Source organism: Pongo abelii, chromosome 6, assembly GCF_028885655.2.
Source record: "Pongo abelii isolate AG06213 chromosome 6, NHGRI_mPonAbe1-v2.0_pri, whole genome shotgun sequence".
In the NCBI taxonomy this organism is placed as follows: Eukaryota; Metazoa; Chordata; class Mammalia; order Primates; family Hominidae; genus Pongo; species Pongo abelii.
In genome coordinates this window covers 10343124-10620100 of record NC_071991.2, presented here as the reverse complement: position 1 = coordinate 10620100, position 276977 = coordinate 10343124, and the positions used below count along the sequence as shown (strand labels likewise).

The window sequence follows — 276977 nt, the reverse complement described above, 5'->3', positions numbered from 1 at the left end:
TGGTGGCAATTAAGGAAGTGAAAATGGGAGTACTGTGTGAGGTGTTCCCTGTGGTGGTGATCTCAGAAGTGAAGCTTGGAGGATTGTGTGTGGTGGACTTGGTGGCGGTGATCAAAGAAGTTAAGCTGGGAGTACTGTGTGAGGAGCTCTCAGTGGTCTTCTTGGTGGTGATTGAAGAAGTCAAGCTGGACGTACTGTGTGAGGTGGTCTCGGTGGTAGTGATTGAAGAAGTGAAGCCTGGAGGACTGTGTGAGGTGGTCTCAGTGGTGGGGATTGAAGAAGTGAACCCTGGAGGACTGTATGAGGTAGTCTTGGTGTTGGTGATCGAAGAAGTGAAGCTGGGAGAACTGTGTGATGTGGTCTGTGTGGTGGTGATCAAAGAAGTGAAGCCTGGAATACTGTGTGATATGATCTCAGTATTGGTGATCGCAGAAGTCAAGCTGGTAGTACTATGTGATAGGGTCTCAGTGGTGGTGATCAAGGAAGTGAAGCTGGGAGTACTGTGTGAGGTGATCTCGGTGGTGGTGATCGGAGAAGTCAAGCTGGGAGTACTGTGTGATATAGTCTCGGTGCTGGCAATCGAAGAAGTCAAGCTGGGGGTACTATGGGATGTGGTCTCAGTGGTGGTGATCAAAGAAGTGAAGCTGGGAGTACTGTGTGAGGTGGTCTCGGTGGTGGTCATTGAAGAAGTCAAGCTGGCAGTACTGTTGGAGGTGATCTCGGTGGTGGTGATGGAAGAAGTGAAGATGGCAGTACTGGCGGATGTGGACTCAGTGGCGATCGAAGAAGTGAAGCTGGGAGTACTGTGTGAGGTGGTCTCGGTGTTGGTGATTGCAGAAGTGTAGCTGGGAGTACTCCATGAGGTGGTCTCGGTGGTGGCAATCAGAGAAGTGAAGCTGGGAGTACTCTGTGAGGTGGTCTCGGTGTTGGCGATCAAAGAACTGAAGCTAGGAGCACTGTGTGAGTTGGTCTCGGAGGTGGCGATCACAGAATTGAAGCTGGGAGTATGGTGTGAGGTGGTCTCCATGGCAGCAGTTGAAGTGAACCTGGGAGTACTGTGTGAGGTGGTCTCGGTGGGGGTGATCGAAAAAGTGAAACCTTGAATACTGTTTGAGGTGGTCTTGGTGGTTGTTATAGCAGAAGTCAAGCTGAGAGTACTGTGTGGTATGGTCTTGTTTGTAGTGATATAAGAAGTGAAGCTGGGAGTACTGTGTGGTATGGTCTCCATGGTAATGATAGAAGAAGTGAAGCTGGGAGTACTCTGTGAGGTGTTCTTCATGGTGGCAATCGAAAAAGTGTAGCTGGGAGTATTGTGTGAGGTGGTCTCGGTGGTGGTGATTGAAGAAGTGACACTGGGAGAACTGTGTGAGCTGGTCTTGGTGATGATCGAGGAAGTGAAGATGGGAGTACTGTGTGAGGTGGTCTTGGTGTTGGTGATCGAAAAAGTGAAGCTGGAAGTCCTACGTGAGGTGGTCTCAGCAGTAGTAATTGAGGAAGTGAAGCTGGGAGTACTGTGTGAGGGGGTCTCGGTTGTGGTAATTGAAGAAGTGAAGCTGGGACTACGGTGTGAGGTGGTTTCAGTGCTGGTAATTGAAGATGTGAAGCTGGGAGTACCGTGTGAGGGGGTCTCCATGGTGGCGACTGAGGAAGTGAACCTGGGAGTATTGTGGAATGTGGTCGCGGTTGTGCTGATTGAAGTAGTGATGCTGGGAGTATTGTGTGAGGCGGTCTCAGTGGTGGTGATTGAAGAAGTGAAGCTGGGAGTACTGTGTGAGGTGGCCTTGGTGGTGGTGATTGAAGAAGTGAAGCTGGGAGTACTGTGTGAGGCGGTTTCAGTGGTAGTGATTGAAGAAGTGAATCTGGGAGTACTGTGTAAGTTCGTCTCAGTGGTGGTGATTGAAGAACTGAAGCTGGTAGTACTGTGGGATGTGGACTTAGTGATAGTGATTAAAGAAGGGAAGCTGGGACTACTGTATGAGGTGGTCTCAGCTGTGGTGATGGAAGAAGTCAAGCTGGGAGTACTCTGAGATGTGGTCCTGGTCATGGTGATCAAAGAACTGAAGCTAGGAGTACTATGGGATGTGGTCTCAGTGGTGGTGATCAAAGAAGTGAAGCTGGGAGTACTGTGTGAGGTGGTCTTGGTGGTGTTGATCAATGAAGTGAAGCTGGGAGTACTGTGTGAGGTGGTCTCTGTGGTGGCGGTTGGAGAAGTGAAGCTGGTAGTACTGTGTGAAGTGGTCTCTGTGATGGCAATAGAAGTGAAACTGGGGGTACTGTGTGAGGTAGTCTCGGTGGTAACGATCAAAGAAGTGATACTGGGAGTACTGTGTGAGGTGGTCTCAGTGGTGGCGATCGAGGAAGTGAAGCTGAGAATATTGTGTGAGGTGGTCTTGGTGATGGTGATCGAAGAAGTGAAGCTTGGAGTACTATGTGAAGTGGTGTTGATCGAACAAGTGAAGCTTGGAGTACTGTGTGAGGTGGTCTCCCTGGTGGCGATCGGAGAAGTGAAGCTGGGAGTACTGTGTGAGGTGGTCTTGGTGGTGGCCATTGAAGAAGTGAAGCTGGGAGTACTGTGTGAGGTGGTCTCAGTGGTAGTGATCGAAGAAGTCAAGCTGGGAGTACTATGTGTGGTGATCTTGGTCGTGGTGATCGAAGAAGTGAAGCTGGGAGTACTGTTTGAGTTGGTCTCCCTGGTGGCAATCGAAGAAGTGAAGCTGGAAGTACTGTGTGAGGTAGTCTCCCTGGTGGCGATTGAAGAACTGAATCTGGGAGTACTGTGTGAGGTGGTCTTGGTGGTGGTGATTGAAGAAGTGAAGCTGGGAGTACTGTGTGAGGTGGTCTCGAGGGTGGCGATTGAAGAAGTGAAGCTGGGAGAACTGTGTGAGGAGGTCTCGGTGGTGGCGATCGGAGACGTGAAGCTGGGAGTACGGTGTGAGGTGGTCTTCGTGGTGGTGATCAGAGAAGTGAAACTAGGAGAACTGTGTGAGGTGGTCTCGGTGGTGTCGATCCGAGAAGTGAAGCTGGGAGTATTGTGTGAAGTGGTCTCGATGGTGGTGATCACAGAAGTGAAGCTGGGAGTACTGTGTGAGGTGGTCTTGGTGGTCTTGGTTACCAAGTTTGTTCTCGGAACTGTGGCTGTTATTGTGGTTGGGAGAGAGGAAGAGGTGGGTCGGAGAGAGGTCACAGTGGACAGTGGACCTGTCACACTGGTGGAATAGGTGATTCTGTTTGTGGAATCTGTGAGAGCACTAGTAAGAGAAGTAGGGTAGGTAGTCTCAGATGTAGGTGTAGAACTGGTGTCAGAATTGGAGAATGTGGTCACCAAGGTAGATAGAGGGGTGGTGTTTGTGGTACCACTGGCAATCGCTTCTGTACTTGGGACAGTCGTAGAAGATGAAACGCTACTGGTGAATGATGGTAACATATTAGTGGCTGTGGGCAGAGGGGCGGTAGTTGTCATAAAAGTCACTGTATATGTGGAAGTGACTGAAGAAGTGATTGGGGGAGTAGAACTCACTGCTGTTTTGAAAGATCCTGTGGAAATGTCAGGGGTAGGAGTCAATGTGGTGGTCTCAGGGGATGTGGCTGTTGAACTGGTGAATGTAGTCTGACCTGTGCCTGTAGTTGCTACAGTGGATGAAGGTGTTTCCATCGTTGTAAATGTTGTGAATGAGGTGATGGTTGTGGGTGACGGGGTGGATTCAGCTGTCATGTGGAGTGTACCGGTGATGGCTGGAGGTGAGGAGATACTCTCGGTGTGAGTGGTCCCTACACTGCTGGCAGACATGGAAGAGGAAAATGAATACGTCACTGGAAAGCTCGTCAGGAGGGAAGTTGTCTGAATGCCCTCAGTACTTGTGATAGTTGGTCTCTCACTGGGAGTGGTGGCAGAGGTCATGCTGACAAGTGAAGAAGTTTCTGTATTCTGCATGCTGGAGGAAGATGGGATGTCACTTGTGGACATTGCTGATGTACTAGAAACAGCAAATATTGAGGAGAGGTCTGTTGTAGTCAAGGATTCAGTAGAGCCCACAGAAGAGTGGGAGATAGTTGTTGGTGTTGTCAAAGGGATGTCGGTACTCAGAGAAGATGGGGTCATGCTTGTGGAAGTCACTATGATATCTGAGGTAGGCGAAGCTGAGGAGATGGCAGTCGTGGTTGTACTGATTGTGGAGTAGATGGTTGAAGAAGTGAAACTGGGAATACTGTGGGAGGTGGACTCAGGGGTGGTGGTTACCAAGGTTGTGGTAGGAGTCGTGGCTGTTTCTATGGTTAGGAGAGAGGAATATGTGGGTGGGAGAGACGTCTCAGTGAACAAAGTACCTGTCATACCTGTGGAGTAGGTGATGTCGGTCGTGGAGTCTGTGACTGTGCTAGTGGGAGAAGTATGGTAGGTGGTCTCAGATTTAGGTGTAGACCTGGTGATGGTAGTGGGAAGTGTGGTCACCAAGGTAGATAGAGGGGTGGTGTTGGTGGTATGACTGGTGATTCTTTCTGTGCTCTGGACAGGTGTAGAATATAAAATGCTACTGGTGAGTGATGATAACGTATAAGTAGAAGTCATGGCTGTTGTGAGAGATTCTGTAGAAATGTCAGTTGTAGGAATCAGTGTGGTGGTCTCAGGGAATGTGGCTGTAGAGCTGGGGAAGGTGGCCTGCCCTGTGCCTGTAGTTGCTACAGATGTTGAAGGTGGTTCCATAGTTGCGGATGTGGTGAATGAGGTGGTGATAGTGGGTGACAGTGTGGATTCAGCTGCTGTGTGGAGTGTACTGGTGGTGGCTGGAGGTGAGGAGATGCTCTCTGTGTGAGTGGTCCCGGCACTGCTGGCAGACATAGAAGAGAGTGAATGTGTCATTGGAAAGCTTGACAGGAGGGACCTTGTTGGAGTGTTCTCACTACTTGTGAAAGTTGGTCTCCCACTGGGAGTGGTGGCAGAGGTCATGCTGACAAAGGATGAGGTTTCTGTATTCTGGACAGTGGGAGATAAGGGAATGACAGTTGTTGGCCTTGCAGACATGCTGGAGGTGAGGTCTGTCATCATAGGTAATGAACCAGTGATGCCCACAGATGAGGGAGTGATGGTTGTTGGTTGTGAGGTAGGGATATCTGTACTGAAACTAGATGGGATCCTGGATGTAGAAGTCACCATGGTACCCAAGGTAGTGGGAACTGAAGTGATGGCAGTGGTGTGTGTGCTGGCTGTGGAGTAGACGGTTGAAGAAGTGAAGCTGGTGGTACTATGTGAGGTGGTCTTGGTGGTGGTGGTTACCAAGATTGTGGTAGGAGTTTTGGCTGTTTCTGTGGTTGAGACCAAGGGAGAGGTGAGTGGCAGAGAGGTGGCAGTGGATGATGTCTCTGTCATAGTAGTGGAATAGGTGATTTCAGTCGTGGACTCCATGACAGTGCTGGTGGGAGAAATAGGGTAGGTGGTCTCAGATGTAGGTGTAGACCTGGTGATGGTAGTGGGGAGTGTGGTCACCAAGGTGGATACAGGATTGATGTTTGTAGTGTGACTGGTGGTCATCTCTGTGCTCGGAACAGGTGTAGAAGATAAAATGTTAGTGGTGAGTGATGACAACGTATTAGTGGCTGTGGGCCAAGAGGTCATAGTTGTCATGGAAGTCACTGTATTGGTGGGAGTGATTGAAGAAGTGATGGGGGGAGTAGAAGTCATGGCTGTTGTGAGAGTTTCTTTAGAAAAGTCAGTTGTAGGAATCAGTGTGGTGGTCTCAGTGAATGTGGCTGTAGAGCTGGAGAAGGTGGTCTGACCTGTGCCTGTAGTTGCTACACTGGATGAAGGTGATTCCATAGTTGTGGAAGTTGTGAATGAGGTGGTGGTAGTGAGTGCCGTGGTGGATTCAGCTGTGCTGTGGAGTGTACTGGTGCTGGCTGGAAGTGAGGTGATAGTTTCTGTGTGAGTGGTCCCGTCACTGCTGGCAGACATAGAAGAGGAAAACGAATACATCCCTGGGAAAGTCGTTAGGAGGGAACTTGTCGGAGTGCTGTGTGTACTTACAAAAGTTGTCCTCACACTGGGAATGGTGGCAGAGGTCATGCTGACAAGGAATGAGGTTTCTGTATTCTGGATGCTGGGGGAAGATGGGATGTCACTTGCAGACATTGCTGAGGAACTGGAAACAGTGAATGTTGATGTGAGGTCTGTTGCTGTAAGCAAGGATTCAGTAGAGCCCACAGAATGGTGAGTGATAGTTGTTGGTGTTGTCAAAGGGATGTCTGTACTCAGAGAAGATGGAGTCACGGTTATGGAAGTCACTATGGTACCTGAGGTAGGGGGACCTGAGGAGATGACAGTTGTGGATGTGCTGACTGTGGAGTGGATGGTTGAAGAAGAGAAGCTGGGAGTACTGTGGGATGTTATCTCAGTGGTTACCAAATTTGTGGTAGGAGTCGTGGCTGTTTCTGTGGTTGGGAGAGAGGAAGAGGTGGGGGGGAGAGAAGTCTCCGTGGACAATTTACCTGTCATAATTGTGGAATACTTGATGTTGGTCGTGGAGCCTTTCACTGTGCTGGTAGGAGAAGTAGGGTAGGTGGTCTCAGATGTAGGTGTAGACCTGGTGATGGTAGTAGGGAGTGTGGCAAGCAAGGGAGATGAACGGGTAAGGTTTGTGGTATGACTAGTGATCAGGTCTGTGCTGGGGACAAGTGTGAAAGACAAAATGCTACTGGTGAGTGATGATAACGTACTATTGGCTGTGGGCCGGGAGGCAGTAGTCTTCAAAGAAGTCAATGTAGTCTTGGAAGTGATTGCAGAAGTGAGTCGGGTAGTAGAAGTCATTGCTGTCATGAGAGATTCTGTGGACATGTCAGTTGTAGAAGTCAGTGTGGTGGTCTCCCGGAATGTGGCTGTGGAGCTAGGGACGGTGGTCTTAACTGTGCCTGTCGTTGCTACAGTGGTTGAAAGTGGTTCCATAGTTGTGGATGTGATGAATGACGTGGTGGTAGTGCACGACGGGGTGGATTCAGCTGTTGTGTGGAGTGTACTGGTGGTGGCTGGAGGTGAGGAGATACTCTCTGTGTGAGTGGTCCCGGCACTGCTTTCAGACATGGAAGAAGAGAATAAATGTGTCGTTGGAAAGCTTGTCAGGAGGGACCTTGTGGGAGTGTTCACAGTACTTGTGAAAGTTGGTCTCCCACTGGGAGTAGTGGCAGAGGTCTTGCTGACAAAGATTGAGGTTTCTGTATTCTGGACAGTGGGAGATGTAGGAATGACATTTGTAGGAATTGCAGACATACTGGAGATGGTATACCCTGAGGTAAGGTCTGTCATCATAGGTAATGAACCAGTGATGCCCCCAGATGAGGAATTGATGGTTTTTGGTTGTGAGGTAGGGATACTCGTACTCAGAGTAGATGGGGTCATGGATGTAGAAGTCCCTATAGTACCCAAGGGAACTGAGGTCATGGCACTTGTGTATGTGCTGGCTGTGAAGTAGATGGTTGAAGAAGTGTAGCTGGTGGTAGTATGTGAGGTGGCCTCGGTGGCAGTTGTTACCAAGTTTGTGGTAGGACTTTTGGCTACTTCTGTGGTTGAGCCCGAGGGAGAGTTGGGGGGAAGAGAGGTTGCAGTGGATGATGTCTCTGTCATAGTGGTGGGATACGAGATCTTGCTCATGGAGTTTGTAACAGGACCAGTCGGAGAATTAGGATAGGTGGTCTCAGACGTAGTCATAGACGAGGCATTTGGAGTAGGGAGTGTGGTCACCAAGGTAGATGGAGGGATTGTGTTTGTGGTGCCACTGGTGATTGCTTCTGTGCTTGGGACAGGTGTGGAGGACAGAATCTTACTTGTCAGTGATGTAAAAGAATTGGTGGTTGTAGGAGGAGAGGTCATAGTTGTCATAGAAGTCACTGTATTTGTGGGAGTGATTGCAGAAGTGATGGGGGTAGTAGAAGTCATTGGTGTCATGAGAGATTCTCTGGACATGTTCGTGGTAGGAGTCAGTGTGATGGTCTCAGGGAATGTGGCTGTAGAGCTGGTGAAGGTGGTCTGACCTGTGCCTGTAGTTGCTACACTGAATGAAGGTGGTTCCATAGTTGCAGATGTCGTGAATGATGTGGTGGAAGTGGGTGATGGGGTGGATTCAGCTGTTGTGTGGAGTGTACTAGTGATGGCTGGAAGTGAGGAGATGCTCTCCATGTCAGTGGTCAAGTCACTGCTGGCAGACGTGGAAGAGGAAAATGGGTATGTCACTGGAAATCTTGTCAGGACTGAACTTGTCAAGGTCTTCTTTGTACTTGTGAGAGTCGCTCTTTCAGTGGGACTGACGGCAATGGTTGTACTCACAAGAGTTGAGGTTTCTGTATTCTGGATGTTGGGGGAAGATGGAATGACACTTGCGGACATTGCTGGGGAACTGGAAACAGTGAATGTTAAGGCAAGGTCTGTTGCTGTAGTCAGGAAAACAGTAGAGCCCACTGAAGGCTGGGTGATAGTTGTCAGTGTGGTGGTAGGGATGTCTGCAGTCAGGGAAGACAGGGTCATGGTTGTGGAAGTCACCATGGTACCTGAGGTAGTGGGAACTGAGGAGATGGCAGTTGTGGATGTGCTGACAGTGGAGTGGATGGTTGAAGTGAAGCTGAGAGTACTGTGAGAGGTGGTCTCATTGGTGGTGATTACCAAGTTTCTGGTAGAAGTTGTGGATGTTCCTTTGGTTGTGAGAGAGGAAGTGGTGGCTGGGAGAGAAATCTCAGTGGACAATGTACCAGCTATACTTGTGGAGTAGGTGGTTTTGGTGGTGGAGTCTGTGACAGTGCTAGTGGGAGAAGTAGAATAGGTTTTCTCAGATGTAGGTGTAGACGTGGTGATGGTAGTTGGGAGTGTCATCACCAAGGTAGATGGAGGTGTGGTGTTTGCGGTTTGACTGGTGATCACTTCTGCACTCGGGACAGGTGTGGAAGATAAAATGCTACTGGTGAGTGATGATAACGTATTACTGGCTGTGGGCCAGGAAGTCGTAGTTGTCATAGAAGTCACTGTATTGGCGGGAGTAACTGAAGAAGTGATGGGGGGAGTAGAAGTCATGGCTGTTGTGAGAGATTCTGTGGAAATGTCAATTGTAGGAGTCAGTGTGGTGGTCTCAGGGAATGTGGCTGTAGAGCTGTGGAGGGTGGCCTGCCCTGTGCCTGTAGTTGCTACAGATGTTGAAGATGGTTCCATAGTTGTGGATGTGGTGAATGAGGTGGTGATAGTGGGTGACTGTGTGGATTCAGCTGTTGTGTGGAGTGTACTGGTGGTGGCTGGAGGTGAGGAGATACTCTCTGTGTGAGTGGTCCCGGCACTGCTGGCAGAAATAGAAGAGAATGAATGTGTCGTTGGAAAGTTTTTCAGGAGGGACCATGTTGGAGTGTTCTCAGTACCTGTGAATGTTGGTCTCTCACTGGGAGTGGTGGCAGAGGTCATGCTGACAAAGGATGAGGTTTCCATATTCTGGACAGTGGGAGATAAGGGAATGACAGTTGTTGGCCTTGCAGACATGCTGGAGACTGTGTACACTGAGGTGAGGTCTGTCAACATAGGTAATGAACCAGTGATGCCCACAGATGAGGGAGTGATGGTTGTTGGTTGTGAGGTAGGGATATCTGTACTGAGACTAGATGGGATCATGGATGTAGAAGTCACCATGGTACCCAAGGTTGTGGGAACTGAGGTGATGGCAGTTGTGTATGTGCTGGCTGTGGAGTAGATGGTTGAAGAAGTGAAGCTGGTGGTACTATGTGAGGTGCTCTTGGTGGTGGTGGTTACCAAGATTGTGGTAGGAGTTTTGGCTGTTTCTGCAGTCGAGACTGAAGGAGAGATGAGCGGAAGAGAGGTGGCATTGGGTGATGTCTCTGTCATAGTGATGGGATAGGTGATTTTGGTCGTGGAGTTTGTACCAGGACCGGTCAGAGAATTAGGATAAGTGGTCTCAAATATAGTCATAGACGAGGCATTTGGAGTGGGGAGTGTGGTCACCAAGGTAGATGCAGGGATTGTGTTTGTGATGCCACTGGTGATTGCTTCTGTGCTTGGGACAGATGTAGAAGACAGAGTCATACGGGTCAGTGAGGTAAAAGAATGGGTGGTTGTGTGAGGAGAGGTCATAGTTGTCATAGAAGTCACTGTATTTGTGGAAGTGACTGATAAAGTGTTGGAAGGAGAAGTTATGGCTGTTGTCAGAGATTCTGTAGAAATGTCAGTGGTAGGAGTCAGTGTGGTGGTCTCAGAGAATGTGGCTGTAGGGCTGGTGAAGGTGGTCTGACCTGTGCCTCTAGTTGCTACAGTGGACAAAGGTAGTTCCGTAGTTGTGGGAGTTGTGAATGAGGTGGTGGTAGTGGGTGCCGGGGTGTATTCAGCTGTTGTGTGGAGTGTACTGGTGCTGGCTGGAGGTGACGAGATACTCTCTGTGTGAGTGGTCCCATCATTGCTGGCAGACATGGAAGGGGAAAATGAATATGTTTCTGGGAAGGTCGTCAGGAGGGAACTTGTCGGAGTGCTGTGTGTACTTGCAAAATTTGGTCTCACACTGGGAATGGTGGCAGAGGTCGTGCTGACAATGGATGAGGTTTCTGTATTCTGGATGCTGGGGGAAGATGGAATGTCACTTGCGGACATTGCTGAGGAACTGGAAACAGTGAATGTTGAGGTGAGGTCTGTTGCTGTAGTCAGGAAAACAGTAGAGCCCACTGAAGGCTGGGTGATAGTTGTCAGTGTGGTGGTAGGGATGTCTGCAATCAGAGAAGATGGGGTCATGGTTGTGGAAGTCACTATGGGACCTGTGGTAATGGGAACTGAGGAGATGGCAGTTGTGGATGTGCTGATGGTGGAGTGGATGGTTGAAGTGAAGGTGGGAGTATTATGAGAGGTGGTCTTATTAGTGGTTGTTACCAAGTTTCTGGTAGAAGTCGTGGATGTTCCTTTGGTTGTGAGAGAGGAAGTGGTGGCTGGGAGAGAAATCTCAGTGGACAATGTACCAGCTATACTTGTGGAGTAGATGGTTTCGGTGGTGGAGTCTGTGACAGTGCTAGTGGGAGAAGTAGAATAGGTTTTCTCAGACGTAGGTGTAGACGTGGTGATGGTAGTTGGGAGTATCGTCACCAAGGTAGATGGAGGTGTGGTGTTTGCAGTTTGACTGGTGATCACTTCTGCACTCGGGACAGGTATGGAAGATAAAATGCTACTGGTGAGTGATGATAACGTATTACTGGCTGTGGGCCGGGAGGCGGCAGTTGTCATAGAAGTCACTGTATTTCTGAGAGTGACTGAAGAAGTGATGGGTGTAGCAGAAATCACTGGTGTCATAAAAGATTCTGTGGACATGTCAGTTGTAGGAGTCAGTGGGGTGGTCTCAAGGAATGTGGCTGTAGAGCTGGTGAAGGTGGTCTGACCTGTGCCTGTAGTTGCCACAGTGGTTGAAGGTGGTTCCATGTTTGCAGATGTTGTGAATGAGTTGGTGGTAGTGGGTGCCGGGGTGTATTCAGCTGTTGTGTGGAGTGTACTGGTGCTGGCTGGAGCTGAGGAGGTGCTCTCTGTGTCAGTGGTCCAGTCACTGCTGGCAGACGTGGAAGGGGAAAATGAATATGTCACTGGACAGGTGGTCAGGATGTAACTTGTCAGGGTATTCTCTGTACTTGTGAAAGTCATTCTCTCAGTGGGACCAGTGGTAGTGGTTGTACTCACAAGTGTTGAGATTTCTTTATTCTGGATGCTGGGGGCAGATGGAGTGACACTTGTGGACATTGCTGAGGAACTGGAAACAGTGAATGTTGAGATGAGGTCTGTGAATGTTGAGGTGAGGTCTGTAGCTGTAGTCAGGAAACCAGTAGAACCCACAGAAGGCTGGGTGATATTTTTCAGTGTGGTGGTAGATATGTCTGTACTCACAGAAGATGGGGTCATGGTTGTGAATATCACCACGGTACCTGAGGAAGGGGGAAGTGAAGAGATGGTAGTTGTGGATATGTTGACGGTGGAGTAGATGGCTGAAGAAGTGAAGCTGGGAGTACTGTGGGAGGTGGTCTCAGTGGTGGTGTTTCCCAAGTTTGTGGAAGGAGTCATGGCTGTTTCTATGGTTGGGAGAGAGCAAGAGGTGAGTGGGAGAGTAGTGGCGGTGGACCATGTACCTGTCATACTTGTGGAATATGTGATTTCGGTCATGGAGTCTGTGACAGTGCCAGCAGGAGAAATAGGATAGGTGGTCTCAGATGTAGGTGTAGACCTGGTGATGGTAGTGGGGAGTGTGGTCACCAAGGTAGATGGTGGGGTGGTGGTTGTGGTATGACTGGTGATCACTTCTGTGTTCGGGGCAGGTGTGGAAGATAAAATGCTACTTGTGAGTGATGATAATGTATTAGTGGTTGTGGGCCGGGAGGCGGTAGTTGTCATAGAAGTCACTGTAGTCTTGGGAGTGATTGCAGAAATGATGGGGGTAGTAGAAGTCATTGCTGTTGTGAGAGGTTCTGTGGAGATGTCATTCGTACGAGTCAGTGTGGTGGTCTCAGGAGATGTGGCTGTAGAGCTGGCGAAGGGGGTCTGAGAATATCGGGGGTTCTTTGCTTGAATTCTTTGGTCATGAACTTCGAGGAGTATAAGTTCTGGTTTTAAATCTGCTGTAGGGACTATATTTGTGGAAGTCACTATGGTACCTGAGGTAGGGGGAAGTGAGGAGATGGCAGTTGTGGATGTGCTGACAGTGGAGTAGATGGCTGAAGAAGAGAAGCTCAGACTACTCTGGGAGGTGGTCTCAGTGGTGGTGGTTATCAATTTTGTGGTAGGAGTTGTAGGTGTTTCTGTGGTTCGCTGAGAGGAAGAAGTGGGTGGGAGAGTAGTGGCGGGGGGCAATGTACCTGTCAAAACTGTGGAGTAGGTGATTTCGGTTGTGGAGTCTGTGACAGTGCTGGTGGGAGAAGTAGGGTAGGTGGTCTCAGATGTAGGTGTAGACCTGGTGATGGTAGTGAGGAGTGTGGTCACCAAGGTAGATAGAGGGTTGGTGTCTGTGGTATGACTGGTGGCCATTTCTGTGCTTGGGACAGGTGTAGAAGATAAAATGTTACTCATGAGTGATGACAACGTATTAGGGGCTGTGGGCCGGGAGGTGGTCGTTGTCATAGAAGTCACTGTATTTGTGGGAGTGATTGAAGAAGTGATGGGGGAAGTTGAAGTCACTGCTGTTTTGAGAGTAGCAAATACTGGGGTTGGGGACATGGTTGTATGGACGCTTCCAGTGGGCAGGGGAGTCCTTTCTGTGGTTCTAGTTGTAGAGGAGATCGTAGTGTGGAAGGTTGTGTCTGTGGCTGACACAGAGGAGGAGGGTGTCGCTGTCACTATGGGAGTTTCCCTAGCAGTGGTGGTAGAGGGAGAAGATGTCATGGGTGACGTTCCTTTCTCAGTAGTGGTCATAGGGTAAGTCCTGGTGACGGTGGTCACTGGCTTCTGTGTCACGGGAGTGGGGGTGTAAGAGCTGGTGAAGGCCACCTGCGTCGTGGTCACACAGATGGAGGTGGGGTGGGAGATGGTGATTATAAAGCTCGTTGGATACACGCACTCAGTGGTGGCCGAATAGACCAACACGGTGGGTGGAGTGGTTTCGACCTTGAAGGCAAACTTGGACGTCGGGGTGGTTGAGGTGTTGGAACTGACTGGAGAGGTGAGCAATGTTTCAGAGATGAGTGTGTCATGGGGGGAAGTAGTGAGCGTCATAGGTGCATTTTCCCTGTGGCCGGGAGCAGGAGAGGCGAGCTGGGGGACACCGAGTGGCCACTCAGCCAGGTCTCTGGAGTGTGGAGAATTGCTGAGGGCAGCGCGGGTTGCTTCCGCCCTGGGGAAAGTCACATGAGAGGTGGATGTGGCCGTGGATAAAGTTCCTGCATTGGCAGCAGAGCAGAGGAATCCACTGGTAAATCCGTGTGTCATTTTGTCACAAGACTCAATTAAGCTACTCACTCACCCATTTTCCAGGCAGCATCACAGGGCAGGGCATACCGCAGCTCACTCCTGCATCAGAGGCAGCTTGGAGCTGGGCGCTTTAGGGTACTGGAACCCACTGCCTGTCTGCTCCCAGGGGAGCAGTGGGGCATGGGAGCCCCATCCCTCACCCGGCCTTGGCCTTGTCATGGCTGGTCCCCCTGTCCTTGGATAGCCGAGCTCAGCAGCCCCTTCCCTTCCCTTCCCTCCTCTGGACACATCCAGTCCCCTCCTCCTTCTGTCCCTTCCTCTCCTCCCCATGCTGCTGCCTGGAGTCCTCCCCTCCCCGCCCCCATTAACCTTCTGCTCCCACCTCCGCCTCTGCCCGAATTCTGCCGCTGTCTGGGCTGACTCCCGCTTTCAAAGAGAAAAAGAGAGAACCCAATCATGTCCTGGCAGGGGGCGCATCACAAAAACCAGGAGACAGAGAAAGCTGCACAAAGAGGGCCAGGCGCGGTGGCTCTCGCCTGTAATCCCAGCATTTTGGGAGCCCAAAGCAGGTGATCACTTGAGGTCAGCAGTTCGAGACCAGTCTGGCCAACATGGTGAAACCCCTTCTCTACTAAAAAAAAGGTACAAAAAATTAACCAGGCATGGTGGCGTGCGCCTGTAGCTGAGGCAGGAGAATCGCTTGAACCCAGGTGGCAGAGGCTACAGGGAGCCTAGGTTGCACCACTGCACTCCAGCCTGGGTGACAGAGCAAGACTCCATCTCAAAACAAACAAACAAACAACAAAAAAAACAACAAACAAACAAAACTGCACAGGGAACACCAAGGAGAAACAGAGGCTAAGCTCACACGCTAATGACTTCAAGGGGCATGGTGTGAGGACCACACGGAGAGGCGGAGAGACAGGATCGAGAAGGAAACTTTCAGAAGGAGCTACCTCAGCAGTCAGGCGTGATGAATTCTGGAGACCTTAAGGCTTAGCAGTGAGTGTTCATCACACAAATAGACATATCTTTCTATAACTATTCCATTTTGGCCACGGGATTCATTAGTTTACAAGCATGAACCCCCGCATGTGGATTTCAACCCATTTCACAGATGGTGAGACTTAGGATCAGAGATCCAGCTGTCGGTGGGTGGGGGGTGGGGGGGGTCACGGGCAAGGAAGACAGGCAGTCACAGCAGATGGGAAGTGGAAAATACCGGACCTGCTGCCCCTCACCTCAGGCACAGCCCATCTTGTGGCTGAGAACTGGGGTGCCACATCTCTGCCTAGCTCGCGGATGTCAGGGAAGTGGGGTAAGGGATTATGAGAATCCCCACTTGACTCCAGGATATGCCCCTGGAGGTGACTGAGAAGGGGACTCATGGGCCTCTGGGATTGGGGATCAGAAGCAGACACTGGAGAACAGCAACAAGGGAAGTATAGAGGAATTGTGGGGTGTTCCTGCAGGGTGGAAGACAGCAGCCTGGACCCCATGCCGGGTAGTCTCAGATGCACCTCTGGAAGTGAAGTGGACTTCAGGAGCTCCCTGCCCTGGCCCTGGTACCAACAGCTGTGCCCAGACACATGGGCCCTGGCCGGAGTAAGAGAGTGACAAGCAGAGCTGGGGAGGAGTCGCTGGGGGACAAAAGGCAGAGAGGCTGAAACCAGATGACGGAAACCAGGGGCAGAGGTCAGAGGGCTGTCAGGGAGGGAGAGGCCAGTTTGGAGGGGACACCGGGGCTGGGAGCATGAGGCAGGTGACAAGAAGGAGCCAAGGCAGGAAGGGCACTGCTCTGGGAAGACGTAACTTCCACCCTCCACCCTCCAGCTGCAGATACAGGTTGGGGCGCAGCCCCTGCAACCTGCTCAGAGCTTGGTGGAGAGTGGCAGTGGGGACCCAGCTCCCTTGCTCCTTCCCAACCTTGGTTTTCCCTGCACCAAACCCCTCCTCATCCCCCTGAGGCCATGCCTCCATTCTCCCTGCACCCAGAGCTGGGAGCAGCCCCTCCTCATCCCCTGGCCCCAGGCCTGAGAGCCACCTTCCCCTCCCCTCCCCTCCCCTGGAACATCACATCAGGAGCTTCTCTCCAGCCCCTTCCCACCTCTCCCTCTTACCTGTGGCCCCTGGGGAGGCCTTGAGCATCCAGAGGATGCTGAGGAGCCCCAACAGCTGCATGGGCCCAGCGGGCAGGGGACTGGGGCAGAGAGGGCTCCAGGGCCAGGACAGCGGCAGGGACCTGGACATGCACGCAGTGAAAGTGCTGATTATCTGTTATACTGAGCACAGCCTCACCTTTGCACCGCCCCACCTCACCCCATTTCCTCCCTTCTCCCTGCATCTGGACAGACGTCAGCGCTGTGGGAAGCAGGGACACGAGGGAAAAGGACAAATCCAGGAGGTGTCAGGCAGGGAGTTCCACTGGTGGCCCAGCCCCACAGCCTGCCTGGCCCACATGGAGCTGCCTGGAAGCTGCCCTTCCTCCCACACCCCCATGGAGTGTACCCTTGACCAAGGGCTTGGACTCTGGAGTCTGGGCCGACTCCTGCAGCCTCTCCTTAGTTTCAATTCCTTCTGCTGGGTACAACCTCACTCTCCTTCAAGCCTGCTCTTTCCCTTAGTCTTCCCCCACTCCAGCCTGCCCCTAACAGGACCCCACAGGCCAGACAAAACCACAGGAGTAATTAACACAGAACTCCATCTGAAGTCATTTTATTATCTGAAGAGTTGGGACTAGATCCCAGAAAAAGAAACACAGACAACCAAAGGAAACACTCAAAAATACTAGTCTGGGCCAGGAGTGGAGGGTCACGCCTGTAATCTCAGCACTTTGGGAGGCCGAGGCAGGTGGATCACTTGAGGTCAGGAGTTCGAGACCAGCCTGGGCAACATGGTGAAACCCCATTTCTACTAGAAATACAAAAATTAGCCTGGCATGGTGGCGGGTGCCTGTCATCCCAGCTACTTGGGAGGCTGAGGCAGGACAATCGCTTGAACCCAGGAGGTGGAGGTTGCAGTGAGCCAAGATCACACCACTGCATTTCAGCCTGAGCAACAGAGCAAGACTCCATCTCAAAAAAAAACAAAAACAAAAACAAAAAAAAACCTAATTTGGACCTAGCACATTATTTGACCTTCCTAGGTGGCAACGATTAGGAAGGTTGAGTCTATCCAGTTTGGGCAAAGGTGTGAAGAATAAATGTTCTTACCTAGCTGGTGGGTGTATAGGTGGGTTGGGTTGCTTTAAAAGGGTAATTTGAGGCCGGGCGCAGTGGCTCATGCCTGCAATCACTTTGGGAGGCCAAGGCGGGCAGACCACTTGAGGTTAGCAGTTTGAGACCAGCCTGGCCAAAATGGTGAAACCCTGTCTCTACTAAAAATACAAAAATTAGCCAGCCTTGGTGGCACGCATCTGTAATCCCAGCTACTCGGGAGGCTAAAGCAGGAGAATTGATTTTAGAGACAGAGTCTCACTCTGTCGTCCAGGCTGGAGTGCAGTGATGCGATCTCGGCTCACTGCAAGCTCTGTCCTGGTTCAAATGATTCTCCTGCCTCAGCCTCCCGAGTAGCTGGGATTACAGGTGTGTGCCGTCATGCTTAGCAATTTTTTTTTTTAATTTTTATTTTTAGTAGAGACCAGGTTTTGCCATGTTGGCTAGGCTGGTCTCGAAATCCTGGCCTCAATGATCCACCCGCCTCGGCCTCCCAAAGTGCTGGGATGACAGGTGTGAGCCACCGCACCTGGCCCAGCATCTGCAGCTTGATTTCCTTCCCGCTCTCTGCTGGGTACCCTCTTCTGGGTACTCCAGTGCACACTGAGAACTGGTGAGGTTTTGGAGAAGCAGACAGTAGAGTGAGGGAAGACTACCCTGAGAAGGCAGAAAAATCATTTCCACTGCTCTCCAGGGGAGCTAAGGTGCAGGAATGCCCTGAAAGATGAGGGGGCAGTGCTGGATTGAGCGTGATGTTTGCTGGGGAGAGAGTGATGATGCTGGTGCATTTGTAGGTGACAAGAGCAGTACGACCAAGCTGAGATGTTTGTTTGTTTATTTATTTATTTATTTATTTGAGACAGAGTCTTGCGCTGTCACCCAAGCTGGAGTGCCGTGGTGTGATCACAGCTCACTGCAGCCTCCACCTCCCAGGTTGCAGCAATTCTCCTGCCTCAGCCTCCCAAATAGCTGGAATTACAGGTACATGCCACCATGCCCAGCTAATTTTTGTATTTTTCGTAGAGACGGGGTTTCACCATGTTGCCCAGGCTGGTCTCAAACTCCTGACCTCAGGTGATCCACCTCTCTTGGCCTCCCAAAGTGCTGGGATTGCAGGCATGAGCCAACGCATCCGGCCCCATAAGCTTGAGATGTTTAGACATCAGAAGAACCTCTGTGGGCTGAGTAGGCCTGGAAATGCCTCTGTAGGGCTGACCAGCATCAGAGAGGCCATTGAGAGGCACCCAAAGCCATCCTGGGAGGAGGACATGAAGGCCCAGCTGGGAACCCGACTCCCCTGGAAATGGGGGCTCTTGATGGTTGGCTAAGGGGCACTGAGATGGATGGTCCAGGAGGCTGTGTTGACTGGGAGGAGAGGAGCCTCTTTTTGCTGGATGACGAGGGTTTCCAGTTGAGTGTGTGGAGTTTGGGGTGACGGTGAGGCTTCAGGGTGGAGCTGTCCTGGAGGCCTCGGGTCTCAGGGGAGGACTTCTGGGATGGGTCCACTGCCATTGCCCCAGCCCCTGCTGTGGGCCACGGTGTGAAAATGTGGGTGTTCACCATGCACTAAATCAGCCAGCACCTTGGTCTTGAACTTTGCAGCCTTCAGAGCTGTGAGAAATAAATCTCTATTTTTTTTTTTTTTTAGATGGAAGTCTTGCTTTGTTGCCCAGGCTTGCCTCAAACTCCTGGACTTAAGCTATCCTCCCACTTCAACCACCCAAAGTGCTGGGATTACAGGTATGACGCACTGTGGCCAGCCAATTTCTATTATTTAATGCATTCAGTCTGTGGTATCTGCTATGGTAGCCCAAGCTGACTAAGACAGGCTGCCTTCATGATTTTCTCTTCAACAGCTGGGTGCAGTGGTTCATGCCTGTAATCCCAGTACTTTGGGAGGCCCCAACCTGGGCAATGTAGTGAGACCCCATCTCAAAAAAAAAAAAAAACAATTAGGATGGGTGTGATGGCTCATGCCTGTAATCCCGGCACTTTGGGAGGCCGAGGCAGGAGGATCCCTTGAGCCCAGGAGTTCGAGACCAGCTTGGGCAACACAGGGAGACCTGGTCTCTTAAAAAAAAATTAGCTCGTCAGAGTGGTGCATGCTTATAGTCTTAGCTACTTGGGAGGCTGAGGGAAGAGGATCTCTTGAGTCCAGGAATTAGAGACTGCAGTGAGCTGTGATTGCACCATTGCACCCCAGCCTGGGTGACAGAGTGAGGCCCTGTCTCAAAACATTTTTTTTCTCTCTTTATCTTTGATTTTCAGCAATTTGACTATAATGTCTGTAGTTTGTGGTCCTTGTTTTATTTTGGGGAAATTCTTAGTGATTATTGTCTTCAAATATTTCTCCTGCCCCGTTCTCTCTCTCTTCTCCTTCTGAGACTCCAATGAGACATATGTTAGGACACTCCATATAGAACTATAGCTCTTGGGTGCTCTGCTCTGCACAAATCCCCACCACCCCTTTCTGGGTTTCAGTTTGAGTAATTTTTATTGATGTATCTTCAGTCAATTGAGTGAAGATAAAAACTGACTTATCTTCATAATTCTTTCCTCTACTGTGCCTTATCTACTGAACATCCTGTTGAAAAGAAGTCTTGGCCAGGTGCAATGGCTTACACCTGTAATCCCAGCACTTTGGGAGGCTGAGGTGGGAGGATAGCTTGAGCTCAGGAGTTTGAGGCCAGCCTGGGCAACATACTGAGACCCCGTCTCTACAAAAAATATCAGAAAAAAATTAGCTGGGTGTGGTGGTGTGCACCTGTAGTCCCAGCTACTTGAGAAGCTGAGATAGGAGGAATGCTTGAGCCCAGGAGGTCAAGACTGCAGTGAGCTGTGATTGTGCCACTGCATTCCAGCCTGGGCAACAAAGAGAGACTTTGTCTCAAATAATAATAATAATTTTAAAAAATTAGAAAAGAATCTTTATCTCTGATATTACGGTTTTTATTTCTACCATCTTCCTTTGAAAGAGGCCTCTTGAGAGGCACCGAGAGCCACCCTGGACTAGGAGATGGACAGTCCAGGACGCTGTATTGACCGGGAGGACAGGAGCCTCTCTTTGGTGGAAGACAAGGGTCTCCAGTTGGGCCTGTTGAGTGTGGAATGACCGTGGGGTTTCTGGGAGGAGCTGTCCTGGAGTCCTGTGGCTCCCGGATGAGGGACACAGTCTAGAACTCTACCTTCTCCAAGTGCTGCAGAGGGCACAAAGGCCAGAAAATGCCGGAAAAATGCCCGGGACCCACTTGGGGACTGGAACCGGTATCCTGTTTTGTGTACATGAAGTTGCACAGTGTTCCTAGTAAGCGTCGGGGAGGGGATGGGCTAGCGGACAGGGACAAAGTGTCTGCCCTGGAGGGGCGGGGCCAGGGGTCTGAAGGGGTCAGCACTCTTTAGCTTAGAAAGGTGAAACTGGGGGTGGAAATGGTTAACATCTATAAAATTGGGAAGAGAGTGGTGGAGGTGAGAACACATTTGTTCACAATAGACAAAGGGGCAACCTTTGAAACTCAAGTGATGTAAAAATTGAAGCAATTACAAGGAGTGCTGTTTTATACAGAGAGTAATAAACTTATGCATTCAGCAAACACCAAAGGCTGGCTCTGCTTGAGCAGGTGCTCTGGATGAGGCAGGGTGAATAAACAGTTTATAGTAGAGTTAATGAGATGGGATTGGGGCAGAAACGGCCACAGCCCAATCTGCTGCTGGAGCTACGAGAGGGGGCCTCCGGGGCCCTTCCACCTGGGCTGATGAGGGTGCAGGGAGAGGCAGCGTTTGAGTTTGGTGGCGGTTGAGTCGTACAGGAAGGAAGTATTACATTAACAGATGCTCAAAGGCCTTAGACAAATTCAGAACGGCATTGTCTGAACTTCCACGGAGCTAGGGAGAGAATTGGGATATTGGTAATCAGATTCCCTCGGGAAGATCAAATCTTGGGGTGGTAGTGGGATGAGCTGGGGTCACCCATAGCTCACTGGGGTGTGGGAAGGCCCAGAGACCCCCACACCGCAGTTGGAGAAGTCAACAGAGACCCGATAGTCTGGGTATCATATTAATATTAAAAATGGGCCAGGCATGGTGGTTCATTCATGCTTATAATCCCAGCACTTTGGGAGACCGAGGTGGGAGGGTCACTTAAGGGCGGGAGTTTGAGACTAGCCTGGGCAAAAATATTTTATTTTTTAATAAAAAATTTTTTAACAATTAGGATCAGGCACGGTGGCTCACGCCTGTAATCCCAGCAGTTTGGGAGGCCAAGGTGGGCAGAAAACAAGATCAGGAGTTCAAGACCAGCCTGGCCTACATGGTGAAATCCCCTCTCTACTAAAATTACAAAAATTAGCTGGGCGTAGTGGCAGGTGCCTGTCATCCCCACTACTTGGGAGGCTGAGGCAGAAGGATTGCTTGACCCCAGGAGGTGGAGGTTGCAGTGAGCTGAGATCCCGCCACTGCACTCCAGCCTGCTGAGCAAAAGAGTAATACTCTGCCTCAAAAAAAAAAAAAAAAAAAAAAAAAAAAAAAGCTACAGATGCTCCCCAAGGACCCAGAATCCATTCCCGGAGCAGGGGATGGTTTTCAGAGAACTGGGGTGTGCTAGAGGAGGAGAGGCACAGGTGCAGAAAACTGGGGTCCTCTAGAGGAGGAGAGGCACGGGTGCAGAAAACTGGGGTCCTCTAGAGGAGGAGAGGTGCAGGTGCAGAAAACTGGGGTCCTCTAGAGGAGGAGAGGTGCAGGTGCAGAAAACTGGGGTCCTCTAGAGGAGGAGAGGTGCAGGTGCAGAAAACTGGGGTCCTCTAGAGGAGGAGAGGCACGGGTGCAGAGAACTGGGGTCCGCTAGAGAGGAGAGGCACGGGTGCAGAGAACTAGGGTCCGCTAGAGGAGGAGAGGCGCAGGTACAGAGTACTGGGGTCGCCTAGAGGAGGAGAGGCGCAGGTGCAGAGAACTGGGGTCCTCTAGAGGGGGAGATGCGCGGGTGCAGAGAACTGGGGTCCTCTAGGGGAGTAGAGGCGCGGGTGCAGAGCACTGGGGTCCTCTAGAGGGGGAAGGGCACGGGTGCAGAGAACTGGAGTCCTCTAGGGGAGGAGAGGCATGGGTGCAGAGCACTGGGGTCCTCTAGGGGAGGAGAGGCGCAGGTGAGGAGAACTGGGGTCCTCTAGGGGAGGAGAGGTGCGGGTACAGAGAACTGGGGTCCTCTAGAGGGGAAGGGGAGGCGCGGGTTCAGAGCACTGGGGTCCTCTAGGGGAGGAGAGGCGCAGGTGCATAGAACTGGGGTCCTCTGGGGGGGAGGGGCGTGGGTGCAGAGCACTGGGGTCCTCTAGGGGGGGAGGGGCGTGGGTGCAGAGCACTGGGGTCCTCTGGGGGGGAGGGGCGTGGGTGCAGAGCACTGGGGTCCTCTAGGGGAGGAGAGGTGCGGGTGCAGAGCACTGGGGTCCTCTAGAGGGGGAGGGGCGTGGGGCACAAATCCCCTGTCAAGTGGTGGCCGTGTTCATTATTTGCTGTGTTGCCCTAGACAAGTCACTCATCCTCTCTGAGCCTCCATATCCTCATCTGCCCTGACTTCCTTACACAGTCCGCCTGGTGACAATCATATGAGCTACCTGCTGGGAAATGGCTTTGTGAACAGCAGAGCCCTCTGCAAGAGGAGGGCAGGGGGTCTCTGGATCTAATCAGATCTTCCAGAGCCCTCCGGAGTGGCCCTACTTGCCTGGCCTCACTCCCTCCTGCTCTCTGCACTGGCCATAGATAGATGTTTTTCTGACCATTTTGCACACGAAGGGATTCACCTGTGTTATCTTTGCCACACAATTATAAGCACCTGAGGGACGGGGGCTTTTGGTTGCTTGGGGGCCGTCTCTAACACTCGGCTGGGTACACAGAGGCAATGCCACCTGCTGACTTCTGGGGCCTTCATCATCGCTGTCATCACCTCCATCACCCTCTCTTTGAATAATCTGACTACAGAGATCCGCTGGGCCAGGCCTTGGGAGCAGGGATGGGGAGGACCCCTCCTAAAGACCCATCCAGGCCCACGGCTTCCCACTCCTGTATATGAACTTAAAGGGAATCTATGTGTTATTAACAAACTCTTGTAATGTCCCCAAATCCACAGAGTTCATCACTCCAGCCCTTGAAACTCTCCCTTCAGCTCCTCCCTACCTGTACCTCTCTCCCAACATGTCCGGGTGGGGTAAAGGAGGTCTCATCTGTCAAGGCTTGGCTGGCAGAGGCAGCCTCAGAGGGCCTGAGTCCCTGGCTGGGAGGATGGTGGAACTTCCCTGGTGGGCTTTACCTCGAAGGTGTCCTGCAGGGCTCCAGAGACCCCCACCCCAGCTCCCCTGCCCCCTCACCACCCCTTCTGCCCACCCCACAGCCTTCAACCCAAGGTCTCCCTCTCTCGCCTCTCCTCACCCCTGTCCACCCCTGCCAGAAAGGAATCAGAAAGTCTGTTCTGTATGAGGGAAATCAGCGGGTCAGAGTCATCTTTCAGACACAGCCACGACCAGGCTGAGCAAGGATCCCCGAGCCTCTGTCTCTTCCCACAGCCCCTCAGCCATTTTTTTTTAAGAGAGTGTTTTACTCTTGTCCTGAGACTGGAGTGCACTGGTGCCATCTTGCCTCACTGCAACCTCCCCTTCCCATGTTCTAGTGATTCTCCTGCCTCAGCTTCCCGAGTAGCTGGGATTACAGGGGCGCCACACTATGCCCAGCTAATTTTTGTATTTTTAGTAGAAACGGGGTTTCACCATGTTGGCCAGGCTGGTCTCAAACTCCCAACCTCAGGTGATCCACCCGCCTCGGCCTCCCAAAGTGCTGGGATTACAGGCGTGAGCCACCACACCCAGCCCCATCAGCCATTTCTAACTAGTGAGGATTCCCCGGGTGCACCTGAGGCTCCCCCAAGTCAAGAGACAATACTGTCACACACCCCTCTGGACTCCCTCTCTCCCGACCAGGGCTGGCAGCATGTGCAATGCCTCATGAGGTTTGGAAAGACCCATCCCTCCAGCAGATAAAGCCCCCAGGATGAGGGCAGGCAGAGACCACTGTCTATGTGACAAAAGCCCCCTCGTCATCCTGGGGGGAGCCTGGAGAGCAGAAGCTGTGGATTTCAGCCGCCCCTCGGCTAGGGGCTGTGTGCAGACCATCCCCTGCACAACCACAGGCACCCACAGGTCTCCACAGTGACCCCTTCAGCACCCCCAAGGCAAGATGAGGTCACAGCACGGGCCTCCAGCCCTGTGGCAGCCCCTTGCCGTGCAAAGGGGAGGAGGCCACCTGCAGCCCTGCTGCCTGAGGCAGGGGCGTGTACCATGACCACCCGGGAGCACTGGACCCAGAGCATCAGCCCAGGAGCACTCACCTGCTGTCGGTGTAGCAGTAACTGATGCGCAGAGCCGGAGAGCCAGCGTCAGAATCCAGATCACCAGCATCTCCTGGGGAACGGGCCCCTGGCTGCCCGTCTTCCCTCGTCAGGAGGGACCAAGAAATGAAAGCCTCCCAGGAAGGGATCAGCTATAAAAAGGACCCCAGAGAACTTTGCATTGAAGAAGAGCAGTGCCTGTCCCAGGGTATAGGTGAGGTGATGGCGTGGAGCAGGTAGCGCGTGGTGACCACGGGGAGTTAAACGAAGGGCAGCCTGTCCACCCTCCTCCCTTATAAGTCCTGGAGCAGTGACCGCCCTGAGCCAGGGTCCCTCTCTTTCAGCGGAAGTCAGAGCCACTGGGGGTGGGGCAGCGCAGGAGGGAGGGACGGAGGCTAGAGGTGTGAGCACACCACTGGTGACAAGAGGTGGAGGCCAAGAAGCGCCGGGGAGCGGGTGACCACAGAGGGAGAAGTTCAGAACCATGGAAGGGGCAGCTGGCAACAGGCCAGACCAAGTGAAGGACCCTCCACTCCCACCCCCGAGAAGCCCCTCTCTCTTCCAGCCATCCCTCCCTATCCCCCACCTCAACATGGTCCTTGCCAAATGTCCAGGGCTTTCCCTGGGGTCCCCAGTTTCCAGCCCTTCCCCTGGGCGGGGTGCCCACTCACACCTGTGACTTTATGGTCCTGGTCCCCACCCCTGGCCAGACACAGAGGTGACGAAAGGCCATGGCCCATCCCGGCCCAGGGCAAGCATCAAAGGGGCCTCTCGCAAGCCGGCACCCAAAGACCCAAGGGGACACGTTATTTCTGATCACTCTCGACTCCTCAGGCAGGCCTGACTGCCCGCAACAGCAGGAACAGAAGTGTTTGCTATCAGGGTTTGGGGGCCTTGTGGGGGATCAAGATCTTTGGGGAGGCTCAGCTTTACCCATCCTTGCAAAAGGTGGCTGGAACAGGCAGCCCTAGCCCCTGAGCCATCCAACTCCCTGACCCAACACCAGGGGTCTAATTGCTCCCTGAGACCCCAGTGTCAAGGTCAGGGCAGTGGTGGGGGCGGGTAGAGCACAGATGACAAAGCCCAAGGGGCCCCTGCCCAGAGTCACTCCCCAACAAAATGTGACCCCCCAACCTCTGTGTTTTCTATGAGGAACGTCATGGCCCCCAAGGGCTGCCCACAGACCCCCTCCTTCCTCCCTGGGAGACACGGGTGCTCCCAGGATCCTCCTACAGCGCCGCCTCTGGAAATCCCTGTTCTCCAATCAAACAGAGACCACGGGGGGTGGGGGGGGTGAAAAGGAGACAGACAGAGAGCTGCTGCTTTTTACAATAAACTCTATATTGTGCACATGGAGACCTGGAGATGTACCGACTTCCTGTCCCCGAAGCCGATCTTCCCCGCCAAGGAGACTGAGGATTTCAAGGGCTCAGAGTTACCACAGGAATCCAGGTGACACCAGGCAGAGAGGGGGGAGGAGGGGAATCGGAGGGGATGGGTTTAAAAGGCAGTGGTGAGGCGAGAAGGGAGGAGGATCGAAGGGAATGAGGAGGAGGGAGACTGAGGGGGCTGCCTTTCCTTGGGGACTGGGGAACTCATGCCCTGCCCCCACCCACGGGGCTCCAGGGGTGGAGAATAAAGAACTGGGCAGCAGGGTGATGGGGGGAACAGCAGTTGGGGTATTTAGGTCAGAGGGAGTCGGGGCAGAACCGATGAATGGACAGGCTCAGAAGGGGAGAGGATACAAGGAATGAGAGCAAGAGAAACAGGGAATTGGGCAACGGGGTGATGGGGGGAACAGCAGCTGGGGTATCCTAAGACACAGAGGCTATCTATACCTTGCTAGGGACCAGGATGTGAGGAGAGGAGGGAGGATTTAGGGCTGGGGGACTGGGGGGCAGGATGGATGAAGGAACGGGGTCAGAAGGGGAGGACGTCTAAGGAATGAGAGCAAGAGATGCAGCAGGGACTTAGATCAGGAGAGGGCAGGAGATGGGATGGGGCTGCAGGCTGCGTCCAGTTCAAAGTAAGAAACAGGCAGTAGGGAATTGAGAGAAAATAGGAACCAGGGCCAGAGACCAGGCGAAGGACATGAGGATTGGAGGATCCGAGAGAGGCAATGGCAACACGAGGGCTGAGACGGGAGGGCAGCGTAGGACCGAGAATTGACCAAGTCTATGTGGTTTTCACAACAACGGCGTGAGATATCATACAGGAATGTTGTACCCGTTTTGCAGGTGAGGAAACTGAGGCTCGTTACTGACTTGCCCAAGGTTCCACACTGGAAGAGCCTGCACGTGAACTGCATCTCCAGGTGGGTTTCAGCCAAGTTGGAAAGAGAAGGTTGGGATTTGGGGGAACAGTCTCAATTTGCCCAAGAACAGCAGGAGCCTGGGCTGCCCACGTCCTGGGGCCACCTCTCGAAATGGACGCAATGCAGATCCTTGTGTTGGGGCAGGGCGGAGGGGGTGGTGAAGGGGCCCCGCAGGGCTCACACTGAGGACGAGGTCATCTCGGGTCTCTTGATGTGCACCTGTCACAGAGTCACAGTGAGGGACGGGAACGCGGAGCCACTGGTTTGGGCTGACAGGGAGGTCACTGCTGATCCGAGCCCAGCCCTCTCCCTGCCCTGGTGGGAGTCGGGGAGGGATTCTGGAATGGAGACTGGGAGAGTTCCTTGGGGTCCCCCTCTTTAGCCCCTCACTTGCATAGTGGTGTCCACGTTCTCCAAGGCCACATGGAAATTTTTATCCTTGTCTGGAGAGAGAGAGGAGGGGAGAAAGAGAAGGGGAGAGGGAGGGGACGGAAGGGAGAGGGGAACGGAGTAAACGCGAGGCAGGCAGGGAGGGCGTCTGCCCTCGCAGTGGTGCCCAGGAAAGCCCCTGCCTGCTTCCCCAGGAGGCAGGACTCACCTGTTCCGTCGTCCTCGAAACCCCAGTTTGAAAAAGTGCCCACGACTTCCTCATCCCAGGTCTCGAACCATTTCCTGTCCTGGTCCCAGGACCTAGGTGGGGCCGCCGCACGGTCAGACAGAGCCTGCCCGCCTGGGACCCCTTGGCCGCCCTCGCCCCCAGCCCCGCCCCCCAGCCCCGCCCCCCGCGCGCTCACCGGCCTCGGCGCTGGCCGCCCCACCATCCGGAGCGCACCGCCCGCACGCCCAGCGCCAGGAGCAGCAGCAGCAGCAGCGCGGCGCCCGCCGTCAGGCCCCCGACCAGCGCCCTCCAGTGGACGGCCACCTCGCAGCGCGGGCCAGAGAACCAGTGCGTGTCGGTAGAGTAGCAGCTGCGGGAGATCGCAGGGTCAGACTCTCTTCACCTCCGAGCTCGGGGTCCACGCGTGCACCTGGGCCCCGCGGGGGCGGGTGAGGGGGCGGGGCTCCAGCCTAGGGCGGCGGGGGCTTCCACCCTAGTGCAAGCTGGGGGGTTCCACCCTAGACAAGGGGCCGAAATCCACCGTAGAACAAGGGGACTGGTCTCCACCCCAGAACGAGGGGGCGGGGCTCTACCCTAGGTGAGGGGGCGGGATTCCACTTTAGATCAAGTGGGCAGGGCTTCACCCTAGAAGGAGGGGGCGGGGCTCCACCCTAGAACAAGGGGGCGGGGCTCCACCCTAGGCAAGGGGCGGTATTCCACCCTAGATCAAGTGGGCAGGGCCCCACCCCTGAAGGAGGGGGCGAGGTTCAGCCCTAGAACGAGGGGGCGGGGCCCCACCACCCACCCTAGAATGAGTGGGCGGGGTTCTATCCCAGAACCAGGGGACGGGACTCAACCCCATCAAGGAGGCGGAGCTCCACCTTAGGGCGACGGAGCAGAGCTCCAGGGCAGGGCTCCACCGTAGGGCAAGGGAGATGGGCTTGAAGCGGGACTCTGGGGACGAGGCTCCACTGTAGGGCTTGGGGGCAGAGCCAGGGCGGAGCATGGGGCGGGGCTTCATCCTAGAAAGAGTGGGCGGGGTCCGGCTGATGCTGATGGTGAGCGGGGCCTTACCGACACGCGGGACCGCTCGTCTCCAGAACGCACTGGCCCTGGTGACAGTCGATGGCGTTGTCCACGCCCGACGTGCATTTGGTGACACAGCGGAGCCGGGTAGCCTCCACCAAAGGGAAGTAGAACTCTTCATAGCCCGTGGGAGCGGCGCGGCGGCAGATGGCTGGGGGTTGGGGAGGGGGATGCACAGAGACAAGGACCTCATCCATTCTATTCAGGGGCCTGATAATGGTGCCTCTGAATATGCGCGAGGTGGATTCCATTTCCGAGGTGGGGTGCTGTCGGGTAGACCCTGGGATTCGATGAGGGGAGTCCAGCCCCAGCACCCTCACCCTCTCCTGGTGGCCCCTGCGGTCCTCAGGTGGAAGCCACTAACCAGCGCCAGGAAGGGCCGCCCTGGGCCACATCACTTGCCTCCCCCAGAGTTCTCTCCCTGCCCCCCGGCTTCAATGGGCAAACGTCCCTGGTAGCCCGGATCATAGCCACGGGAGACCACTCAACCCTTTACCCGACCCTCACCTTCCGGGGTCAGCTCTGTCTTGCTGTTGTTGTTCACCTTGATGGAGTCAGGCTTAAAACACAGGGCTGCGGGAACACAGGCGCGGATGGAATGGGCAGGGCAGGTCGAGGGGTTAAGGTCAAGGGGTTAGCGCCAGGAAGCAGGATAGGCACAGGGAGGGCAGTGACGGCTCTCTCCGTCTGGGGGAGTGTGGAGGAGCCACAAGGGAAGACTCCTGTTGCCCGCCTCATCTCCCCTGAATAATCCGAGGTCTTCAGCCATCCGGGAGATGCTGAGCATGACAATCAGGGGGTCTCTTTCCCAGTACTGAGGTTCGGGGGAGACCCTCCCTAGCCCCACCCTTGACACCGTTGTGTGTGGACTCATTCCCCTTCTCCCAACCTGCCAGAGGTACCACAGGGCTGCCACCTGAGCCCAGTGGGCCCCTGGCTGAGCTGGAGTGGGCTGGGGTGGCAGCTCAGGCCCTGGCCCCTCCCTCCAGCCTGGGCTCACTCTGGGAGTCCTGGCAGCTGTTCGCATCCTGGCTGGCGTTCTGCAGCCCCTCCTTCAGTGTGGTCTTCACCTGCTGATACTCGCTCTCCAGCTGGGGGCTGAAGGGCATCTCTAGCAGGACCAGGTAGTCCACCACGATGCTGCCATTCCTGAGGGGTCCACGGCCTTAGAGAGTGCCCCAGCCAGGGACACATGGGTCCTTGGAGGGGCACCTCCAGAAGCAACCCAAAGTGCACCAGAAGGGGTAAAGGGGGCAGAGGTCATGAGTTGGGATGCCACGTGCATCCTTTTCAGAAGGGGCTGCCAGCATTCCTGACTTGGTCCGCCTGGGAAGGCAGGACAAGGAATGACTGACATGATTGACTTCCTCTCTCTGTGTGTTTTACAGAGACAAAGTCTTGCTCTGTCACCCAGGCTGGAGTGCAGTGGTATAATTATAGCTCACTGCAGCCTCCCACTCCTGGGCTAAAGTGATCCTTTCTCCTCAGCCTCCCAAGTATCTGGGACTACAGGTGTGCACTACCACGCCTGGCTAATCATTTTACTATTATTATTATTATCATTATTATCATTATTATTATTATTACTATTTTTATTGTTGTAGGGATGGGTTCTCACTATGTTGCCCAGGCTGGTCTTGAACTGGTTTCAGGTGATCCACCCGCCTAGCCTTCCCAAAGTGCTAGGATTGCAAGTGTGAGCCACCACATCTGGCCTGACATTCACTTTGTGTTGCATCAAGCCATCATCCACCAGGCGCCCCTGGATGCGCTCTCTGTCCCTCTCTCTCTTTCTCTCTCTCTCTCTGTCTAACGCTGACCCACTCAGTAGAGCAGGGCCCAGCCAGAGGGGGACGAAGTCACCAGTAGAGCAGGGCCCAGCCAGAGGGGGACGAAGTCACCAATCCAGGCACCACCTTCCCACACGTCCCTGCAACTTCTCTCCTTCCAGTGTGCGGAAGGAGAGAGGTGCCACCCCTCCTCCAGATAAATGGCCCCAGAAAACGATCCGAAAAAATACCCAGGAAGCGATTCCTTATGTAACCCCTCCACCCGTCTCTTTATAAAATCTGATGATTACAAAAGAAAGGAATAGATTTTTTGTGTGCACACATTTCCCCCACCCAACACTGCCTCCGCATCCCCAGATGGGTCTCCTACCTCAGGGACAGGATCTCCACACCCTTGAAGGTGAAGCCCTGCATGTCTGCAAAAATCTTCTGCATCTGAAAAACCAAAGATCCCTGGGCTCACGTCCGAACCTGCAGACCTGAGGGCACCCAGATGCCCAACCCCAGCTCCAGGGGAGACCCTTCAATTCCCCTCCCCGGCCAGGTGCCATGGCTCACGCCTATAATCCCAACACTTTGGGAGGACGAGGCAGGCAGATCACAAAGTCAGGAGTTCAAGACCAGTCTGGCCAACATAGTGAAACCCTGTCTCTACTAAAAATACAAAACATTAGCCGGGTGTCATGGTGTGCACCTGTGATCCCAGCTACTTGGGAGGCTGAGGCAAGAGAATCATGTGAACCTGGGAGGCAGAGGTTGCAGTGACCCAAGATCGCACCATTGCACTCCAGCCAGGATGACAGTGCGAGACTCCATCTCAAAAAAAAAAAAAAAAAAAAATCCCCTCTCTTTGCCCTTTACCTGATTCCAGAAAGTCTTGTTGAAATCCCTGTAGGCCTGGGAAGTGTTGTCATTGAGGTCCGGCGAGAACTGCTGATCCACAGACACTTCCATGCCCACCTCGGTCTCCACCACAGCTGCACAGAGCATGCGTGTCCCCAGTCACTTCTCTGTCTGCTTTTGTCTGAAGCCGCCAATACCACCACCACACCAACCCGCAGGCTCCTCCTGCTATTCCCCTCCAAGATCCCTGAGGACTGATGCCAAGAGGCAGGAACAGATGTAGGAATTCCAGGATGCATTATGCCTCAGGAGGCTGAGGCAGGAGAATCACTTGAACCCAGGAGGCGGAGGTTGTAGTTAGCCGAGATTGCATCACTGCACTCCAGCCTGGGCCACAGAGCGAGACTCTCTCTCAAGAAAATGAAAAAGAAAGATAAAGAGAGAGAGAGAGAAAGAAAGAAAAAGAAAGAAAGGGAGAAAGCATTGTGTGAAGATGAGGGAAAGAAGAAAAGAAAGAAAGAAAAGAAAAAGAAAGAAAAAGAGAGAGAAAGAAAGAAAGAAAAGAAAGAGGGACAAAAGAAAAGAAAAGAAGAGAGAGGAAGGAAGGAAGGAATGAATTGTGTGGAGATGAGTGAAAGCAGGCAGGAAGACAGCGGTCAGCCTGTGGTCCCTCCTGGCTACCCCCATAGTGGGTGGATGTCCATGTCCTAATCCCCAGAACTGTGACTATGCTATACTACATGACAAGGGAGGATCAAGGGTGCAGGTTGAATTAGATTGCTAATCAGCCTAACTTTTTTTTATTGTTGAGATAGGGTCTCATTCTGTCATCCAGGCTGGAGTGCAATAGGGGGATCATAGCTCACTGCAGCCTTGAACTCCCAGGCTCAAGTGATCCTCCCACCTCAGCCTCCCAAATAACTGGGACCACAGGCATGAGCCACCATGCCCAGGTAAGTTTTTTAAATTTTTTGTGGAGATGAGGGTCTCTCTTAGTTGCCCAGGCTGGTCCTGAACTCCTCGCCTCAAGCGATACCCCCTCCTCGGCCTTCCAGAGTGCAGGGATTATAAGACAATCAGCTGATTTTTTTTTCTCTTGAGACAGAGTCTCACTCTCCCTCTGTCATCTACACAAGTGTGCAGTGGCTAAATCTCAGCTTACTGCAATATCCGCCTCCTGGATTCAAGCAATTTTCCTGCCTCAGCCTCCTGAATAGTGAGGATTACAGGCATCTGCCACCATGCCCAACTAATAGTAGAGACAGTTTCACCATGTTGGCCAGGCTAGTCTCGAACTCCCGACCTCAGGTGATCCTCCCGCCTCGGCCTCCCAAAGTGCTGGGATTACAGGTGTGAGCCACCCCGCCCGGCCTAATCAGCTGATCTTAAGAAAATTAACATAGACTATTTGGGGAGGAGGCAAAGTCATCATAAGGGTCCTTAACAGTGGGAGAAGCAATTGAGGAGGCCAGAGTTCATCAGAGGGAGATGAGGCTATGAGAGAAAGACACAGAGAGATGCAGCCTTGCTGGCTTGGAAGATGGAGCCAGGGCCCCTGGCACACGCAATGTGGGAGGCTCCAGAAGCTTCAAAGGGCAAAAAAAAAAATGGATTCTTCCCTGGAGCCTCTGAAAGACAACACAGACCTGGTGACACCTTGATTTCAGCCCAGTGACACCCACATCAGACTTCTAATCTACAGAATTCTAACATGATAATGTCGTGTTGTTCCAGCAGCCAGGTTTGTGTTTGTTGGTCCGGCAGCAGTTGGAAACTGATACAGCTCCAAGCAGCCCAAGCCAGGAGATGGCCCCAGGAGGGAGGGTGGTGCCAGCCACCTCCTAAGGGTGAGGACGGAGAGGAGCATGACACAGGGCAGCGGAGGGCATGGGAGAGATGGCAGGGAGGGAAGGACCGGGCAAAAAGGCATGGGTGCCTCCAGGCCCCACAGAGGGATAAGTCTGGGGAGAGTCAGTGACACCCTCTGGGAGGAAGTGCAGAAGGCATAGCTCTGGCGACTCACCTAGATCCACCTGTTCCACAGCAAACTCACAACTGGAACCATAGAAGGTGCTGGGGCACTGGCACTTGAGGCCATCCCACTGACCCCCGTTCAGGCATCTGGTCTGGAGCTGACAGCGGTCCCCAGAGAACCCCGGAAGGCAAGCACACTGGCCCTGTTCCCAGGTGCCACCATTGTCACAGGTGCCTGGAAAACACAGGAAGAAAGGGAAGCTCGGGAGAAAGCCTCACCTCAGTGACACGGGAATTTTGCAGGGGAGGAAGGAGGGGAACAGAGAGGCAGAAGGTCTAACCTGCAGTGGTGGTCAACATGGACTGTGTGGTCATCTGAGAAGTGATGCGAGTTGTCCTGCGTGTTGTAAGGGTGGTAGGAGTCTGGGTAGTGGCCACTGGTGTCTGTGAAGTCCTGGTGGTGGGCGGGGAGGGGTGTGTTGACTTGCTTGAAGTCCTCAGGATGGTCGGAAGGCTACTGCTTGGCTTTGTGGTGAGCGGGACAGTAGAGACGCCAGGAAGAGGTGGGAGGACCACAGAGCTAGTGCTCAGCCAGGTCTCACTGGTGGGCAGTCGAGTACTTGTGAAAACTGTGTTTGTGGGTACAGTCCCAGTGCCAGGGGAACTGGAAGCATTGGGTGTGATCCTGGACTCACTTTCTGGCGTCATGGAAGAAGTGCCCATATATGTAGCACGAGTAGTTTGCATACTGATGGAGCTAGGACAGGTGACCATTTCGGTAGTAAAGGGAAAGACTGTTAATGGGGTGGTGGGAGGAGAAGTAGCTTTGGTGCTGGGATCCATTTCAACACACGGATCAGTGGGAGAGGCAGGGACTATGGTAATTTTTATAGTTCCTGGACAGGGTGTGGTGGAGGGAAGGGAAATATAAGAAAAGGGGGTTATTTCAGTGAGAGCTGTGGTCAGAGAGGAGCTGGTAGGAAACGTGCTGGTAGTTGCAGAGGAAGAGAGACTAGGAAAGGCTGTGATAGAAGCGGAGCCCACATTTTCTGTACTGAAAATGTATGGTGAAGAAGGAACAGAATGAGTGGTAGTAGAGAACACTGGAGTTATACTGGCAGAAGATGGAGAAGAGGACATGATAATAGTGGGTGTTGAGGACCAGATGATGGTACTAAAAGAAGTCAAGATTGCATTTGTAGACGTACTACCCCTAGTGAAAGATTCTGTACTGAACTCACTTGTAGATGTGAGTGAAGTTTGCAATGAGGGAGTAGAAGGAGTTGTTTGAAGGGTGGAAGAATGTGTGCTAGGAATAGGAACCTGTGATGTTGACATGATCGTGCTCAAGGCTGTTGATGGAGTAATCATATGAATAGTGGACGTGGAGGAATCCGTACTTTCAAAGGTAACAGTAGTAGGTGCAGGAGATGTTTGGGTCCCAGTGGCTGACGTCAGTACAGGAGGGGTCTGTGTTGGGGTTTCAGGTGTAACAACAATACTTGTGCTAAAGGAACTGATTGGGGTGTTCTCAGTAATTCTGAGGGTTGTTCTCACAGTGGACATGGTGGGAGAGGTGGTGCCCATAAGGGATGAGGTTTCTGTACTTTGGAAGGAGGGAGAAGATGAAATGATGTGTGTTCGGATTGGTAAGGTACGGATATCAGTGGGTATAGAGGGAAAGTCTGTGGTTGTAGTCAATGAAGTGCTGGTGCCCACAGATGAAGGGGTGAGAGTTCGTAGGGTTGTGGTCGGGATGTCTGTACTCAGAGAAGATGGGGTTACGGGTGTGGGAGTCACCGCAGTCTCTGACGTAGTAAAATGTGAGGTGATGGCAGTTGTGGATGTGCTGACTGTGGAGTAGATGGTTGAAGAACTGAAGCTGGGAGTACTCTGTGAGGTGGTCTCAGTGGTGGTCATTGAAGAAGTGAAGCCAGGAGTACTCTGTGAGGTAGTCTCAGTGGTGGTGATTGAAGAAGTGAGGATAGGAGTAATGTGTGAGGTGGTCTCAGTGGTGGTGACCCACGAAGTGAGGCCAGGAGTACTGTGTAAGGGGGTCTCAGTGCTGGTGGTGGTGATCAAAGAAGTGAAGCTGGAAGTATTCAGAGAGGTGGTCTCAGTGGTGGTGATCGAAGAAGTGAAGCTGGGAGTACTGTGTGAGGTGGTCTCGGTGGTGGTGATCAAAGAAGTCAAGCTGAGAGTACTGTGTGAGGTGCTTTCGGTGGTGGTGATTAAAGAAGTAGAGCTGGGAGAACTTTGTGAGGGGGTCTCACTGGTGGTGACTGAAGAAGTGAAACCAGGAGCACTGGTGGTGATTGAAGAAGTGAAGCCGGGAGCACTGTGTGAGGTGGTCTCAGTGGTGGTGATTGCGGTAGTGAAGCTGGGAGTACTGTGTGAGGGGGTCTCGGTGGTGCTGATTGAGGTAATGTAGCTGGGAGTACTGTGTGAGGTGGTCTCAGTGATGGTATTTGAAGAAGTGAAGCTGGGAGTACTGTAGGATGTGGTCTCGGTGGTCCTGATTGAAGGAGTGAAGCTGGGAGTACTGTAGGATGTGGTCTTGGTGGTGGTGATTGAAGAAGTGAAGCTGGGAGTACTGTGTGATGGGGTCTCAGTGGTGGTGATTGAGGTAGTGTAGCTGGGAATACTGTGTAAGGCTGTCTCGGTGGTGGTGATTGAGGTAGTGTAGCTGGGAGTACTGTGTGAGGCGGTCTCCGTGATGGTGATCAAAGAAGTGAAGCTGGGAGTACTGTGGGATGTCATCTCAGTGGTGGTGATTGAAGAAGTGAAGCTGGGAGTACTGTGGGATGTGGTCTCGGTGGTAGTGATCGAAGAAGTGAAGCTGGGAGTATTGCTTGAGGGGGTCTCGGTGGTGGTGATCAAAGAAGTGAAGCTGGGAGTACTGTGTGAGGGGGTCTCAGAGGTGGTTATCAAAGAAGTGAAGCTGGGAGTACTGTGGGATGTGGTCTCAGTGGTGGCGATCGAGGAAGTGAAGCTGCGAGTACTCTGTGAGGTGGTCTCGGTGGTGGTGATCAAAGAAGTGAAGCTGGGAGTGCTGTGTGAGGTGGTCTCAGTGGTGGTGATCAAAAAAGTGAAGCTAGGAGTGCTGCAGGATGTGGTCTCGATGGTGGTGATTGAAGAAGTGAAGCTGGGAGTACTGTGTGAAGTGGTCTCGGTTGTGGGGATCAAAGAAGTGTAGCTGGGAGTACTGTGTGAGGTGGTTTCTGTGGTGGTGATTGAAGAAGTGAAGCTGGGAGTACTGTGAGAGGTGGTCTCGGTGGTCCTGATTGAAGAAGTGAAGCTGGGAGTACTGTGGAATGTGGTCTTGGTGGTCCTGATTGAAGAAGTGAAGCTGGGAGTACTGTGGAATGTGGTCTCGGTGGTGGTGATTGAAGAAGTGAAGCTGGGAGTACTGTGTGAGGTGTTCTCAGTGGTGGTGATCGAAGAAGTGAAGCTGGGAGTACTGTGTGAGGGCATCTCAGAGGTGGTGATTGAGGAAGTGAAGCTGGGAGTACTGTGTGAGGTGGTCTCGGTGGTGGTGATTGAAGAAGTGAAACTGGGAGTACTGTGTGAGTGGGTCTCAGTGGTGGTGATTGAGGTAGTGTAGCTGGGAGTACTGTGTGAGGTGGTCTCAGTGATGGTGATCAAAGAAGTGAAGCTGGGAGTACTGTGGGATGTGGTCTCGGTGGTGGTGATTGAAGAAGTGAAGCTGGGAGTACTGTGGGATGTGGTCTCGGTGGTGGTGATCGAAGAAGTCAAGCTGGGAGTATTGTGGGATGTGGTCTCAGTGGTGGTGATCGAAGAAGTGAAGCCAGGAGTACCGTGTGAGGTGGTGGCAGTTGTGGTGATCAAAGAAGTGTAGCTGGGAGTACTGTGTGAGGTGGTCTCAGTGGTGGTGATCGAAGAAGTGAAGCTGGGAGAACTGTGTGAGGTGGTCTCGGTGGTGGTGATCGAAGAAGTGACGCTAGGACTACTATGTGAGGTGGTCTCGCTAGTGGTGATCGACGAAGTGAAGCTGGGAGTACTGTGTGAGGTGGTCTCAGTGGCGGCGATCGAAGAAGTGAAGCTGGTAGTATTGTGAGAGGTGGTCTCGGTGGTGGTGATCGAAGAAGTGAAGCTGGGAGTACTGTGTGAGGTGGTCTCGGTGGTGGTGATTAAAGAAGTGGAGCTGAGAGAACTGTGTGAGGGGGTCTCACTGGTGGTGATTGAAGTAGTGAAGCTGGGAGTACTGTGTAAGGTGGTCTCAGTAGTGGTGATTAAGGTAGTGAAGCTGGGAGTACTGTGTGAGGCGGTCTCGGTGGTAGTGATCGAGGTAATGTAGCTGGGAGTACTGTGTGAGGTGGTCTCAGTGATGGTATTTGAAGAAGTGAAGCTGGGAGTACTGTAGGATGTGGTCTCGGTGGTCCTGATTGAAGAAGTGAACCTGGGAGTACTGTCGGATGTGGTCTTGGTGGTGGTGATTGAAGAAGTGAAGCTGGGAGTACTGTGTGATGGGGTCTCAGTGGTGGTGATTGAGGTAGTGTAGCTGGGAGTACTGTAGGATGTGGTCTCGGTGGTCCTGATTGGAGAAGTGAAGCTGGGAGTACTGTGTGAGGTGGTCTCGGTGATGGTGATAGAAGAAGTGAAGCTGGGAGTACTGTGGGATGTGGTCTCGGTGGTGGTGATCAAAGAAGTGAAGCTGGGAGTACTGCTTGAGGGGATCTCGGTGGTGGTGATCAAAGAAGTGAAGCTGGGAGTACTGTGTGAGGGGGTCTCAGAGGTGGTTATCAAAGAAGTGAAGCTGGGAGTACTGTGTGAGGTGGTCTCCGTGGTGGTGATCAAAGAAGTGAAGCTGGGAGTACTGTGGGATGTGGTCTCAGTGGTGGTGATTGAAGAAGTGAAGCTGGGAGTACTGTGGGATGTGGTCTCGGTGGTAGTGATCAAAGAAGTAAAGCTGGGAGTACTGCTTGAGGGGATCTCGGTGGTGGTGATCAAAGAAGTGAAGCTGGGACTACTGTGTGAGGGGGTCTCAGAGGTGGTTATCAAAGAAGTGAAGCTGGGAGTACTGTGTGAGGTGGTCTCCGTGGTGGTGATCAAAGAAGTGAAGCTGGGAGTACTGTGGGATGTGGTCTCAGTGGTGGTGATCGAGGAAGTGAAGCTGCGAGTACTCTGTGAGGTGGTCTCGGTGGTGATCAAAGAAGTGAAGCTGGGAGTGCTGTGTGAGGTGGTCTCAGTGGTGGTGATGGAAAAAGTGAAGCTGGGAGTGCTGTGGGATGTGGTCTCGGTGGTGGTGATTGAAGAAGTGAAGCTGGGAGTACTGTGTGAAGTGGTCTCGGTTGTGGGGATCAAAGAAGTGTAGCTGGGAGTACTGTGTGAGGTGGTTTCGGTGGTGGTGATTGAAGAAGTGAAGCTGGGAGTACGGTGAGAGGTGGTCTCGGTGGTCCTGATTGAAGAAGTGAAGCTGGGAGTACTGTGGAATGTGGTCTCGGTGGTGGTGATTGAAGAAGTGAAGCTGGGAGTACTGTGTGAGGTGTTCTCAGTGGTGGTGATCGAAGAAGTGAAGCTGGGAGTACTGTGTGAGGGCATCTCAGAGGTAGTGATTGAGGAAGTGAAGCTGGGAGTACTGTGTGAGGTGGTCTCGGTGGTGGTGATTGAAGAAGTGAAGCTGAGAGTACTGTGTGAGGGGGTGTCGGTAGTGGTGATTGAAGAAGTGAAGCTGAGAGTACTGTGTGAGGTGGTCTCGGTGGTGATGATTGAAGAAGTGAAGCTGGGAGTACTGTGTGAGGGGGTCTTGGTGGTTGCGATTGAAGAAATGAAGCTAGGAGTACTGTGTGAGGTGGTCTTGGTGGTCGTGGTTACCAAGTTTGTTCTCGGAACTGTGGCTGTTATTGTGGTGGGGAGAGAGGAAGAGGTGGGTCGGAGAGAGGTCACAGTGGACAATGTACCTGTCATACTGCTGGAATAGGTGGTTCTGGTCGTGGAATCTGTGAGAGCACTAGTAAGAGAAGTAGGGTAGGTGGTCTCAGATGTAGGTGTAGAACTGGTGTCGGAATTGGAGAATGTGGTCACCAAGGTAGATAGAGGAGTGGTGTTTGTGGTACCACTGGTGATCGCTTCTGTACTTGGCACAGGCGTAGAAGATGAAACGCTACTGGTGAATGATGGTAACGTATTAGTGGCTGTGGGCCCTAGAGGGGTGGTAGTTGTCATAGAAGTCACCGTATATGTGGAGGTGATTGAAGAAGTGATGGGGGGAGTAGAACTCACTGCTGTTTTGAAAGATCCTGTGGAAATGTCAGGGGTAAGAGTCAGTGTGGTGGTCTCAGGGGATGTGGCTGTTGAACTGGTGAATATAGTCTGACCTGTGCCTGTAGTTGCTACAGTGGATGAAGGTGTTTCCATCGTTGTAAATGTTGTGAATGACGTGGTGATTGTAGGGGATGGGGTGGATTCAGCTGTTGTGTGGAGTGTACTGGTGATGGAAGGAGGTGAGGAGATACTCTCTGTGTGAGTGGTCCCTACACTGCTGGCAGACATGGAAGAGGAAAATGAATGTGTCACTGGAAAGCTTGTCAGGAGGGACCTTGTTGGAGTGTTCTCAGTACTTGTGAAAGTTGGTCCTCCACTGGGAGTGGTAGCAGACGTCATGCTAACAAAGATTGAGGTTTCTGTATTCTGGACAGTGGGAGATGAAGGAATGACAGTTGTTGGCCTTGCAGACATGCTGGAGACTGTGTATACTGAGGTGAGGTCTGTCATCATAGGTAATGAACCACTGATGCCCACGGATGAGGGAGTGATGGTTGTTGGTTGTGAGGTAGGGATATCTGTACTCAAACTAGATGGGATCATGGATGTAGAAGTCACCATGGTACCCAAGTTTGTGGGAACTGAGGTGATGGCAGTTGTGTATGTGCTGGCTGTGGAGTAGATGGTTGAAGAAGTGGAGCTGGTGGTACTATGTGAGGTGGTCTTGGTGGTGGTGGTTACCAAGTTTGTGGTAGGAGTTTTGGCTGTTTCTGCGGTTGAGACCAAGGAAGAGGTGGGTGGAAGAGAGATGGCAGTAGATGATGTCTCTGTCATAGTGGTGGGATAGGTGATTTCAGTCGTGGACTCTGTGACAGTGCTCGTGGGAGAACTAGGGTAGGCAGTCTCAGATATAGGTGTAGACCTGGTGATGGTAATGGGGAGTGTAGTCACCAACGTGGATACAGGATTGGTGTTTGTGGTATGACTGGTGGTCATCTCTGTGCTTGGGACAGGTGTAGAAGATAAAATGCTACTGGTGAGTGATGATAACGTATTAGTGGCTGTGGGCCAAGAGGTCACAGTTCTCACAGAAGTCATTGTATTGGTGGGAGTGATTGAAGAACTGATGCGGGGAGTAGAAGTCATCGCTGTTGTGAGAGATTCTGTAGAAATGTCAGTTGTAGGAGTCAGTGTAGTGGTCTCAAGGAATGTGGCTGTAGAGCTGGGGAAGGTGGTCCGACCTGTGCCTGTAGTTGCTACAGTGGTTGAAGGTGGTTCCATCATTGTGGATGTGGTGAATGAGGTGGTGGTAGTGGGTGACAGGGTGGATTCAGCTGTTGTGCGGATTGTATTGGTGCTGGCTGGAAGTGAGGAAATAGTCTCTGTGTGAGTGGTCCCTGCACTGCTGGCAGACATGGAAGAGGAAAATGAATATGTACTTGGGAAGGTAGTCAGGAGGGAACTTGTTGGAGTGCTGTCAGTACTTGTGATAGTTGGTCTCAAACTGGGAGTGGTGGCAGAGGTCATGCTGACAAGGGATGAGGTTTCTGTATTCTGGATGCTGGGGGAAGATGGAGTGACACTTGTGGACATTGCTGAGGAACTGGAAACAGTGAATGTTGATGTGAGGTCTGTTGCTGCAGTCAGGAAACCAGTAGAGCCCACAGAAGGGTAGGTGATAGTTGTTGGTGTTGTGGAAGGGATGTCTGTACTCAGAGAAGATGGGGTCATGGTTGTGGAAGTCACCACGGTAGCTGAGGTAGGGGAAGCTGAGGAGATGGCAGTTGTGGATGTGCTGACTGTGGAGTAGATGGTTGAAGAAGTGAAGCTAGGAGTACTATGGGAGGTGGTATCGGGGGTGGTGGTTATCAAGGTTGTGGTAGGAGTCATCGTGGCTGTTTCTGTGGTTGGGAGAGAGGAAGAGGTGGGTGGGAGAGTAGTGGCGGTGGACAATGTACCTGTTATACTTGTGGAATAGGTGATTTCAGTCGTGGAGTCTGAGACAGTGCTGGTGGGAGAAGTAGGGTAGGTGGTCTCAGATGTAGGTGTAGACCTGGTGGTGGTAGTGAGGAGTGTAGTCACCAAGGTGGATAGAGGGGTGGTGTTTGTGGTATGACTGGTGATCATTTCTGTGCTTGGGACAGGTGGAGAAGATAAAATGCTACTGGTGAGTGATGATAACGTATTAGTGGCTGTGGGCCAAGAGGTCGTAGTTGTCATAGTAGTCACTGTATTGGTTGGAGTGATTGAAGAACTGATGGGAGGAGTAGAAGTCATGGCTGTTGTGAGAGATACTGTAGAAATGTCAGTTGTAGGAGTCAGTGTAGTGGTCTCAGGGAATGTGGCTGTAGAGCTGGGGAAGGTGGTCTGACCTGTGCCTGTAGTTGATACAGTGGATGAAGGTGGTTCCATCGTTGTGGATGTGGTGAATGAGGTGGTGGTAGTGGGTGACGGGGTGGATTCAACTGTTGTGTGGAGTGTACTGGTGGTGCCTCGAGGTGAGGAGATACTCTCTGTGTGAGTGGTCCCAGCACTACTTTCAGACATAGAAGAAGAGAATGAATGTGTCATTGGAAAGCTTGTCAGGAGGGACCTTGTTGGAGTGTTCTCAGTACTTGTGAAAGTTGGTCCTCCACTGGGGGTGGTAGCAGACGTCATGCTAACAAAGATTGAGGTTTCTGTATTCTGGATAGTGGGAGATGAGGGAGTGACAGTTGTTGGCCTTGCAGACATGCTGGAGACTGTGTACACTGAGGTGAGGTCTGTCATCATAGGTAATGAACCACTGATGCCCACGGATGAGGGAGTGATGGTTGTTGGTTGTGAGGGGATACTTGTACTCACAGTAGATGGGATCATGGATGTAGAAGTTACCACGGTACCCAACGTAGTGGGAACTGAGGTGATGGCAGTTGTGTATGTGCTGGCCATGGAGTAGATGGTTGAAGAAGTGAAGCTGGTGGTACTATGTGAGGTGGTCTTGGTGGTGGTGGTTACCAAGTTTGTGGTAGGAGTTTTGGCTGTTTCTGCGGTTGAGACCAAGGAAGAGGTGGGTGGAAGAGAGGTGGCAGTGGATGATGTCTCTGTCACAGTGGTGGGATAGGTGATTTCAGTCGTGGAGTTTGTACCAGGACCAGTCGGAGAATTAGGATAGGTGGTCTCACATGTAGTCACAGATGAGGCATTTGGAGTGGGGAGTGTGGTCACCAAGATAGATGGAGGGATTGTGTCTGTAGTGCCACTGGTGATTGCTTCTGTGCTTGGGACAGGTGTAGAAGACAGAGTCATACTGGTCAGTGATGTAAAAGAATTGGTGGTTATGGGAGGAGAGGTCGTAGTTGTCATAGAAGTCACTGTATTTGTGGAAGTGACTGATGAAGTGATGGGGGGAGAAGTCATGGCTGTTATGAGAGATTCTGTGGACATGTTAGTTGTAGGAGTCAGTGTAGTGGTCTCAGGGAATGTGGCTGTAGAGCTGGTGAAGGTGGTCTGACCTGTTCCTGTAGTTGCTACAGTGGTTGAAGGTGGTTCCATAGTTGTGGAAGTTGTGAATGAGGTGGTGGTAGTGGGTGACAGTGTGGATTCAGCTGTTGTGTGGAGTGTACTGGTGCTGGCTGGAGGTGAGGAGATACTCTCTGTGTGAGTGGTCCCGGCACTGCTGGCAGACATGGAAGATGAAAATGAATATGTTGCTGGGAAGGTCGTCAGGAGGGAACTTGTAGGAGTGCTGAGTGTACTTGCAAAAGTTGGTCTCCCACTGGGAGTAGTGGCAGAGGTCATGCTGACAAGGGATGAGGTTTCTGTATTCTGAATGCTGGGGGAAGATGGAATGACACTTGTGGACATTGCTGAGGAACTGGAAACAGTGAATGTTGATGTGAGTTCTGTTGTAGTCAGGAAACCGGTAGAGCCCATCGAATGGTGGGTGATAGTTGTTGGTGTTGTGGAAGGGATGTCTGTACTCAGAGAAGATGGGGTCATGGTTGTGGAAGTCACTATGGTACCTGAGGTAGGGGGAAGTGAGGAGATGGTAGTTGTGGATATGCTGACTGTGGAGTAGATGGTTGAAGAAGAGAAGGTGGGAGTACTGTGGGAGGCGATCTCAGTGGTGGTGGTTACCAAGTTTGTCGTAGGAGTCGTGGCTGTTTCTGTGGTTGGGAGAGAGGAAGAGGTGGATGGGAGAGAAGTCTCTGTGGACAATGTACCTGTCATACTTGTGGAGTTGGTGATTTCGGTTGTGGAGTCTGTGACAGTGCTGGTAGGAGAAGTAGGGTAGGTGGTCTCAGATGTAGGTGTAGACCTGGTGATGGTAGTGAGGAGTGTGGTCACCAAGGTGGATAGAGGGGTAGTGTTTGTGATACCACTGGTGATTGTTTCTGTGCTCAGGACAGGTGTGGAAGATAAAATGGTCCTGGTGGGTGATGACAATGTATTAGTGGCTGTGGGCTGGGAGGTGGTCGTTGTCATAGAAGTCACTGTATTTGTGGAAGTGATTGAAGAAGTGATGGGGGAAGTGGAAGTCACTGCTGTTTTGAGAGTAGTAAATACTGGGGTTGGGGACATGGTTGTATGGACGCTTCCAGTGGGCAGGGGAGTCCTTTCTGTGGTTCTAGTTGTAGAGGAGATTGTAGTGTGGAAGGTTGTGTCTGTGGCTGACACAGAGGAGGAGGGTGTCGCTGTCACTATGGGAGTTTCCCTAGCAGTGGTGGTAGAGGGAGATGTCATGGGTGACGTTCCTTTCTCAGTAGTGGTCATAGGGTAAGTCCTGGTGACGGTGGTCACTGGCTTCTGTGTCACGGGAGTGGGGGTGTAAGAGCTGGTGAAGGCCACCTGCGTCGTGGTCACACAGATGGAGGTGGGGTGGGAGATGGTGATTATAAAGCTCGTTGGATACACGCACTCAGTGGTGGCCGAATAGACCAACACGGTGGGTGGAGTGGTTTCGACCTTGAAGGCAAACTTGGACGTCGGGGTGGTTGAGGTGTTGGAACTGACTGGAGAGGTGAGCAATGTTTCAGAGATGAGTGTGTCATGGGGGGAAGTAGTGAGCGTCATAGGTGCATTTTCCCTGTGGCCGGGAGCAGGAGAGGCGAGCTGGGGGACACCGAGTGGCCACTCAGCCAGGTCTCTGGAATGTGGAGAATTGCTGAGCACAGCGCTGGCTGCTTCTGCCCTGGGGAAAGGCACTTGAGAGATGGATGTGGCCGTGGATAAAGTTCCTGCATTGGTGGCAGAGCAGAGGAATCCACTGGTAAATCCGTGGGTCATTTTGTTACATCACTCATGTAAGCTACTCACTCACCCATTTTCCAGGCAGCATCACAGAGGGCAGGGCATACCGCAGCTCACTCCTGCATCAGAGGCAGCTTGGAGCTGGGCGCTTTGTGGTGCTGGAGCCCACTGCCTGTCTGCTCCTAGGGCAGCAGTGGGGCATAGGAGCCCTCATCCTCACCCGGCCTTGGCCTTGTCATGGCAGGTCCTCCTGTCCTGATATAGCCGAGCTGGGCAGAGCCTCCCTCCCCTCCCTTCCCTCCTCTGGTCACATCCAGGCTCCTCCTCCCTCTGCCCCTTCCTCTCCTCCCCCTGCTACTGCCTGGAGTCCTCCCATCCCCCCCCACCAATTAACCTTCTGCTCCCACCACTGCTTCTCCCTGCACCCTGCTGCTGTCTGGGCTGACTCCGGCTTTCAAAGAGAAAAAGAGAGAACCCAGCCATGTCCTGGCAGAGGGCGCATCACAAAAACCAGGAGACAGGGAAAACTGCACAAAGAGGGCCAGGCACAGTGGCTCACGCCTGTAATCCCAGCACTTTGAAAGGCCAAGGCAAGAGATCCCTTGAGGTCAGGAGTTGGAGACCAGTCTGACCAACATGGTGAAACCCTTTCTCTACTAAAACACAATACAAAAATTAGCCAGGCATAGTGGCGTGTACCTGTAGCTGAGGCAGGAGAATCGCTTGAACCCGGGAGGCAGAGGCTGCAGTGAGCTGAGATGGCGCCACTGCATTCCAGCCTGGGTGACAGAGCAAGACTCCATCAAAACAAAAACAAAAACAAAAACAAAAACACTGCCCAGAGAACACCAAAGAGAAACAGGCTAAGCTCACACGCTAATGACTTCAAAGGGCATGGAGTGAGGACTAGGCGGAGAGGTGGAGAGACAGCATAGAAAAGGAAACTTCCAGAACGAGCTACCTCAGCAGTCAGGCGTGATGAGTTCTGGAGACCTTAAGGCTTAGCAGTGAGTGTTCATCACAAAAATAGACATATTTTTCTATAACTATTCCCTTTTGGCCGTGGGATTCATTAGTTTACAAGCATGAACCCCAGCACGTGGATTTCAACCCATTTCACAATTGGTCAGAGTTAGGATCAGAGATCCAGCTGTCAGGGGTGTCGGGGACGAGGAAGACAGGCAGCCACAGCAGATGGGAAGTGGGACCTGCTACCCCTCACCTCGGGCACAGCCCATCTTGTGGCTGAGAGCTGGGGTGTCACATCTCAGCCTAGCTCGAGGGTGCCAGGGAGGTGGGGTCAGGGATTATGACAATCCCCAGGCTACAGTCCTTGGCTCCAGGATGTGGCCCTGGAGGTGACTGAGAAGGGGACTCATGGGCCTCTAGGCTGGGTGGCCTGGGATTGGGGATCAGAAGCAGACACTGAAGTACAGAGAAAAGAGAAGTATAGAGGAATTGCTGGGTGTTCCTGCAGGGCAGAAGAGAGAAGCCTGGGACCCCATGCCGGGTAGTTTCAGACGCACCCTTGGAAGCGAAGTGGACTTCAGGAGCTCCCTGCCCCAGCCCTGGTACCAACAGCTGTGCCCAGACACATGGGCCCTGGCCGGGGTGAGAGAGTGACAGCAGAGCTGGGGAGGAGCCGCTGGGGGACAAAAGGCAGAGAGGCTGAAACCAGAGGACCGAGACCAGGGGTAGAAGTTAGAGGGCTGTCAGGGAGGGAGAGGCCAGTGTGAAGGGGGCACTCAAGCTGGGGGCGTGAGGCAGGTGACAGAAGGAGCCAAGGCAGGAAGGGCACTGCTCTGGAAAGACGTAAATCCCACCCTCTACCCTCCAGCTGCAGATACAGATTGGGGCTCAGCCCCTGCAACCTGCTCAGTGTTTGGTGGAGAGTGGCAGGGACCCAGCTCCCTCACTCTTTCCCAACCTCGGTTTTCCCTGCACCTGGAGCTCTGGAAGAAACCTCTCCTCATCGCCCCCTCCCCCAATCAGGCCGTGCCTGGGTTCTCCCTGCACCCAGAGCCCCAAGCGGTGCCTTCTTATCCCCCCTCCCCAGGCCTCACAGCCACTTTCCCCTCCCCTTTCCTGGAACATCACATCAGGAGCTTTTCTCCAACCCCCTCCCGCCTCTCCCCCTTACCTGTGGCCCATGGGGAGGCCTTGAGCATCCAGAGGAGGCCGAGGAACCCCAACAGCTGCATGGGCCCAGCGGGCAGAGGGCTGGGGCAGAACAGGCTTCAGGACCAGGACAGCGGCAGGGACGTGGCCCTGGGGCCTGCACGTAATGAAAGTGCTGGTATCGGTTTTGCTGAGCGTCAGGGCTGAGCACAGCCTCACCTTTGCACCGCCCCACCTCTCCCCTCTTCCTCCCTTCTCCCTGCACCCGGACAGACAGACGTCAGCGCTGTGGGAAGCGGACACGGGGGAAAAGATAGGACAAGTCCAGGAAGTGTCAGGGAGGAAGAGCTGCTATTGGCTCAGCTCCACAGCCTGCCTGGCCCACGTGGAACTGCCTGGAAGCTGCCCTTCCTCCCCGACACTCGTAGAGGGTACCCCTGACCGAGGACTTGGACTCTGGAGTCAGGTCCGACTCCTGCAGCCTCTCCTTAGTTTCAGTTCCTCCTGCTGGGGAGACAGTGCAACCTCGCTCTCCTTCAAGGCCCTTCTGTCCCTCAGTGTGCCCCAGCTCCATCCTGCCCCCCGCAGGACCCCATAGGCCAGACAAAACCGTGGGAGTGATTAACACAGAATTCCATCTGAAGTCATTTTATTATCTGAAGAGTTGGGGCTAGGTCCCAGAAAAGGAAACATGGATGACCAAAGGAAACACTCAAAAATACTAGTCTGGGCCCGGCACGGTGTCTCACGCCTGTATTCCCAGCACTTTGCGAGGCTGAGGGATGTGGATCACTTGAGGTCATGAGTTCGAGACCAGCCTGGGCAACATGGCAAAACCCCATCTCTACTAATAGGCTGAGGCAGAAAAATCGCTTGAACCCAGAAGGTGGAGGTTGCAGTGAGCCGAGAGCACACCACTACACTCCAGCCTGAGCAACAGAGCGAGACTCCATCTCAAAAAAAAAAAAAAAAAAAAAAAACTAGTTTGGACCCAGCACATTCTTTGACCTACCCAGTTTGGGCAAAGCTGTGAAGAATAAACATTCTTACCCAGCTGGTGGGTGTGTAGTTGGGTTGGGTTGTTTTAAAAGGTTAATTTGAGGATCACTTGAGGTCAGGGGCTCGAGACCAGACTGGCCAACATAGTGAAACCCCATCTCTACTAAAAATACAAAACTTAGCCTGGCGTGGGGTGGGCACCTGTAATCCCACCTACTTGGGAGGCTGAGGCAGGAGAATTGCTTGAACCCCGGAGGCAGAGGTTGCAATGAGCTGAGATCGTGCCTCTGCACTCCAGCCTGGGCAACAGAGCGACACTTCATTTCAAAAATCAGATAAAGTAAAACAAATGTTCTTATCCAGCTGGTGGGTGTGTAGGTGGGTTGGGTTGCTTTAAAGGGGTAATTTGGTGGCATCTATTAAAATTTTAAATGAGTGCCTTAGGACCCAGCAATTTCACCCTCCATCTCTGTGTCCAAGAAGTCTTTCAAGGAAGCATTCACGAGGATGTTTATTGACTCTCAATTATGGCAATTTTAATGGAAACTGGAAACAGCCCAAACGATTGTTTCAACCCAGAAAGAAGATGGAATAGTCACCCTACAGAACACTGTGCTCAGGCCAGATTCAGTGGCTTATGCCTGTAATCCCAGCACTTTGGGAGGCTGGGGCAGGAGGATCTCTTGAGCCCAGATGTTCCAGACCAGCCTGGGCAACATGCCAAGACCCCATCTCTACCAAAAAAAAAAAAAAAATACACAAAAAATTAGCCAGGCATAGTGGTGTGCACCTGTGGTCTCAGCTACTTGGTAGGCCAAGATGGGAGGATCACCTGAGCCCAGGGGGTCGAGGCTCCAAAGAGTCATGATCGAGCCACTGCACTCCAGCCTAGGTGACAAAGCGAAAACCTGTCTCAAAAAAAAAAAAAAAAATTATGAATATAAAATTAGGTCAGGGCCAGGCACAGTGGCTCACATCTGTCATCCCAGCACTTTGGGAGGCCGAGGTGGGTGGATCACTTGAGGTCAGGAGTTTGAGACAAGCCTGACCAACATGGCGAAACCCCGTCTCTACTAAAAATACAAAGATAAGCCAGGCATGGTAGTGCACTCCTGTAATCCCAGCTACTCAGGAGGCTGAGGCAGGAGAATTGCTTGAACCCAGGGGATGAGGGTTGTAGTAAGCCAAGATCCCGCCACTGCACTCTGGCCTAGGTGACAGAGTAAGACTCCGTCTCAAAAAAAAATTATAAAATAAAATTAAGTCAGACCAGGCACAGTAGCTCACACCTGTAATCCCAACACTTTGGGAGGTCGAGGCGGGATAATCACTTGAGGCTAGGAGTTCAAGACCACGCTGGGCAATATAGCGAGACCCATCTCTACAAAAAAAAATAAATAAATAAATAAAAAGAAAAATAGATCTAAATAGGTCTGACCATCCCTAAGGGAAGAAGCTTTGCAGAGAGAAACTGCAGCTCTTCCTCTTCCCAGCAGGCCCAAGGGACAGGATTGCAAAGGCAGCCAGCGAACTCTCTGAGGCCAGGCCCGCTGGGAGATCTTCGTGAGGGGCTGTGCCTCTCATGTCTCCTGGGGGACCTCGTCCTTATCGAGAGTCACTGAAGGGACCCTAAATAAGAGGTGCTGTGCATACCCACCAAGTGACACTGCCTGTGCATCGGTTGTGCAAATGGCTGCACCAAAATCCAGGGGACACATTATATAGCCCTGGCCTCAGGGTGTGTGGTCAAGTTGAGGAAGTGAGCAAAGAAATGAAAAGCTAAAGAGTCCAAATGAAGTAGAGCTCAGAGCCCGACAATGACACCATTGGTGGTAACTCAGGGGAGGGGCCAACATGGAGCAGGGCTACTCTTGGGGTCTTCCACTTCGATTTCTTAATACATTTGATCAAGTTGCCCAGCATGAAGATAGTCGTTTGCAAAAAGTTTTGTTGTTGTTTTTCGGAGCAGTCTCTGTGGAAACCACTGAAGCCACGTGGTCAAGCACCACAGCCAGCCAAGACGCTGCAAACCAAGCTGGAGGTTTCAGGGGTTTCCAGGCCTTTTTTTTTTTTTTTAAGTATCAAACACCATAAGATTCCCATCACTGTTCTGGAGACACAGATGTAAATGGAAAATGGATCCCTGTTGTAAGTAAAGATCACCAGGCTCCTGGGGAGATGGATCCCAGATCTACCCCCATCCACCACCCCTTCTGTCCACCACCTCTCTAATACCCACACCCCCTTCTGCTCCAGCCACCAGACCCCCGACCTCAGCCTCTGCCCCACTCCAGGCCCTTGCCTGAGCCATTCCTACACCTGCAGTGCCCTCCCGCTCTTCCGCTTTCTCTCACCTGTGAAAATCCCACCTTTCCTTTACAGTTCTACACCTTCCTCACCTCCTCCAGGAAGTCATGCGCAATTAGGAAGTGACCTTTTCCACTCCTGGAATTTTTTTTGTTTTTTGTTTTTTTTGAGATGGAGTCTCGCTCCGTCATCCAGGCTGAAGTGCAATGGAGCAATCCCGGCTCACTGCAACCTCTGCCTATGGGTTCAGGAGATTCTCCTGCCTCAACCTCCCAAGTAGCAGAGGTTACAGGCATATGTGCCACCACACCTGGCTAATTTTTTTGTGTATTTTTAGTAAAGATGGGGTTTCACCATGTTGTCCAGGCTGGTTTCAAACTCCTGCCCTCCAGTAACCCTCCCACCTTGGCCTCCCAAAGTGCTGTGATTACAGGTGTGAGCCACCATGTCTGGCCCACTCCTGAAATTAATGGAGCTCATTACTGATATCTCTCCCATGATGCATACTTACTGTCTCCTAGCTGGGAGCACAGTCATTTGAACGCCTGCCCAGAAGGGAGAGGGAAAGGTGACATCTTTGCATTCTGAATGGGGACAAGCGGCCACTTTCCCTGCAGAGCCTGGGAAGGAGCCCCGCCCCACTCAGGGAGGCGATGGACGAGCTAAGACTGCAGGAATCCTCCGTCTGCGGTTCGAGAATGCTCCATGCCCACATTGGGGTCCAGCCTTTGTGGGGAAGCTGGAGAAGATGGAAGAGAAAAGAGTGTTCTATTGGGGTTGGGAGACATGGCTGTAATGTCAGATGCTGCTGACTGTAGGCTGCCCACACACAACTGAGACTGGGAGCTGGCTCCAGAAATTAATAAGGTTCCAGCCAGAGCTCAAGACAGGCAAGAGGATTGCTGGGGAGAAGGAAGGAGCAGAGCTGTGGGAAGACTATGCTGACGATGGCAGTGTCGGCCCAATCATCAGTGACACTCGCCATCGGGCCCCTTCCTAGTGACACTGAAATGGAATGCACGGGAAGTCAGTGGAGGGCACTGGTCTCCCTCCAAGGTCACTTTTGTCACAGGTACTTGGGGGAAGACGTGAATCCAGAAACGTACAGGCTGGGACCAGCCCCCAAATATCAAGGATTAGGGAGGGACGTGTTGAAACTAGGGCTATGGGCTGGACACAGTAGCTCACGCCTGTAATTCCAGTACTTTGGGAGGTCTAGCTGGACAGATCACTTGAAGTCAGGAGTGTGAGACCAGCCTGGCCAACATAGTGAAACCCCGTCTCTACTAAAAATACAAAAATTAGCTGAACAGGGTGACGCACATGTGTAGTCCCAGTTACTAGGGAGGCTCGGGCACAAGAATCGCTTGAACCCAGGAGGTGGAGGCTGCAGTGAGCCGAGATCATGCCACTGCACTCCAGCCTGGGCAACAGAGTGAGACTGTCTCAAAAAAAAGAAGGAAACTAGGGCTGGGGAATAGGTCAGTCTTTCTCCCAGGAGGAGTGAGTGAGGCAGAAGGAGGTTGGGAAGATTGGCCACTGTGTGAGTATGTGAATTGCAGCTACAGTTGTCCCGATAATATCAGCTGATGGGAGTCCAGGGACGCACAAGAGTTGCTCTGAAGTCATGGTGGCTAGCGTAGGGGGAATCAGCTTGCTTGATGGGTAGATGACAAGCTGATACTTGGCTTTAAGAGTAAAGTTCCTTGGCTGGGAGAAGTGGCTCACGCCTGTAATCCCAGCACTTTGGGAGGCCGAGGTGGGTAGATCACCTGAGGTCAGGAGTTCGAGACCAGCCTGACCAACATGGTGAACCCTGTCTCTACTAAAATACAAAAATTAGCCGGGCGTGGTGGCAGGCGCCTGTAATCTCAGCTACTCAGGAGGCTGAGGCAGGAGAATCACTTGAACCCAGGAGGTAGAGGTTGCAGTGAGCCAAGATCATGCCACTGTGCTCCAATGTGTACAAGAGCGAAACTCCATCTCAAAAAAAAAAAAAAAAGGGGTAAAGTCTCTCAAAGCCAGTAAGTTTGGTGTAGCAATCAGAAAGTGTCAGGTTATGCCGTAGTAACAAACAGTCCTAAAGGCTATATGGCTTACAACAGCAAGGGTGTGTTTCTTGCTCATGCTGCTTGCCCATTTCAATGTCTGTGCTCTCATCCATGCCATCTTCACTCTGGGACCTGGGCTGGCCAAACCACCCCCGTCTGGGACATTGCCAGTCTCATGGTGGTAGAAGGTGATAGATGGCAAAACCACCAGCTGGCTCTTGAAGCTTCTTTCCAGAGATGATGTGCGTCCCTTCCACCCACATTTTGTTGGCCAAAGCAAGTCACAAGGTTGCCCTGGGTATAAAATACTATCAGAGAGAGGCACTGCCAGTCAGACATTAAGCACAATATCAGCGAGACAGGGAGGTATGATCTACCCAAGGGAGGGAAAGCAAATATTTTCAACAATAACACAATCTACCACAGCTGGGATCCCAGCAGGGGTATGGTTTATGCAAATCAAGATCCCATCAAGCAGGATCAGACCCCTGGTGGGGCCTTGTGTGCCACACAAAGAGATCTCGCCACTGCACTCCAGCCCAGGTGGGCGACAGAGTGAGACTGTGTCTCAAAAAATAAAAAATAAATAAAATTTTAAAACCACCTAAAAATTCCAAAGGAAAATTTAGGAGACTATATGTATAATTTGGGAGCTGAGGAGACTATTTTAATCAAAACAAGAAAGCCAAAAGCTGTAAAAATAAAATTACACATATCCTACTACATTAAAAAGTAACATTTTGTGGGGGAAAGTTATCAAAACAATACAAAGTAGTGGCAGAATTGTTTGCAATCTGAATGACAGACAAAGGGTTAATATCTGTAATATACAAACAGCATTTACAAATGTATATTTAAAAAACACACTGTTCAACCTGATATTCATGGACATTATATATTAAATGCCTCTTAAGATACTTTCAAGATCACAGTACAATTTTGTTGGGTTTTGGAGTCCTATAGTATGTTTATAATACTGGAATCATAGGCAAAATGTTTTTCAATAAATTTTTTCAAACTTCTGTTTTCGGCCAGGCATGGTGGCTCACGCCTGTAATCCCAGCACTTTGGGAGGCCGAGGTGGGTGGATCACTTGAAGTCAGGAGTTCAAGACCAGCCTGGTCAATATGGTGAAACCCCCATCTATACTAAAAATACAAGAATTAACCAGGTATGGGGGTGCATGCCTGTAATCCCAGCTACTTGGGAGGCTAAGGCAGGACAATCCCTTGAACCCTGGAGGCAGAAGTTGCAGTGAGCCCAGATCGTGCCACTGCACTCCAGCCTGGGCAACAGAGTGAGACTCCATCCCAAAAAAAAGAAAAAATCTCATGTTTTCGTGTGAAGTTTGTTCCATGTGAAGTTTATTTTTCTTCAATCAGTTTCTCTCTTTCCCTCACTTTCTGTCCTTCCTTGCTTGTTTCATGCAAGCATCATGATTCCTAAGGTAAAATCAAATGCTTAATTCACACTTGCACAAAATCTCCAGAAACCTAAGGTCACACAGGGACATTTCAGAAAGCAGCCAATTCTATTTTTCACGCTCTTTTTGGCAGTTTCATTTATGGCTGCTGCTTTAATGCAGTTTCTAAGAATTCATCACACCCTTTATGATTGAATGCAAACACCCCAAGCTTGAGAAGAGAAGGAAGAGAGGGAGAGAGCAAGAGCCTGCCAGTTCCTATTTGCAATATGCTATCGTTTCTGATTCTAAGGAGGAAAAATAACCTCATAAACTTAAGTATGGAACTTTTCCTCTTAGAAAGAATGCTCACATTAAGAGTAATAAATGTCAACATTTATGGATTTATGGGGTTTTAAAAAAAACTCAAAGCTTGTGCAAACATTTCTCACATGGTCATTGTTTTCCAAGGATTGCGTAAACGGAAGCCCAGGTCAGCTTGAGGATTTTTCTGGAGGTTCAGCGAAGTCATATCAAATCAGGGAAATGGGGTCTTGCCTTTCTCTGATTAATTTAATTTCTTCTGTCTCCTCTTGTCTTCTTCCTAGAGTCTGGTGCATCTGAAAGTTCTGTGAACACTAGCCTGCCGCATTCAGTGGATCTGGAGGCAACTATCACCCTCCTATAAATACCAAGGGTGCCACTGGCCTGCTCCTTACACCAGACAGTAAACAGTCACCAAGAGCCTGATTGAAGCTTTGGGACAAAACAATGAAACCAAAAGATGGATTTGCTGAGTAACGGAGACCGTAAACTGCTACTCTCGGTTTATGTATTTATTTATTTTTAATTTTTTTTTTTTTTTGAGAAGGAGTCTCACTCTGTCACCCAGGCTGGAGTGCGGTGGTGTAATCTCAGCTCACTGCAGCCTCTGCCTCCCAGGTTCAATCGATTCTCCTGCCTCAGCCTCCCGAGTAGCTGAGATTACAGGCCCATGCCACAACGCTCGGCTAATTTTTGTATTTTAAACCATGTTGGCCAGGCTGCTCTTGAACTCCTGACCTCAGGTGACCCACCTGCCTCGGCCTCCCAAAGTGCTGGGATTACAGGAGTGAGCCACTGCGCCCAGCCGTCTCTGTGTTTTAAAAAATAAAATGATAATAAATACATTATTTTTAGGCCAGGTGCAGTGACTCATGCCTGTAATCCCAGCACTTTAGGAGGCCGAGGTGAGTGGATCACTTGAAGTCAGGAGTTCAAGACCAGCCTGGCCAACATGGCAAAACGCGGTCTCTACTAAAAATACAAAAAAAAAAAAAAATTAACCAGGTGTAGTGGCTCACACCTGTAATCCCAGCTACTTGGGAGGCTGAGGCAGGAGAATTGCTTGAACCCAGGAGGCAGAGGTTTCAGTGAGCTGAGATTGTGCCATTGCACTTCAGCCTGGGCAATGGAGGGAGACTCTGTCTCAAAAAATAAATAAATAAAATAAAAAATAAATATATTATTGTTAAAACTGGTTTCCACCATTGGTGATATTAAAGTGTGTGCTTAGAACTTTTATTTTAATGATATTATTCTTGAATTGCAAGCCCAGATATCTATAACATGATTGGTCTTAGTGAATTTATTGAGGTGTACATTTTATTTAAAAGTATGCAGTGGCTCACGCCTGTAATCCCAGCACTTTGGGAAGCCGAGGAGGGTGGATCACAAGGTCAGGAGATCGAGACCACCCTGGCTAACATGGTGAAACCCTGTCTCTACTAAAAATACAAAAAATTAGCCAGACGTGATGGCAGGCACCTGTAGTTCCAGCTACTCAGGAGGCTGAGGCAGAAGAATGGCATGAACCTGGGAGGGAGAGCTGGCAGTGAGCCGAGATTGCACCACTGCACTCTAGCCTGGGTGACAGAGCAAGACTCCGTCTCAAAACAAATAAATAAATAAAAAGACAAGAAAATGTGGCACATATATACCATGGAATACTACGCAGTCATAAAAAAGGATGAGATCATGTCCTTTGCAGGGACATGGATGAAGCTGGAAACCATCATTCTTAGCAAGCTATCACAAGGACAGAAAACCAAACACTGCATGTTCCCTCTCATAGGTGGGAATTGAACAATGAGAACACTTGGACATAGGGCAGGGAACATCGCACACGGGGCTTCGTTGGGGGGTGGCGGGCTTGGGGAGGGATGGCATTAGGAGAAATACCTAATGTAAATGACGAGTTGATGGGTGAAGCAAACCAACATGGCACATGTATACCTATGTAACAAACCTTCATGTTGTGCACATGTACCCTAGAACTTAAAGTATAATAAAAAAAAAATCATACCACCGTCTTTCCTATAGAAAGATCTAAGCTCGCTAATATGACTGAATTGCTTCACTGTTGAATTCCAGCAAACATTTAAGGAAGAAATCATACCAACTGTATACAAACTCTTTCAGAAAATAGAAGGAACACTTCCCAGCTTTGTTTATGAGCCCAGCATTATTCTGATGCCAAACCAAGACAAATACATTACAAGAAAACTAGACCAATATCCCTAACGAATATAGACGCAAAAATCCTCAAGGAAATATTATGAAATAAAACATAGCAATACATAAAAATAATGTGTCATTACCAAGTGGGGTTAATCCCAGGGATAAAAAGCTGGTTAAACATTTGAAAATGAATCAATGTAATTTCTTATGTCAACAGACTAAAGATGAGAAACCACATGATCATTTCCATAGATGCAGGAAAAGCATTTGACAAAATCTGACGTCCATTACTGATAAAAGCTCTCTGAAAACTAGTAAATAGAAGGAACTTCCTCAACCTATTAAAGGACAGCTACAAAAAAGAAAAAAAAATCAGCAAAGTATCTTAGTCTGTTCAGGCTGCTGCAACAAAATACTATAAACTGGGTAGTTTATAAACAACAGACATTTATTCCCATAGTTCTAGAGGCTGAGAAGTCCAAGATCAAGGCAGATTTGGTGTCTAGTGAGATCCTGCTTTCTGGCTTATAGACAGCTCCTTCTTTCTGTGTCTTCACATGGTAGAAGGGCAAGTGTCTTTCTAGGTCTCCTTTTTTTTTTTTTTTTTTTTTCCTGAGATGGAGTCTCACTCTGTCACCCAGGCAGGCTTGGGGCTCACTGCAACCTCTTCCTCCCAGATTCAACAACTCTCCTGCCTCAGCCTCCCAAGTAGCTGGGACTACAGGCGTGTACCACCATGCCCTGCTAATTTTTGTACTTTTAGTAGAGATGTATTTCACCACGTTGGCCAGGCTGGTCTTGAACTCCTCACCTCAAGTGATCCACCTGCCTCAGCCTCCCAAAGTGCTGGGATTATGGGTATGACCTTACCTGGCCTCTGGGTCTCTTTCATAAGGGCACTAATCCCATTCATGAGGGCTCCACCACCATGGCCTAATCACCTCCTGATATGGTTTGGGTCTGTGTCCCCACCCAAATCTCGTGTTAAAATGTAATCCCCAATGCTGGAGGTGGGGCCTGGTGAGAGGTGATTGGATCATGGAGGTGAATCCTTTATAAATGGTTTAACACCATCCCCTTGGTGCTATTCTTGTGGTAGAGTTCTCATGAGCTCTGGTTGTTTAAAAGTGTGTGGCACCTCCCTGCTCTCTCTATTCCTCCTGCTCCGGCCGTGTGAAGACACCTGCTCAGGCTTTGCCTTCTGCCATGCGTAAAAGCTCCCTGAGGCCTCCTCAGCCATGCTTCCTGCATGGCCTGCAGAACCCTAAGCCAATTCAACATATATATGACCCAGTCTCAGTTCTTTCTTTCTTTCTTTTTTTTTTTTTTTTTTTGAGACAGAGTCTTGCTTTGTCATCCAGGCTGGAGTGCAGTGGTGCAATCTTGGCTCACTGCAACCTCCGCCTCCCGGGTTCAAGTGATTCTCCTGCCTCAGCCTCCCAAGTAGCTGGGATTACAGGTGTGTGCCACCACTGCCAGCTAATTTTTGCATTTTTTAGTAGAAAGGGGTTTCACCACGTTTGCCAGGCTGGTCTCGAACTTCTGGCCTCAAGTGATTCACCCACCTCGGACTCCTGAAGTGTCAGTTATTTCTTTATAACAATGTGAGAACAGACTAAAACACCTCCCAAAGGCCCCACCTCCTGATATCATCACCTTGGAGGTTAAAATGGCAACATATATGGATTTGGGGGAGACACAAACATTCAGACCATGACACTAAGTACATCTGTAAAGCTAAGGTCATTAATAGGTTTTTTTAATGTGTTTGTTTGTTTATTTTGAAACGGAGTCTCGCTCTGTCACCAGCCTGGAGTGCAGTGGCACAATCTCGGCTCACTGCAACCTCTGCCTCCCAGATTCAAGTGATTCTCCTTCCTCAGCCTCCCAAGTAGCTGGGATTACAGGTACATGCATCACACCCAGCTAATTTTGGTATTTTTAGTAGAGACGGGGTTTCACCATGTTGGCCAGGGTGGTCTCAAACTCCTGACCTCATGATCCACCCGCCTCGGCCTCCCGAAGTGCTGGGATTACAGGTGTGAACCACCACGCCCGGCCTCTTGAAAGTATTTTTACTAGGTATAGAATTCTAAGTTGACAGTTATTTTTTTTTCAGCACATGAATAAGATTCCATTGTCTTCCAGCTTCAAGGTTGCTATACAGAAGACTGAGCTTAATCTGTCAGGCCTTTAATTTCTTTTTTCTCTTGCTGCTTTAAGACTTTCTGTTTTGTTAATATTCTGAAGCTTCACCAGGATGTTTCTGGGCTTGGATTTCTTTGTATTTATCATGCTTGGGATTCCTTGGCTTCTCAAAACTGATAAGGTCTCTTCTCAGTTTGGGAAACTTGCCAGCCATTCTCTCTTCACATATTTTCTCTTCCCCCATTAATTCTTTTCTCCAGGAACTGCAATTAAATAGAGGTTAACCCTTCCCTTTCTATTCTTCATGTGTTTTTAACTACTCTTCCATATTTTCTGTCTCATAGATGCTCATGAAGCATGTTGTGAGTTTCTTCTGTTCTCTCAGTTTACAGATTCTCTCTTCAGCTCTGTCTAATCTGCCACTAAAACCTCCTAATAAGTTTTTTTTTTGTTTTTTTTTTTTTTGAGATGGAGTCTTGCTCTGTCACCCAGGCTGGAGTGCAGTGGCACAATCTCAGCTCACTGCAACCTCCGCCTCCTGGGTTCATGCCATTCTCCTGCCTCAGCCTCCCAAGTAGCTGGGACTACAGGCGCCTACCACTGCCACCACACCCGGCTAATTTTCCTTTGTACTTTCTTAGTAGAGATGGGGTTTCACTGTGTCAGCCAGGATGGTCTCGATCTCCTGACCTCATACTAGTAAGTTTTTCAATAAACAAATCTACATTTTAATAAGTTATTGGATACACACATGTATTTATTACTGAAAATGGAAATAACATATCAAAATATCCTCCTCTCACTATTCAAGTTTGTTGGGTTCTTTTCTTTGTTTTTTGAGACTGAGTCTCATTCTTTTGCCCAGGCTGGAGTGCAGTGGTGCCATCTCGGCTAACTGCAACCTCCACCTCCCAGGTTTAAGTGATTGTCCTGCCTCAGCCTCCTGAGTAGCTGGGATTACAGGCATGCACCACCATGCCTGGCCAATTTTTTTATTTTTAGTAGAGACTAAAATTAGTTTCACCATGTTGGTCAGGCTGGTCTCAAACTCCTGACCTCAAGTGATCCGCCTGTCTTGGCCTCCAAAAGTGCTAAGATTGCAGGCATGAGCCAATGCACCCAGCCTCACTATTCAAGTTTTTTTTAAAGGTAAAGACATATCTAGCTGCATGTACCCTTCTCTAATGTTATGCTTTATCCAAACTACCCAGTGTAAACTCATTTTATATATTCCTTCCACATAAATTTATTTACTTCAAGTGTTTGATGTTAGGTCTGCTCTCATTTCATTGACTTCAGGATTCTAAACCATACATGTAATCCATGACACCTTATACTACCTGGAGCCAAATCAAAAACTAGAACTGAGATACCAAAGCATCAAATTACAAAGAGGGACAGAGGGAAAAAAAAAAAAACTTAGGTCGTCAAAATCATATTTTGAGTTATTAAAAATTATTGGATTTTGGCTGGGCACAGTGGCTCACGCCTGTAATCCCAGCACTTTGGGAGGCCGACGTGGGCAGATCCTGAGGTCGGGAGTTTGAGACTAGCCTGGCTAACATGGTGAAACTCCATCTCTACTAAAAATACAAAATTAGCCAGGCGTGGTGGCATGTGCCTGTAATCCCAGCTACTCAGGAGGCTGAGGCAGAAGAATCGCTTGAACCTAGGAGGCAGAGGTTGCAGTGAGCTGAGGTTGTACCACTGCACTCCAGCCTGGGTGACAGAGTGAGACTCATCTCCAAACAATAACAATAAAAATAAAAATTATTGGATTTATGCTTTCACTTAGAGTAAAAAAGCCACAAGAGGCTGGGCATGGTGACTCACAACCTGTAATCCCAGCCTTTTGAGAAGCCGAGGCAGGAGGATCGTTTGAGGCCAGGAGCTCAAGACCAGCCTGGGCAGCCTAGCAAGGCCCCCATCTCTACAAAAAGTGCAATAAAATTAATGCATAAAATAAATCCACAAGAGACTATCACTCCTACCATAAAAAGAAGAAAAAGCTGGGGAATCTATACATTTTGGCATTTCTTGAGCCCATCAGAAATTTCGGCTTCAAGGCAACCAGGCGAACTGAGGTCCAAAGAGTGGCTGCGCCCTCTCAGGAGAGACAGGACACATGAAAAGTTCCACCTTTGTCAGAGCACAGGAGGAAGAAGCGGCCACCAAAAAAGTGGGTGATAGGAAAACAACATTTTAATGAATTCTTAGAGGCCAGGAGTGGGCCAGCATCACAACTTAGAATCCCCCTGGGTGCATCAGGATCTAGCAGACCCCAAGTTCATTTGCAATCTCTTTTCCACCTCTTAGTGCTCATGAGAAAGATTGGAGGTACAACAAGAGACAGGAAAGAGGCTCCCTTGGTGGTTCTCAGGCATGAACCCTCTCCTACCTCCTACAACCTTGTCTCACAAGAAGCAGAAGGACTTAAGCCTCAGGGGAAGGGGCAGGAATCCTTCCCATCCCCAGGGGACAGGCAAAGGTTTACTCCTGGTGGAAGTAAGGGTACAAGTAAGGCCATCTATTTCTGGGGGAGGGATAGGAACCAGCCCCTCATTACATGGTGAGGGAGGGTTGAAGCAAAATCTGCCCCCTTGGGAGGGGCAGGAAATCCCCCAGGCTAAATCACAAGCTTTTTGCACCTGTAAACCAAAAATAAAATTCTAAGCCCACTAACCTACTGAGCGGACTCCTTCTCACCAAGGGCATTCCAAAGTAAACCTGCAAAACTAGTTCAGGCCATGAAAGGAAGGAGGGTTGGACATGCCTCATTCTGCCCTCATCTCTTTGGAATTCAGGCACAACTGACCAGCATTAACATCAACACAGAGATCTTAAGGCTGACAAAACAGACTCTTTGTTGCAATAAGATACCAAATTCCAACCTGAGTGAAGTATAGCGTCACATGACAGATAGCAGGTCTTGAAAGAAATAGAAGTATTTTACCCCAAAATAAATTTTTATTTGACATATTTTGAAATGACCCTGCAAATCTGTCTCTTGCAGGGAAAATCTACACTCTGTAGAGAGTCCCCTTCCCTTTCTAGGTCTTCTCCTGATTCAGGAGAGATATAACTAAGAGTCTGGCACCTTTTTGAGTCTGATGAGAAACACTTACCATCTATTCTTTCTGAAGCCTGCTACCTGGAGGCTTCATCTGCATAACAAGAACCTTGGTCTTGGCTCACACCTGTAATCCCAGCACTTTGGGAGGCTGAGGTGGGCAGATCACGAGGTCAAGAGATCCAGACCATCCTGGCTAACATGGTGAAACCCTGTCTCTACTAAAAATACAAAAAAATTAGCCAGGTGTGGTGGTGCGCACCTGTAGTCCCAGCTACTCGGGAAGCTGAGGCAGGAGAATTGCTTGAACCCAGGAGGTGGAGGTTGCGGTGAACCAAGATTGCGCCACTGTACTCCAGCCTGGGCAACAGAGTGAGACTGTCAAAAAAAAAAAGTAGTCTCCACAACCCCTTATCTTTTTAAAAAATGTTTATTTTATGTGCAAAGAGCTATCATGGTTTTTTGGGAGTTTGTTTGTTTGTTTTTGATGGAGTCTTGCTCTGTTGCCAGGCTGGAGTGCAGTGGCCACAATCTCAGCTCACTGCAAACTCCACCTCCCGGGTTCAAGCGATTCTCCTGCCTCAGCCTCCTGAGTAGCTGGGATTACAGGCATATGCCAAAATGCCCAACTAATTTTTGTATTTTTAGTAGAGACGAGGTTTCACCATGTTGGCCAGGATGGTCTTGATCTGCTGACCTTGTGATCTGCCTGCCTTGGCCTCCCAAAGCGCTGGGATTTCAGGCGTGAGCCACCATGCCCAGCCACTATCATGGTTTTTCACTGGGTAGATGCCTTGGATAATCCTTTGAAGGAAGATCAGTTAGTGCAACTTAATGAAACCCGTATCTTTCCTGTACTGATGGAAACACTGGCGGCACATATTGAGGGCATATTTCCGGATCAGACCATGCCGGTTTGGGCAGAAGTGACAAGAATGAGAACCCTGACCGAATATTCACTGGTGGCTCTAATACAGCTGCCGGTGACCCATTTTGCTCTCAGAAGCGCAACGAGGTAAAAGGCCACAACCTCTTGTCTTCAAACCAGACATGCCTTTCTGTTGATTCCAGGTCTTTAGATCATAACTTTACCCTTTCAACCAATTTCCAATCAGAAAATCTTGGAATTTATCTATGATCTGGAAGTCCCCCTGCCCCGCACCCCAAATTGTTCCACCTTTCCTGACTGAACCAATGTACAGTTTACATGTATTGATTGACATATGCCTGTAACTTCCGTCCCTCTAAAATGTATAAAATTGGCCACAGGGGCCAGGCCGCAGGGGCTCACACCTGTAATTCCAGCACTTTGGGAGGCCGAGGCGGGCAGATCACTTGAGGTCAGTTTCACTCGCATCCGTGTGAAGAGACCACCAGGCTTTGTGTGAGCAATAAAGCTTTTAATCACCTGGGTGCAGGTGGGCTGAGTCCGAAAAGAGAATCAACGAAGGGAGATGGGGTGGGGCCGTTTTATAAGATTTGGGTAGGTAAAGGAAAATTATGGTCAAAGGAGGGTTGTTCTCTGGCGGGCAGGGGTGGGGGGTCACAGGGTACTCAGTGAGGGAGCTTTTGAGCCAGGATGAGCCAGGAAAAGGAATTTCAGAAGGTAATGTCATTAGTTAAGGCAGGAACAGGCCATTTTCACTTCTTTTTTCATTCTTCAGTTACCTCAGGCCATCTGGATTTATACATGCAAGTCACAAGGGATATGATGGCTTAGCTTGGGCTCAGAGGCCTGACATTCCTGTCTTCTTATATTAATAAGAAAAATAAAATGAAATGGGGTAAAGTGTTGGGGCAGTGAAAATTTTTGGGGGTGGTATGGAGAGATAATGGGCGAGGTTTCTCAGGACTGCTTCGAGCGGGATTAGGGGTGGTGTGGGAACCTAGAGTGGGAGAGATTCAGCTAAAGGAAGACTTTGTGGTAAGGGGTGATATCGTGGGGTTGCTAGAAGGAACATTTGTCGTGTAGAATTACTGGTGATGGCCTGGATATGGTTTTGTAAAACCGTATTGAAATTGAAAAACTAAATGGAATAAGAGAAGGAGAAAAACAGGTATTAAAGGACTAAGAATTGGGAGGACCTAGGACATATAATTAGAGAGTGCCTAAGGAGGTCCAGCATAGCCTTGCCAGCAAAGATTATTTATTTACTTTAAGAGTTAAGGGTGGCAGTTTGGGGCTAGCACCAGGAGATACCAGCTGTGATGGCTTGGAGAAACAGTGTAAACTGGCAGTGTAAACAAGAGCAGGGCATTTATGAGTAGTTGAGAACAGTGAATAGGAGTATCACTAGACAGAAGATAGTAGGAATGACAAGTTTTTGGGGGCACAGTCTAAGTTGGTCTGGTGTCTGGAATGAGACTGGGGCCTAATAAAAAGGAGCGTCTATACAGGAGCTTAACTGGGCTGTACCTTGTAGCATTCTGAGGACAGGCCTGAATTCTGAGAAGGGCAAGTGGTAAAAGTATTATCCAGTCCTTTTTAAGTTGGTGGCTGAGCTTGGTGAGGTGTGTTTTTGAAAGACCATTAGTTCACTGAATACTAAGAGCCTGAGAAACTGCTTGGGTGATTTGACTAATAAAGGCCAGTCCATTATAGGACTGTATAGAGGTGGGAAGGCCAAACTGAGGAATTATGTCTGACAGAAGGGAAGAAATGACCGTGGTGGCCTTCTTAGACCCTGTGGGAAAGGCCTGTACCTATCCAGTGAAAGTGTCTACCTAGACCAAGAGGTATTTTAGTCTCCTGACTCAGAGCATGTTGAGTAAAGCCAATTTGCCAGTCCTGGGTGGTGGCAAATCCCTGAGCTTGATGTGTAGGGAAGGGAGGGGGCCTGAATAATCCCTGAGAAGTAGTAGTATAGCAGATGGAACACTGAGAAGTTATTTCCTTGAGGATAGATTTCCACGATGGAAAGGAAATGAGAGGTTCTAAGAGGCAGGTTAGTGGCTTGTTCTATAGCATAGCCTGCCTTTGTTGGTGTGTGGCGATTAGGCCTAGTGGAACTGCCATCAATAAACCAAGTGTGATCAGAGTGAGGAACAGGAAAGAAGGAAATACGGGGAAATGGGGTGAATGTCAGATGGATCAGAGAGATACAGTCATGGGGGTCAGGTGTGGTATCAGGAATAATGTGGGAGGTTGGATTGAAGTCCAGGCCAGGAACAATGGTAATTGTGGGAGACTCAGCAAAGACTGAGTATAGCTGAAGGAGCCAGGGAGCAAAAAGTATATGTGTCAGGTGTGAGGAAGATAATAGATTTTGGAAGTTATGAGAACTGTAGAGAGTGAGATGAGCATAGTTTGTGATTTTAAGGGCCTCTAAAAGTATTAGGGCGGTGACGGCCACCGCATGCAGACTTGAGGGCTAGGCAAAACAGTAAGGTCAATTTGTTGGGATAAAAAGGCTACAGGGTGCAGTCTGGGTTCTTGTGTAACAATTACAACTGCACAGCCCTGCACTTCAGCTGTGGGCAATGAAAAGGGTTGGGATGAGTCAGGGAGAGCTAGGGTGAGGCAGTCTCTAAACTGTCTTCAAGGAATGGAAAGAGGAGTGGGGAAAGGATTTAGGATCTATGGGGTCAGCTAGGTTTCCTTTTGTGAGTTTATATAATGGTTTTGTTAGGATGGCAAAATCAGGTATCTAAAGTTGAAAGTATCTAAACATGACCAGGAAGGAAAGGACTTGTTGTTTTGTAGAAGATGTTGGGGTTTGAGAGATCAGTCAGACATGATCAGCAGGGAGAGCATGTGTGTTTTTATGAAAATTATTCCGAGATAGGTAACAGATGAAGAAGAAATTTGGGTTTGACCGAAGTAATGGGGTCTATCTGTGAAGCTTTGCAGAAGTACAGCCCAGGTAATTTGCTGAGCCTGATGGGTGTCAGAGTCAGTCTAAGTGAAAGCAAAGAGAGGCTGGGATGAAGGATGCAAAGCAATAGTAAAGAAAGCATGTTTGAGATCCAGAACAGAATAATGGGTTGTGGAGGGAGGTATTGAGGATAGGAGAGTATATGGGTTTGGCACCATGGGATGGATAGGCAAAACAATTTGGTTGACAAGGTGCAGATCCCGAACTAACCTGTAAGCTTTGTCTGGTTTTTGGACAGGTAAAATGGGGGAATTGTAAGGAAAGTTTATAGGCTTTAAAAGGCCATGCTGTAGCAGGTGAGTGATAACAGAATTTAATCCTTTTAAAGCATGCTGTGGGATGGGATATTGGCATTGAGCAGGGTAAGGGTGATTAGGTTTTAATGAGATGGTAAGGGGTGCATGATCGGTCACCAAGGAGGGAGTAGAGGTATCTTATACTTGTGGGTTAAGGTGGGGGGAGGATATAAGAGGAGGATGCAAAGGAGGCTTTGAACTGGGGAAAAGGGCAGCAATGAGGTGTGGCTGTAGTCCAGGAACAGTCAGGGAAGCAGATAATTTAGTTAAAATGTCTCAGCCTAATAAGGGAACTGGGCAGGTGGGGATAAATAAAAAAGAGTGCATAAAAGAATGTTGTGTAAGTTGGCACCAGAGTCGGGGAGTTTTAAGAGGTTTAGAAGCCTGGCTGTCAATACTCATAACAGTTATGGAGGCAAGGGAAACAGGTCCTTGAAAAGAAGGTGATGTGGAGTGGGTAGCCTCCATATTGATTAAGGAGACGGACTTACCCTCCACTGTGAGAGTTACCTAGAGCATCTGTGATGGTCCTGTAGGCTTCCAAGGCAATCTGGCAGTGTCAGTCTTCAGCTGCTAAGCCGAGAAGATCTGGGAAGGAGTCAGAGAGCCTTGGGCCTGAGTTCCAGGGGCTCTGGAAGTGGCTGCCAGGTGAGTTGAACAGTCCAATTTTCAGTGGGGTTCCACACAGATAGGACACAGCTTGGGAGGAATCCCGGACTGTGGGCATTCCTTGGCCCAGTGGCCAGATTTCCAGCACTTGTAGCAAGCTCCTGGGGGAGGAGGTTCTGGAGGAATCCCTGGCGGCAGCAGTTCAGGCATTTGGAGTTCTTGTGTGCTGGAGATGTGGCTGGGGTTTGTCTCACAATGGAGGCAAGGAATTGCAACTCAGAAATACATTGCTGCTTGGCTGCCTCTACTCTATTATTGTACACCTTGAAGGTGAGGTTAATTAAGTCCTGTTGTGGGGTTTGAGGGCCAGAATTTAATTCTTGGAGTTTTATTTAATGTCAGGAGTGGATTGGATAATAAAATGTATATTCAGAATAAGAAGACCTTTTGACATTTTAGGGTCTAGGGCTGTAAAGTGTCTCAGGGTTGCTGCCGAACGAGCCATGAACTGGGCTGGGTTTTTCATATTTGATGAAAGAGCCTAAATGCTAACTGATTTGGGAGAGGTTGGATAAAGAAAAACGAGCATTAACCTTAACTATGCCTTTAGCTCCAGCAACCTTTTTAAGAGGAAATTGCTGGGCAGGTGGGGGAGGGCTAGTCGTGGAATAAAACTGTAAGCCGGACCCAGTGTGAGGAGGGGAGGTGATAAAAGGATTATAGGGTGGGGGAGCAGAGGCTGAGGAAGAATTAGGACCTGGCTCAGCCTGGCGAGGAGCAGCCTGGGGAGGAGGGAAGTCAAATGGGTCTGTAGAAAAGGAAGATTAGAAAGACTCAGCAATGCTTGGGGTTGGGACTGAGAGGACAGGCAGGAGGGAAAGAAGGAGGATTTGGGACAAGTCACATTGGGAACAGAGAGTAGGGAGGGAACAATGTGTAAAAGAATGCCTGGACATCAGGCACCACAGACCGTTTGCCTATTTTATGACAAGAATTATCTAGATCTTGTAGGATGGAAAAATCAAAAGTGCTATTTTCTGGCTATTTGGAACCACTGTCGAGTTTGTATTGGGGTCAAGCAGTATTGTAGAAGAAGATAAGGCATTTAGGTTTAGGTGAGGTGTGAGTTGAAGAGGTTTTAAGTTCTTGAGAACACAGGCTAAGGGAGAAGAAGGAGGAATGGAGGGTGGAAGGCTGCCCATAGTGAAGGAGGCAGGCCCAGAGAAAAGAGAGAGTAGAGATATGAAGAGAAGGGGTCAGGGGTGCTTGCCCCCTAGGAAAGTGAAGAAGGGGTAGAGACATGGAGAGAAGGGGTCAGGGGGTTCTTGCCCCCCATAAAAGCAGAGAAGTGGTACAGACATGGAGAGAAAGGGTCAGGGGGTTCTTGCCCCCTAGAAAAGTGGAAAAGGGGTAGAGACACGGAGAAAAGAGGTCAGGAGGTTCTTGCCCCCCAGAAAAGCAGTACTTGCCACTAAGGGTGAAGGACCAAGGCAGGCTTCCCCACATGGTCAGACACCTCTGAAACGTGGGTGAATAATCAGGCAGGCATTCCCACATGATTAAACACCAAGGGAAGACTCTCTTCCTGAGTCTGTGACCAGCGCCAGAGTTTTGGGTTCATGGATAAAATGCATCTCCTTTGTCTCTACCGGAAAAGGAAAGGAACTGAAATTAAGAGATGGGAGAGACTGAAGTGTGGCACCAAGATTGAAAGGAGAAAGAGGTTGAGGGATACTGAGAGGTTGGAGAGTGAAAAAAGGCCACTTACCCGATTTAAAATTGGTGAGATGTTCCTTGGGCTGGTCAGTCTGAGGACCCAAGGTCATAGGTGGATCTTTCTCATGGAGCAAAGAGCAGGAGGACAGGGGATTGATCTCCCAAGGGAGGTCCCCCGAATTTCACTCGCGTCCGTGTGAAGAGACCACTAAACAGGCTTTGTGTGAGCAATAAAGCTTTTTAATCAACTGGGTGCAGGCGGGCTGAGTCCAAAAAGAGTCAGTGAAGGGAGATGGGGGTGGGGCCATTTTTTAAGATTTGGGTAGGTAAAGGAAAATTACAGTCAAAGGGGGGTTCTCTGGTGGGCAGAGGTGGGGGTCACAAGGTGCTCAGTGGGGGAGCTTTTGAGCCAGGATGAGCCAGGAAAAGGAATTTCAGAAGGTAATGTCATCAGTTAAGGCAGGAACAGGCCATTTTCACTTATTTTGTCATTCTTCAGTTACTTCAGGCCATCTGGATGTATACATGCAGGTCACAGGAGATATGATGGCTTAGCTTGGGCTGAGAGGCCTGACAGTCAGGAGTTTGAAACCAGCCTGGCCAACATGGTGAAACCTCATCTCTACTAAGAATACAAAAATTAATGGGCATGGTGGTGGGCACCTGTAATCCCAGCTACTCAGGAGGCTGAGGCAGGAGATCACTTGAGCCCAGGAGGCAGAGGTTGCAGTCAGCTGAGATTGTGCCACTGCACTCCAGCCTGGGCAACAGAGCAAGACTCTCTCTCAAAAAAAAAAAAAAAAAATTGGCCAGGGGTGGTGACTCACTCCTGTAATCCCAGCACTTTGGGAGGCCAAGGCAGGAGGATCACTTGAGACCAGGAGTTCGAGACCAGCCTAGCCAACATGGTGAAATTTCATCTCCAATAAAAATATAAAAATTAGCCAGACATGGTGATGCACACCTGTAATCCCAGCTACTTGGGTGGCTGAGGCACAAAAATTGCTTGAGCCTAGGAGGCAGAGGTTGCAGTGAGTGCCACTGCACCCCAGCCTGGGCAACAGAGCGAGACTCTGCCTGAAATAAAATAAAATAAAATGTATAAAAGCTGTAAACCAACCACCTTGGGCACCTGTTCTTAGGACTTTTAGGGGCTATGTCATGGGCCTTGGTCACTCGTATTTGGCTCAGCATAAATCTCTTTAAATATTTTAGAGTTTAACTCTTTTTGTCAACACACCAGTTGACAATGATCAGTAGTCTACGTGAAACTGCCTTTGTGAAAATTATATCACTGAAAAAAATTATAATAGTAAGCAGAGTTAACACCCTCTACTTGCACCATCTTGCCTTTCCCTTGATTATTTGGGGGCTATTGGGCCAAGCTAACTTTGGAAGACATTTTAGGTTATGATTTAAATAATAATAGGCCTTGCCCTGAAACTCCTCTCCTCCCCAAAGTCTTTTGTAAAGCCAATAGGAGACCATCAGGCTTGGAGGAGGAGAGGAGCTTGAGTCCCAAGATTGGCCTTTTGAGATGTCTTTTCAGGATTTTTGCATGTCAGACATCCGTGGCTTCAGCTGAACCCACCTGAATCCCCCACCAAACCCACCCCTGTGGCCCTGCCCAGAGGCAAGTCTGCCTGCAGGAGGCACAGTTTCATCTCTGCCCCAACCAATCAGCAGCAAGCACCTATTACCTGGCCACCCTCATCCCCTTGTGGAGTCCTAATTAGGAAAAGGGAGGTGGGCTGGTGGAACCAAGGAAAAGCAAAAAGAGAAAGCAGATAAGCAACAAGTCTGTTTTTCCTCATGGTCCAGGACACACACAGCCCTCCTGCGCAAGTAACTCACAATCTTTCCTGCACCCAGCTATCACCAGACACCTGCAAGTTAGCTCACTGCAACCTTGATGTTATCAGTACTACATAAAGCCCTCTTCAACAGACAGCATAAACACTATCCTATAAAATCTCCAGCGAGTCTTTGTTTTTGCAGTCAGTTTCTCTTCCACTGGTAGCCCGTTATCTCTCTGGCAACGTATTTTCCTACTTTGTCTAATAAATCTGGCTTCCTTTACTTACAACTGTCTTCACAAATTCTTTTACCCTACACCACCAGCTGTCGTTTTCCCATGACAACCCTAACATACAAGCTTTGGACAAGATGATTTGCGTGCTAACTCCCTCTCCCATGTGACATGGCCAGCCTTGTGTCTATTAAACTCTTTCTCTACTAGAATGCCATGGTGTTTCTTCACCCAGCAGGCAAGAAGAACCTCTCAGGTGGTCACACATCCTCCTGCCCTCATTTCCAAGCTAGCTGCTGCTGAAGAAGAACTAGAAGCAAAGCTGAGTGCCCTGGTGGAGGGGAGGACAGCTGCTTGCACTCAGAAGCCTGCACTGATACAGACAAGTTAGCTACCATAAGAGTAGGGATGAGAAATTCTGCCCTGCCAAAGACCCCCTAATCCAAAGACATAAGGAAAAGTTTGGCTGCCATGAGGAAGGACAGAGATGCTGAGAAATTCCATCCCCAAGACCCAGGAGAAAACAGCTTGCTTGAGACAGAGACTAGCCCTGGAGAAATGGAATACCGTGCCTCTGTCAGAGAAAGGTGAACCAGAGCAACTCCATCTTGAATAGGAACTGGGTAAAATGAGGCTGAGACCTACCGGGCGCATTCTCAGATGGTTAAGGCATTCTAAGTCACAGGATGAGATAGGAGGTTGGCGCAAGATACAGGTCATAAAGACCTTGCTGATAAAACAGGTTTTGTAGCAGGACAAGCCGCAGACAAAACCCCTCAGACACCGAGTTAAAGAAGAAAGGGCTTTATTCAGCCAGGAGCTTCGGCAAGACTCACGTCTCCAACAACCGAGCTCTCTGAGTCAGCAATTCCTGTCCCTTTTAAGGGCTCACAATTCTCAGGGGGTCTGCGTGAGAGGGTCGTGATTGATTGAGCAAGCAGAGGGCATGTGACTGGGGGCTGCATGCACCAGTAATTAGAATGGAACAGAACAGGACAGGGATTTTCACAGTGCTTTTCTATACAATGTCTGTAATCTATAGATAACATAGCCAATTAGGTCAGGGGTCAATCTTTAACAACCAGGCCCAGGGTGTGGCGCTGGGCTGTCTGCTTGTGGATTTCATTTCTGCCTTTTAGTTTTTACTTCTTCTTTCTTTGGAGGCAGAAATTGGGCATAAGACAATATGAGGGGTGGTCTCCTCCCTTAGTTTCAGTAAAGAAGCCAGCCATTACCCACCAAAACCAAGATGGCGAAGAGAGTGACCTCTGGTCGTCCTCACCGCTACACTCCCACCAGCGCCATGACAGTTTACAAATGCCATGGCAACATCAGGAAATTACCCTATATGGTCTAAAAAGAGGAGGCATGAATAATCCACCCCTTGTTTAGCATATCATCAAGAGATAACCATAAAAATGGTCAACCAGCCACCCTCGGGGCTGCTTTGTCTATGGAGTAGCCATTATTTTATTTCTTTATTTTCCTAATAAACTTGCTTTCACTTTACAGACTCGCCCTGAATTCTTACGCAAAATCCAAGAACCCTCTCTTGGAGGGTCTGGATCAGGACTCCTTTCCTGTAACACCTCTACCATGAGCCTCACACCAAGTAACCCACAAGAGCGGACCCAAGCTATTGGCAGGGTGAGGAAAGCAAGAACATGGGAAGAGATCTTACTTTGAAAGCCCCCAACTAAATGGGGGTTTCAGTAGCAGAGCAGCTAGTAACCCTGCTTTAATGGGAAATGAAGGACGTGATGTTTGCAGTGTCCCTTTCATGGGTTGCTTCTTTTGTTAGCAGCAGCGAATCCATACGGGTCTGCAGCAATTCAATTCTTGCCTCCTCGAAGGAAATAATTCCTCTGAGGGGCATAAGGCAGAGCAAGAGACGGAGGCAGGTTTTTGAGCAGGAGTCAAAGTTTATTAAAAAGTTTTAGAACAGGAACGAGGCCGGGCATGGGACAACTCATGCCTATAATCCCATCACTTTGGGAGGCTGAGGTGGGCGGATTGCTTGAAGCCAGGAGTTCAAGACCAGCCTGGCTAACATGGCGAAACCCCGTCTCTACTAAAAATACAAAAATCTGCTGGGTGTGGTGGCGGGCGCCTGTAATCTTAGCTACTGGGGAGGCTGAGGCAGGAGAATCACTTGAACCCAGGAGGCAGAGCTTGCAGTGAGCTGAGATCGCGCCACTGCACTACAGCCTGGATGACAGAGCAAGACTCTGTCTCAAAAATAAATAAATTAATTAATTAATATAAATTTTTTTAAAAAGTTTTAGAGGAAAGAAAGGAAGTAAAGGACACTTGGAAGAGGGCCAAGCAGGCAACTTGAGAGATTCAAGAGCACTGTTCAGCCCCTGACTTGGGGTTTTATACATTGGCATGGTTCCGGGGGTTTGTGTCTGTTCTCCTTTGATTTTCCCTTGGGGTGGGAACAATGTATTTACTGAAGTTGTGCACATGCTCATTTGAGGCGTTCTTCCCCTACCAGCTGATGGTTCCTGGGAAGACATAGATCAGTTGGCCAAGTGCAGTGGCTCACGCCTGTAATCCCAACAGTTTGGGAGGCCAAGGCAGGAGGATCGCTTGCAGTCAGGAGTTCAAGACCAGCCTGGCTAACATGATGAAACCCTCCCTCTACTAAAAATATAAAAACTAGCTGGGGCCGGGCATGGTGGCTCGCACCTGTAATCCCAACACTTGGGAGGCTGAGGTGGGCAGATCACGAGGTCAAGAGATCGAGACCATCCTGGCCAACATGGTGAAATTCCATCTCTACTAAAAATACAAAAAAAAAAAAAAAAAGCTGGGTGTGGTGGTGTGTGCCTGTAATCCCAGCTACTTGGGAGGCTGAGGAAGGAGAATCACTTGAACCCAGGAGTTGGAGATTGCAGTGAGCCAAGGTCGCTCCACTGCACTCCAGCCTGGGCAACAGAGCAAAACTCCGTCAAAAACAAAACAAAAAAGAAATACCACTTAAACTCTGCCATGTTGCCTCTTAGTGCACATGCTTGAGCCCACTCACCCAATTCCTGAGCTCTTATCAGGAAGCAGCTGATCACCAGCCTCAGGTGTTTTCTATCTATTGGGAAACCGCCTTTCCCTGGTGCCACCTACAACCAATTATTGTTTCAGAAAGACAGTTTAACAGCCACTTGACCACCACCTACTTGTCACTTGAAATTCCTGGGGAAGGGAACGGGGCATCCTCTCCTACCCTGCTCGTGTCTGCCTAGATACCTACTCTAACATAACCAGCCACAGCAGGCCCAAGCTACTGGGGAGTGGGGCAAACAAGAACATGGAAAGACACCCTGCTTTGAGAGCTACATGGGGGTCTCAGTAGCAGAGCGGCTAGCAAACCTGCTTTAAAGAGAAATGAAGGGAAGCTGGGCGTAGTGTTCACAACGGGCTTTTCACAGGATACTTATTTACCTGGTGGATGGCCTAATGCTAAGGGATCCCTAAAGGTCCCTCACTCGGGAAACTTGCTTATACTGGCAGACGCCCTCGTGGCTTTTGTGTGACCCACCACATCCAGGTTATGCCTGCTGGATGGTCTCTCTGGCTTTGGGAGCCCAATCTTGTGTTCCACCAGGCGCCCCAGGGAAAACCCAGCCTCAGATTTCCCCTCGTTCTTCAGATGGAAGTCACAAATTCAGGAAAGCACTTTTACCGGAAACAGTTCCTGATCCAGTCCCCAAGAGAGGGTTCTTGGATCTTGTGCAAGAAAGAATTTGGAAGGGCCGGGCACGGTGGCTCATGTCTATAATCCCAGTGCTTTGGGAGGCCGAGGTGGGCGGATCACGAGGTCAGGAGATCGAGACCATCCTAGCTAACACGGTGAAACCCCGTCTCTACTAAATACAAAAAATTAGCCGGGCGCGGTGGCAGGCGCCTGTAGTCCCAGCTACTCGGGAGGCTGAGGCAGGAGAATGGCGTGAACCCGGGAGGCAGAGCTTGCAGTGAGCCAAGATCATGCCACTGCACTCCAGCCTGGGTGACAGAGTGAGACTCCATCTCAAGAAAAAAAAAAAAAAAAATTTGGAGTCAGTCCACAGAGTGAAGTGAAAGCAAGTTTATTATAGAAGTGAAGAAAACAGGAGAATGGCTACTTCATAGACAGAGCAGCCCCGATGGCTGCTGGTTGGCCATTTTTGTTTCATTTTGTTTTTTATTTTTTGGTCTTCCTTCTTTGTTTCTTTGTTTGTTTTGTTGGCTGGCTATTTTCTAATGGTTATTTATTGATCGTATGCTAAAGAAGGGGTGGATTATTCATGAGTGTTCCAGAAAAGGGGTAGGAATTTCCCAGAACCGAGAATTCCTCCCCCTTTTAGACCATATAGGGTAACTTCTGGGCATTGCCATGGCACTTGCAAACTGTCACAGCACTGGTAGGAGTGCCATTTAGCAAGCTGATGTGTTATAATTAGCATATTATGAGCAGTGAGGACAGCCAGAGGTCACTCTTGTTGCCATCTTGGTTTTGGCGAGTTTTGGCCGGGTTTTATTGAGATGGAGTCGCTCTGTCGCCCAGGCTGGAGTGCAATGGCGCAATCTCAGCTCACTGCAGCCTCCACCTCTCGGGTTCAAGTGATTCTCCTGCCTCAGCCTCCTGAGTAGCTGGGATTACAGGGGCCCGCCACCACGCCCGGCTAATTTTTTGTATTTTTAGTAAAGACGGGGTTTCACTATGTTGGCCAGGCTGGTCTCGAACTCCTGACCTTGTGATTCGCCCGCCTCGGCCTCCCAAAGTGCTGGAATTACAGACGTGAGCCACCGCACCTGGCCATGGCCGACTTTTTTTTATTGCATCCCGTTTTATCAGGGTCTTTGTAACCTATACCTTGTGATGTCGTATCTCACCCTGTGACTAAGAATGCCTAACCTCTTGGGATGCAGCCCAGCAGGTTTCAGCTCATTCTACCCAGTCCCTACTCAAGATGGGGTCGCTCTGGTTCAAATGCTTCTGACACCATCACAATAGGAAACTAGTTCAAAGATTTCTTTTTATTATTTTTATTATTATTATTATTATTATATTTTATAGAGATGGAGTCTCACCATGTTGCTCAGGCTGGTCTTGAACTCCAGAGCTCAAGTGATCCTCCTGCCTCAGCCTCCCAAAGTGCTGGGATTAAAGAAATGAGCCACTGTGCCTGGCCCCAGAGATTTTTTACAGACAATAAATAAGGGCCTCCTAGGCAGGAAGGGCACCATGAGTCAGGAGGGCACCGTGAGTTGGGAAAACATCATGAGTCGGGAGGGCGCCATGAGTCAGGAGAGCAGTCCTCCATCCCCAGGTCAAGTAGAGACAGAGAGAATAGGGTAGAGTCAAGTGGAGAGAGCATGTGGCAACTAGCAGTATATAGAGAGGGGAATACAGTGCCAATCACTTGAAGTTCAAGGGCAGGTGCCTAAATGCTCCATTTAAAGAAAGCGGTAGGGGCTGGGCACTGTGGCTCACACCGATAATCCCAGCAATTTGGAAGGCCAAGAGGCCGAGGCGGGTGGATCACTTGAGGAGAGGAGTTTGAGACCTGAGGTCAGGAGTTCGAGGCCTGGGCAACAGGGCAAGACTCTCTCAAAGAAAGAAAGAAAGAAAAGAAAGAGAAGGAAAGAAAGAAAGAAAAGAAAGAGAAGGAAAGAAAGAAAGAAAGAGAGAGAGAGAGAGAGAGAGAAAGAAAGAAAGAAAGAAAGAAAGAAAGAAAGAAAGAAAGAAAGAAAGAAAGAAAGAAAGAAAGAAAGAAAGAAGAAAGAAAGAAGGAAGGAAGGAAGGAAGGAAGGAAGGAAGGAAGGAAGGAAGGAAAGAACCTCGTGGAGGTAGAGAGTTCGAGACCTGGCCAGCATGGTGAAACCCCGTCTCTACTAAAAATATAAAAATTAGCTGGGCTTGGTCACTTGCGCCCGTAGTCCCAGCTACTCAGGAGACTGAGGCAGGAGAATCGCTTGAACCTGGGAGGCAGAGGTTGTAGTGAGCCGAGATCGCACCACTGCACCCCAGGCTGGGCAACAGAGCGAGACTTGGTCTCAAAATAAATAAATAAAAATAAAGGAAGTGGCAGGAATGCAGGGAGCCCAGCCTGCTGGGTGGGAGAGGCGCCTTTAAGTTCATACTCTGGCTACCAGCTTGGCCCATGTGGATGTGGTGATCTACTTCTAAAGTCTAGCCAGCAACCTTTGGTCTGTTGTTCCTAATACCACTGACCTAGGCGTGAGACCTTGTGCATATTCCAATGGGTACCGTGTGAATGGTGTAGATATTAAAGGCTATCAGAGAAGTCTGGGCTACGTGCCATGCTGAGTAAGGCCTTGGATGAGCGTAAACGGTTGAAGCATATGAAGGCACCCAGTGTGACCTGAAATCCCATGCACAGCCACCCACTCCACTGCCTGGGGTGGGGCCAAGGGAACAGATCAACTCTGGACCTAGAGCAGAGTGGAATGACGCTGTCACACACTGGCATGGCTTCCAGATTGGCTTGCACATGGCCAGAGTTTCTTTTAGGGATGGATGTGAGGGGGTGTATGTTTGAGCAGAGAGCAAGCAGCATACTAAGATCATAGCCTATGCAGGCAGGGAGTTCAGAAAGAAAAGTAAAAATGTCCTGTGTCCATTTGTGTCTTAGGAGAGGCGAATCCATGGGCGTGACCTAGGTTTGCCACCCAAGGAGTGAAGGTTTAGTGTAAGGGGTGAAGTCATCTCCAGTGGCAAGGCCCTGGGTTGGGGTGATGTCGTCTGAGATGATGGCATCTCCAGCAGGGAGATTTTGGGGTGATGTTTTCTGGCATCTGGCACGTGGGATGGGGCTCCATTCTTCTTCTTCTTTCTTCTTTCTTCTTTCTTCTTTCCTCTTTCTTCTTTCTTCTTCTTCTTCTTTTTTGTTTTTTTGGAGGCAGGGTCTCCCTGTCACCCAGGCTGAAGTACAGTGGCACTATCATGGTTCACTGTAGCCTCAACCTCCAGGGGTCAAGCAATCCTCCTGCCTCAGTCTCCCGAGTAGCTGGGACAACAGCCATTTGCCACCATGCCTAGCTAATTTTTTTTTTTTGTAAAGGCAGGGGTCTCACTATGTTGCCCAGGCTGGTCTCAAACTCCTGGCCTAAAGCAATCCTCCCACCTCAGCCTCCCACAGTGCTGGGATTACAGGCGTGAGCCACCACGCCCGGCCTAGTGCATTTTTTGAAAGATTAAAGTTAGAACCTACATTGTAGAGGCACAAAACCCAGTGTCCTTTTTTATATTTTTGTTATATGAATTTTGAATTTCCAGTTGAATCAAACTATAGAAAATATATTGTATACTCAATTTGTCTGTTTATATTTATATTAAAATATTATGTATCATATGTATATTATATATGTATAATACATATAATGTATTACATATAATATATATGTACATATAAGGTATAATATCTACATATATAATATAAGTATATAATATATACAATATATTTAACCATATATATTGTACCTCTAGGTACAAGGAGAAAAAAGGTGACTAGATAAATTATATATACATATATAATATGTGTATAGAATATATATGTAATATACATATATGGTACATATAATAATATATAATATATCATATATTAATATACATATATGTGTACATATGTATATATTATACATTAATATATGTATATCACATATATTATGTATGTATATTTTATATGTATATATAATTTAACTAGTCACCTTTTATTTTCTCCCTGTACCTACAGGATTGCTCATTAATCAATAAGTAATCTAGAGCTAACATTATGTTTGCTAGACCTGGTGTTTGCTCAATACTTAAAGTTTAAAGTTCTCCTTTTTTTCTTGGACTTGTAACTTCCTGAAGCAGCAGTCTCTCTCTCTTTTTTTTTTTTTTTCTTGAGACAGAGTTTCACTCTTGTTGCCCAGCCTGGTGTGCAACAGTGATTACCTCCACCACCATGCCCAGCTAATTTTTGTATTTTTAGTAGAGACGGGGTTTCACCATGTTGGTCAGGCTGGTCTCAAACTCCTGACCTCGTGATCTGCCCACCTCAGCCTCCCAATGCTGGGATTACAGGCGTGAGCCACTGTGCCCGGCCTCTTTTTTTTCTTTTTTTTTCTTCCTTTACATTTTGAGCCACCTGAAGCCTGAGTTCTTTGTCTCTGGCTGACAAGAGGGAAAGTGGGAAGAGGAAAGGGGCCCTGTGTCTCCAACCAGCAGCCTCTCTGGGGACACCCCCCACCGCAAGATAATCAGTACCTTTTTTCCTTCTTTTTTTAAGTAAAATCTGTAGAACTACTTGTAATTCTAGGTGGCTAAAATATTTTTTTTTCTTTCCTCCCTCTCTCTTTGGATGTTTACCTGACAAGCTCATGGTGCCACCGGGTAGCCTCTGTTGTGAGCAGCAGTCTTTGTTCCCATTTCTTGCTCCTGCTGATTATCATTTTTTTTTCTTTTTCTTTTTTGAAACAGTCTCGCTCTGTCACCCAGGCTGTAGTGCAGTGGCACAATCTCAGCTCACTGCAACCTCCGCCTCCCAGGTTCAAGCAATTCTCCTGCCTCAGCCTCCCAGGTAGCTGGGATTACATGTGCCCGCCACCACGCCCAGCTAATTTTTTGTATTTTCGGTAGAGACCAGGTTTCACCATGTTGGCCAGGCTGGTCTCGAACTTCTGACCTCAGGTGATCTACCTGCCTCAGCCTCCCAAAGTGCTGGGATTACAAGTGTGAGCCACTGTGCCCCACCATTTTTTTTTTTTTTTTTTTTTTTTTGAGACAGGGTCTCATTTTGTCACCCAGGCTGGAATGCAGTTGTGTGATCACAGCTCACTGCAACCTCAACCTTCCGGGTTCAAGCAGTCCTCCTGTCTCAGCCTCCTGGGTAGCTGGGATTACAAGCATGCACCACCATGCCCGGCTAATTTTTTTTATTTTTCTGTACAGAGTTTCACCATGTTGCCCAAACTGGTCTCAAACTCCTGGGCTCAAGCAATCCTCCAGCCTCAGCTTCCCAGAGTGCTGGGATTACAGGCATGAGCCACCTCACCCAGCCTGATTATCTTGATCTAGGTATTTACTTAAGAGAAATGAACATGTATACATGCACAAGTTTTGAGTGTACTAATTATAATAGCTAAAAATTAAGAAGGGAGGCTATCAGATGGTGAAGGGATAAATTTTGGTATATCCATATAATGGAATCCTATTTGGCAATAAGAAGGAATGAAATATATGTGAACTGACTTGGAAGAATTGCAACAACATTAGGATAGTGAAAAAAGTCAAATAGTAGACAATATGACTATTCCATTTATATAAAATTCTAGAAGAGGCCGGCTGGGCGCGGGTGGGAGAGGTGCCTCTAAGTTCTCACGCCAGTGAGACTCATGCCTGTAATCCCAGCACTTTGGGGACCGAAGGGGGCAGATCATTTGAGGTCAGGAGTTGGAGACCATCCTGGCCAACATGGTGAAACCCCACCTCTACTAAAAATACAAAAATCAGCCGGGCATGGAGCTGCACACCTGTAATCCCAGCTACTCGGGAGGCTGAGGCAGGAGAATCACTTGACTCCCAGGAGGCGGAGGTTGCAGTGAACCAACATCATGCCACTGCTCTCCAGCCTGGGCAACAGAGCAAGACTCTGTCTCAAAAAAAACAAGGAAGAACCTCACAGAAGCAGAGTAGACTGACAGTTATCAGAGTGTAGGGAGGGGGCAGTGAAGAGAAGTTGGTTGATAGCTACAAAAATACAATTAGATAGAAGAAATAGGCCGGGCACGGTGGCTCATGCCTGTAATCATAGCACTTTGGGAGGCCGAGGAGTGCAGATCACCTGAAGTCAGAAATTCAAGACCAGCCTGGCCCACATGGTGAAACTTCATCTCTACTAAAATTACAAAAATTAGCCGGGCGTGGTGGCATGTGCCTGTAATCCCAGCTACTCAGGAGGCTGAGGCAGGAGAATCACTTGAGCTCAGGAGGTAGAGGTTGCAGTGAGCCAAGACTGCGTCCTTGCACTTCAGCCTGGGTAACAGAGCGAGACTCCGCCTAAAAAAAAAAAAAAAAAATAGGAAATTGAAAAACACAGGAAGCAAAAAACAAAGTAATCCACAATCACCAGCATTTTACAGCTTGACATTCCTTCTAGGGTCCTGGGTGTAGGCAGAACATCCAATATTATGGGACTGAGATCACACAATACGTATTATGCTTTTTCATGCATCATGAATATTTACCCATTCAAAACCTAAAGCTATGTGAGCATTTTGGTAACCAAGAATACACACCACCAACTCAATCTGTTAAGGAAAAAAAATGTAATCCTGCTTTTCTTGAGACAAAAATTTCATAGAAGAAAAAAGTGGCAATAGGTGTCTAGATAAAAAGCATTGGCAGAGTTCTGATTAAAAGACTGCATTCCCTTAATGCTCAATTTAAAATAAAAATGTAGACCAGACACGGTGGCTCACTTCTGTAATCCCAGCACTTTGGGAGGCTGAGGCAGGCAGATTGCTTGAGCTCACGAGTTCGAGACCAGCCTGGGCAACAATAGCAAGACCCCTTCTCTACAAAAAATGCAAAAATTAGCCCAGCGGGGTGGCGCACACCTGTAGTCCCAGCTACTGGGGAGGCTGAGGTGGGAGGCTCACTTGAGCCCAGGAGTTTGAGGCTGCAGTGAGCTATGATCATGCCACTGTACTACAGCCTGGGTGACAGAGCAAGACCCTGTCCCTTAAAAAGAAAAAAATAGATTTGGGGAAAAGTAAATCTTTATAGAGCCGAACACCTTTTTTTTTTTTTTTTTTTTTTTTTTATTTATTTATTTATTTATTTAGAGACGGAGTCTTGCTGTGTTGCCCAGGCTGGAGGGCAGTGGTGTGATCTCAGCTCACTGCAACCTCTATCTCCTAGATTCAAGTGATTCTCCTGCCTCAGTCTCCCAAATAGCTGGGATTACAGGCGCCCGCCACCACGCCCAGATAATTTTTTGTATTTTTTAGCAGAGACAGGGTTTCGCCATGCTGGCCAGGCTGGTCTTGAACTCCTAACCTCAGGTGATCCACCCACCTCGGCCTCTCAAAGTACTGGGATTACAGGCATGAGCCACTGCACCCAGCCTTTTTTTTGAGACAGAGTCTCACTCCGTCACCCAGGCTGGAGTGCAGTGGTGCGATCTTGGCTCTCTACAGCCTCCGCCTCCCAGGTTCAAGTGATTCTCCTGCCTCAGCCTCTTGAGCAGCTGGGATTACAGGCACCTGCCACCATGCCTGGCTAATTTTTGTATTTCTAGTAGAGACGGGGTTTTGCCGTGTTGGCCAGGCTGGTCTCACACTCCTGACCTCAGGTGATCCACACACCTCAGCCTCCCAGATGCTGGATTACAGGCATGAGTCACCATGCCTGGCCTTAAATTCTTATTTAAATTTATTAAACTTATTCTTATTTAAATTCTTTTATTCCTCAATTCCTTTCTATAAATTTTCATTATTTTACTTTGAAATATCTGCCAGGACATTCAAGAATCATAATTTTGGCAACCCATATGCCAGCCTTATGTGTCTCAAAATTAAAGCACAATGTTTTGAGCATTGAAAAGAACCAATATGTTGATTCATACTCATAGTTGCAAAACAAACGTGTTAGGCCATTCTTGCATTGCTATAAATGCCTAAGACTGGGTGATTTATAAAGAAAAGAGGTTTATTTGGCTCACGGTTCTGCAGGCTGTACAGGAAGCATGGCGCCAGCATTTGCTTCTGGTGAGGACCTCAGGAAGCTTCCACTTATAGGGGAAGTTGAAGGGGGGCTGGCATGTCACAGGGCAAGAGAGAGAGTGCGGGAGGGAGGTGCCACACTCTTAAACAACCAGATCCCACTCACTATTGCAAAAACAGCACCAAGGGGTTGGCACTGAACCATTCATGAGAGATCCACCCCCATGAGCCAAATACCTCCAACCAGGGCTCATCTCCAACACTGGGGGTTACATCTCGATGTGCAATCTGGAAAGGACAAGCATCCAAACTATATCAACAAATGAAGGCTGGAGAAATCCAAGGACTGAAGGACATCCTGGTTATAACTCCTACATTTAAGTCACATTGAGATGTGACATAGTATTGTACAACAGAATTTTTAAATCTTATTTGCCATGCCTCAGAATCTTTTTCTTTTGAGACAGAGTCTTGCTCTATCACCAAGGCTGGAGTGCAGTGGCACAATCTCAGCTCACTGCAACCTCTGCCACCCAGGTTCAAGCAATTTTCCTGCCTCAGCCTCCCAAATAGCTGGGATTACCAGTGCCCACCACCATGCCCGGCTAATTCTTATAATTTTAGTAGAGACAGGGTTTCGCCATGTTGGCCAGGCTGGTCTCAAAATCCTGGCCTCAAGTGATCTGCCCACCTCAGCCTCCCAAAGTGCTGGGATTACAGATGTGAGCCACCTCACTCAGCCAGAATCCCTTCCAAATTAAAAATCAAACAGAAACCCCACAGAATCACATTTGTTTGGCATTGCTCTAGTAATATGTGCATCTTGGGTACAAGTGTCTAAATTGCTAAACCTGCATCTGCAGTTTTACATTTTAAGATGCTTCTGGCCAGGCGTGGGGGCTCACGCCTGTAATCCCAGCACTTTGGGAAGCCGAAGCAGGTGGATCACTTCAGGTCAGGAGTTTGAGACTAGCCTGACCAACATGGTGAAACCCCATCTCTACTAAAAATACAAAATTAGCCAGGCATGGTGGCGCATGCCTGTAATCCCAGCTACTCAGGAGGCTGAGGCAGGAGAATTGCTTGAACCCGGGAGGCAGAGATTGTAGTGAGCTGAGATTGCACCATGGCACTCCATCCTGGGCAACAGGAGCAAAACTCCATCTCAAACAAACAAACAGAAAAAAGATGCTTCCGGCTGGGTGCCGTGGCTCACACCTGTAATCCCAACACTGTGGGAGGCTGAGGCGGAGGATCACCTGAGGTCAGGAGTTCAAGACCAGCCTGACCAACATGGCAAAACCCGATCTCTACTAAAAATACAAAAATTAGCTGGGTGTGGTGGCGGGTGCCTGTAATCCCAGCTACTTGGGAGGCTGAGGTAAGAGAATTGCTTGAACCGGGAGATGGAGGTTGCAGTGAGCTGAGATTGTGCCACTGCACTCCAGCCTGGGAGACAGTGTGAGACTCCATCTCAAAAAAAAAAAAAGATGCTTCCATCCACTGTTCATCTCAGATTAAATGAAGACCAAGGCTAGGCACAGTGGTTCACGCCTGTAATCCCAGCACTTTGGGAGGCCCAGGTGGGTGGATCACTTGAGGTCAGGAGTTCAAGACCAGCCTGGCAAACATGGTGAACCCCCTCTCTACGAAAAACACAAAAATTAGCCGGGCGTGATGGTGGGTGCCTGTAGTCCCAGCTACTTGGGAGGCTGAGGTAGGAGAATCACTTGAACCTGGGCGGTGGAGGCTGCAGTGAGCCGAGTGAGCCGAGATCACACCACTGCACTCCAGCCTGGGCGACAGAGCAAGACTCTGTCGCAAAAAAGTAAAAATTGTTAATATAAATAATATGATACTTATTAACCCAGTGATTGGGACAAATACAAATTGAGGGACATTCTACAAAGTAACTGGCCAGTGGTCTTCAAACGTGTCAAGGTCATGAAAGACAAAGAATGAGGAAGTGTCCAAAACAGAGGGCACTAGTCGGGCATGGTAGCCCACGGCTGTAATCCCAGCACTTTGGGAGGCTGAGGTGGACAGATCACCTGAGGTCAGGAGTTCAAGACTAGCCTGGCCAACATGGTGAAACCCCATCTCTGCTAAATACAAAAATTAGCCAGGTGTGGTGGCGGACGCCTATAATCCCAGCTACTCAGAAGGCTGAGGCAGGAGAATCACTTGAACCCGGGAGGCGGAGGTTACAGTGAGCCAAGATCGCGCCACTGCACTCCAGCCTGGGTGCCAAAACAAGACTCCATCTCAAAAAAAAAAAAAGAATATAGAAATAATGAAAAGAATACAGATAAGGCCTCTGGGATATAGCAAAAGCAATGCTCAGAGGACAATGTATAGCATTAAAGTAATTATGTCAATAAGTAAGAAAGAATGAAAATAAATAAACAGCCAAGTATGGTGGTGCACCTACAGACCCAGCTACTAAGGTGGGAGGATCACTTGAGCCCAGGAATTCTGAGCTGTAGTGCACTATGCCAATTCCGTGTCTGCATTGAGTTTGGCATCAATGTGGCAACCTCCTGGGAGCGGGGGACCACCAGATTGTCTAAGGACGGGTGAACCTGCCCAGGTCAGAAACAGAGCAGGTCAAAACTCCCTGCAGATCAGTAGTAGGATTGTGCCTGTAAATAGCCACTGAACTCCAACCTGGGCAACATAGCAAGAGCACGTCTCTAAAAAATAAATAAATAAATAAATAAAATTAATTAGAAATCCAATTCCAGAAGTTGTAAAACAAACAATAAAATAAACCTAAGAGAACACATAGAAGTTAATAAAGATAAGAGCAGAACTTAATAAACTGGAAAACACATGAAAAGATGTTCAAATTTCCTCATAATAGAAAGTAGGCCAGGTGCAGTGGCTCACGCCTGTAATCCTAGCACTTTGGGAGGTCAAAGTCAGTGGATCACCTGAGGTCAGGAGTTCAAGACCAGACTGGCCAACATGACAAAACCCCCATCTCTACTAAAAATACAAAAATTTGCTGGACATGATGGCGCATGCCTGTAATCCCAGCTACTCGGGAGGGTGACACAAGAGAATCAGTTGAACCCGGGAGGCAGAGATTGTAGTGGGCAAAGATTGCATTGAGCCGAGATAGCACCACTGCACTCCAGCCTGGGTGACAGGGCAAGACTCTGTCTCAAAAGAAATAGGAAAAATTAAGTTAATTATACCTTTAATGCTTACTGAATTAAATATATTAATTTAAAAATTAATTAATTTAATTTAAAATTAAATTTTATTTGAAATTAAATTTTAATTTAATTTAAAATTAAATTTTATTTAAAATTAAATTTAAATTTTATTTAAAATTAAAAATAAAGTAACTGGCCCAGCACAGTGGCTCACGCCTGTAATCCCAGCACTTTGGGAAGCTGAGGCAGGCAGATCACAAGGTCAGGAGTTCAAGACCAGCCTGGCCAACATGGTGAAACCCCGTCACTACTAAAAATACAAAAATGAGCTGCGCATGGTGGCGCATGTCTGTAATCCCAGCTACTCAGGAGCGCGCTTGAAACCGGGAGGTGGAGGTTGCAGTGAGCCAAGATTGTACCACTGCACTCCAGCCTGGGTGACAGAGCAAGACTCTGTCTCAAAAATAAATAAACAAATAAATAAAGTAAAGCTGTATTGAAATACCATTCACCTCTTAAATGGGACAATTTTTTTTGTTTTGTTTTTGGAGTTTGTTGAGACAGATTCTCACTCTGTCACGCAAGCTGGAGTACAGTAGCATGATCACAGATCACTGCAGCCTCAAACTCCTGGGCTCAAGCGATCCTCCCACCTCAGCCTCCCAAGCAGCTGTGACTACAGGCATGAGCCAGCACACTCAGCAATTTTTTATTTTTTGGAGAGCTGGGAGTCTCATCGTGTTGCTCATGCTGGTCTTGAACTCCTGGGCTCAAGCGATCCTCCCACCTCAGCCTCCCAAAGTGCTGGGATTACAGGCATAAGCCACCATATCCAGCCAATTTTATTTTATTTTTAAATATACTATGTTGGCAAAACTATAGGCAACCAATAACTCTTACATATTGCAGGAGGTAGTGACCCAGTAATACATGTTGAGGAATTTATCCCAGGGATATACTTGCAGCACTGCAAAATGATTTGTGCACTAAGTTTGTAATAGCAAGTAACTGAAAGCAACTTAAATGCTCATCAGTAGGGGACGAATTAAATTATGTTACTTTTAACCGGGCAAGGTGGCTCACGCCTGTAATCCCAGCACTTTGGGAGGCCAAGGCAGGCAGATCACCTGAGGTCGGGAGCTCCAGACCAGCCTGACCAACATGGAGAAACCCGCCTCTACTAAAAATAAAAAATTAGCCAAGAGTGGTGGCACATGCCTGTAATCCCAGCTACTCGGGAGGCTGAGGCAGGAGACTCACTTGAACCTGGGAGGTGGAGGTTGCGGTGGGTGAGCCGAGATCACGCCATTGCACTCCAGCCTGGGCAACAAGAGTGAAACTCCATTTCCAAATAAATAAATAAATAAAATTATGTTACTTTCATGCAATATAAAGTATGCAGCTTTTCATTAAAAAGGGAAAAAATAAAGAATAAGGGCCAGTTGTGGTGGCTCACACCTGTAATCCCAGCACTTTGGGAAGCCGAGGTGGGTGGATCACTTGAGGTCAGGAGTTCGAGACCAGCCTGGCCAACATGCAGAAACCCCACCTCTACTAAAAATGGAAAAATTAGCCAGGTGTGGTGGTGGGCACCTGTAATCCCAGCTACTTGGGAGGCTGAGGCAGGAGAATCGCTTGAACTCCGGGGGGCGGAGGTTACAGTGATTGGAGATCGTGCCACTGCACTCCAGCCTGGGTGACAGAGCTAAACTCCGTCTAAAAAAAAAAAAATGAGAAAGTCTATGATGTACGAATCTGGAACTATCCTTAAGATATACTGTTAGCTAGGTTTCTTTTTTTTTTTTTTTTAAGTCAAGTACAGAAGAGTGTGTAAAGGATGCTACAATTATGTAAAAACATGGATTCAAGGCAGAAAAATACCTATTGATGATATATGCATGTACCTGTCTGGGCTACAGAAAAAAATGAAGGAAAAAAGTGGGTAATATATGCAATACAGGACCACAGCCAACACTGCTTTAGGAATGAATACTGGGTCAAGAAAGGCAAGGAAGAAGAGAACTTTTCACTTTATACCTTTCCAATTTTATGAATTCACTAACTGTCCAAATAAATAAAATATAACTTTTTTTTTTTTTTTTTTTTTAGGATAGGGTTTCCCTTTATCCCCTAGGCTGGAGTGCAGTGGCACCATCTCAGCTCACTGCAGCCTTGACTTCCTAGGCCCAAGTGATCCTCCCACCTCAGCCTCCTGAGTAGCTGGGACCACAGCCACGCGCCGCCACACCCAGCTAATTTTTGTATTTTTGGTAGAGAAGGGGGTCTCCCTATGTTGCCCAGGCTGATCTCAAACTCCTGGGCTCAAACGATCCACCCACCTCGGCCTCCCAAAGTGCAGTGATCTGAGGCGTAAGCCACCATGCCTGGCCCAAAATGTAACTTAAAAAAATATATTCCCCAGCCAGGAAATAACTTCTCCCCACTCTTCTAAGATCTTTCCACTCTCATTTCCAGCCATCACTGTTGCCTGCAGCACAGACATTTCTAAGTGTGCCCAGGACAAGTATGGGAGGGCACGTACTCGCGGTGGCTCACACCTGTAATCGATTCCAGCTACTCAGGAGGCTGAAGGCAGGAGGATCGCTCAAGCCCAGGAGTTCAAGGCCAGCCTAGGCAACATAGCAAAACCCTGTATCTATCCAAAAAAAAAAAAAAAATAGCCAAGCTTGGTGGCATGGGTCTGTAGTCCCAGCTACTCAAGAGGCTGAGGCGAGAGGATCCTTTGAGCCCAAGAGGTCAAGGCTACAGTGAGCTACAATCACACCACTACACTCTAGCCTGGGTGACAAAATGAGACCCCCATCTCTTTTTTTAAAATTAAAAATTTAAAAATAAAGGAGGACGAGTCCCGCCCTAGATGCAGAGAGCCCCCAGACGTTCTGAGCTGATCCATTTTCTGCTGTAGCTCCCATGTGTCAATGGCCCAAAGCTTCCCAGCACAGCCCCAGCCCCCACCCTGGCCCTGCTGGGCACCTCTCTAGTGAGGAGGGGAGGAAGCACCTGCCACTGCCCACATGCCACCACTCCAGGACCCCAGGGTTCCCCACCCTCCCCTGTGGCAGAGCCCCAGTCTCTAAGTCAATTAGGGAGAGGAAGGGTAGGGAAACAGGGCAGGTGCAGAGATGGGCTAGGAAGTAATTGTCATCTCAATATTTAAACTTGGGCCGGGTGCAGTGGCTCACGCCTGTAATCCCAACACTTTGGGAGGCCCAGGCAGGCAGATCACAAGGTCAGGAGTTCGAGACCAGCCCGGCCAACATGGTGAAACCCTGTCTCTACTAAAAATACAAAAATGAGCTGGGTGTGGTGGCACGCATCTGTAATCCCAGCTACTCAGGAGGCTGAGGCAGGAGATCCGCTTGAACCAAGGAGGCAGAAGTTGCAATGAGGGGAAATCGCACCACTGAACTCCAGCCTGGGCAACAGAGTGAGACTCTGTCTCAAAAAAAAAAAAAAAAAAAAAAAGAAAAAAAGAGGAGGAAGAATTTGGGGGAGAATGGGAGGCAGAAGATAATCATCTCCCAGGAAGCACAGGGACTCGGGCAGGGACACCCACCCCGCAACCATGCACACACCCCACACCTCTCTCCTTGGAAGGGAGGGGCCAGGAGGGCCTGAGAGACTCTAGTTGATTTTCCAGAAGTCACAGAAGGAGAGAGTCGCTGCTTAACAGCCCAGCCCATCCAGGTCAGAGTTCTCACCCAAAGTCCAAAGCCTGCAATTTACCAGCTGATGAACGAAACAACCTCTGTATCATTACCTGTATATAATGCCTCTGGGCATCAGTTTCAGTTTCCCAGCTGTTAAATTGTACTAAGAATAGCCTGGGTGTGGTGGCTCTTGCCCATAATCTCAGCACTTTGGGAGGCCAAGGCAGGTGGATCAGCTGAGGTCAGGAGTTGGAGACCAGCCTGGCCAACATGGTGAAACCCCATTACTACTCAAAATACAAAAATTAGCTGGGCATGATGGCAGGTGCCTGTAATCCCAGCTACTCAGGAGGCTGAGACAGGAGAATCGCTTGAACCCAGGAGGTAGTGAGCCAAGATTCCACCATTGCACTCCAGCCTGGGCGACAGAGTGAGACTCTGTCTCAAAAAAAAAAAAAAAAAATTGTAATGAAAATATAGCCTACCCCACTGGGGCTGGGCGCAGTGGCTCACGCCCATAATCCCAGCACTTTGGGAGGCCGAGGCAGGCGGATCACCTGAGGTCAGGAGTTTGAGACCAGCCTGGCCAACATGGTGCAACCCCGTCTCTACTTAAAATACAAAAAATCAGCCAGGCCTGGTGGTACGCACCTGTAATCCCAGCTACTTGGGAGGCTGAGGCAGGAGAATCACTTGAACCCGGGAGGCAGAGGTTGCAGTGAGCCAAGATCACACCATTGCACTCCAGCCCGGGGAACAAAAGCTAGACTTCGTCTCAAAAAAAAAAGCAAAGAAAATACAGCCTACCCCATTTGGATGCTACAAGCGAGAATCAAATGAAATGATACTTAGCAAAGCATTCAGGAAGCGGCTTGAAACAAGCTCTTCTTCCCCATACATGCTACTGTGAAAGCAACGTTGGGTCTGAGCTACTCTTCACCTCCACCCTGTTGTCCCCAATGTTGTGGACGTTAAGGGATCCAGCTGGCCACTGGGCCAACCTCACAGCCAGCCTGCACTGTCTCCAAGCCAGGTGGCAGAATCCCAAACCAGTCCTCCTCACTTCTGCACCAATCTTGTGTTAAATCCTCAGTGTCCCTGGAAACCCCAGCCAAAGTCATCTATGGAACCTGTGCTTCCGGCACAGCTCTCATCTGGCCACTTGATATCTGCAGGGCAGCCAGGAGTGACCAGGAGCTCTCTGGGTGTCAAACATCTATAGCACCTAGTGTAACCTCACCAGCTGTTCCCAAGAAGCCATTCAAGATGCACTGCTAAGATTTAAACTGAAAACCGAGTCAGAGTCGGCTGGAACCCATGAGACCAGGATCTGAGAGCCAGTTGGACCAGCATGCCAGGGACCATGTCAGATGGATGTCAGGTCATACCAGGGAAGATGAGTGGCAACGTGGAGTTCAATGTACTACGGGTGAATTAAATTGCATATCTCACTCCTTTCAGAAGCACTCAAGTTCACGGGCAAAAAGGAATGCCAAGAAAAGTACTGATCGGTTCTGATGGCTGGGTGCGGTGGCTCACACCTGTAATCCCAGCACTTTGAGAGGCAGAGGTGGGAGGATCGCTCGAGCCCAGGAGTTCAAGACCAGCCTGGGCAACATAGCAAGACCCCGTCTCTACAAATTAATAAAATATTTAAAAATTAGCTGGGCATGGTGGTGCCACCTGTGGTCCCAGCTATTCAGAAGGCTGAAGGAGAGTTACTGCTTGAGCCCAGGACTTCAAGGCTGCAATGAGATATGATCACATCATTGCACTCCAACCCCGGATGCCAGAATGAGACCAAAAAAAAAAAAAAAAAAAAAAAAAACTGAGCACAAGGGTATGCCACCCGCGCTCCACTCTACCCCCGGCCAAAAAGAGGCTCAACTAAGCAAAACGTTATTTGGCGAATTGCATGGGAAATACTGTACACTCGTTAAATATTTAACAAAATTGTGAAAGCAAAGTAAGACTTTGTAGAGACAAGCTATAAAAAATGTGTGAAATGCTCATAACTACCAAGAGAGAAAGGGGTAAAAAGGATGGATAAGCCACAAAGAGAAATCATCCTATCCTGTGTAGGATGACGTAACTTGGATCCAGCAGGAAGGCTGGCCCAACATTAAGTAGGGGACATAGGAAGGGGTGGGTAGAGAGAGGAAAGTCCTTGGTGTGGCCTCAGGCTCCCAATTCTGCCAGGTTACAATCTCGCTTAATGGGGGGTTGGGCAAAGGCTCATCATTAAAGGAAGAGTTTGGCCGGATATGGTGCCTCAGGCCTGTAATCCCAGCACTTTGGGAGGCTGAGGCAGGTGGATCACTTGAGGCCAGGAGTTTGAGACTAGCCTGGCCAACATGGTGAAACCCCATCTCTACTAAAAATACAAAAAATTAACCAGGCATGGTGGTGTGCACCTGTAATCCCAGCTACTCAGGAGGCTGAGGCAGGAGAATCGCTTGAACCTGGGAAGTGGAGGTTGCAGGGAGCCGAGATCGCGCCACTGCACTCCAGCCTCGGGCGACAGAGCGAGACTCTGTCAAATAAATAAATAAACAAATAAATAAATAGGAGATACTGTTCTTCAGCCCCTCCTCCTTCCTGCTGGCTGGAATGTAGATATGACGGCTGATGTTCCAGCAGCCATTCTACGCCATGCGGAGGAAGTCACATGCTGAAGATGGTGCAGTAACAAGATACTGTGTAAGGAGCAACAAAGTTCTGTGTAAAGAAGCCTGGACCCTGACATTGAGGGCACCATGCCAACCCTGCAAAACCCATTTCTAGGTTTTTTGTTTTTTTTTTTTTTAAGACAGAGTCTCCCTCTGTCACCCAAGCTGGAGTGCAGTGGCGAGATCTTGGCCCACTGCAATCTCCGCCTCCCAGGTTCAAGCAATTCTTGTGCCTCAGCCTCCCAAGTAGCTAGGAGTACACGCACGCACCACCAGACCGAGCTAATTTTTGTATTTTTAGTACAGACAAGGTTTTACCATGTTGCCCAGGCTGGTCTCAAATTCCTAGCCTCAAGTGATCCTCCCGCCTCAGCCTCCCAAGTAGCTAGAACTATAAGTATGCTCCACCACACTCAGCTAATTATTTTTATTTTTTGTAGAGACAGGGTCTCACCACATTGGCCATGCTGGCCTCATACTCCTGGCCTCAAGTGATCCTCTCTCCTTGTCCTCCCAAAGTTCTGGGATGACAGTCACTGCACCTGGCCCAAGAAATACATTTCTATTATTATTATTATTATTATTATTATTATTATTATTATTATTATTTGAGATGGAGTTTCGCTCTTGTTGCCCAGGCTGGAGTACAAAGGCTTGATTTCCGCTCACTGCAACCTCCGCCTCCTGGGTTCAAGCGATTCTCCTGCCTCAGCCTCCTGAGTAGCTGGGATTACAAGCATGGGCCACCATGCCCAGCTAATTTTTTTGTATTTTTAGTAGAGACGGGATTTCTCCATGTTGGTCAGGCTGGTCTTGAACTCCCAACCTCAGGTGATCTGCCTGCCTCGGCCTCCCAAAGTACTGGGATTACAAAAGGCATGAGCCACCGCACCCGGCCTCTATTATATCTTGTTAAAGCCATTATTTGGTTTTTGGTCTCATACAGCTGAACTGAATATTAACCAATAAATAGAGGAAATAAGAATCTTTTGTGTTAGAAGATGTGGATCAAGGTCTGTAACAGAAGTGGGGTTCCCTGCCAGGCATGGCGGCTCATGCGTGTAATCCCAACACTTTGGGAGGCTGAGGCAGAAGGATCACCTGAGGTCAGGAGTTCGAGACCAGCCTGGCCAACATGGTGAAACCCCACCTCTGCTAAATATACAAAAATTAGCTGGGTGTGGTCGCAGGCACCTCTAGTCCCAGCTATTCAGGAGGATGGGACAGGAGAATCCTTGAGCCCAGGAGGCAGAGGTTGCAGCGAGCTGAGATGGCGTCATCTCTACACTCTAGCCTGGGCGACACAGCGAGACGCTGTCTAAAAAAAAAATGGCGCTTCCTTCCAAGGTGGGAGACAGAGATAAAAGAGGGGTAGGGGAATTCTCTGAATTGGCAGAACTGGTAGTAGAAGCAAGTCTCATTCCTGGATAAACAGAAATAGTGAGAGAAGAAATGGGAAAAATCAAGGACATCCCTGCAGTAACAGCTGTGGAGGGTGGGGAGTTTACTATGCTAGACTATGTAGGGAAACGCCTCCTGGCTTGACAGGTTAGGTGCCTGTGCTGACAACGGTTGCTGAGAGCTCAAGGTGAAAAGAGGGATAGTTCCAGGAAATGATAACCCCGGTGATACACTGTCCCTGCCCTCCCTATCTTCATTGTACAGGCCTCTGTCGTGACGACAGAGGTTAGGTGACACCTGCGTGGCACAGCTCGTCTGGAGGGTGACGGGGCAAGCCTTCATCACTAGCAGGGCCAAAAATCCCTAAAGCCTCAGGACTGGGGCAGGCCTCAGCGCACTCGTTCATAGTTTGTTTCCATCATTTTACTTTTTTGCGGAGAAGGGAGTCTCGCTATGTTGCCCAGGCTGGTCTCCAACTCCCGGACTGAAGCGATCCTCCTGCCTCGGCCTGCCAGAGTGCTGGGATTACAGGCACTGCACTAGGGGCCACACGCGGCCCCATTATTTTAATAATTCATAATTACCACGCTTAGAAACCTGCCTCAGCTCCATTCCCCCCCGCAGCAACACCCACCGTCCATCCTCCTGTCCCCTTCCCCATGCACAGCCCTTACACCTGCTCTTCAGGGATCTCAACTAGCGCACATGGTCTGGACAGTGGGGAGCCTTCAACTAGTGCGGCCAGAACGCTGAAGGCCGGATACAAGGAGCTTCGGTGTCCAGGCAGGGGATTTGGGGTTGCCTGAGATTGGGGCGGGGAGAGCTGGAGACAGTGGGCACAGATGGCGAGGGGTTCACCTCCCCAACACCCCCAACCCAGCCCAGTCTCCGAGGCCCGAGTGGCTGCTTTTTGCGCCACCTGGCGGCCGTCTCCAGCGAGAGGAGCGAGAGGAGCCCGTGCCTGCGGGACCCGGTTCCCGTGGGGCGAGCGGGCGTGGGGCGCGCCCAGCTTGGAAAGCCGGGAACTGCGCGGCCCAGGGACCGGCAAGACTCCGGATTCAACCCCTGCGAGGCCCCGAGACCCGGTGCCCTCGGTCCCTGGCGGCGACACCCGCGTGCCCGGGGCTCTGCGGGGCGCTGCGGGGCGCTGCGGGGCGCGCGGCGGCCAGAGCAAGCGTGTGCGCACGCGCCCACCCCACGCCGCGCCCCGCACCGCCGCGCGCGCGCACGCACGCCCCGACGCTGGCCTGCGCCGGCCGCTTTCCCACGCGGGGGCCCGGGGGCTCCCGAGCCGGCCGCCTCCAGGAAGCAGGCGCCGCGTGGTATTGCCGCCTGCACCTCGGGCGTGGGGACCCCGCTGCAGCAGTCCTGTCCACACGGGTGACCTCCTGGAGGGCGGGGCGGGGGGCAATCTGCGCGGGTCAGGCCCCTCGGAGCAGGCTGGGGGCGCCCGGGCCAGGCCGCTCCCACCTGCCAGCCGCGCGGCCAATGAATGCTAGGCCTGGTGATGTCATGCCCCGACCGGACCCTGGTGACGAAAGTCCGAGGTCACCCGTCAGGGAACCAGCACAGACCCACCCGCGGGGGTTCCAGAAGTTTCCACTGCCGCCGCGGAGTGCGGCCTCGCCCCGCAGCCTTGCGCGTGCTACCACGCTGGCCTGCCTTCTCAGGTGTTCCGAGTCACCCCTTCCTCCCCCGGGGGTCTCCTGTCTCCAATGCCCCCCCCACCTCATTTCCACTAGCGATCCCATTTTACATCTCCATTCCCACAGGTGTCCTTTCATCCCCAGGAGTGTCCCACGTCACCTTTTCTGCACCAGTGCCACCTGGACCCCTAAGGGGACCGTCCTCGGCCACACTCCCAAATGCCTCTCCTCCCATGCCACCCGTCTGTGTCGTGGCCGGGGATGCATGGCCCCTTGGCCTTGCGCTAACTTCACCAGCCTCGAGCGAGACCGACAGGGTGTCCAAGTGTGTCCGTCCGTCTGTGAAAGTCGGTCCCTGCGTTTGTCTGTGCCTGTCACTGCATGAGGTCGTCCGTCTGCGCGTGTCTATCTCCACGGGCTTCTGTCCGTCTGTCTGTCACGTGGGTGTCTATTCCGCCGCTGCAGGTCTTTGGGTCGCGTCTGTCACTGCGCGTCTGTCGTCGGTCGGCGTCTGGCACTGGAGTGCGTCTGGGCCCCGGGGTCTCCGGGTCTCGGCTCCAAGGGAGGGAGAGAGAGGGGAGGTGGCCGCCCGGGGGAGCGGGGAGGGGCGGGGGCGGAGACAGTGGGCGGGGGCGGGCGGGGGCGCTGTGAGGCCCGGAGGGGGTGTGTGCGGGGGGCCGGAGGCGGCGGCTGTCAGAGTCGGCTCAGCCTGCGCCGGGGAACATCGGCCGCCTCCAGCTCCCGGCGCGGCCCGGCCCGGCCCGGCTCGGCCGCCTCAGGTGAGTCTCCCTCCCCTCCCGGGACTCTCCTTAAGGCCCGTGTCCGGGGCACCGTGCGCTCCCCGAGGGGTGCAGGCCCCCCTAACGGGACGGCTCCCGCGTCCCCGGGCCTGCCCCGCGCCGCCCTCCGCTGCCCCGCACTCGTCCGGAACTCTTCCCCGGCCGCCTCACACTCACCGACGCCCACGCAGGAGCCCGAGCCGGCGGGGACGGCCACCGCCTCTGCGCTCCGATTCCCGCGGGGACCCCCGAGCGCCCCTTCCCCGATCGCTCCCTAGTCCGGGGCCACTGGAAGACACCCCCTAATTGGGGCGGTACCCGAGCTGCGCAGGTTCCTGGCGCCGGGCTGGGCACCCCCATCCCCAGGGCCACAAGCCCAGCGCCCCTGCGCAGCGCCCCTCAGAGGCCCCCTCCGAGGCCCAGGGCGCCCCCTCCCGCGGAGACTCCATCTCTATTTTTTGGGAAGGGAAGGCTCGGCGGAAGCCCCGAGTTATAATTAGCGCCACTCGGGTTTCCTAGTTAATCTCCAGCAGCACCACCACCCCCAGCTCAGGGCGGCGGGGGCTGGGCGAGGGGTGACCGGCGGGAGAGGGGGGAGTTCCCACCCGGGGAATTTTGATCCTTTGGCTGGAGATGCCGGAACCGTAGCAGCTGCTGCCCCCAAAATAGCGCCCCCGCCCCTGCAGCCGGGGATCTCCAGAGCCCCGGGAACACAGGCGTCCCAGCTCGCCCTTCAGGCGGCTCTGCAAAGCCCTCCGGCCCCCAGTTCTGCAAGGCCCTTGGGCCCCCACCCCAAGTTCCCGGCTCCCGGCTCGGGGCGGGGAGCGCCGACCTTTTCTCGGTCTCTACTGCCCTCCGCCGGCGGCGGCGTGCACGGCAGCTTCAGACGGATGGGGGGCTCTCGAGTCCTGGGGGACGCGGGCTGGCGAGCCTGTTTGCTGGGGCTGGGCTGGGAGCGTGCGCAGCTGATGGGAACCCGCGGGCATCAGCGCTCGGTGCCAGACATTGGATGAGAATGGGCAGGGTTGGGTGGGGAGTGGACTAGGCAGGATTTGGGGGACCCCGGGACCTGAGGCTTCCACACCCTGAATGCCCAGCCCACCGCCCCCCAGGACCCCGGGTCTGGCCGACCCAGGAGAGTGGGGCTGCGCCTTCAGGCCGCCACAAGCTCCCCCAGCGGCGCCGCCCGTCCGTGAGGCCGCGCCCCTGTCGGGTGGACTGAGGCCTCTGGTGCCCTCACTGCACGAGCTGGGCCTGGCCCAGTTCCCGGAAGAGGTGAGGGCGGTGGACCCCTGCGGGGCAGAGAGGGTGCTCCTCTCTGTTCCCTGCATTTGTCTGGATATGGGTGTCTGCCTGATCTCTTTCCCCTCCTGCCCGCTGGCCTGTGTCCTTGTCTCTGCCTGTCTCCTTCCCTCCCTCCCTCTCTCCCCTCCTCTTTGCCAACCGGCCCCACCTCCTCTGCAGCTGAGTGATAACCCTTGGGCCCACTGTACCCTAATCTCCTCCCTCCTAGCTCCTCGACCTTCACCCTTTCCCTTTCTTTCTCCCAGCAGACGCCGCCTGCCCTGCAGCCATGAGGCCCCCGCAGTGTCTGCTGCACGCGCCTTCCCTGGCTTCCCCACTCCTCCTCCTCCTCTGGTTCCTGGGAGGAGGAGTGGGGGCTGAGGGCCGGGAGGATGCAGAGCTGCTGGTGTCGGTGCGTGGGGGCCGGCTGCGGGGCATTCGCCTGAAGACACCTGGGGGCCCCGTCTCTGCTTTCCTGGGCATCCCCTTTGCGGAGCCACCCATGGGACCCCGTCGCTTTCTGCCACCGGAGCCCAAGCAGCCTTGGTCAGGGGTGGTAGACGCTACAACCTTCCAGAGTGTCTGCTACCAATATGTGGACACCCTATACCCAGGTTTTGAGGGCACCGAGATGTGGAACCCCAACCGTGAGCTAAGCGAGGACTGCCTGTACCTCAACGTGTGGACACCATACCCCCGGCCTACATCCCCCACCCCTGTCCTCGTCTGGATCTATGGGGGTGGCTTCTACAGTGGGGCCTCCTCCTTGGACGTGTACGATGGCCGCTTCTTGGTACAGGCCGAGAGGACTGTGCTGGTGTCCATGAACTACCGGGTGGGAGCCTTTGGCTTCCTGGCCCTGCCGGGGAGCCGAGAGGCCCCGGGCAATGTGGGTCTCCTGGATCAGAGGCTGGCCCTGCAGTGGGTGCAGGAGAACGTGGCAGCCTTCGGGGGTGACCCGACATCAGTGACGCTGTTTGGGGAGAGCGCGGGAGCCGCCTCGGTGGGCATGCACCTGCTGTCCCCGCCCAGCCGGGGCCTGTTCCATAGGGCCGTGCTGCAGAGCGGTGCCCCCAATGGACCCTGGGCCACGGTGGGCATGGGAGAAGCCCGTCGCAGGGCCACGCAGCTGGCCCACCTTGTGGGCTGTCCTCCAGGCGGCACTGGTGGGAATGACACAGAGCTGGTAGCCTGCCTTCGGACACGACCAGCGCAGGTCCTGGTGAACCACGAATGGCACGTGCTGCCTCAAGAAAGCGTCTTCCGGTTCTCCTTCGTGCCTGTGGTAGATGGAGACTTCCTCAGTGACACCCCAGAGGCCCTCATCAACGCGGGAGACTTCCACGGCCTGCAGGTAACTAGTGGCTAGCCGGCGTGAAGCTGACTCCTCTGGGTCCCAACAGTCCCTCCCCTCCCTGCAGGGACCCAGGCATGAGGGCTTCTCCAGGCCCATTCCCAGAAGTCCCAGAAGTCCTCCCTGAGGGCTCAGATCCCAGGGTGGTCGGCAGGGCAGACAGGAAAGCCACCGTGGGTCTATTTTCTCTTTCTCTGCGTCGCTCCCCTGATCTTGTCCTCTCTCTGCCCATGGTTCCGGGTCTGTAACTGTTCCTCTCTCTGGCTCTTTGTCTGTCCATCTGTTTCTGTCTACTTGTCTGTCTGTGCCTGTCGCTCCATCCCACCCCCCTCTCCCTCACCCCCAGGTGCTGGTGGGTGTGGTGAAGGATGAGGGCTCGTATTTTCTGGTTTACGGGGCCCCAGGCTTCAGCAAAGACAACGAGTCTCTCATCAGCCGGGCCGAGTTCCTGGCCGGGGTGCGGGTCGGGGTCCCCCAGGTAAGTGACCTGGCAGCCGAGGCTGTCGTCCTGCATTACACAGACTGGCTGCATCCCGAGGACCCGGCACGCCTGAGGGAGGCCCTGAGCGATGTGGTGGGCGACCACAATGTCGTGTGCCCCGTGGCCCAGCTGGCTGGGCGACTGGCTGCCCAGGGTGCCCGGGTGTACGCCTACGTCTTTGAACACCGTGCTTCCACACTGTCCTGGCCCCTGTGGATGGGAGTGCCCCACGGCTACGAGATCGAGTTCATCTTTGGGATCCCCCTGGACCCCTCTCGAAACTACACGGCGGAGGAGAAAATCTTCGCCCAGCGACTGATGCGATACTGGGCCAACTTTGCCCGCACAGGGTCAGCAGTGCAGAGGGGGAGAAGGCTGGGGAGGACAGGAGTCGGGGGTGGGAGGACACACAAAGAGAAGCAGACACACAGAGACAGAAAGGACGGGTGGGACAGGGGCAGGATAGAACAGCCAGAGAAGGACATGCTCACAAAGGAGATAAAAGGGGAGAGAAAAAGAAAGGAGACAGAGAAGGCAGAGGGGATCTTGCAGAGACAGAGACAGAGGCAAAGGAAAGTGAGGAGACGAGGTAGACATGGAGGGGGGCACAGTGGCTCACCCCTGTAATTCCAGCCCTTTGGGAGGCCAAGGTGGGAGGATCCCCTGAGGCCAGGAGTTTGAGACCAGACTGGACAACATAACAAGACCCCGACTCTTAAAAAGAAAAAAAAGTACGAAACTTAGCCAGGCACGGTGGCTGGTGCCTGTGGTCCCAGCTACTTGGGAAGGTGAGGCAGGAGGACTGCTTGAGCCTGGGAGGTTGAGGCTGCAGTGAGTTATGATGGCACCACTGCACTCCAGCCTGAGCGGCCCTATCTCTGGGAAAAAAAAAAAAAGACGGGAGACCAAGACAAAGGAGTTGGAGCTGGATTAAGTCAAACCAGTGATGATTCACTAGCAGTGACACATTCTCTCTCTCACACACACACCAGTTTATCTGGATCAAGAAGAGGACAATGAAATCTAGCATCGGATGGGTGTTGTTAAAAAATGTGATGTTTGTAGACATAGGACCCGTCCTGGTTACTTAGGAAGGGCTCAAGACATCCTAGCCATATTTTTACTGAGAGAAACAAAGATGGAACAGAAAAGCTGAGGGAAAAGGAAGGAGACAGGGAGCGCACGAGGAAGGCAAGACCCCGATGACCCGGCACTTTGGAGAAGGTGGAGGGAGGGAGGGCACGGGCTCTCTGGGGCTCTCCGCAGAGCTGAAGAGTCCGGGGTCCCGTGGAGTTGGGGGCCACCTCCTCCCACTGCCCGTCTGGACTGAGCCTTCCCTTCCTTCCGCAGGGATCCCAATGAGCCCCGAGACCCCAAGGCCCCGCAATGGCCCCCGTACACGACGGGGGCTCAGCAGTACGTGAGTCTGGACCTGCGGCCGCTGGAGGTGCGGCGGGGGCTGCGCGCCCAGGCCTGCGCCTTCTGGAACCGCTTCCTCCCCAAATTGCTCAGCGCCACCGGTACGCAGGGGCCAGCGGGCAGCGGCTGGGAGGACGGGAGTGGGAGCCGGCCAGGTGTAACCCCTCTCTTCTCCCCCTAGCCTCGGAGGCTCCCAGCACCTGCCCAGGCTTCACCCATGGGGAGGCTGCTCCGAGGCCCGGCCTCCCCCTACCCCTCCTCCTCCTCCACCAGCTTCTCCTCCTCCTTCTCTCCCACCTCTTGCGGCTGTGACCACGGCCTGCCTCTTCCCCTACGGCCACAGGGGCCCCTCCTCTAATGAGTGGTCGGACCATGGGGAAGGGCCCCACTCAGGGATCTCAGACCCAGTGCCCCCTCCCTCCTCAAACCAAGAGATTCACACTGGACAGGGCAGGAGGAGGGGGCCGTGCCTCCCACCCTTCTCAGGGATCCCCACGCCTTTGTTGTTTGAATGGAAATGGAAAAGCCAGTATTCTTTTATAAAATTATCTTTTGGAACCTGAGCCTGACATTGGGGGGAAGAGGGAGGCCCCGGGCTGGGTAACACCCCCCATTGGGGCTATAACGGTCAACCATTTCTGTCTCTTCTTTTTCCCCCAACCTCCCCCTCCTGTCCCCTCTGTCCCCCCGTCTTCCGGTCATTCTTTTCTCCTCCTCTCTCCTTCCTGCTGTCCTTCTCTGGCCCCGCCTCTGCCCTCATCCTCCCTCTCGTCTTTCGCACATTCTCCTGATCCTCTTGCCACCGTCCCACGTGGTCGCCTGCATTTCTCCGTGCGTCCTCCCTGCACTCATGCCCCCCTTCAACCTGCCCAAATGTCCGATCCCCGACCTTCTTCGTGCCGTCCTCCCCTCCCGCCTCGCCGGGCGCCCTGGCCGCAGACACGCTCGACGAGGCGGAGCGCCAGTGGAAGGCCGAGTTCCACCGCTGGAGCTCCTACATGGTGCACTGGAAGAACCAGTTCGACCACTACAGCAAGCAGGATCGCTGCTCAGACCTGTGACCCCGGCGGGACCCCCACGTCCCCCGCTCCGCCCGGCCCCCTAGCTGTATATACTATTTATTTCAGAGCTGGGCTATAACACAGACAAGCCCCAGACCCTGCCCATCCCCACCCCACCCCCGACGTCCCCCGGGGCTCCCGGTCCTCTGCATGTCTCAGGCTGAGCTCCCTCCCCCGCGGTGCCTTCGCCCCTCTGGGCTACCAATAAACTGTTACAGCCACGGGAGTGTGCGCGACTAGGGAGCCAGGGGCAGGGGCAGAACGCCGGAATCACGGGGGCGGAGTCTATGCAGGAGCGGGGCTGGAGGGTGAGAAACAGGCGAGCTCCGAGGCGGGCGCAAGGCAAAGGCCAACCCCCGGCCCTGCCCCGCCGGGGCGCCTGCGCAATGAGGCCCACAGGCCCGCAGGCAGGCACGGCGGAGGGGCGGGGCGGAGGGGCGGGGCGGGGCGGGGCGGGGCGGGGCGCGGCGCGGCGGAGCATTGTGGGATCCCCTCGGTCGGTGCCGCTCGGTGGCTGCCGCTTGCGGCCTGCGGTGATCAACGAGGCCCGGGGAGCGCGTCCCCAGCCTGCGCGCCGGTCCTGCGGCAGCTGGCCAAGACCCGGAGCCGAAAGGGAGTGTTGGAGCCTGAGGTCGCTCCGCGCCGCTAGGAGGACGCTGTGCCTGGCCTTGGATCTCCGCTCCCGCCCACCGCCCTGGAGCCGCTGAGGGACGTCCACGTGGGCCTGTCCCCGCCGAACCGCGGCCCTGTCCGCCTGGCGCTGCTCTCGGGCCACTACCTCTACTACCACTACGGCTGCGACGGCCTGGACGACCGCGGCTGGGGCTGCGGCTACCGCACTCTGCAGACGCTGTGCTCGTGGCCGGAGGGCCAGCCCGCGGGCGTACCTGGATTGGCCGCTGTGCAGGCGGCCCTGGAGGACATGGGCGACAAGCCCCCCGGCTTCCGGGGCTCCCGGGACTGGATCGGCTGCGTGGAGGCCAGCCTCTGCCTCGCTCACTTCGGAGGGCCCCAGGGACGCCTCTGCCACATACCCCGGGGAGCGGGGCTGCACGGGGAGCTGGAGAGGCTTTACTCCCACTTCGCAGGGGGCGGAGGCCCAGTCATGGTTGGAGGGGACGCAGATGCCAGGTCCAAGGCCTTGCTGGGAGTCTGCGTCGGGTCAGGCACGGAAGCCTATGTCCTGGTATTGGATCCTCACTACTGGGGCACTCCAAAAAGCCCCAGTGAACTACAGGCTGCTGGGTGGGTGGGCTGGCAAGAGGTGAGTGCAGCCTTTGACCCCAACTCCTTCTACAACCTGTGCTTGACCAGCCTTAGCTCCCAACAGCAGCAGCACACCTTGGACTGAGGGCGCAGTTACAGAACTGAGATTCTCGGGTCCCAGACATGCACCTATGTACCTCCCACTGGTGTCCCTGCAGAGCCCGGCACTTTTGACATAATAAAAGTGGCAGGGCTGAGCAACACCTCAGGAGTTACTCTGGAAGGATGGGGGAGGTATGTAACACACGAGAGTCAGGAGCCCTGTGGAAGTGCTTTTATTGGCAGTAAGGCTGATAGTACAAAAAATTCTCAGAGCTTGATGGGACAAGGTAGTACAAATATGGATGACACAGGAGTGAGGAACAGGGGACGGCTCAAAAGAAATCAACGTCGTCTGGGGCATCCAGGTCCCGATATTCCACAATGGCCCTTGGGTCTCCACGAACCATCCTGTGAGGTTCGAGGTAAAGGATGAGAGCTGAGGGCTCCGAAAAGGGAGTTTGCAGGCGGCAACAAAGCTTGGGAGTCTGCCCTCCTCCTTACCTGTTTCGAGGTTTCCCAGGATAACCTCCCTGGCCTCGGAAGGCATCGTAGTTCCCTCGACCAGCACCATACGGGGCGTGGGGGTATGGAGGGCCTCCTGTGGGGACTGCAGGGCGGACAGCACCAGCTATGACAGAGATCAGTGTTGAGTTGCAAAACTATGTCCTCAACTCCATCCTCTGTTTTCTTCTCCCAAAGCCACACACTCACCAAGCCCCTTCATCTCCCTCCTGTACTTACCTCCATAGCCCAAGATCGGGGGCCGGGGCTGACCGTAGGGCATCAGGCCCTGGGGCGTCTGGTGTGGGTAGGGGAGTCCCGGGGTCAAACCTGGGGGGAGTACAACACGGACAGGGACATGAATTACTGCGGGGGCGGGGAGGGGGATACAGGTACAATTGACTTCTAGGGCTATGGTCTCAGGATGGGACAGAAACTTCTGGGGGTGACATGTTAAAGAGAAACGGGAGTCCCTGGGTAGTCAAGGGACAGGGGACATGTGACCTTCATGGATCGTATCTTACTCTGGGCAGGGCCAGGTGGCTGGGCTGGCTTGATCTCAGGCAGAGCTGGGCGCTTAGCATCAGTGAGGAAGTTGTTAAAAAACGCGACCTCCTTTTTCACTTCCTCAATTTTCTCTGCATGCTTGTTGAAGATATGTTTGCGCACAAACTCAGGACCCTGGGTGGAGAGAGGAGAGGGGTCAGGACAGCCACGTAATGGTTGCCTCGCTCGCAGGCCCGACCTGGAAGGATTCCCAGCTCCCAGGTCCGGACTGCCAGTGCAGTCAGCAGTTCCCCACCCCTGCCCAGGGGGCTTCCTGTCTCAACCCCACCTCCCGCCACTGTAGCACGGCCATTCTCCAACATCCCAGACCTTGAATTTCTTGCCACTGAGAGGACACAGCCACTTATCCTTGCCCAGTTCCTGCGTGTTGGAGGTGACGAACTTCTCCACTTCCTGCTCTGGGTCTTTGCGCCCCATCTTCTGGGCCTCTTCCTCTGAGAGTGACTCCCGCACACTCAGCAACGGCGTGAGCTTCTCCTCAAACGTCTTCTGCCACTCCAGCACTGTGGTTTGGGAACAGAGGAAGGAAGGTTGGCAAGGGAGTCGGAAGGAAGGATGGTGGCAAGGGGCTGGAGGACCAAGGCCAGGGGCAGCCGGGGACAAAGGGGAACCTGGAGCTCACCTTCCCCGTGACTGATGCGGTTGGGTGGCATGGGCCCCCGAACGTGGATGATCCCACAGCGATTGGGCATCTCATCCTCGTTGGGGTACTCACAGGTGTTGTAATAATCCAAGGAATGCACGATGCGCAGGTAAAGAAGGAGCTTGTCCAAGACCTAAGGGAAGTGAATGCGAGCGTTCAGCTCCTGCCCTCACCGCCCGAGCCCCCACGTACCCCGCGCTGCCACTGGCACCTTGATCAACTTCTCATCCCGCTCCACATTGATCTCTGCCGGGTTCCCTTCCTTAGGAGGCTCCTCAGGAGGAGCGCCCCCGCTGCTCCCCAGCAGCTCCTCCTCCTCGGCGCTCACTTCCTCGATCAGGTAGTCGGTGATATTCTTCAAGATCGGGTTTTGCGAGGGCAGGCTCTGATGGGAGGAAGAGAAACAAGTAAGGCAGAGAAAGACCTTCAGGGGAGGTAACCTGAGACCTTCCACAAGTGAAAGAGCAGCGAGGGGACAGGAGTTCACCAGACATAAATGGCACCTTTTGCCCCCTTGAGATTTGTCTTTATTTTAGCTTTTATTCCACCCCAGCCACAAATGATCACTAGCATCCCCCCCGTTCTGCTGGAAGCTGGAGGAGGTGCTACCCACACACGAAGGGGCAAATGAGTGAGCAGGCAAGTGGGTGCCAAGGGGTCAAGGCTACAGATAGGTGAGGTCAGAGGTGCCCACAGCAGAGGCACTACCGGTTGCTTCTGACAAAGTCCTTTGGGGAGTCACTGACCGTTGGCAGGGGAGGCGTCCCTGGTTCTGAGGCCCAAAGCTGGGTCCTGTCGTCCAGCGTGTGGATCAGCTTGGCCGCCAGCTTGATGTCGTTGCGCACAATCTGCTTGTGCTGGGTGATGCCGTTGATGTTGCGAACGCGCCGGGTGAGGTCCCTGTTCACACCAGGGCTCAGCTCACACTCCCGGAGCTGGAGGGCAGACATCAGCAGCAGCTCACCCCACTTACCCCACTTGCCAGAGAAGCAGCAGCTCTAAGACCCTCCCCTCTTGAGCACCAGCGATTGATCAGACTGCAAGCTCCCTGGGGACGGGGACCACATAGGTCCCGTCCATGCTAATGCCCTAGAGCCTTGCCCAGAGACAATGTAGGCAGACAAAACGGTCAAAGAGTGTGCAGAACAACCAGACTATCAAATGAACAAAGTCACGCAGAGGTCCCGTGTGGCACAGAGAGTCTCCCTTCCTCTTCCCCACAGTCCCACCCCCAGCACTCACACGGATGTTCTGCAGGTTCCAACAGATCTCTTTAATGTTAACACTGCGGTCGAAGGTCACCCAGCCACGACGGAAAAACCTACACAAGAAAGAAAATGTTAGCGCAGTCAAGCGAGGGAGTTGGTGTTGGCCATTAACATTCCCCTGCACTTTTCCCTCCAACGCACTGAGTTACTCACCTCCTCTCCGGCTGGGGCTCTGAAAGCGCCACCCGCATAAAGCCTGGGTACCTTTTACAAAGCTGCAAGAAGCAGAAAACCAGCCCCATGTAGTGACTCAAGGATTCATTCGCCTCTTCCTCCAATCCCCCACTGCCCTCAGAACCCTAGGGACTAACTGCCTTGTCACTCTTCCCATCCTTGGGCAGGGAAAAACCACTGAACGGCTTCAGAACACCAGCACCTGAAAGCCAATGGCGCTATCAGGACTAGTCCTCGGAGGCCATGGGCCCTGGGGAAGGGGCCTCCCTAGCAGGTGAAACGGGGGCATCTGTCACAGGCAGGGCCCCACTGCCTTCCCTCTGCCCTCCACTTCTCCATCGGCCCTGCCCTGACTCCACGGGTCCCCACTCACGGAGATGATCTCGGCCCGGGAGATGTTGGGCGCGATGTTGCGCATGAAGAGGGAGCAGGTCTTATGCAGCGGCCGCGGCTTGCACTCCAGCCCCGCGGCGTCCTTGGGCTTCTCCCATTCTTCTTCCTTGGGCTTCTCCTTCTCCTTGAGCGCTTCTTCTAGGCAGGAAGGGGGGTAGGAAGGAGTGCGTTTTTATTACGGATTTTGGTGGGGAGGATAGAGCAGCTTTCCCCTAAAAGCCACCCTCCCTCCCATCAATGTCACCAACCTCTCACCTCCCCACCCGCATTAGGAGAATGCACTTTAAAGCAGAAGAGAAACCCTACCAGCCTCCTCCTTCTCCTCCTCAGCCTGGCCGCTCTCTGACTCCGACTCGGACTCCGACATGCTGCCCTCGTCAAAGCTGTCGTCCCCGCTGTGCTTCCGGTTCCGCTTCTTGCTACTCTGCGCGAGCCACAGCAGGGGGGACAAGTCAGCGTGCCAGGACCCCAGCCCCAACACTCTGACCCCAGGCCACAGACACCTCACCTTTTTGGCTTCCTTCTCAGAGTCTTCTTTCTTCTCTTCCTTGTCCCCGTCACCCTCCGACTTCTTTGTTTTGTCATCATTAGAACTGTCATTCTCAGCCTATGGTAAGAAATAACCACTGGGGATGTCAAACCTCCCCTCCCACCTTTATCAGAGGGCCCCCACCCCCACAACTGAGGCCACAGGTTCATTTTCCCCAGCCCCCGACTTCTAGCTCCTATGGACCCCTGCCCACCCCCCTCCCCCAGGCTGCCGGGGGCAGCACTAGGAGACCCAGGGCTCGGACCTGCTTGCTGTCTTCCTTCTTCTCGTCCTTGTCGTTGGTTTTGCGCTCCCCGTCCCCCAGTCCTGCTCCAGCCCGTCCTTCTTCTTTCTTGCCTGGCTCCCCAGGCTTTCCTGCCTGCTCCTCCTCCTCCTCCTGCTCCAGGATGCGGAGATCATTCTCCGTGCCTCCTTCCATCTTAATCACGGCTACCAACAAAGGGAACAGAGGTCACAACCCCAGGGCCCTGGCTCCTGTCAACCGGCTTCTACCTGGTCCCCAGACACCCCCACCCCCATAGGGTCCGGATGCCTGCCACCCCTCCAAATCCGCACACCTGCATCCAGCATCTTGACAATGGCATCAGCTTTGTCTATGTCCAGGAGAAGGTTATCAAACCAGCCAGTCTCCATGAGGGACAGGAAGACCCTCAGTCGGTTTTGCAGGGCCCCCCGGGCCTCCTGCCGACGCTTCCCCACCTCATCTGGGTGGTACTTAGACCGAAACCTGGGAATGAAGCAGGGGAGGGAAAGACAAAAGTTACTGGAAGCAAAGGCCAGGATGTGGGAAGGGGCCCAGGAAAGACAGGGCATATCCCCCTTCCTCTCACAACCACAAAAGGTCATCAAAATAGAGAGATTAGGGGATAGGGGTGCGCTAGAACCACCCAACACCCCAAAAGGAACCAGAAGTTGTGTTCTGAGAAGATTTGGGGGGAGAACCAGGAACTAAGAGCTCTGGATTCGGGAGGACCAATGACTACAGGGGGACGCCAGGGTTGGAGAGGCAGATTTACCACTTTAAGTCTCTGGGAAACACTAACGTAGTAAAAAAGTGTCATTTCCCAAAGCTTCAGAGAGGAAGGCTCAGGAAATAGCAGGCCCTGAAGAACCTCCCTCTCCTCACCAACCCCAAACTGCAGTCATTCAAAAACTGCTCCCGCCAACTCCCTCCACCCCGAGGTGGAAGACAGAGGGCCAGATAGCAAAAGCCCAAAGGCAGGGCACCTTTCTCCACCCGTGGGAAGATAAGCAAGACGGTGAAGGGACAGGAAAGACCGAAGGGAGACACTGGAGTGCCCTTTAGAGCCTCAGGTCCTGCCCACAGGGGGAGAGAGAGGAGAGGGCTGGAAGGTTAGGGAGAAGAAAAATAAAACATTTCAAATAGGACCTCAGAGGGAAAACAGAAGAAATGAGGAGTATGAGGAAAAGGGGAAAGGGAGGAAAGGGGAGAGTGTGAGAAAGTCCCAGAAACCGAAAACAAAGGGAAAAACTAAAGATCAGAGAGAGAAACTGAAAAAACCAACAGGGAGGAAGGTGGTGTTAGGCAGGGAGCAAGAACAGGAACAGAGAAGAATGAAGGTGCATGAGAGATTAGGACAAAGACACAGAGCAATTCGAGAGAGGGGACAGCGAAGACAGAACAGAACCACGAGTGGGGCAGAAGAGGAAAGGAAAGCCGCAGGCATCACCTCCAGGATCTTTACCTTGGCCGCTTGGTCAAACAGAGCTCAAGATTTAACTAGCGGCGCCCAGGGCCCATGCTGGCTGGTGGGCCACCGGCTGGCTCCTGGCTGGGCGCCCGGCCGAGATGCCCTGCCCCGCGGGACTCCGCAGTGGGGCCTGACTGGCTAGCTGCCTGAGCAATCACATTCAGCTAAACCGCTGCATTGTGCACAGCAGTGCCCTGCCTGTCTGCCTGGCCGGGGCCGCGCAGCTCAGCCCAGGGGCTCATGTATGGGCTGGGTATGGTGGGGGTGGAGGTGGGTTTGCTCCGAGCTCCGTCGATGAGCGGGTGTAGTTCCCAGTTCTGGCTCTTTTCAAGGAGGAGGAGCAGAAAGAGGATGAGGAGGAGGAGGAGCAGGAAGGGGGGAAAAGATGGTTGATTAAAATTAAAACATCCACAAAAGGAAAAAAAAATTAAAATTCTTTTTCTGTCAAACGACCCTGAGATCTTTGCTTTTCTTGTCTGGATTCACTCGTCGCTTTAGGAGGACACCTCAGCCACACAGGGTCCTGGTGATCAGGGATGACAATGACCCAACACCAACAAGTGGGAAGCAGTCTGTCTGCTGCCCCAAGGGGCCAAGTGGCTCTGGCCTGCTGCCTGGAGGTGTCCCACTCTCTGAGGACAGCAGGACAGGAGATAGGGCGGGGCGGGGGCCGTGGCAGTCGCTGAAGTGAGGGGGAGACCCCATCAGCCAATGCTGTCATACTTCCCAACCCCCGCCCCCAGAAAGTTCTGGACACGGGAAACTGGGAAGAGGACAGGGCTGTGGCTCCACCAGCGGGGCCAGGGGGACATGCCAGGGCAGAGGTCCAGGGAAGCAGGGGCACTCACCACTCCTCATCTTTGTGCGCCAGGAAGAAATCCTGCATCTGCTGCCTCCGGAAATCCAGCTTGTAGTCATTATAGCGCTTGACGGCCTCCGTCTCATCCACCGAGTCATCCAGGGAGAGGAGAAACTCCTTGAAGGTCTTCATCACAGGCGGCGGCACACCCAGGTCAATCTCTGCGATGCTGCCCAGCCTGGAGGGGACCCCGGTCAAGAAGGCTTGGTTGTTGGGGAACGGTGGGAGGCTACAGGGGCCAAAGTAGCTAGGTGCCCCTTTACTTTGCCCACCATGGACATCACCCCAAACCCCAACAGCTACCTACCATCCCCACCCCAGGGACATGCCTCTGTGTGCCTGACCCACTCCCTGGCTTCAGCCATGGCCTTCAGCAACCCCATCCATCCCCCAGGCCTACCAACCCCCTTCTCCCGAGAAGCCCCGCGCCCTTACCTGGCCTGGATAGGCAGGACATGGTGCTGCATGATGTGGACGTCGGGGTGGCCCCAGGGCTGAGGGGGGCCATAAGTTGGGCCCCCACCCCCCCCAGCATAGGGCATCTCATAGCCACTGTGGTATGGGTCAGAGCTGTGCTCATCCCTGAAGGTGGGGGACACAAAAGTAAAGCAGAGAAGGGAGTCACCTCCCCAGAGCATGAAGGAGGATGGACAGACGGGGGTACACACAGCATGGTCTCCCAGACAAGAGTTTCAAGGGACAAAGAAACGATGGGTGATGGGAAGTTGAGAAAAGGAAATGACAAAGATTTAGGCACAGGTGAGGTGAGAAAGGGGAGGCCCAGGTGGAACTGAGGCGAAGGGGAGGAGAGGGAAACCGCTCCATCTCACCAGTCTCTCCTCATGCGCTTCTGTGGTGGGCTGAGTTCATGGCGAGGTGGCGAGAAGCGCTCTCGCCGATTCCGGTCATAGTCCCGATATTCACCCCGACTACGGCGCTCACGGCCACGGTCCCACTCTCTGGCGGTAAGAACAAGTAACAAAGATTAAAGGCCAGGCACGGTGGCTCATGCCTGTAATCCAAGCACTTTTGAGAGGCTGAGGCAGAGGAACACTTGAGGCCAGGAGTTCGAGACCAACCTGGGCAATAGTAAGACCCCCATCCCTGTAAAAAAATTTTTATTTTTTAAAAAGTAACAATAATTAAAGATACAGCTGGATATGCCACAGCCACACTCCTAAACAGGCCCTTCTTACACCCTGAGACACCAGACTAAAAAGCCTACAATTATAAAACTTCACTCCTAACAGAAAAAGATTTTTCTCTAGTCAGGGCAAGCCACTGCACTCCAGCCTTGGCAACAGAGACCCTGTCTCAAAACAAAACAAAACAAAGATTCTTGTCTAATTCCATGAGTTCAGCCAACACCCAAGAACTGATGGTTCTCCAACTCTTCTCCCAGCCAGGCCTTCCGCCTGAGCTCCAGACCCACATGAATCACCCCTGCTACAGGCCCACTTATGGGCAGGAGGTCGGGGCTGCAGCAAGCTTCGACTGCACCAGTGCACTCAGCACGGGTGACAGAGGGAGACCCTGTCTCTAAAAATAAAACAAAGAACTTTTTAAAAATCATCCCCTACTAGAAGTCCATCAACCATCAACCCCCTCAAATTCAACCTGTCAGAATCAGGCCTATTTGGCTGGGTGCGGTGGCTCATGCCTGTAATCCCAGCACTTTGGGAGGCCAAGGTGGGCGGATCACGAGGTCAGGAGATTGAGACCATCCTGGCTAACATGGTGAAACCCCGTCTCTACTAAAAATACAAAAAAAATTAGCCGGGCATGGTGGCAGGCACCTGTAGTCCCAGCTACTTGGGAGGCTGAGGCAGGAGAATGGCGTGAACCCAGGTGGCGGAGCTTGCAGTGAGCCGAGGTCGCGCCACTGCACTCCAGCCTGGGCGACAGAGCAAGACTCCGTCCCCCCCCCCCCAAAAAAAAAAGAAAAAAGAATCAAGCCTACTTATCCCACCACCATGGGCCCAAATGTCTTTTCCTCCCCCCGCTCCCCACTCTGCTGTATCAATGGAACAGCATCTCTCCCCAGCTGTCATTCACTACCCTCACCGCTAATTACTGCTACTGCTAATCCTCTGCCTCAAAGCCTATCAAAGCTGTCCCACTCTCTGCCATCCCCACACACCCTGTCCTAGTCCTTGTCCTCGGCCAGTGTGGCTCCTGCAGCCCTGGCTGCCCGCCTGCTTCTGGTCTCTCGCTTGTCTCCCCACTGGCAGGCGGACCTTCCTGAAACACAAGTCTCATCACATCACACCATTACTTCAATGCCAGTAAGCAACACTGTTGTTTTAACTTGGGTTCCTGGCTGTCACTTCAGCCTCTCGACCAGCCACCAACCTCCCAACCAATCACCAGCCTCCCCCATCCGCATCTTCTTCTTTTTTTTTTTGGAGACAGTCTCACTCTGTCGCTCAGGCTGGAGTGCAACAGCACAATCACTCTCCGTCTCGGCTCACTACAGCCTCCGCCTCCTGGGCTCAAGCAACTCTCCTGCCTCGGCCCCTTAATACTCTTAAAAATGACTGAGGACACCAAAGAGTTTCTGCTTACGTGGGTTACATCTATCAATACTTACTATATTCAAAATTAAAACAAAATGTTCTAAAACCTTCATTTTTAAATTACACAGTAAGATGAAACAGATTACATGTTTTTATGAAAAATCGTTTTCCAGAAAAATTTTGGTGAGAAAAAGTGGCATTGTTTTTACATTGTCACCAATCTCTCCAAGTTCTGGCTTTGTAGAGCATAGCTTCTACACTGAATCTGTTGAGATACTTTGTTCTGCTTGAAAAATGAGGCAGGCCGGGCATGGTGGCTCACATCTGTAATGAATGCTAGCACTTTGGGAGGCCAAAGCAGGTGGACTGCTTGAACCCAGGAGTTCAAGACCAGGCTGGAGCAACACGGTGAAACCACCTTTCTACTAAAAATACAAAACTTAGCTGGCTGGCTGGAAGTGGTAGCTCATGCCTGTAATCCTAGCACTTTGGGAGGCCAAGGCAGGCAGATCACTTGAGGTCAGAAGTTTGAGACCAGCCTGGCCAACATGGCAAAACCGTGTCTCTGCTAAATACACAAAAATTAGCCGGGCATGGTGGCAGGCACCTGTAATCCCAACTACTCAGGAGGCTGAGGTGGGAGAATTGTTTGAACCCGGGAGGTGGAGGTTACAGTGAGCCCAGATCATGCCACTATACTCCAGCCTGGGCAGAGTGAGACTCCATCTCAAAAATAAAAAGAAAGAAAGAAAGAAAATTAGCTGGGTGTGATGGCATACACCTGTAGTCCCAGCTAATCAGGAGGCTGAGGTGAGAGGATCACCTAAGCCTGGGGAAGTCAAGGCTGCAGTGGTCTGTGACCATGATCGTGCCACTGCACTCCAACCTGGGCAACAGAGTAAGACCCCGTCTCAAAAAAAAAACAGAAAATCAGGCCTCACACTGATAAGGAGTTGGAAAAGCCTTTTCAGATTAACTAGATATTCATTTTGGATACTACCCAAAATTCAACAAGAGGTAGGTTCTTTTTTTTCTTTTCTTTATGCTACCTTGACCAAGGAGGAAGTAGCTTCTCACAGGCTAGTTAGAACCTTCAATCTGAAATAGCATCAGTGAATATTGCTTTCTCTGCTACATTAAAATCCACTGTTCTATCTTTCCCTTTCAATGGGCCTTGATTATGTCTCACCCAATATCAAAATGTATTCATCAGCATCACTGCCTATCTCACCAAGAAAGTCTTTACTTAACGGGAAGCTGTCAAGCTCACATTAGTAGAAGTTTTCCAAAATTTTAATTTCCTTTTTTTTTTTTTTTTTTTGACAGGGTATCTCTCTGTTGCCCAGGTTGGAGTGCAGTGGTGCCATCAAGGCTCACTCCCACCTCGACCTCCCAGGCTCAAGCCATCCTCCCGCCTCAGCCTCCTGAGTAGCTGGGACTACAGGCATGTGCCACCACCCCCAGCTAATTTTTGTATTTTTTTGTACAGACAGGTTTCACCACGTTGCCCAGGTTGGTCTCAAATTCCTGGGCTCAAGCAATCCACCCACCTTCACCTCCCAAAGTGTTGGGATTACAGGCATGAGCCACTGCGCCGGCCCAAAATTTTAATTTTCACTGGAAAGTTCTACTTCATCACTGGCAACAAATACCAACAGCTTACACTGAAGTAACAGGTTCTCAGTTCATTTTCAAGATGTCTGCCAAATACCCAAGTATGAACAATCACTGTTTGTCATTCATTCAAGTAAAAATAACATCCCATGGAAAAAAGCTGTTAGTTCAGCTCAATCACATGCGTACTCTTGCTCAAGACAACTAACGCAGGCCTGTAATCCCAGCACTTTGAGAGGTCGAAGCGGGTGTATACTTGAGGTCAGGAGTTCAAGACCAGCCTGGCCAACATGGTGAAACCCCATCTCTACTAAAAATACAAAAATTAGCCAGGCAGAGTGGCACACACCTGTAATCCCAGCAACTCGGGAGGCTGAGGCAGGAGAATCACTTGAACCCGGGAGGTGGAGGTTGCAGTGAGCTGAGATCGTCCCACTGCGCTCCAGCCTGGGTGACAGAGCAAGATTCTGTGTCCAAAAAAAAAAAAAAAAAAAAAAAGACATACAGTCAAGAGTCCAATTTAATCAAATTTAAATGTTTTACTCTTTCATCAAGAACGACTGATGGAACTGACTTTTTTTTTTTTTTTTTTTTTTTTTTTTTTTTTTTTTTGTAAGACGAGTCTTGCTCTGTCGCTAGGCCGGAGTGCAGGGGTGTGATCTCAGCTCACTACAACCTCTGCCTCCTGGGTTCAAGCAATTCTCCTGTCTCAGCCTCCCGAGTAGCTGGGACTACAGGCGCGCACCAGCATGCCTGGCTAACTTGTATTTTTAGTAGAGACGGGGTTTCACAATGTTGGCCAGGATGGTCTCAATCTCTTGATCTTGTGATCTGCCCGTCTCGGCCTCCCAAAGTGCTGGGATTACAGGTGTGAGCCACTGCGCCCAGTCGGCTTTTTTTTTTTTTTTTTTTAACTCTTTGCTGGCACTGCCTTGATGTTTGGTAAAGCATCAGCAGTTTTACCCATCACTGCTATGGCACCATCAGTGGAAATGGCAATAATATGTAAACATTACCACAAAAACTAATTTTAGCCTCGGAGACCCCCTATGGTCTGTGGACATCCTGAGAAACAGGACTCTAACCAAACTAGAATATGCTAAAAGCACATGTTATGTCCACAGCTCCAAGCTGTTCATGTCACTCGTGTCTGGGGAATTCCCACTCATCTTTCCAAGTCTAGCTAAGTGTCACCTTCCAGTGGGTCCCTGACACACGACCTCCAGCACCGCTCCCCTCCTTTAGAGATCTGTTCCCTCAATGCTTACCCTCTTTATAACTTCCACTATATATACTCATTTACAGAATACATCCACGGCCATTCTGATCCCCCATGCCAAGCGCACATCGTAACACCCTAAGGTCAATAACCACATCTTATAATCAATTAATCCAATCAGCACTGCCCCACGAACTCTGAGATTTTAGGCAAAACAGTGACAAGAAACCTAATCATATATTGTCACGGAAATAATCTGACAACCTTTCCAGTCAGATCATCTTTATATTATTATTTTTCTGAAGCAATCTTCCTAAAATATAATTTACAACCTGGACAACAGAGCAAGACTCTGTCTCTACAAAAAATAATTTTAGACCAGGCACTGGCTCATGCCTGTAATCCCAGCACTTTGGGAGGTCGAGCTGGGTTGATCACCTGAAGTCGAGAGTTCCAAACCAGCCTGGCCAACATGGTGAAACCCCGTCTCTACTAAAAATACAAACATTAGACGGGCGTGGTGGCGGGTGCCTGTAATCTCAGCTACTCAGGAGGCTGAGGCAGGAGAATTACTTGAACCCCAGAGGCGGAGGTTGCAGTGAGACAAGATTGCACCATTGCACTCCAGCCTGGGCGACAGAGTAAGACTCTGTCCCGAAATAATAATAATAATAATAATTTTTAAAAGTTAGCCGGGCGTGATGGCCTCCCCCTGTAGTCCCAACTTCTCAGGAGGCTGAGGCAGGAGGATCGGTTGAGCCCGGGAGGTGAAGGCTGCTATGACTGCATCAATGCACTCCAGCCAGAGCAGCAGAACAAGACCCCATCTCAATAACAAAGCACGCTTTTCGTGCGTGTATAAACAGTGCTTCTTCATACTCAAACTCTTAGCTCTATAGCTCTGATCTGCAGAGAATTTCAAAAACCAAGCCACAGCTAGTTATTTGGCCAACAGCAAATAGGCTAAACCACAGCAAACGGTCCAATAAGCCATTTCATAGGGTTCGCCCTCATAAAAATTACAAGGGGGAAAAAGAAAAGCGACGCGGGTGGAGTGAAACGGCATGAAACGGGGACAAGATGAAGTTAAAAACGGTTCACCTGTCATTCCAATCGTCCCCTCGACGTCTTTCATCTCTCTCGCGGGAACGGTCGTAGTCGCTGCGCTCTCTTCTGAACTTGTCCCTGCGCCTTCGATCGTACTCGTCATCACTGTCACCCATGGCACGGTCTGAGGGGGCCTGGGGACCGGGGAGGGGCGGTCGGAGAGGTGCAAAAGGACGAGCGGAGGAAGGCACCGTCCCTCGCGGGCAGCTCGCCAGCTTCCCTCCCGCCAAGGCCAGCCCTCCGCGGCCCCCACCATCCTGGGCCTGAGGACGCGGCTCAAACGCCTCCGCTCGCCCCGAGGTTCTCCGCGCCTGCCCCCGTGGACCCCGGTTCCTCTCCCGCCCCAGGGGGGCACCCAAGGCTCCTCCCCTCCCCCACCTTGGAGCGGCCGCGGCCGTTGGACTCGCGCTCGGACGGGCTGGATTTCAGGGCGACCTGGGTCGCGGGCGCGCGACGAGGACTTCGAGGAGGGCGAGACGGAAACGGAGCTCTTGCGTAGAAGGCCGAAGACAAGCGAACAAAAGTGGGACAACCGAGGATGGGCGGTAGCGCGCGCGACCCGCGCTGCGCCTGCGTCACCCACGCCTCCGAGGCACAAAGCTCCACCCTCACGGCCGGAACTGGAACTAACAAACCGAGCGCGAAGGGCGGGGAGAGCAGGGCGTGATGGGAAAGGGGCGGGGATCTCGCAAGTCTCGCGCGGTTTTTCGAGACGATAACGGCTCGAGCGTTAGGAACTACGGGACCTCGGCTGGGCCAAGCGCGGCCTCAGGGGGCGAACGAGCTCTCTGGGCGCGAAGGGAGAGCCGAAGTCGAGGATCCCGCGACCCCGGATGTGTCGGGGTTGTAAGCCAGTTCTCATCCAGCCGTGTTCCCCCCACGGGCCTCCTGACCTCACCGGGGGTGATTTCGTCCCCTCCTCGGGCAGAGCGTGGGCTTGGGAAGCGCGGGCGTTTAGGGGATGGAAGATGGAAGCAACCATTTTAAAGCATCGTATCCCACCATTTTCTGCTCCAAATATCCAGCCAAAATTGGGTGCCACAGTGCGCACTAAATGCGAAGTCCACCATTCCTGCTCTTCCTCGACAAAGACGCCCCATGTTTAAGTAAAATTGGCAGATCTCAGTTTTAACCCCGCTCAGTATTTGGATGAAATAGGCTGTAAGTTAACGCCCTAAACAGAGTATGAACCGCCCAGATTCAATGGATTACCACCCCCGGGAGTAACACCAAGGCCCCTCTCGGTGAATTGAGTGTGAGACTTAATAGGAAGGCCAGCTGAAGTGGCTCACGCCTGCAATCCCAGTGCTTTGGGAGGCCGACGTGGGAGGATCACTTGAGCCCAGGAGTTGGAGACCTGCCTGGGCAACACAGCAAGACCCCTTTACAGAATATTTAGGGCCAGGCACATTGGCTTACACCTGTGATCCCAGCACTTGGGAAGGTCGAGGAGGGAGGACTTGAGCCCAAGAGTTCAGGACTAGCCTGGGCAACATAGCAAGAGCCCATCTACACACAAAAAAATAATAACTGGGCTTGGTGGGATGCCCCTGTGGTCCTAGCTACTGGGGAGGCTAAGCCAGGAGGACTGTTTGAGCCCAGGAGTTCAGGGCTGCAGTGAGCCTTGATTGCACCACTGCACTCTAGCCTGGGGAACAGAGTGAGGCCCTGTCTCAAAATAGATATTTAGAGGAAATCTTGCCTCCTCCCTGAGGCATGCTTGCTCCCAGCACTGAGAGGAGGGTAGTGACAGATTACAAAAGTTGTCAAAAAAAACTGGACCTGAGTCAAAAAGACCCAGGTTCCACCATTTAAGAACCATGCAATCTGGGGGAGTCACCTCTCAGCTCTGACATCCTCACATGTAAAAATGCAGACAGTGGCCAAGGGCGATGGCTCACGCCTGTAATCCCAGCACTTTGGTTGGGTGAAGTGGGCAGATCACTTGAGGTCAGGAGTTCAAGACCAGCCTGACCAACTGGTGAAACCCCGTCTCTACTAAAAATACAAAAATTAGCCAGGCGTGGTGGCGGGCGCCTGTAATCCCAGCTACTCAGGAGGCTGAGGCAAGAGAATCACTTGAACCCGGGAGGCAGAGGTTGCAGTGAGCCGAGATGGCGCCACTGCATTCCAGCCTGAGTGACAGAGCCAGACTCCGTCTCAAAAAAAAAGAAAAAAAATGCAGGTAGTAACAACGACTGGGCTTGTAATGGACTACTGGGAGAATCAGATGAGACAACAGACTTGGAAGTGTTTTGTAAACTCGAGGGATTATTATTTCTTGATTGGAGAAAGGAGATAGCATTTGGTGACGAAGTCATACAGGTGGATGTCAGGGAGAGTGATCAATCGAAGGATGGGAACTGGAACTGAGAACCCAGCAGGTACTTCTAGGAAGACTCAGCAGTCAGTGGTGACGGTGGCTGAGAGCTCCTGGATGCGCCAGGCGCTGCAGGCCTTGCACAAGATGTGCCCATCCAGCGGGTAGCAGCCCTGACACTCGCCCTCAGAGGAGAGCAGCAGCCCACACTCCTGTTGAAAAAGAAGCAACAATTGGCCGGGCGCGATAGCTCACGCCTGTAATCCCAGCACTTTGAGAAGCCGAGGCAGGCGGATCACAAGGTCAGGAGTTCAAGACCAGCCTGGCCAATATGGTGAAACCCCATCTCTACTAAAAATACAAAAATTAGCCAGGCATGGTGGCCAGCACCTGTAATCCCAGCTACTCAGGAGGCTGAGGCAGGAGAATCACTTGAACCCGGGAGGTGGAGGTTGCAGTGAGCCAAGATCGTGCCACTGCACTCCAGCCTGGGCAACAGACCGAGACTCCGTCTCAAACAAAAAAAAAAAGAAGCAACAGATTTCCATCAACCCCAGACCTCTGTGTTCCCCCTCTCTCATGCTCTACCCAGCACCCTAGACACTGCCAGCCCCTTGCACGTGCTGGGGGCCCCTGACCTCGCACTTGTAACAGCCAATGTGAAAACTTCGATCCAGAGCAACAATTCTCACAGTCTCCTCCTGACCTGGCTCAGGCATTATGGCCCCACCGCACACTGAGCATCTTGGGGCAAACTTCCTGCGGGGGAAGAGAACCAAGAAGGCCATCAAGCCTTGGGGTTGCAGGGCACCAACAATGGAACCCAGAGAAGGTGGGGCACAGGAGGGAATCAGAGAGGCTAGAGGAATGGCCTTAGGTCTTGGGGAAGGGATGATGTCAAAGAGAATGAGAGATGCTAGGTGCAGTGGCTCTAGCCTATAATCCCCCGACTTTGGGAGGCCAAGGCAGGAGGATCACTTGAGGCCAGGCGTTCAAGACCAGCCTGGGCAACACAGCAAGACGCTGTCTTTATTAAAATACAAAGAAGGAGACTGGGTGCAGTGGCTCACGCCTGCTATCCCTGCACTTTGGGCGGCCGAGGCAGGTGGATCACTTGAGCTCAGGAGTTTGAGACCAGCCTGGCCAACATGATGAAAGCCTGTCTCTACTAAAAATACAAAAAAAAAAAAAAAAAAAACTAGCCAGGCATGGTGGCATGCGCCCGTAATCCCAGCTACTCGGGAGGCTGAGGCAGGCGAATCACTTGAACCCAGGTGGCGGAGGTTGCAGTGAGCTGAGATTGTGCCACTGCACTCCAGCCTGGGTGACAGAGTTAGACTCCATCTCAAAAAAAAAAAAACAAAGAAGAAAACTAGCCAGGCATGGTGGCGTGTGCAGCTGTAGTCCCAGCTACTCAGGAGGCTGAGGTGGGAGGATCACTTGAGCCCAGGAGTTGGAGGCTGCAGCAAGCTATGATCATGCCATTGCACTCCTGCCTGGGCAACAGAGTGAAACTCTGTCTCTAAAAAATAATAACAAAGAACGAAGGAGGGCCAGGGTTGGAGGCAGGAAGAGACAGTCCTGGGGCATGAAGAGATGAGAGAGACAGGAAAGGTCAGACATTGTGAGACAAGGTGGAGGCCGGGCCTGACCTGTGAAAGTCCTCAATGCAGTGGATCTGGCTCGTAGCATCCACCGTGAAGGGGATGCCGTCGAGGCCGCGATGACACACCACGCAGGTGAAGCAGCCAGGGTGGTAGGCCTTCCCCATAGCCCGCAGGATCCGGTCCAGGATGGGCTGGGAGCACGTGGCACATTTCTCCAGGGTGGCCTGTTAGGAAGGAAGGCAGGAAGATCTAGGAGCGGGCGGGAGCCATGGCAGCTCAACAGGACCCCCAGCAACACAGCCATCTAATTTCTGCAGCCCCCTGCATGTGATTCGGTGAAAGGCAGACTTGAGCAGATCTGAGTTCAGGTCCCAGCACTATACACAGTATTTAAACACTATGAGAAAAACAGGAATCAGGCTGGGTGCAGTGGTTCACGCCTGTAATGCCAGTACTTTGGGAGGCCAGAGTGGGCGGACTGCTTGAGGCCAGGAGTTTCAGAACAGCCTAGCCAACATGGCGAAACCCTGTCTCTACTAAAAATACAAAAATTAGCTGGGTGTGGTGGTGGGCACCTGTAATCCCAACTGCTCAGGAGGCTGAGGTATGAGAATCGCTTGAACCAGGGTAGGCTGAGGTTGCAGTGAGCAGAGATCATGCCACTGCACTCCAGTCTGGGCAACAGAGCGAGACTCTGTCTCAAAAAAAAAAAAAGAAAAAAGAAAAACAGGAATCAGTAGTAATACCTGCCTCACAGGGGTGTCATGGGAATCTAACATATTCTCTTTAACTGTAAGATGCTCCACACTTGTAAGAGCTGCGTCCTTCCCTTCAGCCAGCAGTGTTAAGCTACTTGCTTGATACTTGCAGAATTCCTCCCTGTTTGTACATCACTTTCAGTCGCCTGGCTTTTAGCACCATTCCTCCTTTGGGCTTGGACGCTCTAGCTCCCACCTTGGATGGAAGCTCCCTGCATCCAGCCGCTGACTCCCTCCCCCGAGCCCCAGCCACTCACCACGTAGCAGCCCTCGCAATACGCCCTCCTCTCCACGGCGTAGAAATGCTGGCCGCGAAGCTGGGCCCGGCATGTAGAACACACAAAGCAGCCCACATGAAAGACGCGATCAAGGGCCACAACCCCAGCCCCATCCCCAACCACATCTTCTCCGCAGCCACCACACTGGCCTGAGGACAGGGAGAAACAGCATCAGTCTTCACAGACCCAGGAAGCCACTGTCCCTCTGTCTCCCAGCCTCCCTTCCCACGTCCCACCCACTCCACAGCCTCAGCTCACCAAAGTACTCCCCGCTGGGCGGGTGGTTCATGTCGTGAACCAGCTTCTTTGTCAGCCTGTCCAGCTCATCCTCTGGAGGCTGGCTCAGGGGCACCTGAAAGGTGGGAATCAGGGGCTCGGTCCTACTCTAGCTCCTGATGCTGTAATACCAGGGTCCTCAACCCCCAGGCCATGGCCTGTTAGGAAGTGCGCCGCACAGCAGGAGGTGAGCAATGGGCAAGCAAAGCTTCATCTGTATTTACAGCCGTTCCCCATCACTTGCATTACTGCCTGAGCTCCGCCTCCCGTCAGATCAGCAGTGGCATTAGATTCTCATAGGAGCATGAACCCTATTGTGAACTGTGCGTTCGAGGGAGGTAGTTTGCGAGCTCCTTATGAGAATCTAATGCCTGATGATCTGTCACTGTCTCCCATCACCCCCAGATGGGACTGTCTAGTTGCAGGAAAACAAGCTCAGGGCTCCCACTGATCCTACATGATGGTGAGCTGTATATATATACCGAAACAATTATATATATTATATATTATATATTCTATTATTATTATAACAGAAATAAAGTGCACAATGAATGTAATGTGCTTGAATCATCCTGAAACCATCCCCCTCCCACCCCACTCCCATCCCCCTCCCCAGTCCACGGAAAAATTGTTTTCCCCAAAACTGGTCCCTGGTGCCAAAAAGATTGGGGACTGCTGTAATGTCTCTGAAGGTGGCCAGGCAGTTCCAGCTAGAAAGCTCATCTGAGAACATCTCAGCCCAGGGGCCTGTAGGCAGTTCTTTTTTTTTTTTTGAGACGGAGTTTTGCTCTTGTTGCCCAGGCCAGAGTGCAGTGGCGCGATCTCGGCTCACCACCACCTCCACCTCCCAGGTTCAAGTGATTCTCCTGCCTCAACCTCCCAAGTAGCTGGGATTACAGGCACACCCCACCACGCCTGGCTAATTTTGTATTTTTAGTAGAGACGGGGTTTCTCCGTGTTGGTCAGGCTGGTCTGGAACTCACGACTTCAGCTGATCTGCCCGCCTCAGCCTCCCAAAGTGCTGGGATTACAGGCGTGAGCCACCGCGCTCGGCCCCAATGGGCAGTTCTATCCTGCTCGCCCGCACCGCCTTGCCCTTACCTATTCCACATCCCAGATCTCTGACTCTGCTCCAAAACCAGCTCCTTGGCCAGGTGTGGTGGCTCACGCCTGCAATCCCAGCACTTTGGGAGGCTGAGGCGGGCAGATCACCTGAGGTCAGGAGTTGGAGACCAGCCTGGCCAACAAACTGGGGTTTTAGTGAAATCCCGTCTCTACCAAAAATACAAAAATTAGCCAAGTGTGGCAGCACGTGCCTGTAATCCCAGCTATTTGGGAGGCTGAGGCAGGAGAATCACTTGAACCCGGGAGGCAGAGGTTGCAGTGAGCCAAGATGGCACTACTGCACCCCAGCCTGGGCAAACAAGGGTAAAACTCTGTCTCAAAAAAAAAAAAAAGCCCCCTAAAACACCACCAGCCACCCCACCCAATCAGTGTCCCATTGTCTGTAGGGCCTGAAATCCCAGTTTCCCAGGGCTTACCTGGGGCCCGTGCTCGCCTCCTCTTCCTCCTCCTGCAGGGCCAGAGACCCCAGCAGCTTCCTCTTTGGCCCCTGGCCCTGGCTCTCTCTGGCTCCTATAGCCAGGCCCCCAGACTTCACCTCGGCCTGGGAGAGGAAAGTGGGGGCCTGGGAGGGGCCCAGAGGCCTGAGAGGCTCCCCGCCTGGGTGGACCGCAGCCCCTCACTGGCTGTGCCACCTTCACTTGCACGGGGAAGGCCGGGCCAGCCGGGGTGCTGGCGGTAGCATAAGAGGCTGGAGTGGGGCCCCCGTAGGGAGACGCTGGGAGCGGCGAGGCTGGGTTCGGCTTCAGGGAGCCTGTGCGGTAGGCAGGAGGTGGCGGGGGCTCGTATGCCTGAGGAGAAACGCAGGCCATAAGTCGTAAGCAAGGACTCCACTCCAGGACCCACATTTGTGGAAATGACCCTGGGTGTGGGGAAGCACAGGCTTTTTGCATTTGACAAGGTCCGGTCCTCAAGTGGCTGACATGTTGGTACTTGCAGCCACGCTTCCTCCATGCTGGGGTGCACATTACACACATGGGGGGATCGGGCTGGGTCTGAGAGTCCGGAGAAGGGGGCAGGGTGCTGATGAAGAGGAGGGGCAGAGTCACCTGTGGGTCTGGTCGCCGTGGCACATGACCCCGACCCCCATTCAGCTCGGCCAGGGTGCTGCTCAGCAAGTCTATCTCGGCGTCCAGGCTTCCGGGGCGAAGGCCCCCTCTGTCTGCAGGGAGCCCCTGAGGATGGAGCCAGAGCAGGAAGAATGCAAATCACCATAGGCCTTCTCCTGTCCTGGGTCCCTCAGACTCGGTTCTAGGGGACCCCGCACGTCCCACCCCACAGTCCCAGTTCTCACCTGCATGCGCTGGAGTGCTCCATGGGACCCCACCCAGGCCGGCCCCCGATCCTCCGGTCCCCCTGGGGCCTGGTAACATTGCTCAGATGGGAGTGGGCAAAAATTGACCCTGGGATGGGGCTGGAGTGCTGGGTTGAGGGAAGAGAGATCAAAGGTGGGGTGGCGGAGGACAGGAGGGGTGTACATTTGGGGAGCCGCCCTCTCCGCCCCTTGTTACCTCCTCCCCCAAATCTAGGGTCCCAAGAGAGCGGAGGCGGCTGTTCCCCCCGGCTTGGGGAAGGGGCAGGAGGAAGCAGGCAGGGTGGGAGACTGGAGCCGGAGGACAGAGGTGAGCGCCACAGCTGGGTGGCTCTTCTGTCTCACGAGGGCTGCCTTACCTGCTCCGTGGGCCGGTGGTGGCCCCGGGGTGCCTCGGGGGATCGCCCTCCCCTGAGGGGCTCTGGCGGGCTCCGGCTGCTTCGGGGGCAGCCAGGTGGGCCCCGACATGGCCTGGAACGGGGGCCTCCAGACAGCGGTCTTGAAGCCCCGAGCCTCTGGCCTTCACTCCTTCTTCCGTCCCGCACTTCGTTTGGGACTCCAGAAAAGAAAACTTTTTCTGGCTTTTTTTTTTTTCCTCTTCCTCCCTAATTTTGGGGACGACCACGCCCCCGATGACGTCACCACATTCCTGGGGGAGGGTCACGTGGCCCCCTAGGCCCTAAACTGCCATTTCTCCGCGAATCGGCCCCCTCCTGCCGAGAGGGGAGGGCTCTCCGGGGGAGCCCGAGTCACTGGGGGTTGCGGGCAGCTGGGGATGGAAGGTGTGGGCCCGAGCCAGCCTCCAAGTCCACGGATGCACCCGGGCCCCGGCGCCCCAGCCCTGCACGTGGCAGCCTCACTGCGGGAGGCTGAAGGCTCCGATCTCCACCCCTCTGCAGAGCTCTCCCTTCCCACCCCCTCCCTCTCAGCTACCCACCAGCACTGCTCAGCCAGCCTGTAGTGTTTTGGTCTTTTATTCATGGTCAGCAGAGTTAGAAAAATAAAACAGAACGAAAACATCACCCCAGTGGGCTGGTGAGTCTTGCCAAAATGGGGAAACTGAGGTAGCCCAGAGTCACGGAGGAGGCCTGGCCCCTAGCGTCAAGGCACCAGTGAAGGGAGGCTGCGGACTCCTTCCCCTGCACGGTGGGGACAGCCGCCCAGAGTTAGTGTGCTGGGGTCCCTCTGCCAAAGGAGGTGGGCGTGATGCCCAAGCCCAGGATCCCCTTCAAACCTCCCCTGGGCTCCACCTCCCAAGAGCAGGGCCATGGGACACAGTGCTTCCCTCCTCCTCTTCCTCCTCCAAGGATCAGGATAGGCCGCCTGCCTGGGCCCTCTCTACCTAGCCCTGGAGGCAGGGGCATCAGAGATCAGTGCAGGTGACTGGAGTGACCCCATGAACCAGCAGCGTGGGGCCCAGGTCTCGGGTTAGAGTCTCCAGTAGAGCTAGGTAGCGGGGGTATCGGGCGGGATCGGCTGGTGGCCGAGGCAAGTACAGGAAGGTGAGGGCTGTGGTGGTGCCCTCAGCATCCCCACCCTCCGGTCCACCCGGCCCTCCTCCTGTGCCGCGCCCCTGCTGGGCCCGAACCAGGGCGTTGGCGCTGCGTGCCAGGGCCTCTGCCTCTGCGTCTCCCCGCCCACTGTTCACAAAGTCCCCTTCCTCCTCCGCCTCGGGTTCCCCAGCCCCGGCCCCCTCGCCCCACACCACCTCCTGCACCTCAGCCCGGATCCTCAGTTGGCTCAGCAGTGCCCGCAGCCGCCCCTCGGCAGCCCCAGGCGCCTCCCGAGGCCCCAGGCACAGGAAGATCCGGAGCCGGGCACTATGCCAAGCGGGCACCATGCCCAAGATGGTTGCCATCTGCAGCAGGAAGAGACCGCAGACATCCACGTAGCCGGGCCCACCCCGGGGCCGCAGCAGGTTGAGGGGCCACACGTCCACGTGGTGCAGCTGAGAGGTGCCCCCAGACCCCCGGCTCAGCCGCTCAGGGGGCAAGGCCCCGCTGGCCCGGGCCAGTACCACATTCTTGTTCATCTTGAGGGCATCGGCCACCGTGGCCACGTAGTCCTGGGGACTGAGAGCCCGGGGGCTCCCAGGAGCCCGGGGAGGAGGGAACAGGGTGCTCAGAGCTGGGGAACTGCCCTCCCTGGTGCTGTCTGCAGGCTCAGAGAAAGCCGGGTCCGTCAGGAAATGGTCCTGCGGTGGAGTGTCATCGTAGAAACCCAGGACCAACGTGTTGGGCTTCATGCCACCTGGGGGCAGAGCAGGGAAGGCAGGAACAGACAGGAGTCAGGCTCACAGGCTAAGTTTACACCACGCTCCCACACACTGACAGCAAGGTGCGTCAGCCATAGGTATGACATTCCCACTGTGTACGGGCTCTTACAGCAACATTCTGCACATTTGCATAATGACTTTTCATTTTTCCTAAACACTTTCACATGCATTTATTTTATTATCTCGGTGACTAATCTCCTCCACTTAAACAGGCAAAGTTCGCATTAGGATTCTTGCCACTAATGAGCACTCCAATTCTATAGAGAGTAGGATGCTGTCCACTCCCAGCTTCTAGCGGGGCATCTCTTTCATGGTAGGGGATGCGAGTTTGACTCGGTTATGCAAACCAGACACCCTGATCAGCCAAGCTCATGGCCTGAATCCCCAGGGTAATAGCGTCCCAGACTCTGCTATGGGAAGATGAGAAAATGGACCAGGCAGGGTGCAGTGGCTCACACCTGTAATCGCAGCATCTTGGGAAGCTGAGGCACGTCGATCACCTGAGGTCAGGAGTTTGAGACCAGCCTGGCCAATACGGTGAAATGCTATCTCTACTAAAAATACAAAAATTAGCCAGGCATTGTGGTGGGCGCCTATAATCCCAGCTACTCAGGAGGCTGAGACATGAGAATTGCCTGAACCCAGAATGTGGTGGTTGTAGTAAGCCGAGATCACGCCACTGCACTCCAGCCTGGGCAACAGAGCGAGACTCCATCTCAAAAAAAAAAAGAAAAAGAAAAAAAGAAACAGGGCTACCCAGTATGTTTACTGCAGTAAACCCTAACCCTAGTAGGTTTTACTGAAACCCTAATCATGGTGGTTCATTGCATGGTATCCGCTTACCAGGGGCTATGTCCTGTAGAAAGCACTTTGTATTTTAACTTATTTGAACCTTGAAGTAATGCTATGAGGTAGGTAATATTTGGTCTCCTCTTTTTACTGATAAGGAGCCCAAAGCACCAAGCGATGAAGTCACTTGCCCACAGGCTCACATCTGGTAGGTACTGGGGCAGGTAGGTCAACGCAATCTGCCTTCACCCAGCATGAGAGGCCACACTCTGAGCCACCGAGCTGGGCACGTGCCAACCACAATGCTCCAAGTCCCTGCTGACAAGCTCTTGGTTCTTAATTTTTGAACAACCCATGTGGAATCGGATAATTGCTCCCTTGAACCAGGCTGAGTTTACAGGGAGACGCGGAGACCTCTTCCAAGACCCCTTCTCACGAAACAAACATTGCTCAACCCATAAATCAAATTTACTATGACAGGAGAATCCACCATTTAAAGGAAATACTTTTCCTTTTATTGGAATAGGTTGGTGCAAAAGTAATTGCGGTTTTTTTTCCCCCATTAAAATGGCATCCCAGCACTTTGGGAGGCTGAGGCGGGCGGATCACCTGAGGTTGGAAGTTCGAGATCAGCCTGGGCAATGTGGTGAAACCCCGTCTCTACCAAAAATATACAAAAATTAGCCGGACATGCTGGTGTGTATCTGTAGTCCCAGCTACTTGGGAGGCTGAGATGGGAGAATATTTGAACCCGGGAGGCAGAGGTTGCAGTCAGCCGACATCGTGCCATTGCACTCCAGCCTGGGCAACAGAGTGAGACCCTGTCCAAAAAAAAAAAAAAAAAGGCAAAAACCGCAACTGCTTTTGCACCGACCTGATATCTTCCACAGGAAAAATTTCATGAGCATTGTGGTCTCTGCACAAAAAGTGAAGACCAGGCTCTCAGATGCTCTGTGGGTCAATGATGCTTGACGACACCCCAAAACATCTCAGCAGGTGTGAATTCCAGCTGATCTTGCAAAATAAACTAGTCACACCCCCTCCTGAGTATTTCCCAGGGTTCTGATTTACACTGAACTGGGCAGTGTCCAGCATTGTTGAACTTTAGCCAGACTCTGAATAGAGAAGGAAGCATGCACTTTGGTGACGGGCACTGGTCCAGGATTAAGGGAGAAGGCAGTGACTGAGCATAGATAACCCTGGTGGCCTCAGCGCTAAAAGCTAAGAATTCACCGCTCCATCCACAAACGTCCTCCCCACACAGCCTCCGGCATCCTTTGTGGCTTTGGGTGGCAGGGGCAGGGGAGACATGTTACATCTCCTACATCCCAACTCCTTTCAAAGTCTGGATGAATTACCATCTCTCTGAAAAACCTTTGCTGGCCATATCAGTGTATAGTGGCTGGCCTGCCTTCGTCTGAACACTGGTGGTTAAAAACCATCTGATTTGATGAGGCAGCTGGAGATTCAAATAATGCTCCATTGTCTCCAAAACTACACTCTTCAGTGCCCATGCCCCAATTTTTGGATCAGAAAAAAAAAGAAGGAAAGGCCAGGCACAGTGGTACATGCCTGTAATCCCAGCACTTTGGGAGGCCGAGGCAGGTAGATCACACTCAACACTGGCCTGGGCAACATGGTGAAACCCCCATCTCTACTAAAAATACAAAAATTAGCCAGGCATGGTAGCACACGCCTATAGTCCCAGATAGTTGGAAGGCTGAGACAGGAGAATCACTTGAACCTGGGAGGCGGAGGCTGCAGTGAGCCAAGATCGTGCCACTGTACTCCAGCCTGGGCAAGACAGAGCGAGACTCCGTCTCAAAAAAAAAAAAAAAAAAAAAAGAAGAAGGAAAAAAAAACCACAACAGCATCGCCCACCCCATCGCTAGTCCCTAGCATCTCCTATTAGACCTTATCACACACTGTCTGAGGCTATTATCTTTGAGCACTGTCTTATCTGCTCTCGACTATAAGGTCCTTTTGCAGTTTGCAATCTGAGGCTGACTCTCTAGGGGAGGGGAGCGGAGATTTGAAGCGGCCACAGAGGAGGGCCGAGGGCATCCAGGGAGAAGCAGCTCACCGAGGCCAGAGATTCGCAGCAGATGCTGAGCCCCCTGGCGCACGGAGGGTGAGAGGGTTAGATCCACAAAAGCCTTCACCTGGGCACGGTCCACCAGGCTGAGCCATGCCCCGTACTGCGGCTGTACAGGGTCCGAGGGTAGGGAGTCTACAGAGAAGATAAGGAAAGGAAGGTAGCCAGTGTTGGCCAAACTCAAGGTCTCCTAGAATCCAAATCACAGATGGGCCTGGGCAGGGCTATGGCTGCTTGGAGGGGTCGTGGGAAAGGAGATAAAAGGGGCAGAGGGGCTGGTGTTGTGGCTCATGCCTGTAATCCCTGCCCTTTGGGAGGCCAAGGTGGGAGGGTTGCTTGAGCCAGGAGTTCCAGACCAGCCTGGGAAACATAAAGAGACCTTATCTCTACAAATGAGCCAGGCCTGATGGCACACACCTGTAGTCCCAGCTACTCAGGAGGCCAAGGCGGGAGGATTACTCGAGCCCAAGAGGTTGAGGCTGCAGTGAACTATGATGGCACCACTGCCTTCCAGCCTGAGTGACAGAGCGAGACCTTGTCTCAAAAAAAAAAGTGGGGAGGGGTTCTGGCTGTGGTGGCTCACACCTACAATCCCAGCACTTTGGGAGGCCGAGATGGGCAGAGCACTTGAGGTCAGGAATTCGAGACTAGCTTGGCCAACATGGTGAAACCCCTTCTCTACTAAAAATACAAAAACTAGCCAAGCATGGTGGTGTGTGCCTGTAATCCCAGCTCAGGAGGCTAAGGCAGGAGAATCACTTGAACCTGGGAGGTGGAGGTTGCAGTGAGCCAAGATCATCCCACTGCACTCCAGCCTGGGCAACAGAACGAAGCTCCATCTCAAAAAAAAAAAAAAAAAAAGGGTAGGGGGAGAGAAGGATGGGAGTGAGTGAGTGAGTGGGAGGGCAGCTCACCGAGGTCTCCCAGAGTGACGTGGCCCAGCACGTAGAGCCCCCCCTTCTTAAGCTGGTTGGCCAACCGCAGCAGAGGCAGGGCACCCCGGGGGTTCCCCACCAGGAGCAGCAGCTGGGGCCGCCAGAACTTCACGTGATCCTTCCGGACGTCCAGCCGGAGCAGATACTTACGCACCTGGGTATAGGGGTGAGGCGGTGGGGAAGTGGCAGGATCAAATACACAGCCCCGTTCAGCGCCTCCTGGATGGGAGCACCAACTCCAGCCAAAGAGAGAGGGGGTTCTTTGACCACCTCCCATTTCCCCACCGCCCCACCAGCTCCCCGTACCTGGTGGAAAAGCAAGGCCTGGCTGACATAGCCCCAGCTACTGGGGCCTCCTCGCGCGGTGAGCAGGGCAGCCAGCAGACCCATGAGGAGCAGGGAGCCACCGGCCGCGCCAGGACTGATGAGGAACATCATGAGCAGGCAGGAGGCCACCCCCAGCAGGCAGGTGTGCCAGGAGAACAGGCTGAAGGTGGGGCTGCGGGCATGGAGGGGAGGAGGGACGGAAACTCAGGGCTGGCCGCACACGAGGCTGCAGTCCCCGGCCCCACACCTGAGCCCAAGTCCTCCCTGTTTTCCCATTCCTCCCTTCTTCTCTCTGGGGACACAGATCTCTGAGTCTCTCACCGGAAGTTGGGGGCCGAGGCCCACTCCAGGCTCAGGCAGGACAGGTCCACGGCAGCATAGGCCACCAGATAGAAGACAGTGACCACAGCGGCCAGCGTGTTCAGCTTCCCAGCCAGGAGCACCAGCTGGGCAAGGGCCAAGAGGCGTGCCGTTGATCCAAAGTGCCAGTGCACCCCCAAAATGCCAGTGAACACCAAAGAATGCCAGTGTACCCCCAAAGTGTCAATGAGCCCCAGAAAGTGCCAGTGAACCCTGCAAAGTGCCAGTGTACCCCCAAAGTGTCAATGAACCCCCAAAATGCTATTAAACCCCAAAAGTGCCAGTGTATCCCCAGTGTCAGTGAACCCCGGAAAGTGCCAGTGTACCCCCAAAGTGTCAGTGAACCCTGGAAAGTACCAGTGAACCATGCAAAGTGCCAGCGCACCCCCAAAGTGTCAATGAACCCCAGAGAGTGCCAGTGCACCCCAAAGTGTCAATGAACCCTGAAAAGTGCCCGTGAGTCCTGCAAAGTGCAAGTGCAGCCCCAGTGTCAATGAACGCCAGAAAGGGCCAATGCACCCCCACAGAGTGCCACCAAACCTCCAAAGTACCAGTGAACCCCCACACAGTGATGGTACCTCCCACAGAGTGCCAGTGAATGCCTCAAAGTGCTGGGGCACCCCACAAAGTGCCAGTGAACCCTGAAAAATACTAGTATACCCCATAAAGTGTCAGTGAACCCTGGAAAATGCCCGTGTACCCCGAAAAGTGCCAGTGAACCCCCCAGGGTGCCAATGAACCCTGCAAAGCACTGGGGCAACCTGCAAGGTGCTGGTGAACCCCACAAAGTGCCAGTGAACCCTGCAGAGCGCCAGTGCACCCCCAAGTGCATACGCATTTGTCTTTGCATTTGTCTCCCAGCCTGCATCTAACTGCATCCCCATCCTGCCAGCTGGTGGGGTGAGGGAAAGGGCCCCTTGAAGAAGAAGGCTCACCTGCACCAGTCCCCAAGAATACAGTACAGCCGCCCAGGGGTTTCCCCCTCGGGACACAACCTTGGCCGGTGCCAAGATCACTCCTAGAAAAACAGAATCCACAGCAGACACATCAGCCAGGGCTCAGCGGGGACGGAGAGACAGACAAGGGAGGGCATGCTCCAAGCCAGCAAGGAAGCAGAGAACCCACCAAAGAGGTCATCCCGGGCCAGGGCATGGAGGATGCGGGAGGCACCAATGAGCGAGCTCATGGATGCTGAGAGTGCCGTGGCATAGATTCCGATCAACACCAGTGGGGGCCACAGGCTGATGGCGCGGAAGAACCCATAGTCTTCCTGCAGCAGGGTCCTAGGAAGGAGGGAAAGGAGGACACGAATGATCATGCGTCACGGGGTAAGAAAATCTCCAGCCCCGATCTTAAGGATCAGACTCAGATATCAAATGTGCCAAAGGGATACGCCTGGTATTCACTGGGCGGCCTTGGATTTAATCACTCAGTGGTCATTCCTTTCTTTTTTTTAAGAGACAAGGTCTTACTCCAACCCCCAGGCTAAAGTGCAGTGCTGTAATCATAGCTCACTGCAGCCTCGACCTCTTGGACTCAAGCAATCCTCCCACCTCAGCCTCCCAAGTAGCCAGGGCTACAAGCATTTGCCATCACACCCGGCTAATTTTTGTATTTGCGGGGAGGCTCTTGCTCTGTTGCCCAGGCTGGTCTGGAACTCCTGGGCTCCAGTGATCCTCCTGCCTCAGCCTCCCAAAGTGCTGGGATTACAGGTGTGAGCCACTGCACCCGGCTGTCATACCTAATGGTATATGCACAAGAGGCCAAATATTTGTGGAAATGCAAACTGGGTAGAAAGCCACTACCCACCCTCACTCCCAAGCTAAGTGCCTGCAACTGTACTGGGTCCATGGCAGCTGCTGGCTATAGGTTGTCAATCGCCGGTAGCCACCCTCCACCCCAACAAGCTGGGTTTCTGCTCCCTAGCCCCCCAGCCTGTGTTTCCCCTGGTCACCCAGGTGCACCAATCTTGTTTGACACTCCACCCCCATCCCTCCCCAGACACCTGCCACAAGTGAAGCTGGAGAGAAAGAAAAGCAGGACATAGACGAAGAAGGTGTAGGCGACGGCGACGATCGTGCCCAGAGGGATCGCCCGGCTGGGGTCCTTCAGCTCCCCTGGAGAGGGGGGAGCAGAGGGAGTGAGGTCAGCCCTCCAGCCATCCCCCTGGGTCCCTCATGGTGGCAGCCCCAAACCCCCAGGAGGCAGCAGGCGGGGACTCTCACCTGACATGTTGGCCCCAGCCATGATGCCTGTACAGCCGTTAAAGAGGACAGCAAAGACGCTGGCAAAATTCATCATGGCTCCCGTGGTGTAGTCCTCAGCATAGCCAGCTAGGAGGATCCTCCCAGGGAGGAGAGCGCATCAGCATCCCTCTCAGGGATCCAGGCCTCTTAGCCACCCTCTCCACACATTCCCACGGTCCTCTTGCCTCCCCTGCACTGCCCTCACTAAGACCCCAGCCTGTTCCTGCACTGGCCCTGGGTCCGCCAGACACATTGCCACATCCCCCCAGTGCTCCGATATTCCTCCCTCCAGACCCTAATCCACGCCCTTTTATTTATTTATTTATTTTTTAGAGACAGGGTCTCGCTCTGTCTTCCAGGCTGGAGTGCAGTGGCACCATCGTAGCTCACTGCAACCTCTACCTCCTGGGCTAGAGCGATCCTCCTGCGTCAGTCTGCCAAGTAGCTGGGACTACGGGTGTGCACCACCATGCCCATCTAACTTTTTAATTTTATTTATTTATTTATTTTGAGACGGATTCTCACTGTGTCACCCAGGCCAGAGTGCAGTGGTGCGATCTCGGCTCACTGCAACCTCTGCCTCCCAGGTTCAAGCAATTCCCCTGCCTCAGCCTCTCAGGTAGCTGGGATTACAGGTGCCCACCACCACGCCTGGCTAATTTTTGTATTTTTAGTAGAGATTGGGTTTCACCATGTTGGCCAGGCTGATCTCGAACTCCTGGCCTCAGGTGATCCACCCGCCTCGACCTCCGAAAGTCCTGGAATTACAGGCGGGAGCCACTGCACCCAGCCTATTTATTTTTTTGAGACGGAGTCTCGTTCTGAAGCCCAGGCTGCAGGGCAGTGGTGGCGATCTTAGCTCACTGCAGCCTCTGCCTCCCGGGTTCAAGAGATTCTCATGCCTCAGCCTCCTGAGTAGCTGGGACTACAGGCGCACACCACCACCCCTGGGTAATTTTTGTATTTTTATTTAATTTTTTTTATTTTTTTTTTGAAGACGGAACCTCACTCTGTCACCCAGGCTGGAGTGCAATGGCGCAATCTCGGCTCACTGAAACCTCCTCCTCCTGGGTTCAAGCAATTCTCCCTCAGCTTCCCGAGTATCTGGCACTACAGGTGCAAGCCAGCATGCCCAGCTAATTTTTGTGGTTTTAGTAGAGACGGGGAGAGGGTTTCACCATGTTGACCTGACTGGTCTCAAACTCCTGACCTCAGGTGATCCTCCTGCCTCGGCCTCCCAGAATGCTGGGATTACAGGCGTGAGCCACCGCACGTGGTCTCAAGCTCTTTCCTGAGATGCCTTCTCTCTCTGCTCCCAGCTCCTGACTGAATCCCCCACCCGTCTATCTCAGGCCACCTCCAGCTCCCCAGCTCCTGCCCTCCCCAGCCCATAGTCAGGCCTCCCTTCTCTCCACTCCTGGGAGATCCTGATCTGTTTAAGTCATGCTGGGCCTTCCTGTGCTATTTAACTGATTCCTGAATGCACGTCTCTCCTCAGCTAGAACACAAGTTCCTCTAAAGCAGGGACTGTTTTGTGGGCTTCCTCCTGCCCCACCGGCCAAGCACACACTAGACAGGCTTGAATTAAATTGCACTGCTCTGCAGTCCAGACCTCCTGCCCTCCAGTCCCTCTGACACCTGTGCTCATCCAGAGATTTTTTTAAGGGCCCAGCCCCGACGCCTGCCCACCCCTCACCCTGAGATCCCTGCCACGGCAGTGCCCAGCTCACCACCCAAGTTGTCCTTCAGGGTATTGCTGTTGAAGCCGGTGAAGTGGCCAAACCGGGGTGGCAGGGAGGAGCCATTGGGGCCAGGCCGAGGGGTCAAGCGGATGTCCCTCGGCCCCACAGCCACAAAGCTGATGAGCACGGAGGCCAGGGAGCCGGAGACCAGCAGGAATGTCAGGAATGAGGCCCGGGCGTAGAGGCCGGCTCCCAGGGTGCAGACCCCACCCACAAGGCCCAGCAGCAGGGAGCCATACAGCAGGTTCCAGCCGTAGCCCTGGGGCAGGACCCGGAGCCCACTGGTCCCTGTGGCATCTGGAGAGAGGTAGGGACAGAGTTAGAAGGCCCGATCCTAAGGCACCCCACCGGCCGGGCATGGTGGGTGGCTCACACCTACAATTTCAGCACTTTGGGAGGCCAAATGAGAGGATCGCTTAAGTCCAGGAGTTTAAAACTAGCCTGGGCAACATTGTGAAACCCCAGCTCCACAAAAACTGCAAAAATTAGCCAGGTGTAGGGAGGCATGCCTGTAGTCCCAGCTACTGGGAGGCTGAGGTGGGAGAATCGTGTGAACCCGGGAGGCAGAAGTTGCATTGAGCCGAGATGGTACCACTGCACTCCAGCTTGGGTGACAGAGACCTTGTCTCAAGAAAAAAAAAAAAAAAAAGAAGGGGCAGTCTGCCGGGGCTCACGCCTATAATCCCAACACTTTGGGAAGCTGAGGCAGGTGGATCATTTGAGGTCAGGAGTTCGAGACCAGCCTGGCCAACATGGTGAAACCCTGTCTCTACTAAAAATACAAACATTAGCCAGGCATGGTGGTGAGTGCTTGTAATCCCATCTACTCAAGAGGCTGAGGCAGGAGAATCACTTGAACCCGGGAGGCAAAGGTTGCAGTGAGCGAAGATCGCACAACTGCACTCCAGCCTGGGCGACAAAGCAAGACTCCATCTCAAAATAAATAAATAAATAAGAAGGGACCCAGCCCCAACCATGACCCAAAGCAAGACGAGCCCTCCTCTGCCCACCTGCTATCAGAGAGACCACCTTCCCCACTTCCCTCTTAGCTCCATCCTAGCATCTTAGCTCTCCCTGGTGGTCTCTGTCAATTTTAAGAATCTTAGCCCGGTCTCTCTGATTAGATGGTTAGCTCCCTGTAGGCAAGGACAATCTCAGGGATGTCCACATCTCCTGCACGATGCTGGCCACACAGCAGAAGCTCCAGAAAGCCAAAGTAATGGCTCAGTCTGCCCCTCTCCTGGAGAGGACCTTCTCCCTCATGATCCCACACTCCCAGACCCTGCAAACCCAAAGCACTGCCCAGATCGGACAGAGCACAGACCGGCCCCGAAGACATCAAGCACAGACTCCACCAGCCCCAGGAGGGAGACGGCACAGCCACAGACGTTAGCCAGGTAGAACATGAGCCCGATGCTGCCCCCAACCTCGGGCCCCAGTGTGCGGCTGATCATGACTGAAAATGGAAGCAGGGGTGAGCATTAAGGGAAAAGACTGAAATGGACGTGAGGAAGTTGCCATAGCTCCAAGCACGGAACCCGAGTGCAGCCAGGCCCCAGCCATGTGGCTTTGCCCAAGTCACTCATATCCTCTGAGTGCCAGTTTCTGCATCTGTAAAACAATCACTGCCTAACACATGAGATTGTTGGACTAGAAATTGGCATCAACCTGCAGGGCAATGTTGATCTCCTTCACTATACCAGCCTGCCTGCTGCACATTTATTAAAACTTGCCCTGCCAGGCCAGGCACAGTGGCTGACGCCTGTAATCCTAGCATTTTGGGAGGCTGAGGCAGGAGGATCACTTGAGGCCAGGAATTCAAGACCAGCCTGGGAAACATAGCAAGATTCCATCTCTACAAAATATTTAAAAATTAAACAGGGGTGGCGGTACATGCCTATAGTCTGGCTACTCAGGAGGCGGAGACAGGAGGATCACTTGAGCCCAGGAAGTCCAGATCACAGTGAGCTATGATGGCGCCACTGCACTGCAGCCTGGGAGTCAGAGTCTTGCTCTGTTGCCCAGGTCGGAGTGCAGTGATGCCATCTTGGCACGCTGCAACCTCCACCTCCCAGGTTCAAGCGATTCTCGTGCCTCAGCCTCCCAAGTAGCTGGAATCACAGGCGGGTACCACCATGCCCAGCTAACTTTTGTAATTTTAGTGGAGACGGGGTTTCACCATGTTGGCCAGGCTAGTCTCGAACTCCTGGCCTCAAGTGATCCGCCCACCTCAGCCTCCCAAAGTGCTGGGATTACAGGCGTGAGCCACCGCACCCAGCTTGAAAAAATTTTAAGAATGAAAAAAAACACTTGTCTTGCCCCCGAGCCAACAAAGGTAATGGCCCCTTCCACACCCTCCCTAGCAGGCAGAACAGCCCAGACCCCAGTCCATTGATGTTGGAGGATACAGTAGGCTCCGCCCCCCTGCACGGCTCCATTGGTGGCGATGGCACAGACAGAGAGGACGGTGAGTGCCAGGATGAAGTAGGCAACCAGCAGCATGGCCAGGGCCTGCAGTAGCCCAGCATGACCCACCACGAACCCTGAGGCAGGAGCAGCAAATCAGGTCACAGGGGACTCACACCCCATATCCCCCACCCCCTGGTTCTGCAGAGCTCCAGGGTGGAGCTAAATGCAAGCCCACAGGGAGCCCCTCCCCAAACCCTTCAGCCAACCGCTTCTCTTGGGTCCCCTTCCTAATCTTATCCCAGTCCCATCTCCACCCCTCCCCATCATGTCCTCCCATACTACAGTCAGTCCACACCTGCCCCAGGACCCACTCACCAATCCTCAGAAAAACAACTATGCTGAACATGGACAGGACAGTGGGCACCACCACACCCAGGAAGGTGGACAGCTTCCGGGCAGACGCCCCTCCAGGAGCCCCGGCCCCATTGGCAGGGAGGGCAGCCCCCTCCTCCCCCAGGAGCCGGTAGGCCAGCAGAGGTGAGTTCTCGCTGGCCATGGCTGAGCACAGGTAGAGGAAGCCACAAATGGGTTAGGTGACCTGCAAAGGAGATTATGTTGCATCAAAAGCACCCCCACAGAGCCCGCCCACCCCCAAAGACCACTAATCAAACACCCCGAAGCCTCCCCAAAAGACAGAGCTGCTCTCTACTAAAAATACAAAAATTGGCCAGGCTCGGTGGTTCATGCCTGTAATCCCAGCACTTTGGGAGGACGAGGTGGGTGGATCACCTGAGGTCAGGAGTTCGAGACTACCCTGGTCAACGTGGTGAAACCCCGTCTCTACTAAAAATACAAAAATTAGCTGGGCATGGTGGCTCATGCCTGTAGTCCCAGCTATTTGGGAGGCTGAGGCAGGAGAATCCCTTGAACTCAGGAGGCAGAGGTTGCAGTGAGCCGACATCGCATCACTGCACACCAGCCTGGGTGACAGAGTGAGACTCCGTCTCACAAGAAAAAAACAAAAAAAATTAGCCAAGCGTGAAGGTGCATGCCTGTAATCACAGCTACTTGGGAGGCTGAGACAGGAGAATCGCTTGAGTCCTGGAGGCGTAGGACTGCAACGAGCCGAGATCATGCCTCTGCACTCCAGCCTGGGTGACAGAGTGAGACCCTGTGTCAATAAAAAAAAAAACAAAAAAAGAGACAACCGCAAGGAAACAGGAACGCACCCACACCCTGCTTACCGGCAACTCAAAAAAGTCCGTGGGCTGCAAATGGTACCAGCCACTGCCCCACAAAAAAGTGGTACCCCAAACCTGTCGGCAGGGGTTTCAAGGCCCCTTCCGGCTCCTGGGGGCCACCCCTTCCCTTATGTTCCTGAGACTAGGGATGGCACCGGTCCTGGAAGGGGGCAAAGGTTCTCTGACCGCACAGGCTTCTCCAGCCTCTCCTTCCTTAACTAGCAATGCAAGAGGAAGCAAATCTCCCAAAAGGGAAGTAAGTTACCGGCAGGAGAGCCTTCCCCATCCTCTCCTTTGGTGTCCTGAGCTGCCCCTACCAAGCCCCCCAATGCAATCACCGCACCCACAGGCAACAAGAAACTTCCAACTCTTTCAAAACCCCACCCTCCGTCAATCCTCTCCCTCAACCCATCTCAAACCCCCTCCTCCTCGCCTTAGCCTCCCCAGATTCCTCCCATCCACACGAGGTACCCCCCCTACAAACTCTACCAACCCAAACACACCCTAGTAAAACAGAAACACAGACCGGCTCCCACCGAGCGACACAAGGTCCCCGGGTCCTCCTCCTACCCCAACCCGGGCTCCTGCCCCTTTGCGCCCGCTGGGGTGCAAGGGAGCCAAGATATCCTTCTCCCCGGCCAGGTGCACCCCACAGCTCGGGGGCCGCGGGGAGCTCACTCACCCACCCGCAGGACGCAGCGCTCGGGGGCGATCCCCGCGAGCCGGGGGGCACAGCCTCGGGCGGAGAGCGCACGGGGGCCGGAAAAGACAGCTGCGGCTACCGGGATGCCAGGCCCGGAGCCTGTCCCCACCCCCACCAGCACGCGCGCGCTATTGGTCCCCGTCCTCGGCCCCGCCCCGTGGGCGCGCCCGGGGAAGCCCGACCCTCTGCGCTCCCCCAGCCTGCGCTGCTCCAGCTCCACGTGCGCTTGGGGATGCAATGCAGCCCTGCAGACAAGCGTCTCCGGCAGGACGTGGGCCGCGGGTCTCGGAGCCTCCTTCACTTAGGTGCAAACAATCGTCGCCGCAGGGGCCGGACCCCAGTCCGAGCTCCGAGGCGCGGTGAGCAGCCACCCCGCTAAAGGGAGCGTGTGAGGACGGCGGAAAGCGGCAGGGAGGTGGGCGGGGCTGCAACACCTGCGCCAGGTGCGTCACCGGGAACTCCGGCCCACTTCGTTCGGGGACTTCTGGAGTTCTAGTTCTCCAACCTTTCAAAGCCCTAGAACCTCCACCGGGTCCCAGCCTCGCCCCTCACCCGCTGCAGGGATCCTCCCTTCCCGCCCGATCCAGCTGCGCTCTTCGCTTCCTCCACCGGAGGGAGCCATTGGCCGCCGATCTGGACCCAGGGTCGCTTTGCACCGTCTGATACCCGCTTTCTTGCCTCCCTGCACAGTGTTCTCACCTCCAGCAGAAATCCTAGAGCCTGTGAACTCTACTGAGAGCTGAGACTCCTTCTTCACTCTTTACAGATCCCATGAACAGCAGTACCGCCTGCCAACGCGTCCTCATATGTAAAGTGGGCATAAACTCGAACGTCCCTCCTAAGGCTGTAAGTTCAGTGAGCATTTAATAGGCACTTTAGAACAACGCCTAAAGGTTCGATAAATTATCCCTTGCAAATAGCACTGCATTAAATTAGCCACTCTGTGAGGTAGGTACTGCTATTTCGATTTTTCAGATTAGGAAATTGAAGCTTGGAAAGTTTCAGATACATTTCCTTTTTTTTTTGGATCCAGGAACTATTACACAGGCTGGAGTGCAGTGGCGCGATCTCGTGTCACTACAACTTCAGCCTTTCCGGCTCAAGGGCTCAAGCATCCTCCTGCCTCAGCCTCCCGAGTGCCTGGAACTACACAGGCACACACAACCATGCCTGGCTAATTTTTAAATATTTTGTAGAGACCGGGTTTCGCGATGTTGCCCAGGCTTCTCTGGAACTCCTGAACTCAAGCGTGCGCCTGCAGTCCCAGCTACTTAGGAGGCTGAGGCAGGAGGATCGCTTGAACCTGGGAGGCAGAGGTTGCAGTGAGCTGAGATCGCACCACTGCACTCCAGCCAGGGCGACAGAAAGAGACTCTGTCTCAAAAAAAAAAAAAAACTTTTTCAGGGTCAGTTATAAGCACTCCCTCGGCATACCCTGGCCTGTCCGTCACTGAACTCTGCTTCGGTAAATCTCAACCTCCACCTTACCCTGTTAGTCTGTGGTTTTGCCTTGGACCTTGTCTTCATCAATGACTGCAGCCCCTCCTCTTCAGTTCACCTCTTCTACTGCGCTTATTAAAGAAAAAAACTGACTCTTGTTAAAACAGTAAGTCAGACTTTATTCAGGACTATTTTGATTGGCACCAAGAAGGTGGCGAGGAGCTGGGTGCAGTGGGTCACGCCTGTAATCTCAGGACTTTGGAAGGCTGAGGCAGGAGGATCACTTGAGCCCAAGAGCTCCAGACCAGCCTGGGCAATAAAGTGGGACCTCATCTCTACAAAATTTTTTTAAAAAATTGGGCCAGGCGCGGCGGCTCACGCCTGTAATCCCAGCACTTTGGGAGGCCGAGGTGGGCGGATCAGGAGGTCAGGAGATTGTGACCATCCTGGCCAACATGGTGATACCCCATCTCTACTAAAAATACAAAAATTAGTTGGGCGTGGTGGCACGCACCTGTAATCCCAGCTACTCGGGAGGCTGAGGCAGGAGAATCGCTTGAACACGGGAGGCAGAGGTTGCGGTGAGCTGAGATTTCGCCATTACACTCCAGCCTGGGCAACAAGAGCAAAACTCCATCTCAAAAAAAAAAAAAAAAGAAGAAGAAGAAGAAAAGAAAACAATTAACCAGGCATGGTGGTGCACGCCTGTTGTCTCAGCTACTCAGGAGGCTGAAACTGGAAGATCCCTTGAGCCCAGGAGGTTGAGTGAGCTATGATAGTGTCACTGCACTCCAGCCTGGGTGACAGAGTGAGACCCTGTCTCAAACAACAAAAAAGACTGTGGCAAGGTGTAGTGGCTTGCACCTATAATCCCAGTACTTTGGGAGGCTGAGGCAGAAGGGTCATTTGAGGCCAGGAGTTCGAGACCAGCCTGGGCAACACAGAAGACACTGTCTCTAATTTTTTTTTTTTTAATCAGCTGGGCATGGTGGCGCACACCTGTAGTCCCAGCTACTCAGGAGGCTGAGGTGGAAGGATGGAGGCTGCGGTGAGCTATGATCCTATGGCTGCACACCCATCTGGGTGATAGAGCAAGATCTTATCGCAATAAAAAAAAAAGAAAAGGAAGGAAGGAATGAAGGAAGGAAAGGAGGGAGGGAGGGAAGGAAAGAAGGGAGGGAGGGAAAAAGAGGCTGGGCATTGTGGCTCACGCCTGTAATCCCAGCACTTTGGGAGGCCAAGGCAGGCGGATCACTTAAGGTCAGGAGTTCAAGACCAGCCTGGCCAAAATGGGGAAACCCTGTCTCCACTAAAAATACAAAAATTAGCCAGGCATGGTGGCAGGCGCCTGTAGTCCCAACTACTCGGGAGGCTGACGTGGGAGAATCACTTGAACCTGGGATGCAGAGGTTGCAGTGAGCCAAGATCACGCCATTGTACGCCAGCCTGGGTGAAAGAGCGAAACTCTGTCTCAAAAAAAAAAAAGAAGGGAAGATGTTGGGGGGAGAGAGAAGGGGAGGGGCACAGTAGAAAGACGGTAGGGTGGATGAACTGGGGATACAGTGAGGTAGAGAACTGTTGGGCTCAGGCCTGACAGAGACTTTCTCCCTGACTAAATTTTAGTCTCCTCTGGGTCATCTTTTTTTTTTTTTTTTTTGACAGAGTCTCTCTCTGTTGCCCAAAGCTGTAGTGCAGTGGCGCGATCTCGGCTCACTGCACCCTCCGCATCCCAGGCTCAACCAATTCTCCTGCCTCAGCCTTGGAGTAACTGGGATGACAGGCGTCTGCCACCATGCCTGGCTAGTTTTTGTATTTTTAGCAGAGACAGGGTTTCACCATGTTCTCCAGGCTGGTCTCAAACCCTACCCTCAGTTGATCCACCCACCCCGGCCTCCCAAAGTGCTGGGATTACAGGCGTGAGCCACCGCGGCCGCCCTGGGTCCTCTTCTTGACTGGGTCTCAATGTTGTGTTCCACTCCCTCCACATCCCACTGCCTTGCCAGGCCTGCCTAGCCCAGTTTAGAGTGAATCTGGGAGGCGGGGCTGCAGTGAGCTGTGATCGCACCACTGCACTCCAATCTGGATGACAGAGCAAGACCCCACTTAAAAAAGACACTCAAACTTGGTAAGAAGGGAAGTGAAGGCCGGGCACGGTGGCTCACGCCTGTAATCCCAGCACTTTGGGAGGCCGAAGCAGGAGGATCACTTGAGGTCAGAGTTCAAGATCAGCCTGGCCATCATGGTGAAACCCCGTCTCTACTAAAAATACAAAAATTAGCTAAGCCTGGTGGTATATGCCTGTAATTCCACCTACTCGGGAGGCTGAGGCACTCCCACCCAGGCGACAGAGCAACAGTCCATTTCAAAAAAAAAAAACTAACCAAACAAAAAACTCTCCTTATATTAGTTGTCTATCCTAGCTCTTTCTTTCTTTCTCTTTTTTTTTTTTTTTTTTTAGACAGAGTCTGGAGTCTCACTCTGTCACCCAGGCTGGAGTGCAATGGCGCGATCTCGGCTCATTGCAAGCTCCGCCTCCTGGGTTGAAGCGATTCTCCTGCCTCAGCCTCCCAAGTAGCTGGGACTACAGGCGCCCGCCACCACACCCAGCTAATTTTTTGTATTTTTAGTGGAGACGGGGTTTCACCGTGTTAGCCAGGATGGTCTCGATCTCCTGACCTCATGATCCGCGCACCTTGGCCTCCCAAAGTGCTGGGATTACAGGTGTGAGCCACCGCGCCTGACCTCTTTTCAACATTTATACCCACTCCCTTCACGATTTCATCCAGTCTCATAGTTCTATTTTTTCTGTATTTATTTATTATTTATTTATTTTTGAGACTTGGTCTCACTCTGTCACCTAGGCTGGAGTACAGTGGCACCATCATAGCTCACAGCAACCTCTATCTCTCAGGCTCAAGCAATCCTCCTGCCTCAGCCTCCTGAGTAGCTACAGGCACATGCACCCATGCCCGGCTAATTTTTTATATTTTTTAGAGACAGGTTCTCACTATGTTGCCCAGGCTGGTCTTGAACTGTTGGGCTCAAGTAATCCTCCCACCTCAGCCTCCCAAAACGCTAGGATTACAGACACGAGCCACCGCACCCAGCCCAATCTGTTTTAATACCATCTATATGATAGTGCCTCCAAGGGTGTACCTCTAGCCCAGACCTCTACTCTGAACTTCAGGCTGTATAGCCAACAATCTACTACCATCTTTTTTTGTTGTTTTTTTTGTTGTTGTTTGTTTTTTTTTTTTGAGATGGAGTCACTGTGTCACCCAGGCTGGAGTGCAGTGGCGAGATCTCTGCTCACTGCAACCTCTGCCTCCCAGGTTCAAGCGATTCTCCTGCCTCCGCCTCTCAAGTAGCTGGAATTACAGGCACATGCCACCACGCCTGGCTGATTTTTGTATTTTTAGTAGAGATGGGGTTTCGCCATGTTGGCCAGGCTGGTCTTGAACTCCTGACCTCACGTGATCCGCCCACCTCGGCCTCCCACAGTGTTGGGATTACAGGCGTGAGCCACTGCACCCGGCTCTACTACCATCCCTGCTTGGACATCAAATGGGCAACTCAAACTTGGTATGTCCAAAACCAAATACTCAAACTCCCACCACCTGCTCCTCCTGTGGTCCTCTCAGGCCGGAAACCTGGGGTTACACCGGAATACTCTCACATCCAACATCCACACCATGGACAATTCCTCTGGCCTCCACTTTCAAGTTATAACCAGTCTGCAACCACATTTTAGCACCCAAGTGCAAGCCACCATCACCTCTTCCGCTTTCACAATAGCCTCCTAACTGGTTTTCCCACTTCTGCACTTGTCCCAAAATCTACTCTCAGCTGAGAAGCTAGAGGGATGCTGTTTAGGTAAATATCCATTCCCGATGATGGGTGCCACCTTCCATAATTCTCCAATGACATGCCTTTCTCCTCAAAGCAAAAGCCAAAGGCCACATCTGTAAGTATGATGGCCTGACTCACCAACTACAGTCCTGCTGTATGCCTGATGCCCTGACTTCAATATTAACAGCATCTCCCGGCTGGGCGCGGTGGCTCACACCTGTATTCTCACCATTTTGGGAGGCTAAGGCGGGTGGATTACTTGAGTTCAGGCGTTTAGGACCAGCCTGGCCAACATTGTATTTCCATTAATGTAGCAGGATGAGCCGCAGACAAAACTCCTCAGACGCTGAGTTAAAGAAGGAAGGGGTTTATTCAGCCTGGGGCATCAGCAAGACTCCTGTCTCAAGAGCCGAGCTCGAGTGAGCAATTCCTTTTTTTTTTTTTTTTTTTTTTTTGAGACGGCGTCTCGCTCTGTCGCCCAGGCTGGAGTGCAATGGCGTGATCTCAGATCACTGCAACCTCCGCCTCCCGGGTTCAAGCGATTCTCCTGCCTCAGCCTCCCGAGTAGCTGGGACTACAGGTGCCCACCACCACAGCTGGCTAATTTTTATACTTTTAATAGAGACGGGGTTTCACCATGTTGGCCAGGATGGTCTCGATCTCTTGACCTTGTGATCCACCCACCTCGGCCTCCCAAAGTGCTGGGATTACAGGCGTGAGCCACCGCGCCTGGCCCAATTCATGTCTTTTTTAAGGGCTCACAACTCTAAGGGGGTGCGCGTGAGAGGGTCATGATCGATTGAGCAAGCAGGGGGTACGTGACTGGGGGCTGCATGCACCGGTAATTAGATCAGAAGAAAACAGGACAGGGATTTTCACAGCGCTTTTCTATACAATGTCTGTAATCTATAGATAACATAACCGATTAGGTCAGGGGTCGATCTTTAACTACTAGGCCTAGGGTGTGGCACCGGGCTGTCTGCTTGTGGATTTTATTTCTGCCTTTTAGTTTTTACTTTTTCTTTGGAGGCAGAAATTGGGCATAAGACAATATGAGGGGTGGTCTCCTCCTTTATTCCCCCCCTTTGAGACTCTCACTCAATAGTGGGAGTTCTCACTTTCATTCTCACTACCCATGTCTTCTTGCAAGACAGATGGATAGTGATTCATATAGTACACTTGTGCTGAAGCATTTTGGTGAACTAAGGTAGCGATGAAGCTTTTTTTTTTTTTTTTTGAGACGGAGTATCGCTCTGTCGCCCAGGCTACAGTGCAGTGGCGCAATCTCCCCTCACTGCCAGCTCCACCTCCTGGGTTCATGCCATTCTCCTGCCTCAGCCTCCCGAGTAGCTGGGACTACAGGCACCCGCCACCACGCCCGGCTAATTTTTTTGTATTTTTAGTAGAGACGGGGTTTCACCATGTTAGCCAGGATGGTCTCGATCTCCTGACTTCGTGATCTGCCTGCCTCGGCCTCCCAAAGTGCTGGGATTACAGGCGTGAGCCACCGCGCCCGGCCTGCGATGAAGCTTTTTATCATTTGAAGAAGTACAGGTAGCAAACAAAGGAGCAGTAAGCAGGTTCCTATTACTATTATAACTCTTATTATAAGACTTTTAAATTCTCTTAGCGCTGGGAACCATTTTCTAAACATGGCCTCAGGATCAAATCCATGCCACACTTGCCTGGGCACATGTGCCAGTTTTGTCATATCTCTAACTATGTCTTCAACTACTTGCCTTTGATTATGTGTAGGCAGCAATTAGTAAGGTTAATTTTCTTACAGACCTCTCCTTCAGCTGCTAGCAAGTAGTCGAGAGCTAATCTATTTTGATAGAGAGCATTTCTCATCTGAGTTTCTTGCTGGCCTAGAATAGTCCAGGCTCTGCCGGTTTTATTAGTGATTATTTTTAAGACAGCTTGTAACCATATGATTCAGTTGATTATGTAAATGGGGGTCCGGTATCTTCACGAGCCGTCTTGTGTCTAAGTAGCAGGCCTATAATATTGTATGATTCTCTCAGAGGGCCATTTATCATTTTTTCAATTTCCTATGGCTATGCTTCTCTTTTCGTGGGAAGCATAGACAGGGAAGCGTAGGAGTTCGCCTGTTTTTATGGGCAGTAGGAAGAAAGATGGTTTAATAGTGCCAACAGGCCGGGCATGGTGGCCCACGCCTGTAATCCCAGCACTTTGGGAGGCTGAGGCAGGTGGATCACGAGGTCAGGAGATCGAGACCATCCTGGCTAACATGGTGAAACCCCATCTCTACTAAAAATATAAAAAATTAGCCTGGCGTGGTGGTGGGCGCCTGTAGTCCCAGCTACTCGGGAGGCTGAGGCAGGAGAATGGCGTGAACCCAGGAGGTAGAGCTTGCAGTGAGCCGAGACTGCACCACTGCACTCCAGCCTGGGCGACAGAGCAAGACTCCGTCTCAAAAAAATAAATAAATAAAATAAAATAGTGCCAATAACACAACTACTTGTCTGCTGGTCAGGCAGCCTAGCGTAGGCTCTATGTCCACATATCTAGTATAGCCTAGTGGGGGCCGTCCAGTCCTTGTGGGATTCTGGGTGGGCCTAAACGGTCTGTAACTTTGGAAATTTAGTGAATGGATTTTTCTCTGTGTGGTTTGAACTCCACCATGCAGTCTTCCTACAGGAAGGATGAAGTCCTTCTCCACTTTTGCTATACAGTATTGTCCAATGATTGAGGCTTTTAGGACCTAGAATGATCAGGGTGATTTTTTGGGGCCAGGAATTCATCAGAAACTGGGTCTGTAGGTACCAATTCTCGGGCTTTCTATGGCCATTGATCTCTTATTACAGCTCCTCCACATATATAACACGAAGTGACATTGAGAGACTGGGCTACATGCTCGGCTAATTGCAAAAACAAATTTCTTGTTTTTCCTGGAATTTCTGGTACTGGCACTTTTAGTTTATCATAGAAGTTTTGAAATACTGGCTCAGGAGAGCGTTTATAAACTTCTCCTCGAACTAAGATATTTACTCGAGGATCCAGTCTGGCCTTGTCAATTCCTAAGGTCACAGGCTCCTCTTTTTTCTAGCGAGGATCCAGGGGATTGGTTATTACTAGCTCTAAGGGGTTACATTGTCCTTTAGTACAGGAAGGGCCATTTTTTCCTTTCTGAAGGTGGACTGGGTCCTTTTTATTTTTATTTTTTTATTTAAGTGGCTTAAATGACACAAGACCAGTATTTACATTTATTTCCACGCAGTCCTAATTTATGACAGACGTACTTATTTTCTGCCACATAGCCTCTTTTCTAATTAAGAGAACCACACCTTATTCCTAACTTACTATTAATGACAGCACAGGCATCAAATTTTAAGGTGACTTGTTTGGGCACCTCTTTTTCTTCTGTTTTGGCTAACACTTTACTCGTATCGTTTATGAGCTCCCACCAGTCTTCAGTTCTTAATCTTATTTTAAAAACTGTGGTTATGGGAGGCTCAGGTGGGTCATAACACACATCCGGTTGGTTATTTCCTGGGCTACATACCTTGTATAGAATAACATTATACAAACAAGATTTTTTTAGAGTTCTAGTACACTTATAATAACTGTAAAATAATAGGACCGTAGCAACCTTTTGTCCTACTGCAGTGACTTGATGTATACACTGGGAACAGTCCTCAGTCTGAGGAAGGTCAGTTGAAATCCTTACTGTAAAAGTCCACATTTTAAGGAAAATGAGTCCTGCGATGAGTTTTCTCATGATTTGGCCGTGCGTGGACCAGTCAGCTTCCGGGTGTGACTGGAGCAGGGCTTGTCGTCTTCTTCAGAGTCACTTGCGGGGGTTGGCGAAGCTGCTTCCGTCCACATACAGCTCACAGTCTACTGATGTTTAAGGATGGTTTCGGAGGTTGGGCCTGCTAGAATAAACTGAGTCTAACACCCCTATACAGTTATGTTCAACGGGGCTTTCTGATACTGGCAGCAAGGTGGTGGGGTTTAGGGCGTTGCAAACTTCAATGGTTATGTGGGGATTTTTACATAGCAAGCTTTGGTACTTGGTTAATCAAGCATTTGTTAACCAGTGATGTCCTCTGGTAGTCATTAAAGTTACCACAGCATGGGGGGACTTTGTATTCAGGTTTTGCCTAAGGGTTAGTTTATCTGCTTCTTGTGCTAACAGGGCCGTTGCTGCTATGGCCCTTAAACCTGGGGGCCAGCCTTTGGAAACCTTGTCTAGTTGTTTTGAGAGATAGGCCACTGGCCTTAGCCAGGGCCCTACAGTTTGGGTTAAAACTCTAACGCCATTTTTTCTCTTTCTGACACATCAAGTGTAAAGAGTTTTGTCAGGTCAGGTAGCCTCAGGGCTGGGGCCGACATGAGTTTTTCTTTTAACTCATGAAAAGCTCGTTGCTGTTGGTTGTAATAGATATAGTTTATCTAATCTACATTTTTATTAACTGTCACTCACCAACATATTGACTCAAATCCTGCAGCTATTTGATTTCAAGCTTTAAATTGATCTGGTATTCCTCGTGGGACTCCAATTGCGTCTAAATAGACATGAGAGTCAAAAGACCCAAAAGGGGCTTCTCTCGCTTTACAATGTCTTATTTTTTTCTCCCTCTGGTTGATGAAATGCCAGGGTGAAAGGGATAGCCAACTGGACTAAAGTACAAGTGCCACTCCAGTTATTCGGCAGAGTGCCTAGTAAAGGTCCACCAAAATACCACCACACATCCGCTCAGGGATGAACAAGGGCTGACTGATTAATACGCTCTTGAAAAATTCTTAAGCTCATCGCATCCCTTCAGGTCTCCAAGGAATGCTAAGTTTCCTCGCTGTAGTGAGAGACACGAAGTGAACTTAGTGCTGGGAGACAGAAGCTGGATGACCCTCGGGGGCTGACCCGCAGGGTGCCAGACTTAGGGATACAGCAGAGAGAGCTTGGCACAACTTATTACTCCAGGCTGGAGAATCCTGGAAAAGAGCTACCATGCAGCCCACACCTGGTCGACTGGAGGACCACCTTAGTGGAAGGGGGACAATCTGGGCCTCTGACCTGCCACGTGCACAAGCATAACAATTGCTTTTGTTTAACGTGCAGATGGAATATTTAATCCATTTTAACTAGGCATTTGCATCTTGGTATCCTGTCTTAATTGCTAAAGTTTAAGTCTTTAACTTCTATGATCCTCTAGTAAAATGAAGATATGGTTTTAGGAAATTACAAAAACCGGTTGGGGCAGTCCATCCTTGCTCTTTAATGGTCCACAGAACGTTGGACCAACTATGGCATGCAAGCTCTACATCGGGGGACAAGACTCTTCGTTGGCACTGGGGTCTTTATCGAAATCTGCCTGGATTAAATGGTCCCAATTTAGTAATGCCCAGTCTGAGGAGAGTCAGGAGGGACAGAAGTACTTTTCTGAAGTAGAGAGCTGTCTTTGACTTGGCAAGTCCTCACAGGGTATAACAAAGCAATCATTAAATGCAATAGTTTAAGGAGAAATTGACTTGGTTATGTTAATAACTAGATGGTCAGCAATAGAATGAGGAAAGAAGAAAGAGTAATAGAATAGATGAAAAGAGGTGTTTTTCTTAGCTTTAGTTTGGTAGGGTTTTCCTTGGGGACTATGGCCTACGACTGTGGAGTGGGTGGCACTTTCTTGACTCGGGTGTGATGAGTCCATTCTTTTTTTTTTTTTTTTTTTTCTGTACGAACAGCAGTCTTGGTGGTTAGCAGCACAAGGTAGGGTCCTTCCCAGGCTGGCTTGAGTTTTTCTTCCACCGTTTGATGAGAACGTGATATTCAGGCTGGTGCTGGTTCACCGGAAATTCTAGGGGTGGTACATGTGCTAAAAGACTTTAAGTTTTTGAGAGAAAAGAAAGTGAAGATAAACCAAGTATATGATTTTTAAGAAACTGACTTTTTGTTTTAAATGTGGGGACCTTGGCAGTGGACTTTATAGTCCTTAGTGCCTTTTTGCTGAGAAATTTCCTTTAGCACCTATTTTTATTAGTTTTTAAACTAAAGAAAGCCACATTTTTTTTACATTTAACAATGCTTCTCGTATGATTTTTATACCAGATAAGCTAAATTTTATCTTTATATTAGTGTGTTATGAAGGTTAAACCCAATTTTAATAAAACCTTGTAGACATATTTATCTAAAATTTTTAATGTTTGACCATAAGGTAAGATTTTAGAGACTCTTTTTAACTTTTTATAATTTTTGCTAAAGAGCAGGCTGGTGCTTTAAGAAAAACCTGTTATGCTTTTACTTTAATGTCCAGTTCACAGAAAAACTGGACGATACTTCTTTAACTTTAGCTAATATGTTTACATACAGAATTTTCTTTACAATTAACGTTTTAAAACTTGCTTAAACTTTTAAAACAATAATTTTTTTTAAACTTTTTAATGTAGGTAAAAATGTACATTCTTATGCCTCCTTATAATCCTTTTACCAAAGGTATATTTTACTTTTCTTATACACCTTGCACATAAACTATTTTTTTTTCCAATAGTTTTACATTCAGGAGGCCTAGTTACTTTTAAATTATACTACATTTTTGCATAAATTCTTTTTTATAACTTTTTTTCTTTCACGGCTTTCGCAGACAATTCTTCGACATTCTTCAACTTTTTGACTTATTACAAATATTTCTTTCTTTAAACCAGTTAATTTATTTCAGGACAACAATTTACTATATAATACTCTTTTTATATAAATTCCGCCCCCCTCCTTTTTTTTTCCCTTAGTATACTTCTGAACTGGTGAGGTGTGCTCACAATGAGGTTTCCTCTAAAAGTTTTTTTTTTTTTTACTTTTTTTTTTTGTTGTTAGCAAAGCAGTTGCCGCTACAGATTGAATGCATTTGGGCCATCCGCGGGTTACTGAGTTAAGGATTTTTGATAGGAAGGCCTCAGTGCTTTCGGGATACGGCTTTGGTTACACTGACAACAAAGTGGTATTGGAGTGTTATAGGGTTACGGAGAATACCTTCAATTATCAATTATAGGTTTTAAATTTACCTTGGCTTTTAAAGGAATAGGGTACATCTTTTTTTTTCTTAACTACTTGTATATCTCTCTCTTTCTTTCTCTCTTTGACTTTGTCTCTCTTTCTTTGACTTTCTTTTTGCCTCTGTCTCTTCTCTCTCTCTGCCTCTTTGTCTCTCTCTCCTTGACTCCCTCTTTGTCTGTCTTTTCCTCTCTGTCTCTTCCTCTCTCTCTTTGCCTCTTTTCCTCTCTGTCTCTTTCCTTTCTCTCCTTCTGCTGCTCTTTCTTTGCCTCTGCCAGCCACTTATGCTGCTGTTCTCGCAACCACTGTGTGTTGGGGGCGGGGGGGTCTAAACTAGCTGTAACCAAGAGTCTATGTACGGGAAATGGTCTGGGTTCCCTGGCTTACAGGTTACTTTGTGCCATACCTTTGAAACAAGGGACCTGTCCAGGCTTCCTTCTAATGGCCAACCTACCTCTAATGCTGGCCAGTCTATCTTACACAAAGTTTTAAGTTTTCCTAGTGTCATAGTACCCTATAGTCTCCTTTAAATTCTTTTTTGAAATTTTTCAACATAGTTCCTAGTAGGGTGGGCTTATTTGTGCCTGACCTATGCTTCTTCCACACAAAACACCACACACACACCACAAAACAACAGCTAAAAAGGGCACACACACACTTTCACAGTTTGCACCAAACTAAAATCAAAACTAAAATCAGAGTATCTAGAAATCTAAGTTAGGTCAAAACCAAACCCAAAGTATTAAGCAATCTAAGTCAAGTCAAAAACAAAAACTAAAGTGCCGGTACAGGCACACCATGGGTGATCAGGCCACGCTTCCACTTAAATGGAGTAGGCAAGTTCCTAAGACTGGTCCTGTCAAGCAATTCAAACCAAGTCAAAACTAAAACCAAAGCGCTGATAAAGGCACGCCATGGGTGATCAGGCCACGCTTCCACTTAAATGGAGTGGGCAAGTTTCTTTTTTTTTTTTGAGACGGCCTCTCGCTCTGTCGCCCAGGTTGGAGTGCAGATCTCGGCTCACTGCAAGCTCCGCCTCCTGGGTTCACGCCATTCTCCTGCCTCAGCCTCCAGAGTAGCTGGGACTACAGGCGCCCACCACCACACCCGACTAATGTTTTTGTATGTTTATTAGAGACGGGGTTTCACCATGTTAGCCAGGATGGTCTCGATCTCCTGACGTCGTGATCCGCCCGCCTCAGCCTCGCAAAGTGCTGGGATTACAGGCGTGAGCCACCGCACCCGGCCTGGAGTGGGCAAGTTTCAAAGACTAGTCTTACCAAGTTTCAGATGTCCAGACTCTAAGTGCCCGTTCCTTCCTGGTGTTCAGCCACTGTGTTGATCCTCTACGGGGGCCTGCCACACACTGCTCTGGCGAAGCGTCCTACTGGGGCAAATGCCTACCCGAGAGCGCTCTCAGGATCTGCGTCACTCAGGCTGGTGGGAGTCGCCCACAGGGATGTTCCACAGGGCAGGCTTAAGCCGCCTAAGGAGCTGCCTCGACCATCCGCCATTCACCCCGCTTCCCTGTCGGGGAACCAAGAAATGCAGCAGGACCAGGCGCAGACAAAACTCCTCAGACAGAGTTAAAGAAGGAAGGGGTTTATTCGGCCGGGGGCATCAGCAAGACTCCTGTCTCAAGAGCTGAGCTCCCTGAGTGAGCAATTCCTGTCTTTCTTGTTTTTTCCTTTTTTTGAGACGGAGTCTCACTCTGTCACCCAGGCTAGAGTGCAGTGGCGTGATCTCGGCTCACTGCAGCGCCGCCTCCTGGGTTCACGCCATTCTCCTGCCTCAGCCTCCCGAGTAGCTGGAACTACAGGCACCCGCCACCACACTCGGCTAATTTTTTTCTGTTTTTAGTAGAGACAGGGTTTCACTGTGTTAGCCAGGATGGTCTCGATCTCCTGACCTCGTGATCTGCCCGCCTCAGCCTCCCAAAGTGCTGGGATTACAGGTGTGAGCCACCGCACCCGGCAATTCCTGTCTTTTTTAAGGGCTCGCAATTCTAAGGGGGTGTGTGTGAGAGGGTCGTGATCGATTGAGCAAGCAGGGGGTACGTGACTGGGGGCTGCATGCACCAGTAATTAGATCGGAACGAAACAGGATAAGGATTTTCACAGTGCTTTTCTATACAATGTCTGTAATCTGTAGATAACATGACCGATTAGGTCAGAGGTCGATCTTTAACTACTAGGCCTAAGGTATGGCACCGGGCTGTCTGCTTGTAGATTTTATTTCTGCCTTTTAGTTTTTACTTTCTTTAGAGGCAGAAATTAGGCATAAGACAATATGAAAGGTAGTCTCCTCCTTTACTAAAAATCCAAAAAAATTAGCTGGCGTGGTGCCGCACACCTGTAATCCTAGGTACTGGGGAGGGTGAGGTGGGCAGATCGCTTGAGCCCGGGAGGCCAGGTCGCAGTGAGCCAAGATCGCGTCACTGTATGCCAGCCTTGGTGACAGAGTGAGACTCTGTCTCAAAATAAATAAATAAATAACAGTATCTCCTCTGCTCAGAAGTGTCTCAGAATGCTAGGCATGGTGGCCCATGCCTGTAATGTAGCCTCTCCATCCCCACATCTCTCTTCTCACCTCCTGCGCGGTGCCCCACTAGCGCCTCTGGGCTGCTCCTCAGACAACTTCAGAACCTCTTTTAGGTCTTCTGGACTCAAATATTATCTTCCTAGTGAAATCTTCCCTGCCAATCCCATTTAAAATTGAACCACATGGCTGGGCGCTACAATCCCAATGCTTTGGAAGGTGGAGGCAGGAGGATCACTTGAGCCCAGGAGAGTGAGACCAGCCTGGGCAACATAGCAAGACTGTCTCCACAAAAAAATTTTAAAAATTGAAATAGCCGGGCGCAGTGGCTCACGCCTGTAATCCCAGCACTTTGGGAGGCCGAGGCAGGCAGATCACAAGGTCAGGAGATCCAGAGCATCCTGGCTAACCCCGTCTCTACTAAAAATACAAAAAAATTAGCCAGGCATGGTGGTGGGCGCCTGTAGCCCCAGCTACTCGGGAGGCTGAGGCAGGAGAATGGCGTGAACCCAGGAGGCGGAGCTTGCAGTGAGCGAAGATCGCGCCACTGCACTCCAGCCTGGGCGACAGAGCCAGACTGTCTCAAAAAGAAAAAAAAATTTTTTTAAATAAATTTTTTAAAAATAAATAGATGAAATAAAATTGGCTCAGGCCTATAATCCCAACACTTTGGGAGGCCAAGTGTGGAGGATCACTTGAGGTCAAGAGTTCGAGGCTGCAATGAGGTATGACCTTGCCCATGCTCTCAGCCTAAGCAACAGAAAGAGATCCTGTCTCAAAAAAGAAAGGAAGTTAAGCTCCACGAAACAGGAGCTTCAGTTTTCTTCGCTGCTGCCCTGCGCCTGGAATAACCAAACATTCACAGTGGCTGCAGGAACCCTCCGGAATCCGCCCCACTGCACGCCAGCAGTCGGGGGCCTGGGGCGTGCTGCCCACGTTACTGACGGCCGCGAAGGAAAGATGGCGGCGACCATGATGGCTTCAGAGAGAGGGCAACCAACGAGAGGACGCCGGCCGGCCAGAGCGTCCACACCGCCGCTTTTTCTGCGGTTGCGTCCTGGGAAGGCGCGAATTGTGTGGCTACGTGCGGGTCGTCCTCTCCACCATTTTTTAATGGAAAAAATAATAATTCTCAAAGACAGTTTGGTCTGACCTGCCTCCCCACCTCTTGGCATCCGCAGGATCCCAGGCGTGTAAAAGACGGGACTGTGGGACTGGGCCCAGTGACTCATGCCTGTGATCCCAGCGCTTTGCGGGGCCAAGGCGAGAGTATCTCTTGAGCCCAGGTGTTCGAGACTAGCCTAGGCAACATAGCGAGCCCCCATCTCTATTTTTAAAAATGGTGGATAGATATAGAGGAGATTGTGGGATTCAGTATCTGAGATTTTCTACCTTGGTGTCAACGCTCCTGTCAACCTATTAGGTGACCTCAGAGTGTTCCCCCAGCCCTCACTTCTAGGGATTCCAGATCCTGGAACACACACATGCCCCGTCTGCCCCTTCGGGACAAGGAGATCTAATGGCACTCTCAGAATTAGGCCTTAAATGCTAATTTCCTGGAGATCCGCCCACCTCACCCCCACCCTCCCCCACCCCATTCCTGCTGTAAACTCCCCAGGATTAAGTCTGGTGAATCTGCGCCCCCCTCCCCCAGGTCCCAGGGGCAGATGAGCCCTTGGCCACCGCCCCTCCAATTTCCTGCAGACCCAGCAAACAAAAGACTCTCGGGAAGAGAGACGAGCTGAGCAGGGCGCCCTTCCTGCAAGAACAGCTGATGGGGCAAAACGGCCCAGGAGTGAGCCGAGGGGAGGGATGAAATTCCAGGGTTCCTGGAGGGCAGCAGTGCGAGGCCAGACCTCTGGATCCTGGGGAGGAAGGGTATCTGGGCAGCAGCTGGATGTGGAAGGCTCTGGCCAGACAGGTTGCTGGGCTGTGGCGCATGGGGTGATGTCAGCCTTAGGGAATGGAGGTGGGGGTGGGTTGTCTGAGGTTCAGGTGAGCTCTCTGGTCCCCACGCTGGAAGAGTGGGGGCTGGGAGAGGCCTGAGGCCCTGCGTCATCTCCTCTGGGCCCGGCCTACCTTCCCCTGGCCCGACCTGCTACCCTTGGTGCCGGCCCCACCCGGCCTGGCTTCCTGCTCCTCCCCACACACTTCTTTCTGTGCCAAGCTCCCCTAACCAGCCCAAGAGCTTCTTGTCCCTTCCAGACCCCGGTATCCTAGCCTCCAGCCACAAATAGTCCTTCTTACTTTCCCTCCTAGAGCCAGCCTCCTGCCTGCCCCTGCCCCCATTCCCAGCCAGGACACAATAGTCAGGGAAGGGCCACAGTGCAGTCCAGTGGGTGCTGTGATGCTGCTGGCATGGGGGGGCTTGGCCTCATATCCTGCCAGGCTGTCAGGGGAAGAGAGGAAACAAAAGACTTCCCCCTGCTGGGACAATGAGCCTCCCACTACCTCTCCCCAACCCTCCCACTACCCCGTACCTTTCCACTCCCCTCCCTGAACAGTCGTTCTTAGCTCTGGCCCCAGCCCCTTAGCCTCTCTCTCCTCCACCTCCATGCCCTCTGGCATCCCTGGCCTCTGCTACAAGCTCTGCCCTTCTCCTCTCATTTTTATCAGCTCACTGATGCTCTCTGCCATTTCTAGCTATTTCTCTCAGCCTCTTGCTATTCCAACAGCACTCAAGAGCCCTTCCTCTATCCCCAGCACTAGGGAGGGGAGCAGGATGGGAAAGTCTGCATGCAATGTTAAAGGGTCAATCACTCTTTTGTGTGTGCCTGTGTGTGTGGTTTTTTTGTTTTTTTTTTTTTTTTTTTTGAGACAGAGTCTTGCTCTGTCACCCAGGCTGGAGTGCAGTGGTGCAATCTTGGCTCACTGCAACCTCTGCCTCCCGGGTTCAAGCGATTCTCCTGCCTCAGCCTCCCGAGTAGCTGGGACTACAGGCGCCCACCACCACACCCAGCTAATTTTTGTATTTTTAGTAGAGACGAGATTTCACCATGTTGGCCAGGATGGTCTCGATCTCTTGACCTCGGGATCTGCCCGCCTTGGCTTCCCAAAGTGCTGGGATTACAGGCGTGAGCGACCGCGCATGGCATTTTTTTTTTTTTTTTTTAAAGACAGAGCCTCGCTTTGTTGCCCCGGCTGGAGTGCAGTGGAACCATCTCAGCTCACTGCAACCTCTACCTCCCAGGTTCAAACGATTCTCCTGCCTCAGCCTCCCAAGTAGCTGGATTACAGGCACGCACCACCATGCCCAGCTAATTTTTGTATGTTTAGTAGAGACTGGGTTTCACCATGTTGTTCAGGCTGATCTCAAACTCCTGACCTCAGGTGATCCGCTTGCCTTGGCCTCCCAAAGTGGTGGGATTACAGGCGTGAGCCACCACGCCCGGCCAATCACACTCTTTTGTTTATTTTAATTTTTTTTTTTTTTTTGAAACGGGGTCTCACTCTGTCGCCCAGGCTGGAGTGCAGTCGAGCGATCACAGCGGCTCACTGCAGCCTCCACCTCCTGGGGTCAAGCAATCCTCCTGTCTCAGCCTCCTGTATAGTTGGGATTACAGGCGTGAGCCACCATGCCCAGCCCATTATTTTTATTTTTGAGACAGGGTCTTGCTCTGTTGCCCAGGCTGGAGTGCAGTGGTGCCATCTCACTACAACCTCTGCCTCCTGGGCTCAGGTGATCCTCTCACCTCAGCCCCCAGAACAGCTGGGACCACAGGCGTGCTCCACCACGCCTGGCTAATTTTTGTAGAGATGAGGATTCATCATGTTGCCCAGGCTGGTCTTGTACTCCTGGTCTCAAGTGATCTGCCAGCTGCGGCCTCCCAAGTGCTGGGATTTTAGGTGTGAGCCACCACACCCAACCCTTAACATCTCCTGAATCCTCCCCGGCACCATACATGCATGCACCGTCCCCCCCAACACACACACACTCACACATACATGCCTCTCTGGGTTCAAACTCACAGTCACTTGGATACTGCACTGGTTTCCCCGCCTTCAGTCTTGATTCCTTTCAGTCTATTCTCCAAAGTTGTACAAGTGGGATCTTTCTCTACAAACCATACAATGTTGCTTCTTGGCCTAAAACCCTTCACTAGCTCCCCAGGGCAGTCCTGCAAAAACCTGTAACGACCTGAGGCTGGCCCTCACTCACCTCTCCCTTTCACCCATGGTCACTGTCCTTGCCCTCTCTGACCTGGCGTCGTGAACTCTGGCAGCTCTCTGAATGGGGCAACCTCACAACTCTGCCTTTAAACTCCTTTCCTGCCAATCTCCTCTAGGACTCATTCAGACATCATCACCTTCTGCAGAAAGCTCACCTGAAACCTGCATGGGCTGTGCTTCCTGCATGATCCTGTAGGATCCTCTGTGCACCACGACTTAGGCTGTGTGCTTAGCCACCTGGCGAGGCTGGAGTGCAGTGGCACGATCTCGGCTCACTGCAAGCTCCGCCTCCCGGGTTCCCACCATTCTCCTGCCTCAGCCTCCCGAGTAGCTGGGACTACAGGTGCCCGCCACCATGCCCAGCTAATTTTTGTATTTTTAGTAGAGATGGGGTTTCACCATGTTAGCCAGGATGGTCTCGATCTCCTGACCTCGTGATCCGCCTGCCTCGGCCTGCCAAAGTGCTGGGATTATAGGCGTGAGCCACCGCATCCGGCTATTTTTTCTTTTTAGAGCTGGCGTCTCACTATGTTGCCCAGGCTGGCCTGGAACTTGTGGGCTCAAGTGATCCTCCCACCTCGGCCTCCCAAAGTGCTGGGATTACAGGCATGAGCCACCACACCTTGTCCGGTTTTTTTTTTTTTTGCTTTTTGTTTTGTTTTTTGTTTTGAGACAGAGTCTCGCTCTGTCGCCCAGCCTGGAGTGCAGTGGTACAATCTTGGCTCACTGCAACCTCTGCCTCCTGGGTTGAAGCAATTCTCATGCCTCAGCCTCCTGAGTAGCTGGGATTACAGGCGTGTGCCACTGTACCTGGCTAATTTTTGTATTTTTAGTAGAGACGGGCTTTCACCATGTTGGCCAGGCAGGTCTTGAACTCCCAACCTCAGGTGATCCACCCGCCTTGGCCTCCCAAAGTGCTAAGATTACAGGTGTGAGCCACTGCACCCAGCCTTTTTTTCAACTTTTTTTTTTGGCCTCACACAGTGCTAGAATTAGGTAGGAGTTTGAGACCAGCCTGGACAACATAACAAGACCTCATGTCTACAAAAAATAAAAATAAAATAAATTAGCCAGGCCAGGTGCAGTGGATCACACCTGTAATCATAGGACTTTGGGAGGCCGAGGCTAGACAATCACTTGAGCTCAGGAGTTCAAGACCAGCCTGGGCAACATAGTGAGACCCTGTCTCTACAAACACTAAAAATACTAGCTAGGCATGGTGGCATATGCCTGTAGTCTCAGCTACTTGGGAGGCTGAGGCAGGAGGATCACTTGAGCCTGGGAGTTCGAGGCTGCAATGAGTCTCGATCGTGCCACTGCACTCCAGCATGGGTGACAAAGGGAGACCCTGTCTCTTAAAAAAAGAAAAAAAAAGGTATAAAATCTTTGGATTGAGAGAAGAAATCACAACTGACCTCAAATGTTTAAAATATGACAAATATCATAAATATTATACAAGCTAGAAAAATAACAACATTTATAGTAAAGAAGCCTGATATAGCCCTGGAATACTTGGATTTACTACCTTTTTCTTAGATGTGTACTCTTTGACCACCTCTTTATATGATGATTTTGTAATATTATTTTCTATTCTTTCTCCGTCTTTCCTCTAGGATGGCTGATTAATTTTTGCTTTGAGATGGGGTCTCGCTCTGTTGCCCAGGCTGGAATGCAGTGGTGCCATCACCGCTCCCTGCAGCCTAGACCTCTCAGGCTCAAGTGATCCTCCCACCTCAGCCTCCCCAGTGTCTGAGACCATAGCCACATGCCACCACGCCCAGCTATTTTTTTATTTTTTGGTAGAGATAGGGGTCTCACTTTGTTGCCCAGGCTGGTCTCAAACTCCAGGACTCAAGCAATCCTCCTGCCTTGGCTTCCCAAAGTGCTGGAATTACAGGCGTGAGCCACAGTGCCTGGCTAAGTTTTTTTTTTTTTTGGTGGGGGTGGGACGGAGTCTCACTCTGTTGCCAGGCTGGAGTGCAGTGGCACAATCTCGGCTCACTGCAACCTCCGCCTCCCAAGTTCAAGTGATTCTCCTGCCTCAGCCTCCCGAGTAGCCTGGCTAAGTTTTTAAGGTTTCATCATTGTTTATAAAAATTTATTTGGGCTTTACAACTCTATTGGTAATGTTGAAAACTCTATCAAATTCCTTTTGTAACAGAGCTGTAAGATTTCAGGTCATTTCAAGTGTTGTCCTGCTGAAACTCACCTTCAAAACTGTTTAAATTGTGGCACTTATTAACCAGGGCCGTGGAAGAAGCCAGGCTGGTGAGAGGTGCTGAAGCTTAAACTTCATGAACTTTGGGGTAAACCTGAACTTTGGACCCAACACAGTTAGGTGGCCCAGAAGAGGGGAGACTGAGATGTGGAAAGAGTAATGAGAAGTTCAACAATTTACAGAGAAAGGGATGATTTGTTGCTTGTTATTTCTTACAATAGGAAAAGCTGTAACTCCAGGATTACTCAAAACAACTGTCACGATCTGGACAAGAAAAAGTAAACTCATTAGCCGGGCATGGTCCCTGCGTGGGGTCCCAGCTCCTCAGGAGGCTGAGGAAAGATTGCTTGAGCCCAGGAGGTCAAGGCTGCAGTGAGCCATGACTGTGCCACTGCACTCCAGCCTGGGCAACAGAGTAAGACCCTATCTCTAAAAAAAAAGAAAGAGCCACATGCAGTGGCTCACGCCTGTAATCCCAGCACTTTGGGAGGCCGAGGCAGGTGGATCACCTTAGGTCGGGAGTTCGAGACCAGCCTGACCAACATGGAGACACCCCGCCTCTACTAAAAATACAAAATTAGCCCGGTGTGGTGGCGCATGCCTGTAATCCCAGCTACTTGGGAGGCTAAGGTGGGAGAATCACTTGAACCCGGGAGGCAGAGGTTGTGGTGAGCCGAGATCGCGCCTTTGCACTCCAGCCTGGGCAACAAGAGTGAAACTCCGTCTCCAAAAATAAAATAAAAGAAAATAAAAAAGAAAAGAAAAAACTCCAGTAGCTGTTGGTGGATGCTATGCACAAGTACCAATAATGTACCGTGTGATAGCAGTATATTGCTCTGGGCTGGGAACAAAGGTGACAGCCTAATATTTTCGGTAGGGAACAGCAAAGTGCTCTAATAATGAAGAAGGGAGGGCTGAGTTTTGTTTGGTTTGCAGAACAGGCATGGATTCAGTAGTAACGTGAATGCTCACCCATGTTCTGTAATTCAGTGGCTACTGAATTTGCTTGCCTGGAAAGTGGTTCTGGGTGGTCTAAGGGTGGAGGACATGACTTCACACACACAGGATAGACTAAGGGTGGTTCCTGAGAATTGAAGTGAAAATCTCAGATGCCATCTCCACGTAAAGGGGGAATCATGGGATTTTTTTTTCTACCAGGTTATAATTCACCAGATGACATAAAACTATATTAATTTTTACCAGATTCTCTTTGAGGCCAGGAACCATGTTTTACAAATCTTGAAAACTAGCAATGTGATCACTCGGCACATAGTAGATGCTCAAGAAAGATTTCATTTATTCATTCTTTGACTGGCACACACTAGATGGTAGGAAATAGATTACTGCCTGGTGTGGGGTGTGGGCTGATGACCTGACGTGGAATAGAATGTTTTCTTTCTTTCCTTCTTTCTTTCTTTCTCTCTCTTTTTCTTTCTTTCTTTTCTTTCTTTCCCTCCCTCCCTTCTTTCTTTCTTTCTTTCTTTCTTGTCTCTCTCTCTCTTTCTTTCTTTTTTTCTAGACAGGGTCTCACTATGTTGTTCAGGCTGGCCTCAAACTCCTGGACTCAAATGATCCTATCATCTCAGCCTCCCAAAGTGCTGGCATTACAGGTATGAGTCACTGTGCCCCACTGAGATGAGTGTTTTCTATTGTTTAATTAATTTATTTATTTTGAGACAGAGTTTCACTCTGTTGCCCAGGCTGGAGTGCAGTGGCATGATTTCAGCTCACTGCAACCTCCGCCTCCCAGGGTTCAAGCAATTCTCCTGTCTCAGCCTCCCGAGTAGCTGGGACTACAGGCCTGCACCACCACGCCCGGCTAATTTTTGTATTTTTAGTAGAGATGGGGTTTCACTATGTTGGCCAGGCTGGTCTCAAACTCCTGACCTCAGGTGATCCGCCCGCCTTGGCCTCCCAAAGTGCTGGGATTACAGGTATGAGCCACCGCGCCCAGGCTATTTATTTATTTACTTATTTATTTACTTTATATATTTTTTCGAGACAGAGTATTGCTCTGTTGCCCAGGCTGGAGTGCAGTGGTGCAATCTCTGCTCACTGCAACTTCTGCCTCCCGGGTTCAAGCGATTCTTGTGCCTCAGCCTCCCTAGTAGCTGGGACTACAGGTGTGTGCCATGATGCCCAGCTGATTTTTGTATTTTTAGTAGAGAAGGGGTTTCACCATGTTGGCTAGGCTGGTCTCGAATTCCTGGGCTCAAGTGATCCACCCGCTTCAGCCTCCCAAAATGCTGAGATTACAGACCTGAGCTACTGTCCCCAGCCAGAAGACATAACTTTTAGAGGCTACAGGATCTGGGTACAGAGTGAGAGTAGCAAAAGGCAGGGCAGGGGTTTGGGAGAGGGTTGCAGAGAACCCTGAGGGAGAAGCTGAATAAGAGAAGGGGAGACTGGGCCTGCATCGGGGAGGGAGGAGGGAATTCCCAGCTCCAGCCTGGTCTGCCTGGCTCCAGCGAAGCCGGCTGTTTCCTGCCCTTGGTGACCCCCCCCGACCCGGGCACAGGACCCAGGCAGAACAGCGAGGAAGGGCAGGGGTGTGGGGAACACCTCTTGCAGCAGGAAGATAAGTAAGCCGGGACAAGAGGTTATCACAGGCCCGGCTGTCCTTTCTGGGATGTAAGGGCGCTTGGCAGCCCCCCAAGCATCCTGGACTCCAATGTCTCTCTTGCTGGGCTCCAACGTCTCTCTTGCTAGGCTCCTCAAGATTCTGTCCCCCGGCTGGGGGCGGTGGCTAACGTCTGTAATCCCAGCACTTTGGGAGGCCAAGGTGGGTGGATCACTTTAGGTCAGGAGTTCGAGACCAGCCTGGCCAACATGGCGGAACCCTGTCTCTACTAAAGATACGAAAACTAGCCGGGGTTGGTGCCCTGCGCCTGTAATCCCAGCTACTTGGGAGGCTGAGGCAGGAGAATCGCTTGAACCCGGGAGGCGGAGGTTGCAGTGGGCCCAGATCACGCCACTGCACTCCAGCCTGGGAAACAGAGGGAGACTCTGTCTCAAAAAAAAATTGTGTCCCCGCTAATTACTGTGGGAGTCTAAGTCCTTTCCTTCTGCCCCTTGCAGGGGCTGACTCCTGGAGCAGCACCCCCTCCAATCCATCTATCCAGTAACCCATACTGTTAAGTTCCCTGAAGTAGAAGGGGGTTGGTGGGAGGAGCACGGCTGTGCTGAACCCTCCCCGCTAACTGATGGGAGGGTGAGGGGAGTTGGCAATGAGAGGAAGGGCCCCTCCCAGCCATCCCGAGGGCCCCCAGGAGCCAGACAGGAAACAGCTCAGGAAAGACAGCAGCCGCAGCCGCAGCCCCAGCCTCAGGGGTCATGGCTGCGGGCGGCGGGGAAGCCCCCTCAAAACACGAGAGTGAGAGTGAGAAGGGCGATTTGGAGATCTAGCCGGACCCCTCACCCTCTCGGACACACCCACCTTTTTTTTTTTTTTTTTTTTTTTGAGATTTCGTCTCACTCTGTAGCCCAGGCTGGAGTGCAGTGGCGCGATCTCAGCTCTCAGCTCACTGCAACCTCCGCCTCCTAGGTCCCGGTTCAAGCAATTTTCCTGCCTCAGCCTCCCGAGCAGCTAGGATTACAGGCGCGCGCCACCATGCCCAGATACTTTTTGTATTTTTAGTAGAGACGGGGTTTCATCATGTTGGCCAGGCTGGTCTTGAACTCCTGACCTCAAATGATCCGCCTGCCTCGGCCTCCCAAAGTGCTGGGATTACAGGCGTGAGCCACCGCACCCGCCACACCCACCTTTTCTTTACCGTTTTTTCCTCGATTTTTCTCTACTCCCTAGCGCGGCTTAGTGCGCGCGCCCCCTCTGGACATTTTTCAGGGATTGGTTGCGCGCACAGTAGGTCCCCAACACTGAATGTTTATGGGGTGACTGTGTGAACGGTCGCTGCAAGGTTATCCAAACTGGGATTGGTCCTTGAGGCCCCCTGGGCGGCCCTCCATTCTCCAAAGCTTCTACTCCCTTTTCCTTCCTTTTCCCCGAAAACGCAGTCCCTGCGCCCACTAGAGGGTGGTGGGCGCATCCAAGAGCGGCATCTAGAGTCCGCAACAAGGTCAGAGCGGGCTTTGTGTGCGCGGTGACCATTTACGTGCACGCCTGGGCGGCCCTCCGTGTTGCTGCTGGGTGTGTGTTTTCTCTGCTCCCTGGTGCCAGCCGGGTTCGGGCCTGTCCCGGGGGTCCCTGGGCCCCAGCCCCGACATGCTCGGTCCTGGACGGCGCGCACCGCCACGGCGCACATCTGGGCGGTCCCGGGGTTTCTCACCCGCCGCCCCTCCCGCTTTCCCAAACTTTCTCTCAACTTCCCGACCTGCTCCACTCGGTGCCCGTCTCCGCTTCCCTCATGAATTATTCAGTAGCGTGAGCTCCAATCAGCGCGCCCGGGGCTCCCTCGCAGAGCCCCAGCGTTGGGAGAGCTGCCCCCGCCCCCCGCGCGCCCCTCCCTCCCGGGCCCGGCGCCGCCCGGCCCAGTTCCAGCGCAGCTCAGCCCCGGCCCGGCCCGCCCGGCTCCGCGCCGCAGTCTCCCTCCCTCCCGCTTCGTCTCCGCTCGGGCTCCCACCATCCCCGCCCGCGAGGAGAGCACTCGGCCCGGCGGCGCGAGCAGAGCCACTCCAGGGAGGGGGGGAGACCGCGAGCGGCCGGCTCAGCCCCCGCCACGCGGGGCGGGACCCCGAGGCCCCGGAGGGACCCCAACCCCAGCCACGTCTTGCTGCGCGCCCGCCCGGCGCGGCCACTGCCAGCACGCTCCGGGCCCGCCGCCCGCGCGCGCGGCACAGACGCGGGTCCACACTTGGCGCCGCCGCCCGGTGCCCCGCACGCCCGCATGGGCCCGCGCTGAGGGCCCCGACAGAGAGTCCTGCGCGGAGAATCAGCGTCCACCCGCCCAGGGAGAGTCAGACCTGGGGGGGCGAGGGCCCCCCAAACTCAGTTCGGATCCTACCCGAGTGAGGCGGCGCCATGGAGCTCCGGGCGCTGCTCTGCTGGGCTTCGTTGGCTGCAGCTTTGGAAGGTGAGTTTCCTGGGGGGGGGGCCCACCCCGTCACTCCTGGGACCTCCGCCCCCCCACATCTGGGCCTCGGAGTGGAGGGGCCGGCCTCTGTCTACCCCTACCCGGGCACTCCAATCCCAAACACTTTGGACCGATAGTGCTGGAACAGGAGGGGGGCGGGGAAGAGGCGCCCGACGGGTAGTGGAGTTTTCTTTTGTTTGGGAAAGAGATGGAGTCTGGCTACGACCCGGGACATTTCCCTGCCCGGGCTCCCCAAACTCTCACTGCTGATTACATACGCCCCTGGCTGCCTTTCCTTTCCTCCCTACCCCACTATTCAAAACTACTGCAAAGTTTCTGTCCCAGTCCCACCTCCCGCCCTACATGAGGGGAGGTTTCTGGAGAAGCAACAGCAGACAAGGCACAACTTTTCCTGCTAGGCCCTAAAACGACCCCCACCGCCAATTCCTTAGCGATCACACCTTGATCCTCCAATTCCAAACTCTTGCAACAGGATGGCCTCCTTTGCATTCGCACAGCAAACCCCCAAACCGCTCTCCCACCCACTGCTCCTGCCCCTCCTATAGAGTGGTTCCTTGGTTTCTACAGGCTGCACCCCATCCCTTTAAATGCGGTCTAGACCCCGGCCCCAGGTGAGTCCCGGGCTTCCCTTGAGACCTAGGAGCGGGTAGAAACTGACCTACACAGCCCCCAGGTAGAAACTGACCTACACGGCCCCCACATCGCCCTAACTAACCCAACCTATCTCCCGCCTCCTGGTCTCTCCAAGCATTTCTTTGGCCATGGATCGCTGTCCCTCCTGGTCCCCTAGAGGGGGAGCCAAGAGCCCTAGAAACTCTCCTGTGTCCCTAATCTCCTTTCAGTGAGCTGCCAACACCCCCCTTTCTCTGTCTGGTATGAAAGTGGTTATGGGGGGTAGGCTATGAGGGACTCCCGAAGGGAAGGATTCAGCGGCGTTAGAAAAACCCTCTCCCCCTGGCTAGGCAGGACTGCCCTGGGCTGAGGATCAAAGGCTAGGTGTGGGGTTGGGAGTGAGGGGAGGCTTGCCCAGCTCAGCTAAAGGAGAAGGGGGAACAAAAACCATGAACGAGGGGAAGAGGAAGGCCGAAGGGGTGGAAAAACCACGAGGACGAGGTGTGGTGAGAAGGAAAGACGCAAAGAGGAAATGGTGATTGTGACACCTATTACCTGAGTGTTTCCAAGCACCAGGCTTGTGCTGAGCGCCTTACAAATGTTAATTTCACCCATCCAGCAACGCTGAGGGTGGTGCTATTATTGCCCCCATTTTTCAGATGAGGAGGCTGGGGCTTAGTTAAGGTTAAGTAGTTTATCCAAGGCCCTGTGCCGCGAGGAATGGCGAGAAGTGGAGGCCGAAAGCAAAGGGGAGATAGTGACTGTCAGAAAGAGAAATGGAGGTGGACAGAGAGTGGAGGAGAGATAGGTGAGAGACATGCGAACTGACAGATCAAAGCGTGCTGCAGCCGAGCTGGGAAGCAGAAAGGGAGCCTGCGCTCGCTCTGGGCCGCGGACAGCCCGAGGCAGAGACAGTGTGTAAATTGGAGACAGGAAAACACTATCCCGGCTGGAACAATGGAGGGTGGAGACGGCAGCCTCTATCCACCCCCTTCCCAGAACCCGGGCATCCTGTCCCCAGCGAGCAGGGCTGTCTCTTGCCACCCATGGGGACCCTGCGCCTCTCACCTCAGGCTGGCTGGCTTCCCACCTGACCCCTGGCTGGAGGACATCATTTGGTCCCCAGGAAGAGTCTGCCTCACCCACCCTCTTTCCCTTCTCTCCTGCAGCTCCCATGGGGTGGGAGCCAGGTGTTCTGGCTCCCCTCTCCACCCTTCCCAGCGCCCGCTGCCCCCCACATTGCCTACCCCCGAGGGGATTCCTCTACCCTCCCTCCTCCACTCTCCACTACCAGGGAATGTGCAGTTTTTCCTAATCCCCCACCTTCCTCCAGTGCCTGTCCCCTCCCCCGATGATCCGAGCCAAGCCAGGTGTGTTCACCCCTCCCATTCATACCGCCCCCCAGAATCTCCTCCCCTCTGCCTTCCCGTAACCAAATCCAGATGTGAGGCCTCGGCGGGAGCCTGGGAACCCTAGCATCCCGACCTCCAATGCTTCCTGATCAGGGCACTCGTGGGGAGGGAGGTACTGGGATGGGGGCCAGGGCTATGCCCCAGGCACAGAGCACTCCCTTCAAGGAGGGAAGGACGGGGTGTTTGGTCTGAAAGCAGGGAGGGGTCTTGGACAGGGAATGAAGTTGTGGGGTAGAGAGGCCGATTCTGGGACTTAGGGGAGGAAACATGGAGGCTGAGACAAGAGGTTCCCCTCAACACACCAGCAGCCTCTGCTCGTGGGGGTGAGGACCAGGGCACGGCTCTCATTTTAACCCTTTCTGAGCTGCCGCCCCTTCTCCCCGTCCATTTTGATCTCCCTCCCTCTTCCAGGGAGGCCTAGATCTGGGGTATCCCAAGGGAGCCCCACGCCTACCAGATGTTGGGGGTGGGGTTGGCACTTAGCAAAAGAGGCCAGAAATCAGAGGCGGGTGCAGAGGGCAGGGCTTGCTCCCCTCTTGGACCCCCAACTTCTCTGGCTCAGAGCTAAGAGGATCCACCTGCCTCGGTTCCCAGGGATCTGGTGTTCCTGACCTCCCTCCCCCACCCCAAGCGCTGACTCTGTCTCTCTGTCTGTCTCAGAGACCCTGCTGAACACAAAATTGGAAACTGCGGATCTGAAGTGGGTGACGTTCCCTCAGGTGGACGGGCAGGTGAGAGCTGCACCCAGGAGCTGGAGCTCTGGAGGGAAACTGAGGGAGGAGAGGGCGTCTGTGCCGCCTGCTTTCTGCGTGCCACTCCTCTCCCCTGTCCCCCCAGATGACAGCAGCCCCAGCAGTGTCGTCTGAGCTCCTCAGAGGCGCCCTCCTCGCAGTACCAGCGGCCCCCCCTTCCTCAGTCCCTCTCACTTTATAGAATTCACCCCATGCAGCCCTCTCCCTGGCGTCTCCCCAGCCCCCTAGCTGACCTCCTTCTCTGCGCAGTGGGAGGAACTGAGCGGCCTGGATGAGGAACAGCACAGCGTGCGCACCTACGAGGTGTGTGACGTGCAGCGCGCCCCAGGCCAGGCCCACTGGCTTCGCACGGGTTGGGTCCCGCGGCGGGGCGCCGTCCACGTGTACGCCACGCTGCGCTTCACCATGCTCGAGTGCCTGTCCCTGCCTCGGGCTGGGCGCTCCTGCAAGGAGACCTTCACCGTCTTCTACTATGAGAGCGATGCGGACACGGCCACGGCCCTCACACCAGCTTGGATGGAGAACCCCTACATCAAGGTACTTAGGTGCCCCCGGGGCTCAGTCACAGCCAAGGTGGGATTCCAGCCAGCAGGCCCGTGGCCTGGAGGGCAGCCGATGTAGTTCTGAGGCCAGTCGATGTAGTTGTGAGGCCTCTGGCCTGCGCGTGGGGGGCTGGAAGCAGGAGGCTTAGGTCTGGGGAGGAAAGGGGGTGATCTTCTGGGCGGAGCAGCAGAATATATGCGGGCTGCCTGGCCCGGCCCCCAGGGAGGCCCAGGTGTCAGGCTTCTCCTCCAGTCACCTCAACCACCCTACCCCACTGTGCTCCAGCCACACTGAGTTTCTCCCATTCCCTGACTGCACCTGGCTGGTTTCCAGCTCGAGACTTTGCAGCAGTGATGTCTCCACCTGGGGGCCTCTCTGCCTCTCACACCCCTACTTGTCTTCCAAGTTCCAGCTCCGAGATCTTGCCTGTGCCGCCTTGGCTGACTGTCTCCTCCCTACAATCCTGCGTACCTGTGTCCACCTGCCTGTCTCGGCACTCATTTTACTTTATTTTTCTTTTATATCTATATTTTTAAAACGGGGTCTTCTGTGTTACCCAGGCTGGTCTCTAACTCCTGGGCTCAAGAGATTTCTCCCACCTCGGCCTCCTAAAGTGCTGGGATTACAGGCATGAGGCACTATGCCCGGCCTCATGGTACTTTATAACTTCCCTAGGATTCATTCATGGCTGTCTCCTTGACACTGAGGTCAGGGCCTGGCGTGGCGTCAGTGTCAGTAAATGTTCGTAGAACGAGTGAATAAAAAGGGGAGAGGTGCAGGCCAGAGGCTGGGCACATCGCAGGAGCTTTGCAAGGATGAATGGACTGTGGGGGCCTGCAGAAAGTGTGCCCTGGGGAAGGTGGAGGGAAGGTTCTGGAACGGGAACCAAGGAGATCCGGGAGGGTGAGCTGGGAAGAACACCACAGTCCTTCCTCAGGGAGTGGGGACAGCAGCGGTGTGCCTCCCCCGCCCCGGCAGGTGGACACGGTGGCCGCAGAGCATCTCACCCGGAAGCGCCCTGGGGCTGAGGCCACGGGGAAGGTGAATGTCAAGACGCTGCGTCTGGGACCACTCAGCAAGGCCGGCTTCTACCTGGCCTTCCAGGACCAGGGCGCCTGCATGGCCCTGCTGTCCCTGCACCTCTTCTACAAAAAGTGCGCCCAGCTGACTGTGAACCTGACCCGCTTCCCGGAGACCGTGCCTCGGGAGCTGGTCGTGCCCGTGGCCGGTAGCTGCGTGGTGGATGCCATCCCCGCCCCTGGCCCCAGCCCCAGCCTCTACTGCCGTGAGGATGGCCAGTGGGCCGAACAGCCGGTCACAGGCTGCAGCTGTGCTCCGGGGTTCGAGGCAGCCGAGGGGAACACCAAGTGCCGAGGTGAGAGCTGGAGCTTCCCCTGTGACTACTGCTCATCCAGGGGGAGAGTCCTGAACTCCACTCAGGACCCACTTAAGTTTCCATTTTGTATTGTTAGATGTTGAAATGGAGGCTTGCTCTGTCGCCTAGGCTAGAGTGCAGTGGCGCAGTCTCTGCTCAACTGCAGCCTTTGCCTCCCGGGTTCCTGTTGAAGCAGTTCTCCTGCCTCAGCCTCCTGAGTAGCTGGGACTACAGGCACACGCCTCCACGCCTGGCTAATTTTTGTATTTTTAGTAGAGACAGGATTTCACCATGTTGGCCAGGCTGGTCTCAAACTCTTGACCTTGTGATCCGCCCACCTCAGCCTGCCAAAGTGTTGGGATTACAAGCGTGAGCCACGGCACCCAGCCAAGTTTCCGTTTCAAATGCTCTTCCCTCTCCTGAGGACTCAGTTACTAGAGGGTCTGTTTTCTGAGCCCTTTCTCATTTCCAGACTTCTCTTTAACCTTGGCCAACTTCCCTGCTTTCCGAACATGGGAGGCTGGCCTGGGCTGCAGGACTGTCCTGTGGGGTGGACCTTGTTGGTGTCAGGACAAAGCCTTTAAGGTCTCCACACTTGTTCATTGTGAGTCTCTAATTTACTGATACTGAATTCTCACTTAGCCTTCTTTCTAGAGCAGGGCTTCTTACCCTTTGGTTTTCTAGAGAATCTGTGAGTTTTGTTTTGTTTTGTTTTGTTTTTTAAGACAGAGTCTCACTCTATCGCCCAGGATGGAGTGCAGTGGCACGATCTCGGCTCACCGCAAGCTCCGCCTCCCGGGTTCACACCATTCTCCTGCCCCAGCCTCCCAAGTAGCTGGGACTACAGGCGCCCACCACTGCGCCTGGCTAATTTTTTGTATTTTTAGTAGAGACGGGGTTTCGCCGTGGTCTCGATCTCCTGACCTCGTGATCCACCCGCCTCGGCTTCCCAAAGTGCTGGGATTACAGGCGTGAGCCACCGCGCCCGGCAAGAATCTGTGAGCTTTGATGGAGGAAAAAAATGCCTTTTTTTTTTTTTGAGACAGAGTCTTGCTCTGTCGCCCAGGCTAGCGTGTAGTGGCCTGACCTTGGCTCAGTGCAACCTCCACTTCCTGGAATCAGACAGTTCTCATGCCTCAGCCTCCAGAGTAGCTGGGACTACAGGCATGTACCACCATACTTGGCTAATTTTTGTATTTTTAGTAGAGACGGGGTTTCGCCATGTTGGCCAGGCTGGTCTCAAACTCCTGACCTCAAGTGATTTGCCCGCCTCGGCCTCCCAAAGTGCTGGGATTACAGGCGTGTGTCACCACACCCAGCTGGAAAAAAAAAAGACTTTATTTTCACCTGAAATTCATTAATTTCTATTTGAAATTCCACCTGCAGTTGTAGCAGGACATGACACTTGGGCCCCATGGAAATCACAGGTATTGCCTGGCACAGTGGTTCATGCCTGTAGTGCCAGTACTTTGAGATGCCAAGATGGGAGGATCACTTGAGCCCATGAGTTCGAGATCAGCCTGGGCGACAGAGCAAGACCCTGTCTTTAAAAAAAAAATTTTTTTTTTTTTTTTTAAAACAGAGTCTTGCTCTGTCGCCCAGGCTGGAGTGCAGTGGCGCTATCTCAGCTCACTGCAAGCTCCGCCTCCCAAGTTAACACCATTCTCCTGCCTCAGCCTCCCGAGTGGCTGGGACTACAGGCGCCCGCCACCACACCCGGCTAATTTCTTGTATTTTTAGTAGAGATGGGGTTTTCACCATGTTAGCCAGGATGGTCTTGATCTCCTGACCTCATGATCTGCCCACCTCGGCCTCCCAAAGTGCTGGGATTACAGGTGTGAGCCACCGCGCCTGGACTACAAAAAATTTCTTAAATAATTATCTGGGCGACCTGCCTGACCAACATGGAGAAACCCTGTCTCTACTAAAAATACAAAATTAGCCGGACATGGTGGCACATGCCTGTAATCCCAGCTACTTGGGAGGCTGAGGCAGGAGAATCGCTTGAACCCAGGAAGCGGAGGTTGTGGTAAGCTGAGATCACGCCACTGCACTCCAGTCTGGGAGTGCACTCCAACAAGGAGTTTCGCTCTTTTTGCCCAGGCTGGAGTGCAGTGGCGGGATCTCAGCTCACCGCAACCTCCACCTCCCAGGTTCAGGTGATTCTCCTGCTTCAGCCTCCCAAGTAGTAGCTGAGATTACAGGCATGCATCACCACACCCAGCTACTTTTGTATTTTTAGTAGAGACGGGTTTCCACCATGTTGGCCAGGCTGGTCTTGAACTCCTGACCTCAAGTGATCTGCCCGCCTTGGCCTTCTTAGGAAAAAAAAAATCACAGGTACTTACAGGCCCATTCCAAGTGCCAAAACATTGTTTTTGCTCATGATGACTTCAGTATTACAGAGGTTAGGAGACTTGCTGCTGTATCTTAATAAAGAAACACAAATGTTGCTGTAGCCCAAACTTTTTTCCTCATGTTTCATTGCATTTCAGCTTAATTGGTTTCCCTGGTATTCCTATGTATTTTGTGGTGTGCATTTAAAATCATAAGTTGGAGTAGAGGTCTTTCTGTGGGCTTCACCAGACTGCTGAGATCAGGGTCAAAACAGGTTAGGACCCCTTCTCTGGAGAGAGTCTCCTTTCTCCTCTAAGAGGAGAGGTTTTGAGATCTTTTGTCTGTTTTCCCACCTTAGCACTTCATCAGCCTTAAAAGCAGCTGGAATTTTTTTCTTTTTTTGGAGATGGGATCTCAGTGTGTTGCCCAGGCTGGTCTTGAACCCCTTGGCTCAAACGATCCTCCAGCCTCAGCCTCCCAAAGTGCTGGGATTCGAGGCATGAGCCACCGAGCCCACCGTGCAGATGGATGTTTTTGTGCATGCTTTTGATGAATGCTTTCTCTCTCTCAGCCTGTGCCCAGGGCACCTTCAAGCCCCTGTCAGGAGAAGGGTCCTGCCAGCCATGCCCAGCCAATAGCCATTCTAACACCATTGGATCAGCCGTCTGCCAGTGCCGCATCGGGTACTTCCGGGCACGCACAGACCCCCGGGGTGCACCCTGCACCAGTAAGTGACCAGCACCCAGGTGCAGTTCACTGGGGAGGGGTCACAGACCCCTGAGGTGGACCTGACATGGCCCCCATCTTCCCTGGGCTTCTTCACTTTGTCCCTGGCATGCTGGTCCCTAGCCCGGAGGAACAGGTGGAGCCCGCTGTCTCCAAGGCAAGAGTCCAGCGTGGCTGCTGGTTCCTCCACTGCCCTCTCCCCACCACCGCAGAGCAGGTCGGCCTCTGCCTGACTCCCTGGTCTCCTGCAGCCCCTCCTTCAGCTCCGCGGAGCGTGGTTTCCCGCCTGAACGGCTCCTCCCTGCACCTGGAGTGGAGTGCCCCCCTGGAGTCCGGTGGCCGAGAGGACCTCACCTACGCCCTCCGCTGCCGGGAGTGCCGACCCGGAGGCTCCTGCGCGCCCTGTGGGGGAGACCTGACTTTTGACCCCGGCCCCCGGGACCTGGTGGAGCCCTGGGTGGTGGTTCGAGGGCTACGTCCTGACTTCACCTATACCTTTGAGGTCACTGCATTGAACGGGGTATCCTCCTTAGCCACGGGGCCCGTCCCATTTGAGCCTGTCAATGTCACCACCGACCGAGAGGGTAAGACTTGGGGGCTGGGGTGGCTGGTGGTCTGGCGGGAGAGATGTCACTGAGGGCCTGAAGGGGAGAGGCAGGGGCTGCGAAGTTGGGTCCCCAGGAAGTGTGAGGGGCCAAGGCTTTGGGGGCAAGAGGCAGAAAGAGGGCAATGGCTGGGTGCAGTGGCTCACTCCTGTAATCCCAGCACTTTCAGAGGCTGAGATAGGTGAATCACTTAAGCCCTGGAGTTCAAGACCAGCCTGGGTAACATAAGAAGATCTTGTCTCTACAAAAAATAAAAATATTAGCCGGGCGAGGCGGTGCGTGCCTGTGGTCCGAGCTACTCAAGAGGCTGAGGCAGGAGGATCGCTTGAGCCCAGGAGTCGGAGGCTGCAGTGAGCTATGATCGCACCGCTGCACTCCAGCCTGGGTGACAGAGCAGAGTGAGATCCTCTCTCAAAATAAATGAATAAGAAAGAGGGTGAGGAGCTCGTAAAGGTGGGCTGGAGAGTTAAGTACAGGAAGGCTCCCAGTGGGACTGGGGGCAGAGAGAAGGAATTCTCGAAACAGCCAGGGGGAAACTGAGACAAGTGTAGCCAGCAGAGGAAGTGTTGGAAAAGATAAGGGACATGGCCAGGCTGATCACAAGGTCAGGAGTTCAAGACTAGCCTGGCCAACATGTGGTGAAACCCCATCTCTACTAAAAATAAAAAAATTAGCCAGGCATGGTGGTGGGCACCCGTAATCCACTTGGGAAGCTGAACCAGAAGAATTGCTTGAACCCGGGAGGTGGAGGTTGCAGTAAGCCGAGACTGCGCCACTGCACTCCAGCCTGGGTGACAGAGCAAGACTCCGTCTCAAAAAAAAAATTTTTTTAAAGTTAAGGGACAGACCTACCACGCACAAGGGTTCCCTGTGTCTCTGCCTCTCACAGTACCTCCCGCAGTGTCTGACATCCGGGTGACGCGGTCCTCACCCAGCAGCTTGAGCCTGGCCTGGGCTGTTCCCCGGGCACCCAGTGGGGCTGTGCTGGACTACGAGGTCAAATACCATGAGAAGGTGAGGCCATCCCCCAGCCCTGGGGTGGATGGGCAATGGGTTGTGCTCTCCTGGCTGGGACACCTGGGTTGCAGGCACCTGGCAGGCATTTGAATTCCAGCTCTGCCATGGATTCCCTGGGCAGCCTTGGGTAAGCCCCTTAGCCTGTCTAAGCCTCAGACTCTTCATCTGTAAAATAGTTACTGTAATAGTTACCAGTGGCTGGACACAGGGGCTCAGGTTGGGCGCAGTGGCACACGCCTGTAATACCCAGCACTTTGGGAGGCTGAGGCGGGCAGAATGCTTGAGCCTAGGAGTTTGAGACCAGCCTGGGCAACATGGTGAAACTTCATATCTACAAAAAACTTAAAATGGGCCGGGTGCGGTGGCTCACGCCTGTAATCCCAGCACTTTGGGAGTCTGAGGCGGGCGGATCACGAGGTCAGGAGATCGAAACCATCCTGGCTAACACGGTGAAACCCCATCTCTACTAAAAATACAAAAAATTAGCCGGGCGCGGTGGCGGGTACCTGTAGTCCCAGCTACTGGGGAGGCTGAGGCAGGAGAATGGCGTGAACCCAGGAGGCGGAGCTTGCAGTGAGCCGAGATAGCACCACTGCAGTCCGGCCTGGGCCAAAGAGCAAGACTCTGTCTCAAAAAAAAAACAAAAAACAAACAAAAAAATACTTAAAATGAAAAAAATTAGACTGGGCACAGTGGCTCATGCCTGTATTCCCAGCACTTTGGGAGGCTGAGGTGGGTAGAACACCTGGGGTGAAGAGTTCGAGACCAGCCTGGCCAATATGGTGAAATCCCCGTCTCTACTACAAATACCAAAATCAGCTGGGCGTGTTGGCGGGCCTCTGTAGTCCCAGGTACTCAGGAGGCTGAGGCAGGAGAATCACTTGAACCCAAGTGATTCTCGACTTGAGGTCGAGGCTGCAGTGAGTCGTGTTTGCACCATTGCATTCCAGCCTGAGAAAGTAAGACCTTGTCTTAAAAAAAGGACTGATATTATGAATACAGCACATGGCTGGCATATGTAAGTTCTCCCAAAGGCCTCACCAGTTGCAAGGCAGGCTAGTGATGGGAGTGGAGAACAAGGGAAGGAGGCAGGAAGAGCAACAGGAACTTGGGTTCTGGGGTGACGGCCACCCCCCTACCTCTCCCGGACAGGGCGCCGAGGGTCCCAGCAGCGTGCGGTTCCTGAAGACGTCAGAAAACCGGGCAGAGCTGCGGGGGCTGAAGCGAGGAGCCAGCTACCTGGTGCAGGTACGGGCGCGCTCTGAGGCCGGCTACGGGCCCTTCGGCCAGGAACATCACAGCCAGACCCAACTGGATGGTGAGCCTGGGGAAGGGGGTGAGGGTGGGGGTTGGAAAGACCCCCCAAAGTTCTGGAAAGACCCCAGGTCCCCAGAGTCCCATCATCTTTTTTTTTTTTTTTTTTTTTTTTGAGATAGAGTCTTGCTGTGTCCCTCAGGCTGGAGTGCAGTGGCGCCATCTCTGCTCATGGCAACCTCCGCCTCCCAGGTTCAAGCCATGCTCCTGCCTCAGCCTCCCAAGTAGCTGGGATTACAGGCGCCTGCCACCGCACCTGGCCGATTTTTTGTATTTTTAGTAGAGACAGGGTTTCACCATGTTGGCCAGGCTGGTCTCGAACTCCTGACCTTGTGATTCACCTGCCTCGGCCTCCCAAAGTGCTGGGATTACAGGCATGAGCCACTGCACCCGGCCAAAGTCCTGTCTTCATGTCCTTCTTCCTGTGGATCACATGGAATGCCCTAGAGAGGAGAGAATGTAAGATGTCAAAACCAAAACCAACAGCTGAGTTTCATGAAGTCTGGCCTGCTTCACTCTGTACCCCCAGGCTGGAGAGCAGTTGCACGATCAAAGCTCACTGCACAGCCAGGCACAGTGGTTCACCCTGTAATCCCAGCACTTTGGGAGGCTGAAGCTGGAGGATCACTTGAGGTCAGGAGTTCAAGACCAGTCTGGCCAGCATGGTGAAACCACATGTCTACTAAAAATACAGAAGTTAGCTGAGCGTGGTGGTGCACACCTGTAATCCCAGCTACTCGGGAGGCCGAGGCAGGAGAATTGCTTGAACCTGGGAGGTGAAGGTTGCAGTGAGCTGAGATTGTGCCACTGCACTCCAGCCTGGGCAACAAAGCAAGACTCTGTCTCAAAAAAAAAAGCTCACCGCAGGCTTGTCGTTTAGCAACAACCTGGCCCCTGAGCTCCCCATTCCCCATCCAACAAAATGAGAATATCATGAAGCTTCCTGCAGGGCTTTGAGGATTGGAGGTAACAGGTTATTTTTAATATGCTAGGCCAGTGGCTTTCTTTTTTTTTTTTTTCTGAGATGGAGTCTCGCTCTGTCGCCCAGGCTGGAGTGTAGTGGCGCGATCTCTGCTCACTGCAAGCTCCGCCTCCCGGGTTCACACCATTCTCCTGCCTCAGCCTCCCGCATAGCTGGAACTACAGGCGCCCGCCACTACGCCCGGCTAATTTTTTGTATTTCTAGTAGAGACAGGGTTTCACCATGTTAGCCAGGATGGTCTCAACCTCCTGACCTCGTGATCCGCCCACCTCGGCCTCCCAAAGTGCTGGGATTACAGGAGTGAGCCACCGCACCCGGCCTCTTTCTTTAACATTTTTTTTTTTTTTTTTTTTTTTTTTTTTTGAGACGGAGTCTCACTCTGTCGCCCAGGCCGGAGTGCGGTGGCGCGATCTCGGCTCACCGCAAGCTCCACCTCCTGGTTTCGATCTCCTGACCTCCTGATCCACCCGCCTGGGCTTCCCGAAGTGCTGGGACTACTGGCGTGAGCCACCATGGCCCGCCTAACTTTTTTTCTTTTTTTTAAGAGACGGGGTCTTTTTATCACCCAGGCTGGAGTGCGGTGGCACCGTCATAGCTCACTGCAGCCTGCAACTCCCGAGCTCAACCAATCCTTCCACCTCGGCCTCCCAAGTAGCTGGGGCTACAGGCATGTGCCACTGTGCTCAACTAAATTTTTTTAATTTTTTTTATGTTTTGTTGAGACAGTTTCCCTATGTTGCCCAGGCTGGTCTCAAATTCCTGGCCTCAAGCAATCCTCCCGCATCGGCCTCCCAAAGTGCTGGGATTACAGGCTTGAGCCGCCACACCCAGCATTGGACCAGTGGCTTTCTAAACCTTGTAATTTTCTGTAATAGCTTTACTGAAATACAGTTCCCCGGCCATACAGTTTGCCTGTTCAAAGTGTACAATCGATGACTTTTGATACATTCACAGAATTGTGCAGTCACCACCACAAGTAATTTTGGGACATTTTCAGCACCCTCAAAAGAGACCCTGTAGCCCTTAGCCATCACCCCCCACCCAGATCTTTCTGTTGCCTTAGCCCCTGGCAAGCACTAATCCACTTTCTGTCTTGAAATCTTCCAATGTGGTCTTTTGTGACTGTTCACCGAGCAGAATGTTTTCGAGATTTATGCATGTTGTAGTGTATATTCGTGGATTTTTTTGGTTGTGGTTTGTTTTTTGTTTGTTTCGGGAACAGGGTCTCACTCTGTCACCCAGGCTGGAGTGCAGTGGTTCAATTACGGCTCACTGCAGCCTCAACCTCCAGGCTCAAGTGATCCTCCCACCTCAGCCTCCCAGGTAGCTGGGACTGCAGGCGTGAGCCACCATGCCCGGCTAATTTTTTTTGGTATTTTTTTAAAGACAGGGTTTCACCATGTTTCCCAGGCTGGTCTCAAACTCCTGAGCTCAGGCAATCCGCCCACCTCAGCCTCCCGAAGTGCTGTAATTACAGGCATGAGCCCCTGGACCTGGCCTGTTTTTTGTTTTTGTTTTGGACACACGATTTTGTTCTGTCACCCAGGCTGGAATGTAATAGTCTGATCATAGTGCATTGCAGCCTCAAACTCCTGGGCTCAAGCGATCCTCCCACCTCAGCCTCCTGAGTAGCTGGGACCACAACGTGCTCACCACTATGCTTGGCTAGTTATTATTTTTTGATAGAGATGGGGTCTTGCTATGTTTCCCAGACTGGTCTTGAACACCTGGCTTCAAACAATCCTCCTACCTCAGCATCTCAAAGTGCTGGGATTAACAGGCGTGAGCCACTGCTCCTGGCCAATATTTCATTTCTTTTTACGGAGACGTAATAATCAGTTGTATGGAAATAGCTGATTTTGTTTATTATTGTGTCTTGGTGAACATTTCAGTTGTTTCCACTTTTTGGATAAAAACCTGAAAATGTTTCACCTTTAGAACATTTCATTGAATGGAGAACCACATCAAAACCACTCTGGCGGCTGGGCATGCCCAGGCTGGTTTGAGACCAGCCTGGCCAACCTGGTGAAACCCCATCTCTACTAAAAATACACAAATTAGCCGAGCATGGTGGTACACACCTGTAATCCCAGCTACTCGGGAGGCTGAGGCAGGAGAATTGCAGAACCCGGGAGGCAGAGATTGCAGTGAGCTGAGATTGCACCACTGCACTCCAGCCTGGGCGACAGAGTGAGACTGCGTCTCAAGAAAACAAACAAAAAACTACTCTGGCAGTAAAAAGATTTCGAAACTTCCTCCCTTGCCCTGAGGGACTTCAGAGGAGCCTGCTGGCCCCTGGGGGACAGTTTGAAACCCACTGTTTGTTCCCTGACCTTGCCTGCTTGTGTCCTCTCCCTCCACCTGTCCCCTGTACTGGGGACCTGTTCTCAGGAGATCACAGTTCATTGCTCAAAGCCAGGGCTGGGACTTCCTACAGGACCATCAGTTTCTCCTGATCAGCAGCCTTTCCTTCCGCAGAGAGCGAGGGCTGGCGGGAGCAGCTGGCCCTGATTGCGGGCACGGCAGTCGTGGGTGTGGTCCTGGTCCTGGTGGTCATTGTGGTCGCGGTTCTCTGCCTCAGGTAAGGGCTCTGACACCCAGAGGCCCCTGGAAGCCCTCAGTTGATGGCCACCTGCCTGGGTGCTACAGGACAAGCCTTTCTGGCTGCTCCCAGCCTCTTTTTACTTGAAATCTTCTCCAATCCCTGCTCTCCTTCTTTCGCTGTGTGCCTCATAAAGATGTGTGACTCAGTTTACCTTTTGTTCCTTTCCCATTTTCTACAGGAAGCAGAGCAGTGGGAGAGAAGCAGAATATTCGGACAAACACGGACAGTATCTCATCGGGCACGGTGGGTTGCCCTAATTTGATGGGAATAGGGGCTTGGGGCCGGGTGCGGTGGCCCCTATCTATAATCCCAGCACTTTGGGAGGCAGAGGTGAGCAGATCACTTGAGGTCAGGAGTTCAAGACCAGCCTGGCCAACATGTTGAAACTCCATCTCTATAAAAAATACAACAGTTAGTCAGGCATGGTGGTGGGCACCTGTAATCCCAGCTACTCAGGAGGCTGAGGCAGGAGAATCACTTTAACCCGGGAGGCGGAGATTGCAGTGAGCCAAGATCGCGCTGCTGCACTCCAGGCCTGGGTGACAGAGCGAGACTCCATCTCAGGAAAAAAAAAAAAAAACCACGGAGATAGGGACTTGGGGCCAAGAGCTATGAGCCGAGCCTCTGAGTCCAGTGGGAGTTAATTCCTGGCTGACGGGGCCCTGCCTGATTTCTCAGGTACTAAGGTCTACATCGACCCCTTCACTTATGAAGACCCTAATGAGGCTGTGAGGGAATTTGCAAAAGAGATCGATGTCTCCTACGTCAAGATTGAAGAGGTGATTGGTGCAGGTGAGAGCTGAAGGCTGCCGGGGCACCTGGGAACGAAGCGGGGGTGGGCAGGGCCACACCGGGACGGGAGAGCTGATGACCTCCGCGTCCTTGTTTGAAGGTGAGTTTGGCGAGGTGTGCCGGGGGCGACTCAAGGCCCCGGGGAAGAAGGAGAGCTGTGTGGCAATCAAGACCCTGAAGGGTGGCTACACGGAGCGGCAGCGGCGCGAGTTCCTGAGCGAGGCCTCCATCATGGGCCAGTTCGAGCACCCCAATATCATCCGCCTGGAGGGTGTGGTCACCAACAGCATGCCCGTCATGATTCTCACAGAGTTTATGGAGAACGGCGCCCTGGACTCCTTCCTGCGGGTGAGCACCCTCCCTGGCTTCTGCGGCCACCCAGAGTTCCCACTTACACCCAGAGGCCACTTAGGTTAAGAAGCCAGGACAGACAGTGGGTCCCAGGTCACCTCCTCCAGCCTTTTCCTCTTGGGCTAAGCCCTGGTCCTCTGCCTTTTTTTTTTTTAAGACAGAGCCTCACTCTGTCGCCCAGGCTGGAGTGCAGTGGCGCAATCTTGGCTCATGCCGTCTCCACCTCCAGGGTTCAAGCGATTCTCCTGCCTCAGTCTCCCAAGTAGCTGGTACTATAGGCATGCACCACCATGCTGACTAATTTTTGTATTTTTAGTAGACACAGGGTTTCACCATGTAGGCCAGGCTGGTATCAAACTCCTGACCTCAAGTGATCTCCCCACTTCAGCCTCCCAAAGTGCTGGTATTACAGGTGTGAGGCACCACGCCTGGCTGGCCCTCTGCCTTTAATTTTCCCTCTGGGAAAGGCTGGGCTCCTGGGACCTTCCTTTCCCACTGCCCCATACAGCTGAAGGTTGTCATTCCTTCTTTTTTTTTTTAATTTTGTTTTAATTGAATTTTTTTTTTTTTTTGAGATGGAGTTTCACTCTTGTTGCCCAGGCTGGAGTGCAATGGCAAGATCTCAGCTCACCGCAACCTCCGCCTCCCAGGTTCAAGCGATTCTCCTGCCTCAGCCTCCCCAGTAGCTGGGATTATAGGCATGTGCCACCACGCTTGGCTAATTTTGTATTTTCAGTAGAGACGGGGGTTTCTCCATGTTGGTCAGACTGGTCTCGAACTCCCGACCTCGGGTGATCCACCTGCCTCGGCCTCCCAAAGTGCTGGGATTACAGGCATGAGCCACCGCGCCCGACCAATTTTTTTTTTTTTTTAAGACAGAGTCTTACTCTGTCCTCCAGGCTGGAATGCAGTGGTGCATTCATAGCTCACTGCAGCCTTGACCTCCTGGGCTCAAGTGATCCTCCCACCTCAGCCTCCTGAGTAGCTGGAACTACACTCATGTACCTTTTTGTAGAGACAGGATCTCAATAGGTTACCCAGGCTGGTCTGAAACTCCTGGCCTCAAGCGAGCCTCCCTCCTCAGCCTCCCACAGCACTGGGATTGCAGGCATGAGCCACTGTGCCTGGCCTGTCATTCCTTCTTCTGACAAATATTTACTGAGTGCTTTCTACGCACCGGTCATCCTCCCAGTCCCCGGGAATAAAGCTATGCACACAGGAATAAAGCTATGCACACAGGAATAAAGCTATGCACACAGCAAACTGGATTTCTGCTCCTGGGGAGCAGACGGTCTGATGCGGCAGTGGGGACTGAAAATTAGCAAGTAAATAGACGGGCTTTTTAAAAAGCAAACAAATCATTTCAAATGTGAAAAAAAGCAAACGGGGGTCCTTCATGCAAATGTGGCTAGAGAGGAAAGGGAACTGCTTACTTTATTTGGTCACTTTACCAGATTTTACTGACTTTTTTTTTTTTTTAACTTTATTAGGCTTTTTTTTTCCTTGAGATGGAGTCTCCGTCTGTCACCCAGGCTGGAGTGCAATGGTGCGTTCTTGGCTCACCGCAACGTCCACCTCCTGGGTTCAAGTGATTCTCCTGCCTCAGCCTCCTGAGTAGCTTGGAATTACAGGCATGCGCCTCCATACCCGGCTGATGTTTGTATTTTTAGTAGAGACGGGGTTTCATCATGTTGCCCAGGCTGGTCTTGAACTCCTGGGCTCAAGTGATCCACCCATCTCAGCCCCTCAAAGTGCTGGGATTACAGGCATGAGCCACCATGCCTGGCCTAGGCATCTTTTTAAAAAAATCAAAACATTTTTCTATGTAGCAAAATAACATTGCATTGAACAGAGTTATAGCGATTCCCTAGCGTCATTGAATACCCAGATGATTTTCACGTTTCTCTAGTTGTTCCAAAGATGTCCTTCAATGCTGCTTTATTCCAACCAGGATCCAGTTCAGGAGCAGGCTTTGTACCTGGTTATTATATATATTTTACTTATTTATTTATTTTAGAAACAAGGTCTCACCCTGTCGCCCAGTTTAGAGTGCAGTGGTGCAATCATAGCTCACTGCAGCCTCCAAACTCCTTGGCTCGGGTGATCCTCCTGCCTCAGCCTCCTGGGTAGCTGGAACTACAGGTGCACGGCTAATTTTTAAATTTTTTGTGGAGATGGAGTCTCGCTCTGTTGCCCAGGCTGGTCTCAAACTCCTGGACTCAAGCAATCCTCCCTCCTTAACCTCCCAAAGTGCTGGGATTACAGGCATGAGCCACCACACCTGCTGATTATTATATTTTCAAGCCTCTCTAAATCTTGAGCAGTTCCTTATGATGACACTGACACACTGAAGGGTTGGGTCCCTTGTCCGCCTGAATGTCTTGTTTTCTGGACTTATGAAATTCTTCTTGTGGGATCATTTAGCTTGTCTCTCTGTATTTCCTGTAAGAGAAGCTTTATCTGATGTGGGGTTTTTTTGGTTTTGTTTGTTTGTTTGTTTTTTGAGATGGAGTCCTGCTGTCGCCCGGGCTGGAGTGCAGTGGCATAATCTCGGCTCACTGCAACCTCCACCTCCTGGGTTCAAGAGATTCTTCTGCCTCAGCCTCCTGCGTAGCTGGGACTACAGGCAAGCGCCACCATGCCCAGCTAATTTTTGTATTTTTAGTGGAAACAGGGTTTCACCATATTGGCCAGGATGGTCTCGAACTTCTGACCTCGTGATCTGCCCACCACCTCGGCCTCCCAAAGTGCTGGGATTACAGGCATGAGCCACCAGGCCCGGCTAATTTTTGTATTTTTAGTAGAGACAGGGCTTCGCCATGTTGGCCAGGCTGATCTGAAACCCCTGGCCTCAAGCCATCCACCCTCCTTGGCCTCCCAAAGTGCTGGGATTAAACACGTGAGCCACCGTGCCTGGTCGAAGAGACAGAAAGGGTCTTAAAGGCGCAGTGGCACACACCTGTAATCCCAGCACTTTGGGAAGCCGAGGCTGGTGGATCACTCGAGGCCAGGAGTTAGAGATCACCCTGGGCAACATGGTGAAACCCTGTCTCTACAAAAGATACAAAAATGTGCAGAGCATGATGGCGCATATTTGTAGTCCCAGCTACTCGGGAGGCTGAGGCGGGAGGATCATTTAAGCCTGGGAGACTGAGGCTGTAGTGAGCCATCATTGCGCTACTGCATTCCAGCCTGGGCGATCCCATCTCTTAAAAAGAGAGAGAGATGGGAAGGCACAGGTGAACCTGGTGAACAGAGGAGAGATGGTAGACCCTGCATTGGGCAGTGTGACGGGAACCCACTGGAGGGCTTTGGCAGGAGAGTAGTTTAAGAGGATCCCGGCTGGGCACGGTGGCTCACACCTGTAATCCCAGCACTTTGGGAGGCCAAGGCAGGTGGATCACTTGAGGTCAGGAGTTCGAGACCAGCCTGGCCGACATGGTGAAACCCTGTCTCTACTAAAAATACAAAAATTAGCCAGGCATGGTGGTGCACCCCTGTAATCTCAGCTACTCAGGAGACTTAAGACAGGAGAATCGCTTGAACTCAGGAGGCGGAGGTTGCAGTGAGCCGAGATAACGCCACTTTACTCCAGCCTGGGCAACGGAGCGAGACTACATCTCAAAATAAATAAATAAAAAGATCTCTTTGCTGGGTGCTGGGGAGCAAGAGCAGGAGCTGGGAGAGGCCTGCAGCAGAAGCCTGTTGCCAGCATCCAGGCCGTGGGGTGAAGGGAAGGGTTTGAATTTGGGACATGTCTTGGAAGCATCACCACCAGCACTTGCTGATGGATTGGAAGTGGCTGGTGAGGGAGAAAAGGGGCTCGCAGGAAACTCTGAGGTCTATACCCTGGCCGTCAGCAAGTGGTGGTGTTGCCACGAACTGAGCAGGCAGTAGGGCAGGTGCAGGTCTGGAGGATGGATTCAAAATTCCGTTTTTGGACTCTATGTCCCTGGTTCTGTAGGGCTGCAGACGGTCTCCCAAATCTTAGCTGAACCCAGAAGATGGGATTTGTTTACTGTCTGTGACTTGTTGGTTTCCCTGGTGAGAGCGAACTCTTTAAAGGTCAAGGTTGGGCTCCAGACCTTCGTTGTTGCACTGATCATTGGTCATACTGCAGTTCCTCACTGTTCTCTTTCAAATCCACACACAGCTAGTCCAAGAGGGCTGAACAGTTTTGTGGTTGGATCAGCACCAATGTATCTCCACCTGTAGACAGGTCGCTCAGGTGACTTATGCCTGTAGTCCCGGCACCTCGGGAGGCCAAGGTGGGAAGATTGCTTGAGGCCAGGGGTTGGAGACAAGCCTGGGAAACACAGTGAGACCCCATCTCTACCAAAAAAAACCCTTTGTTTTAATTAGCCAGTTGCAGTGGTGTGGACCTGTAGTCCCAGCTACTAAGGAGGCTGAGGCAGAAGGATCGTTTGAGCCCAGGAGTTTAAGGCTGCGGTGAACCAAGATCGTGCCCCTGCACTCCAACCTGGGAGAAAGAAAGAGACCTTGTCTCTAAAAAACTAAAAAACAGAAAAACATTTGTTGAGTATTTCCTGGGTATAAAGCAGTGTACCAGGTTAAATGGAAGGAAAAGTTGAAATATTTCAAATTATAATCTGATTGGGAGAGACTGAATGCTTACCATTGAAGCAGGAACCATTGTAAGCAATGTGATACCGAAGCAAGAGCTGAGAAAACTTGGGAGGAAGGCTCACTTGAGGGAGTAGGGGGGCTTGCCCTACAGGTGAGTTGCGAGGTGGGTCTGGAAGTGACAGATACAGTTTAGGAAGTGGACAGGAGGCTGAGTGCGGTGACTCAACACCTGTAATCCCAGTGCTTTGGGAGACCCAGGTGGAAGGATCGCTTCAGGCCAGGAGTGGGCAACATAGTGGGAACCTATCTCTACTAAGAAGTAAAAAATTATCCAGGCATAGTGGCACATGCCTATTGTTCCAGCTACTCAAGAGGCTTGCCTGAGCCCCCCAGAGGTTGAGGCTGCAGTGAGCTATGATGGCACCACTGCACTCCAGCCTGGGCGACAGAACAAGACCCTGTCTCTAAAAAAAAAGATGTAGATGGGAGGGGGAACGGTGGGTGGGCTGTCCTCACCAAGCCCCCACCCCATCTGCTCTCCAGCTAAACGACGGACAATTCACGGTCATCCAGCTCGTGGGCATGCTGCGGGGCATCGCCTCGGGCATGCGGTACCTTGCCGAGATGAGCTACGTCCACCGAGACCTGGCTGCTCGCAACATCCTAGTCAACAGCAACCTCGTCTGCAAAGTGTCTGACTTTGGCCTTTCCCGATTCCTGGAGGAGAACTCTTCCGATCCCACCTACACAAGCTCCCTGGTAATGCTGGGGACCAGGGGTGTGAGCTTCTTAGGGCCAGGTGGGGAGGGCAGGTTGGAAAGGTGGGAGGCTGAGGGTTTGGCAGCCCTGCTCCAGGGAGAGGATACAGGAGCAGGCTGTGGGTGGGAGGACAGTCAGCTCCAGGAAGCTGACTTCCAGATATCTAGGAAAATAACAGTTGGATAACCTGGGCAACGTAGCAAGACCCCATCTCTACAAAAAAATTAAAAGATTAGCCAGGCGCAGTGGCATGCACCTGTAGTCCCAGCTATTTGGGAGGTTGAGGCAGGAGGATTGTTTAAGCCCAGGAGTTGGGAGGCTGCAGTGAGCTATGAATGTGCCACTGTACTGTGGCCTGGGCGAGAGAGCAAGACCCTGTCTCAAAAGAAAGAACAGTGGCCAGGTGTGGTGGCTCACGCCTGTAAATCCAGCACTTTGGGAGGCTGAGGCGGGAGGATCGCCTGAGGTCAGGAGTTCGAGACCAGCCTGGCCAACATGGGGAAACCCTGTCGCTACTCAAAATACAAAATTAGCTGAGAGTGGTGGTACACACCTGTAATCCAAGCTACTCGGGAGGCTGAGGTAGGAGAACCAGTTGAACCCGAGAGGCGGAGTTTCAGTGAGCCAAGATCGCACCACTGCACTCCAACCTGGGCAAACAGAGTTGGAGAGTAGGAGGCTTGGGGCCTGAGCTAGGGGAAAAAAGCAGAGGTGGGTGGGGGACTGGGGGGCAGTGTGCTGGGTCTGGTGAGTCCCTCAGTGAGTCCCCCAGCTCACCTTTTCTCCTCCTTCTGCAGGGAGGAAAGATTCCCATCCGATGGACCGCCCCGGAGGCCATTGCCTTCCGGAAGTTCACTTCCGCCAGTGATGCCTGGAGTTATGGGATTGTGATGTGGGAGGTGATGTCATTTGGGGAGAGGCCGTACTGGGACATGAGCAATCAGGACGTAAGTGTCCCGTGGTCGTACCAAGCTTTCCTTGAGTGTTCTCTCACTGGGATTTGGGGTGAAGGGTGGGTTCCCAGAGAGTCATCACTGCTGGGTTCTTGAGACCATGCAGATGACAAAAAGAATTGATCTTTGTATCAAAGAGTTGAGATGCAGGGCCAGGCCTGGTGGCTCACGCCTGTAATCCCAGCACTTTGGGAGGCCAAGGTGGGCAGATCACCTAAAGTCAAGAGTTCAAGACCAGCCTGGCCAACATGGTGAAACCCCATCTCTAAAAAAATACAAAAAATTAGCCGAGCATGATGGCGGGTGCCTGTAATCCCAGCTACTCAGGAGGCTGAGACAGGATAATTGCTTGAACCCAGGAACAGAGGTTGCAGTGAGCTGAGATCACGCCATTACATTCCAGCCTGGGCAACTGAGCGAGACTCTGTCTTAATAAATAAATAAATAAATAAATAAATAAATAAATAAAAGAGTTGGGTACAGCATATTTGGGTCGCAGAAGGATGCAGAGATGGAGGGCAGCGTTGGGAGGTAACATGTCTGTATCATAGCCCAAGAGCTGCTGGGGCCTTCAGCCACAGAGAGCTTCAACTCCGGCTAGGAGGATTCCTGGATCTGTTATTTTTTGGGGGGCTGTGGCTCCTATCCTACCATCTTCCAAGTCACCATTTCCTGGGCCTCTTAGCATCTTTGCTTTTCCTGGACAGCCTCACCCAGAGCTTCTTCCCCTCTTTCCAGGTCATCAATGCCATTGAACAGGACTATCGGCTGCCCCCACCCCCAGACTGTCCCACCTCCCTCCACCAGCTCATGCTGGACTGTTGGCAGAAAGACCGGAATGCCCGGCCCCGCTTCCCCCAGGTGGTCAGCGCCCTGGACAAGATGATCCGGAACCCCGCCAGCCTCAAAATCGTGGCCCGGGAGAATGGCGGGTGAGGACTGCAGAGAATGGGCCCTTCTTCCCACTCTCTGTCCCCACTCCTTGCCCAGAAGTGTCCGTTCATTAGTGTTGGGTGGCAGGGCCTCTGTCCCCCTCTCCAAGGCTGGGCTCCACCTCCTCGCCCGGACCTGGGCCTGGTACTCAGCATTCCTCCCCATCCTTGCCCACCAGGGCCTCACACCCTCTCCTGGACCAGCGGCAGCCTCACTACTCAGCTTTTGGCTCTGTGGGCGAGTGGCTTCGGGCCATCAAGATGGGAAGATACGAAGAAAGTTTCGCAGCCGCTGGCTTTGGCTCCTTCGAGCTGGTCAGCCAGATCTCTGCCGAGTAAGTAGTGTCAGGAGCTGGAGTGGGGCGGGGAGAGCAGGGCAGCTGGGGTCAGGCCCACGGGGTCTGCAGGGGCTTTTGGGGTCAGCTTCGGGTGCCAATGCTGTCTTCTCGCACTGCACTCATGCCATGCCTAGAAGGGCCCCAGAGGAGCAGTCACAGCCCCATGGAGCCGAGGACCCAAGAACTCTTTGGGGCCAGCCTGCCCGCCTCACCTCCTCCTGCCATCACGGCCCTGGGCCATCACCCTTCCGCCTCTCACTTCCTAGCTATCTTTGTGCATCTATCTGCATTCCAGGCCCAGCTCTCACAGTAACAATGTGTCATCTGGGTTCTCTTTTTCACCCATAAAAGGAGAAGATTGGGCTAGGTTTTGGAGATCCTCTTCAGCTTTTATGTGAAATGGTTTTGATTCCTCGCCTCGTATCCTCACTTGGCCTTTGTCTGCTACTCCCCCTTTCTGCCTTCCCATTTCTCTCCCAAGATCTCCTCTCACCCCAGGTTAAATAACAGAAATAGAAGGAATAGAAATCTGAAGGCTGGGCACGGTGGCTCATGCCTGTAATGCCAGCACTTTAGGAGGCCGAGGCGGGTGGATCACTTGAGGTCAGGAGTTCGAGATCATTGTGGACAAATTGGTGAAACCTTATGTCTACTAAAAATACAAAAATTAGCTGGGCATGGTGGTGCGTGCCTGTAATACCAGCTACTCAGGAGGCTGAGGCAGGAGAATCACTTGAACCCGGGAGGTGGAGGTTGCAGTGAGCCGAGATTGCACCACTCTACTCCAGCCTGGATGACAGAGTGAAACTTCATCTCAGAAAAAAAAAAAAAAAAAGAAATGTGAAGGCCAGGTGGTGGCTCATGCCTGTAATCCCAGCACTTTGGGAGGCTGAGGTGGACTGATTGCTTGAGCCCAGGAGTTTGAGAGCAGCCTGGCCCAACATAGCAAAACCCCATCTCTACAAAACAAAAATAAAAAATTTAGCTGGGCATGGTGGTGCGTGCCTATGGTCCCAGCTACTCAGGAGGGTAGAGCCAGAGGGTCTCAGGCCAGTCTGCCCCTGCCCCTCGGGGCCTGGGCACATCCCTCCCTAATTCTTCCCAGCCTCTCTCTGACCCAGGGGGCCTCCCCTCCCTTTTTTCCCCTTATCTCAGCCTCCAGCCATCAGCAACCTCCTCTTCCTCTCCACCCAGCTCTTCCTCTCCCACTTCGGCCTTTTCTTTCTCACGTCTCCATTTCCCTCCACGGCAATCTGTGCGGCCTCTTCCCCCAGTCTCATTTTGCGGGCTTTTCTCTCTTTTCCTTCCTTCCCTGGCACCCAAGCCAAAGGCCCCGCCTCTGGCCTCCAGCCCTGCCCTCTTCTGCGGCTGCACAGAAGGATGGCTGCCCGGCTCCTAAAACTGCCCGGCAACTGTTGACATCGGTTCTCCCTCCCCCACTGGCTTTTCTGATTGGCTCACAATCCTGAGGCAGGACTGGCTCAGGAGCCAAGCGAGGACAGCGGCTACAGGGACCCTAGGGTCTCACCGAGCTCTCCTTTCCTTCTACAGGGACCTGCTCCGAATCGGAGTCACTCTGGCGGGACACCAGAAGAAAATCTTGGCCAGTGTCCAGCACATGAAGTCCCAGTCCAAGCCGGGAACCCCGGGTGGGACAGGAGGACCGGCCCCGCAGTACTGACCTGCAGGAACTCCCCACCCCAGGGACACCGCCTCCCCATCTTTCTGGGGCAGAGTGGAGACTCACAGAGGCCCCCAGCCCTGTAACCCATTGGATTGCACTTTGAGCCCGTGGGGTGGGGAGTTGGCAATTTGGAGAGACAGGATTTGGGGGTTCTGCCATAATAGGAGGCGAAAATCACCCCTCAGCCCCCTCGGGGAACTCCAGACCAAGGGTGAGGGCACCTTTCCCTCGGGACTGGGTGTGACCAGAGGAAAAGGAAGCGCCTATCATCTTCCAGCCTCCCCAGGTGCCCCCCCTCACCTTGATGGGTGCATTCCCACAGACCAAAGAGAGTGTGACTCCCTTGCCAGCTCTGGAATGGGGGGCTGTCCCAGGGGGCAAGAAGGGGTGTCAGGGCCCAGTGACAAAATCATTGGGGTTTGTAGTCCCAACTTGCTGCTGTCATCACCAAACTCAATCATTTTTTCCCTTGTAAATGCCCCTCCCCCAGCTGCTGCCTTCATATTGAAGGTTTTTGAGTTTTGTTTTTGGTCTTCATTTTTCTCCCCGTTCCCTTTTTGTTTTTTCGTTTTGTTTTTCTACCGTCCTTGTCATAACTTTGTGTTGGAGGGAACCTGTTTCACTATGGCCTCCTTTGCCCAAGTTGAAACAGGGGCCCATCATCGTGTCTGTTTCCAGAACAGTGCCTTGGTCATCCCACATCCCCGGACCCCGCCTGGGACCCCCAAGCTGTGTCCCATGAAGGGGTGTGGGGTGAGGTAGTGAAAGGGGCGGTAGGTGGTGGTGGAACCCAGAAACGGACGCCGGTGCTTGGAGGGGTTCTTAAATTATATTTAAAAAAGTAACTTTTTGTATAAATAAAAGAAAATGGGACATGTCCCAGCTCCAGGGGTGATGGGAGTGATGGACTAGATTTCTAAGGAGAGTGGGGCTGGGTAGGGAGGGCTTTGTGGCTGACCGAGAGGTGTCAGGGGTCTGGAGGCTGCAGGGCTGTAGGGGCTGGAACTTGGTTATCAGCCCCAGGGTGTATTTGAGGTGGTGGGGTGGGGTGGGGTCCAAGCGAGATGAATCATTGAATCATTCGCAGCTGCTTCTAACGGCTCCAGCTGGCTCTGCCAAGAGCCTGGGGCACCTCCGGTGTGGGGCTGTCCCCTCCCTCCCCTGTCCTGGTGCCTCAGTCCTGGCCAGAGGCTGCTGCAGGAGGGAGGGAGGGAAGGCCTTGAGCTCCCAGCCCTGCCCCACAGCCACTGGAGAGGGAGGCTGGGGCAGGAGCTGGAGCAGGGGGTCCGGTTGGATGGAGACAGATGGGGGCCAGATGTTGACAACTGCGGTTGATCTAGAGGCAATGCAGGGAGAGTGTCTGCATTGGCTGTGGGGGAAGGGAAGAAGGGACCCCCCACGTGTGTACACAAGCGGGGCGCCGGTGGCTAGGCCGAGGACAATTCTCTCATTCAAGATGCTGCCCGGGCAGGTTCTCCCAGCCTCTTGGAAAGGGGAGGGGGGGAACCTCCTGTTTTCCCCCAACTTACCCCTCCAAAGGCCCCGCTTTCTTTCTTGCCATTTTCTGTGTCCTTTTCTCCAGGGATCTTTCTGGCCTCCCCCCGACACCTGCAGGGGCAGGTCTTGACAAGGACCAGCCGTCCAGCCTGGCTTAGGCTGGTCCATTTCTTTTTTTTTCTTTTTTTTTTTTTTTGAGACAGGGTCTCGCTCTGTCGCTCAGGCTGGAGTGCAGTGGAATGATCATAGTTCACTGTAACCTTGAACTCCTGGGCTCAAGGGATCCTCCCATCTCAGCCTCCCGAGTAGCTGGGAATCCTCCAGGCACAGGCTACCACACCCAGCTGATTTTTTAAGTTTTTTGTAGAGATGGGTTGGGGGTGGTCTCACAATGTTGCCCAGGCTGATCTCAAAACTCCTGGCCTCAAGCTATCCTCCCCTCTCAGCCTCCCAAGGCGCTGGGGTTACAGGCGTGAGCCACTGCGCCCAACCTGCCTTTTCCATTTCTGCACTTGAGTCGCCCCCTGTTGACGTGTTTGGGTCAGTGCTGGACCCCAAATCACAGCTTGGGCCCTTCCCGGTCCAGGGAGGCTTGTCCTCAATTTCCCACCTCTACAACCCTCTTCTGGAGTTCCTCAGGCTCTTCTCTGTCCCTTTCCCTTGGTGACACATCACCCATGTTTTGTACCCCTGAGGAGGTGTGGGAGGGACTCGGGGGGTCCATCCAGAGGATGTTGCCCAGGCCCACCCTCTTCCCCTGCCAACCAGACATCCAGGCTAGATAAGGTGTCCTAGAGAGCTGGTAGCTGGAGAAAGAAAGGTTAATGGGCATCGCAGAGGTGCAGCAGAGAGGCCAAGAGTGAAGACCTGGTGTGGGGAGCTGGGGTCAGGGCAGGGGGCTGCAGAAGCCCCCTGAGGTCCAGCCCCAACAGCTCTAGGCTGCCCTGAGCCTTCCTGCCACATCCAGCTCTGCACCATGAATGCTCCTCCAGCTAGGGCAAGGGAGAGTCTCGCTGGACAGGACCCTCCCTTCCCAGCGCCCTTTCCTTACCCAGGTTGGGTCTTGCTTCCTTCCGTGAAGGTGGCGTCAGGGCGTGTCATCCCAGAGGATGAGCGCAGAGTATAACACATTTCTAGAACTCAGAATCCTCCCCGGTTGGTTGGTTGTTTCTTTAGAGACAGGGTCTCGTTCTGTTGCCCAGGCTGGAGTGCAGTGGTGCAGTCATAGCTCACTGCAGCCTGGAACTCCTGGGCTCAAACAATCCTCCCGCCTCAGTCACCCAATAATTTTTTACATTTTTATAGAGACAGGGACTCGCTATGTTGCTCAAGCTGGTCTCCAACTCCTGACCTCAAGCAATTCTCCCTCCTCCGCCTCCCAAAGCACTGGGATTACCAGTGTGAGCCACCACACCCAGCCTATCCTCCCTGTTTTGACATCCCCAAACCCAAATCCCCTTTGGGGTCCTACATCCTGATCCTCCCCCAACCCAATTGGCAGCCTTCCATTCCTTCCAGTGGCGCGATCTCAGCTCACTGCAAGCTCCGCCTCCCAGGTTCACACCATTCTCCTGCCTCAGCCTCCCGAGTAGCTGGGACTACAGGTGCACGCCACCACACCCACCTAATTTTTTTTTGTACTTTTAGTAGAGATGGGGTTTCACCGTGTTAGCCAGGATGGTCTCGATCTCCTGACCTCGTGATCCGCCCGCCTCGGCCTCCCAAAGTGCTGGGATTACAGGCGTAAGCCACCGTGTCTGGCCCTTTTATTTTTTAAGACAGAGTCTTGCTCTGTTGCCCAGGCTGGAGTGCAGTGGTGCAATCTCGGCTCACTGCAACATGTTATCCAGGTTGGTCTCCAACTACTGACTTCAAAAGATCCGCCCACCTTAGCCTGCCAAAGTTCTGGGACTACAGGTGTGAGCCACCGCACCCAGCAAGCCTTCCTTTCCTTCTTAGAGCACAAGCAAGACATCCCAGCCCCCACTCCCAAGCAAGGACCTGCCTGATGGGAGGCAGAGGCCCCAAGGGAGGGGGCGGGACATTTGCACCTTGGCCTCAGGCTGGGGTGAGTGGGTCACTCCTACTAGGATAGAGGTCAGAATTCTTCAGCAACACAGACCCCAGACCCCGCCCTCAGTAACCCCTATCCCCTTTTGGAAAATGGAGGAATGCCGAGGGTGGGGGCCTCCCCAGACGGTCACAGGCTAATTTGCTTTTTTGGAAAAAGCCACTTTTTTTAGCCAGGGCGTGGTGACATGCGCCTGTAGTCCTGGCTACTTGAGAGGCTGAGGCTTGAGCCCAAGAATTCAAGCTCCCATCTCAGCCTCCTGAGTAGCTGGGAATCCTCCAGGTGCACGCCACCATGCCCAGCTGACTTTTTATTCTTTGTAGAGACGGGGGGGCCTCATAATGTTGCCCAGGTTGATCTCAAACTCCTGGCCTCAAGCAGTCCTCCCCTCTCAGCCTCCCTAGGCTCTGGGATTACACCACGCCCGACCTGCTTTTTCCATTTCTGCACCTCAGTCGCCCCCTGTTGTCATGTTTGTGTCAGTGATGGACCCCAAATCACAGCTTGGGCCCTTCCCAGCCCAGGGAGTCTTGTCCTCAATTTCTCACCGCCACAGCCCTCTTCTGGAGTCCCTCGGGCTCTTGAGTCCTCTGTCCCCTCTTCCCTTGGTGACACATCACCCATGTTTTGTTCCCTCGAGGAGGTGTGGGAGGGACTTTGGGGGGTGAACTATGATTGCGCCACTGCACTCCAGCCTGGGTAACAGAGGAAGCACCTGTCTCTAAAGAAGGAAGGGAGGGACGGAGGGGAGAGAGAAAGAAAGAAAACAGAGAGAGGGAGGGAGGGAGGAAGGAAGGAAGGAAAAGAACGAAGGAAGGAGGGAGTAAGAGAGGAAGAAAAGAAGGAAGGGAAGGATGGAGGAAGGAAGGAAGGAAGGAAGGGTGAGCCGGCCACATTTGGCTGGGTAAGGTGGCCACGTGTATTCCTAGTACTTTGGGAGGTGGAGGCAGGCTGAGCTCTTTGAGCCCAGGAGTTCAAGACCAGCCTAGGCAACACAGACCCTATCTCTTCTAAAAAATATCAAAATTAGCCAGGTGTAGTGGTGCACGCCTGTAGTCCCAGCTACTCAGGAGGCTGAGATGGGAGGATTGTTTGAGCCCCGGGGGTCAAGGCTGCAGTGAGCTATGACTGCACCACTACACTCTAGCCTGGGCAACAGAGTGAGACCTTGTCTCTAAAAAAAAAAAAAAAAAGAAAAAAAAGCCACATTCCGCAACCTTAGTCTGTACTTGACATGTAAAATTTCTCAGAATCACCTTGGTGGGGAGCCAGAGGCCACGTCCTCTAAGCACTCGGATTCCTGAGGTGAAGTCTTCTTCTAAATCAGAAGCCGAGGGTCTGCGGCTGCATCCCACCCTTCATTCCCCTGCCCGCCCTGTTCCTTCTGCCCTCCCTGCTCCTTCTGTCTCCCCTAGTGATGTCAGCCTCGCCAGGACTGAATGGGCCACCCCTATGTGGCTTTCTCTAAGGGACAACACCCTCACCTCAAATCTAGGTTCCTCTGCCCTCTAGACATTTTGCACAGAACCCAGCCCTACCTAGGGCTCCACGTGCCTCTCTCTCTCATTTTCCTCCCTCCAAGACCCAACTTCCTCCACTATAATCATGTGGACATTCACGTCTCAAAAATACATAATTTTGGGCCAGGCACGGTGGCTCATGCCTATAATCCCAGCACTTTGGCAGGCCAAGTTGGGCAGATCACTTGAGGTCAGGAGTTCAAGACCAGCTTGGCCAACATGGTGAAACCTCGTCTCTACTAAAAATACAAAAATTAGCCAGGCAAGGTGGTGTGTACTTGTAATCCCATCTACTTAGGAGGCTGAGGCAGGAGGCCCAGGAGGTTGAGGCTGCAGTGAGCTGTGATCGTGCCACTGTACTCCAGCCTGGCGACAGAGCAAGACCCTGTCTCAAATAAATAAATACATAAATTTATTTAATCTTCTTGTCTGAAGACAACTCAAAACTGAGCAACTTAAAAGGCACAGTCCAGAACAGTATCTGAGGAGAAAGCAAGAAAACCATGTATGAGAGGAGACTCAACTCTAGACCCCGAGGTTCCGGGCTGTGGGGTTGGTTCTCACGTGTGTCCACCAGCCTGGCCAGTCTGTTTCCCTCCTGACTCTGCGTTTTCTCTCTAGAAGGCATGGGAGAATAGACATGGGTCCCTGAGTGGCCCTTTACGGGCCCAGCCGCTCCCCTGTTTGCACACCCCACCCACCCTTCCTCTCTCCTTCCCAGGACTCACCTCTTCCTCCTCGTTCTGTAAATACACTCTCTGGTCACGGCTAGTACTACGACCACCACAGGCACCAGCAGTCCCAGTAGGACAGCCACCAGGTTAGATGCTTCTGGGTGCGGGGAAGAGACATTAGGTTGAACGTGAGACGGGAAGGGTGGGGACTGAGGGGTATTCCCTTTTGAGGATTACTTGTTACCCCAGGGGACCTCATCTCTCTAAATCTCTAGGTGTGTCTGCTTCTCCCTCCAGGAGGTTCTCACCTCCAGGGACTCCAAGGTCTTAGTGCCCCCCCACCCCCCACCCCGGCCACCCTCGAAATATTTTCTGTTTCCCATAAGCCTTTTTAGACAGGGTCTGGCTCTGTTGCTCACACTGGAGTGCAGTGGCGCGATCATAGGTTTCTGCGGCCTTGAACTCCTGGGCTCAAGCAATCCTCCTGCCTCAGCCTGCTTTCCAAGTAGCTGGGACTACGGGCACATGCCACCACACCCAGTTAATTTTCGTGATTTTTTGTAGAGATGGGGTCTTGCTATGTTACCAGGCTGGTCTTGAACTCCTGGGCTCAAGCGATCCTCCCACCTCGGCCTCCCAAAGTCCTGGAATTACAGGCATGAACCACCACGCCTGCCCTCCCTTAAGCCTATTTAGGTGGGGAGCTGTTCCTCATAGGTCCCCTAGAGTCCAGGTGTCATCTCAGCCAGCATTTCTCAAAGAGTAGCCCTGGAGTCACTTCCATAGTTTCCTGGGCCCTTGTTGAAAATGCAGATTCTGGTTGGGTGTGGAAGCTCACGCCTGTAATCCCAGCACTTTGGGAGGCCGAGGTGGGAGGATCACCTGAGGTCAGGAGTTCCAGACCAGCCTGGCCAACATGGCAAAACCCCATCTCTACTAAAAATACAAAATTAGCCAGGCATGGTGGCCAGCGCCTGTAATCCCAGCTACTCAGGAGGCTGAGACAGGAGAATCACTTGAACCTGGGAGGCGGAGGTTGCAGTGAGCCAAGATCATGCCACTGCACTCCAGCCTGGGCAACAGAGCAAGATTCTGTCTCACAAAAAAAAAAAAAAAAAAAAAAAAAGCAGGTTCCTAGGACCAGTGCAGACCTACTGAATCTGATCTTTCAGGGTGTGTTCTGGAATACACATGTTCACAAGTTACCCCGTCTTCAATCTCAGGCAAGATAAAGCTGGAGAACCGCTGGCCCAGAGGCCCATGGGAACTGTAGTTTGGGATAGGGAAGGACAGTGGAAGGTGCTGGAGAGGCACAGAAGGACACAGGAGGAGGAAGCAGCAGGGGTGAGAGATACAGGTCACAGGAGTGGGGAGCTGGGCTTCAAAGAGAAGATTCCACAGTATATAGGTAGGACATGGGCACAGGAACTAGTTTTTTGTTTTGTTTTTGTTTTCTGTTTTTTGTTTGAGATGGAGTCTTGCTCTGTCGCCCAGGCTGGAGTGCAGTGGCTTGATCTTGGCTCACTGCAACCTCCGCCTCTCAGGTTCAAGTGATTCTCCTGCCTCAGCCTCCCGAGTAGCTGGGACTACAGGCGCACACCACCACACCCGGCTAACTTTTTGTATTTTTAGTAGAGACGGGGTTTCACTGTGTTAGCCAGAATGGTCTCCATCTCCTGACCTCGTGATCCGCCCATCTCGGCCTCCCACAATGCTGGGATTACAGGCGTGAGCCACCTCGCCCAGCCAGGACTGGTTTTTTGAGGATGCTTGTCCTGCTAATTTCTAGGGATTATATTATAATTCCTACTATAATAATATATGTAATATATAAATATATAATTAATATACAACATATATTAATATATTATCCATTATATCTACAAGTTGATATTATGTTTATAATATATGATATCTATAACATAATATAATACATATCATTCTATATGTGAATATAATATGTATAGAATCATTCTGTTGTTGTCGGCCAGGAAGAGGCTGTGAGGGTACAGGGCCTTGGATGATGCCCTCACCTGGCTTTCTGGGAGGTGGCACATCTCGAGGCTCCATACAGAGGTCTCCCCCATAACCAAGTTCACACTCGCAGGTGAAGGTCGCTCCCTGCTCCCGACACCACCCGTCATTCTGACAGGGATTCCGCAGACACGGGCTTTCTGCAAGGACAGAGAAGGTTGTGGGAGGGGGGCCCTGGGAGGACACTCCCAGCTCAGGGGAGGCCTGGCTGGGGGCTAGGACGCCAGGGGAGAAAGCAGCGGCTGCCAGAGACTGGCCAGGGTTCAGCCGGCCTGGCTCCCAACCCTGCCTCACTAGCCCTGGGCTTTGGGGAAACTTCCTTCCTTCGAAACTCTTTCATCTCTTCCTTCCTCTCTTCCTCTCTTCCTCCCTCCCTCCTTCTCTCCTTCTCTCCTTCCCTCCTTCTCTCCTCCTCTCCCGTCCCCTCCTCTCCCCTCCCCTCCCTCCCTTCCTTCCCTCCCCTCCCCTCCCCTCCCCTCCTCCCTTCTCTTCTCTTTTTTGAGACAGGATCTCACTCTGTCACCCAGGCTGGAGTGCAGTGGCACAATTATAGCTCACTGTAGCCTCAATTTCTTGGGCTCAAGTGATCTTCCCACCTCAGCTTTCCAAGTAGCTGAGACTACAGGAGTGCACCACCACACCCAGCTCTTTTTTTCTTTCATTTTTAGTAGAGATGATGTCTCCCTATATTGCCCAGGCTGATCTTGAACTCCTGAGCTCAAAGCAATTCTCCCATCTCACCTCCGAAAATGCTGGGATTACAGGCATGAGTCACCCACGCCCGGCAGGAAACTGCTTAACCTCTCTGAACTCCATGTTTGTTACGTATATATTAAGAGTGCTGTGCTAACCACCAGGGCTGAAGGAGATCGTGGGAAGGAACGCTAGGGAAGGATTCGGCAGGTTGTGGATGCTTAGGGAACGGGAGATCTTTGTCTTTTGTCCCTCCCTACAAAGGCAGGGACAGACATCCTGAAATCAATGTGGAAGAGTCCTGAGGACAAGGAGGGGACGATCCTTGGTCCATGGATGCCCCAGGGCATGGGGCAGCTTGGAACCAGGCAGGAGTGCAGGTTCACCTGGAAAGCAGCCTCGGGTGTGGTTCCCCAGGGTGCAGACCTCCCCCTCTCTGCAGCTGAAGGGCTCGCACTGCAGGATCCGTGAGCTGGCGCAGGTGCACCGCTGAGAGCAGTCCTCAGTCACAAAGCTGCTGCCCAGCTAGAAAGGGGAAGGGCCAGGAGGAGACGTTCCGGTTCCATCCCTGGTCTAGCTCTTCTTGGCACCTCTGCTCCCCAGGGCCTCCCGCTGCCAGCTCGGACCTGGTAGTAGATGCCATTGCTGGTGCAGCCACAGTCAGCCAGGGGGAGGCTCTGGGTGCCGCTGTAGGCATAGCCTGGGATGCTGGCGCAGCCTTCCACGCAGGGGCCCTCGCAGTCCCCAGGGTCCGCCAGGTTGGCACAGGATGCTGGGCAGGGTGTCATACAGCTCTGATACATGGTACCTGCTGGACACTCCATGGCTGCGGGGACAGTCATGGTCAGAAACTGGCTGGGGCTGGGCAGGCCAAACAGGGGCAAGGTCACCAGATAAAACTCAGAGTAGGCTGGGCACAGTGGCTCACACCTGTAATCTCAGCACTTTGGGAAGATGAGGCAGGTGGATCACCTGAAGTCAGGAGTTCAAGTCCAGCCTGGCCAACATGGTGAAACCCCATCTCTGCTAAAAATACAAAAATGAACCGGGCGTGGTGGCAGGCACGTGTAATCCCAGCTACTCGGGAGGCTGAGACAAGAGAATCGCTTGAACCCTGGAGGCGGAGGTTGCAGTGAGCCGAGATCGCGCCACTGCACTCCAGCCTGGGCAACAAAGAGCGAAACTCCGTCTCAAACAACAACAACAAAAACAAAAACACTCAGAGTTGCTTATAGGCAGGAAGCCAGAACGTGTTGCAGCTTCATCTAGGGTCTTTTTTTTATTTTTTATTTTTTTTAGAGATGGAGTCACTCTGTTGCCCAGGCTGGAGTACCCAGGCTGGTGTGATCATGGCTTACTGCAGCCTCCAACTCCTGGGTTCCAGTGATCCTCCCACCTCAGCCTCCCTGGTGACTGGAGCTACAGGCATGCACCACCACACCCGGCTAATTTGTTAAAATTTTTATAGAGATGGGGTCTCACTGGTTCCCCAGGCTGGCCTCAAACTCTTGGCTTCGACTGATCCTCCTGCCTCAGCCTCCCATAGTGGTGGGACTACAGGTATGAGCTACCATGTCCAGCCTGTCTAGGCTTTTCTTTTTTTAATTTCTTTCTTTCTTTTTTTTTTTTTTTGAGATAGGATGTTGCTCTGTTGCCCAGGCTGGAGTGTGGTGGTGCAGTCATGGTTCACTGCAGCCTGGCTGGAACTCCTGGGCTCAAGCCATCCTCCAGCCTCAGCCTCCCAAAGCAGTGGGATTACAGGCGTGAACCACCATGCCCAGCCCATCCAGGGTCTGCAACATTAGAGCATTTGAAGGAACTGGTTGAGCGAAGGTGGACCTTGGCAGGAAGGAGCGGGATGTGGGATGGGGTTGGGAGGCTCCCAGGCAGGGGCAGAGAAGAAGCCAGGCTGCCGGTTGTGCTGACTTGGACCTGGAACTAAGACAGAAATTCGAGGGATGCTGGGACTAAGACAGAAAGCCCGAGATGAGGCAACGGTGGGAAGGGCGTTCAGCAGAAGTGGACAGCAGAGGGGTCGGGGTCAGCATGGGGAGGGGCAATGCCTCACCGCAGAGGGTGCGGTCCCGCCAGCCAGCCAGGGCAGCGCCCGCCTCCTGGCAGAGGATGGCGTACCCGCTGAGGACCTGGCAACGCAGCTCCTCTTGCTCTCTTGGGTCCTGAGCAGAGCACAGATCCATCATGCAGTGCCTGGTGCAGAGATGGGGCAGGAAGAGCACAGTCAGAGTTTGGGGAGGGGAGGAGACCCACCCCTGCAGAAGAGAGCCTGGAACCCCAAACAGAAAGACATCAGTCGGTGTCCAGGGAGGGTCACAAGGAAGTTAGGCCCCAGGCAGAACGGAGGAGTGAACCACACAGAGCTTGGGTCAAGGCAGGAGGCCCCAGGGAAAGACCAGAGCAGGCACCTGGGCCCCTCCCACAAGTCCTGGGCCCATGACTCACTCCTGGAAGGGCTCTGGGGCCACCGTCTGGTGACAGGCAGCAAAGGGGCCCTGGGGGTCTGCCAGCACCCTACAGGCCTGGGTGCTATTGCTCGCCATCTGCTCCGGGCTACATTCGGACACGTGGAGGCCCGCGCAGAGGCCCAGCTCCGCCCGTTGTCCCTCCTCCTCTGCTGGTATAGCCCTGCAGTAGAGACAGCCACGGGGCCAGGTGAGGCCCCAAGGAAGGTGAAGTGGGGGAAGAAGAAGAAGAACTGATTAGCCGGGCGTGGTGATGGCTGCCTGGAGTCCCAGCTACCCGGGAGGCTGAGGCAGGAGGATGACTTGAGCCCAGGAGGTGGAAACTGCAGTGAGCCAAGATCACGCCACTGCACTCCAGCCTGGGTAACAGAGCAAGACCCGGTCTCTAAAAAATATATTTAAAAAAAAGAAATAAGAACTACTGGGGCTGGGTGTGGTGGCTCATGCCTGTAATCCCAGCACTTTGGGAGGCCGAGGTGGGCGGATCCCTTGAGGTCAGGAGTTAGAGACCACTATGGCCAACATGGTGAAACCCCGTCTCTACTAAAAATATGAACATTAGCCGAGTGTGGTGGCGCATGCCTGTAGTCCCAGCTACTTGGGAGGCTGAGGCAGGAGAATCGTTTGAAACTGGGAGGCAGGGGTTGCAGTGAGCTGAGATCACACCACTGCGCTCCAGCCTGGGTGACAGAGGAAGAAGAAGAAGGAAAAGAAGGAGGAGGAGAAGAAGCAGGAGGAGGAAGAGAAGGAGGAGGAGGAGGAGAAGGAGGAGGAAGAGGAGGAGGAGGAAAGAAGGAAGAAGGAAGAAGGAAAAATAACTGGGAAGGCAGGCTGAGGGCAGGGCGGGGGCACAGAGAGAGATTTCCATTGAGCGGGAGCCCCCAGAGTCAGATGAGAGGGAATGACGGAATTGGGAGGATCCAGGCCTCTCTGCACCCTCTCCCTGGAGTTTCATCCTCTCCTGAGGACAGGAGGGCTAACGGCCACTATGCACAGACACCGTTGTTCACCTCCCCAGCCTCATCCCTTCCAGGCCATGCACCTGGGGAAGCGGAGGAGTGCATCCTCAGTCTTCACCTCCCAGCTGTTGCCAAAGGTGTTGAGGTTCTGGGTCAGGGCGCCACTGGGCAGCATCATGTCATTCTTGCGGTTCTCGTCGTAGTTTCCGCACAGGCCACGCACGAGCCCCTCGTACATGCTGGGTAGGGAGATCACTGCAGGAGGAAGGGGGCCCCCAGAAGTGAGACTCCTCACTCTTTTTTTTTTTTTTTTAAAGACAGAGTCGCTCTGTTGCCCAGGCTGGAGTGCAGTGGTGTTATCTTGGCTCACTGAAACCTCTGCCTCCCAGTTTCAAGCGATTCTCATGCCTCAGCCTCCCGAGTAGCTGGGACTACAGGCACGCACCACCATGCCTGGCTAATTTTTGTATTTTTAGTAAAGACAGTGTTTCATCACGTTGGCCAAACTGGTCTAGAACTCCTGACCTCAAGCGATCTGCCCGCCTCGGCCTCTCAGAGTGCTGGGATTACAGGCATGAGCCACCGTGCCTAGCCCTCACTCTTTTTTTTGAATTAACTTTTTTTTTTTTTTTTGAGATGGAGTCTCGCTCCGTCGCCTAGGCTGGAGTGCAGTGGCGTGATCTCCGTTCACTGCAAGCTCCGCCTCCCAGGTTCACTCCATTCTCCTGCCTCAGCCTCCCGAGTAGCTGGGACTACAGGCGCCCGCCAACACGCCCGGCTAATTTTTTGTATTTTTAGTAGAGACAGGGTCTCACCGTGTTAGCCAGGATAGTCTCGATCTCCTGACCTCGTGATCCGCCTGCCTCGGCCTCCCAAAGTGCTAGGATTACAAGCGTGAGCCAGCGTGCCCGGCCTTAATTAACTTTTCTTTAAAGTAGGGTCTTGCTCTGTTGCCCAGTCTGGAGTACAGTGGCTCAATCATGGCTCACTGCAGCCTCCAACTTCTGGGCTCAAGCGATCCTCTCTCCTCGGCCTTTCCAGCAGCTGGGACTACAGGTGTGCACCACCACATCCAGCTAATTTTTTATTTTTATTTTCTGTAGAGATGGGATCTTGCTATGTTGCCCAGGCTGGTCTCAAATGCCTGGCCTCAAGTGATCCTCCCATCTCAGCCTCTCCAGTTCCAGAAGCTGGGATTACAGGCATGCACCATCACACCTGTCTCATTTAAAACATTTTTTTTTTTTTGAGATGGAGTTTTGCTCTTGTCACCCAGGCTGGAGTGCAGTGGCACTATCTCAGCTCACTGCAGCCTCCGCCTCCCACGTTCAAGTGATTCTCCTGCCTCAGCCTCCCAAGTAGCTGGGATTACAGGCGCCCACCACCACACCCAGCTAATTTTTGTATTTTTAGTAGAGATGGGGTTTCGCCATGTTGGCCAGGCTGGTCTTGAACTCCTGACCTTAGGTGATCCACCTGCCTCAGCCTCCCAAAGTGCTGAGATTACAGGCGTGAGCCACCGTGCATGGACTTTAAAATTTTTTTTGTAGAGACAGGGGTCTCACTATGTTCCCCAAGCTGGTCTTGAGCTTCTGACCTCAAGCGATCCTCCTGCCTCAGCTTCCCAGAGTGCTGGGATTACTGGCCGGTGCCACAGCACCCAGCCAAGACTCTGCCCTCTGCTCTCCACCTGGTCTCACCCCACCTCCTCCTGGTCCTCATCTGGAGCTGGGTGCCCCACTACCGGGCCGAGTCTGCTCACCAGGATTTGCCTGTCTTAGATAGGATTTTCCCTCCCACTTCCCAGAAATGGCCCTTTTGCTCTTCTTTCCCCTGTCTCCAGTACCTGCATTTTTCCTTCCACCGAAGCTGACGACCAGCTCAAAGTCAGTGACCAGGTAGAGCCGTTGGCCCCGCAGGGTGACCCGCAGGTGCTCATTCGGCCTGTAGGGGACGGCCATCTTCTGGTTGTTGACCTAAAGAGGGAAGACAGGAGCCACAGACAGGGCTGAATCCTCCTGAACTGCTGCCATTTCCTGGCTGGGCTCCGCTTTTCCCAGTCATCTCCATACGTCTCCGTGCAGAGAGTGGAATAAGATACCCCAATGGGCTTTGCTATTCACGTGGCAGAGGCCTCTGTGAGGTCCGCCCCCTTCCCAGCCCAAGTCCTTCCTTGCAAAAAAATTGACGCAGTGAGGCCGGGCACGGTGGCTCATGCCTGTAATCCCAGCACTTTGGGAGGCCGAGTCGGGCGGATCACTTGAGGTCAGGAGTTCCAGACCAGCCTGGCCAACATGGGGAAACACGTCTCTACTAAAAATACAAAAATTAGCCGGACATGGTGGTGTACACCTGTAATCCCAGCTACTAGGGAGGTTGAGGCAGGAGAATCACTTGAATCTGGGAGGTGGAGGTTGCAGTGAGCCGAGATGGTGCCACTGCACTCCAGCATGGGCGACAGAGCAAGACTCTGTCTCAAAAAATAAAAATACATTGGTGTAGTGGATGCCATTGTTTCTTCAGCCCAGGATTGACCTTCACACGCCTCATGCTCTGTCCTCCTCCTCCTCTTCTCTTCCTCTTGTCTCTTGCCAGCCTCTGCTACCTCCCCACATGAAATGAGCTTGTTGCTGAATTTGTTTTTGGTTTTGAGACAGTTTCTGTCACCCAGGCTAAAGTGCAGTGGCAAGATCTTGGCTCACTGCAGCCTCAAACTCCTGGGCTCAAGTGATCCTCCAGCCTAAGCCTGCCCAATAGCTGGAACGACAGGTGTGCACCCCCATATCCAGCTCATTTTAAATTTTTTGCAGAGATGTGGGGGTCTTGCTATGTTGCCCAGGCTGGTCTTGAACTCCTGGGCTCAGGTGATCCTCCTGTCTTAGCCTCCTGAGTAGCTGAGATTACAGGCGTGAACCACTGCATCCTGCTGACTCTGATTTTACAACCAGCCCACCCCTGCCACAAACATCCCAGGGAACAGGGATCCCTGACTTCTACTCCAGGTGGCCTACCTGGTCCAGCTGCCTCCCCACACCCACCAGGCCCTGGCCCAGCTCTTACCACAAGCTCCAGACCAGCTTGGAGCTGCACTTTATAGCCATAGACGGTGGTAATCACTTCCTGCAAGAAGATGGAGCTCCTGGGCGGATCCATCTTGTTGCGTCCTTCCACGAGGAGGGGCTCCACCCCCTCAGGCAGTACGTCCACAGTTTTGATCAGAACATACGTCATGCGGCCTTGGAAGCGGTAGCTGAAGCCATCAAATGTGAGGTAACGGGGGTCCCCATAGACTGAGCATTGTTCAGACTCTGCCAAGAAGTCAAACAGTGAGAAGGGGCCGGGCGCAGTGGCTCACGCCTGTAATCCCAGGACTTTGGGAGGCCAAGGCGGGTGGATGACCTGAGGTCAGGAGTTTGAGACCAGCCTGGCCAACATGGCGAAATCCCGTCTCTACTAAAAATACAAAAATTAGCCGGGTGTGGTGGTGCGTGCCTGTAATCCCAGCTACTTGGTAGGCTGAGGCAAGAGAATTGCTTGAACCCGGGAGGCGGAGGTTGCAGTGAGCGCCAAGATCGCGCCACTGCACTCCAGCCTGGGCGACAGAGTGAGACACCATCTCAAAAAAACAAAAAACAAAACAAAAGACTGAGAAGGGACCCTGCCCAGGTGTGACGGTCCCCAGAGTCCCTCCCCCACGGTGACATCCCCTGTGGCCACCCTCTTAGGCTCAGGCTCCCTGGATCCTTTCTTTTCTCTTTTTTATTTTCTTTTTCTTTTTTTGAGACAGGGTCTTATTCTGTCGCCCAGACTGGAGTGCAAGTAACACAATCATAGCTCACTGCAGCCTCCAACTCCTGGTCTCAAGCGATCCTCCTGCCTCAGCCTCCTGAGTAGCTGGGACTTCAGGTGCACATCACCTGCTAATTTTTTTCTGTTTTTTAGAAATGGGGGCCACTCTACATTGCCCAGGCTGGCCTTGAACTCCTGGCCTCAAGAAGTCCTCCCACCTTGGCCTCCCAAAATCCAAAGTGCTGAGATTACAGGCATAAGCCACCAAGCCTGGTACCTAGACTTTTTTTTTCAATACCTACCGACATTCAATTAGAGGCCCTTTATTATTATTATTATTTTTTTTTTTTGAGACAGGGTCTCACTCTGTGTCCCAGGCTGGAGTGCAGTGGTGCAATCATAGCTCACTGCAGCCTCAAACTCCTGAGCTCAAGCAATTCTCCTGCCTCAGTCTCCTGAGTAGCTGCGACTACAGACACAAGCCACTACACCTAACTATTTTTTTAAAATTTTAAAATTTTTTGTAGGGACAGGGTCTTCCTATGTTGGCCAGGCTGGTGTTAAATTCCTGGGCTGAAGTGACTTTTCCACCTCTGCCGCCCAAGTACTGGGATTACAGGCATGAACCACCATGCCCAGTCTCCCTGGATCCTTGATCTTCAATTTTCTCTCTCTCCTGGCCTGATTAAAAACCATAAGGGGCCGGGCACAGTGGCTGATGCCTGTAATCCCAACACTTTAGGAGGCCGAGGCAGGAGGAACACTTGAGCCCATGAGTTCAAGCCCATCCTGGGCAACATAGCAAGACCCCATCTCTAGAAAAAAAATAGCAAAATTGGCTGGGTGTGGTGGTCCATGCCTGTAGTCCCAGTTACTTGGGAGGCTGAGATGTGAGGATCACATGATTCCAGGCATTTGAGGTTGCAGCGAGCTATATGATGGTGCCAGTACACTCCAGCCTGGGCAACAGAGCAAGATCCTGTCTCAAAAAACAAACAAACAAGAAAATGAAAACCTTGGAGGATCTCCTTGACCAGTCCTCTCTTTTTGCCCTACAGGTGGAGGGTCCCAGAGGGGATCGGGACCTGGCACATGGCCACAGAACTGTCAAGAGCCAGACTGGAGGCCAGGCCTCCTGATCCAGTCTCCCACCCCAACCCCTGACTGTGCTGAGGTTCAGGCTAAGCCCCTTCCCACCCTGCCTCTTCCTCCACCTCAGCCCTGGCCCCAAGTGCTCCCCTCTCCAACCTCCCCAGTCGCTCCCCTTACTGTCTGAGACACAGTTGCTGTTGCTGTTGTCAGAACTGAGCTGGCAGTGGGACCCAGGGGGGCATCGGAAGTCCCCGCACTGAATGGCTCCTCCTGTGCAGACACACTTCTCCGTGCAACCACTGGAGACCCAGCTCTTGCCCAGCTGTAGAAGTCATAGGAAGAGAAAGAGAGTGAGGAGGGGGCTGGGCTCAGTGGCTCATGCCTGTAATCCCAGCACTTTGGGAGGCCAAGAAGGGTGGATCACCTGCGGTCAGGAGTTTGTGATGAGCCTGGCCAACATGGTGAAACCCCGTCTCTACTAAAAATACAAAAATTAGCCAGGTGTGGTGGCACACACCTGTAATCCCAGCTACTCGAGAGGCTGAGGCAGGAGAATTGCTTGAACCCAGGAGGCAAAGGTTGCAGTGAGCCAAGATCGCGCCACTGCACTACAGCCTGGGCAACCGAGTGAGACTCTGCCTCAAAAAAAAAAAAAAAAAAAAGAGTGAAGAGGGAAGGGCCAGTTCTCCTTCCTCTTGCCCCAGCAGCCTGGCCCACCATCTAAATGGCTTAATTAATGCTGGCCAGAGGCAGCCACAGTGTCATTTGGACATCCAAAAGACAACTGTGCGGGCCAAGTGTGGTGGCTCACACCTGTAATCTTAGTACTTTGGGAGGCCAAGGCAGACAGATCACTTGAGGTCAGGAGTTCGAGACCAGCCTGGCCAACATAGTGAAACCCCATCTCTACTAAAAATACAAAAATTAGCAGGGTGTGGTGGCGCTTGCCTGTAATCCCATCTACACAGGAGACTGAGGCAGGAGAATGGCTTGAACCCAGGAGGCAGAGACTGCAGTGAGCAGAGATTATGCCACTATACTCTAGCCTGCTGGATAATAGAGGGAGACTCCGTCTCAAAAAAAAAAAAAAAAAAAAAAGGCACTGTGTTTGTGCTTGGTGTCTTACATATGTTGTGCAGGAGGTACTACTGAACCCATTTTACAGACGAGGAAACAGAGATAACAGAGGTCATCTGACTCATCAGTGGCACCATCAGGATTCAATCCTAGGTTAGCCTGAAATGAGCCCATGGTCTTTCCACCATACCATGCCATGTGCTGCTTGTTGGATTCCTCAGATCCAAAACCCAAACCATGCGCCATCGGCCCAGACCTGGCTGGAGATCAATGTGCCACTCACACCAGCCTTCACACCCCCGGGCCAGCTGTAAAGTCGTGGGTATCCCAGGCTGAGAGAGACGGAGAAAAGGAGGAAGCACCGCCCTCAAGCTGTGTTGCCTCCAGTCCCATTTTCCATGCCCACTCACAGGGATGGAACCACCATGGGCATCCTTGCAGCCGCACTGACTTCTGGGGACACACTTGTCTTCACTCAGCACATAGCCGGGCTGACAGATGCAGCCCTCAGCGCAGGCAGAGGGGACTTTGGCGCCCTCACACTGGCCATCCAGGTCCCAGCAGGAGGGTGAGCAGGAGGGAAGGCAGCTGGTGTAGCTGCTGTAGGCAGGGCATTCCAGAGCTGTGGGTGAAGGAGACAGTGGGTCAGTGGAGAGGGTCACAGGGGGCCAAGGTGGGCAGGAGCTGTACAAACCAGGCTATGGGTGGATGACCAACAAGGCTTGGGGAGCTTTTTTTGTTCTTTTGTTATTCATTCAGCAAACATTTACTGAGTATGGGTTGCGTGCCAGGCTTTGGGGGAAAGAAAGGAAAAAGCGGCTGGGCATGGTGGCTCACACCTGTAATCCCAGCACTTTGGGAGGCTGAGGTGGGTGGATCATGAGGTCAGGAGATCGAGACCATCCTGGCCATCATGGTGAAACCCGGTCTCTACTAAAAATACAACAATTAGCCAGGCTTGGTGGTGAGCACCTGTAGTCCCAGCTACTCAGGAGGCTGAGGCAGGAGAATCGCTTGAACCTGGGAGGCGGAGGTCGCAGTGAGCCAAGATCACACCACGGCACTCCAGTCTGGGTGACAGAGTGAGACTCGGTCTCAAAAAAAAAAAAAAAGGAACAACAATGGCTCTCCCAAGTCAGCGTGAAGGACGGTGCTCAAACAGCAACTGCAGCAGGACCTTGATGTGTATGATTAGTAGGTGTGTTGACAGGCAGGAGCATACAAGGCATGATGGAGGCACACAGCAGGGAGGTATTAATTCTGTTGGGGGAGTTAAAGAAAGGCCCTTAAGCAAAAATAGTGTCAACAAATGGAAATGCATACCATGTTCATGGATAAGAAGGTTCAACAACATGGTGATGTTAGTTCTGCCTCAGTGAATGTACACATTTAATGTGATCTCAATATGCGGGGGACGGGCGGGGACGGGCGGGGACGGAGTCTCTCTCTGATGCCCAGGAACGATCTTGGCTCATTGCAGCCTCTGCCTCCCTGGTTCCAGAGATTCTCCTACTTCAGCCTCCCAGGTAGCTGGGATTACAGGCTTGTGCCACCATGCCTGGCTAATTTTTGTATTTTTAGTAGAGATGGGGTTTCACCATGTTGGCCAGGCTGGTCTCAAACTCCTGACCTCAGGTGATCCTCCCACCTTGGCCTCCCAAAGTGCTGGGATTACAGGCGTGAGCCACCACACCCAGCCACCAAAAGTATTTTTTATGTGTGTGTGCTTTTAATAGGACAAAATGATTTCAAAGTTGAGCTGAAGACATAAGCAAACCAGAAAAGCCAGGAACTCCCTAAAAAAAAGAGCCATCAGTAGTGAACACCCTCCATAAGTCAACGTTTATTTTATTTTATTTTATTTATTCATTTATTTATTTTTTTGAGACAGAGTTTCGCTCTTTTCGCCCTGGCTGGAGTGCAATGGCACAATCCCAGCTCACTGCAACCTCCACCTCCCAGGTTCAAGCAATTCTCCTGCCTCAGCCTCCTGAGTAGTTGGGATTACAGGCACATACTACCACGCCCAGCTAATTTTTGTATTTTTAATAGAGATGGGGTTTTGCCATGTTGGCCAGGCTGGTCTCGAACTCCTGACCTCAGCTGATCCGCCCACCTCGGCCTCCCAAAGTGCTGGGATTACAGGCGTGAGCCACTGCACCCAGCCCGAAGATCATTTTAAATTTTCAGTGATTACGACTTTGTGTTACTGCCACATGCAAATACAGATGGACCAACAGAACAGAGGAGAAAGCTCAGATATGGATCCAAATATATATGGGAATTTAGTATATGATAAATTGTGGTATCTCAGTCACTGGGCAAAGACAGACTAGTCTTTTAATAACGTTGGAACAGCTGGCTAGCCTTCTGGAGAAAAACAAAAGCAAAGTTGATTCACCTCATTTTACACATCAGGATAAATCCTCATGAGTCAAAAACTTAAATATACACACACACACACACACACACACACACAAACCCCACTTAAATATAAAAAAAATGAAACCACAAAAGTTCTAGAGGAGGCCGGACACGGTGGTTCATGCCTGTAACCCCAGCAGAGGTTGCAGTGATCCAGGATCGTGCCACTGCAGCCTGGGCCACAGAGCAAGACTCTGTCTCAAACAAACAAAATTTATAGAGCAAAGAATCAGCAAACTCTTTTGTAGCTTCTGTGGGGCTAGCATTTATAGCTATTGCTCAAGATGCAGAAGACATAAAACAAGATTAATATATTTGACCCCATAAAAATTTTTGTCCTGCTTGGCAGAAAAAAAGAAGTCAAAAGATGAAAACAAAAAGGACTGGAAAACTTTGTGTAACTCAGAGCACTAATAAAGGTCTACTTTCCATGATAGATAAAGGACTTCCATGAAATAGTTCAATAAAGACCAACGACTCAGTAGAAAAATAGTGACTGGATAAGAACAGATAGTTTACAGAAAGGGAAATTCAAAGGGTTCCTAAGTATATGAAAGAATGTCCAATCTCACTTATAATAAAAACTCAAATTAAGACTTGTTATTTTTCATGTCCGGGTGCAGTGGCTCATGCCTGTAATCCTAGCACTTTGGGAGGCTTGGGGCAGGTGGATCACCTGAGGTGAGGAGTTCAAGACCAGCCTGGCCAATATGGTGAAACCCTGTCTCTACTAAAAATACAAAAATTAGCTGGGCGTGGTGGCACATGCCAGTAATCCCAGCTACTCGGAGGCTGAGGCAGGAGAATCACTGGAACCTGGGAGGCAGAGGTTGCAGTGAGCCGAGATCATGCACTCCAGCCTGAGCTACAAAGTGAGACTCAAAAAAAAAAAAAAAGGATAGCAATGTCAAATAAAAACTCAGGCTTATAGCTTCTTTCGAAAAAAAAAACCAGAGGATCTGGTCACACTGGACCCACGGTGATGCCCAGCAGCTGTGAGGCAGCTGAGCAGCAGCCCCCTTCTGCACGGGACCTGTGTGCTGTGTTCACCCTGACCCTTCAGCCAGCTCAGGCTGCTGTGCTCATGTCGCCTCCACTGGCCCTGAGAAGCTCTGCAGCGCCCCCTGCACCTCTGCTTTGCTCCTGGAATGCGAGAGTGCTTTAAAGAAAAATAAACCTTCTTGGCCGGGCGCGGTGGCTCACGCCTGTAATCCCAGCACTTTGGGAGACCAAGATGGGCGGATCACGAGGTCAAGAGATCGAGACCATCCTGGCCAACATGGTGAAATCCTGTCTCTACTAAAAATACAAAAATTAGCTGGGCGTGGTGGTGCGTGCCTGTAGTCCCAGCTACTTGGGAGGCTGAGGCAGGAGAATCGCTTGAACCCAGGAGGTGGAAATTGTAGTGAGCCAAGGTCGCACCACTGCACTCCAGCCTGGTGACAGAGCAAGACTCTGTCTCAAAAAATATATATAAAATAAAAAAATAAATTAAATGAACCTTCTTATGGAACACTGGCAAAAAAAAAAGAGATGTTGTTTTTCAATTCTCAGATTGGCAAAACTCCAAAAGCATAGAGCATATAGTTTTCTTGTCTTTTGTTTTTTAAATTTTTTTGTAGAGATGCGGGGGTCTCACTATATTGCCCAGGTTGGTCTCAAACTCCTGGCCTCAAGCAATCCTCCCTTCTTGGACTCCCAAAGTGCTTGGATGACGGGTGTGAGTCACTGCACCCAGCCAAGAATAAAAATTTGAATTTGTTTGTATATGCATAAATAAATGGTCTTGGGAAAAATACTGAGAATTGAACCAGGCCCATGGGGTGAGGGTGGGAGGGAGACCGCACACTGGTATCTTTGTTTGTTTTCTGGGGAGTTTTTTGTTTTTTTTTTTTTTCTGAGATAGAGTCTCACTCTGTCACCCAGACTTGAGTGCAGTGATGCAGCCATGGCTCACTGCAGCCTCAACCTCCTGGGCTCAAGTGATCCTCCCACCTCAGCCCCCCAAGTAGCTGGGACCACAGGCATGCACCACCATACCCAGCTAGTTTGGTAATTTTTTGTAGAGATTGGGTCTCACTATGTTGCCCAGACTGGTCTCGAACTCCTGGTTCAAACAATCCACCCACCTCAGCCTCCCAAATTGCTGAGATTACAGGCATGAGCCACCACACCCAACCTACTGGGTATCTTTTAATACTTTAAAAGTATTTTAAAATTTTTAATACTTTATACATTTTTGAATCCTGCAAATGTGTTACATATTAAAAAAACTCTATTGAATTCCTGTTTTAAATTGTAAAAGTTTCTGGCGTTATACAGTAGTGATGGTTGCACAACTTTATCAAGATACTAAAAGATACTTTTTTTTTTTTTTTGAGATGGAGTGTTGCTCTTGTTGCCCAGGCTGGAGTGCAACGGCGCGATCTCGGCTCACTACAGCCTCCACCTCCCGGGTTCAACAATTCTCCTGCCTCAGCCTCCTGAGTAGCTGGGATTACAGGCGCCCACCACCACTCCTGGCTAATTTTTTGTATTTTTAGTAGAGATGGGGTTTCACCATATTGGCCAGGGTGGTCTCTAACTCCTGACCTCAGGTGATCCACCTGCCTTGGCCTCCCAAACTGCTGGGATTACAGGCATGAGCCACCAGGCCCGGCTTAGACACTTTTAAAAGAGTGAATAGTATGCTATGGGAATAATCTCAATAATTTTGTTTTTTTAAGTAAAATGCTACAGAAGTTTGCCCAGTTGTCTGCTAGGAGGAAAGAAGAAAGGTTTCTGGCCGGCCTGGCCAATATGGTGAAACCCCGTCTCTATTAAAAACACAAAAATTAGCCGGGGTGGGGGCACGCGCCTGTAGTCCCAGCTACTTGGGAGGCTGAGGCAGGAGAATGACTTGAACCCAGGAGGCCCAAGTTGCAGTAAGGTGAGATCATGCCATTGCACTCCAGCCTGGGCAACAGAATGAGACCCTGTATCAAATTTTTTTTTTTTTGAGACGGAGTTTTGCTCCTTTTTGCCCAGGCTGGAGTGCAATGGCACAATCTCGGCTCACTGCGACCTCTGCTTCCTAGGTTCAAGCCATTCTCCTGCTTCAGCCTCCCAAGTAGCTGGGATTACAGGCATGTGCCACCACACCCGGCTAATTTTGTATTTTTAGTAAGATGGGGTTTCACCATGTTGGCCAGGCTGGTCTCAAACTCCTGATCTCAGGTGATCCACCCAACTTGGCCTCCCCAAGTGCTGGGATTATAGGCGTGAGCCACCACACCTAGCAAAAAAAATTTTATATAAATAAATAATTAAAAAATAGTCCTTGTCAAAGAAACAATGAGGGCTGAGTTAGTAACAAACAGGAAGGAGAGTGAGGGAGCTCTTAGGGAAGCAGAGAGGGAAACGGGGTTTGGGAGGGGTTTGGGGTGACAGCAGGGCACACTCACGGCAGAAGCTGCTGTTTCTCCAGAGTGGAGGCTTGAGCCCCTGGCTCTGGCAGGTGGCCCCGAAGGCTTGCAGAGCCTGGCAGAGGGCCTGGTGGAGACCTCCGAACTCACAGAGGGTGTCTGCACAATCCACCAGGAAGGGCGTGAGGTCTACGCGGGAGGCGCACTGGGCCCACACCGGAGCCCGGAGCGCTGCCTCGCACTTTTCCCGCGCCCTGCGGAGGTCGGCCGCCCTGCAGTTTCCACTCAGGTTCTCCTGCTGTTCCGCTGGAATCTGCTGCTCATCCACCGGGAGACTCTGACAACTGGGAAGGGAAAAGAATCAGCCTAGGGACAGCTGTCCCCCTACTATGACACAAATTTATTTTTTTTCTTTAGCGGGAGTCTTGCTCTGTCGCCCAGGCTGGAGTGCAATGCAACAGTCTCAGCTCACTGCAACCTCTGCCTTCCCTCTCGGGTTCAAGCGATTCTCCTGCCTCAGCCTCCCGAGTTGCTGGGACTACAGGCACCCACCACCACGCCCGACCAATTTTTTTTTTTTTTTCTGAGACACAGTCTCACACTGTCACCCAGGCTGGAGTGCAGTAGTGCAGTCGTGGCTCACTGAAACCTCCACCTCCCGGGTTCAAGCGATTCTCCTGCCTCAGCCTCCCGAGTAGCCGGGATTACAGCCACCCACCACCACGCCTAGCTAATTTTTGGTTTTGGTTTATCTGGAGACAAGGTCTCACTGTATCGCCCAGGCTGGAGTTCAGTGGTGTGATCTTGGCTCACTGCAACCTCTACGTCTCAGGTTAAAGCGATTCTCCTGCCTTAGCCTTCTGAGTAGCTGGGATTACAGGCACCCACGACCATGACCGGCTAGTTTTTGTATTTTTAATAGAGACGAGGTTTCACCATGTTGGCAAGGCTGGTCTTGAACTGCTGGCCTCAAGTGATCCACCCGCCTCGGCCTCGAAAAGTGCTGAGATATCAGGCCTGAGCCACCACGCCTGGCCCTATGACAATGATCTGGTGCTCCCAAATGACCCAGAGAGACCTCTCAGGGACTCCCCACTCTCCTAACCCCTCTGGTATTCACAGGGAAGCTGGTCTGAGCTCTGGCCAATCTTCCATCAGCCTCCTCTTCTCCCACATTTCCTTTTTTGCTTCTCAATCTGTTGCCCAGTCTGGAGTGCAGTGGCGTGATCAAGACTCACTGCAACTTCAATCTCCTAGGCCCAAGGGATTGTCCCACCTCAGCCTTGTGAGTAGCTGGGACTAACCACACCTGGTTATTTTTCTTTCTTTCTTTTCTTTTTTTTTTTTTTTTTTTTCTGTAGAGATGAGGTCTTGCTATGTTGCCCAGGCTGGTCTCAAACTCCTAGGCTCAAGCAATCCTCCCACATTGGCCTCACAAAGTGTTGGGATTAGAGGCGTGAGCCACTGCACCCAGCTGTTTTTAAACCTTTTAAGACAGCGTCTTGCTCTGTCGTCCAGGCTGGAGTGCAGTGATGCAATCATAGCTCACTGCAGCCTTCAAATCTCGGACTCAACCAATCTTCCTGCTGAAGCCTCCCGAATAGCTGGGACTACAGGCATGTGCCACCACGGCTAGCTAATTTTTGTTTTTAATTTTTTGTAGAGACGGGGTCTTGCTATGTTGCCTAGGCTGGTCTCAAACTCCTGGCCTCAAGTGATCCTCCAGTCTTGGCCTCCCAAAGTGCTGGAATTACAGGCATGAGCCTCTGCTCCTGCTCCTCCTCCAAGGTTTCTAAGTGAGGAAAGGAAGACTTTCACATTTCCTCAAGTGGGTTCTAGCAGCCTTGAGATGGATCAATCACACACATCACCCCAGAATGCCCAGAAGTCATCGCCCTCAAATCACACACACAAAGCAACATTCTGGCCTGTAATCCCAGCACTTTGGGAGGCCGAGGCGGGAGGATCATTTGAGCCCAGGAGTTTGAGACCAGCCTGGGCAAACGTGGCAAGACCCTGTCTCTATAAAAAATTTAAAAATTGAAGAAGAAAAAAGGAACATTCTGGTCTTCCTGCCCCAGGTGTGCCCTACAGTCTGGCTCCCTAGCTCATGTTGCTATGAAAAGCTGGAGGGGTGGCCAGGCACAGTGGCTCATGCCTGTAATCCTAGCACTTTGGGAGGCTGAGTGGGGCAGATCACTTGAGGTCAGAAGTTCAAGGCCAGCCTGACCAACATGGTGAAACTCCGTCTCTACCTAAAATACACAAATTAGCTGGGCGTGGGGCATGGTGGTGTGCACCTATAATCCCAGCTACTCAGGAGGTGGAGGCATGAGAATTGCTTGAACCCCGGAAGCAGAGGTTTCAGTGAGCCAAGATTGCGCCACTGCACTCCAGCCTGGGTGACAGAGCAAAACTCCATCTCAAAAAGAAAAAGAAGAAAAGAAAAGCTAGAGGGGCCAGGAGCAGTGGCTCATGATTACCCAGCACTTTGGGAGGCCAAGGCGGCCACATCACCTGAGGTCAGGAGCTCGAGACCAGCCTGGCCAATATGGTGAAACCCCATCTCTACTAAAAACTACAAAAAGTAGCCAGGCGTGGTGGTGGGTGCCTGTAATCCCAGCTACTTGGGAGGCTGAGGCAGGAGTATCACTTGAGCCTGGGAGGCGGAGGTTGCAGTGAGCCGAGATCACACCACTGCACTACAGCCTGGGCAACAGAGCAAGATTCTGTCTCAGAAAAAAAGAACGAAAGAAAGGAGAGAAAGAAAAGAAAAGAAAGAGAGAGAGAAAGGAAGGGAAGGGAAGGGAAGGGGGGGAGGGGAGGGGAGGGGAAGCGAGGGGAAGCGAGGGGAAGGGAGGGGAAGGGAGGGGAAGGGAGGGGAAGGGAGGGGAAGGGAGGGGAAGGGAGGGGAAGGGAGGGGAAGGGAGGGGAAGGGAAGGGAAGGGAGAAAGAAAGTAAGAAAGAAAAAGAAAGAAAGACAAAAAAAGAAAAAGAAAAGCTAGAGGGTCTTAGGGGAACGCTACCTTGGGTCAATGTCCTTATCTTTCCAACTGTTCACAAATTCACTGTCACTATGTGCTAGTTCGTCACTGGGCATCATTAGTTCGTCCTCTTCCTCATCATTGAAGTTCCCACACACACCGCAGACCTGGCGGGGGAGAGTGGTTTTTCGGTGCTGGGGAAGCACGAGAGCGGTTTTTCTCCCTTCCTTCCTTCCTTCACAAGAGCGGTTTTCCTCCCTCCCTCCCTCCCTCCCTCCCTTCCTTCCATCCTTCCTTCCTTCCCTTCCTCCCTCCCTCCCTCCCTTTCTTCTTTTGAGTTTCACTCTTGTCACCCAGCCTGGAGTGCAGTGGCATGATCTCGGCTCACATCACTATCCATCTCCTGGGTTCAAGCGACTCTCCTGCCTCAGCCTCCCAAGTAGCTGGGATTACAGGTGCGCACCACCACCTCCAGCTAATTTTTTTTTTATTTTTAATAGAGACGGGGTTTCACCATGTTGGCCAGGCTGGTCTCGACCTCCTGACCTCAGGTGACCCACCTGCCTCGGCCTCCCAGAGTGCTGAGATTACAGGCGTAAGCCACCACGCCCGGGCAGAATGGTTTTTCCTGTTTTTTCCTGGAAACACTCTTGTCCATCCTACACAGAAAGGCGCACTCCTCCACTGCCCTGCTCCATCCTGAGGAGTGGCCTCTTTGGGCAGGCACGATGTGAACACTGTCCCCCATCCCTGCCAGCCACCAATCTCTCTGGGCTGCCTCACTAGCGAGGAGAGCCAGATGTTTTCCTCACCTTTCCATAGTAGGTTGTGGGGATTTCAATCTCTAAGAGACGATTCCCGTCAAACTTGACTTGCACCCCGATCTTGATGTTAACAATGGTGTAGATGCTGCTGGACTTGACACTGACCCCAGGGATCTGGGAGATCGCGGGGAGGGTGACCTGTTTGCTGTTGATCTAAACAGGAGGACAGTGATGGTGAGTAGGAGCAGGGACCAGAGTCCCCTCCCCAGCACTCCCTAACATCCCTGGTCACCACACCCAGCTCACCAGCACACAGTGGCCCTTCTGCAGGGTGACCTGGGCATCGTAGATGTCAATGTAGACCTCGTGAAGGCGGAAAGCCTCAGTTCCACCTTCCTCCTTCTCATGCTTGGCACTGATCTTGAAGAAGGGCAAGGCCATGGCGGGGTGGCACACTTTCACCAGGACATGAGTGCAGGTGTCCGGGATGAAATGGTTACTACCATCAAAGCTCACGTAGTGGGACTCCCCTGGGAGCTGACACACTCCCATACCTGGGAGGACAGAGAGACAGCTGGGCTATGACGCTCCTCTGGCAGGTACAGGGTCCCTGGGAAACTAGTCCTGGGTTCTCCCTGCCTTCCAGAAAAGAGTCAAGACCCCAGGTCCGGCCGTGCGCAGGGGCTCATGCCTGTAATCCCAGCACTTTGGGAGGCCAAGGTGGGCTGGTTTGATACCAGCCTGACCAACATGGTAAAACCCCGTCTCTACTAACAAAAAAATTAGGGTGTGGTGACGTGTGCCTGTAATCTCAGCTACTTGGAAGGCTGAGGCAGGAGAATCGCTTGAACCAGGGAGACGGAGGTTGCAGTGAGCCGAGATTGCGCCACTGCACTCCAGCCTAGGCAACAGAGACACTGCATCAAAAACAAACAAACAAACAAACAAAAACCCCGGGGCCAGGGCTAGGAGGCGTGAGGTTTACGGGTGGAGGGGGGCATGACTCTTCGGAGGAAGGATTTCTTTTTTCTTTTTTGAGACATGGTCTCTCCCTGTTACCCAGGCTGGAGTGCAGTGGCATGGTCATAGCTCACTGCAGCCTCAAACTCCTGGGCTCAAGCGGTCCTCCTACCTCAGCCTCCAGAGTATCTGGGACTACAGGCATGAAGTACCCTATTCAACTAATTAAAAAAAAATGTTTTTAGAGACAGGGTCTTGTTCTGTTACCCAGGCTGGCATGCAGTGACACGATCATAGTTCACTGCAGACTCTAATTCCTGGGCTCAAGAGATCCTCCTACCTCAGCCTCCCAAGTAGTGGGGACTACAAGTGCAATGTCTTTAATTTTAATTTTTAATTTTTTAGCTTTTGTTTTTTTGTAGAGATGGGGTCTCACTATGTTGCCCAGGCTGGTCTTGAACTACTAGCCTCAAGTGATTCTCCCACTCAGCTTCCCAAACCACTGGGATTACAGGCATGAGCCACCGTGCCTAGCCTCCAGGAAAAGATTTATTTATTTAGAGACGGAGTTTTGCTCTTGTCGCCCAGGCTGGAGTGCAATGGCATGATCTCTGCTCACGGCAACCTCTGCCTCCTGGGTTCAAGCAATTCTCCTCCCTCAGCCTCTTGAGTAGCTGGATTACAGGCTAATTTTTGTATTTTTAGTAGAGATGGGGTTTAGCCATGTTGGTCAGGCTGGTCTTGAACTCCTGGTCTCAAGTGGTCTGCCCACCTTGGCCTTCCAAAGTGCTGAGATTACAAGTGTGAGCCACGGCGTCTGGCCCCCGGGAAGGATTTATAATATCCCATCTAAGTTGGTGGCTCCTACAGGAGAAGGATGGGTGAGCACCAAGGTTCCCTTCTCAGCAGTTGGAGGTCATCTTTCCCACCGGAAGCTCTTGGTTGCAGCAGAGTTACCAGCCGAAACCTGAACCCCAGTGCTACAGGCAGCAGGGAGTCTGTTGGGGAGTTGGGAGAGCAGGCCTCAGGGCTGTGGGGTCCCCCCCATCACTGTGGTCTTCCTACCTGAGGCCCGACAACGGAGCAGCCCGTCCAGGGCCCAGCACAACTGGTTGGGTTTGCAGGTGCTCTGGAAGCAGGTGATGTTGTTGTGGACGGAGCAGGTGCAGAGCCTGGTACAGGTGTTCTCCGTGTACCAGCGTTCCCCGACCTGTGGGCCACAGGGATCAGCTGAGCCAACAGAAAGTTGGAATCGGGAGATGGGCCAATGCCCCGGTTGAAGCTGGGTGCAGCATCTGCCCTTCCTCCTCGCCCCCCAGCCTTGGCCAGCCCCGCCCCTCCCAGGTTCTGAGCCTTCCTCCTGCCTCTCCTGAGCTTGCCCTGACCCCAAACATGTGGGCCTGGAAAGGGCGGGGCCCCTGCTAGCTGGCCTCTCACCGGGTGGTAGGAGCCCGCTGGGTCAGTGCAGCCACACTGGCCAAGGGGCACGCAGGAGGTTCCACTCAAGATGTGGCCTTTCTGACATTCGCAGCTCTCAGCACAGGGCAGTGCTTTGGGGCAGTCTCTCGGGTCATTTATGCTGCTGCAGGTGGCTGGGCAGGGGCTGCCGCAGGGGCTGTAGCTGCTGCCAGGTGGGCACCTCATAGCTAAGGAAAATGAGAGCATTAGGAAGAGTGGGGTGGCATTTCCAGCCCCCAAACCTTGGGGCATCAAAAGCTCCTAGTGGTGGCCAGGCGCGGCCTGGGCTCACACATGTAATCCCAGCACTTTGGGAGGCCGAGGCAGGTGGATCACCTGAGGTCAGGAGTTCGAGACCAGGCTGGCCAACATGGTGAAAACCGTCTCTACTAAAAACACAAAAATTAGCCGGGTGTGGTGGCACACGCCTGTAGTCCCAGCTACTTGGGTGGCTGAGACACGAGAATCTCTTGAACCTGAGAGGCAGAGGTTGCAATGAGGCAAGGTCAGACCACTGCACTCTAGCCTGGGCGACAGTGAGACTCTCAAAAGCAAAAAAACAAAAAAAAAACCAAACAGACATAAAATCTACCATTCTAACAATTTTTTTTTCTTTGAGACAGAGTCTCACTCTGTCGCCCAGGCTGGAGTGCAGTGGCATGATCTTGGCTCACTGCAAGCTCCGCCTCCCAGATTCACGCCATTCTCCTGCCTCAGCTTCCCGAGTAGCTGGGATTACAGGCGCCCACCACCACGCCTGGCTAATTTTTTGTATTTTTAGTAGAGACGGGGTTTCACAGTGTTCAGGATGGTCTCGATCTCCTGACCTCGTGATCCACCTGCCTCAGCCTCCCAAAGTGCTAGGATTACAGGCGTGAGCCACCGCGCCCAGCAACAATTTTTAAATGTACACTTCAACAGCACTAAGTACATTCACCTTGTTGTGCTGCCATTACCACCATCCACCGCCAGAACTTTTTCTTTTGTTTTGTTTTTCACTCTTGTTGCCCAGGCTGGAGTGCAGTGGTGCGATCTCGGCTCACTGCAACCTCTGCCTCCCAGGTTCAAGCAATTCTCCCATCTCAGCCTCTCGAGTAGCTGGGATTACAGGTGCTCACCACCACACCTGGCCAATTTTTGTATTTTTAATACAGACGGGGTTTCGCCATGTTGACCAGGCTGGTCTCCAACTCCTCACTTCAGGTGATTCGCCCACCTTGGCTTGAACACAGGAGGTAGAGGTTGCAGTGAGCCGAGATTACACCACTGCACTCCAGCCTGGGCAACAGAGCGAGACTCCATCTCAAAAAAAAAAAAAAAAAAAAAAAAGAATTTAGAGAAAGAAAGGGAGGGCAGAATTCTGGAGGGTGCCTGTGGGCTGTGGGAACAGGTGGCCAGTCACTCACGGCAGAAGGTTCTGTTCCGCCAGGCAGGGGCCTGGCCAGCCTGGGCACACAGGGACGCGTAGGTCTGCAGGGAGCGGCACAGGGCCGTGGTGTCGCCCTTGGTCCCACACTGGCCATGCACGCAACTGGCAAAGCTGGGCTGGGGAGGCACCACCTGGTGACATTGAGAGAAGGGTCCTGCAGGAAGAGAGAAGGCAGATGAGCCAGGGGAGGCGCCAGGAAGGATCAGGGCCATGTGGCTTCCCTGGGGCTGATTCGACATCCACTTCAATCAAAACGTGGATTTTCCCACCAGGCACAGTGGCTCACACCTGTAATCCCAGCACTTTGGGAGGCCGAGGTGGGCAGATCACTTGAGGTCAGGAGTTTGAGACCAGCCTGACCAACACGGTGAAACCCAATCTCTACTAAAAATACAAAAATTAGCAGGGCATAGTAGAGGGCACCTGTAGTCCAGGCAACTCGGAAGGTTGGGGCAGGAGAATCTCTTGAACCCGGGAGGCAAAGGTGGCAGTGAGCTGAGATCGTGCCATTGCACTCCAGCCTGGGCAACGGATCGAGACTCCGTCTCAAAAAAACAAAACAAAACAAAACAAACAAAAAACCTCCTGGATTTTCCAGCCTGAGCAATTCGGTGAAACTCTGTCTGTACAAAAATTAGCCAGGCATGGTGGTGCACACCTGTAGTCCCAGCTACTCAGCAGGCTGAGGTAGGAGGATGAGCTATGATTGTGCCATTGCACTCCAACCTGGGTGACAGAGAATATAAACAAAACAAACAAAACCCAGATTTGTGTGGTGGCTCCCGCCTGTAACCTCAGCACTTTAGGAGGGCAAAGCAGGAGAATCACTTGAGCCCAGGAGTTCAAGACCAGCCTGGGTTGCACAGTAAGACCTCATCTCCAGAAAATATTAAAAAATTAGGCCAGGCACAGTGGCTCATGCCTTTAATACCAGCACTTTGGGAGGCCGAGGCAGGTGGATCATTTGAGTTAAGGAGTTCAAGATCAGCCTGGCCAACATGGTGAAATGCTGTCTCTACTAAAAATACAAAAACTAGCTGGGTGTGGTGGCACAGGCCTGTAATCCCAGCTACTTGGGAAGCTGAAGTGGGAAAATAGCTTGAGCCTGGGAGGTGGAGGTTGCAGTGAGCCGAGATCACACCATTGCACTCCAGCCTGGGCGACAGAGTGAGAAAAAAAAAATTCGTTGGGCATGGTGGTGCATGCCTGTGGTCCCAGCTACTCTGAAGGCTGAGGCAGGAGGATTACTTGAGCCCAGGAGTTCAAGCCTGCAGTGAGCTGTGATCATGCCACTGCACTCCAGCCTGGGCAATAGAGTGAGACCTTGTTTCTAAAAAACAAGAAAAAAGAAAAAACAGCCAGGCGTGGTGGCTTATGCCTGTCATCCCAACTACTTGGGAGGCCAAGGGGGAGGATCCCTTGAGGTCCATAGATCAAGAACAGCCTGGGCTACATAGTGAGACTCCCCCATCTCTATTAAACTTTTTTTTTTTTTGGAGACAGAGTCTCACTCTGTTGCCCAGGCTGGAGTGCAGTGGCGAAATCTCGGCTCACTGCAACCTCTGCCTCCCAGATTAAAGCGAGTCTTCTGCCTCAGCCTCCCAAGTAGCTGGGACTACAGGTGCCCATCACCAGGCCCAGCTAATTTTTTGTATTTTTAGTAGAGACGGGGTTTCACTGTGTTAGCCAGGATGGTCTCGATCTCCTGACCTCGTGATCCGCCGCCTTGGCCTCCCAAAGTGCTGAGATTACAGGCGTGAGCCATCGCACCTGGCCGCCTGGCTAATTTTGTGTATTTTTAGTAGAGACAGGGTTTCACCATGCTAGCTAGGCTGGTCTCAAACTCCTGACCTCAGGATCTGCCCTCCTCGGCCTCCCAAAGTACTGGGATTACAGGCATGAGCCACTGCGCCCAGCCTATTAAAACATTTTTAATAGAAAAAAAAAAAAAAGAAATCCCGGATTTATCTACTGCCTGAGACACAAATACAGACCCATCAGTCATAGGTCCCAAGAAGGTGACTGCTGGCTGGCCCTGTGTTCCTATTTGCCTTCCTTGTGCTTTTCCATCTGTTTCTGGTCTTCTTGTTTCTCCCTCCCTGACTAGACTCCCTCCCCGACTAGACTCCCTCCCCAGCCTCCTGTCCTTCAGGGAGGAAAAAGGGCCAGCAGGGACATGTCTTACCCTGAGGGTTTATTAAGATCTCACAGTTCTTGTTCCAGGTGTCTGCCATGCCGTTCTCCTGGCAGCGGGAGGGCTTGCCACCCGCAAGGAAACAGCTGAATGAGGAGAGAATAGAAACTGAGGGCTACAGGTTGGGCACAGTGGCTCATGCCTATAATCCCAGCACTTTGAGAGGCCAAGGCAGGAGGATCGCTTGAGACTAGAAGTTCAAGACCAGCCTGGGCAACCTAGTGAGATCCTATCTCTACACAAAATTTTTAAAAATTAGCCAGGCATGGTGGCATGTGCCTATAGTCCCAGCTACTCAGGAGGCTGTGTTGGGAGGATGGCTTGAGCCCAGCAGTTGGAGGCTTCAGTGAGCTATGATTGCACCACTGCACTCCAGCCTGGGCAAGAGAGCAAGACCCTGTCTCAAGAAAAGAAAAGAAAAAAAGGAAAGGAAAAAGGAAACGAAAGGAAGAAGGAAGGAAGGAAGGAAGGAAGGAAGGAAGGAAGGAAGGGAAGGAAAGGAAAGGAAAGGAAAGAAAAGAAAAAAAAAGACAAGACAAGACAAGACAAGACCTGAGGGCCTGAGGAACCATCTCCCAAACCGAAGCAAAAGTGGACAGGGGGCTGGGTGCAGTGGCTCACACCTGTAATCCCAGCACTTCGGGAGTCCAAGGTAGGCAGATCACCTGAGGTCAGGAGTTTGAGACTAGCCTGGCCAACATGTAGAACCCCCGTCTCAAATAAAAATACAAAAATTAGCCGGGCGTGGTGGTGAGTGCCTGTAATCCCAGCTACTTGGGAGGCTGAGGCAGTAGAATCACTTGAACCTGGGAGGCGGAGGTTGCAGTGAGCTGAGATCGTGCCACTGCACTGCACTCCAGCCTGGGTGACAGAGCTTGACTCTGTCTCAAAAACAACAAAACAAAACAAAAAGTGGACAGGGAAAGAGAGAGGGATACAGGAGAAGAGGACAAAACGGTGCCCTCAAGTAGGAAGGCCAGGAGATACAGCAGGAAGGAAAAAGGCTAGACCTCAGGGTGAACTTCCCAAGTGGGCCCTCCAAAGAGATCACTAAGCATGGGAGAAATCAGCAGGCGTGGGCGTGGGAAGTCAGAACAACTTCTTACCAACTCCAATCTTGGGAAGTCTAAACAGGAGAGATTGCCAGTTTCCTGCTAGTAGGAAGGTACAGCACAGAGGGACTGGGGACACACAGAAGACACTTCCAAGCTGCCCCCCGAGGCCCTTCCCAGGCCCAGCCCCTCCTGCCTGGCTCCCCCGACCCCCAACTCACCCAGGTTCAGAGGATTCAGGTAACTTCCAGGCGGCCCCCAGCTGCACGGAATCGCCTGCAGGCTTTCTGTCGGGGCGCAGGTTGTCATCCAAGCTGTTGTTGTTGTAGTTCCCTGGAGGAGGGAGTCGTTAAAACAGGCAACAAGGGGCCCCCCAGCAGGCCAGGCCCCAGGGCCACCATCCTCCTGGCACCCTCACTCTTCACTCTACATAGCAAGGTTAACCCTTTCTGTCTCTTTTTCTTTTTCTTCTTTTTTGAGATGGAGTCTTGCTCTGTCACCCAGGCTGAAGTGCAGTGGTGTGATCTCAGCTCACTGCAACATCCACCTCCCAGGTTCAAAAGATTCTCCCGCGTCAGCCTCCCGAGTAGCTGGGATTACAGGCATGCACCACCATGCCTGGCTAATTTTTGTATTTTTAGTAGAGACAGGTTTTCACCATGTTGGCCAGGCTGGTCTCGAACCCTTGACCTCAAGTGATCCACCCTCCTCGGGCTCTCAAAGTGCTGCATTTACAGGCATGAGCCACCGCGCCTGGCCCCTTTCTGTCTCTTCATCTCCGTCTTCCCTTAACTCCTACCTTCATGCCTAATGTCCTCAACCAATTAGTCAGTTGACAAGTACTTAGAACACCTCACAGAGATGTTGGGGGAACTGGGACCAGGTCACACGCCTACTCATTGTCCCAGCTTTCCCCGCAGGTGCCCAGGAAACTCACCGCACAGCCCGCAGAGCTGACCGCCATAGGAGGAGGGGACTGTCACTTCCACCAAGTGGCTCCCGTCGTAGCGAACTTGGAGCCCAAAGTTCGTGTAGAGGAGGACGAAGTTGCTGCTGAGCCTTATGGTCACCCGGCCTTGTGCAGGCCACACAGGTAAGGCCACCCGGTGGCCATTCAGCTGCAGAGGCAGGGAGGACATAGAAAAGAGAGTCAGGAAGGAACTCAGGATAAAGGCAAGGACGGGGACCCACGCCTGCAAACCCAGCACTTTGGGACGCCGAGGCGGGAGGATCGCTTGAGCCCAGGATCTCGAGATCAGCCTGGACAACATGGAGAATGCCCGTCTCTACAAAAAGTAAAAAAAAAAAAAAAATTAGCCATGCAGGTGGTGCATGCCTGTAGTTCCACCTACTTAGGAGGCGGAGGCGGGAGCATCACTTGAGCCCAGGGGATCAAGGCCACAATGAGCTATGATTGCACCACTGCACTCCAGCCTGGGTGATAGAGCAAGGCCCTGTCTCAAAAAAAAAAAAAAAAACAGGCAAAAAACTGGGAGCAGGAGGGGCTAATGCTGGTGGGTATTTCAGAGGGAGGAGGGAGTCCAAGGAAGAGGGTCTGGGTCAGCTGCGGGTGCCTCCCAGGTGCTATGAGGAGCCAGAGAGGTGGCATACAGGCAAGGAGGGGCACAGGAGAGAAGAAAGCAGGCTGGGTGTTCAGGGTCCAGGAGGCAGGAGGAAGACACCCACCATGACCTTACAGCCTCTGAGCAGTGAGATGCTGAGGTCAAAGACCGTCACGTGGACGGCTTTGATGTAGGAGACCTCCAGGTTCCCCCCGCGGTTCTCGTTGGTGGCGCTCACAACAAAATAGCTGTCTTCGGACCTGGACCAGCAAGGCCGGGTCAGGACATAGGTGCAGGTGCCCATGAAGTGGTGCAAGGCCCCGTCGAAGGTCAGGTAGTGGGGGTCGCCCGAGGCTGCGCAGGTGGCGGCACCTGCGGAGGGGAAGAGGGAGTTCACAGTCTCACTGCTCCACGCCCCGGAAGCTCTGACCCAGAGCTGCCATCCTGGACAGTCCACGTTGGCATGGTCCCCACGGCCCACCCACAGATGTGGTGTTTCCCTAGGAAGTGTGGTTGGCTTGGCTTGGAGCTGCCGAAGAGAAACACTGACTTCCCCAACCTCACCCTCTGGGTCCTTGCAAATGCTGCCCCTCCCAGGCCCTGGTGGAGACTCAGCTGTCTGGGGAAGCTGCTTTGGGCAGGACCCATCACCTTGCCTGGTGTTGCCTGGGCAGTCCCCAGCTCACCTTCCAGCCTGATGGCTCACCTTGGGCATGGCAGCCATAGATACCATCCTGTTGGCCACAGAACTCCTGGGCACTACACCTCCAGGGCTGGCAGCGAATTCTGTTGTTGCTTTCACAGACGCACAGCTCTTTGCAGCCTGGCTTGTACCACCGCTCCCCTACCTGGGGAAGACAGCAGGGAAGGAAGAGAAAGTGGTTTTTTTGCTTTGTTTTGTTTTTTCCCAGATCTGACACCAGAGCCCACCAGAGCTGTTCAGATCATTGGCTTAATAGTGGGGAGACATCCTCTCTTCCTGAAGCTCCGAGATTCGCTGCAAAAGCTTGGCATCCATTCATTTTTTCAGTCACTCCATCATTTCTGGGTCTGTTCATCATTTCAACCAAAATTGATCTATCCGAGGCCAGGTGTGGCAGCTCACGCCTGTGATCCCAGCACTTTAGGAGGCCAAGGCGGGTGGATCACTTGAGGTCAGGAGTTTGAGACCAGCCTGGCCAACATGGTGAAACCCCATCTCTACTAAAAATACAAAAATTAGCCTGACGTGGTAGTGCATGCCTGTAATCCCAGCTACTTGGGAGGCTTAGGCGGGAGAATCGCTTGAACCTGGGAGGCGGAGGTTGCAATGAGCTGAGACCGTGCCACTGCACTCCAGCCCAGACAACAGATCGAGACTCTGTCTCAAAAAAAAAAAAAAAAAAAAAAACCCAAAAACAACAACAACAACGAAAACAAAAACAAAAAACAAGGGCCAGGCATGGTGGCTCATGCCTATAATCCCAGCACTTCGGGAGGCCCAGGTGGGCAGATCACAAGGTCAAGAGATCAAGACCATCCTGGCCAACATGGTGAAACCGCCCCCTACCCCGTCTCTACTAAAAATACAAGAATTAGCTGGGCGTGGTGGTGCACCCCTGTAGTCCCAGCTACTTGGGAGGCTGAGGCAGGAGAATCACTTGAACCCAGGAGGCGGAAGTTGCAGTAAGCCAAGATCGCACCACTGCACTCCAGCCTGGTGACAGAGCAAAACTCCGTCTCAAAAACAAAACAAAACAAGAAATGAAAAGAAAAGAAAGAGCTTGCAGGGGGTGTGACAGCAGGCAGCAGGCCCTTTCTAGCTGCAGGGCTGAGAGGTCCACGCAGCCGCTCACCTTGAAGTAGCTGCCTGCGGGGTGGAGGCACCCACACTGGGAGCGAGGTACGCACTCGAGGCCACTGAGGACGAAGCCCGGATTGCATTCACAGGCCTCCACGCACCGGTCTGAACAGAACATGCCGGAGAATCCTGAATGGCAGGTGTCAGGGCATGGCTTCGCACACAGGGAGTACTTGCTGTTGGGCGGGCAGGCCATTGCTGGTGGAGGGAGAAGCTTGGGTGAGAAAGAGACGAACAAGCCATGGGGCCGGGTGGGAAACAGGAACGACACGTTCAGAAGGGTCCCAGCTCCAGGCTTCTGGCCAATCTCGAGAAGAGAGAGTGACTGTGAGAAGCTTCCTCAAGGAGGCTGGCTGGCTCCCTGCGGCTGCAGGGCCAGCACTAAGGCGCCTGCCCTGAGAGCCTTAGATAGACCTATGGCGGGAGCAGACGGACCCACCACTGGCAGCGCTGCTGTGTAGACATGCCCCAGGTGAGCTGTTGGCCCGCAGGGGACCGGGGCCACCTGTGAGGTCTGAGTCAGGGGATAGATTGCCCTAAAGCAGCTTCCCCAAAGAGCTGGGGCACACCAGGAGCTGGGAGGCAGCCTCGTTGCCTCCCCTGCCTAGGGCCTGTACCATGTGCCTGCATGTGATGACTTGGGCTGCACAGAAACACTTTTTTTTTTTTAAAGACAGAGTTTCGCTCTGGCTGCCCAGGCTGGAGTGCAGTGGTGCAATCTCTGCTTACTACAACCTCCACCTCCCGGGTTCAAGCGATTCTCCTGCCTCAGCCTCCCAAGTAGCTGGGATTACAGGCACCCGTTGCCACACACAGCTAATTTTTGTATATTTATTACTTATTATTTTTATTTTTTATTTTTATTTAATTATTATTAGTATTTTTTTGAGACAGAGTCTCGCTCTGTCGCTCAGGCTGGAGTGCAGTGGTGCAATCTTGGCTCACTGCAACCTCTGCCTCCTGGATTCACACTATTCTCCTGCCTCAGCCTCCCAAATAGCTAGGACTACAGGCGCCCGCCAACACGTGCCCGGCTAATATTTTGTATTTTTAGTAGAGACAGGGTTTCACCGTGTTAGCCAGGACGGTCTCGATCTCCTGACCTTGTGATCCACCCTCCTCAGCCTCCCAAAGTGCTGGGATTACAGGTGTGAGCCACCACGCCCGGCCTATTTTTATTATTTTTTGAGATGGAGTCTCCCTCTGTCACCCAGGCTGGAGTGCAGTGGTGCAATCTCGGCTCACTGCAACCTCCGCCTCCCAGGTTCAAGCAATTCTCCTGCCTCAGCCTCCAGAGTAGCTGGGATTACAGGCACCCGTTGCCACACACAGCTAATTTTTGTATTTTTTTTAATTAATTAATTAATTTATTTATTTATTATTTTTATTATTTTTTGAGATGGAGTCTCACTCTGTCGCCCAGGCTAGAGCGCAGTGGTGCAATCTCGGCTCACTGCAACCTCCGCCTCCCAGGTTCAAGCGATTCTCCTGCCTCAGCCTCCAGAGTAGCTGGGACTACAGGCATATGCCACCATGCCTGGCTAATTTTGGTATGTTTAGTAGAGACGGGGTTTTGGCGTGTTGGCCAGGCTGGTCCCGAACTCCTGATCTCGTGATCCACCCGCCTCAGCCTCCCAAAGTGCTGGGATTACAGGTGTGAGCCACCGTGCCCGGCCTCTCCCCTGAGTTTGGCACAACTCACGGCAGAAGTGGGGTTCCCTCCAGGGCTTCACGGCATGGCCTGCGTCCTGGCAGGTGGCGGTCATGGTGGACATGTGTGCGCACAGCAGGTGCTGCAGCCCCTGGAATCTGCACATATCAAGCATGCAGCTGTCGAAGAAGGAAGTGGCCTTCACATGCAGCAGGCATGTCCTGAGGGGAGAGACCAAGTCAGGGGGAATGGGATGGACGGGGGTAGAGCCTTGGAGGAGCCCAGGTGCCAAGCACTGCCCCTGTGCGACCCTGCCTGCCCTCCTTCATACTCAAATGGGCCACGAGTGTCAACCAGCCGTCCACAGAACCCTGGCCCCGACATGCTGCTCTGCAGAGATGAATCACAAGACGGGGGATTCACCATCTGGTTCTTCTGACACCTGCAAGAGACCCACCCCAAATGCCTTAAAGACAAAGGCTTGCTTCCAGCTCAGCCCTAACCCAGCAGGCAGCAAGGCTGGCAGGCTGGGACCGGCAAACCAGCCTGTCAGCTGGGAAACTCCTCCCAGAAGATGTTTGAACACCGAGCCCTGGCCAGGCACTGTGGGAGGCCGAGGCAGGGAGAATCACTTGAGCCCAGGAGTTCCAGGCCAGCCTGGGTAACACAGTGAGATCCCATCTCTTTAAAAATAAATATGAAATTAGCTGGGTTTGGTGGCGCACGTCCATAGCCCCAGCTACTCAGGAGGCTGAGGTGAGAGAATCAGTTGAGCCCAGGAATTGGAGCCTGCAGTGAGCTGTGATTGAACCACTGCACTCCAGCCTGGGCGACAGAGCAAGGCCCTGTCTCTAAAAAACAAACAAACAAACGAAAACAAAAAAGAATATTGAGCAACTGAAAGAACAACTTGAAGTCTCCAGGGTAGAGAGGAGAAAGGGGCAATGCCAGTCATTTTTTAAAGGGAGGGCACAGGCTGGGTGTGGTGGTGATGCCTGTAATCCTGGCATTTTGCATTTTGGGAGGCCAGGGCAGGTGAATCACCTGAGGTCAGGAGTTCGAAACCAGCCTGGCCAACATGATGAAACCCCATCTCTACTAAAAATACAAAAATCAGACAGGTGTGGTGGCATGTGCTTATAATCTCAGCTACTTGGGAGACTGAGGCGTGAGAATCACTTGAGCCCAGGAGGCAGAGGTTTCAGTGAGCTGAGATTGCACAACTACACTCTAGCCTGGGTGACAGAGCAAGACTCCATCTCAAAAAAAAAAAAAAACTGTTGGGGAGGGCCAGCAGCCTGGTCAACATAGTGAGACCCCCATCTCTACCAAAAAATTTTGTTAAAGTGAGCTGGGCATGGTATAGTCCAAGCTACTTGGGAGGCAGAGAAGGCAGGATTGCTTGAGCTCAGGAGTTTGAGGCTGCAGTAAGCCATGATCGTGCCATTGCACTCCAGCTTGGAAGACAGAGGGAGATCCCATCTCAAAAAAAAAAAAAAAGGGCGGGGGGAGGGCTGGGCGTGGTGGTGTGGTGGCTCACGCCTGTAATCCCAGCATTTTGAGAGGCCAAGGCAGGTGGATCACTTGAGACCAGGAGTTTGAGACCAGCCTGGCCAACATGGTGAAACCCCATCTCTACAAAAATACTAAAATTAGCCAGGCGTGGTGGCAGGCGCCTGTAATCCCAGCTACTCGGGAGACTGAGGCAGGATAATTGCTTGAGCCTGGGAGGCAGAGGTTGCAGTGAGCTGAGATCGTGCCACCGCACTCCAGCCTGGGTGACAGAAGGAGACTCCATCTCAGAAAAAAAAAAAAAATGAGAGTTCCAGGAAGGTGATGGAACCTTCCCGGGGCCCTGGTGGGTGGGCTCCTTGCTCACTCCTGGTCCTCGTCCTGGTCTGTCTGCCAGCTGTTCCCCAGCTCCTCCTTGTCTCCTGCTGGGCTGCCGTCCGACTTCAGGTGGTCATTGTCACTGTTGCCGTCATAGTTCCCACACAAACCACAGAGTTTGCCAGAGTAGGTGCTGGGGGAACAGGAGAGGAGCTGGCGTTAATGGAGAGAAGAAGCCTCAGTCCTCGAGGGGCAGTGGCAGAGAAGGCAAGGAGCTGGGGTCCCAAAACAGAGGGTGTGAGGAGGATGAAGAGGTGCGGACTGGACAAGAGGACCCCACGGCCCTCCCCCAAGCCTCCTTCCCCTCTGTTCATTGTCCAGCCACAGCAAACCCCTTGCTGGCCCTAAAACACTCCCGCCTTATTTATTTATTTATTTATTTTTTATTTTATTATCCTTTTTTTCAGATGGAGTCTCTCTCTGTCACCCAGGCTGGAGTGCAGTGGCGCAATCTCGGCTGACTGCAACCTCCGCCTCCCGGGTTCTAGCGATTCTCCTGCCTCAGCCTTCCGAGTAGCTGGGATTACAGGCGCCCACCACCACGCCCTGCTAATTTTTTCGTATTTTTAGTAGAGATGGGGTTTCACCATGTTGGCCAGGCTGGTCTCGAGCTCCTGACCTCAGATAATCTGCCTGCCTCGGCCTCCCAAAGTGCTGGGATTACAGGTGTCAGCCACCGTGCCTGGCCAAATTATTTATTTATTTATTTATTTTAGAGATAGGGTCAACCTCTGTGGCTCAGGCTGGAGCACAGTGGTGCAATCTCAGCACACTGCAGCCTCCAACTCCTGGGCTCAAGCGATTCTCCCACCTCAGCCTCCTGAGTAGCTGAGACTATGGGCAAGTACCACCACGACAAGCTAATTTTTTTTTTTTAAGAGACAGGATCTCACTATGTTGTCTAGGCTGTTCTGGAACTCCTGGGCTCAAGTGATCCTCTTGCTTCGGCCTCCCAGCGTGCTGAAATCTCAGTGCAGGCCACTACGCCTGGCTAATATTTAAATTTTTTTTGTGGAGATAGGGTCTCACTATGTTGCCCAGGCTGGTCTGGAACTCCTGGCCCCAAGGGATTCTCTGGCCTCAGCCTCCCAAAGTGCAGGGCTACAGACAGGAACCCTTGCACCTGGCCTCTATAAAGTATTTTTATAAAGTCTTTCTTTTGCTGGGCACAGTGGCTCACCTCTGTAATCCCAAGACTTTGGGAGGCCAAGGCAGGAGGATCACCTGAGGTCAGGAGTTCGAGACAAGCCTGGCCAACATGGTGAAATGTCGTCTCTACTAAAAATACAAAAATTAGCTGGGCGTGGTGGTGCACGCCTGTAATCCCAGCTACTTGGGAGGCTGAGGCAGGAGAATTGCTTGAACCTGGGAGGCAGAAGTTGCAGTGAGCCGAGATAGCACCACTGCACTCCAGCCTAGGGAACAGAGCGAGAGATCCTGTCTCAAAAAAAAAAAAAAAAAAAGAAGAAGAAGAAGAATCTTTCTTTCCCTTGTTTTGTCCATCTGGGGAGCCACTCTTCCTTCGAGAATGGGACCAGGTGACTGCCCTTCTGAAAGCCTCCAGAAATCACTAGTGCTCCTTCTAGCACATTCCCAAAGCATGTACATCCATCCAGCTGTCTATCACATGCCCCAAAACAATTTTCTCCTGTCTCCTGGTCCAAAGGGATCCCTGCCACTTAAGCAGGGTGCTTCCCACCCATCGGGAGGTGCATAAAGGATCAAGTAGTGGTGCCAGGGATGGAAGGGGTGTGGACAGAGTGGGCAGCAGGAAGAAGAGGCAGCAGGAAGAAGTGGCAGCTGCCTGGCTGGGACACTGCCTTACCTGGACACTGTAACGTACAGCTGCTGGTCACCATCCCATCTCACCCGCAAACCGAACTCCGTCTGCAGCTCCACAAATCGCCCGCTTGCACCCAGGAAGACGCCTTTAGAGGGTATGGCTGGGAGAGTAACTCGCTGACCCCCAACCTGGAAGGCAGGGCAGAGGCAAGAGACAGACAGACAGATCTGGGGGTCAAGGAGGACCCCAGCAGACTTCCATTTCCAAGGCTGGAAGGCAGGACACCATCCACAGTGGCCTAACAATCTCATCCACCAGGAGTGGACTGGAGCTTCCTCACCACTGTTTTGTTTTTGTTTTTAAGAGACAGTGTCTTACTATGTTGCCCAGGCTGGAGTGCAATCGTGCAATCACAGCTCACTGCAGCCTCGATGTCCCAGGCTCCAGCAATCCTCCCACCTCTGGAGTAGAGGGGACAACAGGCAAGTGCCACCACACCAGGCTAATTTTTTCTATTTTTTAAGAAACAGGGTCTTGCTATCTTGCCCAGGCTGGCTTCAAACTCCTGGCCTCAAGCATTCCTCCCACTTTAGCCTCCCAAGGAGCTGGGATTGCAGGCCACTGTCTTGTTGAACCCCATCCGTGGAAGGGTTCAGGGCTTGGAAGGGTCGGCCAGGACACACAGTCAGACCCTACAAGGATGGTGGGAGTGGAATGGGGCTCACCAGAGTGCGTCTGCCCTTAAGCAGGGTGACAGTGGTCTCGGGCAGGGTCACGTAGACTTTGCTCAGGCAGGACATGCCTTCCTGTCCCTGCTCCTCATTCTTGGCTGTCACCCTGAAGAATGGGTCTGGGTGGGGAGAGGAATAAAGAGAACCCAGTGGCTCATTTCTGAACATCCGCCACGAGCAGTGCCCTGAGCCCGGCACCTCAGGTAGAGATGAGCGCCACCGAGACACTGGCCCCAAAGTCCAGTAGGTGAGGCCGGATCCACACAGGAGCAGACCACGACTGCCTCTTCCAGAAGAGTCTGCAGCCGCAGCGTGTCTGTCTCCGCTCAGTGGCTGGAACATCCTCCAGGGCATCTGTGCTCCCTAACCACTACCTTGTTTTTTTTTTTAAACTTCATTTATGTATGTATGTATTTATTTTTTGAGACAAGGTCTCACTTTGCTACCCAGGCTGGAGTGCAGTGGTGTGATCATAGCTCACTGCAGCCTCCAACTCTTGGGCTCAAGCGATCCTCCTGCCTCAGCCTCCCAAGTAGCTGGGACTATAGGTGTGTCCCACCACACCCAGCTGATTTTTTAATTTTTTTTTTTTGAGACGGGGTTTTGCTCTTGCTGCTTAGGCTAGAGTGCAGGAGTGCAGTGGCTCGATCTCGGCTCACTGCAACCTCCGCCTCCCAGGTTCAAGCAATTCTCCTGCCTCAGCCTCCCAAGTAGCTGGGATTACAGGTGCCTGCCACCAAGCCTGGCTAATTTTTTATATTTTTAGTAGAGACGGGGTTTCACCATGTTGGCCAGGCTGGTCTCAAACTCCTGACCTCAGGTGATCCACCCACCTCGGCTTCCCAAAGTGTTGGGATTACAGGCGTGAGCCACTGAGCCCGGCCTGATTTTTAATTTTTTTTTTTCATGGAGATGAGAGTCCTGCTGTGTTGCCTAGGCTGGTTTCAAACTCCTGGATTCAAGTGATCCTCCTGCCTCAGCCTCCCAAAGTGCTGAGGTTACCAGTGTGAGTCATTGTGCCTGGCCTTCAACCCTCACCTTACAGAAGAACTTGCTCCTATTTTGCCTCTTCCCCCATCTGCGCCCTGCCACTTCCTGCCACCCACCATGCTCCATGCTTAGCAGCGCTGCCCACAGACCCCCCCCTCCAGGCCGCGGCAGCATCTCCAGGGCCTACCTGTTGAGTTGCCACAGGGCTGGGCCAAGATGTAAGTGCACTTGCCCATGAAGCCAAAGTGCCTCCCATCAAAGGTGACATAATGAGGGTCTCCGTAGACCAAGCAGGTGGCAGTGCCTGCTGGGAGGGGGAAGGAGAACAGGCAAAGCTGCTTCTGTGGCTCCTCCAGGCTGGACCCCACATGCCGGCCAACCCGCTGCCCAGTGGCAGTCCCCCGTTCCTCTGCTCAAGCGAGGGATTGGGATCCCGGCGTCACGTCTACTCCAACAGGCTGGCAGGCAGGGACAGCATGGGGAGGGGCTCTCACCGTAGGGGTGGCATCCGTACTGGCCATTCTTAAGCTGGCACACAGTGTGTGTCCCGCACTGAGAGATCTGGCACTGGACCCGACTGCCCGGCCAGCAGCGGCAGTGTTCTGTGCAGTTGGGGCTGAACCACTCTGCCCCAGGCTGGGAGAAAGGGATGGGAGGTCACACAGTCATATAGCTCCTAGGGTACTTCTCCCTTTGCTTTTCTTTTTCGTTTTTATATTTATTTATTTATTTATTTGAGATGGAGTCTCGCTCTGTTGCCCAAGCTGGAGTGCAGTGGTGCGATCTCAGCTCACTGCAACTTCCACCTCCCGGGCTCAAGCAATTCTCCTGCTTCAGCTTCCCAAGTAGCTGGGACTATAGGTGCCCACTACTATGCCCAGCGAATTTTTTGTATTTTTAGTACAGATGGGTTTTCTCCATGTTGGCCAGGCTGGTCTCGAACTCCTGACCTCAGGAGATCTGCCTGCCTTGGCTTCCCAAAGTGCTTGGATTACAGGCATGAGCCACTGTGCCCGGCCCTTCCTTTCCTTCCTTCCTTCCTTCCTTCCTTCCTTTCTTTTCCTTCCTTCCTTCCCTTCCTTCCTTTCTTCTTTTTCTTTTTCTTTTCTTTTTGTTTTTGATGGAGTCTCACTCTATTGCCCAGGCTGGAGAGCAATGGCGTGATCTCAGCTCACTGCAATCTCTGCCTCCCAGGTTCAAGTGATTCTCGTGCCTCAGCCTCCTGAGTAGCTGGGAATACAGGCACCCGCCACCATGCCCAGCTAATTTTTGTATTTTTAGTGGAGACGGGGTTTCACTATGTTGACCAGGCTGGCCTCGAACTCCTGACCTCAGGTGATCCACCCGTCTCAGCCTCCCAAAGTGCTGGGATTACAGGCATGAGCCTCCGTGCCCGGCTGTTCTTCTTTTCCCTCCGCCATGCCCGGGAGAGAGGCTGCTCTCCCATGCAGACCTGACCTTCCTCATGTGATTCCTCTCCCCACCACCTACTTGATATTCCCACCATGACAGCACATTTGCACGTGCTTTTCTCTCCCCCTAGAACGCTCTTCTCTCCTGCCACTTGTTTTTGTTTTTGTTTTTTAAGAGACAGGGTCTCACTCTGTTGTCCAGGCTGGAGTGCAGTGGCACAATCATGACTCACTGCAGCCTTGACCCCCTGGGCTCAAACCATCCTCCTGCCTCAACCTCCCAAGTATCTGGGGCTACAGGCACATGCCACCATGCCTGACTTTTTTTTTTTTTTAACGTTTTGGAGAGATGGAGTCTTGCTATGTTGCCTAGGCAGGTGTTGAATTCTTGAGCTCAAGTGACCCTCCTGCCTTGGCCTCCCAAAATGCTGGTACTACAGGCGTGAGCCACCGCACCCAGCCTTATATCTGTGTGTCCGTGTTTTCTTTTCTTTTTCTTTTTTTTTTGAGACAGAGTCTCACTCTGTCACCCAGGCTGGAGTGAAGTGGCGTGATCTTGGCTCACTGCAACCTCCGCCTCCCAGGTTCAAGCGATTCTCATGCCTCAGCCTCCCGAGTAGCTGGAATTACAGGTGTGCACCACCACGCCTGGCTAATTCTTGTATTTTTAGTAGAGACTTGGTTTCTCCATGTTGGCCAGGCTGGTCTTGAACTCCTGACCTCAGGTGATCCGCCCGCCTTGGCCTCCCAAAGTGCTAGGATTACAGGCATGAGCCACTGCACTCAGCCAATATCTGTCTTTACCCAACATCTTAGCCCTCCCACGAGTGCTCTCATTCAATAAATACTTGCTGAATGAAGAAGTAAACCAAAACCCCAGGTGTCTCTCTGAATCTGAGAGCATTATGAGGGCAAGGACCACAACTTATTCATGGCGACCCCAGTGCCAGCAGAGTAGGAAGTACTAAGTAGGCTGGGTGCAGTGGCTCACCACTGTAATCCCAGCACTTCGGGAGGCTGAGGTGGGAGGATGGGTTGAGCCCAGGAGTTCATAGACCATCCTGGGCAACAGAGCCCAGACCCCAACTCTATCAAAAAAAAAAACCCCAAAAAACAAAACAAAAAAAATCTTTGAAGAAAGTACTAAATAAACATTTGTTGAATGCATAAATGAATCTATTAGAAGTGAATACAGCCAGGCGCGGTGGCTCATGCCTGTAATCCCAACACTTTGGAAGGCTGACGCGGGCAGATCGCCTGAGGTTGGGAGTTCAAGACCAGCCTGACTAACATGGAGAAACCCCGCCTCTACCAAAAATACAAAATTAGCTGGGCGTGGTGGCGCATGCCTGTAATCCCAGCTACTCGGGATTCTGAGGCAGGAGAATCGCTTGAACCTGGGAGGCGGAGGTTGCAGTGAGCGGAGATGGCGCCATTGCACACCAGCCTGGGCAACAAGAGCGAAACTCTGTCTCAAAAACAAACAAACAAACACAGCTAGAATGGTTTTTGCATCCATAGAGGACTGTGAGTGAATAGTTTGTAAAAAAAAAAAAAAAAAAAAAAGTGAATATATGCCTCCTAGGGCAGAGGGAAGAGCTTCTTGGTGCCAATGGTTGTGACAGAACTTTCTGCCCAGGCTGTGGCCGAAGCTAATCTCAGCAGCAACTCAGAGAGACCCAGGAGACTGGTTAAAGGGGCAGGGGAAAGAAATAATAGTCCCAAAAGGGACAAGCAGAAGCTCTGATGTCAATGGGAAGAACACCTGGAGCTGAGAAGAGGCTCTGGATATTAATGAACAGCTTAATGCACTTTTTTTTTTTTTTTTGAGACAGGGTGTCACTCTGTCGCCCAGGCTGGAGTGCGGTGGCACAATCATAGCTCACTGCAGCGTCAAACTCCTGGGCTCAAGCAATCCCTCCACTTTGGCCTCCTAAAGTGTTGGGATTACAGGTGTGAGTCACAACGCCGGGCCCTTTAATGCACTTTTAATTAATAGGTTGCATATATTTATCATAAATTGCTAATGATAATAATTAACACTTATTAAGTAATTGTGTGTGTTAGGACTTAATTTCATCTTTACAATAATCTTATATGAGGTAGAAAATCTTACTGTGTACACTTTATAAATATGGATAAAAGATTTAAAGAGGTAAAGAATATATGGCGAAACCCTATCTCTACTAAAAATACAAAAATTAGCCGGGCGTGGTGGCATGAGCCTGTTATCCCAGCTACTTGGGAAGCTGAGGCAGAGAATTGCTTGAACCCGGGAGGTGGAGGTTGTAGTGAGCTGAGATCGTGCCACTGCACTGCAGCCTGGATGACAGAGCTAGACTCTGCCTCAAAAAAATAAAATAAAAAATAAAATAAGAAATGTGCCCAGTGGGACACGGTGACTTATGCCTATAATCCCAGCACTTTGGGAGGCTGAGGCAGGAGGATTGCTTGAACTCGGGATTTCAAGACCAGCCTGGGCAACATGGCAAAACCCTGTCTCTACCAAAAATACAAAAATTAGCTGGGCATGGTAGCATGTGCCTGTAGTCCCAGCTACTCGGGAGGCTGAGGTGGGAGGATCACTGGAGCCCGGGAAGTGGAGGCTGCAGTAAGCCACTATCATGCCACTGCTCTCCAGCCTGAGCGACACAGCGAGACCCTGTCTCAAAAAAAAAAAAGAAAAGATTGAATGAATAACTTCGCCATCGTGTAACCACTGCTTCTGAGCTGACCCCTTGGGACTATCCGGTGACCTCTGTTCCCTTCACATGGGGAGCAGATGCAGCTGGAACCCAGGTGTTCTGCCATCAATCTCCCTCATGGGACCCCAGCACCCCGGGGGGCTTACCTCATAGTAGTTATTGTTGTAGAAGCAATTGCAGGAAGAGGCCTGGATGCAGTGGTTGTCACTAAACAAAAAGCCAGGGTTGCAGACACAGCCCCCCCGACAGAGGGGCCCACAGCTAGGCCTGGGGCTCTTGCACGAAGCAGGACAAGCACAGGATTCGTAGCGGGCATTTGGGGGGCAGCGCTCTAAGGGGAAAACAGCCTCTGTCACGCTTTCATTCCACGGCTTTCTCAGGGAGTCTCCCTGTCTCTCCTCTACCCCCAAACTCAAGTTCTTCTCTAGGAAACAGGACCATATTATTTAGCCATAAAAAGGCCTGAAGGCTGGGTGCAGTGGCTCACACCTGTAATCCCAGCACTCTGGGAAGCTGAGACAGGAGGACTGTGTGAGGCCAAGAGTTTGAGACCAGCCTGTGCAACGTAGTGAGACCCCATCCCTACAAAACAAATTTAAAAATAAAACAATTTTAGGTCAGGCACGGTGGCTCACGCCTGTAATCCCAGCACTTTGGTAAGCCGAGGCAGACAGATCACTTGATGCCAGGAGTTCAGGAACAGCCTGGCCAACAGGGCAAAACCCTAGAGCTGGGCACAGTGGCTCACCCCTGTAATCCCAAGACTTTGGGAGGCCGAGACTGAGGTGTAATCACAGGATTACACCCCTGTAATCCCAAGACTTTGGGAGGTCAAGGCCAGCCTGGCCAACATGGTGAAACCCCGTTTCTACTAAAAATACAAAAATTAGCCGGTCGTGGTGGTGCAGGCCTGTGGCCCCAGCTACTCAGGAGGCTGAGGCAGGATAGTTGCTTGAGCCCCAGAGGCAGAGGTTGCAGTGAGCCGAGATCGCACCACTGCACTCCAGCCTGGGCGACAGAGCGAGACCCTGTCTCAAAAATATAAAAAACAAGAAATACTTCATTTATTTATTTATTTATTTTTATTTTTATTTTTTATTTTTTGAGACGGAGTCTCACTCTGTCATCCTGGCTGGAGTGCAGTGGCGCGATCCCGGCTCACTGCAAGCTCCACCTCCCGGGTTCACGCCATTCTCCTGCCTCAGCCTCCGGAGTAGCTGGGACTACAGGTGCCCACCACCATGCTCAGCTAATTTTTTTGTATTTTCGGTAGAGACGGGGTTTCACTGTGTTAGCCAGGATGGTCTCGATCTCCTGACCTCGTGATCCGCCCGCCTCAGCCTCCCAAAGTGCTGGGATTACACACGTGAGCCACCACGCCCGGCCAGAAATACGTTTTTTAAAGGAATGAAGTCCTGATGCATGCTGCAGTATGGATGGCCCGGAAAACATTACACTCAGTGTAAGAAGCCAAACACAAAGGCTCACATATTGCATGATTCCATTTGTTATGAACTGTCCAGAACTGGCAAATCCATGGATATAGGAAAGAAATTTGTGGTTGCCAGGGGCTGGGGGAAGGCGGAGTGAGGAGTGGCTGCTAACAGGTACAGGATTTCTTTTTGGAGTGATGAAAATGTTTGGATTAGAAAGTGATGATGGTTGCACAATCTTTGGAATATACTAAAAACCACAGAATTGCTTTTGCTTTTTTTTTTTTTTTTTTTTTTAAGACAGTGTCTTGCTCTGTTGCCCAGGCTGAAGTGCAGTGACACAATCATGGCTCACTACAGCCTCAACCTCCTAGGCTCAAGCAATCCTCCCACCTCAGCCTCCCGAGTAGCTGGGACTACAGGCGTGCACCACTACACCCAGCTAATTTATTTATTTTTTTAAATTTTAAAGTGGAGACAGGGTCTCACTATGTTGCCTAGGCTGGTCTCAAACTCCTGAGCTCAAGCAACCCTCCCGCCTTGGCCCCCCAAAGTGCTGGGATTACAGGTGTGAGCTACCATGTCCGGCCTAGAATTGTACACTTTAAAAGGGTGAATTTTATGAAATATGGATTATATCTCAATAACAAACCAGGAGAAGGAAGCCTCGTGGTTGAGTCCTGACACCCCCACCCACTCCAGCCCTGCCATCCCTCTTGCTCTGGGCAGTCCTCCCCATTTCCTCTGAAGTCGCCATGGACTACTTCAGCTCTCCTCTGAGAGTACTAGAAGCATCTAGAAGCAACTAGAAGCATCTAGAAGCAACTAGAAGCCTTCTACCAGAAGCATCCCTTTCCCTGACTCTCTCCTAGTCATTGTCTCTGACTTTCAGCCTTGTCCCACGTTCCATCTACCTCATACCTGTACTGGATCTGGAGGTTGTGGTAGTGCCCAGGATCACACTGGTCATAGGGGCACTTGGAGCATGTGGAGACATCACCAAGGCTGCCAGCCCAGTGGCTGTGGGGCTGGGATGGGGTGGCCTCAGGGCTGTGAGCTTCTCTGTGGGAATGGTGGGTTTTTCTGTGGGGATAGCGGGCTTTTCTGTGGGGATGGTGAGTTTTTCTGTGGGGATGGTGGGTTTTTCTGAGGGGATGGTGGGTTTTTCCGTGGGGATGGTGGGTTTTTCTGAGGGGATGGTGGGTTTTTCCGTGGGGATGGTGGGTTTTTCCATGGGGATGGTGGGTTTTTCCGTGAAGATGGTGGGTTTTTCTGTGGGGATGGTGAGTTTTTCTGTGGAGATGGTAGTCTCTTCAATGGGGATGGTGGGTTTTTCCGTGGGGATGGTGGGTTTTTCCGTGGAGATGCTGGGTTTTTCTGGGGAGATGGTGGGTTTTTCTGTGGGGATGGTGAGTTTTTCTGGGGAGATGGTGGGTTTTTCTGTGGAGATGGTGGGTTTTTCCATGGGGATGGTGGGTTTTTCTGTGGGGATGGTGAGTTTTTCTGTGGAGATGGTGGGTTTTTCCATGGGGATGGTGAGTTTTTCTGTGGAGATGGTAGTCTCTTCAACAGAGGTGGTGGTTTCTTCAGTGGAGAGAGTGGGTTTTTCCATGGGGACGCCGGGTTTTTCTGTGGGGATGGCAGGCTCTTCTGTGGAGATGGTGGTCTCCTCAGTGGGGGTGGTGGGCTCTTCTGTGGAGATGGTGGGTTTTTCTGTGGGGGTGATGGGTTTTTCTGGGGAGATGGTGGGTTTTTCTGTGGGGATGGTGGGTTTTTCTGTGGGGATGGTGGGTTTTTCTGGGGAGATGGTGGGTTTTTCTGTGGGGGTGGTGGGTTTTTCTGGGGAGATGGTGGGTTTTTCTGTGGGGGTGGTGGGTTTTTCTGGGGAGATGGTGGGTTTTTCTGTGGGGATGGTGGGTTTTTCTGTGGGGGTGGTGGGTTTTTCTGGGGAGACGGTGGGTTTTTCTGTGGGGATGGTGGGTTTTTCTGTGGGGATGGTGGGTTTTTCTGGGGAGATGGTGGGTTTTTCTGTGGGGATGATAGTCTCTTCCATGGAGATGGTGGGTTTTTCCATGGGTATGGTGGGTTTTTCCGTGGGGATGCTGGGTTTTTCTGTGGGGATGGCAGGCTCTTCCATGTAGATGGTGGTCTCCTCAGTGGGGGTGGTGGGCTCTTCTCTGGGGACGGTGGGTTTTTCTGTGGAAATGGTGGGTTTTTCTGAGGGAATGGTGGGTTTTTCTGAGGGAATGGTGGGTTTTTCTGTGAGGATGGTGGGTTTTTCTGAGGGAATGGTGGGTTTTTCTGAGGGAATGTTGGGTTTTTCTGAAGGAATGACGGGTTTTTCTGTGGGGATGGTGGGTTTTTCTGTGGGAATGGTGGGCTTTTCTTTGGGGACTGTGGGCTTTTCTGTGGCGACACTGGGTTTTTCTATGGAAACCGTAAGTCTCTTTGTGGAGATTGTAGGGTTTTCTGTGAGGCCAGTGGTTTCAGAAGGGCCAGTGGAAAAAACTGGAGATACGGGAGGAAGCTCTGGTAGCACTTTTACTGCAAAGAAAAAAAAGAATCCCTGGAGTTTAGTCAAAACCATACCACCACCCTCTTCACTGCCATCTAATTGGAGTGGGCTCCCATGGGTGACTTATTCACACCTCTCTTTCTACTCCCAAACCCCAACCTTCATCCACTCAACAAACACTAATATATGTCAGATATTGTGCCAGAAATGAATAGGATATGGGTCTGGCCTTCAAGACTGCAGAGGAAGGAGTTCTGGATCCAGCCCCCAAAATCCACGGTATCCAAGCCACATTCACCCAGGCAAACATCTTGAAGTGCAGAGGAAGGAGAGGTGCGTTGAAGATGGAAAACAAAGCCAGCTGGGTGAGAATCCGGGCCCCAGGGAAGACTCGCATTTTAAGCAGTTCATAGAGAGAACTCCAGGGAATGGTGACCTCAGGGCACCACCCCCTTCCTGGAGCCTCGGCTTTGGTCTTACCTGGACAAGTCCCAGGATTGATCAAGATGAAACCCATAGCAACCACAAAGGCTGTGTTTCTGCCCTGGATGGCCTTGAAAATCAGCTGAAGGCGACAAGAGAGAGAGACGGAGAGAAACAAAAATGAATCTCCAGCAACTCTGTGATTCTGCTGGGCATAGAATCTGTTCTCTGCCAAAATGTCACCTTGTTCCAGCCTCAACAGTCCAGCCCCATCCCGGCCCCTTTCTCACTTTCTGTAACATGAAGTTCCCCTTTTCTCAGCTCTCTTTCCAGCTTTCCACCTCTTCAGCACTGGTGGTGCCCCCAGATCCCAGGCATTGGCCCTCTCACCTCACACAGACAGGACCCCCGCCTCCATCTCTCACCTGCATGGGCTGTTGGTGTCCTGAGGGGATGGTGATGGAGGTGTTCTGCCAGTAAGGGCGCTGAGACCCCACGCGTTTCCAGAGAGGAATCGGGGGGCTCCCCGCGGGACTTCCCAGGAGGAGTTCGAGCATAGTACCCTCCCCAAGGCCATACATGTGGTATGCGAACTCCACGCAGATGTCACCCGGGGCGCAGAAGGGCCGGCTCACCAGTCTGACTGACTGCCCTGCCTGGGAGAACTTGTCAGCCTCAAGGTAGATATAGTGACTCCCTGGGCAAAGGAAGGGAACAGGCAAGATAAGAAGCCTGCACAGGACATGCCAACTGCTGCTTTAGCAAAGCTTTGTTTTCCGAACGGGAATCTGAGCAAACACTCAAATTCCCCAGGTCGTAGCATTATTTTTTCTGCTCATTTTAGACATCTAACTAAAGAAGGTGGGGTCACAAAGAAAGGGAAAAGCGGCCAGGAACGGTGGCTCATGCCTGTAATCCCAGCACTTTGGGAGGCCGAGGCCGGCAGATCACGAGGTCAAGAGATCAAGACCATCCTGGCCAACATGGTGAAACCCTGTCTCTACTAAAAATACAAAAATTAGCTGGGCATGGTGGCACGTGCCTGTAATCCCAGCTACTCAGGAGTCTGAGGCAGGAGAATCGCTTGAACTCTGGAGGTGGAGGTTGCAGTGAGCCGAGATCACGCCACTGCACTCCAGCCTGGCAACAGAGTAAGACTCCATCTCAAAAAAAGAAAAAAAAAAAAAAAGGAAAAGCAAACCAGCAACCTAGATTATATTCATCAATGTCGTGTGTGTGTGTGTGTGTGTGTGTGTGTGTGTGTGTGTGTGTGTGTGTATTGTTTTTTTGAGATGGAGTCTCACTCTGTTGCCCAGGCTGGAGTGCAGTGACACGATCTCAGCTCACTACAACCTCTACCTCCCAGGTTCAAGTGATTCTCCTGCCTCAGCCTCCCAAGTAGCTGGGATTACAAGTGTGTACCACCATGTCTGGCTAATTTTTGTGTTTTTAGTAGAGGCGGGGTTTCACCATGTTGGCCAGGCTAGTCTTGAACTCCTGGCCTCAAGTGATCCATCCGTCTCAGCCTCCCAAAGCACTAGGATTACAGGTGTGAGCCACTGCGCCCCACCTTCATTATTGTCTTTTAAAAAAATTATTTCTTTATATATATATGTGTATATATATATATATGTGTGTATATATATGTGTATATATATGTGTGTATATATATGTGTGTATATATATGTGTGTATATATGTGTATATATATGTGTGTATATATATATGTGTATATATATGTGTGTATATATGTGTGTATATATATATGTGTGTGTATATATATATATATATATATTTTTTTTTTTTTTTTTTCTGAGATGGAGTCTCACTCTGTCGCCCAGGCTGGAGTACAGTGGCGTGATCTAGGCTCACTGCAAGCTCCGCCTCCCGGGTTCACGCCATTCTCCTGCCTCAGCCTCCCAAGAGCTGGGACTACAGGCGCCCACCACCACGCCTGGCTAATTTTTTGTATTTTTAGTAGAGACGGGGTTTCACCATGTTAGCCAGGATGGTCTCAATCTCCTGATCTTGCGATCCACCCTCCTCGGCCTCCCAAAGCCCTGGGATTACAGACGTGAGCCACCACGCCTGGCTTCTTTTTATATATTTTTAAGACAGAATCTCACTCTGTTGCCCCGGTTGGAGTACAGTGGTGCGATCTCAGCTCACTGCAGTCTCCACCTCCTGGAGTCAGGCAGTTCTCCTGCCTCAGCCTCCTGAGTAGCTGGGACTACAGGTGCACACCACCACTCCCAGCTAATTTTTACATTTTTTTTAGTAGAGTCAGGGTTTCACTATGTTGCCCAGCTGGTCTCGAACTCCTGACCTCAAGTGATCCACCTGCCTTGGCCTCCCAAAGTGCTGGAATTAAAGGCGTGAGCCACCATACCTGGCCTATTTTTTTATTTTTATTTTTTAGAGACAAGGTCTCACTCTGTTGCCCAGGCTGGAGTGCACTGGTTCAATCACAGCTCACTGCAGCCTTGACTTCTGAGTTCAAGCTATCCTCCCACATCAGCCTCACAAGTAGATGGGACCACAAGCACACACCACCACATCTAGCTAATTAAAAAAAAAAAATTTTTTTTTCTAGAGATGGGGTTCTCACTATGTTGCCCAGGCTGAGCTCAAACTCCTGGGCTCAAGCAATCCTCCCGCCTCAGCCTCCCAAAGTGCTGGAATTGCAGGCATGAGCCACTCATAAACGTCTAGACTGAAAATGAGGTGGTGGGTTTTGAAGCCTTGGGCTCCATGAAGTGAGATGCCTGGGTTTTCTCAGGATTTCAGTGACACCCCCCCCCGCCGCCCTGAGAATCTTTAAGTTACTCTGCTATCTCTACAGTTCCGGTACCATGGCAACTTCCAAATAAACACCTGTGGACTGATCTTCCCACCGCCTGAAACAACTTCTCCCATCAGTCACAGCAGCCAGCCTGCTACCTGGGAGCAGACTGAGTGATTTCTTAGTGCAAGCGCTCCTCAATCTCCTCACCTGCATTAGGGAAACCTCCCACAGGGCCCATGCCATGGACGGGTCCATTTTTATGTCCGAGGGCCCAGTGTCCACCATCCCCGGAAGTCTGGACCCAGTCACAGAAGGGATGGGCGTTGTCTTCAAAGTCACACTGAGGAAAACCCTCTGGGGGATCAAAATAGGATATTTGAGCAAGTTGAGTGATGCTCTCCAGCCCTCCCCCAGCCCACCCCGGATTCTGAGAGATCCGGGCCTCTTAGGGCCTGCTCTCACCCCCACAAGGAGCAATGCTGGTTGCATCAACTGCCACAGCTGGCTCTGGGGTCTTTCCAAAAACGCCTACCACGGCGAACTGGAGAGAAAGGGAGATGGGCCGGGAGTGAGCACACAGCCCACACCCCCAAGCCCCTGATCTGACTCGACTCCATTCCAGGACCCAGAATCCCTACTCCCTGTGCCCTGACCCTCAATTCAGTTCTTTCTTTTTTTTTTTTTTCCAGACAGTCTTGCTCTATTGCCCAGGCTGTAGTACAGTGGTGCGATCATAGCTCACTGCAGCCTTGACCTCCAGGGCTCAAGTGATCCTCCCACCTCAGCCTAGTAGCTGGGACTACAGGCACACATCACTGTGCCCGCCTAACTTTTGTATTTTTTTGCAGAGATGGGGTCTTGCTATGTTGCCCAGGCTGGTCTTGAACTCCTGTCCTGAAGCGATCCTCCCTCCTCAGCCTCCCAAAGTATTGGGAATACAGGCATGAGCCACAGCACCAGGCCCCTCAATTTATTTCAACATTGGGTGTGCCTACCATGTGCAAGGACCTGACCCCTTGCTTCTCTGTACCTGTATCCGTCCCATGGCTGTGTAATTGACAGAAACAGCCTGCCAGTTGGGCCCAGGTTGTCCTGAGAAGAGAGTGTGTTTCCGGATACTCCCTGCAATGAAAGGAATTGGAAGGAGAAGTGAGCTTAAGGGGACTGGGAAACGACTTTGAACTATACCCAGGAGGATGAGGAGGAGAGGGTATAGTTGGGGACTATTACCAAAAAATGAAAGCACAATCTTCTTTTTTATTTTATTTATTTATTATTTTTTTGAGATGGAGTCTTGCTCTGTTGCCCAGGCCGGAGTGCAGTGGCACTATCTTGGCTCACTGCAACTTCTGTCTCCCAGGTTCAAGCGATTCTCCTGCCTCAGCCTCTTGAGTAGCTGAGATTACAGGCGTGTGCCACCACACCTGGCTAATTTTTGTATTTTTAGTAGAGACAAGGTTTCTCTATGTTGGTCAGGCTGGTCTCGAACTCCTGACCTCAGGTGATCCACCAGCCTCAGCCTCCCAAAGTGCTAGGATTACAAGCATAAGCCACTGTGCCAGGCCAGCACAACCTTCTTTTTTATTTGAGATGGAGTCTCCCTCTGTTACCAGGCTGGAGTGCAGTGGTGCGATCTCAGCTCACTGCAACCTCCACCTCCTGGGTTCAAGCGATTCTCCTGCCTCAGCCTCCCGTGTAGCTGGGACTACAGGCAGCTAATTTTTGTATTTTTAGTATGGACGGGGTTTCACCATGTTGGCCAGGATGGTCTCGATCTCCTGACCTCGTAATCCACCCTCCTGGGCCTCCCAAAGTGCCCTCCCAGCCATGATTTCCACTTCATGGAATAGTCTCGCACATATTCCAGACCTCCCTAGACCCTGAGGGATGCCCCATGTTTCCCCATCAAGCCAACCCTAGGAGATGCGCCCAGGTCAGTGTAAATCCCATTAATTCTCCGCTCTAACCCAAGACTGAAGCGTAAATGTGGAGGGCTGCACCAGGAGACTGGCCCCGGAGGATGTAGTGGAAGGAAAAGCTCAGACAGCCGGAGGACGGGCTCACGGGGCTCAGGAGGACGGCTTTCTGCCCAGGTCTTGCATTCTTGGGGTCCAGGAGCATGTAGCGGCCACCTGTGAAGCAAAAGGCCAGGGAACTGGGGTGGATGGAATTGAGGGAAGATGGCAGCAGAGATAGGGCCCTGAGGAGGCTGGGGACTTGTCTCTGGGGAGCCCCAACAGCAGCCTAGAATCAGGCAGCGCCGAGGTGGTCCTATCCCAACTGACAGAGGTCTTCAACTTTTCCCAGAAATGCTTGGGCTGGGTAAGGACCCGGTGCTGCCATGGGAAGCGCCAGACACCTTCTCCAAAGCAGCAACTAGAACTTTGTCCTTTGGGTGCTAACTCTTTGTTGTTGTTGTTTTGTTTTTGTTTTTGTTTTTGTTTTTGAGACAGTCTCACTCTGTCGCCCAGGCTGGAGTGCAGTGGGGCAATCATGGCTCTCATGGTTCACTGCAGACTCAACCTCCCCAGGCTCAGGTGATCCTCCCGCCTCAGCCTCCTTAAGTAGCTGGGACTACAGGTGTGCGCCACCACGCCCTGCTAATTTTTACATTTATTTTGAAAAGATAGGGTTTCACCACATTGCCCAGGCTGGTCTTGAACTCCTAGGTTCAAATGATCCACCCACCTTGGCTTCCCAAAGTGCTGGGATTACGGACATGAGCCACCACGTCTGGCCTGGGTGCTAACTCTTAAGGTCCACTAGAGTCATAGCCTGTTCCTTTTCTTTTTTCCTTTTTCTTTTTTGAGACAGGGTATGGCTCTGTTGCCCAGGCTAAAGTGCAGTGGCACAGGTCTCAAACTCCTAGGCTCAAGCAATCCTTTTGCCACAGCCTCCCGAGTAGCTGGGACTCCAGGTGTGGACCACTATGCCCAGCTAATTTTTTTTTTTTAAGAGATGGGGGTCTCACGATGTTGCCCAGGCTGGTCTTGAACTCCTGGCCTCAAGCAATCCTCCCGCCTTGGCCTCCCAAAGTGCTGGGATTACAGGCTTGAGCCACTACACCCGATTGCCTCTTCTTTTTCTTTACCCGCTGGACATAACCTATTCACACAAACTGGTGAGAGATACAGCAGCTCTGACACAGACGAGCAAGCGGCAAACCCCCTCTCACCCAACACCACCTCGGCCCCCAGCTCAGACAGCCAATCAGCGTGGACCTCGCTAGGTGACGCAACTGGTAGCGAAGAAGAAAATGCAAGCGCCTGCCAACTCGTGGGGAGCGCGCTCGCGTGCGTGCTCGCGCCCGAGTCCAAGGGAGTCTTGCCTGGCGCGCGCTCACTCCTGCGGAAAGTGGGATCCTGAGCGGCGGCGAAGAGGCTGGAATGGCGGGAATGGGCGGGAGGAAAGAGAAGAAAGGAAACAACCGGGAAGGAAGAGGGAAGGGAAAGGAAAGGAAGTGGGAAAATGGTGAAAGAGAAATCAAGGAGACGGGCTGGCGCAGTGGCTCACGCCTGTAATCCCAGCACTTTGGGAGGCCGAGGCGGGCGGATCACCTGAGGTAGGGGTTCTAGACCAGCTTGGCCAACATGGCGAAATCCCGTCTGTACTAAAAGTACAAAAATTAGCCGGGCGTTGTGGCGGGCATCTGTAATCCCAGCTACTCGGGAGGCTGAGGCAGAAGAATCGCTTAAACCCGGGAGGCGGAGGTTGCAGTGAGCTGAGATCGCATCACCGCACTCCAGCCTGGACGAGACTGTCTCAAAAACAAACAAACAAACAAACAAAAAAAACAAGGAGACCTATGAGAAACAGAAGAGGAGAAATGGGAGAAAAAGAAGTGAAAGGTGAAGAAAATATAAGGAAGCGAGCAAAATGGAAAAGGAAAGGGAGAGAAAGGAAAAATAAAAAGCCAACCAGCATTTACTGAAGCTGCTGGGCGCGGTACACGGTGCTAAATGCTGAGGGGTTGCAGAGAGGGCTGGTCGGCTTTCAGTGAAGGTGGGGCCAGGCCTTATTTATTCATTTATTTATTTATTTATTTATTTATTTATTTATTTTATTGGACGGAGTCTCACTCTGTTGCCCAGGCTGGAGTGCAGTGGCGCTATCTCGGCTCACCGCAACCTCCACCTCCCGGGTTCAAGCAATTCTCCTGCCTCAGCCTCCCGAGTGCTGGGATTACAGGCTCACACCACCAAGCCCAGCTAATTTTTTGCATTTTTAGTAGAGACGGGTTTCGCTATGTTGGCCAGGCTGGTCTCGGACTCCTGACCTCAGGTGATTCACCTGCCTCCACCTCCCAAAGTGCTGGGATTACAGGCATGAGCCACCACGCCTGGCCAGGGCCCTTCTAGAAGACGAAGTTTAGGCAGCAGGAAAGATAGAGAGAGGAGTGCAGGAATCCGAGTGGACACTGATGGAGTGGAGAGAGGAAAAGATGGGGAAGAACAGAAAAGAAAATACGACAGAGGCAGGAGGATCACTTGAGGCCAGGAGTCTGAGACCAGCCTGGGCAACATAGCAAGACCCCATCTTTACAAATAAAGAAAATAAAATAAAATGTGGAAATGGTAAGGTGGAAGGGAGGAAATGGATTGAGAAAGGATAAGTATTAAGGGAAAAGAAGAACAAAGAGATATAGGCCCGGTGTGGCAGCTCACACCTGTACTTCAAGCACTTTGGGAGGCCAAAGCAGGAGGATGGCTTGAGGCCCAGAGTTTGAGACCAGCCTGGGCAATGTAGCAAGACCCCATCTCTATTTTTATTTATTTATTTTGAGACACAATCTCACTCTGTCACCCAGGCTGGAGTGCAGTGGTGCAATCACAGCTCACTGCCACTTCCACCTCCTAGGCTCAATCGATCCTCCCATGTCAGCCTCCCGAGCATCTGGGACTACAGGTACGTGCCACCACACTGGGCTAATTTTTGTATTTTTTGTAGAGACAAGATCTCATTATATGTCCAGGCTGATCTTGAACTCCTGGCCTCAAGTGATCTGCCCACCTCGGCCTCCCAAAGTGCTGGGATTACAGGCATGAGCTACTGCACCTGGCCTGGTTTTTAAAAACATTTTTTTAAATTCAAAAATAAGAATTATAAACTCAGGAAATTAAGAAGCAGAACCCTCTATGCTTGACCTACAGTGCTTGGCTCAGTGAGGGGTTGAAATATGGGCTGTGTGAGAAGATTGAGAGAGAAAGTGAATGTTGTGCGAGAGAGAAAAGGAAGAAGTCAACAGTAGAAAGAGAAAGAAGCTCAGCTGAGAGCACAGGGAGGTGGTGGAAAGAAGCTAGGGATAGACTTGGGTGCATAGAAAGAAAGAATATCAGCCGGGCGTGGTGGCTTACGCTTGTAATCCCAGCATTTTGGGAGGCCAAGTGGGTGGATCACGAGGTCAGAAGATCGAGACCACCCTGACCAACATGGTGAAACCCCATCTCTACTAAAAATACAAAAAATTAACTGGGCATGGTGATGCACGCCTGTAATCCCAGCTACTCGGGAGGCTGAGCAGGAGAATCGCTTGAACCCAGAAGGCAGAGGTTGCAGTGAGCCGAGATCGTGCCATTGCACTCCAGCCTGGCAACAGAGCAAGATTCCGTCTCAAAAATAAAAAAAAGAAAGAATATCGCCTGGATTTTTGCAAAAGCCTCCTAAACAGCCTCTCTGCATCGACCCTTGCCTGTTCTCCTCAGTGGATTCTCAACACAAAAAAATCCTTAAAAAATAAGTCAGATAAAGTCACTGCTCAAAATCCTGCGAAGGCTCCCCATTCACATAGAATAGAAAAGCCACAGTCCTGACAATGGCCTTCAAGGCTCTATGTGATCTGCCTCTCCTGTGGATCTCAGGTCACCCTCTTCATGCCGGCCACATGGCTCTTCGCTGTGCCTTGATCCCCTCCTTCCCCGACAGCCTCACTGCTACCTTAGGACCTTTGCACAGCTGGCCCCTCAGCCTGGAATGTCCTCTGCTACTACCTCACCTTTTTCAAGTTCGTGCTCAAATGTGTCCTGAATGTGACCTACTCTGACCAGCCTATTTAAAATTGATAACTCGCCCAGGCACAGCGGCTCAAGGCCTATAATCCCAGCACTTTGGGAGGCCGAGGTGGCCGGATCACCTGAGGTCAGCAGTTCAAGACCAGCCTGGCCAACATGGCAAAACCTTGTCTCTACTGAAAACACAAAAATTAGTTGGGCGTGGTTGTGTACACCTGTAGTCCCAGTTACTCAGGAGGCTGAGGTAGGAGAATCAATTGAACTCTGGGCGGCGGAGCTTGCAGTGAGCCGAGATCAAGCCACTGCACTCCAGCCTGGAAGACAGAGCGAGACTCTGTCTCAAAAATAAATAAATAAATAATTGATAACTCACAGCTGGGCACAGTGGCTCACGCCTGTAATCCCAGTGCTTTGGGAAGCCGAAGTGGACGGATCACTTGAGGTGATCCTCACCTGTAATCCCAGTGCTTTGGGAGGCCGAAGTGGGCGGATCACTTGAGGTGATCCTCCTGTCTCAGCTTCCCAAAGCGCTGGGATTACAGGCATGAGCCAGTGCACTTGGCTCCAAACTTGTTTGACTTTTTATTTTCCCAGTGGCATTGCTCACTTTATAACTATATTTACTTTGTGTCGGTAACTGTCCCCCGCTACCCCACCCTACTCTTCCTTGTCTGTTTTCTACACCGGTGTATCTCAAGTGCCTAGGACAGCACCTGGCATATTGTAGGTGCTCAGTATTTCTTGAATGAATGAAGAATGAAAGGGGCCAGAAGCAATGGCTCACGCCTGTAATCCCAGCATTTGGGAGGCTGAGGCAGGTGGACCACTTGAGGTCAGGAGTTCGAGACCAGCCTGGCCAACATGGTAAAACCCTGTCTGTACCAAAAATACAAAAATTAGCCGGGCGTGGTGGTGCACGCCTGTAGTCTCAGCTACTTGGGAGGTTGAGGCAGGAGAATTGCTTAAACCCAGGAGGCAGAGGTTGCAGTGAGCAGAGATCATGCCACTGCACTCCAGACTGGGTTACAGAACGAGACTCTGCCTCAAAAAAAAAAAAAGGAGAAGAAGAAGAATGAAAGGTGCTAGAGAAAGATGAGGAGCTGGCTGTATTGGGTCTGCCAGGTAGAGCTTGTAGGGCGGTGGTGGGGGAGGCTGGTTGGGTGCTTGAAATCAGCTTCCTGCATGAAACTTGAGCTGGTAAGAGGCTTGAAGCTGTAGGTGTTCATGACAGACCGTCCCAGGGCAATTATCTTAGGGTGCTTGGTGCCCAGAAAGTCGAAGGACAGAAGTGTGGCCGCTACTCACTACCAGGGCTAGAGAAGTCGCCATCAGGCCCCACGCCTGGCTTTCCTGACGACCCTTTCTTCTGAGTCCACTTGGCCCCGGAGGCAGTTGGGATCCAGGTCCAGTCACAGAGGTCATTTGGAATGTCAAAGCTGCATGTTTGCATCATACAGACTGAGAGGAAAGAAAGAAGGGAAGATATAATGTTTTCTTATTTTTTAGAGACAGGGTCTCTGTCACCCAGGCTAGAGTACCGTGGTGTGATCATAGCTCACTGCAGCCTCGAACTCCTGGGCTCAAGCGATCCTCCCACCTCAGCCTCTTGAGTAGCTAGGACTACAGGTGTGCGCCACCACGCCCAGCTAATTTTTAAAAAGTTTTTGGCCGGGCGTGGTGACTTACGCCTGTAATCCCAGCATTTTGGGAGGCTGAGGTGAGTGGATCACCTGAGGTCAGGAGTTCTAGAACAGCCTTGCCAACACAATGAAACCCCGGCTCTACTAAACATACAAAAATTAGCCAGGCATGGTCGTGGGCCCCTGTAATCCCAGCTATTTGGGAGACTGAGGCAGGAGAATCGTTTGAACCCAAGAGGCGGAAGTTGCAGTGAGCTGAGATCGTGCCACTGCACTCCAGCCTGGGTGACAAGAGTGAGATTCCATCTCAAATAAATAAATAAATAAATAAATAAATAAATTCTTTTGTAGAGATGGGGGTCTCCTTATGTTGCCCAGGCTGATCTCAAACTCCTGGCCTCACACCGTCGTCCCACCTTGGCCTCGGAAGTTGCTGGGATTACAGGCCTGAGCCACTGTGCCGGGCTGAGACCTCTCTTTAGGCGTGGCTGCTTCCAGAGTCAAAGCCCTACAAGCTCTACCTGGCAGACCCAATACAGCCAGCTCCTCATCAACTTTCTCGTTCTTCTTTTTTTTTTTTTTTTTTTTTTTTTGAGACAGAGTCTTGTTCCGTCGCCAAGGCTGGAGTGCAGTGGCACGATCTCGGCTCACTGCAAGCTCCACCTCCCGGGTTCGCGCCATTCTCCTGCCTCAGCCTCCTGGGTAGCTGGGACTACAAGGGCCCGCCACCACACCCGGCTAATTTTTTGTATTTTTAGTAGAGACGAGGTTTCACCGTATTAGCCAGGATGGTCTCGATCTCTTGACCTCGTGATCCACCCGCCTTGGCCTCCCAAAGTGCTGGGATTACAGGCGTGAGCCACCACGCCCACCCTGGGTCCTCTTCTTGTTGTGCAAGGGCGGAGAGAAAAGGGTCCGAGGGCAAGTGGGAGGAGGGACAGGGACTCACCGCGATTGCAGGAGCCCCGACGGATAGAGAGGGCGTCCAGGGCGATGTCCAGGTAGGCAGTGCTACCCCGTGTTCCCTCAAACATCAGCTGCAAGAGGATAAAGGGACCCCAACCCCATGAGCCCCTCAGCCAGGCCTCCTGGCTCTTAGTTTCCTTCCTGAATTCAGATGGCTTGGCCCCCACCATCCCTTTTTGCCACACTCCCACCCCCAGGCTCTCCAACACCCAGACTCCCCTCCGAGGTCCCCACAATTTGTCCCCGGCCTTACCCGGGTGGGCAGGGTGAACCCTGCGGGCACAGTGATGGTGGTGGGCATCCAGGAGGGTCTCTGGGTGTTCCAGTGTTTCCAGAGCACATTGGGGTGGCGGCCCTCTTCACCCGAGAGCAGCAGCAGCCTGAGCTGGGTGCCCCAAGACAGCCCGAACATGCGGTAGGCGAAGTGCACACAGAGGGGGCCTTGCTCCCATAGGTCAGGGCTGCGCAGGCGGGCCACTCCCCCATGGTGGAAGCTGTTCGATTCCATATGCAGATAGCTGCCCTCTGGGGGAGGCAGAGCCCAAGACACTGAGGCCCAGCCACCTCTGAGGGCTGCCCCACCCATCCCCTTCTCAGAGCCCAGGCATCCAGCTCTGGCCTCCCTTCTCTCTCCATCTAGCCACCCCTGCCTCCCAGCCGCCTTCCTGCTCATGGTCCCCCGGAAACCATAGCCCCTCACCTCCGTTGGGGTACCCCCCGGGGGCCCCAGTGGAGCCAGTGGGAGAGGGCCCACTGGCTCGAACCCAGTCTCCATCATCTGCGGACACTTGGGACCAGTCACAGAGGGGTTTGGCGTCATCCTCAAAATCACACTGGGTGAGGACATCTAGGAAGAATGGGTCACTGTGAGGTTTCAGAGAGGGCAGGGGCAGGGCCCAGAGCCACACTGGGAGATGGAAGTAGCAAGATTGCTACACTTAGAGAAAGCTGCCATGAAATCAGCCGGGTGTGGTGGCGCAAACCTGTAGTCCCAGCTACTGGGGAGGCTGAGGCAAGAGAATCGCTTGAACCCAGGAGGCAGACTTTGCAGTGAGCCAAGATCGCACCACTGCACTCCAGCCTGAGCGACAGAGAGAGGCTCCGTCTCAAAAAAAAGAAAAGAAAAAGAAAGCTGTTGCAAAGACTTGGGGTCCAGAGCAGAAATTGCTCATTTGTTTTTTGTAGAGATGGAGTCTTGCTATGTTGCCCAGGCTGCTCTCACACTCCTGGCCTCAAGCCATCCTCCCACTTTGGCCTCCCTAAGTGTTGGGATTACAGGTGTGAGCCACAGCGCCAGGCCCAGAGCAGAGATTTGAAAGAGAGAATCTTTTAGGAGAAATTCGGGGCTGGGAGAGTAGACAGAATGACAAGGTCCGGGGTCATGAACTGAGTTTGGAGGGCTGGACTTGGCCTGGCGGGACACATTTTGTAGTCCTGGCTGATGCCCGGAGGGGACTGGAGGTGGCTGCTCCTGCTAGGAACTCAGGAACTGGCGTTCTGGTGGCAGAATGTGGGTTCGGAGGAGGGAGGAGAAATCTTAGCACTCCTGGTTTCCAACTCACAGTTGTCCCTAGAGCTGCGAACGACCAGCTTCTGGTCCGGAGGCTTCTCTTTCCTTGGGGGTAGTTTGAAGAAAGCAAAAATGCAACTCTTGTCATTATCAAGAATTATAAGACTCAGTGACTGTGCGCTTTCCGAGTGGTCACGTAAGGATGATCAGTGTTTATGCAGTGAATGTGTGTGACTTGACTTTTTTTCTTTTTTTCTCTTCTTTTTTTTTTTTTTTTCTGGCACCCAGGCTAGAGTGCAGTGGTACAATCACAGCTCACTGCAGCCTCAAACCTCTGGGCTCCAGCAATCCTCCCACCTCAACTTCCCCAGTAGCTGGGACTACAGGAGCATGCCACCACACCCAGCTAATTTATTTTTATTTTTTATAGAGATGGGGTCTTTCTATATTGCGCAGGCTGGTCATGACCTCCTGGCCTCATGCAGTCCTCCCACTTTGGCCTCCCAAAGTGCTGGGATTACAGGTGGGAGCCATTGTGCTCAGCCCTCTGTTTTTTGTTGTTGTTGAAGTTCTACTTGTTCAAATTCTCCCAAACACACTGCAGGACACCAAGACATCCATCATTTCTTTTTTTTTTTTTTCTTTTGAGATGGAGTTTTGCTCTTGTTGCCCAGGCTGGAGTGCAATAGTGCAATTTCAGCTCACTGCAATCTCTGCCTCCCGGGTTCAAGTGACTCTCCTGCCTCAGCCTCCCAAGTAGCTGGGATTACAGGCATGCGCCACCATGCCTGGCTAATTTAATATTTTTAGTAGAGGCAGGGTTTCACCATGTTGGTCAGGCTGGTCTCAAACACCTGACCTCAGGTGATCCACCCGCCTCGGCCTCCCAAAGTGCTGGGATTACAAACATCAGCCACTGAGCCTGGCCTCTCTCCAGGTCTTTTGTAGTTAGCCTGCTCGCCCCCTCCAGCTCTGTCCTTCCATATTCCTTACAGCCAACCTCAACTGACCCTGGTTTATCATTACCCCCTGGGCCCAGCTTACCTGAAAGGGGCAGCCCCCACCAGCAGCAGCAGAGTCCAGACTGGAGGAACCATAAGGACCCTCAGTGGTGGCTCCCAGGGGAGAGGGGAAGGGCACAGTTGGGAGCCTGGACTCCTTTTATTCCCCCCTGGCCTCCTTAGCTTGGCATCCTTCCAAGGATGCCATGAAAAATGAACAGAGAAACACAGAAAAGCTCTGGGAAATTAAAACTATGAGAGTTGAAAGTTACCATCCAGTAGAAGCGTTGTAGATTGAAATCGAGGGAAATAAACTAGAGAGAAGAGAAAAAAAAAAGAGAAAGAAACAAAAAGAAACAGGTTTGGAGGATCAATCCAGGAAGTCTAACCTCAAACGAAAGGAGTTCAAAAAGAGAGAACAAAGGAAAAGAAATTATTTTTAAAAGAAAAACGCACAAGAAAATATCCAGAACTGAAATATACAAGTCTCTAGATTAAAAAGGTGTCCAGGGTGATGAATGCACAGAGACCCATGGAAGCACTGGATTTCAGACTATCAGGGGCGAAGAGGAGATCTGAAACACTTTCAGATAGAAAATAACAAGTCATATACCAAGGATCAGAAATCAACATGGCATCCAGCTTTTCAATAGCAACCATGGAGTCTAAGAGCCAGTGGAACATTGTCTGCAGAATTCCAACAGAGAACCATTTCAAACCTGAAATTCTATAACTGGCAACAGTGGCAACTGGAGAGTTAGGTGAAGGAAGGACTGCAAACGGCCGGACGTGGTGGCTCACACCTGTAATCCCAGCATTTGGGAGGCCAAGGCGAATGGATCACTTGAGGTCAGGAGTTCGAGACCAGCCTGACCAACATGGCAAAACCCCATCTCTACTAAAAATACAAAAAATTAGCTGGGGTGCTGGCACATGCTCATAATGCCAGCTACTCAGGAGGCTGAGGCACGAGAATCACTTGAACTTGGTAGGCGGAGGTTGTAGTGAGCTGAGATCGCGAGACTCCATGTCAAAAAAAAGAAAAGAAGGACTCCAAATGCCTATTGGCAAATCACAGAGAAAGATAAGTCACAGGAAGAGATACAAACAGGCAGCAAACATTTGAAAAGCTGTTCTGCTTCACTAGTAATAAGAGAAATGCTAATCAAAACTACGACTCTTATATTGACCAAAAAAAAAAATATTTTTTCTTTTTTTTGAGACAGGGCTTCGTTCTGTCACCCAGGCTGGAGCGCAGCGGCATGACTTGGCTCATTACAGCCTCAAACCCCCGGGGTCAGGTGATCCTCCCATCTTAGCCTCTGGAGTAGCTGGGACTACCCGCACATGCCATCAAGCCCGGCTAATTTTTTTATATTTTGCAGAAACGGGGTTTCGCCATGTCGCCCAGGCTGGTCTTAAACTCCTGGGCTCAAGCAGTCTGCCTGCCTTGGCCTTCCAAAGTGCTGGAATTACAGGCATGAGCCACTGTGCCCAGCCGACAAAAATTTGAAAGATCGGTAGTATGGAGTGTTGGACAGGATGCAGGTAGATACGAACTCAGTGATGATAAGACTGTAGGTTGGTGGCCAGGTGCAGTGGCTCATGCTGGTAATCCCAAGTGCTTTTTGGAGGTCGAGATGGTAGGACCGCTTGAGGCTAGAGACCAGCCTGGGCAAAACAGTGAGACCCTGTCTCTACAAAAAATTTAAAAATTAACCAAGCATGGCAGTATGTGCCTGTAGGTCCCAGCTGGTTGTAAGGTTGAGGCGGGAGGACTTAGGCATTCGAGGCTGCAGTGAGCTATGATCAAGCCACTGTACTCCAGCCAGAGCAACAGAGCAAGACCCTATCTCAAAACAAAACAAAAAAAGAATGTTGGTGAAAACTTTTTTTTTTTTTTTTTTTTTGAGACAGTGTCTCACTCTGTTGCCCAGGCTGGAGTGCAGTGGTGCCATCACAGCTTACTGCAGACTCAGCTTCCTAGGCTCAAGCAGTCCTCCCACCTCAGCCTCCCGGGGTGTCTGGGATTACAGGCACGAGCCACCATGCCTAGCTAATTTCTGTTTGTTTGTTTGTTTGTTTGTTTTCTTGTATTGTAGATATAGGGTCTCACTATGTTGCCCAGGCTGGTCTCAAACTCCTGGGCTCCAGTGATCCGCTTGCCTCAGCCTCCCAAAGTGCTGAGATTACAAACATGAGCCACTGTGCCCAGCTGGTGAAAACTTCTTAGAAGGCATTTGTTTTTTGGTTTGTTTGTTTGTTTTGGGGGAGAAGTCTCGCTCTGTCACCCAGGCTAGAGAGGAATGGCACAATCTCAGCTCTCTGCAAACCTCCGCCTCCCGAGTTCAAGCAATTCTCTTGCCTCAGTCTCCCAAGTAGCTGGGATTACAGGCATGTGCCACCACACTCGGCTAATTTTGTATTTTTAGTAGAGATGGGTTTTCATCATGTTGGTCAGGCTGGTCTCAAACTTCTGATCTCAGGTGATCCACCTAACTTGGCCTCCCATAGAGTTGGGATTACAGGTGTGAGCCACCGTGCCTGGCCAGAAAACTTCTTAGAAGGCATTTGACAATGCCTATTGAACTTTCAAATGTGCATATCTTTGACCTAGGAATCTTGCTACAGAAGTACATACACTTTGCACAAATTTGCAGATACCTAAAGATGTTAATTGCAACATTGTTTACAATAGGAAAAATTATCATGATAAATATTTATCAGTAGGTATGTAATTGGATCATATTAAGAGATGGCCGGAGGCCAGGCGCAGTGGCTCACGCCTGTAATCCCAGCACTTTGGGAAGCCGAGGTGGGCAGATCATTTGAGGTCAGGAGTTTGAGACCAGCCTGAGTAACATGGTGAAACCCTGTCTCTTCTAAATACAAAAAATTAGCTGGGCATGGTGGTGCATGCCTGTACTCCCAGCTACTCGGGAGGCTGAGGTAGGAGAATTGCTTGAACCTGGGAGGCAGAGGTTGCAGTGAGCCAAGATCGCGCCATTGCACTCCAGCCTGGGCAACAAGAGCAAAAATCTGTCTCAAAAAGAAAAGAAAAGAAATGGCCGGGCATGCTGGCTTGTGCCTGTAATCCCAGAACTTTGGGAGGCCAAGGCAGGAGGATTGCTTGAGCCCAGGAGTTCGAGACCAGCTTGGGCAACATAGCGAGAACCCACCCTCTACACAAAAAATACAAAAATTATCTAAGCATGGTGGTGCACACCTGTAGTTCCAGTTACTCAGAAGGCTGAGGCGGGAGGGTCGCCTGAGCCCAGGAGTTCAAGGCTGCAGTGAGCTATGATTGTACTACTGCACTCCAGCCTGGGCAACGCAAGGAGATCCTGTTTCTAAAAAGAAAGAAATAAAAGAAAAAGAAAGCCCCTTTGCAATCCCCAGGACCCCTTCTGCCCAAATGAGGCTGAAGAGCCTCGCCATGGAATGCCAACAGAGCCCAGGCAGGGATCACATCTGAGGACTGAGAGCACCCCCCTGCCTGTTTATGTCAGACCTGGGGATATCAATGGTGTCCATCCCAAGCCCTTGTCCACCCTTCCTCCATACCAGGTTAGCAGAGGAATTAACAGAGGGGCCAGGGCCAGGAAATGGCTAACCCAGGGAAGAGCAGCAGAAGACATTGATCACAGCCACTCCCTGTTGGGCAATAAGTCCCCTGGTAGCTGCTTTAGCTGACCTCCTTTTGGGACCACAGAGCTGGGGGTCACAGCTCCCAATCCGTCTGGAAGTGGGGGTGGGGAGCTCAAGGCAGGACAGGAAAGTCGGGGAGGACCCTTGGGCCCTGTATTTTAGGGAGCCAGGAACCAGCAAGGCCCCAGAGACTGGCAACCTTGACAAGACTGGCAGCTGCGGGAACAGGTGTGAGAGACCTTGGGCTGTGGAAAACCCCTGGAGAGAACTGGAGTCCAGTCCTAAATTTGCTGTGTGTCTTTGGGAACTTTTCTCACCCTCTCTGTGTCTTAGTTCCTTCCTCTGTAAGATTGGGGAGGAGGCTCAATCAGTACAGCCAAGATTTTTTTAAAGCCAGAAATCTATGATGTTGGCTGGGTGCAGTGGCTCACACCTATAATCCCAACACTTTGGGAGGCCAAGGTGGGCAGATCACCTGAGGCCAGGAGTTCAAGATCAGCCTGGCCAACGTGGTGAAACCCTGTATGTACTAAAAATACAAAATTAGCTGGGCGTGGTGGTGTGCACCTGTAGTCCCAGCTACTCAGGAGGCTGAGGCAGGAGAATCGCTTGAACCCAGGAGACGGAGGTTGCAGTGAGCCGAGATTGCACCACTGCACTCCAGCCTGGGTGACAGAGTGAGACTCTGTCTCCAAAAATAATAATAAAAGAAAGGAATTTATGTGTGGCAGTCACTTTTTTTTTTTTGAGACAGTGTCTTGCTCTATCATCCAGGTTAGAGTTCAGTGGCTCAATCATAGCTCACTACAACCTCAGCCTCCCAAGTAGTTGGAACTACAGTCTACTTTTTAGTAGCCCAGCAAATTTTTTAAAACATTTTTTATAGAAACGGGGATCTCGCTATCTTCACCAGGCTGGTCTCAAACTACCAGCCTCAAGTGATCCTCTCACCTTGGCCTCCCACAGTGCTGGTATTACAAGTGTACACCACCGCGCCCGGTCACGTAATTTTTTTTTTCTCTTGTTTTGCCCTTGTTGCCCAGGCTGGAGTGCAACATACAATCTCGGCTCACTGCAACCTCCGCCTCCCGGGTTCAAGCAATTCTCCTGCCTCAGCCTTCCAAGTAGCTGGGATTACAGGCGTGTACCACCATGCCCAGCTAATTTTTTATTTTTAGTAGAGACGGGATTTCACCATGTTGGTCAGGCTGGTCTCGAACTCCTGACCTCAGGTGATCCGCCCACCTTGGCCTCCCAAAGTGTTGGGATTACAGGCGTGAGCCACTGGCCATTTTTAATAATCAATTTTCTTAAACAAAGAAGGGAGTTTAGAGACATTTGGCCATGACTCCCATAAATTGAGAAACTATACTATTGTCTATTTGTTTGTTGCCAACAATCTTTCACAATGCCACAGTTTTATGATGGAATTTTAGTAGAATTAACTTTCACCATCTTCAAATAATATTATTAGCCTTCAGCTTAGATTCCAGTGTCTAAAAAACCCTGTTTAGCTAATGCAACTCCAGCAACAAACCCTACTGTGGTAAGATCACCTACTGAACTACAGTTCAGTAGTTCCAGCAGAACCCTAGGTGACTGGCCAGGCACAGTGGCTCATGCCTGTAATCCCAGCACTTTGGGAGGCTGAGGCAGGTGGATCACCTGAGGTCAGGAGTTCGAGACCAGCCTGACCAACACAGAGAAACCCTATCTCTACTAAAAATACAAAATTAGCCGGGTGTGGTGGCACATGCCTGTAATCCCAGCTACTCAGGAGGCTGAGGCAAGAGAATCAGTTGAACCCGGGAGGCAAAGGTTGCAGTGAGCTGAGATCGCACCATTGCACTCCAGCCTGGGCAACAAGAGAAAAAAGAATCCTAGGTGACCTGTGAACTAGGGACAGGTCTTTGTCCAGCCTGATGCTTGGGCCCAGAGGGAGGATTTGAGTCAGTGAGTACCCAAGAGCGAGAGGCTGCAGTTAAGATGGAGAGCTGGGGCCGCAGGAGGTGGCTGAGTTAACTCCTAGCACAGTACTCAGAGCAGGGAGTTGGGAAGAAGGGAAGTTGGTAGGTACTTTCGGCCTATGCAGGGAAGAAGCAGGATCCCCAGGCAGGGGATTGAATGGGAAGGAGTCAGTCATGGAAGATGGACACCCCTTGCTGACCACAGCTGTCTCATCCACTCCATCTCTTCTCTTTCCTCTCCCTGGTGATCCTGGGTCAGAGAGAAAAGGGACTCTCTCTCTCTTTTTTTTCCTTTTTGAGACGGAGTCTCGCTCTTGTTGCTCAGGATGGAGTGAGTGACTCGATCTCGGCTCACTGCAACCTCTGCCTCCCGGGTTCAAGCAATCCTCGTGCCTCCGCCTCCCAAGTAGCTGGGATTACAGTCATGCATCACCACACCTGGCTTCACCACACCTGGCTAATATTTGTAATTTTAGTAGAGATGGGGTTTCACCATGTAGGCCAGCCTGGTCTCAAACTCCTGACCTCAAGTGATATCCCCACCTCGGCCTCCCAAAGTGCAGGGATTACAGACCTGAGCCACCACACCCAGACTTTTTTTTTTTTTTTTTCTTTTGAGCCAGGGTCTTGCTCTGTCACCCTGGCTGGAGTGCAGTGCTGCAATCATAGCTCAATGCAGTCTCAAATCCCTGGGTTCAAGTGATCCCTCCTGCTTCTGCTGGGCCTACAGGTGCACACCATCACGCCCCACTGCTTTAAAATTTTTTTTAGAGACAGGGTCTCCCTATGTTTCTGGGGCCAGTCTGGAACTCTTGTGCTCAAGCCCTCCTCCTGCCTCAGTCTCCCAAAGTGCTGGGATTACCGGTATGAGCCACTTCGTCCAGCCCCATCTCCGTGTTTTATGACCTGGGCAAGGCCCATAATCTCTTTGGGCCTCAGTTTCCTCCTCTGCAAAATGGGGACCCTCCATCATCCCTGCCTTCCTCTTGGTGTCAGGAGAGCAAATGAAAAGCATGCCAGGAAATCACATGCTTTTCATGTAAATAGCCAAGCTCTCTACAAACAGAAGCCTTCATCTTTAAACAATTATGTAACCCCTTGACTCAGAACTAGGCTTTGCTGGCTCCTGTCCCCACCAGAAAGTCAAAAGTGTTGGCTCTGTCACTTTCCAGCAGAACTTAGTTCCCCCTCTGACAAATGGGGATGATACTCATTGTATTCCTGCTTCTTGGAGTTCGGGTGAGAATCGTAGCATGCAGATGCCACAGACTGAATGTATTGTTAATTATAACCATGATCATAGTTCAGAGGAAAGTTCCTTTCCTGGCCTGCACTCAAAGAACCTCTGAAATCTGGCAACACCCTCGTTGGGAATCTGCCTCTCAGCACGGACTCTGGGCCTCACTTAGTTCTTCTGACTCCTGTTAGAAGTTCTTCCCTTCCCCGGCCTCTTGGCATTGCACAGCTTAGCACTCAGTCCCATACCAAAATGACTGTGTCTGAATTAATGTGCATCAAGACCAGGGGCAGTGGCTCATGCATGTAATCCCAGCATTTTGGGAGACTGATGAGTGGATCACCTGAGATCAGGAGTTCGAGACCAGCCTGGCCAACATGGAGAAACCCCATCTCTACCAAAAAACAAAACAAAAACAAACAAACAAAAAAACACGAACACACGCACAAATTAGCCAGGTGTGGTGGCATGTGCCTGTAATCCCAGCTACTCGGGAGGCTGAGGCACAAGAATTGCTTGAACCCAGGAGGTGGAGGTTGCAGTGAGCTGAGATTGTGCCACTGCCCTCCAGCCTGGGTGACACAGCAAGACCCTGTCTCAAAAAATAAATAAATAAAATAAAATAAAATGAATTAATATGTGCCTTTTTTTTTGCCCCCAGGAGGCTGCCCACTGGATACTGGGCTATGAGTGTCATTTCATGTCTCCTAGCACTTAGTGCAAAGGCTTGGTTCACAGTGGCCATTCTATAAACTTGGAATAAATGTTTTAAATGTTTCTAACATACTCGCCTCTCACATCCATCCCAGGAGTGGTCAGACTGTTCAGGTTTGATAACTACTCTTTTTGTGGGGGTGGGGATGGGATCTTGCTGTGTCACCCAGCCTGGAATGCAGTGGTGTGATCACAGCTCACTGCAGCCTCAACCTCCCAGGCTTGAGTGATTCTCCCACCTCAGCCTCCTGAGTAGCTGGCACTACAGGTGTACGCCACCACATCCAGCTAATGTTTAAATTTTTTTGTAGAGATGGGGGCCTCACTATGTTGCCCAGGGTGGTCTCAAACTCCTGAGCTCAAGGGATCCTCCCACCTTGGTCTCCCAAAGTGCTGGGATTACAGGCATGAGCCACAGCATCTGGTTGAAAATTACTATTTTTTAATTATATTTTAGAAACTGAAAGCAGTGAGAAGTCTGAAGACAGTTGTGGAATAAGATCAGTGACCCTAAATCCTGCAGAGGGAGAGGAGGGAGGCAAAAGCGGGTTACTCATTGATGAGATGTCTGAGCCTTAGACTACAAATCAGGCTAAGAGATGGACAGCCTTTGGGATTAGGAGTCCTAAATCCTGTGCTCAGGTTCTAGCTCAGTCTGTTATTAGCCAGATTCCTTCGACTTAAGAACAAGCCTCTTAGCTCCGATGTCAGCAGCCTAAGAGGGAGATTTCTCCTTTACTAACTCACAGCATTCCTGATGCAAGAATCAAATGCCATCTGTGGAAACCACAATACAAATGTGTATTGAAATGTACAAGGTCACGGCCGGGCGTGGTGGCTCATGCCTGTAAACCCAACACTTTGGGAGGCCGAGGTGGGCGGATCCTCTGAGCTCAGGAGTTTGAGACCAGCCTGGTGGACATGGTGAAACTCCATCTCTACTAAAAATACAAAAAATTAGCCAGGTGTGTCGGCAGGCATCTGTAGTCCCAGCTGCTTGGGAGGCTGAGGCAGAAGAATCGCTTGAACCCAGGAGGCGGAGGTTGCAGTGAGCCGAGATCGCGCCACTGCCCTCCAGCCTGGGTGACAGAGTGAGACTCCATTGAAAAAAAAAAAAAAGAAAGAAAAGAAATGTACAAGGTCAGAGCCCTAAGGAATCTATAGCGTGTAGGTTTCTCTAGCAGTTCCTAGTAAGACCTGAAGAGGGCACTGTAGCCCAGGAGCCGGTTAGAACAGAGGGAAAATTCTCTTGGGTCCTCCCCTTTGGCGACTCCTAGCATCCCAGCTCCACACCTACCGCCCCGCTCCCTACACGCCTGTCAAGTACCCTCCAACCTCCAAAACCTGCCCGTAATTTTTCCTGCTGCGGATTGCAAAACATTCTCTCCCGTTTGCATATGTGTAGGAGAACACAGGCTGACTTCTCTACAGTTGATGATACAAGCAGAAAGACTGGCCCTCACATATGGGATAACAACCAGGATTGGGGTCCCATACAGCTGTTTTTGTTTGTTTGTTTGTTTGTTTTTGTTTTGTTTTTGAGACGGAGTTTCGCTCTTGTCACCCAGGCTGGAGTGCAGTGGCATGACCTCGGCTCGCTGCAACCTCCGCCTCCCAGGTTCAGTGATTCTCCTGCCTCAGCCTCCAGAATAGCTGGGATTACAGGAGCCCACCACCACACCCGGCTAATTTTTTGTATTTTTAGTAGACATGGGGTTTCACCACGTTGGCCAGGCTGGTCTCGAACACCTGACCTCAGATGATCCACCCACCTCAGCCTCCCAAAGTGCTGGGATTACAGGCATGAGCCACTGTGCCTGGCCTCCCATACAGTTTTATGACAGCTTTTGCTGTCTGCACAGGTCCCTCCTCAGTGGTGCTTTCCCGCTGAAGCATTATTTTTGAGAAGGAATCTGAAGTTGTGGTCAGAGTAAAGGGGAAAATGAGAAATAGAAATCAAGAGTGGAAGTAGAGTTCATTTGTTCCATGTCCCCCACCCCAGGGGAGTAAAGGAGCAGGTAGGGATTAGGTAGAAGGAATAAACCAGGCTCAATTGCTCACACCTGTAATCCCAGCACTTTGGGAGGCTGAAGAGGGAGGATCACTTGAGCCCGGAGTTTGAGACCAGCCTGGGCAACATAGCAAGACCCCATATCTAAAAAACAAAATGAAAATAATTAAAAAATTAGCAGGGCATGGCGATGCATGCCTTTAGTCACATCTACTCATGAGGCTGGGACTGGAGGATTGCTTGAGCCCAGGAGTTTGAGGCTGCAGTGACCCATGATTGCACCACTGCACTCCAGCCTGGGCAACAGAGCAAGACACTGTCACTAAAAACAAACAAAATCACAAATATATAAATGGACCACCTAGAGTGGCCCTTGTCCCCGAGCAGATGCTGTTTATAGAGGTGGCTCCAGCCACACCTGTGTGTACCGCCCCTTTTGTGAATTTCAGAGGAGAGCATTCATGGTGACAGTCCCCAGGTGAGTAAAGGAGGCAGCTGGACTTAGTGGGGATGTGCATTGAGGCGGAAGGCTGATGCTGGGAGTGTGGCATCAGCCGAAGACACCAAAGAAGAGGCAGAAATTAACAAGGGCCAGTGACCAGGGTTGGCAGCTGTTACCAGCCCCCAAAACCCCCAAAGGGACCCATCCTCTGGCCTCCCTCTCCTTGAAGACAATCTCAGCGCACTGCGGACTTGCCCTGGGCGGGGTTGGCAGCTGCCTTACTGAGGTGAGGCCTTGAATGGAGCCACCTTATTGACCAGCGTAGGCAGAGCTTGTGGCCTCAGGCCCGGTAGGGTCGAGAGGTCAGACAGGCTGTGTGAGACAGCACGTAGGGCCCAGCCCCCTCCACCCCTCATTTCCCGGACCTGGACCTGCTGCACTGCTGCCAGGAGTGGGACAGAGCCAGGGGATTTGGAGGTTCCCAGAAAACAGAAAAGCCAAGAGTCATATTGGTGGTTTCAGTTCTTGCCAATGAGATTGAAGAATACACAAAACTTGGACCCCACGAGAGCCAGAGGCCAGCCCCCATCCTGTCTTCAGGGTTCCCGCCACCCCAGTGTCAAGGGGGCTCTTGCCACCAAGGGAGTCACCATGAGACCTGGAGAAGTCACAGCTTGCCACCTAAGTTCTCCAGGTCATCCTGTCCCTGATGGTAGGTGCAAAAACAGGTAAATTGCCTCCAAAGCGTTTCCTGGCATCAAATTTTGCAGGGTACCGAGTGAGCTCAGGCGTCTTCCCAGCATGGCTCTGTCCCTGAGTTTAAAGCTGCTCTCTGAATGCTTCCTGCTCTGGGACCTCAAGTTGGCCCTGTGACATCCTTAGATCTCAGAGTTGCTCTCTGGACAGTTCCTCTGGCCCCTGAGATGTCATTGCTGGCACTGGAGTGTCCATGGGACAGACTGGCGCTGAGCTGAGAGCCCCTCAACGGGGTTCAGGAGTGGTGGGGGAGGGTGCGGCACAGGCAATGTTGGTGAGGGAGGTGGTGGATGTGCCCAGCTGGACACACCTGGTCATCTGTCCCCTGTCCTGCAGGCCTCCTCTGTGTACAGCTTCAGCTTTCCCCGGAGGAAATTGGAGTAGACTCGGAAGAATTTGCGGAAAGTGTCAGCAGTGATTGTTCGGAGTGGAGCAGCCAAGGCCGCATCTGGAGGGGAGTTGGCTTCCTTCTGCCAAGGAGAAAACAGGAGGTCGCTGCAGTACCACAGAAGGGGAGGGAACAGGGACAGTTCCTGTACTCCTGAGCAAGACCCTTCTCCCCTTCTTACAGAAAGGGCAAGCAGAAGTGTCCGCTCCTACTCACCTGGGCTCCCAGCGCCCGAAGCAGAGTGGTGAGGCTGCGAAGGCCACTGACAGCTTTATCCACGTGCAGCTGCAGGGGCTCCCACGGCTGGGAAGAGTTGACCAACAGGGCCTGGCCCCGCAGGACAGCTTCCGAGAGCAGGGCCAGGCCCTGCCAGACTTCTAAGGCCTGCTGCCCGACCTACAGGGAGTGGACTCTGGGAGTCAGCTGACCCACGCCACCCTCTCCCTCCTGCCCCTCAGCAGCCCCAAGCACCAAGCTGAGCAAACAGAAGGTATGCAATAAGACTTGTTGAATGAATGAATGAATGAATGAATGAATGAATGAGTGAATGAATAATGAATGTATTCCATACAGCCCTCATTACTTTTCTTTTTTCTTTTCTTTTTTGAGACAGGGCCTCACTCTGTCACTGAGGCTGGAGTGCAGTGGTGTGATCACAGCTCACTGCAGCCTCAAATTCCTGGGCTCAAGTGATCCTCCCGCCTCAGCCTTCCGAATATCTGGGACTACCACCATGCACCACCTCACCTGACAAATTTTTTAAAATGTTTGTAGAGATGGGGGATCTCACTATGCTGCCCAGGTTGGTCAGAAACTCCGGGGCTCAAGCAATTCTCCCATCTCGGCCATCTCAGCCTGGGATTATAGACGTGAGCCTCTGCGCCCAGGCAGCCTCATCTCTGCTGCTCCATTTTACCTTTCCCTCGATCATTCTCCCTTTCATCCTATCAGGCTCGCAAAATGAGATTCTCCAAAAGAAAGGAAAAAAAAAAGGAACTCACCTCCATCCTCTTCCAGGCATAGAAGTTAACTTTGGTGTCTGGGACGGTGATATTCTCACTCAAGCTGCAGTGTTCGGCACAGCCCGTCTGAAATGCACACAGCCCGGGGAGTCAAGGGTCCCTGAGGGCTCTGGCCCTGGCCCACAGGCCGTAGGACCTGCTGGCTTTGCTTCTTGCCTAGTTTCCAGGTATGGTTTGGGGCCACCAGACTTATTCTTATGTCGGGGGCAGTGTCTAGCTTCCCAACTCCACCCCAAACCAAGTGCCAGGTTCCTGGATCTGGGAGGAGTTCCCTGAAGCCCTGAGCGTGAGTTCTGTGGAATGTGCTGGGGAAGGGGTCTCACCGTGACATTCTCGGCCTCCTTGGCCTCCAAGAGGTACCTCTCCAGGACTCGGCTGTCACAGATGAGGCGTGGTGGGGCGCCCAGGACTGGGAGGCCCAGAGGGAGCGACAGCAGGGATAGGAGAAGCCACAGCCAGGCAGGACATTCTAGAAGAGATAGCCAGGTTGAGAGTCAGGTGGGGAGGGAGGAGAAGGGTGGCTGTGGAAGGACAGCTTCCTTCATCCCCACGCCTCTGTCCCAGCTCCTTCCTGTCCCCAACCGTGCAAGCACTCAGGTGCTGCCTCCCTGGCCTTCATTCAATCCTGCTGCCGTGTGCACACCCCACCCCCAGCTACCAGCATCCACTTCTCCGGCCAAACTTCAATCCTGGTGTGACAGAGGCTTCCCCTCTGGCAGATACGTGGTCGCTCCAGCGCCCAGGTTATCAGCTTATCAGCTTCCTCTCCACCGGCACAGCAGAACCCCCAAACCTTCTTCCCCTCAACCCCCAAACTGTGTCCCCTTCACAGGTCAGGTTTTTGCCATCCCCAAGGACTCCCCCAAGTCCCCGCTGGCACGTGGAGGCTGCCCCACCCCCTCCCCCTTCCGGGGTCCTTGACAAGTCGCCGGTCCTTGAACCCAGCCACCTCCCGGCCAATAGCCCGGGCGCTAAATCCCCGCTCAAACAGGGACCCGGGCGGGCGGGAGCGCCCAGCCGGCGAGTACTCACCGTGCACCCCCATCTCCGCGCCTGGCCGGGGTCCCTCAGCGACCTGGGGCGCGCCGGGTGACCACACCGGGAGCCCTCATCCCGGGAAGCTCGGTGGGGCAGGGCCAGCCCCACGGGCCTGGAGGAGAGGGCGGCCGTCCAGGGGGCGCGGGGTCGGAGCAGAGCGGGCACGGTGGCCCCGGTCCGGCTCCAGGAGGACAGCGCGGTGCGGCGCAGCGCAGCGAGCGGCCGGGGTGGCCCAGGGACTCTGCGGCTCTGGCCGGGGGTCGGGGCTGTTATCTGCATGTGTGCGTGCGCGGGTGGGGGTGGGGGAGAGGCTGTGTGCGTGAGGGGTCGCCAGGGGTAGGGGCCACCCGGGGTCAGAGCAGGGGCAGGACGCCTGGGTTGAGGCTCGCCGGGGCGTGAGCGGGGCTGCTGCAGATGTGCGTGCGGGTCATGGGGGCTGCTCCCGGACCCTGGGTCCCAGGAGGGGAGTGCAGCCGGTTGCGCACCCTCGGGACGGGCGGAGCGTGCTATCTCGGAAAGGCTGGGCTCCCGGACACCTCCCCTGGGGGGGCATCCCGGTCTTGGGCGGAGACTCAGAGATGCCTGGGTTGCTGGGTTCCGCAAAGTAGCTGGGTCTGGAAGCCCAGAAGCTTTAGGGAGGGGCAAATGAGTGGTCTCCCTTCCCACAATCCCAGGACATGTTCTAGAAACAATGTTGACCATGTTGAGGAATTTGATGGGGGCAAATAGGGCAAGAAATTTGGGGTTCTTCCTCCCCACCTCACTCCTCACTGTCTAGTACTCTGCAAACCCAGACACTTAACTTTTTTTTTTTTTCTTGAGACGTAGCCTTCTTATGTTGCCCAGGCAGTGCAGTGGTGCCATCTCCCGCTCACTACAACCTTCGCCTCCTGGGTTCAAGCAATTCTCCTGCCTCAGCCTCCGGAGCAGCTGGGACTACAGGCACACCTTTACACCCGGCTATGTTTTGTATTTTTAGTAGAGATGGGGTTTTGCCATGTTGCCCATGCTGGTCTCGAACGCCTGACCTCAGGTGATCCACCCTCCTTGGCCTCTCAAAGTGCTGGGATTACAGGCGTGAGCCACCGCACCCAGCCCCCACCCCAGACACTTAACTTTTAGTGCACAGAGCACACAGTCCATTGTGCAGGACACACATGCACCTTGACATCTGTTTATTTGACCTGTGGTGTAGGTTAGCTAGGCTGCGTTGCCGAGTTCTTAAGAACGCTGAAATACAGCTAACACCAAGAGTGACGGGGGCTGGGATTTACAGCTAAGGTTTTATGGCTTCTGGAAACCCTGAGCCAGATGAGTGAGATTCCCAGAGCAGGAGACCAAGACTAACTGGTCTCTCACACCTTAGAAAGTGGCCACGTCCTTGAGCCCTCAATGTCCTCATCTGTCAAATGAGTGTGGTGAAACTACCAACCTATCCCATTCAGGTTTCATAAAAGACAGGAAACGGCCAGGCACCGCAGCTCACACCTATAATCCCAGGACTTTGGGAGACCAAGGCAGGAAGATCCTTTGAGCCCAGGAGTTCGAGACCAGCCTGGACAACATAGCAAGACCTCGTCTCTAAAAAAATAAATAAATAAAAAATAATTAGCCAGGTGTGGTGGCTCACGCCTGTAGTCCCAAATATGCAGGAGGCTAAGGCAGAAGGATCACCTGAGCCCAGGAGTTCGAGGCTGCAGTGAGCCATGATCGCGCCACTGCACTGCAGCCTGGACGACAGAATGAGAGCCTGTCTCAAAAACAAAAAAAGACTGGAATGTGTAGATCTGAGCTGTAAGAGTTAGCCGGGAGAAATCAAGAAAGATTTGAGGGAGGAGGTGACAATGACCTCAGCCTTGAAGAGGGGTAGGACATCAATGGGAAGTGGTATGAGGTGGGTGGGGGATTGTTGATTCAGCAAAGTGAATGGAGAGTCAGGTGAGTATTGCGGGATCTGGCCAGCAGCCGGCAATGCAACGGGGCTTTCTCTTTGTTCCCAGGCGGATCAGCAGGTTGAGAAATAATAGACACACACAAGATAGTGAAAGCTGATCCAGGGGGGTCAACACCTTCTGGTCCCATGGTGTCAACAATGCACCGGATATACCAGCATTTATTATTAAGTTTAGTGAGGGCGGGGGTAGGTTAGTGAGGGATTTAGGGTCATTTGATTATGAGGTGAGATGGTCACATGGGGATAAATTAATTCTTTAACATAACATTTGTATGTAGAAGTACAGTACACTTGTATGTAGAAGTACAGTATACAGAGATAAGAATTTACAGTATGGTGTGTGCATCAGTAATTTCTAACAGAGCCTTAAAACAGAAACACAACCTTTCCATAACCTATGATTAGCAAGATACTAATTAACAGTAACAATTGCAACAAAAGCTGGTTACAAACAATCCATAGAAACAGGACATGAAGCTAGACAACCAGTTAGACCAGAAATTCTCAGAAGGGAGTATGCCTTAACCCTAAAGAGGCTTAGAAGAGCCATGGCAAGATGAGGGCGTTTATAGCCCTATCTTATCCATATGGACAGGCGCCCCCTATGCGTCCGTTTATAGGCTCTCCACAAGGGTCGCATTCCATTCCCAGAGCTATGAACATCTGCTTTTCTGGGATAGAAATCTTGGTGATGTGAAACCTCCCTGACTGTACATCCATTCATAGGCTCTCTGCAGGGGGAAGCACATCACGCACTGTTGGCTCGTTCTGGCAGTCCAACCTGGCATTGTCTTTACACAATCGTGCATGCAATTTTGTATTTACAATAATTAGGAGCATTTCATCTTTTATTCCATAGCAGTAGTTTCAGGGGGTCTCCCTATAGGTGCGCAGAAGGGAAGGTGAAGAGAGAGGTGGAAGATGAGGCCAGGGTACTGCTTAGGGAAGAGTCAGGCTGTCTATGGTCTTGAATGCCTCTCTAGAATTTGGATTTTGTTTGGAAAGAGTGAGAAACATTCACTCATTCATTCAAAAGATATTTATGGATTTCCTACCTACCCCTGGCCAAGGACCTGGGGATAGAGCAGTGAATGATACAGCCAGGAATGCCTGCCCTGGTGGAGCTGACATTCTAGTGGGGTTGCCAATGATGAACACAAAAATGGGTACAAGACAGAGGATTTCAGCTAGGTGAGGTGGCTCATGCCTGTAATCCCAGCACTTTGGGAGGCCAAGGCAGGAGGATCACTTGAGCCCAGAAGTTGGCTTCACCAGCCTGGGCAACATGGTGAAACCCCATCTTTACAAAAAAATACAAAAATTAGCTGGGCGTGATGGCATGTGCCTATAGTCCCAGCTACTTAGGAGGCTGAGGTGGGAGGATCACTTGAGCCCAGGAAGTTGAGGCTGCAGTGAGCTGCGGTTTTGCTACTGCACTCTATCCTGGGCAACAGAGTGAGACCCTATCTCAAAAAAAAAAAAAAAAGAAAGAAAGAAAAGAAAAGATAGAGGATTTCAAATAGCCAGAAGAACTAAGGAGAAAAGGCACAGGCAGGGTTATCTAAAATAAAGTAGTCAGAGACACCAGGCTGAGAAAGTGACTTGAATAAAGACCTGTCCGGGGTGAGGGACCATGAGGGTGTGGTGAGGTGAAGAGCTTGATGGGAGGGGGCTTTGGGCCAAGTGTAGTGGCTCACACCTGTAATCCCAACATTTTGGGAGGCTGAGGCAGGAGGATTGCTTGAGGCCGGAAGTTTGAGACCAGGCTGGGCAACATAGTGAGATCCCATGTCTATAATTTTTATTTTTGTTTAGTTAGCTGGGCATGGTGGTGCACATCTATAGTCCCAGCTACTCAGGAGGCTGATGTCAGAGGATCTCTTGAGCCCGGGAAGTTGAGGCTGCAGTGAGCTATGATCACGCCACTGCACTCTAGACTGGGCAACAGAGGGAGACCCTGTCTCAAAAAAAAAAGGAAAAAATGAGTGGTTTGGCAAGATGGATGGGTGGGGGTCAGGAGACAGAGGCTGGTATGCTTCTGGCTGGCCTGATTCCCTCAGACCCTGCTCCCCTGCATCCTCTGCTCACCTTGAGCCCTCCCAAACCTGCTCTCCAGGCTCCCCCAGCCCCACTCGGCTCCTGGTTCTCATCCCTTCCAGAGTCCTGGGACGTGCACCATCACACTCACGTCCACACATGGCCGCACGTGCGTTCTGTCCTGGCTGCTCCCCTTCCCCAGCCTCTGCTCTCCCAGGACCCTGACTCCTGCGTCAATGCCCTGACCTAACCATGGAGAGGGGACCGGAGACAGATGGGTGGGGTGGACACAGCTGGAGGAGGAGGAGCCTTTTGGGCTGTGGGACCTGCCCCTCCCCTCACACAGCTTCTCGGGGGTCCCTACATCCTTGTCTGCAGTAGAAGAGGAATGAGAGATGGGCCAGGGGCACCAGCCTCTAAATGCTGTAGCCTGCTGGATAGGATTGGTGACTGCCTTGTCCCCTGGGGCTTTTGGAGAGAGAGCTATGATTGCAGCTCGGGAGGGAGGAGAGGATCTTGGTCCACCCCATACCCAATCCGAAGCCATAGTAATTCTCTTTTTGAGATGGAGTCTCACTCTATTGCCCAGGCTGGAGTGCAGTGGCCCCATGATCTCAGCTCACTGCAGCCTCCAACTCCCAGGTTCAAGCAATTCTCCTGCCTCAGCCTCCCGAGTAGCTGGAATTACAGGCATGTGCCACCACGCCTGGTAATTTTTGTATTTTCAGTAGAGATAGGGTTTTGCCATGTTGGCCAGGCTGGTCTCGAACTCCTAACCTCAAGTGATCCTCCCACCTCAGCCTCCCAAAGTGCTGGGATTACAGACGTGAGTCACCACACCCAGTTTGAAGCCATAGTAATTCTGCTAAGAGGGGAGAGGCTGGTTTGGAGCCCAGAGCCTCTTGGATACTGAGCAATGCAGGGTCCATTCATCTGTCCTTGAGGAACAGGAAGAAAACAAGAAGCTCCATGGGGCTCCCTGTCCAATGCCCACCATCCCCCTGCCCAGTGCCCCCCACCCCCGCCATCTGCCTGCTCTTCATCTGCTAGCATGATGCTGACCCACAGGCCCAGGACCACTGCAGAGCATCTCCTCATTGACCCCCCCAGTTAATCCCTAACATTGCTGCTCAATTAACTTTCCCACTGAACAGCCTCATTTGTGCTAATTCCCTGAGCAGGAACCTGCCATGGTTTCCTATTGCCTCAGAACTGAGATCCAGACCCTCCAAGGTCTACCATTCACTTCATGTTCCAGCCTGTTCTCCCGCTTTGCTCACTCCCACTCCCTCCACCACAGGAGATGGTTTGTGCCTTCCTGCCCTTGGCTCATCCTGGATTACCCTCCCACACCATCTCCTCCTTTTCTTTAAAGCCCAAATCTGTGCATCGCCTCCTCCATGAAGCCTTTCTTGATCTCCCAGCAGGAAATCGTCTCCTTCCCTGGCACTGCCGTCATTTATGTACATGTCTTAGGCATCTCACTGGCAGGACCGCCATGGACAGCCATCAAAGCTGAGCACTGCCCAACTCCCAGGGGCATCCATAGAGACTCTGATGGGAATGGTACCATCTGGAGTCGTGTAGTGCAGGTGCCCTGGTCATCGAAGAGAGCAAAGGGCTGCGTATGGAAGTTCTGATGCATTTTTGTGTCTACCAAGCGTCCAGCATGTCCCTTTTCTGTGGTCACCACCCATGTGTGGATTGCATTATGTGGTCCCTCCACTACATGCTCAGAGAAGAGCCCATCCTAGAGGGGGCACTGAGCCATCCCCTGGTCAATCCAGCTCCCTGGGATCCTGGGACGTGCGAAGCTTCCATGCACTTCCTGAGCAGGCAGCCACTGAGGCAGGGTTTGAAAAGGGCCAGTTGTGACAGGAGGATGGCAGGCGTGGAGGCAGGCTCTGCTCCACGGATTCCTCCTGGCAGCGGATTCAGATTGGAAATCCAAGCAGAAGCAAATTTACAGCCCCCCTGAGCTGTCCCAGACCCCTAGGCAGCACAGAGCCCCAGCTGCCTGGAGTCGGACTTGGGAAGGGGGGCCTCCTGGCTTCTCTTTCCCTCCTCATTTCCAAGCAGTGGCTTCTCAGCTCAGCTCGAGTTCAGCCAGAGGCCCAGAAGACCTTCTGTGCTGGGAGGGGAGGTGGCTGGGGACCTTGTTGGGTGGCCTTTGGGGAACTGTGAAGGAAGCAAGAATGCTGGAGGGCCAGGCACGGTAGCTCACGCCTGGAATCCCAGCACTTTGGGAGGCCAAGGAGGGAGGATCCCTTGAGCCCAGGAGTTTGAGACCAGTCTGGGCAACACAGGGAGACCCTGTCTCTACAGAAAATTTGTCAGGCATGCTGGCACATGCCTGTAGTCCCAGCTACTCGGGAGGCTGAGGCTGGAGGATCACTTGAGCCCAGGAGTTGGAAGCTGCAGTTAGCTATGATCGCACCACTGCACTCCAGCCTGGGTGAAAGAACAACGCCCTGTCTTTCTTAAAAAAAAAAAAAAAAAAAAAAGGAACGCTGAAGAAGGGATTCCTGCTGGAGAACCAAAGGAAAATCCTTTGCCAAAGTCAATTTGGAGACCATGAGGCAAGGGCTACTTGCTTGGTCAGAAAATCATTGATAGAACCAGACATCCAGGTTTCTGCTCTCAGCAAACAGATCTGTGGCCTGGTGGCTTCAAGGGGTTGGTTGTCCGGTGACCAGGAGTGCTTGGATTGGTGGCCTGAATTCTTTTTTTTTTTTTTTTTTTTTTTTAATGGAGTCTTCCTCTGTTGCCCAGGCTGGAGTGCAGTGGAGTGATCTCGGCTCACTGCAACCTCCGCCTCCCAGGTTCAAGCAATTCTCCTGCCTCAAGCGATTCTCCTGCCTCAGCCTCCTGAGTAGCTGGGATTACAGGCACCTCCCACCATTCCTGGCTAATTTTTGTATTTTTAGTAGAGACGGGGTTTCATCATGTTGGTCAGGCTGGTCTTGAACTCCTGACCTCGTGATCCGCCTGCCTTGGCCTCACAAAGTGCTGGGATTATAGGCGTGAGCCACCGCGCCCAGCCTGATGGCCTGAATTCTGCCACTGACTTGCCAGGTGCCTAACTTGGGCAGGTAACTTGATCTCTGAGCCTTCTTTGCAGAGTGGGGGAGGTGGAAATGATAGTGGTTGCCTCCCACAGCTGTGGTGGGATTATGTAACTCCTGGCACATGGTAATCGATAAATACTAGCTGTTATTGCCCTACTCCCCACTTTATTATTTCTCCCATTGTCCTTTCTTGGGAGGCCTGGAGACCAAATGTCCAGTGTGTTCCTTAGCCTTCCTCCAGCAACGTCTCCTGTTTCTCTGGGGAGCCAGGGACAGATTCGTGGCACTTTACCTTGGGTATTGTATTATAGCTGCCCCTACCATGCAACTTACTGAAAAAGCATCGTCAGAATAGTGGGATGGAGAGAGGTGTCTCTGGGTGTCTATATATATTTTTAATTTAATTAATTAATTAATTAATTTTTTTAGATGGAGTTTTGCTCTTATTGCCCAGGCTGTAGCGCAGTGGCGTGATCTCGGCTCACCGCAACCTCCGTCTCCTGGGTCAAGTGATTCTCCTGCCTCAGCCTCCCAAGTAGCTGGAATTACAGGCATGTGCCACCATGCCCAGCTAATTTTTTGTATTTTTAGTAGAGACAGGGTTTCACCGTGTTAGCCCGGATGGTCTCGATCGCCCCATCTCAGATGATCCGCCTGCCTCAGCCTCCCAAAGTGCTGGGATTACAGGCGTGAGTCACCGTGCCCAGTGATTTATTTATTTATTTATTTATTTTTTGAGATGCAGTTTCACTCTGTCACCCAGGCTGGAGTGCAATGGCGCAATCTTGGCTCACTGCAACCTCCACCTCCTGGTTCAAGCAATTTTTTCTGCCTCAGC

At 52.0% G+C, this 276977-nt stretch overlaps 10 protein-coding genes, 1 long non-coding RNA gene and 1 pseudogene across 30 annotated transcripts; 4 read left to right on the top strand and 8 right to left on the bottom strand.

Moving 5' to 3' along the window:
* Nucleotides 1-435: 435 nt before the first annotated feature.
* Nucleotides 436-3787, bottom strand: LOC129060557 (mucin-3A-like). The gene is made up of 6 exons (XM_054560111.1): nucleotides 3724-3787; nucleotides 2443-3237; nucleotides 2082-2199; nucleotides 1656-1928; nucleotides 553-695; nucleotides 436-449 (listed from the first exon to the last, which is right to left on the bottom strand). The coding sequence occupies exons 1-6, from the start codon at nucleotides 3785-3787 to the stop codon at nucleotides 436-438; spliced, it is 1407 nt and encodes a 468-aa protein (XP_054416086.1).
* A 23086-nt stretch (nucleotides 3788-26873) lies between these two features.
* Nucleotides 26874-46732, bottom strand: MUC3A (mucin 3A, cell surface associated). Its single transcript, XM_054560306.1, has 14 exons — nucleotides 46672-46732; nucleotides 38801-44518; nucleotides 35830-37120; nucleotides 33416-35286; nucleotides 33124-33309; nucleotides 31119-31234; nucleotides 30628-30692; nucleotides 29468-29616; nucleotides 28975-29040; nucleotides 28456-28618; nucleotides 27578-27751; nucleotides 27382-27473; nucleotides 27174-27226; nucleotides 26874-27002 (listed from the first exon to the last, which is right to left on the bottom strand). The coding sequence occupies exons 1-14, from the start codon at nucleotides 46730-46732 to the stop codon at nucleotides 26961-26963; spliced, it is 10047 nt and encodes a 3348-aa protein (XP_054416281.1). The 3' UTR covers nucleotides 26874-26960.
* On the top strand, nucleotides 30512-54540 carry LOC129060594 (uncharacterized). Its single transcript, XR_008527393.1, has 3 exons — nucleotides 30512-32947; nucleotides 33145-33305; nucleotides 54017-54540. It is a non-coding gene; the product is annotated as an uncharacterized LOC129060594 (long non-coding RNA).
* A 7406-nt stretch (nucleotides 54541-61946) lies between these two features.
* Nucleotides 61947-62126, bottom strand: LOC112134351 (small ribosomal subunit protein uS14-like; annotated as a pseudogene).
* Nucleotides 62127-93727: 31601 nt separating this feature from the next.
* On the top strand, nucleotides 93728-100689 carry ACHE (acetylcholinesterase (Yt blood group)). 5 transcript variants are annotated; one of them, XM_054560319.2, is made up of 5 exons: nucleotides 93728-93931; nucleotides 96237-97324; nucleotides 97671-98155; nucleotides 99156-99325; nucleotides 100164-100684. In XM_054560319.2, the coding sequence occupies exons 1-5, from the start codon at nucleotides 93754-93756 to the stop codon at nucleotides 100283-100285; spliced, it is 2043 nt and encodes a 680-aa protein (XP_054416294.1). In that variant the 5' UTR covers nucleotides 93728-93753; the 3' UTR covers nucleotides 100286-100684. The 5 variants fall into 5 exon arrangements, with proteins under 5 accessions (XP_054416294.1, XP_024106192.2, XP_024106194.2 ...); XM_024250424.2 differs by lacking the exon at nucleotides 93728-93931 and adding an exon at nucleotides 94600-94686 and having other exon boundaries at nucleotides 99406-100689; XM_024250426.2 differs by lacking the exon at nucleotides 93728-93931 and adding an exon at nucleotides 94600-94686 and having other exon boundaries at nucleotides 96240-97324; nucleotides 100164-100682.
* A 56-nt stretch (nucleotides 100690-100745) lies between these two features.
* Nucleotides 100746-101917, top strand: UFSP1 (UFM1 specific peptidase 1 (inactive)). Its single transcript, XM_009242651.4, has one exon. The coding sequence runs from the start codon at nucleotides 101208-101210 to the stop codon at nucleotides 101634-101636; it is 429 nt and encodes a 142-aa protein (XP_009240926.3). The 5' UTR covers nucleotides 100746-101207; the 3' UTR covers nucleotides 101637-101917.
* On the bottom strand, nucleotides 101811-115376 carry SRRT (serrate, RNA effector molecule). 5 transcript variants are annotated; one of them, XM_024249351.2, is made up of 20 exons: nucleotides 115095-115376; nucleotides 114711-114850; nucleotides 109091-109219; nucleotides 108696-108842; nucleotides 108250-108438; nucleotides 106247-106416; nucleotides 105934-106118; nucleotides 105648-105746; nucleotides 105446-105563; nucleotides 105120-105277; nucleotides 104726-104787; nucleotides 104547-104625; nucleotides 104051-104239; nucleotides 103516-103689; nucleotides 103284-103437; nucleotides 102971-103164; nucleotides 102619-102775; nucleotides 102335-102424; nucleotides 102095-102221; nucleotides 101811-102001 (listed from the first exon to the last, which is right to left on the bottom strand). In XM_024249351.2, the coding sequence occupies exons 2-20, from the start codon at nucleotides 114830-114832 to the stop codon at nucleotides 101926-101928; spliced, it is 2619 nt and encodes an 872-aa protein (XP_024105119.1). In that variant the 5' UTR covers nucleotides 114833-114850; nucleotides 115095-115376; the 3' UTR covers nucleotides 101811-101925.
* Nucleotides 115377-116967: 1591 nt separating this feature from the next.
* On the bottom strand, nucleotides 116968-123380 carry TRIP6 (thyroid hormone receptor interactor 6). The gene is made up of 9 exons (XM_002817780.6): nucleotides 122749-123380; nucleotides 122372-122499; nucleotides 122127-122252; nucleotides 121497-121868; nucleotides 119938-120031; nucleotides 119659-119828; nucleotides 118689-118867; nucleotides 117675-117795; nucleotides 116968-117248 (listed from the first exon to the last, which is right to left on the bottom strand). Exons 1-9 carry the CDS (start codon nucleotides 122855-122857, stop codon nucleotides 117117-117119), a joined length of 1431 nt encoding a protein of 476 aa, XP_002817826.2. The 5' UTR covers nucleotides 122858-123380; the 3' UTR covers nucleotides 116968-117116.
* SLC12A9 (solute carrier family 12 member 9) lies at nucleotides 123348-163927 on the bottom strand. 11 transcript variants are annotated; one of them, XM_054560308.2, is made up of 15 exons: nucleotides 137491-137624; nucleotides 136620-136718; nucleotides 135943-136165; nucleotides 135567-135701; nucleotides 134483-134614; nucleotides 133147-133455; nucleotides 131396-131503; nucleotides 131176-131287; nucleotides 130296-130453; nucleotides 130106-130188; nucleotides 129132-129256; nucleotides 128790-128982; nucleotides 128463-128637; nucleotides 127537-127683; nucleotides 123348-124639 (listed from the first exon to the last, which is right to left on the bottom strand). In XM_054560308.2, exons 3-15 carry the CDS (start codon nucleotides 136121-136123, stop codon nucleotides 123753-123755), a joined length of 2745 nt encoding a protein of 914 aa, XP_054416283.1. In that variant the 5' UTR covers nucleotides 136124-136165; nucleotides 136620-136718; nucleotides 137491-137624; the 3' UTR covers nucleotides 123348-123752. The 11 variants fall into 11 exon arrangements, with proteins under 11 accessions (XP_054416283.1, XP_054416284.1, XP_054416285.1 ...); XM_054560309.2 differs by having other exon boundaries at nucleotides 137495-137624; XM_054560310.2 differs by lacking the exons at nucleotides 136620-136718; nucleotides 137491-137624 and adding an exon at nucleotides 163693-163750.
* EPHB4 (EPH receptor B4) lies at nucleotides 163211-189349 on the top strand. 2 transcript variants are annotated; one of them, XM_054560307.2, is made up of 17 exons: nucleotides 163211-163761; nucleotides 166467-166537; nucleotides 166808-167095; nucleotides 168080-168476; nucleotides 171385-171540; nucleotides 171791-172123; nucleotides 172980-173158; nucleotides 174314-174479; nucleotides 177936-178038; nucleotides 178241-178305; nucleotides 178741-178854; nucleotides 178955-179202; nucleotides 184336-184551; nucleotides 185349-185498; nucleotides 186243-186436; nucleotides 186616-186771; nucleotides 188326-189349. In XM_054560307.2, exons 1-17 carry the CDS (start codon nucleotides 163710-163712, stop codon nucleotides 188453-188455), a joined length of 3018 nt encoding a protein of 1005 aa, XP_054416282.1. In that variant the 5' UTR covers nucleotides 163211-163709; the 3' UTR covers nucleotides 188456-189349. The 2 variants fall into 2 exon arrangements, with proteins under 2 accessions (XP_054416282.1, XP_024105819.1); XM_024250051.3 differs by having other exon boundaries at nucleotides 163212-163761; nucleotides 173034-173158.
* A 6904-nt stretch (nucleotides 189350-196253) lies between these two features.
* ZAN (zonadhesin) lies at nucleotides 196254-256511 on the bottom strand. The gene is given in 44 exon segments (XM_054560305.2): nucleotides 196254-196394; nucleotides 197334-197617; nucleotides 197619-197773; nucleotides 199016-199155; nucleotides 199408-199590; nucleotides 200470-200641; nucleotides 202233-202362; nucleotides 203447-203694; nucleotides 205445-205589; nucleotides 206755-206966; nucleotides 212212-212516; nucleotides 215199-215323; nucleotides 215969-216133; nucleotides 216227-216474; nucleotides 217946-218090; nucleotides 218318-218526; nucleotides 219745-219921; nucleotides 221953-222047; nucleotides 223235-223346; nucleotides 223951-224131; nucleotides 224700-224947; nucleotides 225282-225423; nucleotides 226411-226613; nucleotides 228118-228287; nucleotides 228398-228508; nucleotides 229946-230089; nucleotides 231782-231927; nucleotides 232465-232589; nucleotides 233648-233764; nucleotides 233955-234096; nucleotides 237724-237908; nucleotides 239932-241554; nucleotides 242006-242090; nucleotides 242374-242645; nucleotides 244940-245086; nucleotides 245195-245273; nucleotides 245763-245854; nucleotides 246700-246864; nucleotides 252046-252198; nucleotides 253330-253417; nucleotides 253600-253871; nucleotides 254047-254193; nucleotides 254909-254961; nucleotides 255901-256511. Coding segments are annotated over 43 exon segments (8277 nt in total). The 5' UTR covers nucleotides 255954-256511; the 3' UTR covers nucleotides 196254-196394; nucleotides 197334-197449.
* Nucleotides 256512-265711: 9200 nt separating this feature from the next.
* On the bottom strand, nucleotides 265712-269600 carry EPO (erythropoietin). Its single transcript, XM_024249991.3, has 5 exons — nucleotides 269075-269600; nucleotides 268366-268511; nucleotides 268022-268108; nucleotides 267237-267416; nucleotides 265712-267102 (listed from the first exon to the last, which is right to left on the bottom strand). The coding sequence occupies exons 1-5, from the start codon at nucleotides 269085-269087 to the stop codon at nucleotides 266947-266949; spliced, it is 582 nt and encodes a 193-aa protein (XP_024105759.1). The 5' UTR covers nucleotides 269088-269600; the 3' UTR covers nucleotides 265712-266946.
* Between the last annotated feature and the right edge of the window lie 7377 nt (nucleotides 269601-276977).

Excerpts from the sequence above, each read along its gene's own strand:
- EPHB4 (XM_054560307.2), top strand. The coding sequence starts at position 163,710 with ATGGAGCTCCGGGCGCTGCTCTGCTGGGCTTCGTTGGCTGCAGCTTTG. Across the intron at positions 166,538-166,807 it reads TCCCTCAGGTGGACGGGCAG|TGGGAGGAACTGAGCGGCCT; the intron begins GTGAGAGCTGCA and ends TTCTCTGCGCAG. Across the intron at positions 178,855-178,954 it reads TGAAGAGGTGATTGGTGCAG|GTGAGTTTGGCGAGGTGTGC; the intron begins GTGAGAGCTGAA and ends CCTTGTTTGAAG.
- SRRT (XM_024249347.2), bottom strand. Across the intron at positions 105,747-105,933 it reads AGAAGGAAGACAGCAAGCAG|GCTGAGAATGACAGTTCTAA; the intron begins GTCCGAGCCCTG and ends TTCTTACCATAG. Across the intron at positions 102,776-102,970 it reads TCAGTGGCAAGAAATTCAAG|GGTCCTGAGTTTGTGCGCAA; the intron begins GTCTGGGATGTT and ends CTCTCCACCCAG.
- UFSP1 (XM_009242651.4), top strand. The coding sequence starts at position 101,208 with ATGGGCGACAAGCCCCCCGGCTTCCGGGGCTCCCGGGACTGGATCGGC.
- MUC3A (XM_054560306.1), bottom strand. The coding sequence starts at position 46,732 with ATGCAGCTGTTGGGGTTCCTCGGCCTCCTCTGGATGCTCAAGGCCTCC. Across the intron at positions 37,121-38,800 it reads CAGCTTCACTTCTTCAATCA|CCGCCACTGAGACCACCTCA; the intron begins TCACCACCGAGA and ends CTTCTTCGATCG. Across the intron at positions 33,310-33,415 it reads CATGTTGACCACCACTGCAG|GCACCTGTGACAATGGTGGC; the intron begins GTTAGACCTTCT and ends TGTGTTTTCCAG.
- SLC12A9 (XM_054560310.2), bottom strand. The coding sequence starts at position 136,123 with ATGGCCAGCGAGAACTCACCTCTGCTGGCCTACCGGCTCCTGGGGGAG. Across the intron at positions 130,454-131,175 it reads TCCAGCTTCACTTGTGGCAG|GACCCTGCTGCAGGAAGACT; the intron begins GTGTCTGGGGAG and ends CCTCCTTCCTAG. Across the intron at positions 127,684-128,462 it reads CGTCACTCTGGGAGACCTCG|ACTCCCTACCCTCGGACCCT; the intron begins GTGAGCTGCCCT and ends TCTTCTCTGTAG.
- TRIP6 (XM_002817780.6), bottom strand. The coding sequence starts at position 122,857 with ATGTCGGGGCCCACCTGGCTGCCCCCGAAGCAGCCGGAGCCCGCCAGA. Across the intron at positions 119,829-119,937 it reads GCCCAGCGGGGAGTACTTTG|GCCAGTGTGGTGGCTGCGGA; the intron begins GTGAGCTGAGGC and ends CCCTGTCCTCAG. Across the intron at positions 117,249-117,674 it reads TTGGCTGTTACAAGTGCGAG|GAGTGTGGGCTGCTGCTCTC; the intron begins GTCAGGGGCCCC and ends CTTTTTCAACAG.
- ACHE (XM_054560319.2), top strand. The coding sequence starts at position 93,754 with ATGCTAGGCCTGGTGATGTCATGCCCCGACCGGACCCTGGTGACGAAA. Across the intron at positions 97,325-97,670 it reads GAGACTTCCACGGCCTGCAG|GTGCTGGTGGGTGTGGTGAA; the intron begins GTAACTAGTGGC and ends CCTCACCCCCAG. Across the intron at positions 98,156-99,155 it reads GCCAACTTTGCCCGCACAGG|GGATCCCAATGAGCCCCGAG; the intron begins GTCAGCAGTGCA and ends TTCCTTCCGCAG.
- LOC129060557 (XM_054560111.1), bottom strand. The coding sequence starts at position 3,787 with ATGTCTGCCAGCAGTGTAGGGACCACTCACACCGAGAGTATCTCCTCA. Across the intron at positions 3,238-3,723 it reads CTCACCTCCAGCCATCACCG|ATTCCACAAACAGAATCACC; the intron begins GTACACTCCACA and ends GTGCTCTCACAG. Across the intron at positions 2,200-2,442 it reads AAGCTTCACTTGTTCGATCA|CCACCACAGAGACCACCTCA; the intron begins ACACCACTTCAC and ends CTTCTCCAACCG.
- EPO (XM_024249991.3), bottom strand. Across the intron at positions 268,109-268,365 it reads AGGAGGCCGAGAATGTCACG|ACGGGCTGTGCCGAACACTG; the intron begins GTGAGACCCCTT and ends TGTGCATTTCAG. Across the intron at positions 267,103-267,236 it reads TTCGGGCGCTGGGAGCCCAG|AAGGAAGCCAACTCCCCTCC; the intron begins GTGAGTAGGAGC and ends TCTCCTTGGCAG.